At 43.1% G+C, this 288,358-nt stretch overlaps 2 protein-coding genes across 2 annotated transcripts in view; one reads left to right on the plus strand and one right to left on the minus strand.

Moving 5' to 3' along the window:
• The first annotated feature begins 3,632 nt into the window (after positions 1-3,632).
• LOC137325530 (acyl-CoA-binding domain-containing protein 6-like) lies at positions 3,633-182,412 on the plus strand. The gene is made up of 8 exons (XM_067990734.1): positions 3,633-4,065; positions 13,464-13,528; positions 14,292-14,388; positions 47,522-47,601; positions 71,968-72,073; positions 76,518-76,607; positions 160,922-160,952; positions 182,141-182,412. Exons 1-8 carry the CDS (start codon positions 3,859-3,861, stop codon positions 182,293-182,295), a joined length of 831 nt encoding a protein of 276 aa, XP_067846835.1. The 5' UTR covers positions 3,633-3,858; the 3' UTR covers positions 182,296-182,412.
• Positions 182,413-215,038: 32,626 nt separating this feature from the next.
• The window catches only part of lhx4 (LIM homeobox 4), a 101,230-nt gene continuing 27,910 nt past the window's right edge, over positions 215,039-288,358 (minus strand). The window contains exons 3-6 of the mRNA XM_067989761.1: positions 231,612-231,814; positions 222,710-222,867; positions 219,507-219,678; positions 215,039-215,430 (exon numbers count right to left, since the gene is read on the minus strand). Of these exons, the coding sequence (XP_067845862.1) occupies positions 215,039-215,430; positions 219,507-219,678; positions 222,710-222,867; positions 231,612-231,814 (925 nt within the window). The remainder of the gene's footprint in view (positions 215,431-219,506; positions 219,679-222,709; positions 222,868-231,611; positions 231,815-288,358) is intronic.

A 288,358-nucleotide genomic window follows, 5' to 3' on the forward strand; every position in this document is an offset into this window, starting at 1 on the left:
CCCTGCTCACTGACAGATCCTCCCTGCTCACTGACAGATCCCCCCTGCTCACTGACAGATCCCCCCTGCTCACTGACAGATCCTCCCTGCTCACTGACAGATCCCACCTGCTCACTGACAGATCCCCCCTGCTCACTGACAGATCCTCCCTGCTCACTGACAGATCCCCCCTGCTCACTGACAGATCCCCCCTGCTCACTGACAGATCCCCCCCTGCTCACTGACAGATCCCCCCTGATCACTGACAGATCCCACCTGCTCACTGACAGATCCCCCCTGCTCACTGACAGATCCCCCCTGCTCACTGACAGATCCCCCCTGATCACTGACAGATCCCCCCTGCTCACTGACAGATCCTCCCTCCTCACTGACAGATCCCCCCAGCTCACTGACAGATCCCCCCCTGCTCACTGACAGATCCTCCCTGCTCACTGACAGATCCCCCCTGCTCACTGACAGATCCTCCCTCCTCACTGACAGATCCCCCCAGCTCACTGACAGATCCCCCCTGCTCACTGACAGATCCTCCCTGCTCACTGACAGATCCCCCCTGCTCACTGACAGATCCCCCCTGCTCACTGACAGATCCTCCCTGCTCACTGACAGATCCCCCCTGCTCACTGACAGATCCCCCCTGCTCACTGACAGATCCCCCCCTGCTCACTGACAGATCCCCCCTGATCACTGACAGATCCCCCCTGATCACTGACAGATCCTCCCTGCTCACTGACAGATCCCCCCCTGCTCACTGACAGATCCCCCTGCTCACTGACAGATCCTCCCTTCTCACTGACAGATCCTCCCTTCTCACTGACAGATCCCCCCTGCTCACTGACAGATCCCCCCCGCTCACTGACAGATCCCCCCTGCTCACTGACAGATCCCCCCTGCTCACTGACAGATCCCCCCTGCTCACTGACAGATCCCCCCTGATCACTGACAGATCCCCCCTGCTCACTGACAGATCCCCCCTGCTCACTGACAGATCCTCCCTCCTCACTGACAGATCCCCCCAGCTCACTGACAGATCCTCCCTGCTCACTGACAGATCCCCCCTGCTCACTGACAGATCCCCCCTGCTCACTGACAGATCCCCCCCTGCTCACTGACAGATCCCCCCAGCTCACTGACAGATCCTCCCTGCTCACTGACAGATCCCCCCTGCTCACTGACAGATCGCCCTGCTCACTGACAGATCCCCCCCTGCTCACTGACAGATCCCCCCTGCTCACTGACAGATCCCCCCTGCTCACTGACAGATCCCCCCTGCTCACTGACAGATCCTCCCTGCTCACTGACAGATCCCCCCTGCTCACTGACAGATCCCCCCTGCTCACTGACAGATCCCCCTGCTCACTGACAGATCCCCCTGCTCACTGACAGATCCCCCCCTGCTCACTGACAGATCCCCCTGCTCACTGACAGATCCTCCTTGCTCACTGACAGATCCCCCCCTGCTCACTGACAGATCCCCCTTGCTCACTGACAGATCCCCCCCTGCTCACTGACAGATCCTCCTTGCTCACTGACAGATCCCCCCCTGCTCACTGACAGATCCTCCTTGCTCACTGACAGATCCTCCTTGCTCACTGACAGATCCCCCTGCTCACTGACAGATCCCCCCTGCTCACTGACAGATCCCCCTGCTCACTGACAGATCCCCCCTGCTCACTGACAGATCCCCCTGCTCACTGACAGATCCCCCCTGCTCACTGACAGATCCCCCCTGCTCACTGACAGATCCCCCCCTGCTCACTGACAGATCCCCCCCTGCTCACTGACAGATCCCCCCTGCTCACTGACAGATCCCCCCTGCTCACTGACAGATCCCCCCTGCTCACTGACAGATCCCCCCCTGCTCACTGACAGATCCCCCCCTGCTCACTGACAGATCCCCCCTGCTCACTGACAGATCCCCCCTGCTCACTGACAGATCCCCCCCTCCTCACTGACAGATCCCCCCCTCCTCACTGACAGATCCCCCCCTCCTCACTGACAGATCCCCCCTGCTCACTGACAGATCCCCCCCTCCTCACTGACAGATCCCCCCCTGCTCACTGACAGATCCCCCCCTGCTCACTGACAGATCCCCCCCTGGTCACTGACAGATCCCCCCCTCCTCACTGACAGATCCCCCCCTCCTCACTGACAGATCCCCCCTGCTCACTGACAGATCCCCCCCTCCTCACTGACAGATCCCCCCCTCCTCACTGACAGATCCCCCCCTGCTCACTGACAGATCCCCCCCTGCTCACTGACAGATCCCCCCCTGGTCACTGACAGATCCCCCCCTCCTCACTGACAGATCCCCCCCTGCTCACTGACAGATCCCCCCCTGCTCACTGACAGATCCCCCCTGCTCACTGACAGATCCCCCTGCTCACTGACAGCTCCCCCCTGCTCACTGACAGATCCCCCCTGCTCACTGACAGATCCCCCCCTCCTCACTGACAGATCCCCCCTGCTCACTGACAGATCCCCCTGCTCACTGACAGATCCCCCTGCTCACTGACAGATCCCCCTGCTCACTGACAGATCCCCCTGCTCACTGACAGATCCCCCTGCTCACTGACAGATCCCCCCTGCTCACTGACAGATCCCCCTGCTCACTGACAGATCCCCCCTGCTCACTGACAGATCCCCCCCTCCTCACTGACAGATCCCCACTGCTCACTGACAGATCCCCCTGCTCACTGACAGATCCCCCCTGCTCACTGACAGATCCCCCTGCTCACTGACAGATCCCCCTGCTCACTGACAGATCCCCCTGCTCACTGACAGCTCCCCCCTGCTCACTGACAGATCCCCCTGCTCACTGACAGATCCCCCCTGCTCACTGACAGATCCCCCCCTCCTCACTGACAGATCCCCCTGCTCACTGACAGATCCCCCTGCTCACTGACAGATCCCCCCTGCTCACTGACAGATCCCCCTGCTCACTGACAGATCCCCCTGCTCACTGACAGATCCCCCCCTCCTCACTGACAGATCCCCCCCTCCTCACTGACAGATCCCCCCTGCTCACTGACAGATCCCCCCCTCCTCACTGACAGATCCCCCCCTCCTCACTGACAGATCCCCCCCTGCTCACTGACAGATCCCCCCCTGCTCACTGACAGATCCCCCCCTCCTCACTGACAGATCCCCCCCTGCTCACTGACAGATCCCCCCCTCCTCACTGACAGATGCCCCCCTGCTCACTGACAGATCCCCCCTCCTCACTGACAGATCCCCCCTGCTCACTGACAGATCCCCCCTGCTCACTGACAGATCCCCCCTGCTCACTGACAGATCCCCCCCTCCTCACTGACAGATCCCCCCCTGCTCACTGACAGATCCCCCCTCCTCACTGACAGATCCCCCCCTGCTCACTGACAGATCCCCCCCTCCTCACTGACAGATCCCCCCTGCTCACTGACAGATCCCCCCTGCTCACTGACAGATCCCCCTGCTCACTGACAGATCCCCCCTCCTCACTGACAGATCCCCCCTGCTCACTGACAGATCCCCCCCTGCTCACTGACAGATCCCCCTGCTCACTGACAGATCCCCCCCGCTCACTGACAGATCCCCCCTGATCACTGACAGCTCTGGCTCTGCTGTGACCGGTGACCCCGCTGCACAGACGGAACGTTCGTGCGGGGCAGTTCGATTCCGCCCGGAGTGTTGATGGGTCCGCACCGATTGTCGATAGTTAGTAATAAGTTGGGGCCTAATAAACTGGCGGGTAACCAGCTGGTAACCAACCGCTAACCATCCACTCGCTACCTGGTTAACCGAGCGGCGTCATCGCTCGTGTTTTGTTTTTCTCCGGTGAGTGCGCGGGAGGCCGGAGAGCCTGGGCCTGGATTCGGGCTCATGGCGGCGGTGTCGGGCCGGACGTGCGGCGACAGCAGCGGCGACAGCAGCGAGGATCAGCCCGAGTCGGAGCCCGAGCCCGAGGCCCAGGCCCAGGAGGGGCCCGCGCTGGAGGCAGAGTTCGAGCACGCGGCCGAGCACCTCAAGGGACTCGTTCATGCGGCAGGACGGGAGACGCTGCTCTACCTGTACAGCAGGTTCAAACAGGTGAGGGTGAGGGGCGGGGGGCAGGTGAGGGGGCAGGGGCGGGGGGCAGGTGAGGGGGCGGGGGGCAGGTGAGGGGGCAGGGGGCGGGTGAGGGGGCAGGGGGCAGGGGGCGGGTGAGGGGGCAGGGGGCAGGTGAGGGGGCAGGGGCGGGGGCAGGTGAGGGTGAGGGGCGGGGGCGGGGGCAGGGGCGGGGGCGGGGGCAGGGGCGGGGGCAGGTGAGGGGGCAGGGGAGGGGGTGGGGGCAGGTGAGGGGGAGGGGGCGGGCAGGTGAGACGGTAGGGGCGGGGCCGGGCAGGTGAGGGGCAGGGTGTGGCCAGGGGCACGGGTGGGCAGGTGAGGGGTAGGGCCAGGGGTGGGCAGGTGAGGGTCAGGGGCGGGCAGGTCAGGGGCGGGCAGGTCAGGGGCGGGCAGGCCAGGGCCGGGGGCGGGGGTAGGGGCAGGTCAGGGCCGGGGGTAGGGGCAGGGCCAGGTGCGGGCAGGTGAGGGGTAGGGGCAGGTGCAGACCCCTGGGACAGGAGTTAATCACTAGGTAAACCACAAGAACAGGGATCGGTGTAATTAGGTAAACTACAGGTTAAAAACAAGTGAACTCTATGGGCAGGGAGAGGTAAAAATGCTAGTGACAGATGTAAGATGATAAATCCTAGTGATAGGTATAAAAGACAGGGACAGTTATGAACAAGTAAATCCAGGGACACATGTACAAAAGGACAAACCCCAGGGATAGGTAAACACCAGGATGGCTATAAACTGGTTATGCCACAGGGACAGGTATAAACAGATCTAAGTACCACGATAGGTATAAACCACAGGAATGAGTATAAACAGATCTGAACCATTTGTTGGGTGTAAATAAGTAGAGACCCTGCTCTACTGCCCCTATAGCTGGGTATCAGTGGATTTTGATACATTACTGTAAATAAAACTTTAGACTGTCCCTGTTACTTTACGTGAAAGCTCGTACACATGGGTGGAGGCTGCGTGTATTGTATCTGGTTTATACCCGGCACACAATCAGGACCCCCTGCTTACTTCTCCCTTTATCACTGCACCCTGTGCACAGGTTCAAACTGGTACAGATTAATCCCTGACCAATATATGATCATATGGAGAGTAATACTGCAGGTGAAAGTACTAATAAAAAGTATTTATTATAATCATTTATGGTGTGGGATGTTAGGGTTGGCTAATTAAACTTTATGGATGGTCATGGTCTTTGTCTTACTCATGTCTTTCTCAATCACTGTTTTAAACCTTTTATTATGTTATGATTGCTATTGCCTAGATGTTCTTCTACGCTTACTTCTCTCATCTGCTTTGGTTCATTTCCCATTACTAGATCCAGCAGTGATTCTTCTCTTGGGCTTCTCCTATACTGGATAAGAAAGGAGTCATGTACACACTGTAAAAACACCATTCTCCTTTCCCTACCCTTTTGACAGTTTATTTGGGGGTAGTTGAAATCCCCTATGATTATTCTTTGATTTTTTTTTACTCATTTCATAGATTTGCCTACATATTTCTTCCTCCATTTCCCTTCTACTATTAGGTGGTCTGTAGAATATATCTATTAATGGGATCGTTCCCTTCTTATCCTTTGTCTCAATTCATATGGATTCTGTTTCTATCTTAATATTACTTGTGTCCCTTTTTTCTATTGCCATTATGTTGTCTCTAATTAGTACAGCTATTATATCCTCCCCTTCTTTCCCTATCCTTTCTAAATACATTATATCCTGCAATATTTAACTGCCATGTTTCAGTTATCCTTACTACATCTGGTGCCTCGCTATGAATTATTGCCTTCAGTTTCCCCCATTTTGTTTTGGATGCTGTGCACATTGCTATACAGGCAATTTAGTTTGATTTTATTAATTGTTCTGCTCACTCTATTTTTAACAGTTATTTTGTACTTCTGAACCATAACTGTATTTGTTACCCTCGTACCTTACCTTGTTCTGACCTTTACTCTCATCTACCATTTCTTTTATCCTCAGACGTATGTTATTTTCATCAGATCCCTCCTTCCCCCCCCCCCCCCCCCCACCCATTTTGCTAGTTTGAAGTCTTATCGACAGCCCTGTTATGTCTTTTATACCTTTCTTGATCTCCTCTTCCAATGTCCTACCCACCATGTTAGTCTCCCTTGTAAATACCGAGGCAAAGTAACTATTCAGTATTTCTGCCTTTGGGACACTGGTCCTATTTCGGTTCAGGTGGAGCCCGTACCAATGGGACAACTCCTTCCTGTCCCAGTACTGGTGCCAGTGTACTATGAAATGGAACCACTCCTTCCTACATGAGTCTTTCAGCCACATGTTCACCTTCCTGATCTGTCTATCCCGATGCCAATTAACACGTGGCTCGGGTAGTAATCCCGGGATTACCACCCATGAGGTCCTGTTTTTTAATTTAGTTCCTAACTTCTGATATTCTCTTAGCTCCCTTTTCTTCCCTATGTCATTGGTCCCAACATGGACCATGACAACTGGATCATCCCCCTCCCTTTCCAAGTTTGTCTCCAGTTGCTCCGAATATCCGTTACCTTTGCACCAGGTAGGCAATGTACCCTTGTGGACTCTCGGTCGCGACTGCAGAGGATGCTATCTATCCCCCTAATTATCAAATCCCCTATGACTATAACCTTCCTATTCTGCTCTCCCCCCCCCCCCCCCCCCCCACACTTTTTGGACTGCTTCCTGCTCCACGGTGCTGTGGTTAGCATTCTGACTGTCCAACCCGCAGCCTACATCCTTAATCTCACAAGTAATAGTACATTGTACCTGTTGGACAGGTCTAGTGTCTGTGGGACCTCCTTCTCTATCTCCCCTTGGTTCCTCTTACTCTGCTGACTAACAGTCACATTTTCCTCTGAGGTGTGACTGCTTACTCGGGTAAAAACTATCCAAAAATTCCTCCCCCTCTCGTGTTGGAGTGTCTCTAGCCAAAGACATTTCCTGCAGACGTGACAATCCAGGGAAGTCTCATTGTTCTCAAACTCCCACATATTACAGCCCTGACACGCAGCCTGCGCTGCCATTTCTAGTATGTATGTGTGTATGTATTTATTTATGTATGTGTATTAATTTAGTTCTAGACATAATACAATTACTTGAGATCTAGATTATATCTAGTAGATGGATTTAGCTTGATTTCAGATTAATTTGTAGCTAATTAGACTTTTTTGTTTATTAACTTTTATTTATTTTATTATTTCCTTAACTCCTATATATACCAGATTTTAATTTAATGAAATTTGGAACCCTTTAATGTTAGTATCCTCTATTTAGCTAATTTTATCCCCGTAGATCTGATTAGTTGATTAAACACTTAACCTAATTATATAATTAATTAAACACTTGACTTATTTATACAATGAATTTAACGCTTAGCTGTAATTTCTCGCTTTGCCGCCCCTCCCTCTGCTCTGACATCACTTTTTCAGATTTATCCTACGTTCGCTTTATGGTGCTCCTGTCGGCTGCTTCTTCCGCGCTTTATGGTGCTCCTGTCGGCCACTTCTTCCGTGCTTTATGGCGCTGATGGATTTAGAACACAGGTAGCCGTTCGACTACTGGCTCCTGTAGATTGATTCTAGGTGTTCAATATAAATCTATAACCAGGAGGGTTCTGACCATTGAATCTTATAAAGAGAATGTCAGCCAGTCAATGACCCTGTCCCCTTCTCAAAAGTCTCAGACAGAGCTGTCGTTCAATCCCCTTACTCCCCTGACTGGTGCCTAGCCTTTGATTTGTGCCAAGGTGGGTTGGAAATACTCCTCCCAGCCATCCTGACACAAAAGCAGTAGATACTGCCTATCAGGAGAACGCCAGCAAATCAAAGATAACAGACAGAGCTGTCAAGTGAGCATACTATTCCAGGTGGGACCTGTCTTTTGATCTGTGTCCAGGTAGTATGGGAGGAGCCCTGCATCCATCCTGAACAAAAGCAGAAGACAGCTCCATCTCATAATTACATTAGATCAAACAACCATCCATCAATATTCAGTACAGTCATCCTTTGACAATGGCATTGATGTTTGTGATTCAACCTAAAGGCACTGGGTGACTGCCAAAAAATTTGACAGCCATTGCATGGCCCTTAGGATCTCGCACCTTATGGAGTCCTGTCGCGGGTGCCATCCTTCGGATGAGACGTTAAACCAAGGACCCATCTGCCCTCTCGGGTGGATGTAAAAAATCCCATGGCACTATTTCAAAGAAGAGCAGGGGAGTTCTCCCGTGTCCTGGCCAATATTTATCCCTCAACCAACATCACTAAAAGCAGAAGACCTGGTCATTAGTCTCATTGCTGTTTGTGGGACCTTGCTATGCCCAAATTGGCTGCCGTGTTTCCTACATTACAAGAATGACTACACTTCAGAAGTACTCCATTGGCTGTAAAGCGCTTTCGGAATTCCTGAGGTCGAGAATGGCGCTATAAAAATGCAAGTTCTTTTTGTTTCTTCCTTGGCAGACTGCTTGTCTGTTCTGAGCTGGTGCCTTTCTGTTGGAAACAATGCTTTGTCACCTTGGTTATTAACCACTTACAGTCTGCTCTGAGCGATACAGGATTCAAGTTAAGTATTCGGTACAGGCAAAAATCCATTTTTACCACAGATGGGCATGTGGATTTTTCATGTAAATGTATCCATTGGACTGGTGAAGAACAACCAGCAGTTCAATTTTACAGATTTTGCCTTTTCATACTTGCGTTGTGCCTGGAAGGGGCATTTGGAGCTACGTAACACTAAGGTGACATAGTGTCACAGTTTTGTCACTGATAGTTGCGGTTGGAGCAGTTTGAGATGATGAATTAAGATCGTTGTACAAGAATTACACACAACATTAAAGTGTAATTTTTGCTAAGTAGTAAATATGTATAGTGCTGTTTCTGATTCAAGACCCTTACAAGGTCAGTGTCTAACCCACTGATCCACTCATCCTGTGGTGGTACTTTTAGAGCACGGTATGTGCATGTTGAAAAAAGTAAAAAGAATTTTAAAAAACCCCTCTCAATTAAACCATTATTTCAAGGGCTTTTTTATTAGCTCTGTTTGTTTATCCAACAACTGGTGGACCAAACAGACTCTTAAGTATGTGTTGAGTTAGATGATCTGAGCCAGGGCTGTGCAATTGGTTTTGGCTCTCCTGGTTTAGGGCAGGGAAAATCAGGCAGAGTTTCCTCCCCTGAGCACTGCCCATGTGACCCAAGCTAAAAATGCATGTGCGGATGTCGGGCTCAGCTGCCAGCACTCACTGTGTTAAGGTTCAAACCTGAATAATAGCCATGTGCCTCAGCCAGCACCCGAGGAATCATAACCCAGCAAGGAATCGGCACCGTCAGGAGGGATGAAACAGTTGGCAGTGTGGAAGAAGGAATGTGATTTTGGTCCAACCCCTGGGAATCATAGAATCATAGAAGTTACAACATGGAAACAGGCCCTTCGGCCCAACATGTCCATGTCGCCCAGTTTATACCACTAAGCTAGTCCCAATTGCCTGCACTTGGCCCATATCCCTCGATACCCATCTTCCCCATGTAACTGTCCAAATGCTTTTTAAAAGACAAAATTGTACCGGCCTCTACTACTGCCTCTGGCAGCTCGTTCCAGACACTCACCACCCTTTGAGTGAAAAAATTGCCCCTCTGGATCCTTTTGTATCTCTCCCCTCTCACCTTAAATCTGTGCCCCCTCGTTATAGACTCCCCTACCTTTGGGAAAAGATTTTGACTATCGACCTTATCTATGCCCCTCATTATTTTATAGACTTCTATAAGATCACCCCTTAACCTCCTACTCTCCAGGGAATAAAGTCCCAGTCTGTCTAACCTCTCCCTGTAAGTCAAACCATCAAGTCCCGGTAGCATCCTAGTAAATCTTTTCTGCACTCTTTCTAGTTGAATAATATCCTTTCTATAATAGGGTGACCAGAACTGTACACAGTACTCCAAGTGTGGCCTCACCAATGCCCTGTACAACTTCAACAAGACATCCCAACTCCTGCATTCAATGTTCTGACCAATGAAACCAAGCATGCTGAATGCCTTCTTCACCACCCTATCCACCTGTGACTCCACTTTCAAGGAGCTATGAATCTGTACTCCTAGATCTCTTTGTTCTATAACTCTCCCCAACGCCCTACCATTAACGGAGTAGGTCCTGGCCCGATTCGATCTACCAAAATGCATCACTTCACATTTATCTAAATTAAACTCCATCTGCCATTCATCGGCCCACTGGCCCAATTTATCAAGATCCCGTTGCAATCCTAGATAACCTTCTTCACTGTCCACAATGCCACCAATCTTGGTGTCATCTGCAAACTTACTAACCATGCCTCCTAAATTCTCATCCAAATCATTAATATAAATAACAAATAACAGCGGACCCAGCACCGATCCCTGAGGCACACCGCTGGACACAGGCATCCAGTTTGAAAAACAACCCTCGACAACCACCCTCTGTCTTCTGTCGTCAAGCCAATTTTGTATCCAATTGGCTACCTCACCTTGGATCCCATGAGATTTAACCTTATGTAACAACCTACCATGCGGTACCTTGTCAAATGCTTTGCTGAAGTCCATGTAGACCACGTCTACTGCACAGCCCTCATCTATCTTCTTGGTTACCCCTTCAAAAAACTCAATCAAATTCGTGAGACATGATTTTCCTCTCACAAAACCATGCTGACTGTTCCTAATTAGTCCCTGCCTCTCCAAATGCCTGTAGATTCTGTCCCTCAGAATACCCTCTAACAACTTACCCACTACAGATGTCAGGCTCACTGGTCTGTAGTTCCCAGGCTTTTCCCTGCCGCCCTTCTTAAACAAAGGCACAACATTTGCTACCCTCCAATCTTCAGGCACCTCACCTGTAGTGGTGGATGATTCAAATATCTCTGCTAGGGGACCCGCAATTTCCTCCCTAACCTCCCATAACGTCCTGGGATACATTTCATCAGGTCCCGGAGATTTATCTACCTTGATGCGCGTTAAGACTTCCAGCACCTCCCTCTCTGTAATATGTACACTCCTCAAGACATCACTATTTATTTCCCCAAGTTCCCTAACATCCATGCCTTTCTCAACCGTAAATACCGATGTGAAATATTCATTCAGGATCTCACCCATCTCTTGTGGTTCCGCACATAGATGACCTTGTTGATCCTTAAGAGGCCCTACTCTCTCCCTAGTTACCCTTTTGCCCTTTATGTATTTGTAGAAGCTCTTTGGATTCACCTTTGCCTGATCTGCCAAAGCAATCTCATATCCCCTTTTTGCCCTCCTGATTTCTCTCTTAACTCTACTCCGGCAATCTCTATACTCTTCAAGGGATCCACTTGATCCCAGCTGCCTATGCATGTCATATGCCTCCTTCTTCTTTTTGACTAGTGCCTCAATCTCCCGAGTCATCCAAGGTTCCCTACTTCTACCAGCCTTGCCCTTCACTTTATAAGGAATGTGCTTACCCTGAACCCTGGTTAACACACTTTTGAAAGCCTCCCACTTACCAGACGTCCCTTTGCCTGCCAACAGACTCTCCCAATCAACTTCTGAAAGTTCCTGTCTAATACCATCAAAATTGGCCTTTCCCCAATTTAGAATTTTAACTTTTGGGCCAGACCTATCCTTCTCCATAGCTATCTTAAAACTAATGGAATTATGATCACTGGTCCCAAAGTGATCCCTCACTAACACTTCTGTCACCTGCCCTTCCTTATTTCCCAAGAGGAGGTCAAGTTTTGCCCCCTCTCTAGTCGGGCCATCCACATACTGAATGAGAAATTCCTCCTGAATACACTCAACAAATTTCTCTCCATCCAAGCCCCTAATGCTATGGCTGTCCCAGTCAATGTTGGGAAAGTTAAAGTCCCCTACTATTGCCACCCTATTTTTCTTGCAGCTGTCTGTAATCTCCTTACATATTTGCTCCTCAATTTCCCGTTGACTATTTGGGGGTCTGTAGTACAATCCTATCAAAGTGATCTCTCCCTTCTTATTTTTCAGTTCTACCCATATAGACTCAGTGGGCGAACCCTCGGATATATCCCCTCTCACTACTGCCGTGATGTTCTCCCTAATCAAGAACGCAACTCCCCCTCCTCTCTTACCTCCTGCTCTATCTTTCCTATAGCATCTGTACCCTGGAACATTGAGCTGCCAGTCCTGCCCCTCCCTTAGCCATGTTTCAGTAATAGCTATAACATCCCAGTCCCATGTACCCATCCATGCCCTGAGTTCATCTGCCTTGCCCATCAGACTTCTTGCATTGAAATAAATGCAGTTTAATCTAGTCTTCCCTTGGTCTTTGCCCTGCTTTCTCAGACCATCTGTCCGGTCATGTTCTGTACACTCTCCCTTACTGCCTTTTGTTTCTGTCACCACTTTATTTCCCACTGACTTCCTGCATCGGTTCCCATCCCCCTGCCACATTAGTTTAAACCCTCCCCAACAGCACTGGCAAACACTCCCCCTAGGACATTGGTTCCAGTCCTGCCCAGATGCAGACCGTCCAATTTGTACTGGTCCCACCTCCCCCAGAACCGGTTCCAATGGCCCAGGAATTTGAATCCCTCCCTCTTGCGCCATCTCTCAAGCCACGTATTCATCTTAGCTATCCTGTCATTCCTACTCTGACTAGCCCGTGGCACTGGTAGCAATCCTGAGATTACTACCTTTGAGGTCCTACTCTTTAGTTTAACTCCTAACTCCCTAAATTCAGCTTGTAGGACCTCATCCTGTTTTTTACCTATATCGTTGGTGCCTATATGCACCACGACAACTGGCTGTTCACCCTCCCCCTCCAGAATGTCCTGCAGCCGCTCCGAGACATCCTTGACCCTTGCACCAGGGAGGCAACATACCATCCTGGAGTCTCGGTTGCGTCTGCAGAGTCTCTTGGCAGTGATCATGTTGTTTTGTCAGAATCTGACTATAGTTCTTCTGGTTTCTCTTAATGCTGGATAGGGTGTCCTGTGATCAAGTGATGTTGAATGCTGTCACTCAAGAGTGTGTGACAAAGAAAAGAGCCAAAGGATGAGCGCGTTATTGCACATTCCTAAGCCTTAAAGGGCAATAATTTTAGTTTGCATCTTTGAAATTGTCAATGTTGTTTTTATACTTTTGTGACATCACCCTAATGCAGTGGTCACTGTTCTAATGTCTGTTGATTTCAACGGCTTAAGCATGCTCTTCTTTCAACTTTTGGATCCAGCCAGATGAAATGGGATGAAAATCTCTTCTGTCTCTTGCTGGAAGGGTCTAAAGAGTTTTAAAAAAAAAAAAAAATTCCTGCCCGTGTCATGTCACATTACAATGAGGTTTGTGGTAGCAGACCTGTTTCTGTTGTACTTGTCAATAGTTTCAGCCATAATTCCTGTATTTTGTTTTCTAGGCCAAATTTGGAAAATGCAATGTCCCAAAGCCTGGATTCTTTGACTTTGAAGGCAAACAGAAATGGTAAGTGGTTTAAAAAAAATTGAAGTGCTTTTTTTAATTTATAAATGAGTGCATATATATTTTTCTCAGAATCGAAAGTTAAGATGAATTGGGTACGGGTACGATGGAGTCTAGTCAGGATTTCGGATGAAACCCATGAACACAAAGTTCCAGTGGATTGCTGAGCCCCAAGGTTGGGTGCCTTTCATTCCTCCCTGATACTGGTTTTGTTTTTAAAATTCTTGTTTTGTTTTCACAAGCTAAATGGTAAAAATTTTCATTCTTTTGCACATGGACATTTTTAGTTGCATTTGTCCAATAATTAACTGTCAGATGCTGGAAGCCTGGTCTGGTTTTTCACTCCTCATGCATTATGGCACTTTTGTTTTATTGACTGCTCAAGTTTGAGGGTCACTGTTCAAGATGGATCAGCTGGGGTTTTCTATTTTTTTTAAATTTAAAAAGAGACATTATTGGAACCTGTCTCCTTCAGTTGAGGACAGGATTGGGCTCATTTATGATGCCTACCACGGTCAATAGTCTGCGTACACTCACTGATAAGGCTTGTATATGAAGGACGATCGTTATTAAGGTATCGGAGGGGTGCTTGTGCCTGTGGATCTGTACCCTGGCCTGAACTACTGTCTTCAGAAGAGGAGGGGTGAAAATTTGGAGTGGGAACAAAAATTGTGCCCAGCAGTATGCCTGATGAGGTAAACCAAATCTGAACACTTCGCTTTTCTTCAAATATCTTCAACTTAAATAGTTTCTTATTTACTGACAGGGAAGCGTGGAAGGAGATGGGTGATATGACTGCACAACAGGCTATGCAGGAATATGTTGCGGCTGTAAAGAAATTGGACCCAGAGTGGAATCCTAAGGTAACGTTATAGGCAGGGCTGGAACGTTCTACACTCCAAGTTGCTGGGTTTGGAAGTACCGCCATATTCCTGTCATTTGTTGCCTTTCTCCATCACTGATCTTTTTTTTTCTCTACATTCCCGCTCCCTCCTATCCTATGTGACCTGCTGCCACCTTCTCGACTGTCTCACCTTTTTCTCTTAAGCTTCTTCCTGTAGTTGCATAGTTCAAATATTTGTTTGGTCAAGCAAGAAATTTATCGAGATGCATTTTATATTTATGCAGTCATGATTAAAAACGAGGGCATGGATAGTACACTGTATACTAATAATAATGTGTGGACATGTAATATGTTTAAAATAACTGGTTAATGCCTCGGCTGCCAAATTGAATGAATGGATTTCATACCAATGTATTAAGCATTAGTACACAGCACAGTGTAATATCCAGGCCAGTGTGCTCGCTCTGGTGGTTCAAATTTATTAGTGTACTCGGGGGAGGAGGAGAGGGGGGTGGTGGGGGTGACAGTATGCTGATACCCTGTGCTTTCACCCACTGTGGAAGAGGGATATGTTAAGCACAGGCAAGAACCCCTCTCCTGAAGGGAGGGAGCACAAAGTTTTCTTCGTGTTATGTCTGGGTCTGTTGTAGACTAATTGATAGAGATTGATTGCTATGACTTAAGATACAACTCTATAATCGTTGTATCATATTGTTAGATATCGGCAGTTCGGGCACATCCCTAAATTGGAGACACTCAGACCGCTGACCAACACTACTGTACCTGAGAGAATATCTGCAGCAAGACCCTAAACCTGTATTGGTGCTTCACAGCTAATACATAATTTTTGAACTGGGATGATTATTGTAAGCAAACGTGGCAGTCAATTTGGGCACAGCAAGGTTCAATAAACAGCAACGAGATGAATGACCAGTTGATCTGTTTTGGTGATGTTCATTATGAATGTTAGCCAGGACAGGACAACCTTCTGTTCTTGTTCGAATGGTGTCGTGGAATCTATTACGTCTGCCTGAACAAGCAGACGGGGCTTTGGTTTTAATATCTCATCTGAAAGACTGCTCCTCCGACAATGCAGCAGTTTTTCAGTATAGCTCTAAAGCGTCAGCCTAGATTATGAGCTCAGATCCTGGAGTGGGAGCTCGCACATACAACCTGTTGAGTGCTATTTCTGAAACTCATATGTCTAAAACAAAAATCAGGCACTGATCTATTCTGGATTATTTTAAACCATGAGAAAAAGTTTTATTATACTTTGTTAGGGTTCCTTAAAATAAATGTCCACATCTCTTAAGCTGGGGCCTGGATTGAAACCTGTGCTTTTGAGTTGGTTTTCGGCATTACTGTTGCTGTTATTGACTGAAGACATGTCTTGGGAGCACGTCATGCACTGTGAATTGAGCCACTGTGAACTTTGATCTGTGCATACTTGCAATAGTAATCACAACATTTTTGTGCTTGCTATTTGTTAGAATGAATAGCATTTACAGATACATTTTTTTATCAAAGTAGCTCTCTAATTTTTTGGGATCCTTTTGTCATCTCCTTCTATATGTCTCACGGGACACCCAGCTCCCTTTTGCAGAATCTGCTTCCAGGGTTCTCCCAGTGCCGCTGTTCACCCGGGCACGTGAAAATGGTAACAGACCGGCAGTGACTGCTCCTCTGATATCCCCCTGAGTGTACGGAAGCACCTAGCAGAGGCCAGGTGTCTCCACACAACAACTCAACTCAGCTTAGGTCAGAAACTGAGCGCAGAGGAAGTGGTGCTTTGCATCAGTGATCCATGGCAGCGTGCTGCATAGTTTGGTAATCTGCCTTGTACTGAGTAGCATCTTGATGTGTTGCTTTGCTTATTTTCTACCCTGGAACATCAGTTTTTAGGACTTTGGACTGTTCTTATTTTGGGCTAATCATTTTTCAGATTCAACCAAAAGCTCCATTTCCACTGTGAGCTTCCATTTGGATCGAGTTAATCTCAATTGAATTCTTCTCTCACCCAGTGCACTAATCTGCTGCATCCAAATCCAGAACCCTGACATTACATCGAATTACATGGAATCTACAGCACAGCAATAGGCCTTTTGGCCAAACTGGTCCATGCTGGCGTTTATGCTCCTCACGAGCCTCCACCCACCTTACTTCATCTCACCCTATCAGCATATCCTATTCCTTGCTCCCTCATGTGCTTATCTAGCCTCCCCTTAAATGCATCTATGCTATTCGCTGCAACTACTCCTTGTGGTTCTAACTACTCTCTGGATAAAGAAGTTTCTCCTGATTGGTGGCTCTTATATTTATGGCCCTCAGTTTTGGTCAACCTCACAAGTGGAAACCCCTTCTCTACTTCTACCCTATCAAACCCCTTCATAATTTTGAAGGCCTCTATCAGGTCTTTATATATTATGTTAGTTGTGCGATTGTGCTGAGGACGTTCAAGGAGCAGAAAGTGATAAGTCTGATTCAAATCCCCAAACACCATTTTAATTTTAGATGTGTTAGTTCAGTTGTCTTTAAACCAACATGGATAGATTTTTGATCTGAATAAAGATCCTGGAGTAATTAAACTTGAACTGTTCACAATATCAGTTTGACCTTAAAATCACTTCTTTTCATTGAATGTGAATCTGCTTCATTGTTAATAAGGTTGTAAGGATTTAAATCCATCATTCTCAAGATGGTGCCTATGGTATTGTAATTTGAAAATTAAGAATTTTCAATAAGAAACTATTACTTTAGCGCATTACTGATGCTTTTTATACTATTCTGATGACTTGGTATTCATCAACTTGTTGTTGCCACAGTGGCTTGTTGCTAACTAGTCCTGCAGTACAGTATGGGAATTGTACCCTGATCCCAAGCCTTATGACTTGGGCCTGTAATCGGACAGCAATTCTCAATATCGCTAACAGACTACACTGTAGCATTAAATTGCGGGCTACGAGAATTAAGCCGTAATATTAAAGGAAAATGGTACTGGAAGGGGATGTACTACAATATATTTACCCCTTGGTGATTTGCAGTGTGAATGTGTAGTTGGCAGATACTGTATCTGGGAAGGAAAATAAATTCAGTCTCTTGTCTTTAATGATCATTGACTTGACTAGTTGGTGAAGGGGTTCTGGACTAGATGGATTACTTTCCTTGATGCACAAATGTATAAACAGTGAGGCAACAATAAATTAAGCAAGTAGTGTGCCAGGTTACATCACCAAATCAATTGAGTTCACATTCCAGATGTCATGCTGAAGCTAAACAATGCTCTGCTTAGGCTACACCTGCAGTATTGTGTGAAGTTTTAGTCACCGAAATAAGAGGATCCTCAAATCCTAAAACAGAGTAGAACAGAGCTGATCCTTGGTGTCAAAGGGAAGAACATCAGGAATGGCTTGATAAACTAAGGCTCTTCAGTCCTTCGAAAGAGATGTCTGAGAGGACCTTAGAGTTGAGTTCTTGTGCGGGTTCCAAAGTTACCTGGGGTGCCTTCAAATCTAGTGAAAAATTGTCAGGGATTTACAGAATTATTTTCGAAAAATGCTTCACTTATTTGGGTAGTTAAAATCCATTATTCTAATTCATGGATGGATTCTCTTGTTGGAGCCTAGAATCAAATCCATTTTGTATTAGGAGTCTTGGGGGTTCATAACCACACATGATCTTGTTATCTTTCTGAGGAACAAATATAGTGCCATAAATGGAGGTAATGGCAGCTGTTTCCAGGTGGACCCATAAGTTTTTGACTACTGTACGAGATCAGTGACCTTACTATATTAGTTAGTTTGAACTTCTGGGTAGCCCCACACACTCTGTTGAATTCCTTGTGCATGTAGATGAATGCATGCTATTATACTAGTTCTGGATTACTCAATTGATTGAATGAGGCAAGTCATGTCCAACAATCAATTGGATGCTCAATACCATCAGTTTAAGATGGTGCTCTTCTTACTGCAGTGCAATGGTAACGATTTATCTATTTCACTTATTTGGTTGACTGTGAATGCCACTGGGGGCTGTCGACTGGTGGTAACAATGCTTTTTATCGCTGCCAGAATGATAAGGGCTGACTTTAAGCTGTCTAGTTTCACAATGTTGTGTGTTTCTCTTTAAATTTCAGAGCTATCCATTTAGAGTAAGTTATGAAAAATAGATTTGGCTTGCTTTTCCAAATTGAGGAAAGGAATGCTTGAGTGTTATGTTCTTTCAACCGATGAGCTTTGTCATCCCAAATAAGTACACAATTACTGAGTCCTGATATGGTTAGTCTTTGTTGTGTTCCCTGTCTGAATCTAAGGATGCTATAGCTAAATATTCAATGGCAGCAACTAACTCAGATTGATGTTTGTAGTAAGAGAAATCCAGCATTTTAGGTTTCATATTATATAGCTAACAGGAAGTGATTTTATCTTCTGTAAGAGCAAGCTTAGAAACTTCAGCTTTCATTCGAGTCAATGTAGTACTTCACCAGATTGCACGAGTAGCTAACTGCATAATGTCCTCCTCTCCATAAGGTGGCACTGTCTGATCACATTAATGGAATATGCAGGTTGCTGATTCCTGTACAGCTGGTGCGTTTTCTTCCTGTGATCTCTGTTTTCTCTTTTGGTTGTTTCTGATGCATATGGAACTGAAGGACGCTTTGGAAAATGTTTTACTTTTATTTTGAGTAACTTAAAATGCTTAACATTTAACTATTAAATGGAGGGGTCAAGTGAGGGGAAATTTAGAAATCTAATGAGAAAAGTCAAGGCAACAAGAGCAGTGTAGTGATTTGGGTAAAGATAAGCAGAGTGTGGCAGGAAGGGACAGAGAGTTTGCCAATAATAGTGCATCAACAAGTAAGGCCAAAGCAGGAAAAAATGGTAAAAGTCAAAATGTAAAGACTCTTCATCTGAATTCATGGAGCATCCGTAACAACATAGATGAATTGGTTGTGCAAATAGAGAAAAATGGGTTTGATGTAATAGCCATTACAGAGACATGGTTGCAAAGTGACCAAGATTGGGAACTAAATATTCCAGGGTGCATGATGTTTTAGAAAAGACAGGAGAATGGAAAAGGAGGGGGTGTAGCCCTAATAATAAAGGATGACATAATAACAGTGGTGAGAAAGGATCTTGGCTAGGAAGATCAGGAAGTAGAATCAGTATGGGTGGAAATAAGAAATAACAATGGGCAGAAAACACTGTTGGGAGTTTATAGGCCCCCTAATAGTTAGTATTAATCCTGAAATAATAGGAGCTTGTAACAAAGGTAATGCAGTAATCATGGGGGACTTTAATCTTCTTATAGACTGGGCAAATCAAATTGGCAAGGATAGTTTGGAGGACGAGTTAATGGAATGCATTAGAGACTGCTTCCTAGAGGCACGAACCAGGGAACAGGCTATTTTAGATCTTGTCTTGTGTAATGAGACAGGGTTGATTAGTAATCTCACAGTAAAGGATCCTCAGGAAGAGTGATCATAATATGATAGAATTTTACGTTGAGTTTGAGAGTGACGTACTTAAGACCAAAACTAGAGTCTTAAACTTAAAGCCAATTACATAGGTATGAGGGGCGTGTTTGCTGAGGTAGATTGGGAAATTAAATTAAAGGGTATGACAGTTGAAAAGCAAAGGCAAAAATTTAAATAAGTATTTCAATATTTTCAACAAATATACATTCCATTTGAGATATTAAAAACTCCATGGGAAAAGTGATCCACCCATGGCTAATTAAAGAAGCTAAGGATAGTATTAGATTAAATGAAGAGGCCTATAATGGTGCCAAGAGTAGTAAGCCTGAGGATTGGGAGAGTTTTAGAAACCAGCAAAGGACGAACAAAAAATTGATTTTAAAAAGGGATTGAAAATAGAATATGAAAGTGAACAAGCTAAAAATGGATTGTAAGAGCTTCTACAAGCATATAAAAAGGAAGAGAGTAGTAAAAGTAAATGTTGGTCCCCTAGAGACTGAGACAGGAGAAATTATAATGGGGAATAAAGAAATGGCAAATGTGTTAAACAAATATTTTGTATCTGTCTTCACAGTAAAAGACACAAAAAGCATACTAGAAATAGTGGGGAACCAAGGGGCTAATGAGTGAGGAACTTTAATTATCAGTAGAGAAAATATACTGGCCTATATCCGAGGGTTCTAAAAGAGGTGGCTGCAGAGATAGTGGATGCATTGGTTGTGACCTTCCAAAATTCCCTCGATTCTCGAATGGTCCCTGCAGATTGGACGGTAGTAAATGTAACCCCACTATTCAAGAAAGGAGAGAGAGAAAACAGGGAACTACAGGCTAGTTAGTCTGACATCAGTCGTCGGGAAAATGCTGGAATCCATTATTAAGCAAGTGGTAACAGGGCACTTAGAACATCACAATATGATTAGGCAGAGTCAACGTGGTTTTATGAAAGGGAATTTGTGTTTGACAAATCTATTAGTTTTTTGAGGATGGAACTGGCAGGGTAGATAAAGGGGAACCAGTGGATGTAGTATATTTGGATTTTCAAAAGGCATTTGATAAGGTGCTGCATAAAAGGTGGTTACACAAGATAAGGGCTCATGGGGTTGGGGGTAACATATTAGCATGGATAGAGGATTGGTTAACGGATAGAAAAGAGTAGGGATAAACAGGTAATTTTCAGGTTGGCAGGTTGTAACTAGTAGGGTACCGCAAGGATCGGAGCTTGGGCCTCAGCTATTTACAATCTATATTAAATGACTTCGATGAAGGGACCGAGTGTAGTGTATCCAAATTTACTGACTATGCAAAGTTAGGTGGGAAAGTAAGCTGTGAGGAGGACAGAGTCTGCAAAGGGTTATAGACAGGTTAAGTAAGTGGGCAAGAAGGTGGCAGATGGAGTATAATGTGGGGAAATGTGAGGTTTGATGAGAAGAATAGAAAAAACAGAATATTTTTTAAATGGTGAGAAACTATTAAATGTCGGTGTCCAGAGACTTGGGTGTCCTCGTACAAGAAACACACAAAGTTAGCATACAGGTACTGCCAGCAATTAGGAAGCCAAATGGCATGTTGGCCTTTATTGCAAGGGGGTTGGAGTATAAGAGGAAGGAAGTCTTGCTACAATTGTACAGGGCTTTGGTGAGACCTCACCTGGAATACTGCGTACAGTTTTGGTTTCCTTATCTAAGGAAGGATATACTTGCCTTAGAGGTGGTGCAACAAAGGTTCACTAGATTAATTCCTGGGATGAGAGGGTAGTGCTGTGAGGAGAGGTTGAGTAGAATGGACCTATACTCTATGAAGTTTAGAAGAATGAGAGGTGACCTCACTGAAACATATAAGATTCTGAGGGCATTTGACAGGGTAAAGGCTGAGAGGTTGTTTCCCCTGGCTGGAGCCTAGAACTAGGGGGCATAGTCGCAGAATAAGGGGTTGGCCATTTAAGACTGAGATGAGGAGGAATTTCTTCACTCGGAGGGTTGTGAATCTTTGGAATTCTCTACCCCAGAGGGCTGTGGCTGCTGAATTGTTGAGTATATTCAAGGCTGAGATAGATAAATTTTTGGACTCTAGGGGAATCAAAGAATATGGGGATCGTAGGAAAGTGGAGTTGAGGTCTAAGATCAGCCATGATCTTATTGAAAGGCGGACCAGGCTCAAGGGGCCGTATGGCCTTGTCCTGCTCCTATTTCTTATGTTCTATTTAAAAATACAACATTTTCTATATTTGTCTAGAGACAAATAAGCAACATAATAACTTGCTGATACTGTAGGGGTGCAAAGGACTGCTGTTGCACAGCAATTTTTAAAGTTCTGCCTAATGTGATACATTTGTGAACAAAAAAATTGTACTGAGCAATTTTTGAATCTTGGCTTCTAACTTCCTCCATGTTGAAATGGCGTCCAATGCCCTTTCAATTCTACACGCTTCAGAATTGTTTGAATGTTAATTTGAATCATGCTCAGTTTTTATTGGTAAATTCTTGCCTCCAGGATAGAAGAAACCCATTGCCTTGGGGGGGGAAAAAAATGCAAAGGATGGGGGGGGGGGGAGAGATTGGGTGGTACAGTGGCTGTTCCTTGTGGGATCTGGGTGTGACACAAATCCAAACTAATGGGTTGACATTCATTCATTCTCTTCCCCCCCCCCCCCCCCTCTTCCTCCCTCTCTCTGATCTGGAGCAGAAACCAACACTAACCTGGCAATTTCATTCAGGCTGGAAACATGACTGATGTTGGAGATGAAAAGGATTCTTTGGGAGGCATTGATGCTGGCAGCTGGGGTCCAAAAGCAAGATTGTTCCATTCCCAACTATTGACAGCTCTCATTTTGAGCTCAAAAATCATAAATTTAAAAACGATTCAAGGGAAAACAACTTTACAATGAGTGTTCAGCTGTTGCCTGGTCTTTTTTTAATGTACGGTAGGCTTTTATAATCCATTGATGGGGCTCCTCACCAGGCCCATAAGCCTTCCTTCTATGTAATTGTTTAGAACCCAGCTTCTCTTCTGGGGTCAGCAGTATAAGGGCGCCATGATGTCTTTTCTTGGCTCTTTTTTGTCTAGCGTGTTAGTTAGACGGGGATGCCAACTGTATTTGGAATATTTGCTCCTGCTTTGTGATGCTCATGTTCTACATGTTACCCTGGATGTCTGCCTGTGTTCACACTGTTGAATATTGTCATTTGTGGCTTATGGCCATTTGTCTGATTCATCTGCCAAAATTAGCAGCAAACGAAAAACATTTGCCAAATGCTATAGATGGGTAAGAGAGAGATTTCATCCCATTGGTTTGGATTGGATTCAAACCCAGATTCCACAGGCAATACCCATTTTGTCACCCAACGCTTGTTACATTTTTTTTTCACAATGGAGCTTTACTTTTAAAAAAAAAATCAGCCAATGTGCTGAATTGCCGGCAGCATCAGAATTTTCTCTGCTTGCGTTCTACAATGTTTGCCAACCTATCAAGATTTCAGATACTTATTTTAAAAAGAGGCAGGCAAAGTCACGTGAAATTCATAGGCTCTGTATCTGCCAAAGTTCTCTCAGCAACTGTGAGAAATGTGATTTTTCTCTGCTAAGTTATTGTCTTGGGAGTGGATATACATCCAGAGTGATTTGGTAGGGTTTGTCTGTAACAAATGGGATGGTGTTTTTTTTTTATATTGTGTGTTTTTGACATGTCCGGAACTAATTTAGATGAGGGGAAGCTGGATGTTGAAATGTAGAACACCGTGACTTCTTATTAAGGTGCGCTTGTATTTATTTTCCAAGTCAAATTGCATTTCCTATTGGTGTTGAATTCTTTGACTCATAGCAGCAGCTCAGACAGAGCAAAGTGATTTTTCTGATTTCAAGTGAACCACTTTAATCCTTTAATTTCTCTTTCTGGTTGCGACTGTGTACGTTATCCAGTTTAGTGACGTGTTCTAATATATTGACTCTCACATCACAATTCTTGCAACTTACCTAGAAATTGAGGCCCTTTCGTTTTTGCACTAAGGTATTGTCCTGGGCTTATTAAACCACTTCCATTTGATTATCACAGCTTTGTGAGTCTTGCAGGGAAACAGCACGTGGTGGTAATAATGGCTTTTACAGCATTGGTATGTACCCACACCATAATGCACTGGTAATTACAACTATAAGTAATTGCTGCTATAAAGCTTTAGAAAAGCGGAAGTTTTTTTTGGTAACGGTTATAAAAAAAACAAGGATTCTGATTTCAGGCAGTCTATTCAATTCTGCCAGCCAGGACCTACTTTGACCACATAGTTGTGATCCCATAATGATAGCTGCTATCATTGCTAGCCTGTTATTAATGGGTGCATGAACTGTGACAAAGGGCTAGTCTGATGAGCAATTGATTGCAAAATATAGTTATTTCATTCTCCGGTTTCCTGTTGGCATTACATACCAGCTTACATAAGGAGAACTGGATTTTCTAGTTGCTGGTTCAATGGTGCTGTGGATAGCCTTTTAATATAGTCATGTGACCTCTCAGAGCTTCTCATGAGCATCTGACTGCAGCTTACTTTACAATGATGATTAGTGGATGATGTACACAATTTATGTCCTGATCAAATGGAATTAATTTTGCTAAACAAACAGGTTATTCATCTCCAGGAGTCCAATGCCTTCTACAAGAACTGTAAAAAGGGAAGGAGGGTGTTAGTCATGAGGACAAGCACTGCACTTTATAGGATTTAAGCTGGAAACCCTCTTTGGCTACAAATTACTGTACCATGTTGTAGATGATACTGCCTTTCTCGGGCATTAAAACTTTGCTGCATTTGCTGACACATAAACGCTTTTGGGTCACTTCTTATGCTGGAGTGTAGAGGAGGGCAGCTGGTTATCTAATTGAAAAATTAATCAAGTGAGGGCAATAGATTTGTGGTGAGAAGTGGTAAAACTGCTTTTTAAAAAAAAAAAATAGGCACTGTGCATATATTCACTAGATCCTGAGTTTGTGAATGGATTCAAATCTTTATTAGCTTCCATATTGGAGAGGGTAATGGAAATAGGCAGGTAGTCATGAGACCCCAAATTTGGGGCTTACATGAATGGTACAGTAATACCCTAGGCATGAAAATGAAGACTGGTGCAAACAGCAGAAACTGCATTTGATATTTCTTGGGCTGTGAGGTTGATTTTATGCCTCGCAAGGAAAGTGATGCTCGTTGAACTATGCAAGGAGCCATGTCTTTTGCAAAGCTTGGTCCTGCAAAAATTATGGATAATTGGAGTGCAGATAATTGAGGTTCAGCTGTGTGCAATATTATGAGGGGTGGCATTCCAACAGTTCTTTAGAAAAAAGTCAGATGTATTCAGTTGGCTCTTTTAAGAACACTAAAGTCAGTGTCTTTTACATAAAGAATCCAATTAGACTGAGGAGAATTTATAGGAGCATCCACCTAATTACATGAAAAGAGGGTCTCTAACCACTGCAGGTAAATCAATAGACTCTAAATCCCTTTACTTTCAGAAATTGCTCCTTTTTTAATTAAAAAAATGCTGGCTTGGCTTTGAGACAAAAACACAACTTTACGCAGACACAAGTCTGAACTCTATATGTAAATTTATGATTTATGGATCCATCGATAAAGATGGTGTCTTTTGACATTGCACAGGTGGAATCTTTCTGCCTCACTTTTTCTCATTTGCCTCTTTTACACCTTACCTCAAAAAAGGTTCCAAAATTTTTGCTCCAGCTTTGAAATCAGTCGGATAAAATAAATGCTGTTACAGCATGCGGAAAGGTGAGCTTTCAGTTATTGCTCTGAGAGAATCATACTTTTTTCTTTTTATTCATGGGATGTGGCTGTCGCTGGCAAGGCCAGCATTTATTGCCCATCGTAATTGCCCTTGAGAAGGTGGTGATGAGCCACCGCCTTGAACCGCTGCAGTCCGTGTGGCGAAGGTTCTCCCACAGTGCTGTTAGGAAGGGAGTTCCAGGATTTTGACCCAGCGACGATGAAGGAACGACGATATATTTCCAAGTCCGGATGATGTGTGACTTGGAGGGGAACGTGCCTGCTGTCCTTGTCCTTCTAGGTGGTAGAGGTCGTGGGTTTGGGAAGTGCTGTCGAAGCCTTGGCAAGTTGCAGTGCATCTTGTAGATGGTATATGGTGCGACGGTGGTGGGGAGAATGTTCTTACACTTGTAGCCACTGTATTTATATGGCTGGTCCAGTTAAGTTTCTGGTCAATGGTGACCCCAAAAATGTTGATGGAGGGGGATTCAGTGATGGTAATGCCTTTGAATGTCAAGGGGAGGTGGTTAGACTCTCTCTTGTTGGAGATGGTCATTGCCTGGCACATGTCTGGCGCGAGTGTTACTTGCCACTTATCAGCCCGAGCCTGGATGCTGTCCAGGTCTTGCTGCATGTGGGCCTGGACTTCTTCGTTATCTGAGGGGTTGCAAATGGAACTGAACACTGTGCAATCATCAGCGAACATCCCCATTTCTGACCTTATGATGGAGGGAAGGTCATTGATGAAGCAGCTGAAGATGGTTGGGCCTAGGACACTGCCTTGAGGAACTCCTGCAGCAATGTCCTGGGGCTGAGATGATTGGCCTCCAACAACCACTACCATCTTCCTTTTGTGCTGGGTATGACTCTGGCCACTGATGCATGCTGGGTGATTCTGCACACTGCAGCATCCTGGGGATTACAAGCACTGGTGTAATTTTTAAACTCTTATCCGATGACACTTCTAGTTCTGCTAAGAGTATCAACTCCAACCCCAAGCTTTTGAGAGAGGTTTGAGTAAAAATGTTAATGAAGTTACTCAGACACACATTTTATGGGTCAGTTTAATTATACTGTTGTGATCTATGTAATTCCTTACATCATTATTGTATTAAGAAAACTTATTTTTGCCATTTAGAAATGTGAATTACTGGGGAAAAAATATGGCTGAAAAAGATTCTCAGAATTTCTTTGGAACTATTTTTGGTTCAGTTCCTGTGTGTTTTATTACTAGTAAATGATGTCACTGCTATTGGGTAACAAGTTCTGATTTGTTGATGCTGAAAGGATTTTGACCTTTTTGTCATTTGGTTGGGTTGCTTTCTGCTTTTGTATTGGTAGATTTTCTTCTGCTTATACTTAGGACCCTGCTTTGTCACTGTTTTACCAATACAAAATTTCAGCTAATTACTAAAGCATATGCCAGAGTTTTATGCCTGAAATATGACAAACAGCCTTTCTCCCTCTTGTATTAAGTGTTATGTATGCATGTATTTTCTGTCGACTAATACTTAATGACTTCCTATCATGCTATTTATGTCGCACTTTTGTGTCACAGTTAAACTTACTTGTTCGTTTCACTTAGCTCTGAGTTTAGTGCTGATGTTTATTTCTCTTTCCGATCTCCCAGCTGCACTGCTAAAATACATGGAGCTGTTCTGCACAGCACCACCTACCTTGGAGCTCTGGCCTCATACTGCCTACCCATTTCCCCCTGTCCCCACTGCTGTAGACTCCCTTGAGCCCCTGTTGCTGTCCCTTCCTCCATGACCAGACCACCGCAAATCTCAAGCCCCAAGGCTATGCCGTTCGATCTTTTTTAAAAAAAAAGACACATGCTTGGCCATTGCTCGGAACTGGCTTAAAGTTTAAAGTTATTACAACAGTGACTACACTTGAAAAGCACTTAGTTGGCTGTGAAGCCCTTTGGTCCTATGGTTGTGAAAGGTGCATTATCAATGTAAGTCCTTCTTTCAGTACTTTTTAATATCAGTAAGGCTGGGAGCATGGCTTTTGCCACTGTGGGTGGGGCCTAAGACCACGAGGTTTGGTCATGTTGGGGGGGGGGGGGGCAGGGGCAGCAATGGGATTCGTTAAAAGGGCTTCCCTAACAGTAGGAAACTTGTATTATGTAAAATAAATATGTAGTTGAGAAAACCACATTAAATTAATGCTGTCCCTGGACCCCAACTTCGATTCAGGAACCAGTTGTGATGGAGGGAGTGGCCATGGTGAGGGGTAGGTGCAGGCTAGTGGTGTATGGGTAGCTGATTACTTAAAAGCCATGACCTGGGAAAAGCTATATTTTATTTTAAAGTAAGTACTCATCTGTATTTTGTAGTTGTCAGAAGTTATCCAGTCTAGTTAGTGGGTCATTATGTGTTCTTATTTAGATTTCTTTGGTTACTACATTTTTTGTAGTTGTGGGATAATTGAGTGCACAAGCTACGGGGGGGGGGGGGGGGGGGAAAGAGGAGAAATCGGTCAAATGGTAAAATCGATACAATTTCACAATAACCAATACTTGGGACAGTAATGGATTTCTGAAGGGATTTACCACTCTGTATTCCATTAAGTAAAGTATTTTTCCGATTTCATGCTCTGTCAGAGTTCCTGCAAAAGGGCTATCCTGTGTTTACGAACTGTCGCTGGATGCACTTTAGGGCTTGAAGCCAGGACCACCTGCACGTGGGGTGGATCTGCCATTTCGTAATCCTCTCTTGTTTTCTTCCCTCAAGGGAGGAAAAAAGCCATCTGCAATTATTGCTCACACAATTAACATCCTCCTGATTTTCTGTGTTCTGGGTATTTGTGGTTGTCAAATACAATTAGCTTCTTCCTGTGTTTCCCACCCATAGGACAAAGAGACGCGGAAAGGTAGAGGAGCTGCAGGTACTACCTGACTCCACATCTACAGAGTGCTCGGTAGCCATTTCTCCACTGCTAAAATACACAAGGCCAAAACGTATCTGATGAAAAAATGTGCTGGGTTTGTTTAAATTCACTGCATTTCACACCTTAGCTGTGCTGCCTTGGTCAGTTCAGGCGATAAAGTACAAACCTAGGTATAGTTGAAAGAGCAAGTGATTAAAGTTGAGTCAGTTAGCCAAATTCCCTGAAGAGCAAGATCCCAGTGCATTTGCTTCGATAAAGGGCTGTAAAACGAAGCTTGTGACTCTGTATGTTTTCCCTTCTTTTCTTTGTGTAGGGTTTCATTGGGATCTTGAGAGAAAGGAAAGGTTAACCTTTCAGGTAAAGACCTTTGATCAGACGAGCAACCTGTGAGAAGGAGAAAAAAAAGTCTTCTGTTAACTGCTACTAATGACTTTTCTGTTATATGTATGTAACAATGTTTTTGAAAATGAGGTGACACTATATATAGCAAACTGTTGAGATCAAATCTTGGGGGGGGGGGGAAAGCATAATGGAGTTTGAGAGTTGTGCCAGATGCCACTGCAGAGTGGGGACTGCTTCTGTATTTAATAGCTTGCTAGCAAATCCTGTCTTTATTGCTAATATGTGATGAGTTTTTAAATTTAGAATGTAAGAAATTGCAATTGCATTGAATCCAGGCTCAAGTGGACCGTGTGCAATTTTCACAGGCTTGGACTGCACCTCATTTATTTAATCCCCTGAGGGGAGTAACTGCAGGTAAAAATAACCTGTATTGATGTTGTGCCTTTAGTGTAGTAAATGCCGCAAGGTGCTTCGTGTAGGAGAAACATATGCTGAGCAATAATAGGAGAGTTGGGAGGATGACCAAAAACAAGGTTGAAAGAATAGACTTTGAGAAGGCTTTTAAAGTTGGGAGGGTTTAGGGATGGAATTCCAGAGAAGTAGGGTCAATATGACTTAAAGTTTTGATATTTCCAAGAGAAAACAGAAATTGTCCTTGTTCTTGAATGCAATTGAACAAATCACTCCAGGATGTCAATGCCAACATTATTTACATCTTTCACAAACAACATTCTATGATCAGAACAGAGTTTGACCCAGTTTGTTCCATCATCTGTTCCTGTGTTTATGCTTGTAACTTTAAATAACTTTCATGACTGCAGATCTATCTAACGTTATAAATAATAATTGTCGTTGTGCTAACTAACTTCATGGGAGTCTTTTTCACAAATTTACAGCTTTTGGGGTTAAAATGCTCACTAATCTTTAGTTTTGCTTGTGATTTGCAGATTTTATAATCTTGATAGTCCTGTTAAATCAGAAACCCTCATTTGCGATTTTCAACACCTTGAAGACCCGGGTCATGTCTTTTGTCAATGAGAACAAGTCCATATTCTGCTATTTTCAGCACTTTAGGTCCTGTAGTTGTCTTTGCTTTTATCTAAACCCTTCTCTACACATCAGTGTTGTTTTGAAGATACATTGGGAAAACAACAATGATTGGATAAATGCTTTGAAGAATTTGTGTTGGAATGCCAATGGATAAGCTCCAAACCTGCCCCTGGAATAACGTATGCTGCAGCAACCCTGGTTCTGTGTGATTAATTCTGTATTTGAACTTTCCCACTCCCTGGGAAAGAAATCCACAGACACTGAGGTGCAATGTGGCAGGTCTTGCGTGCTTGATGTAAACATTGTAGTTTGGCTTAAATTGTAGTAACTGTTGTGCAGCTTTTGTCTTATTGTTTAGAGACCACTGGCAACCTGTTGTCGAAGATGGACTGTGGCATGTAATTGGCCAGCTTTTCCAATTTACTGGGCTAAATAAGATCAGACTAAATTCAAGAGCAAAGGATTGATTTTTCTCTGTAGCCTGTCAAATGGGGTTTCAGGCTGTAAGGAACACAGCTCTCACTTTCTGTGACAAGTCAGACGATGCATTTCGTTGAGAATTTCTACTTTTCTATAAGCATTTTCAGCCATTGTTTATTTTCCTCAAGTCTGCTTGTAGCTAACTATTGTGCCTAGGAGCTGAATGTTTGTAACAGAAGAGAGCTTGTAGAAAAGAGGTAGGTGAGTAAAGATTTCTTGAGTTGTTGACCTGGTCTTCTCGGTGCTGAAGGTAAGCACCATTTGTCAGCAGGTTCTCCAGTGCTGACTCTCTCTCTGTCAACAGTGATTCCATTGCTGCTCATCTTTTAGGTGATGAAGTTAACAACTTTAGAAGCTGCTGCTGTTAGAAAAAAGAATAACATCACTTTGGATGACAACCATCACCTTGTTGATGAAGATAAGAAAGCATAGGGCCAAGCACGTATATATCAAGACTAGCAGCAGTAAGCAAAAAATATGTCTTCAGGTGCGGCACACTAGATGATCCAGAATCAGTAAAATCACGTGAGTTGTGATCAGTCTGAACGCTTGGTGCATTGGAAAGAATCAGTGGTGTCCATATCATGTTCTAGTGCAAACTGCTCGATGTATTGTCTCTTTTTTTCCTTTTTAAAATTTGTGTCTAGATTGTTTGTTTTTATTGTTCTTGCTATAAGTTTCAATTTTAGCTATTTCATTTTTGTTTTATATATATTCTTCCTTCATGACCCTCCTGACAGTTGTTTGATTTTTTTTTAACCTGGTTCCATGAGATGGCTGTAATACTTGAAGCACTTAGGTGAAAGAAAAAGGGAGAAAGGCCAGAGTCAACCACTGTTTGTGTAGTGGAGAAACTGGGGACAATTCCCTCATTTAAAACATTTTTAAAAATTCCTTCTCTGGATGTGGGCGTCACTGACATTGCCCATCCCTAGTTGCCCTGAGAAGGTGCTGGTGGGCCACCTTCTTCAACTGAAACAGTTTGATACAACTGAGCAGCTTGCTAGGCCACTTCAGACTCCACATTGGTGTGGGACTGGAGTCACATATAGGCCAGACCGGGTAAGGACAGCTTCCCTCTTCCTTTTTAGTGGACATTAGTAAACCAGTTGGGTTTTTACAACAATCCAACAGCTTCATGGTCACTATTACTGATAGCAGATTTATATTTCTAGATTTTTTTTAAACTGAATTCAAATTCTCAAACTGCCATGGTGGGATTTGAACTCCCATTCTCTGGTTTATTAGTCCAGGTCTCTGGAGTAGTAGTCCAGTAACATAACCATAACACTACCATACCTGCCTCATTCTTGTACCAATTTGTAATGTACCAAGAACAGATCTCTATCAATTGACATATCGGTCTATCTATAAGACTTGATAATATGTTTAAATATCGTGGGGTGCCTATCCCTTTGACTTTGAGACCTCCAGTTTGTCAAAAAGCCTTTTCCAATTAGAAAGTGTGTTTTTTTTTTTGTCTTCAGCAATTGAAAAGGACTCCTGGGTAAATCCCGCTGAAGGGAGCTAAACTAAGTCGTTGGCACCAAAGTCAAAGATGTCTGGGCCCCTCACGATCAGCTCAGCCATCGGGTACTGTGCGCTGTGCTGTACAGGTGCCAGTAAACAAATTAAGCTTCTGTTTGTGTGGAATTTCGTCATCAGCTTGTAACGCTGATTACCTCTGTTTTAATGTTGCCAAGTACATCACTTGAAGGCCTGCAGCAGTATATCCACACTTGGTTTAAAAAAAACAAGAGGGATTCCTGTATAAATGGGCCCTGTTGACATTGGGGAATTTGTTAATTCACAGTGAAGTAATTCATATCAACTCGTATTTGTTCCACACGACATTCCTGTTTACAGAGGCAAAGTGTTGGGCAAGATGTGTGCACTTACAACTTAATAGAGATGATGTACCCTCCGGATATTTAGATATCGCAGCTGTGTGCTCAGAGTATTGGTAGCACACTGTGGGAAAGATTTTCTAAGATGTATAAACAAAAATAATGTTGGTATATGTTAACCTGTGATATTTTGTTAACCAAAATTGCTGAGATCTTTATGGAAGAATAAAAGAGTAGAGGGAAGTAGTTTTTAAATATCCAAAATACTCCCTTCCCTTTTCCTAAAGTATCAGCCGTGGCTCAGTTGGTAGCATTCTCGTCTGAGTCAGAAGGTTGTGGGTTCAAGTCCCTTCCAGAGACTTAGCACAAAATCTAGGCCATCATTCCAGTGTAGCACTGAGGGAGTGCTGCGTTGTTGGAGGTGCCATTTTCGGATGAGACGTTAAACCAAGGCCCCTTCAGTTAGACGTAAAAGATCCCATGGCACTATTTCGAAGAAGAGCAGGGGAGTTATCCCTGGCGTCCTGACCAATATTTATCCCCCAACCACTTAAAAGAAGAAACAGATTGTCTGGTCACTATCACATAGCTGTTTGTAGAGGTTTGTCTGTGCAAATTGGCTGTGGCGTTTCCTACATTACATCAGTGACAACACTTCAAAAATACATTATTGGCTGTAAAGCACTTTGGGTGTCCTGAGGTCATGAAAAGCGCTGTATAAATGCAAGTCTTTCTTTTTAAATAAGTACTAAAATAAACTTTGTTTGAAACATTTCCTTAAGTGAGAAGGCTGTTGCCACTTCCTAGAGACCTGCCATCTACAGTAGCCTAATGGCTATGGTCCTGGACCAGCAAACCAGATTTTCCGAGTTCAAATTGAGTTGAATAAATCCAGTAATTTGTGGGCTGGCATCCGGGGGTGGAGGGGGAAATTACCAAGTAAGTTGCCGGATTGTTGTTTTAAAAACCCAACTGGTTCAAGGAAAGGACCTGCCATCCCTACCCAGTCTGGGCTACACCTCAGCAACAAATAATTAGAAAAAACAATGTCTCCTGGATAGAAGCAGATCTGCTATGTTGTTTAGAAAAAGACCTATCTGGATGACCAGTTTGCCGTCGTCATATTGCACAGAGATCAGCGTCGTCCTGATCCTGGATATTCACCTCACTACTCTAGTACAATTTTAAAAAGTCCATTACTTCCTGGGACTTGAGGATGGATGTCGCTGAATGACTTGATCCCATAACTCCACTGCCTATGGAATTGTGAAGCAATAATGTTTTATGCATTTCAGTGTGGGTTTTTTTTCTCCATTAGCTATCATCCCTTGCTGAAAGCAGTACACAGCAATGAGAAGTGACTGAGTCAGGTGTAGCATTGCTATGGTGTGCCACTGGGCTTCAAGCAGCCCAATTCTGCAGTATCCGATTTTGTGTTCCTCGTGAGCAGAGCGATCAGCCAGTTCGAACACTCCAGTCCAACTGTTCGAAACATTTTTTTCATATTCTTAATCCAACACTCAATTTGTTGGGATGTGTCAGATGAAAAATATGCTTTGATTTGAATGGCCACACTCTAAGTTCTCTGGTGAATTTAACTCCTTGCACTGCCATTATAGTTGTCAGGAGAAAGGTAATGAACTGCTTTATAACCCCTGGATGAATACACTGTTTCCATTAAACTTTTGAAAAGGGAAGAATGAGAAATTCATTGTGAACCTGATAAAATTACCTTAGTTAGTATCACTGATATAAATACACTCTTTTTATCCCAATCTTTCTGGGGACAAAATTATTCAAGTACATCATCATCGTTAAGAGGTAATAGTGATTTTTTTTTTGTTCCTGTTTTGATCACGTGATTGTATCGAGTATTTAAATCTGTGATGCTAACTGATCTAATCTTATCAAGTTCACAGTGAATACCTTGTTCTTCCCTATTCAGAACTTTAATGGAAACCCTGTTTATATACTTGAGGGTTATAAAGTAGTTCATTACCCTTTTCATGATGGTGGTTTAACGAGTTCAGTTCTCCAGCATGCTCCCATTTGAATTAAAAAAATGTATTATTTTTTACCTGACATGTCTCAACAAATTGAGCGTTGGCTGAAATTTTTTAAGAATAGTTACAATAGTGTGTTTTGGTTGGCTGATCACTCTGCTTACTGGGAAAAAGCTGGGGATAGGGTCATGGAAACCTTTTTTAAGGAGGGGATGGGTTCTGTAGATACATTGAAGAAACTAAGAATGCAGGAATTAAATCAGGTCCTCTCTTTCAAAGCCTAATCAAACCTTTTTTTAATTTTATTTTCCTAAATTTTATTCCTCTACTATCTACTCAACCAGGAATCAAATTCGTAAACCCAAAGCAAACTGGTTACATTCGCAGATGATGCGAAACTAGGTTGGGGAGGTGGGAAAGGGAAAACTGGTCATGTTGCAAGAAGCAGTTAGGGACCTACAAAATGAACTGAATAAAATTTGTGGATGGACGAAGCAGTGGCATATTAAAAGTAGACATTGGAAGGAAAATGGTTGTAATAATTGCACTGTGGAAGGTGTGGAAATAGCTAAAGATGAAGTGGAAAGGGATTTGGGATGATCGTAGATTCAACACTTAGCATGTCAAAACATTGGAACGGAAATAAAAGAAAAGAAACAGAATGTATCATCGTATCGCTTGGCCAGTTTAATGTAAGTTTGAAGATATCTTGCGAAAGCTGTGTAGTCCTCTGGTCAGAGCACCACTTGAGTACATGTTCAATGAACGACTGGAGAAACTGGAGCCTTTAACCTTGAAAGGAGGCGACCAAGAAGACACCGTATACAAATGTACAAGACACTAAACAGCATATGAGGTTAATCCAGCAGCTACTTCAAGGTTACTAGTACACTGGTAAAGCCAATGAAAGGAAAACTTTTAACAGATGTCACAAAGAACTTCCTTCACCTTTAAAAGTCTTCAAGCAAATGCACTTTCGGGCAGGGCAGTGGAGGTGAAAACCTTAGATCCACTCAAGTCATTCAGGTGATGTGATGGGGGGAATGTAAGTTTTTGTATCTTCTGGATGAATGTGCTAAGATAAAAGAAATCGGGGCCCCTCATTTGTTGCCATCTTGTGAATTCCCCATTGAATGCTTCAGTGCTACCTGCAGTAATTTTTAAGTGAAAAACTAATTTCTTGCCAAATTTAGCTCATAGCTTCTTCAACCTATGATCATGTCCTGTGTTTCTTGCATCCTGGTTTTGCAAAAGTACTTCTGTCCATCCACCTTTCTAATTGCCTTCATTACTTTTAAAAAAAAACTCATTACTTTTTTTCTTTATTTCGTAATTTTTTTTGGCAAGGTGTAAAATCCCACAGTATTGTTTCTCTTACTTCCTCAGTCCTCCCAGTTCCAGTTTCCTTGACCACGCAGTACCCATATCTGAGAATGCAAGTATGAGTTCAGCCTGATCCCTGACATCTGCCACTGGTGCTTTGTACTCCCAGAATCCAACTTAAAAGATGACCAAAATAAAAGGCTGTTTAACTAGAACAGAGGTCAAGAGGAGATCGGATAGAGGTGTTGGAATCTCTCTACCAAACTTATAAGTTGTATATTGTATTTTTCTAACTGCATTGCTCAGCAGTTTTGTTTTAATCCTTTTATGTCCAAGATTGGACTTAAGCAACTAAAACTTTGTAGAACTAACTGGTGTATCAGCAGAATGTTTTGCAAAATTTTGCTGCTACTTACTCCTTAAAACCTACCTCTTTGACCAAGCTTTTGGTCACTTATTTTAATATCTCCTTATGTGGCTTGGTTTCCTATTCTGTCTGATAACGCTGCTGTGAAGCGCCTTGGAATGTTTTACTATGTTAAGGGTGGTCGAAACAGATTCAGTAGTAACTTTCAAAAGGGAGTTGGATATATACTTGAAAGGGTAAAATTTGCAGGGCTATGGGGAAAGAGTGGGAGAGTAGGACTAATTAGATAGTTCTTTCAAAGAGCAGGCACGATGGGCCTCCTTCTGTGCTGTAAGTTTCTATGATTCCAAATTCATTCTAACCCTGAAACCGATTTGAACCTTGCCACTTGCCTCTGCTACTGGTTTGTTTTTCCACAGTTCAAATGGATGTAATATGAAAATTTCACATTTACTTTTTACTATAATCTTATTGACAAGACTGCACTATGATCGAGCTATATTTTTCATTTGGACTGAGGATGGACTGTTCAAGTTGTACTCCATCCAGACAGGTGCTAGCTGTGTTGAGAGCAGTCGGGTATGCCTTTAACCAGCATGCTCAGACTTGTAGCTTGCCTTTTGTCAAAACGCCTGTCTGCAAATGTTACACTAACAAGTTATAATTAGTTCCTGTCAGCTAACCCACTGACGTGGTTATATTGAGCAGTCAGAGTCCTGGACAAGAGGGAAATTGAGCTGATACTGCAGTAGTAGCTTTTTTTTTAAATGAGTATGAAAGCTTATGTTCATATGAAGGCTAGTTTCAGTTGAAGTGCAATAAACTTTTCAACGATCGTCACTCCACATATGCCTGCGGAGCACATTTTTCTGAAACAATGAGTGTTGTATTGAAAGAATGACAGCAATGAGCGTTGTCAGTTTAAACCTCACCTCTCCAAATGCACTTTCACAAATTATGGACAGTGCATTTCACTTGCGCTAATATATTGGCATATCACTTGAAAGTTTACATTGATTATAGATTTTTATTGATTGCCCATTTACCAATATTTTCATGCTCTTTGAGTTGCAATCTTAAGTCACAAGATGCTATGGTTAAGTTAGCTTATTCAGCATGCATTTTAATTGTGAAAGCAAATTGAAAGGGGAATTTTAACTACTCCAGGGCAACAGATTACAGTATAGCATTAGACAAAGATCTGTGCCAGAATTAACATCAATATTAACCACAGTATCTATGATCTAATGATTTTTATTTCAGATAAATTACTAAGTTACATGGCATGTCATTTATTAATGTGAGCCTTAATGGTACACTAAGTATAAAGGGAGCTCTGCCTCTGATTCGTTTGCTGTTCGCATTGCAAGAGAAAACTACATTTCAAAATAGAGTTCCTGCTTTTTAGGCCGCACAGTAGATTGGTGTTGACTGATTCGAATGCACAAATGAGAGTATATTGAGCTTTTTTTTCTTGTTTTATTGTATGTTTCTTATAAACAGACGCACTATTATGTTGAAGTAAGACCCAACTTGACGGTAATCAGATCAGAACTATTGTGAACATCAGAAATATGTGATTAGCTACTAATGAGTTTAGGTAATCATGCTGTTTTGAACAATGCATAACTGTAACAGTGCTCAATAGGAGCAACGTAAAACTCAGTGAAATGAAATACTACACACAATCTGGTTAGGGTTGAACATGCTGGACCACCTAAGATCAGGTGTTCCAGCTAAGTGCACAGACCAGGGACTGAATTTGAGACCTTCATACTCTGTGCGGCTCAGCTACACATCAGGTGATGCTTTTATTTGGGAGAGTTCAACTCCCAGGGTTTATATGAGAACTCGTAGAGTTGAATATCAAATGATTTCTATTGTCAAGCTTTTTTTTAAAAGAAGAAAGACTTGCATTTATATAGCACTTTTCACGACCTCAGGATGTCCCAAAGTGCTTTACAACCAATGAAGTACTTTTGAAGTGTAGTTGCTGTTATAATGTGGGAAATGACATGTTGGACCTGTTTAAATGTCAAAAAATAGAGCAAGGGGATCTTGGACCAATACAACTTTCTTCTGTAAGTGGTTAACAATTCTGCTGCCCCCTATTGGGTGTGAACTAACTTTTTATAGTACAACAAAGGTTTGCAGGCTTAATCACAGAATAGGAAAGCTTGTGATGTTAGTCATAGATCAGTGGTTTGGTATTTGTCAGCTTGTGTGAACACAGTATCCTACAGCTTACAGCAAATACCAATGACTTTATAGTTGCATGAAAATGACAGGACCGTATCTGTGAAAGTAAGCTGTGCATTTACATAACAATTGTAACCTGTCTGTCAGTGACCAGTGCGCTGGGGCAGTGTTGTGACAGACTGTCACGTAGAATTGCAGCAAAGAGGGAATTTGAGTCCTGATTTTATTGACAAATTGGCTTCCAAAGGCATGATGTAATCACCTTTGATTTGACTAAAATCGAATTGACCCTTATGATAGAATGTCTAGACCTGCCACTTGGTATTTCAAAGTTTTCTCATTTAAGTCATCAGAAATATTGAGTTTAATGGAATATTGAGAGGGTTTTGGGTAAGAGTGCTGTACAGCGCATAGATCCAGATTGAACTGAATAGGCAGTTTTGAAAAACACGAATTACTGTTGACTCCATATAAACACCAAGAGGTATAAATTGTAATATCAAATAATGTTTTCATTCATGCCCATTATATGGAATTGCTGATCCAGACACAGCATAAGTAAAGTACAGTATAATTTTGAACCATCTGTAAAAGTGTTACTAGGGACCGGTACATTGAATGTTGTTAGTCTTGAACAGGTTTTGTCCTTTGGAAACTAACCATTTATTGTAAACTGTCATCTTCATTTGTTGCTCTCCACATACCAGAGAAAAGTCATCTAACTAAGAACCCTCCCTCCAAAAAGAGAACAAACCTATATCATTGAACTGCGTGTTCCTATCAAGGACTTTTGGCTAAAATGACGTTTGCTGCACCGCTGTTTGAGTGTTGCTGTGTTGTATTCGGTTATTTTTTCCTACGGCTGTTGCAGTTGCTTTTGAGAAATCTAGTTGAATGGCTGATGTGCAAAAAGCAGGACACTGCCAAGTTTGAAAGAGGTGGAGAGAAGATTAAGTAGATCAAGTAATAGTGGTTATGTGGTGCTAAGTTTGGGTTTTGAAAACTTGTAAATTGTAGGAGGAAGGAAAGACCGAAGGACTTCTATAGTTTTGGGGAAAGAATGAGTAGGGTTGCGTTGTGTCTGCTTCATCACAGATAACATTTTATTTTCTACCATTAAGTCTAGTTCCTAGGAATTAAATCTTAAATTTTTAGGGTGCATTTCATGCTGCTTTTTAAGTTTCACATTGAACACAGAAGCTTCTACACTTGGTTGTTCACTTTTTTCTCCAGCTCTTCCTTTGAATGGTTTGTCACTTCTCTTGTAGAGGAGCTTCCTTTTGTGTTTTTTCTATTTCTTCTCCGCCAGAATTGTCACGCTTGATAGTATCTAATTGGCACCAGAATGATGGTACTCTGACCTCCTGAATCCTGTTTGACAGCATCTCTCATCTAAAAACCCAGAGAGCTTTGGAACCTGCCCAGGCTATGCATAGTTAGAGTTGATAATTTTTAACTCATAGAATCATAGAAATTGTACCTGTGCTGGTGCTAGTTCTTTAACTGGAGCTAATCCCATTTTCCTGGCCTTTCCTGTATCCTTTAGAGTCTTCCTTTTCAAATACTAATTAAGTTTCCTTTTTACATTATCTCGCCTCTGCCACAATAGCCATTTGTAGAAAAGTATTCCATGCTCTAATAGCCCTGTGTGGCACTATTTCTTCTCACTTCCCCCTTTTTGTTTTGTGTCTGTGCAACCTTGTTACCAGTTCACCAGTCAGTATTCATTATTTACTTTTAAAACCTCTATTAGACATAGCCCCCTCCCCCACTTAATGTTCTCTGTTAAAATGGGGGAAAAAATGATAATTTTCTGGTATCATTCAGTGAATTTTCACTCTGCTGTTTCCCTAGCTGTAATATCCTTCCTATAGTGGGGTGGCCAGAACTACATAAGTATTCCCACTACAGCCTAGCCACTGTCTTTGACAATACTACATCATTTCCTTGATTTTATATTCAGTATCACATGCCTAATACACCGAATCAATCCCATTTGCCTTTTTAATGGCCTTTTGCACCTGCACTCCCGTGCGGTTACATTCCTTTTAATACCATGTGCCTTTATTTTTGTAACCAGCACGTTCTGAAAATCCATAAATATATTTACACTGCAATTCCTTTAACACGGTCATTTTGACAAAAAATTCAATTGAATTAGTCAAGCATGCCCTGCCTTTTATAAATCCATACGGACTGTCCCTGATTAATCCATGTCATTCCAATTGAACCGCAAAGGCTTTCAGCACAAAATTGAGGCCATTTGGTCTATTGTGCTTGTGCTGGTTCTTTGCTAGAGCAATCCAAAACACTCATTTAGACTCATATTATGGACTCTAGAAGTTTGCCCACATCCAGGTAAGACTGACTGGCCTATATTTTCCTGGCATACCCCTTTCCCGTGTGCACATTTGTCACCACCTAGTCCTTGGGTACTATTGCTATTTCCAAAAATTTTTGGAACTTGATTATGTTTAGTGCCTCTGCTACTTCCCCCTCCACTTGCTTCGGAGTTCTGGGAGGCCAACCATCTGGGTCTGTTGACCTTTCTATTTTTAATCCCATTAAACTTTTTAATAGTGTCTCTGGTAATCCTACAGTTGTACTTCCACCTTCATCTGTAAAAACCAAGGCAAAATACTTATGAAGCATATTCATCTTTCCCTCACTCTCGTTTAATATAACCCTTTTTAGCTGTAAGTGCTCCCACACCTTTGACTGTCCTTTTTATTTCTTTTGTGTTTACAAAAATATTTGCCATTTCCCTTTTATGTTGACCACCAGTCATCTTTCTTATTTCCTCTTAACCTTCCTAATCTTTTTTGCTTCCTTCTTGTCAGCTCGTCTCAATTGCTAACAATCTCACCTGAGTTAGGTGGTTGTGGGTTCATGCTGCACTATAGAGCCAATCTAGGTGGACGCTTCAGTGCAGCGCTCAGGGATGCTGCATTGTCGAAGGTACAATAATTCGGATGAGACGTTAAACCAAGGCCGTGTCTGCCTGATGTAAAAGATCCCATAGCACTATTTCAAGAAGAGCAAGGAAGTCTTCTGGTGTCCTGGCTAACAGCCCCCTCCCTCAAGCACTACCAGAAACTGTTTAACTGGTTATTCATTCATAAGCTGTTTTGTGGGGCCTCGTTATGTGCAAATTGTTTGCTTATATAACAATGACTGCACTTCAAAAGTAATACATTGGTTATAAAATGCTTTGAAGATGTTATGAGGAGATAATAAATACATATATATCTATATATATATATATATAATATATATATATATTCCTATTCCTAATTGTCTTCTGCAATAGCTACCCATATTTACCGTTTCTATAGCCTCCCATGTGAAACCTCTATTTTGAACCTTTCAGTCCTAGTTGAAATATAATTAATGTGTATCTTATTTATCTTAAATTTAAAAAAAAATATTTCCCATTGCTGGCCTGCTGATTGATCTGCAGTTTTTTTTCTAGCCAATGAATCTGGAGTGGGTCTCTTTTCATCCCACTGAAAGTGGATCATTTCTGGTCCGACACATTTATTTTTTCACCCCTCTTTTTAAAAAAAATCTATTTTCAATTTCAACCTGATTAGGTTAAGGCCCCTATTTCCAAATGTTCTTCTATCTTCTGGTCGCTTACCTGTCCTGCTTTGTTACCCAGTACCAGATCCTTGTTTGATCTGCGACACTCTGATTAAAGCAACAGTCCTGGATGCATTTGCAAAGACCCTTTGTTTCATTTTAGTGGTAAATGTTTATGTTCACTTTCTGAAGTTAGGCTGAAGTTGCAAGATGCCAAAAAGAATTGAAAATGGGTATCCTCATGTCACGCAGGAACAGGAGCTTTGACCCAAAAGGCTCTTAATGAGTGGGTCATTACTCTGTCACTGTTCCTGTGAGCTGGGTATTTTTTTCATGTCTGAAATTTGCCTTTATCAAGACAGTGATGACTACTATGCCTAAAGGTGAATCAGGCAGAAGAGTAGACTTTAATTTATGCTAATCTTCTGCAAATTATGAAAAGGTTTTCAAAATAGTGTTTTGGTGCACGTTTGCATTCTGAGAACGTATTTGAAATCGAAGATTACATAGAATCACTTAGAATTTACAGCACAGACAGTGGCCATTCAGCCCATCTGGCCTATGCCGGTCTTTATGCTCCACATGAGCCTCCTCCTACCCTACTTCATCTCACCCTATCAGCATAACCTTCTATTCCTTTCTCCCTCATGTAATTATCCAGCTTACCCTTAAATGCATCTATGCTATTTGCCTCAACTACTCCATGTGATAGCAAGTTTCACATTCTAACCACACTCTGGGTAAAGAAGTTTCTCCTGAATTTCTTACTGGATTTATTAGTGACTATCTTATATTTATGACCCCTGGTTTTGGACTCACCCTTTCAACCTTTCTCTAATAAATTCCATCATGATTAATTCTGGAATAGGGAGCATCAGGATAATGAAAGCACTTGGCAGTACCTTGTACTTTAATCAGTTCCCTACCTACCCCACCCCAAAAATTAAAAAAGTTGTACAGTGACTTATCATGTGTGTTAATGTGGCAGCCATTTTGTTCCCAGCAAGTGGAGACGAAGTCCCGTCTTTACACTGAGGACACCGTGTTGTGTGGCACTACCACCGTGCTAAATGGGATAGATTCAGAACAGATCTAGCAGCTCAAAACTGGGCATCCGTGAGGCGCTGAGGGCCAGCAACAGCAGCAGAATTGTATTCCAGCACAATCTGTAACGTCATGGCCCAGTATATTCCTCACTCTACCATTACCAACAAGCCAGGGGATCAACCCTGGTTGAATGAGGAGTGTAGAAGAGCATGCCAGGAGCAGCACCAGGCATCCCTGAAAGTGAGGTGCCAACCTGGTGAAGCTACAACACAAGATTACATGCATATTAAACAGCGGAAGCAACATGCTATAGACAGGGCTAAGCGATCTTGCAACCAACAGATCAGATCAAAGTTCTGCAGTCCTTTCACATCCAGTCGAGAATGGTGGTGCACAATTGAACAATTAATGGGAGGTGGAGGCTCCGTGAACATCCCCATCCTCAATGACGGCAGAGCCCAAAAGACCAGGCTGAAGCGTTTGCAACCATCTTCAGCCAGAAGTGCAGAGTGGATGATCCATCCCGGCCTCCTCCCGAGATCCCCACCATCACAGAAGCCAGTCTTCAGGTAATTCGATTCACTCCACGTGATATCAAGAAACTGCTGAGTGCACTGGATACAAAAAAGGCTATGGGCCCTGACAAAATCCCAGCTGTAGTACTGATGACTTGTGCTCAAGAACGAGCCGTGCCTCTAGCCAAACTGTTCCAGTACAGCTACAACACTGGCATCCACCTGACAATGTGGAAGATTGCCCAGGTATGTCCTGTCCACAAAGCAGGACAAATCCAATCCAGCAAGTCACTGCCCCATCAGTCTACTCTCAATCATCAGCAAAGTGATGCTCAGTTTGGGTTCCTCCAGGACCACTCAGCTCCAGACGTCATTACAGCCTTAGTCTAAACATGGACAAAAGAGCTGAATTGGTGAGGTGAGAGTGACTGCCCTTGACATCAAGGCAGCATTTGGCCGAGTGTGGCACCAAGGAGCCCTGGTAAAATTGAAGTCAATGGGAATCCGGGGGAAAACTCTCCAGTGGCTGGAGTCATACCTAGCACAAAGGAAGATGGTAGTGGTTGTTGGCGGCCAATCATCTCAGCCCCAGGACATTGCTGCATGAGTTTCACTACTCACCTGACGAAGGAGATAATCTCCAAAAGCTTGTGATTTTAAAATAAAATTGTTTGACTATAACCTGGTGTTGTAAGATTCCTTACATTTGTCCACCCCAGTCCATCACCGGCATCTCCACATCAGAGTTTCTCAGGGCAGTGTCCTGGGCCCAACCATCTTCAGCTGCTTCATCAATGATCTTCCCTTCATCATAACATCAGAAGTGGGGATGCTCGCTCATTGATTGCTCAGTGTTCAGTTCCATTCGCAACCTTTCAGATAATGAAGCAGTCCATGCCTGTGTGCAGCAAGTCCTGGACAACATCCAGGCTTGTACTGATAAGTGGCAAGTAACATTCGCGCCAGGCAATGACCATCTCCAACAAGAGCGTCTAACCACCTCCCCATGACATTCAACGGCATTACCATCACCGAATCCCCCACCATCAACATCCTGGGGGGGGTCACCATTGATCAGAAACTTAACTGGACCAGCCTCACACATACTCTGGCTACAAGGGCAGTTCAGAGGCTGGGTATTCTGCGGCGAGTGACTCACCTCCTGACTCCCCAAAGCCTTTCCACCATCTACATGGCACAAGTCAGGAGTGTGATGGAATACTGTCCATTGCCTAGATGAGTGCAGCTCCAACAACACTCAAGAAGCTCGACACCATCCAGGACAAAGCTGCCCGCTTGATTGGCACCCCATCCACCACCTTAAATATTCACTCCCTCCACCACCGGCGCACTGTGGCTGTAGTGTATACCAGATGTGCTGCAGCAACTCGCCAAGGCTTGTTTGACAACACCTCCCAAACCCGTGACCTCTACCACCTAGAAGGACAAGGACAAGGGCAGCAGGCACATGGGAACAACACCACCTGCACGTTCCCCTCCAAGTCACACTCCATCCCGACTTGGAAATATATCGCCGTTCCTTCATCGTCACTGGGTCAAAATCCTGGAACTCCCTTCCTAACAGCACTGTGGGAGAACCTTCACCACACGGACTGCAGCGGTTCAAGAAAGCGGCTCACCACCATCTTCAGGGCCATTAGGGATGGGCAATAAATGCTGGCCTTGCCAGCAGCGCCCACATCCCATGAATGAATTTTAAAAAAAGCTGAGGTTCTCTTTATGCACTTTATTCTTTTCTCCTCAACCAAACTTTGAATAAGAGAATCGCTGACAGATGCCAAACTGATTTTGACTTTTTGTCAGCCTGCATTTCCAGTGAAGCCTCCGCTTTGAAAGATTTAATCAGGGAGCACTGGGAATGTTCACTTGTCTTACCTTAATCATGTGAGAAATGCAGACTTGGAGTCCAGAGATTCAAATGTTTATTTGCCAGCTTTATTTTATCTTGTTTTTCAAGCTAAATAAATGCATTTTGTTAGTTTTGTGGAGGAGGAAAGGGAAAAATACACACAAACGATTGCCGAACTGTCAGCATTTTCATTGTTTGATGTTGCTGACTTGTTGGACTGTGTAACTGTGACCTCTGGTGAACCTTCTAGAAATGTCACTTCATCCTACAGAGCACATGACTTGATGTAGGACCAGGAGAGCAAAAAACAACTGGCATATAAAAGTTAACCATACAGGATAATTGATTGTGATTGTTCTTATTGAAAACATGACCGTACAAAATGGTTCTGGCAGGAGGTTAGTAATTATCTATTACAAAAGTTCTCTATTTTATATTGCCATTAATCCGGACAGTTACTGGAGCTCTGAAATCTGACTGCCTTCCTTTTAGAGGTGGCTCGGTTTAATTCACTGTATTTGAATGGACTTTTCATGAGAATATTCTTTGAAAGTGCCTTTTCATTCTTCGTACAGTGTGGGAAATCAGTAGCTTGCTGTTGCCGTTTGTTTTTCATACTGCAGGCTACCATGACAGATCTGTGGCCAAAAACTTCAAATTGCAAACGTGACTTTAAAGCAACAGTGTGTTTCCAGGTTCCACTGGTCATGGTTCCAGTATAAACCTGCCATGCTTTCTTTGGGGGAAGTGGATAAGCCCCATGCTCTAGAATTCCCTCCCTAAGCCCCTCCATATCCCTCTCCTCTAAGTCTCTCCTTAAAACCCACCTCTTTGACCAAGCTTCTGATCACCCCTTCTAATAGTGCCTTCCTTGGCTTGCATCTATTTTTGATTATGTCTCTGTAAAATGCTTTTGTGATGTTTTTGAATGTTAAAGTGCTGTATACATGCAAATTGCTGTTGTATACTATCCATATCTGTGTCTTTCAGAATTAATAAACTTGCTTCCATGACACCTGAAATAACTTCTGAAACATTGCTCAGTCTCCTTGCAGCAAGCGACAGTGTGATGTTACGAATTTTGGCAAAGCAGACAGACAAATGCAAACTACATTATTTTTACCAAGTTACTCTTTAAATGATTTAACAAGATTCTTACAGTTCCACTATTTATCCTTCTGTGCTCCCTTTCTGTTTCTTGCAGGCTTTCTCTTGATTCCTGTGTGCTTGATTGCTTAACCTTCTGTCCTGCTTGACTTTTCTGTCTGGATTTCTTGCCCTTCTTTCTAACCTTTTTTTTGCTTCTTTTCCTTCTGTGCTTTCGCTTTTGTCTCTTCCTCCCATATCCCCACCAGATTGCAAATGGTCACAGTTGAAGCTTTTCCTTTCAGCAAGTATCAGTTTTATTGCTGCATCTGCTATCAGCCAAGTAACATTCTTCACTACAAAGAAAGATTCAGCAGCAACATATAAGGTTGGATGAGAGTGGGGAGTTGCAACACAGAAACTGAGAGGTACAACTATTGCTCCAGACAAACTCGTTCTGTGTTTGATCACAGGCATTGTTGTGGAAAATCAGCGAGGGAAATGAAAGAGCAGCCTCAGATAGTTAAAAGACCAATTTCAGGACATAACAAGGACAGTCGTTCTCCTCAAATATTTGCGGACCCTTATTGGGTATTTGCATTTCAAAGTTGCACTGTGTTTTTGATTTTTACTGTGTTTTTTGATGATTCTATGAAGCATTGTTGATTGGTCAGCGGGCAGGCACAGAAAGAGGGTGAAATTATGTAATGGTAGTTAGAGGCAATGGGGCAGGAAAAATAATTTGGTTATAGCTAATTGAGAATCATTTTATTCTAACTGTAGAGAGCTAAAATATTCCTAATAACTTTTGCATGTGAATTTCTTTACAATATATGTCAACCTTGTATTTGTCATCTCATAGTTTTAATTAAAACAATCTCCTTGAGATTTATTGTTGTAAAAGAATGACATGAAGCATGAGTTGTGCAAAATTCAACCAAATATGAAGCATCAGCTAAGATTTCCTTACAAAAAGTGGAAGCCCAGTAAGGGAATGGGTCCTTTCTTGGTGTTGGGGATTTGGATTGGAGAATCCCCATTCTTTCCTTTTATGGAGTCTGTTTATTCTTGGTTGAATATTAGTCAAGTAAGTATACTTTCAAGGTTTCCGCAACTTGCCAAAGAAAAGAGTTTGTTTATAGGTTTATAAACAAACATGACATTACTATTCCAAATAGAGAAGCCCAATGGGCTTCAGAAGATTATAGGCGCAGTGTAACTGACGGAAGTACAATAAATGAAAGTCAACATATTCTAACATTGCCTGTAAAGTTGTAGGCATTGATTTTGTACTAACTCCATCTGATTGTGTTTCAGGATTCAGTGAAGGAATCTGATCAGAAAGTCCGATTTGGTGGGCCTGTAGTCAGCAGCCTTTATCAGGAGGAGATGATCAGGTACGTTGATTTGAATGCTTTTACACATGACCAAATTCTTATCTTCTATTTAAGAGAAGCATGTAACCGATTGGGCTGAAGTTCCGCAATTACTCATAAACTGAAATTTATCAATAACAACTTGTATTATGTAGAACCTTTTAGCATAGAAAAATGCCCCGAGGCGTAATCAAAAAAGAACTGCTGGACAGTTACTTAGACATATGCTACACTGTATTCTTTTTGTAGTTGCATCCTGTATATAATGTGTTCTGATGCGCCAGATTAAATTTTGGATTCAGAATAAATTCAGCTGCTTTCAGAAGTCTATTCTGAATGACACCAGGGTCACATGATATAACTTACCATTGGTGCAGCACTACCCTTACAATGCTACAGTGAAGTCTTCGAATTTTAAAATGTGTAATATTTAAACATACCTGAGTTTTGCCATGTCTCCAATTCTATCATTTAATTTGACTTTAATATATTAAGGTAAAGCCTCAATATATCTAAGTAATATGGGCATGGTCCAAGTATTCTAGACTCTCCACTGCTGGTGGCTCACATTTACTACAGGTAAAATACCTGACTATCTAAACTTGGTCCAGCAACAATGGGCCAGAATTTACTATCATGAACATAAGAAATAGGAATAGGAGTAGGCCATATGGCCCCTCGAGCCTGCTCTGCCATTCAATAAGATCATGGCTGATCTTTGACCTCAACTTCACTTTCCCGCCTTAACCCAAATACCTTTGATTCCCTCAGTGTCCAAAATCTATCGCTCTTAGCCTTGAGTATACTCAACGACTGAGCATCCACAGTCCTCTGGGGGAGAAAATTCCAAAGATTCACAATCCTCTGAGTGAAGAAATTTCTCCTCATCTTGGTCCTAAATGGCTGACTTCTTATCTTGCAATTATGACCCTTAGATGTAGACTCTCCAGCCAAGGGAAACAGCCTTTCAGCATCTACGCTGCCAAGCCCCCTCAGAATTTTATGTTTCAGTGAAATCCCCTCTCATTCTTAACTCTAGAGAGTATAGGCCCATTCTACACAATCTCTCGTAGCACAACCCTCTCATCCTAGGAATCAATCTGGTGAACCTTCGTTGCAAGTATATCCTTCCTTAGTAAGGAGACCAAAACTGTACAGAGTAATCCAGATGTTGTCTCTCCATCGCCCCATATAATTGCTGTAAGACCTCCTTACTCTTGTACTCCAACCCCCTTGCAATAAAGACTAACCTACCATTTGCCTTCCTAATTGCATGCTGTACCTGCATGTTAACTCTTTTGCGATCCGTTATTTATGCGTAAATGGTACAGCAACTTCAGGCAAGGAGCAGATGTACGGTTAAATGTGAATATCCAAAAGTTGCTGTCCAAGTTGCGCCACTCCACCGCTAGCATGGTGAAAACAGCAGCTCGCTCTTAGCTTCCCAGTTTTTTTTTTAGTAACTTGCTGTAATTGCCCATTAAACTCACCACAGAAAGTTAAGTCTTGTCATTACAAACGGTAAGTACCGCGTTAATGACTGCTAATCAATCTCTTTGGCACGGAAAATTAACCCTTACAAGTATGAATTTTTCAAGGAGATTTTAAAAGTATCAAATTTAAAAAAAAAATTCTTACTTTTTCTTTGTCTCTTTCTCTCTCAATCTAATCATTCTTTCCCTCTCTGTTTCTCTTTCTGTACCTGATTTGACATTGAATTCACCCCCCCCCCCCCCCCCTTTCTCAGTGCTTCTTGTGTTTATTTCCCATCCTTAAATCTGATTGCTTAAGGAGGTACACAGTTGCTTGCCCTGTTCACTCAGGTCCCAGATGCCTTGTTTCTCTCGCTGCGATGTTATCAGCTCGCACTTTCAGCAACTTTGTGGGCAAAAATCTTTTGAGCTGAAGGATGCAGCGGCAAATCTAACTAATGGCAGATGCCCTGCTACAGTAAATGTTTTTGCACCCTCTTATTGTGCCTTGGGTGCCAGTCTCCTGCTCTCTACTTTTTGACTACAGGTCAGCATAAGTGTGAGACCAGGGATTGGTCTTTTGGGACACCTGCCACTAAGTCCAGAGAGCGTAGGTGTGGATTAGCAAGCGCCCAGGTTTAAGGTCCCCCCCAAATGTGCAGGGATTGGTCCTGGGGTTTAGCCAGCTAAAACCAGCACTGGTAAACATCCTGCTGTTTCTCCAGCGAGGAACATCCTACCTTTTTTGACATTGGCTTGCAGGGTTTTCTGAGGGGGCAGAGTTCTAGCCTGATGTGTCAAGTGTATTTCTCAAGATCCCTTTAGTGAGCCAGACTGGCTTTCATTGCAATGTAAAATGCAGCAGTCAAGGTTAACGGAACAAAAAATTTCAATCATGATCCATTGCATAAAGCTGTATGTTCCCGGTGTGTTTGGCCACCTAACTCCTTGTACTTGAAAGAAAAAGCATAGTAAAAATAGCACTGTGCAATACTTAAATGTTATTTTGTTTATTTGCTTGAATAAATCCCACTGACTTCCTCTTCTACTGTTGACATATGCACAAACAAAATGAACACCGAGCATCCTGGTTATTGAAGGATTCCTGCCAGGATTAATCTCTATGAAACTATGATAGCAGCTTCTCCACTCAGGTGGGGAGATTCAAATATTCTGTCATATGGACTGTATTTTTGTTCACTTGCAGTTTCTCCAAGTTGAACAGTTTCATTTCTAAATTATCTGTTCATTCCTTGAAATGTCCAATAGAGATAATCATATAATTGTGTTCATTACAGTCTGTACTGCCCTCGTGCAGTTCTCCAAATTCAAGCTCACTTGTGTTTATTTTTGATCAGTTACATTTTAACAAGTACAAAATTCACAACGGAAAATCGTGACTCTTTAGACGATACTTGTCCACTATTCTTGTTTGTCGTTTGAGGCTGGAAAAGTGCGTAGGTCCATCAGAGATTGCCTAGCGAGCCCAATTTGGAAATAGTGCTAGCTTGCCCTTCTTCACCAAAGGTTGAACGAAGTAATGACTGTTGAACATCTTCCATTTGTTTACTGTTCTGACCTTCGTGACCTGCTGAGCTGTGACGACATCATGTTTGACGTTGAGTTTGAGATAAAATCAATGATAGGAGCAGAAAATAAAACTCTAAATCAAAGTCGGTACAATTCTAAAACACATATCCATTGAAACTAGATAGATTTTCTTCTTAACTGTTTCATTCGTTTAGGGTATGTGCATCTTAGTAAGTATTACTAATTTAGATAATTAAAAACGGTGAGATCATGCAGCTTTTACCCTCTGCTACTGGGTGATTCCCTCTCCCTCCATGTAACATCCCTGATTTACAGAATATATAGTGAGCTCAGTGAAATTTCACATGAATGCCAGCACCAGTCAATGTCTGCATTTGACAACCAGCTCCATTTTGAAATGATGTAAAACAGGAATGTGCCATGTTACTGGTTATAAAAGTTAACAAGAAAAAACGCACCTGTCCATTTTGGGGAACTGTGTGCAATGGCATTTTTGAGCTGAACTGGGTGAGGGATTTTCAATGTTAAATTCCTTTCTATCTTTTAGATACCACGTTAACTCGGTAAATGTTGTAGATGTCATTTTGGCTGTACATTAAGTCTTCAACACATGTCATCTGTCAACATTAGAAAGACAGTTGGATGTTTGGCAAAAGTTGAAGCCCAGTGGTCGAAACCTTATTCGCAAGATAGATCAAGATTATAGCTCATCTATCAAGGAAAAAAAATTAGTTTGCTTCTCCTTTCTTTGATTGAATTTAAGATTAGCCTCCACTATCTTAATTGGAAGATAAACTCATGTACTGATCATTCTTTCCGTGACATCTGTCCTAAATCGTCTTATCTTTAATAAGGGTTTCCATAACTTTACCCATAATGGACATCAAACTTACTGGTCTGTAGTTTTCTAGGTCACTTTTGCTACCCTTTTTTTAAAAAAGGGTAACATCTGCCTTTCTCCTCAGGCAGTTTTCCTTGCACATAGCATAAGAAGTAAAATAAGTGAGTTAGAAGCACAAATTCAGCTTAAAGGGTATGATGTAATAGCCATTAGAGACCTGGCTACAAGCTGGACATGATTGGGAGGTAAATATTGCAGGCTATAGGATCTTTAGAAAGGATTGGGAAAGGAGGGGGAATAGCAATACTGACAAAAGATACAATTACAGCAGTTGAAATAAGGGAATTCAGTAAGGGTGATCATGCAGTGGAAACACTGGAATGGAGTTCAGGAATAGAAAAGAATGCAAGACTCTGGTGGGAGTCCACAGACCTTCAGTCAGTGGTGATGATGTAGTGGAGGGGGTTGCATAATTATGGAGATATGGGAAGCTTGTAGCAAAAACAAAGTGGTTATAATGGGAGATTTTAATTTTAACATGGACTGGGAGCAGTAGGGCAGCTCAAGTGGCAAAGGCAATAAATGTTCAAAATTTATTTGGGACAGTTTTCTAGAACTATGTTTTAGAACCAACGAGGGAACAGTCCATACTAGATTTAGTGATGAGTAACGAACCAGAATTAGTTAACAATCTGATGGTAAGGGAGCATCTTGCTAATAGTGACCATAATATGATTGAATTTGCTGTTAAGTTTGAGAGGAAGAAGGGAGAGTCGCAAACCAGGGTTTTAAATTTTAAGTGAGGCAAAGTTCGAAGGGATGAGAAATGAATTGATCATAGTAAACTGGGCTGAACTGTTAATGGGTAAACCTGCAAGTAAATAGTGGGAAGTGTTCAAATAAATATTTGGTACAATACAAAACTAGTACATGTCCCTAAACGTCAAAGGCTCCACTTGTGTAGTTAAGCAACCATGGTCAACAATGAGGTAAGAAGGAAGAAAGAGAGACTTTCATTTATACAGCACCTTTCATGACCTCAGGACGTCCCAAAGCGCTTTACAGCCAATGGAGTGTTTTTGAAGTGTAGTCACTGTTGTAATGTAGGAAACATTAGGTAAGGTAAGAGACAGTATCAAGCTAAAAGAAAAGGCTTATACAAATGTAAGGAGAAGTGGCAATCCAGTGGTCTGGGAGAGCTATAACAAGTAACCAAGGGATACAAAGAAAGTAATGAGTTGCAAAGAGGGAATTGGAAGGGATATCAAAGTTGATGTTTACCAACGCTGATTATAAGGACACTAGCAGCAAAGGGGCACCATCTGCTCAAATAAGTACCTTTACAATAAAGTTCATGGGACAGCTTAAAAACAAAAGGGAGTTGCAGCAGAGCTGTCATATAGCAGTGATAAGAAAGATTATAAAGGGACAGAGTCTGCTCGTAGGGAACCATGGTGAATCCTCCAGAGAAGAAAGACGACCTCGGCTGGCACAATTCCCAGGACAGAGATAATCATTGTCCCATTGAAAAGGTTGCCCCATAATGGAAATGTCGCGCAGTTTCCTCTTATGGTCATGCTGCAAGTTTGCTAGCACTTGAAGTCTGTCATAAATAAAAATTCAATTGATTTATTAAAAAAAAGTGTTTAGTCATGTCTGATTCAGCGGGCCTGAACGCAAATGATATTTAGAGACACAGTACGTATCATTTGACTAACAGGGAGTGTTTATGGATGTTGCAGCTGTGGACGTCCAGAAGGCATTTGATAAGGATCCACACAAAGGATTATTAGCAAAAATGAAAGCACACAGAATTGGACCTTGTGACATGGGTTGATAATTTGGTTTAGAGCTAGGAGACAGGGGGTATGGATAAGTGTGTGTGTTTACAAAGGGCTAGAGACAGGCTAAGTGAATGGGCCAAACTGTGGCAGATGGAGTTCAATATGGGAAGAGTGAGGTTATCCACTTTGGATCCAAGAAAGACGAATTGGAATATTTTCTTTATGGTGAGAGACTAGGTGCTGTGGGGGAGCAAAGAGTTTTAGGGTCCATGTACACAAATCACTAAAAGCTGATGCACAGGTACAAAAAGTAATCAAAAAGCTAATTGAATGTTGGACTTTATCTCAGACTGTTGGAATTCAAAAGTGAGGATGTGATGCTTCAATTGTACAGAGCCTTGGTCAGACCCCATCTGGAGTATTGCATTTAGTTTTGAGCACCAACCTACAAGAAAGATATATTGGCTGTGGAAGGGGTACAGTGTGGATTCACCAGAATGATACCAGGGTGTTAAAGATGAGGACAGATTACATAAACATGTATTCCCTTGAGTTTGGAAGGTTGAGGAGTGCTCTAATTCTGATCTTTAAAATTATGAAAAGATTTGATGGGGTTGACAGAGAAACTATTTCCTCTGGTGGGGAATCCAGCACAAGGAGGCATAATCTTAAAATTAGAACTTGGTCATTTAAGAATGAAATGAGGAAGCACTTTTTCATGCAAAGAGTAGTTGAAATCTGGAATTCTCTCCTCCAAAAGACTGAATGCTGGGTCAATTGAAATTTTCAAGACTGAGATTGATAGATTCTTGTTAGGTATGGGTATCGAGGGATGTGGTACAGATCTGCCATGATCTAATTGAACAGGCTCGAGGGGCTGAATGGCCTGCTCCTGTTCCTATGTTTCTTGTCGCTAAGATTGAGAACATCCATTCGGCTGCCTCTGCCGCTTCCCCTTTGCCATGTGGCTGGCTCTTCCTCTGTTTATTTTAGAAAGTGGTTACTTGCCAGTGCCCTGGATCAATGAATCAGTTACCATGTTGTATACAGGATGTGATGTGCTGTTGTAACCTGCCCAGGTGCCTGGGAAAGATTCAGTTACAAAAATAAATAAATGAAGAGCTGCCAGCATTAATGGTAATGGGTGTCTCAGGTGCCGATTCCAATTGGTGAACCAGCATTTGTAATTTCCAGCCTGTCTGCTGAGCTGAAACCTTTGTATGCACTGGTCTTCACACAAAGCAAGGAAAGTCATCCCTTGCTGGTATACGCTGTGGTCATGATACTGTTGTCTCTGAATTACCCTCCTCTTCCTTGGTTCATTATTCAGCTGCAAGTATCCCACTGTTGAGTCATTGTAAAAATACAGTACTTATAAGCACTGAGGAAACTGCCTTAATTGACTTTGTAGTGTATGGTCTATGAGGTCAGGATATAGTTACAGCCCAATATCACACATCTGAAAGCCAGTATCCCTAACAAACCACTAATCCAACCCCCACCAACCTTACGTGTGCACTGCATTTCTTAAATTCAGCCATTTAACATGTTTCTCGTTTATATGCTCATTTATAATGAATCAAACACATGAGTAAGAAAGAAGAGCACAAATTTTGCACTTCAAGCCCTATGATTTCTCAACAGTTGTAATGTTCCAACACTGAGAACGCAGGACTTGAAATGCAGAAATCATAACCTTTGGTTATCTGCGATGAAAGTCAGTGGTTAAGCACGAGCGTGTAACCCTCACCGTTGAAGAGAATCTCTAGTATCAAGCAGCTGGATAAAGAAGAGCTGGGATCCCACTTGGCTAAACAGTAGAGGATTGGGGAAAAAACCACCTCTGATATATCAAGGAAGCTGCACTAAAACTGAATAATTTAGTCAACATTGCAAATTTCTTCAAAGTGTATGAGAGAAGAGACATGCATGGTGCAAGTGATGAATGACTGGACAAGCCCATGTATGTGTGATTTCTTTAGAAATGGAGTGAAATGACTCTATCTGCTTTTGGCGAAGACCCTTCAGCTAAATCAGAGAATTGGAGGCTGAAATAACTGCAAGGATGGCTAACAATATTCCAGAATCATGTGATATGCAGGCTCCCTTTATAAGGGGGAAAACCTTTCTCATCTAATGAAGTGGCAGTTAAACCCTTCATAGAAATATTTAGCTGATTTGACGAGAGAGAGAGAGAGGCTGATGACTGAGCAACCAGAATAATGTGTGGATAAATTCCAACTTGTTTGAAGACTGTTTGTTGTCTTTTGGGTTCTGCTACTTTTTTTTACTTCAGATATTCTTGGTCTCCGTTGCTAATCCAGTGCTATAACCACATGGCTACGGTACCTTAAACGTCCGTAGTTATACAGATTGTGCCGGAGGACTGGAGGATAGCCCATGTTAAAGAAGGAAGAGAAGGATATACTGAGAGACTAACTGGTCTATATTTACTCAGTTGTAAGCAATCTTTTGGAATCCATAATTCAAGATCAAATTAGTGAGTACTTAGCGATGCATGGGATAGTCAAGGACAGTCAGAATGGAGTTGTTAAGGGCAAATTTGTCAAACACGATGTAACAGTTTTTTTTGAAGTGGCCTATTGGATAGATAAAGGGAATGCAGTAGATGTAGCTTATATGGATTTCCAGAAAAAGTGTTTTATAAGTTGCCTCATGGGAGTAATTCAGGAGTATGGGTAGAAAGTTAGTTGATGGACAGGAAGCAAAAGGTTAAGTTTAATGGTGCAGCTCAAATTGAAGAAGGGTTGGAAGTCTACCTCGGTCAGTGTTGGGACTACTTATCTATTTATATCAATAGATTATTTTGACTTCAGGTGGAGGGTGCTTGATATTGAAATTTGTTGATGACAAAAGTCAAGGACTTGCCATACAGTGAGGAGGACTATAAAAGAGCTCAGGAGAGTATAGATTGGTTAGCAGAAAGGGCAGATAGATGGCAGATGCAATTTAATACAGAGAAGTGTGAGGTAATGCATTTATGGAGGGAAAATACGAAGAACAGGAGTATACACCCCAGGAAAGACAATGAAGGGTGTGGAGGAACAGAGAGATCTAGAGGTGCCAATACATAATTCCTTAAAAGTATGAGTGCCGTTAGATAAAGTAATAAAAGAGCAAACAGGGAATGCAGTTGGAATAGAATTATAGAATGGTTACAGCACAGAAGGGGGCCATTTGGCCCATCGAACTCGTGCTAGCTCTTTGTAAGAGCAATCCAGTTAGTCCCACTCCCCTGCTCTTTCTCCGTAGCCCTGCAAATTTTTTCCCTTCAAGTATTTACCTAATTCCTTTTGAAAACCACAATTGAATCTGCTTCCACCACTCTTTCAGATAGTGCATTCCAGATCATAACTACTTGCTGCGTTTTAAAAAAAAAGTTTTTCCTTCTGTTGCCTTTGGTTCTTTTGCCAATCACCTTAAATCTGTGTCCTCTGGTTCGCGACCCTCCTGCCACCAGCAACAGTTTCTCTTTATTTACATATCTAAACCCTTCATGATTTTGAGCATTTCTTACAAATCTCCTTTACCTTCTCTGCTCTAAGAAGAGCAACCCAGCTTCTCCAGTCTATCCATGTAACTGAAGTCCCTCATCCCTGGAACCATTCTAGTAAATCTCTTCTGCACCCTCTCTAAGGCCTTCACATCCTTCCTAAAGTGCAGTGCCCAGAATTGGACACAATACTCCAGTTGCAGCCAAACCAGTGTTTTATAAAGGTTCAACACAACTTCCTTGCTTTTGTACTCCGCCTCTATTTATAAAGCCCAGAATCCTGTGTGTTTTTTTAACCACTTTTTCAACCTGTCCTGCCACCTTCAAAGATTTGTGCACATATATCCCCAGTTCTCTGTTCCTGCACCGCCTTTAGAATTGTACTCTTTAGTTTATGTTGCCTCTCCTCATTCTCCCTGCCAAAATGTATCTCTTTGCACTTCTCTGCATTAAATTTCATCTGCTATGTGTCCGCCCATGCCACCAGCCTGTCTGTCCTCTTGAAGTCTATTACTATTCTCCCCACCGTGTACTACACTTCCAGGTTTTGTGTTATCTGCAAATTTTGAAATTGTGCCCTGTACACCCATGTCCAAGTCATTAAGTAAAACTCTATCACTCTAATATATATCAAAACATAATCAACAAAAACTATACTGAGGTTTCCATATTTAGCATTTGCTACAGTGTCCTGCTGAGATGTGGGCTTTTGCCCTGTTTGTAGTTGAGTTGTAGTGCCTGGTTATGTTCTGTAAGTTTAAAACCTGTTTTCAGCTTGCTCACAGATGTGTGCTGGATGTGTTGTAATGGAGGAAAGCCCACAAAATTTTTAAAAGCTGCATTTTAGCACCTCGTTTGCTTTATTTCCATATTATAGCAGTCAACATCCCCGAGAAAATCGTGACAATAATACGAGTGTAACAGATTGCGGAAAGGAGGTAGGCAGTTCCTCTGGTGGCACAAAATTCAGCTTGTGCCTCTCCCTGCAAATTTTTATACACTTTTTTTTACTTTAACAATTGCAGTGTGCACTGACTTTTATTGCTGGTTCAACAACAGCAGCTTGCATTTATATAGTGGGCTTAACATAGAGAATGTCTCGGAGTACTTCACAAAAGGGGTAGAAAAACTTGATAGAAACGATGGGCTTTGCGAAGGTTTTTAAAGGTGGAGAGAGATGAAAGGTGAAGGGGTTTAGTGAAAGAGAAATGATGCCTTTAGTCTACATAATGCTCACTTAGAGTAAGGCTTGACTGATCCATGACTTGATGCAAGACAGGCATATTGACAACGTAGAGGTAGGCAAGGGGCCAAGAGAATTGGTAGAGAGCTAGGGTTGGGTATCATCGGCACACGTGGGGAAGCCTACCCCATGCTTGCAAATGATGTCACCAAGGGGTAGTGTGTGGATGAGGAAGAGGAGCGGACCAAGGATCGATCTTTGGGGGACTCTGAAGGCAGCTAGAGAAGCCATTGCAGGAGATGCACTGGTTCCGTCTGGGCAGGTAGAAGTGGAACCGCGCGAGCAGTCCCACCAAACTAGACAAAGGACAAAAGCTGATGGAGGAAGATGATGATAAGGGATAATGTGTTACATTTATAGTCAGAGGATGTAATTCGTGACTTTTGCCAGGTTAGTCTTGGTGCTATGAGAAGGGTGAAAGCTTAACTTGGAGGGTTTTGAAGGAGGAGTTTTGGGGCAGGTGGGTACATAGCTGGAATGCAACATGTTAGAACAGAATTTTAGAGAGGAATGGGAGGCTAGAGACTGAGAGGACCGCTGGTTTAAGGGTTCGTATTTTGAGGAGGGCGATGACTGCAGTTTTGAAAGGGAGGTTGGTTCTTGCAAAAAGGGAGACGCTAACAATGTCAGATAGTATAGAGACCAGGAGGGATCAAGAGTTGAGTGGGGAGTGAATGAAGGAGTAGTTGGTGGGATTTACAGGAGAAAAGTTTGGAGAGGGCAAGGAGTGGATGGGAGAAACTAGTATTGAAGGAAATCTGAGTTAAAGTGACTGGGACAGTGGAGGGAGGTTGGAAATGGAGGGAGAGGAAGGGACGGAAGTAGGTGCTCAGATGATCGTAATCTTGGAAACAAACAAATTCACGAGCTTTGTGCATTTGGTGTGAGGGGAATTGGGTTTGAGGAGGCAGTTGGGGAAGAGGAACCTTGGGTTGTCCATCAACCTACAGGAACCTAAACATTTTTGGCAGGGTTGAAACTGCAGAATAGGCTAGAAATTACAGTTGGCAATAATAGCATATGAATGTTTGACACGTTTGAAGTATCCCTCGTAATTTTAAGAGGCATTAAAGACTTTATTTTAAATGGGTGAGTGCCTATATTAAAATAGCGTTCAATACCAGTTATCGCCAAAAGTAATTTCTATCCTTTAAATATTTTGCATAGAATTTACAACACAGAAACAGGCCATTTGGCCCAACTGGTCTGTGTCGGTGTTAATGCTCAATACGAGCCTCCTCCCACTTTACTTCATCTCGCCCTATCAGCATATCCTTCTATTCCTTTCTCCCTCATGTGCTTATCGAGCATCCCCTTAAATGCATCTGTGCTATTCACCTCAATTACTCCATATGGTAGTAAGTTCTACATTCTAACCACCCTCTGGGTAAAGAAGTTTCTCCTAAATTCCTTATTGGATTTATTAGTGACTATCTTATATTTATGACTTATATTGCTGCTAATTGGGATTTCTGCAGGTAGTGTCATGAGGTTTCAGTTCACCATATCTGGGGCTAGGTATTTATTTTTGATAACGGGAACCTCAAGTTTTGGACTCCCCCATACTTTGAAACATCTTCTCTACATCTACTCTATCAAACCCCTCCATAATCTTAAAGACTTTAATTTTAGGTGACCCTGTAGCTTTCCCTTTTCTAGAGAAAAGAGCCCCAGCTTGTTCAATCTTTTCTGATAGTTATAACCTGTCAGTTCTGGTATCATTCTTGTAAATCTTTTTTTGCACCAGCTCCAGTGCCTCTGTCTCTTTTTGTAATATGGATACCAGAGCTGTGCATGGTACTTTAAGTATGGTCTAACTAAGATTCTATATAAGTTTAACACAACTTTTCTGCTTTTCAATTCTATTCCTATTCAGAAAATGTTTGAAATGCACAGCAGGTTTGCTCAGCATCTAAAAGAATAAATGGAAAGTTAATGATTTGGTGTGACCCTTCATCAGAACTCTGTTCTAAGGTTAGTTTTGATATTGACTCACCTTTGGTTCCGCTGAAGATGCTTAAAACTAACAATCATTTGCTTAGAACAGCTAAATCAGCATAGTGTCAAGCCAGGTAATCTCCCATCTGTGGGCCCAGGACAGGGGCGCTGTGATAGTGAGCCAGTTTTGTTTTGTGAATGTGGAATTTGCTGCTAATTGGGATTTCTGCAGGTAGTGTCATGAGGTTTCAGTTCACCATATCTGGGGCTAGATATTTATTTTTGATAACTGGAACCTCAGGTTTTATTGACTACTTTTATTTTCATGATTAAAGTGTGCATAACCCTTCTGGGGTAAATTAATTTTGGCTTGAAAGGCAGTATTATAAATGGCTCCAGAGTGCCATCAAATAAAATGCCAGAAATCAAGTTATTTGGTGGGGAGGGGTGGCAGGGAGGAGTATGCTTGCTGCAAGATAAGTTTCAAGCCCTAAGTGCATGCATGCCCCTTTCAGAAACTCACAGCTGCAAACTATGCTTCTGTGTACTTTAGATTTTTTTTCCCCCCTGAAATGAAAGTGACGGCATGTTGAATAGGATAACAACTGAAGATTGACTCCTAAAATCGTACGGCACAGAAGGCGGCCATTCGGTCCATCGTGTTTGTGCCGGCTCTTTGAAAGAGCTGTCCTACAAGTCCCACTCCCCTGCTCTTTCCCCAAAGCCCTGCAATTTTTTCCTTTTCAAGTATTTATCTAATTCCCTTATCCAAGTTATGACCAGCCTGTATCACATTGTACTTTGTCTAACCCCTTGTCTTCTCCCATCCTAAGGCCTAGCTTCAGGGTTGTTTTTGAAGCTGTTGGTTAGCTTTTGCTGGTTTTCTAGGTTGGCCCATATGTTGAAACAAAACTATCATCATGGAAATAAACGGAGTTACTGCCAATTTTGTTTTTTCTCCTTGCAATATGGTTTTGTTTAGCTGCTGAAATGTATGTGTACTATACCCACAGCCTTTCCAAATATGCTACTTGTGAGGAGGAGAACATAAGAACATAAGAAATAGGAGCAGGAGTAGGCCAATCGGCCCCTCGAGCCTGCTCCGGCAGACCATTCAATAAGATCATGGCTGATCTGATCCTAACCTCAAATCTAAATTCATGTCCAATATCCTGCCTGCTCCCCGTAACCCCTAATTCCCTTTACTTCCAGGAAACTGTCTCTTTCTGTTTTAAATTTATTTAATGATGTAGCTTCCACAGCTTCCTGGGGCAGCAAATTCCACAGACCTACTACCCTCTGAGTGAAGAAGTTTCTCCTCATCTCATCTCAGTTTTGAAAGAGCAGCCCCTTATTCTAAGATTATGCCCCCTAGTTCTAGTTTCACCCATCCTTGGGAACATCCTTACCGCATCCACCCGATCAAGCCCCTTCACAGTCTTATATGTTTCAGTAAGATCGCCTCTCATTCTTCTGAACTCCAATGAGTAGAGTCCCAATCTACTCAACCTCTCCTCATATGTCCGCCCCCTCATCCCCGGGATTAACCGAGTGAACCTTCTTTGTACTGCCTCGAGAGCACGTATGTCTTTTCTTAAGTATGGAGACCAAAACTGTATGCAGTATTCCAGGTGCGGTCTCACCAATACCTTATATAACTGCAGCAATACCTCCCTGTTTTTAATATTCTATCCCCCTAGCAATAAAAGCCAACATTCCATTGGCCTTCTTGATCACCTGCTGCACCTGCATACTAACTTCTTGATTTTCTTGCACGAGGACCCCCAGATCCCTTTGTACTGCAGTACTTTCCAGTTTCTCGCCATTAAGATAATAACTTGCTCTCCGATTTTTCCTGCCAAAGTGCATAACCTCACATTTTCCAATATTGTATTGCATCTGCCAAATCTCCGCCCACTCACCCAGCCTGTCTATATCCCCTTGTAGGTTTTTTATGTCCTCCTCACTCTCTACTTTCCCTCCCATCTTTGTATCATCTGCAAACTTTGATATGTTACACTCGGTCCCCTCCCCCAAATCGTTAATATAGATTGTAAAGAGTTGGGGACCCAGCACCGACCCCTGCGGAACACCACTGGCTACTGGTTGCCAGTCCGAGAATGAACCATTTATCCCAACTCTCCGCTTCCTGTTAGATAACCAATCCTCCACCCATGCCAGAATATTAGCCCCAATCCAGTGATTCTTTATCTTGAGCAATAATCTTTTATGTGGCACCTTGTCGAATGCCTTCTGGAAGTCTAAATACACTACGCCCACTGGTTCCCCTTTATCCACCCTGTACGTTATGTCCTCAAAGAACTCGAGCAAATTTGTCAGACATGACTTCCCCTTCGTAAAGCCATGCTGACTTTGTCCTATTAAATTACATTTATCCAAATGTTCCGCTACTGTCTCCTTAATAATAGACTCCAAAATTTTACCCGCCACAGATGTTAGGCTAACTGGTCTATAATTTCCAGCCTTCTGCCTATTACCCTTTTTAAATAAGGGTGTTACATTAGCAGTTTTCCAATCTGCCGGGACCTTTGCCGAGTCCAGAGAATTTTGGAAAATTATTACCAAAGCATCCACAATCCCTACTGCCACTTCCCTCAAGACCCTAGGATGTAAGCCATCAGGTCCAGGGGATTTATCCGCCCTGAGTCCCATTAATTTACTGAGTACCAATTCCTTAGTGATTTTAATCGTATTTTTTGAAAGTTGTAAAATAACTCCTTAAATGAACACCACTGCTCATGTACCGTCTTACCCTTTAATCTATTTTCCTAGTCCAATTTAATCAATTCCGCTCTCATACCATCATATTCTCCTTTTTTCAAGCTCAGTACGCTTGTTTGAGAACCAACCTTCTCACCCTCTAATTGGATATGGAATGTAACCATGTTATGGTCACTCATTCCAAGGGGATCCTTAACTAGGACATTATTAATTAATCCTGGCTCATTACACAGGACCAGGTCCAAGGTTGCTTGCCCCCTTGTTGGTTCAGTTACATACTGCTCGAGAAATCCATCCCTAATACACTCAATAAAATCTTCCTCAAGGCTGCCCTGCCCAATTTGATTTGTCCAGTTAATATGATAGGTAAAATCCCCCATAATTATAGCTGTTCCCTTATTACATGCCCTGACTATTTCCTGATTAATACTTCTTCCAGCAGAGTTGCAACTATTAGGAGGCCTATATACTACGCCCACCGGTGTTTTTTTCCCCTTATTATTCCTTATCTCTACCCAAACTGTTTCATTATCCTGATCCTTTGTCCCAATATCATTTCTCTGTATTGGTGATTCCTTCCTTTATTAACAAAGCCACCCCACCTCCCCTTCCTTCCTGCCTGTCCTTCCTGATTGTTAAATACCCTGGCATATTTAATTCCCAGTCATTGTCACCCTGCAGCCATGTTTCTGTAATGGTCACAAGATCATACCCATACGTAGTTATTTGTGCCATTAACTCGTCCATTTTGTTACGAATGCTACGTGCATTCAGATAAAGAACTTTCAAATATGTTTTGTGACACTTAGTTCCTGCTTTTTCCTTTTTTAACACTTTACCTTTTACTCCATACCTTCTGTCCCTTCCTGACACGCTTTCCTCTGTCTCCCTGCTCAGGTTCCCAACCCCCTGCCACAGCTTTGATGCTGGGTTAATCGCCTTACGCCTTCTAGGTTTTTATTTTATCTGTCGTGCCTAAAGTACACTTTCTTTCCGCTGCTCTACGCTTTTCCCTTTCACTTGTTCTTGAACAACTGTTTGTACTATTTGTATTGTAGATTTCCCCTGGGTCTTCCCCTCTCTTGCTGATCTCAACTTTATTCCCTTCTGACTCCCCGCTCAGGTTCCCATCCCCCTGCCACTCTAGTTTAAACCTTCCCCAACAGCACGAGCAAACACCCCCGCGAGGACATTGGTCCCGGTCCTGCTCGGGTGTAACCCGTCACGCTAGTACAGGTCCCACCTTCCCCAGAACCGGTCCCAATGTCCCAGGAATCTAAATCCCTCCCTCCTACCATCCCTGCAGCCACGCATTCATCCTGTCTATTCTCCTGTTCCTATACTCACTAGCACGTGGCACTGGTAGTAATCCTGAGATCACTACCTTTGAGGTCCTGCTTTTTAATTTATCTCCTAACTCCTTGAATTCACCTTGCAGGACCTCATCCCTTTTTTTAACCTATGTCCTTGGTACCGATATGGACCACGACTACTGGCTGTTCACCCTCCCCCTCCAGAAAGCCCTGCAGCCGCTCCGTGACATCCTTGATCCTAGCACCAGGGAGGCAACATACCATCCTGGAGTCACGTTTGCGGCCGCAGAAACGCCTATCTGTTCCCCTTACAATTGAATCCCCTATCACTATAGCCCTGCCACTCTTCTTCCTCCCCTCCTGTGCAGCAGAGCCACCCGTGGTGCCCCGAACCTGGCTCTTGCTGCTTTCCCCTGATAAGCCATCTCCCCCAACAGTATGTAAAGCAGAATATCTGTTTGAGAGGGGGATGGCCCCAGGGGACTCCTGCTCTACCTGCCTAGTCCTTTTACTCTGCCTGGCGGTCACCCATTTCCTTTCCGCCTGCATAATCTTTACCTGCGGTGTGACCACCTCACTGAACGCGCTATCCACGATAGACTCAGCATCGCGGATGCTCCACAGTGAATCCACCCGCAGCTCCAGCTCCGAAAGACGGTTAGCCAGTAGCTGCAGCTGGACACACTTCCTGCACACATGGTTGCCAGGGACACTGGTAGTGTCCATGACTTCCCACATAGTGCAGGAGGAGCATATCACGGGTGCGAGCTGTGCTGCCATGACTTGCCTTAGACTCTCAGACTCTCCTCCCGCTCTAGGTCTCTCCTTTTATACTGTGCTCACCTCTCGGACTGTCCTGCCTCACCTGCGACGTCGCACAGTAGTTTTCTCTTGTTGCAGGTCTGCCGCTGCTTTTATTCCCCAATCTCGGTCTTCTACGCTCAGTTCCACTGCTGCTCTGTGGAAAAGGTTAGGAAAAGCAAGGCAAAGTAGCACCTCCTTCCCCCACTTCACTGAACTCCCACACTTGCCAAACTCTCAGCGTTCACACTGTGTTGTCCGCACACCTTGCTGTCGCACTGACAGGCCCCTGTATTTCTACAGTTTGTGACTCAGATGAGTCAGGCCTGCCCCACCTTCAGGTACCAGTTTAATCTAGCTAACCAATTAACTTACTACAGCAGCTCTCTCTGCTGAAGCCTGACAGGAACTTAAAAATTTAAACTTTAAAATTGAACTTAAACAGTTGATAGCAATATGCACTAGATTTTAAAGAGATTAACCCTTAAACTGCCACACTTACCAAACTCTCAGCAGTTCACACTGTGTTGTCCGCACACCGTGTGTGTAGAGTTGATCCGTACCCAGCTGGACATATCTCTGCCCAGATCACCTCAATAAACCTACAACAAAAAGGACACTTCTGGTGGGGAAATAAATCTTGAAATATTGAGCTATAACCATCACCAGCCAATGGAGACGCATGCACACAATTTAAAGAAGAATTGTACTTCATGCAGTGACCATTGTATTCTGAGAAGATATGAAAGGCTGCTTAATCTGGGAGTTTTTCAGCTGAAACACAGAGAATGTTCTTAGAATATTCGAGAATAACTTCAGCTGTTTCAAATAGGGACATTTCAATTCAAACTTTCGAATAATGTTTACGTTGTTTAATGAAGCTGAAATGATGATTGTGATGAATACTTGATCGCACAATGCCCTGGGGCTCCCAGTGCACTGTGCCATGGTGATGGGGCACATGTTTGCACCTGTGATTCCCCACATGGCGAGATTCAATCTCTGCTGCGCCATCTGGGAGACAGGAAAAAAAAATGACTGAGTCACCACAGACTCCGAAGTGGCATTAGTTGGGGAATTAGGTGGAGCAGTAGGTTAGCACGCTATTAATCACCTACTGGAACCTGGCTTTGAATTCAACTCCGACTGATGGGATGAAGGTAATCCCAAGTGAGTTTTTGGACATTCTTAATGTAGTTCCGAGGGGGTTCGATTGCATGTTATAAAACTGTCCAGAATTTATAACAAATTGGCATTTTCACTCAAAAGTAGTACAGTCGTCTGAGGTTGATAGTTCGGCAGGATTGTTGGGTGGGACAGGGAAAATGCTATTTAGTGTTGTATTTTTGCCTGCCTTATTCCTGATCTGGAAGCTTGATATTGACATCTGAAAGTAGAATATGTTCCATTCCCCAGCATTCCAGCATTAATGATGCACTGTGAAACCTACATCTCATTGCAGAGATTGCAAAACAGGTAACTCTTATGCTCTGTGAGCCAGCAATGGCAAATTTGAGAGGGAGGGGTTGGTGGTGGAGAAAGATGCTATTTTTTTTTAGAAAGGGGGAAGAAAGATGAAATGCAGAAGTTTTAAAACTAGGGTCCACGAGGGGATCTCTGGCAAAGGGGAGGGGTGGGGTGGGGGGTCGGTGGTGTGATGTGGTCCCCAAGGTTACCTGATTTCTATCCAACCGTCCTCCAATTTTTCCATGCTTCTGTGTTTGCTGACTCCCTAGCACCTACTTCTATTACTGTATTTTGATGAAGTGTTCCTTCCTTTTGGAGAGTTGGCATTGTCTTTTGGAAATGAGGAAAGAGGATGCTGTGGACTGGAACTATCACTAACAATGCACCAAGAAATATAATGGAACAGGTAATCTTTGTATTCTGTGAGCAAGGGGCGGTTTTGTGAATGGAAGGAGGGTCCCCCTTAGCAAAGTTTAAAACCTGCTGATGCAATGATCAAAACAAGGGACGTTAGGAACATGCATGTCTGAAGCTGCCAATAAAGTAGGAAGGTCTGCCATGCGACAGGAATCTTTTTGGAATGTTTTTTTTTGTTCATAGGATGTGGGCGTTGCTGGCGAGGCCATCATTTATTGCCCATCCCCAATTGCCCTTGAGAAGGTGGTGGTGAGCCACCGCTGCAGTCCGTGTGGTGAAGGTTCTCCCACAGTGCTGTTAGGTAGGGAGTTCCAGGATTTTGCCTCAGTGACGATGAAGGAACAGCAATATATTTCCAAGTTGGGATGGAATGTGACTTGGAGGGGAACGTGCAGGTGGTGGTGGTCCCATGTACCTGCTGCCCTTGTTCTTCTAGGTGATAGTGGTTGCAGGTTTGGAAGGTGCTGTTGAAGAAGCCTTGGCGAGTTGCTGCAGTGCATCCTGTGGTGGAGGGAGTGAATGTTTAGGGTGGTGGATCAGGTGCCAATCAAGTGGGCTGCTTTGTCCTGGATGGTGTCGAGCTTCTTGAGTGTTGTTGGAGCTGCACTCATCCAAGCAAGTGGAGAGTATTCCATCACACTCCTGACTTGTGCCTTGTAGATGATGGAAAGGCTTTGGGGAGTCAGGAGGTGAGTCACTCTCCGCAGAATACCCAGCCTCCGACCTGCTCTTGTAGCCACAGTATTTATGTGGCTGGTCCAGTTAAATTTCTGGTCAATGGTGACCCGCAGGTGGCGGATTCGGCGATGGTAATGCCGTTGAATGTCAAGGGGAGGTGGTTAGATTCTCTCATTGGAGATGGTCATTGCCTGGCACTTGTCTGGCGCGAATGTTACTTGCCACTTATCAGCCCAAGCCTGGATATTGTCCAAGTCTTGCTGCATGCGGGCATGGAGTGCTTCATTATCTGAGGGGTTGCCGAACACTGTGCACTCATTGGCGAACATCCCCATTTCTGACCTTATGATGGAGGGAAGGTCACTGATGAAGCAGCTGAATATGGTTGGGCCAAGGACACTGCCCTGAGGAACTCCTGCAGCAATGTCCTGGGGCTGAGATGATTGGCCTCCAACAACCACTATCATCTTCCTTTGTGCTAGGTATGACTCCAGCCACTGGAGAGTTTTCCCCCTGATTCCCATTGACTTCAATTTTACCAGGGCTACTTGGTGCCACACTCGGTCAAATGCTGCCTTGATGTCAAGGGCAGTCACTCTCACGTCACCTCTGGAATTCAGCTCTTCCAGAATGGTAGCATTGGTGCTATGGAGTTTACAAAACAATGCTTTTTATTGCATGCGAAGTGACATTTTCATTGCTGTACAGCAATTTACCCAACAGGCATGCGTGACTTACAACTGTCTATTTTGTGAGCGGAACCTCTGCACGGTTGCCTCAATGGCCCGGTTGATTTATTCAATGAAGAGATGAGCTGTACAAACCCAGGATGGTCCCAGATTTGATTAGTTATCAGTGCTGGATCAGCAGGTCTTAGTTGGGTTGGTAGTGGTGGGAGACTCATTGATTTGAGCTCAGCCTGGGTGAGGAAAATCGGCCAATGTTCCTGCTCCTGATCCCTGTCCACCAGTCTCCACTAGAAATGCGTACGTGTGGACATCAGGTGAGGACGGTGTCGGGCTTGGCTGTGGCTTGTCAACACTCTCCGTCGAGGCTTATCGGGCGAATAAAAGCCACCTAGGAACAGTAGCAGAGGCTGCCTGACTTTTGTGGAACTGTACCTTTTATCTCCTGGGCTGGTTTTGATCGGCTGAGGGGGTCGGAGAGGAATTTTCCAGAGTATTTTTACCGTTATTGGCCCTGGGTGTTTCCTCTCTTTGGCCTCTCCCAGGAGATTACATGGCTGTGTGTGTGGTGTGCCTAGTCATGTGTTGCTCCAGCCATCATGGCGTGTGGGGCAGGCTTGATGGACCAGCTGGTCTTGCCCGTCAATTTCGTATGTACCTCAGTAAGGTGTCAACGCCTTCAGGAGAGGGGAAAAGGGAAGCTGAGAAAAATTGGTGAGGGAGAGGGCAAGAAAGAATCTGTACAGCACTGGCCTGTGGTGGAATGTTCTATTTAGGCTGCTGTCTCTTTAACCACCTTATGGAAAGCCTTTTTAAAAAAAAATTAACCCATAAGGTGGGAGCAGCAGTTACATATATCTGCAGTAAAGCATGTGATGCCTTATGCATTCTAAGGGAGCGAAACATCTATATATTGAAAAAAATCAACTTTACATTTTTTTCCCCAGCCTCTTTCTCCCCATCTAAGTGGAATATTTTGTACATTAAGTACACTTTAATTACCAGTAGATCTGTTTGCAGGTGAAAGTAGACAAGAGATTTAAAACTGTCATGGGCCTTCAGTTTTACCACCATATCTCACTACTGCTAAAGTGCCCTTTAACTTATCTGGGCACCGTGCCATTTTACCACTGACACTTGTAACCAGCTGGTCCCTGGGACCAGTCCTGACTAATGCCCACTGAGCCGTAGCGATGGGCTGATGAGTTGTTCTGGCGGACAGATGAACTGTTTTGGTAGATAATACTGATTTTATCTTCAGAGTTGAGGGCTATTCATGTATCACAGAGTGTCAAACACCACTGTGCCACCCATCCCCCTTTCTCCCCTCTCTTTTCTACGCCCCCCCCCCCCCCCCTTCCCAGAACTTGACATCTGGGCGCAAGAGGGAATAAACTCAGTTACCAATTTATTCAACTTGCAAGAAACGTCTGGCCACAAAATAATTAAAAAGCTGTGAATTGGCTGCGGCTGATGCCTCGGAGACCCCCCCCCCCTTTTTATTATGAAAAAAAAAATCACAGTTGCGGCAATAGATAATCGCACATTGCAATTAAACAGTGGCAGTGACAGGGGAGAAGAGATGCGCTGAGTTAATGAGCTTTCTTGCAGCCTGTGTACCGCAGCCTCAGAAGTAGGGAAGTGATTAAAGCGCAAGAGATAATTATAGATTAAGTGAAAATTTCTCCCAGAGGACATCTCAACATAAACAATAACTGTTGCAGGAATCCCATGTGGACTCGCTTTTGAACATGCTTCGCTCAAGTGTCATCTTTCAACAGCATCACGTTAGTAGCAGGTTGAGTCTCCTGTTTACACCAGTTATATGTTGCAACATTGAAAGATCTTATCCCTGCTATATTTTCCTAGTGATGCAATGCTGGCTGTGACAATCGCATGAACTTGTTTTATCGAGTAACGTGTTGCTTTCCAACAGACTGTATAACCCTGCCACAATACGTTATGAGAATCCAGATTATTTTGACAATATAGTATTTATATATTATCATTAAAACATAACCAGGTTAGTGAACTGTAGCAGTAAATAGAGTAATTTATGCACAATGTAATTTTATTTTGGAAAAAGAATTTTAAAGGAAATCAGGCAATTGCGTGATATACTGTGAAATGTTTTTTTTATTTGTTCATGGGACGCGGACGTTGCTGGCAAGGCCAGCATTCATTGCCCATCCCTAATTGCCCTTGAGAAGGTGGTGGTGAGCTGCCTTCTTGAACCGCTGCAGTCCGTGTGGTGAAGGTTCTCCCACAGTGCATTAGGTAGGGAGTTCCAGAATTTTGACCCAGCGAGACACAGGAAGGGCGATATATTTCCAAGTCGGGATGGTGTGTGACTTGGAGGGGAACATGCAGGTGGTGGTGTTCCCATGTGCCTGCTGCCCTTGTCTTTCTAGGTGGTAGAGGTCGTGGGTTTGGGAGGTGCTGTCGAAGAACCCTTGGCGAGTTGCTTCAATGCATCCTGTGGATGGTACACACTGCAGCCACATTGCGCGGTGAAGGGAGTGAATGTTTAGGGTGGTGGATGGGGTGCCAATCAAGGGGATGCTTTGACCTGGATGGTGTCGAGCTTCTTGAGTGTTGTTGGAGCTGCACTCATCCAGGCAAGAGGGGGATATTCCATCACACTCCTGACTTGTGTCTTGTAGATGGTGGAAAGGCTTTGGGGAATCAGGAGGTGAGTCGCTTGCCGCAGAATACCCAGCCTCTGAACTGCTCTTGTAGCCACAGTATTTATGTGGTAGTAGTTAAGGTAGAAACATAAAGAAAATATGGCACTTGAAAAGGTTACATTGCGCCAACCTACAAATAATGCAGTCAAATCACATCCTTCACTGTTGAGGTTGGGTTATAATTTGGTGTATGGTGGTCTTGGTATTGCCTCATGTCCCACCACTCTATGGCACAGTATCTTGATGCTTCAGCCTGGTGCCATGTACCACCAAGCCAGGTCTTAATTTCTTTGGAACAAAATCCAAGGCAGCAGCAAATGGATGAAAAATAATTGAATGTGCACACGAGGACTGACAAAATTCACTTCCCCCTTAAGGGCACTTGACCAAGTCATAGTCGCTTACTGAACCAAGGTCTCAACTCTTTGTCTGCAGAAGAGAAAGAATGGTGAAAAATCCCCTTGGAAACTCTGGACGCATGATCTAGCTTGGACCATCTTCCAAAGCATCTTAATCCCAGCACATGCCCTAATTTAGTACTATAACATTGACAACACATGTAACAGGAGGTTCAATAGTCCACCCATCAGTTGGTGCCTCCATTGGGAGACCAAATGGGTAATAAATAATACTTACATTCATATAACACATTATTAAAATGATGTTTTTGAAGTGCAGAATAAGCAAATGTAGTAGCCATTCTGCACCAGCAAAGTTGCACAAGTGGATCTGGGATGAGCTATCAGTTAACCTGTACTTTGGTAACAACTGATTGAGGGAGGATTGTTGGCCAAGAGGAGAAATCTGCAATTCTTTACTTAGTGCCGTAGGAACTTTAATGTCCACCAGAAGAGGTAGAGGCAGCCTTGGTTTAACTTCTCATTTGAATAACAACACGCTGAATAATACAGCACTCCCTCAATAGTTCACTGGATTGTCTGCCTAGACTGACCTCAAAAGTCTGATGTGGGGCTAAAATCCACAACCTTCTGACAGGTGAGTGTGCTACCTTGTGGGTCCATCTAACTTTTTTTTTGTTGAACATTCATGAAGCCTAGAGATTAAAAATAAAATGAAGATTGTATTCTCATGAATTTGAGGAAAGAAATGGAAGTCAAATGCCCTCATTTTTTGTTTAGACTGGAAGTAGAAGTTGCTTATATCCACTTGTCATTTGTCATCTCAACCCATTCTGTAATCTCTCTTGAGCTTCACTGTGGCCCGTATGAAAATATTTTATTTCCTCTTTGCAGGGAAGAAGACAAAACTATATTTGATCATTGTCGAGAGAACAACATTGATCATGTTTTAAAAGCCCTTGTATCCAAGAATGTGGATGTTAACCTGAAGGATGAGGAGGTATGTTTTTCAGTGGCAATGCCTTTGTTTCATTGGGTACATTATATAACTTGTTGATCTCCATTATACATTAAGCAACTATTTTGCTAAAATATTTAAATTCTCAATGGATTATTCATTTGATGGAAATTCACATCAAAATGCAGATCTGTTTAGCAGAAGTTTGGTCATGCTAAGGTACATTTTCCTGTTTCTTAATGTTAGCAAACAATTCAACGAGTATAAAAAGGGCAAATCTACCATTGCACTAACACTGACTTTTCCCAAATATTAGTCCCTGGAGGGAAATACAGCCCAGTATTATAAACTGAAATGTACTCTTGGGTTGCGCACAGCAGTTTCATGATTCAAACAAGATCTGAAATAATGATATTTTGGGTTCATTTTGTTTTATAGTCCATTCCAGTCGATTTCTATAATCAAATAAGTGATTTGTGAATTTTAGTTAGAATGTATTTTGTTGATTTTGTAATCAGACAATGGAGGTGATTTTCAACTGTACGTTATTCTCCCCTTGATTTTAATGTGTGCCTATGAAAGGAATCCACTCACATTTGGATTCCCCTATATATGTGCTTGGCCAGCTTTCCTATAAAGTGCAAAATTTAGCTTTGAGGGAGAGTACGGATCGGGTCTTAAAACTTGAGTTTTTCACAGCTAGTTTGCCAATCTTTTGAGCCCACTGAGTTAATGCTCCTGAAAGACAGTACTTCAAACTCCAACTACTTTCCCACGAAAGGATCAGCTGATCCAATATTTTCTTGAAGAGTTGAGTGGAGCCGCAGTCAAATAGTCCCATTCTACCAAAAACGGCTGCTGAATCCCAGCAGAAGTTTTGAGTATTCTTGTTCGGTGCAGTACCTTCTCCAATCTGCAACAATGTAGTGCAACTGCAGCAGCCCGATAACAGCACAGCTAATGTGCTGTTAGTACTGGTGTAGTATAGTGATAAAACAAACGTGGCTTAAAAACACCAAAAAAAATGTTGCTTTACAGTATCTTTTATGGTACGCTGTGTGACGAAGATGCGCTGAATGCAGAAACTATTTTGCGATAGTCCAGGCGCAGTAGAATCCTTGTGTGACTTGGCTGCTTCTGGGTCACATTATGTGTGGAACACAAGCGTCTCTCCTACAATTTCACTGCAAGATCTTGATGTGCGGAGAATCTTTTCGGCTATTTCTTGAACAGGAATTGGCTGGGGATGAGCAGTAGAGGGCAGCATCCTGTTGCTGCAAATCTCAGCAAGCTAATACTGCCAGTGTGTAAATCTCCACTCCCTCTCCCCTCTCCTCTCTCCTCCCCCCCCCCCCCCCCCCACCCTGCCCAACCTTCACCTCCCCTTCCTAAAAAAAGATTTGTCACACACATGAACAACTGAAGTCCTTATACATTCATGGATTGAGACACACAGAATTCAGCAGGGTTCATTTGAAAACACCGATCAAATATCTGTCTTTTCAACCATAACAACTCTTTTAGTCCTTGATTTAATTTCAGCAACTGCTTGAATTTGCATCACGCTGTGGTATTGAAATTGTGCGTTACACTCAGACAAACGTGATTTGTAATCTGCAACGAGGGATTAACCCTTCTCCAGCACAAACCTATATTTAGGCTTGCACCCTGGATGGCATTAACCTGTGTTTTGATTTGCACTGGTAGCTTCACTTTTTTTTGTTTCGGTAGTGAGATGTCCTAACTATGCGATGGTTTGTGAAGGATTGACAGGCGAACTGGGACACACCTCAATAGGAATTTTAGCAAGTTTATAAAATAATTGTTTACAATTAACTGACAAAACCAGCATTCAAAGACCATTTCACAACTCTAATTTTAAGCTTTTACCGAATCAAAATGGCCCAATTGAAGGAGCTGAAGGGATTATAAGGATTGGATCTACCGTATTTTTGTGGATAAAATAAATTAGCTGTTAGGGTTTGTGGAAGAAAATCAGCACAAAGGGGATGATGTTTGACTGAGTTGACTGCTATGTCTGAGTCTTGGTCTAGCAGTCTGTCTAATTTTCCTTCCTGATTTGTGTAATGTAATTACCTTGTCCTTTTGAACCTAACCAGATCCATCACCTCGTGCTTACTATGGATTTGGCTAAGTTCATCCTTTGCTGCATAGCTAAAATGTAACTGGTTGCTGATGGGCCTCATCACAGCCTTGGACTTTCCTGTCCATTCCAAGAGGCATCGCTTTGGCCCTTTTTCGAAAGCTTTACCTTTCCCACATGACTTGATCCCTAGTCCTATCCTACTATGTTCATTTTCCTCAGAAGTTGGATTTTGCATGTCAGGACAAGTGGGAAACGTAACATTCTGACACAATGTACTGGCAAAGTGAAATGTGTAAACAACATGTAAACTTGTTGATGCCACATTTGGTCAAATGCTGCCTTGATGTCAAGGGCAGTCACTATCACCTCACCTCTGGAATTCAGCCTTTGTGTTTATGTTTGGACCAAGGCTATAATGAGTTCTGGAGCCAAGTGATCCTGATGCAACCTAAACTGAGCATTAGTGAGCAGGTTATTGGTGAGCAAGTGTCGCTTGATAGCACTGTTGATGACTCCTTCCATTTCTTTGATGATTGGGAGTAGGCTGATGGGCGGTAATTGGTCGGGTTGGATTTGTCCTGTGCCACATAACAATAGTGACTGCAGTTCAAAAGTAATTCATTTGGCTGCGAAGTGTTTTGGGATATCTTGAGAATGTGATAACTGCAACTTTTTTTTTCTTTCAAATATTATTCCAGATTAACTAAATTGTGTCTGACACATTACCTCTGAAATATTCTTTGGCTAAATTCTGGAGCACTTGGTAGTCCAGGTAGAATTTTTTTCTGCTTTTATTTTTGAGTGACTCTCCCTATTTTTAAAATTTATTTTTCCATTTCTTTGATCACCTAATCTATGGCTGTCCCTACTTGACTGCTTCAGCACACTGCTACTCTGACATTGGCCACTAAGAGTGTTTTGGAGCGATGCCTCTTTTTGTCTGAAAGCGCCTGGGTTTTTCTTAGCAATTTTGCCATGAAGAGATGCTGAGACTGTGGAACTGTGATGGTAGGTATGGCCCCTTCACACCACTCCGTGTTGCGGCTCCAACACATTCCTACAGTGCGGAAGTGATCCATCAAGAAAATTTTGAGACCTACATCTCACGCAAGCAGATGCCATTCCTTGCTCATAAATGAGGTAGCAATCTCAAAGTTTGGACAAGGAGATTAGTTGCACAGTTGATATTCAGAAATGTTCCTATGAAATACTGCAGGCAATCCTCACTAGCAAGTATGAGTTTTCAACAAAAGAATGCGTTAAATGGAATACCTTTTGAGTGCTTCACTTCAACACTGTTGCTATTTGATCCTGAAATTATTTGCAGGATAGTGTCTTGCAAAGCGGAAGCTGGTCCTAATGGGGGTAAACCTGTATTAAAACAAGAACTCATCGAGTGGCTAATAATCCACCCAAATCTTTCTCCATTTCCACTTTTGTCAAGATTGCCAAACCTCTTACCTCTTCAGTATGCTCGTGACTCTTGTAAAATTCTCACACAATGTACTGGCAAAGTGAAATGTGTAAACAACATGTAAACTTATTGATGGCCTGTTGATGCCATATTTGGTCAAATGCTGCCTTGATGTTAAGGGCAGTCACTCGCACTTCACCTCTGGAATTCAGCCCTTGTGTCTGTAAAAGAAGGTTTGCCTGGGAAGTAATAAGGCTGCTGTCAGCTGTGTGTGTGGTTTTTTTAAAACACACAAGGCAAAGGTGTCTATTTTTCCTTTAATCTGCTCATCAATTTTGCCTTTGGTTATGGACTAAATAGCTGTTTGTGCTCTAGGCTGCAATAGGCTGGGATATTGTGCTGGATTCGTGTGTTAGACTGGAGCTGATTTTAAACCCCATGAACGGGTGGGTTGGGGGCGGGTGGGAGCCGAAAATAGTTTTTTTTTTGGGTCGCAACCCCAAAATTTTCGGACTTTGCATTCCCAGTGGGAAGCCTGTACTTTTACGCGCGGAAGTTAAACCCGGAAATAAAGCCGGGTTGCGGTCGCGACCCAAAAAACTATTTTCAACTCCCACCCGCCCCCAACCCACCTGTTCTTGGGGTTTAAAATCACCCCCAATGCCACACCGTTCTTAAAAAAAAAAAGAGATCTTTCTGCCAGCTCTTGTGAACAGCAAGGGTTATATTCAAAGTGTATGTATGAATTCCAATGCCACATTGATGATTATAGTGGGGTGAATGTGGCACTAAATGTCAAACACCATGAGAATGAATCCTTGTAAAACCAGTACTTCTGAAAACTCCGATTTGAGACTTTTTTTTTACTTTTGTAGTTATGATTTAGTGCTGTTTTGATCGTTGAAGTCCCTGTAAATCAACACCCATTTACACTAAATATCACCCCTTTAATTTTCCTTCCCTAGGGCAGAGCACTACTACATTGGGCATGTGACCGAGGGCATAAAGATCTGGTCGGCATGTTGCTTCAACAAAAAGCTGAAATCAACGGTCAGGTGAGTTGACATGCCATTGTCAAATGATCTTTATTATAGATTATTTATTATAGTTGTGGTTGCAGTTTCTACAACAGATGCAGCTGTTATTTTTTCACGTGCACATCACGTTTTTAAAAAAAAATCTTTTACTTTCTGTATTATATCTTGCATTTACATCACAAGAACACTAGCAGAAGGACGGACCATGAAGCCTCTTTGCTGTACAGACCTGCAATATTGTTCTGCAACTCCAAAGTAGTTAAATAAAATAAAATGGCAAATGCACTGCAGGTTCATCGACATTTAAAAGACAGTGTAACATTTTGCTTGTAATACCTTGTTAACATTTGTCACTATCCTTTTAGCTCTTTGTTTAACAAAATATCGCTTTTAAAAATAATTTTGCATGGTTTGTTCTAACTTGAACTCTAAATGGATGTATAAAAGTAGAACGTTTGGTACCAGTAACCATGAATTATTGGATTTGCTTCCCTTCTAGGGTAAATACCCCTAATTACTCCACACTTGGGAAATGAGCCTATTAATGCACCCCTGTGGGTGCAATACCTTCATTGTTGATATTTCCATTCTCCCTAGAGATAATGATTCACATGACTGAAAATGTAAAAAAAATGCTGTACAAGTGATGGGGAAAATACTCACCCTGCACTTCTGATTTCTGGAATCAACTTGAATCCCAGTTGAACGATGCCCATAATATCAAGGAGCTGCTGCACCAGCGGGTGGTACATTTCCATTCTTAGTAACGCATGAGAATGCACCATATGTCGTGTGCTCATGTGATACTTGTGGGTAACAGCTGTTTCATACTCGTGAAACAACAACTTTTAAAAAAGTTATTTGTTCCTAGTTTGTGAGCAATGCTGGCAAGGTCACATTTATTGCCCATCCCTCATTTCCCTGAGAATCATAATTGTTTATACGAGAACACTTCAGAGGACATTAAGAGGCAACCACGTAGAATCACGTGTAGGCCACACCAGATGGTGGTGCGGTAGTCAAGTTCCCTCCTCTGAAAGACATGAATTAGCCATTTGTGTTTTTAGAACAGTTTTATATTGAATTGAATTTAATTACACAATTTGCCTTTTGTGAGATTTCAGTTCGTGACATGTGGATTGCTAATCCAGTACCGTAATCGCCACACTTAATGTAACCATCACACTAATGTTACCACCATGCTTAACATGTATATTCTTTTGGAGCTGATGGTGAGTTCAGATATTTCTTCATTTATATGAAACACAATCGCAACTGACCTGCACAATCGTAACTGACCTGCACAATCGTAACTGACCTGCACAATCGTAACTGACCTGCACAATCGTAACTGACCTGCACAATCGTAACTGACCTGCACAATCGTAACTGACCTGCACAATCGTAACTGACCCACTCTAAAATAACTTCATTAATTTGCAGTTTGTGACTACTTTATTCAGTGCCTCTACCTTCCCAGTGGGTGGGGAACATTACAAGATAGGTTTGGATGAAGAAGGCATCTTCAGCTCATTTGATTTCAACCACAGCAATGTGGTTGATTCTTAATCGCCCTCTGAAATAGCCCAGCAAGCCACACAGTTGTAAAATCTCGCTACAAAAAGTCATAGTAAGAATAAAACCGGATGGACCACCTGGCATCGGACCACTAGGCACCGGACACGACAACGGCAAACCAAGCCCAGTCGACCCTGCAAGGTCCTCCTTACTAACATCCGGGGACTTGTGCCAAAATTGGGAGCGCTGTCCCACAGACTAGTCAAGCAACAGCCAGACATAGCCATACTCTCAGATTCATACCTTTCAGCCAACGTCCCAGACTCTTCCATCACCATCCCTGGGTATGTCCTGTCCCACCGGCAGGACAGACCCACCAGAGGTGGCGGTACAGTGATATATAGTCAGGAGGGAGTGGCCCTGGGAGTCCTCAACATTGACTCTGGACCCCATGAAATCTCATGGCATCAGGTCAAACATGGGCAAGGAAACCTCCTGCTAATTACGACCTACCGTCCTTCCCTCAGCTGATGAATCAGTCATCCCCCATGTTGAGCACCACTTGGAGGAAGCACTGAGGGTAGCAAGGGCACAAAACGTACTCTGGGTGGGGGACTTCAATGTCCATCACCAAGAGTGCATCGGTAGCACCACTACTGACCGAGCTGGCCGAGTCCTGAAGGACATAGCTGCCAGACTGGGCCTGCGGCAGGTGGTGAGCGAACCAACATGAGGGAAAAACTTACTTGACCTCGTCCTCACCAATCTACCTGTCGCAAATGCATCTGTCCATGACAGTATTGGTAGGAGTGACCACCGCACAGTCCTCGTGGAGATGAGGTCCCGTCTTCGCACTGAGGACACCATCCAACGTGTTGTGTGGCACTACCACCGTGCTAAATGGGATAGATTCAGAACAGATCCAGCAGCTCAAAACTGGGCATCCATGAGGCGCTGTGGGCCATCAGCAGCAGCAGCAGCAGAATTGTATTCCAGCACAATCTGTAACCTCATGGCCCGGCATATTCCTCACTCTACCATTACCAACAAGCCAGGGGATCAACCCTGGTTCAATGAGGAGTGTAGAAGAGCATGCCAGGAGCAGCACCAGGCGTACCTAAAAATGAGGTGCCAACCTGGTGAAGCTACAACTCAGGACCACATGCGTGCTAAACAGCGGAAGCAACATGCTAAGCGATTCCACAACCAACGGATTCCACAACCAACGGATCAGATCATAGCTCTGCAGTCCTGCCACATCCAGTCGTGAATGGTGGTGGACAATTAAACAACTAACGGGAGGAGGAGGCTCTGCAAACATCCCCATCCTCAATGATGGCGGAGTCCAGCACGTGAGTGCAAAAGACAAGGCTGAAGCGTTTGCAACCATCTTCATCCAGAAGTGCCGAGTGGATGATCCATCTCAGCCTCCTCCCGATATCCCCACCATCACAGAAGTCAAGTCTTCAGCCAATTCGATTTACTCCACGTGATATCAAGAAACAGCTGAGTGCACTGGATACAGCAAAGGCTATGGGCCCCGACAACATCCCATCTGTAGTGCTGAAGACTTGCGCTCCAGAACTAGCTGCGCCTCCAGCCAAGCTGTTCCTGTACAGCTACAACACTGGCATCGACCCGACAATGTGGAAAATTGCCCAGGTATGTCCTGTCCACAAAAAGCTGGACAAATCCAATCCGGCCAATTACCGCCCCATCAGTCTACTGTCAATCATCAGCAAAGTGATGGAAGGTGTCGTCGACAGTGCTATCAAGCGACACTTACTCACCAATATCCTGCTCACCGATGCTCAGTTTGGGTTCTGCCAGGACCACTCGGCTCCAGACCTCATTACAGCCTTGGTCCAAACATGGACAAAAGGGCTGAATTCCAGAGGTGAGGTGAGAGTGACTGCCCTTGACATCAAGGCAGCATTTGACAGAGTGTGGCACCAAGGAGCCCTAGTAAAATTGAAGTCAATGGGAATCAGGGGGAAAACTCTCCAGTGGCTGAAGTCATACCTAGCACAAAGGAAGATGATAGTGGTTGTTGGAGGCCAATCATCTCGGCCCCAGGACATTGCTGCAGGAGTTCCTCAGGGCAGTGTCCTTGGCCCAACCATCTTCAGCTGCTTCATCAGTGACCTTCCCTCCATCATAAGGTCAGAAATGGGGATGTTCGCTGATGATTGCATAGTGTTCAGTTCCATTCGCAACCCCTCAAATAACGAAGCAGTCCGAGCCCGCATGCAGCAAGACCTGGACAACATCCAGGCTTGGGCTCATAAGTGGCAAGTAACATTGGTGCCAGACAAGTGCCAGGCAATGACCATCTCCAACAAGAGAGAGTCTAACCACCTCCCCTTGACATTCAATGGCATTACCATCGCCGAATCCCCCACCATCAACATCCTGGGGGTCACCATTGACCTGAAACTTAAATGGACCAGCCATATAAATACTGTGGCTGCAAGAGCAGGTCAGAGGCTGGGTATTCTGCAGCGAGTGACTCACCTCCTGACTCCCCAAAGCCTTTCCATCATCTACAAGGCACAAGTCAGGAGTGTGATGGAATACTCTCCACTTGCTTGGATGAGTGCAGCTCCAACAACACTCAATAAGCTCAACACCATCCAAGATAAAGCAGCCCGCTTGATTGGCACCCCATCCAATATCCTAAACATTCACTCCCTTCACCACCGGCCCACTGTGGCTGTAGTGTGTACCATCCACAGGATGCACTGCAGCAACTCGCCAAGGCTTCTTCGACAGCACCTCCCAAACCCGCGACCTCTACCACCTAGAAGGACAAGAGCAGCAGGCACATGGGAACACCACCTGCACGTTCCCCTCCAAGTCACACACCATCCCGACTTGGAAATATATTGCCGTTCCTTCATCGTCGCTGGGTCAAAATCCTGGAACTCCCTTCCTAACAGCACTGTGGGAGAACCGTCACCACACGGACTGCAGCGGTTCAAGAAGGCGGCTCACCACCACCTTCTCGAGGGCAATTAGGTATGGGCAATAAATGCCGGCCTCGCCAGCGACGCCCATATCCCATGAACGAATTTTTAAAAAAATACTGGCTTCTCAATACAGCATCTAGCTGTGTCTTAAATGGGTCCAGTATCCTGATGCCTGTCTTTAAACTTGCCCTTCATTACCTGAGCCTCTTGTCCTCTTGTCTTGCTGTCCTGGTACATCTGAAAGTATTGTTGCTTTCTTTATCTTATAACGTATTTTCTATATCCCTATAAGGTCACCTCTGAGATGACTCTTTGAGACTGGTGAGCCCTGGCTTATCAAGTCTTCCCTCAGCTTATCCTCCTATCTCTGTACAGGGCAGCCATGTTTTCAGGCCACCTCTAACGAGAAAGTCTACGTTGGAGGCTGAGGAGGCGATGCTGGTGAAGTCTGCTTACTTTGATGCTGCGCCTCACCTCCTTTTGCAGATGTCCCACTATATTCACATTAGGAGTTCACTACCAATGGCAGTGGACCTGTTCGTGCCAAATTGCTTATATAAATGGTATATTAAACTAATCTTACTCATACGTCACTTACTGGAAGCTTTTTGTTACTGAGGAAAGTTTAAAACACGATAATTTGGGAGGGGCTGGTGAACAGGGAGAGTTTTCACTTGTGTGAAATACCCTTCTATTTTGCTGCACTTGAGGGTTAGAGGTTTCTTTCACACATATGCAGGATCACCTCTGAGGTTCAGTTTTCCTGTTTGGGAGTTTTTTGTAAATTGACTTTTTATTTTGTGTGGACAAGATGAAACCCTGTTAAATTCTCTCCGTGCTCTGCAGACCCAGCGATCTGGATGGAGTCAGGTCACATTCCAGTGTAGGCCACAGGTGTGAAGGGAGTATTAACCACAATTATCACAGCAACCAATTACCCTGATAATGTTGTTTATTTGGACAATGTCACTTCACTCCTTTTTTGTTGGCATTTTAAACCCTCTTCACAAATTGTAGTTTACTGGAAATCCTGGGCAGTGTGGAACATTCCAGACATTGCAAATGAGGACTATGGTTCTTTTCTTTTCCTTTGTTTTCAATCATCTTCCAATTTACAAAGTGTTGATTTAAATGTAATTTTTTTGTGCAAGAAACCCAATTTATTTTTAGCCCCTTGAGACTTGAGATTTTTTTGTGCTGCTCCTTTTTGAGGCACAGAAAACTCCGTAGTAGGGGAGGTAAATTCACGTGATCTTGACCTGACTGAGTGTAACATTAGGTTTTTTTTAAAAATTGCTTTCTTTCTAATGTAGATCTTGCAGACCAAAAATAAAACATTTTTCTTCCTGTGGCAATGGCCTGTCTTGTTTTGGTACCAACTCCAACATGGCGACCAGGGCTGAGTGGAAACACACTTTTCATAGCTGTGAAATTACCTGCATATAAAGAAATGCTGGTTAGTGCTGGAGATGGGATGAAGGACGTTAAAACGGCAGGTTTTAATCTTTGGGATAAATGGGAATAATGCTGTCTCCCTGTTTGGGGGAAATTTGAGCTGAATTATAAATGTTGCCGATAATTACTAGGACCCTAGTTCTCATGGTGCTGGGTGCAAGATGACTTCTGGTACACTGAGCAGCCCAAGCGTATCAATTGCATCATGGACTGGGTTGAGCATAAATGCAACAAGAGCTTGCTGATTATCTGACTTACATGCACCCTTGTAGCATGTTGCAGTGGTAAATGCAAAATAATTCCAACTGTTGGATAAATGTGGCTTGCGGCACATGTTAAGTAAGGCTACCGACATGTATGTTCAGAGCTCAAGGGGAGCTGGATGGATGGAGATGGCCTATTCCTAAAAGCTTCAAATCTCTGCTGTTGGTCCCAGCACTTCAGGATACACTGAAAAACAAGAAAATGAAAATCCAAACTTGATCAGGTCCGTGGGGATGATGAACCACTCGCTAATAGACTTCCCAGCACAACCGCAACTATGTTTGTTTAATTTGTTTTTTTGTTTCTTGGGGCTCTAAGGACTTCGCTGTGAACTACTCAATCAGGTGAATAGTACCACAGTGATTTTCACTGTGCCATGGGAGGCGCAGATACTGAACAAAACATTACACGAAGGGTCTTGGTCAGAATTTGCATTGGTCTAGGGGCCAGGTTGTAGGATGTGTAGACTTGGAAATTGTTGCCAGGTACAATGCATGTTGCTTTCTTTGGCTGTACAAACACCCAGCCTTTTTTCCTCCAGTTACTTTTAGTTTGAAGTCCACAGTTGGGCCAGTACCAGCATTGTTTCATTAATTGAGAAATCCAGGTGAGGGGCCAAGCCCCATAGCGCAGGTCACCGCAAAAGTTGTCAAGAGTAGGAGGAATAATGAGATAAATTGAGATGTGTTGGTTAGATGAAGCCACGATTGGGTTTTAGAAGGCTGTAGATTGTAGGAGACAGGGAAGACAGGAGTTGCACAATTTTGAGGTCCTTCGATGAATTACAATATGAGATGATGCATGATTCCGTGACACTGGGAATGCAGGTCGGAGAAATAATGTGTAGGATGTCCTATTTGGAGCTTGAAAGGATTAAGGGAGGAAAGTTCAAAAGGAACTGAACATTCACCAATCAGTCCAACTTCCATTGCATGTGATAACTGGGGGTGCTTACAACATCCCTAACGTCAACGATAGTTAATATGAATCCAGCGTGAAGTCTAACTCCCCAATAGAAAACATATAAAAGAAATAACGATAATGTAACTTGCTACAGTTTGTGGTATGGTGAGGGTATACCTGTCCTCATACCTCAGAACTAGAAATTTGCAGAGAGTGCTAAATGAATTTGAACAATTGAAAAACAGTTCAAGGTGGTGCTGAATCCATGTCAAAAAACTATTTGATAATTACTATTAGATTTTTTAAAATTCATTTTATCTGCCAAAATTCCCTGGAAAATTGTATTTTCCTCTTATAGTTGTCATATAAATTATGACGCCTGCACTTAGATAAAATGAGCATCTTTTTAAGTGCTGTGTGTTGTAACTTTTCAAAAACACGATTTCTATCAGAATATCTACAGTAAGATTTTCTGCAAGTTTCTAATTCTTAAGAGAGTGCCAAAATTTCCTGTAATACACTATGGTAATATATATTATTTTTAAGAAATATTCCTTTCACAGTGACAGGTCATTGAGATTTAAATCCAATGTATTTTGCTTGCATTATCAGCCTATGTAATCCATCAGTATAGTGGGTGATTAGGTGTGGAACAAGGTGTGTTCTGCTGAAAGATAGATTTTGGGAAGGGTTAAACACAGCAAAAAAAGTGTAATTTGTTAAATTATCTGTGTAATTTGCAGTGGTATTGTCTGATGTTCTTTATCTGCTACAGGTGTACATAAGACAAAAAGTTCAGATGTGAATACAGCAGCTATTCAGAGGCATGAAACAAGACACCAATAGTACATTGGCCTTTTTATACCTCAGTGCATTCCCTTTTAGAAAATGGCCTGAGGCCTACAACTTTACCTTAATCCAGAGATTTAGGGTGGGCTGGCTGCATGCAACACTAGACCAATTTATATTACAATTAGATCCAAATGAATTGTCTTATTTTCCAGCTTGTTCTTTGAAACTGCTGGTGGTTTCTTTGTTCAAGGTCTTGTGCCATTTGCAGTACTAGGCTTTTCATTTATTTTCAAAAAATGTTTCTAAGAGTACCATAAATAACCCTTTTAAAAATAATACTAGTAATAATGATTACCTTCACCATCCTTTTTTGATTTCTGCCCCCTTTGAAATATATATTTCTTTTTAAACAGTTAATGCGGATGACATCATCAGAAGAAGTGGCATGAAGTAGTTGCTGGACATACTAATGTGAAGGAACCTGTTACTACTCCTATTAGCAGTATGACCATTTGACCTAGGGCTGCCTCGTAATTTAACAGTATGTTTGTTAATTCAGCTATCGGCCACTGTCATGTTCAATAACTTGCCCTTAATGATATCACCAGAACTTGCCTTTTAAACTGTTTGAGGATAAAGGCAAAAACACTAATGGCTGTTAAAGTTAATCAATGCTCTTTAACTGTTTTAAAAGGGTTCTGATGATATTCCCTCTTGAAGATCCCTAGGTTTGTGGCACAACTTGCATAATTTGGAAAACAACAAAGGACACTCAGCAATCAATCAGATTTGCGCTGAAACCTCAATTTGGCAATTATCATAGTTTCCTGGTCCCAGGAAGATCTCCGATGGTGTTGTCATTGCAGTGACCAGATTTGGTTCTGGGTTTTTACTGTACTGTGTGATATTGGGATAGCGTTATGTTACTGAATTAAAGGTGAGACGATGTAATGGAATTTGCGCCAAGTGCAATCTGACACTGATGCACCAACTGTACAAGAGATGTATTCCAAGTGTATGGCTGCTGTTACCTATCTGTGATGGTAAATAATTGAATACTGCCTATCCATTAGCTACACACTTTTCCTATTCTTTGATGTTGGTTTTAGTGTTATGGTGGACATAAAACTATCCTAGTTTGCAGCATCTATGTATAAAAGTTGAAAGTGACCAAACAAGTCCCCACAAGTCTCAGACATGTAAACAGGAGGGCTGGACCCTCTCCTGAATGTATGATTAATGCTTTATATAGGGCAATGATAGGTGGAATGCCTTGTATTTTTATTAGCTCAAGGTCTCCTATTCTAATATAAAACAATCTGGAAGGTTCAATATTGCGATTAGTAAATAAGTCATTTAGAAATAGTGCTTTATCATGCATTTGTAGGTATTATGATTACCTATTGAATGGCTCCTTTCATAATTTGACTGAAGTACATTAGTACAGATATTATAGCTGTACAGATATTATTGCAATATCTTGCCAATGCACCAAGATGATGTCTTTCCTTCTTAAGCATTGTACCTGGAATTGTGCAGGCTATAAATAACTGAGTAGGGAATGCAGACCATATGCCATAGTGCTCAGCAATAGAAAACTGACCAGGAAACTTAATTGCTTTTTACCAAAGAGAGAAGAATGCTTTTTGCATTTATGCAAGATGTATAAAGCATTGTAGCAAATAATACATAAACTTGGGTAGAGTACTTGTCTTTTTTAAAACTTCCACACATATTGCTGATTTTTATTAGGGATTTTATTCAGATTGTGCCACAATCACTCGGCATCAAGGCACCCTAACAATACTGAAGTCAGTGATGGTCAAGGGGAAAACCCTCCAGTGGCTAGAGTCATACCTGACACAAAGGAAGATGGCCGAGGTTGTTGGCGGCCAACTATCACAGCCCCAGGACGTCACTGTCAGTATTCCTCATGGTAGTGTCCTCGGTCCTACCATCTTTAGCTGCTTCGTTAGTAAACTTCCCTCTGTTATAAGGTCAGGAGTGGGGCTGTTTACTGACGATTGCAGTGTTCAACTCCATTCATGATTCTTCTGGTAATGAAGCAGCCCATCACAGTCTACAGCAGGACCAGGACAACATGCAAGCTTAGGTTGATAAGTGGCAACTAAACCAAGGTAATACCAAGAAAGACCTAGCCACGTCCCCCTGACCTTCAATGGCCCCACCATCGCCGAGTCCCCCACCATCAACACCCTGGGGTTCACGATGACCAGAAGCTTAACTAGACCAGTCATATCAACACTGACTACCAGAGCAGAGCAGATGTTAGTTACTTTGTGTTGAGTGTGTCACCTCCTGATCCCCCAAAGCCTCTCCACCATCTACAAGGCTCAAGTCAGGAATGTGATGGAATACTCAACACTCGTCTGGATGGGTGTAGCCATAACAACGCTTAAGATCAATAGCATCCAGGACAAAGTCGTTTGCTTGGTCACTGCCGCTGCTACTAGACTTGGTATCCACCCCCTCAACTACTGGCGGACTGTGGCTGCAGTCTATTATTTACAGGACGCACTGCAGCAACTCACTAAGCTTGCTTCAACATCACTGTTCAACCCTGCAGTCTACCACTAAGAAGAACAAGAGCAGCGGTGTCGTGGGAATATTGACTTTTTAAAAATTTGTTCATGGGATGTGGGCATCGCTGGCGAGGCCGGCATTTATTGCCCATCCCTAATTGCCCTTGAGAAGGTGGTGGTGAGCTGCCTTCTTGAACCGCCGCAGTCCGTGTGGTGAAGATTCTCCCACAATGCTGTTAGGTAGGGAGTTCCAGGATTTTGACCCAGCGCTGATGAAGGAACGGCAGTATATTTCCAAGTCGGGATAGTGTGTGACTTGGAGGGGAATGTGCAGGTGGTGTTGTTCCCATGTGCCTGCTGCTCTTGTCCTTCTAGGTGGTAGAGGTTGCGGGTTTGGGAGGTTCTGTCGAAGAAGACTCCAAATCTCTCACCTTTTTGACTTGGATATAAACTGTTGGTCTTTCATTGTCGCTGGGTGAACATCCTGGAATTCTCTACCTAACACCATCAAAGCACCAACGCCACCAGGACTTCAGTAATTCAAGAAGGCGGCCCAGCAGCCACTTTTCAGGGCAACCAGGGATGAGCAACAAAAGCAGCTTTGCCAGTGTCGCCCATATCCTGAGAAATAAAAAATTTAAAAATCATAAACTTGGGTACAGTACTTTGCTTTTATAAAAACTTCCATATATATTGCTGATTTTTATTAAGAATTTATTTAAAGATACAGATTAAACAATTGCACAAAGCACGCACAGCTTCTCTCTTTCCCCTCATTCTCATTCACAGGATTTATAATGTAGTAAGTATTGAAAGAGGAACTTTAGTGAACCTTTAATATTGTATTGCTGCTGGAGCCAGCTCCAGTTGCAGAATCTAACACCAAGTCTGATATATTCTGCTCCTGCTAAGCCTGAATCTCAGTTAGGTGTATATAACAGTGCCCAATGAGGAGGTGCCACTATGCATTTAACATCTTTAGCAGATTAGTTTGCTTTTTCTTACAAATTCCGTCGATAGTCTTAGCCAAAAACAAATGAAAACTCCTTGCATGTATGCTCAGCAAGTTCTCACATTGAGGGGCTCTGCACTTTCCCTTTTGATAACAAGGATATGAAGCAAATATTTTAACCACAAGGCATTCTACCTTCAGTATAGCACAGTTCTCTGGAACTGAACTATTTACATGTTAAGTCAAGGTGTTGCTCTTCTGTGACTGTCTTGTAATTTAGTTTAGACTGTAATGTTAACTGAGGCAAGAGCCAATATCCTTAATATCCAAAGGTGGTGTTTGAAACATGTGCTGAGTATGTACCACCAGGCCACTGTATTTTGAATTTTTCCCCCCTGCATATATAAAATATGTTAGTGTTCTAATGGATATGTCAATTCTTGTTTAATATTATGAACACTGTCTACTCCCATGAGTGATTTTATGCAGCTTAAAATTTATTAGAAATTGATATTGGCAGAAAAAAAATCAAGTTTTCCAATTAAATACCTGAATGTATAATTTCTCAAGATACTTCCTGTGTTTGTTGCCACCAAAGCTTTATTTATTATTAAAATAACATGATCCATGAGCTGCTCTTTCCATGACTCCTGTGTTTGCTAATTATAATTGCTACAGTCAGAGAGAGCAGGGGAGTTGGTGAGGCAGTCTATTGGATTGAAATTCATAACTTAATTGAGGTCAGAGTCCAGAGCTCAGAGAACAAAAGTCTTAGCTGGGACAAGGCAGATCAATAGTAATAAATATCTGGCTGGGCTACAAGCAGTTTATTGTGAGGGATTAGCACAGTCTGTGGAGATTGAGAAACAGAAGGATTGGGAACTAACTGAGCTGCCAGACATTCATTAGCATGATTGGTGGGATCCTTGCTCCCTTTTAGCTGCTCTGCTGGGAGATGCACTAACAGCAAAATAGGAATGACTGGGACTCCACTAGGAAGGCCATTCATCTTGTTTCTTTCATTGTGTTTTTCCATTGGTGTATACTGTATTTGTGTGAAAGAGACAACTTCCTTGTTTTCTCCCAACCCACTCCCACTGTTCCGCACACCAAAAATGTCCTCACCACTAATGATGATAATATCCGTTTGGATGTCCTGCTGAGTTCAGATCAAAGCCAAACTCTGGGAAATGTCAAATGTCCACTAATGGAAGGCTAAGGAACAAGTGTTCTGCTCAGAGCAGCTGCCGTCAGCCTATCCCTGCAAACTTGCGTGTATATCCTTTTTTTACTAACCTTTTCCCTTGCTCACTGCTTCCGTATTATTTCCATTGTAAGGGTCAATGGACTGCTTTGTGTCTTACGTTGCCAGTGCTGTTCTGTGGCTTGGTAGACCAAAGTTGCCCGAGTGCACTAGTATGGATTCAGTGTTAGCTGAGGGCTGACAAAGTGCTTCATGTGTCAGTGATTGGGTTTGAGTGTAGACCACTGAGGAGATTTGTTCTCATGATCACTAGTGTTCCAATCGCTCCATTCATTTCTAATTAATAATACAGTAAATCCTTATAACAGTCGCAGTTCTAAGCACAGTGCTGTAATGCCTCCTGTATTTATCTGAGTGTCACAATGCCTGGGACACATGAGTGTTAGTGTGTGGTGAAGGTTGGCAGGTGAAGAGTTGGTCTTGCCCATGACCTGTGTATATGTAGTAGAACCATTTCACACACAGTACGGAGCTCAGATAAGAGAGTCTATCTGTTTTGACAAAGACACCGTGCTTGAAATGCTGGTATTTATCCCTCTATAACCTGCCACATACATAATGTAGTTTTACTGCAATTGATTTGTTGGATTCATACCTATTTGTAGCAAATGGGCTTTTTATTAAGCCACAAATAACCTGAGGAGAAAATGAAATTAGGAGAGTAGGAATATGGCCAGTGAGTTCTCAGTGTTCCAGTGGCTCATCTACCTCACTCAGTTGCAATTGTTTTAATTGTGAAGGTTAGAGTACAAAATAAGAAAGCATCAATTGTACCAAGATGCTCGACAGTAGCTGAGTGAGGGCACAGTATTTATAACTATTTAATTCTGTTTCTTACAGACTACACGTTTAGTCTACAGAATTTACTAACTAAATCTACTGAGGTACCTCAACATAATAAGGTGAGCTTTAGTAGATGTTAGATGGAGGTGCAGCACATGCCCCATGCTGAACAGAGCTATTTGCAAGGCATTGGTGCTTTACTACGATGTCTGGTTTGTAATGTTGTCTTGTCACTCCTATAAGCAGACCTTGCTTCTCCTATGATCAGGAGCACACCTTTTACTGCTCAATATCTATTTAATAGTATGATCCAGGGATTGTACTGACACTTTCTCCTTTCTTTATGGAATGTAGACTGTAAAGCACTCTATTGAGGCGACACACCGCTTCAAAGAAAGAAAATGGTATATTTTACATAAATTATATGAATGAACACAATACAGTTTTCAAAGTGAGAACAGTCAATTTCTTTGTTTATGAAAAATAATAAAGATGCCACCTCACTATCTTGCTATGCATAGGCCCACTTTTCTAGCTATTTCAAAGCTAAGTGGGCTAGACTTTCTGTTGCTGCCTGCTAGGGCATTGCTCGGCCACATTGTTTGAGAGAGAGCGAGCCAGCCTCTTAAGCCTGAGAGGTAAGGGTTTGGTCCACCAAACCGGCAATTCAAGTTACCACCTTGATTGAAACACTTCCCCTTGGATGTGAGAGCATGCTGCTCTCAATGTCTAAATCAGCCAAGTCCCTGGCTGTGCGAATGGAATGAAACAACACCTGGTCTCTTGGGTGTTGCAAGAGCACCATTTATCGTAATGCCTTGAAATTCTTCATATTTTACACAATGATCCCCCTCTTTGATCACTAATTTACACTCAAAATGACTGATTGCCACCTTGGTTCTCAGCTGCTAGTTTCTATGAAAGTAGGACAAGTTTCCTTCTCAGTGTGGGCAAGGCTATCATTTTTTCATTGAGAATTCAAAGTGCAGGACACAACTAGGTTGAAAATGGTTTAAAAACGGAGGCTAAATCAGCAAGTAGTGATTATGTGTCACCAAGTTTGAGTTTTAAAAGGTTTAAGATTGTAGAATTGATGTACACTCTTTTGAAGTCCTAAGAAAGATGTGAAAGTAGGAGAGAGTGTGATGAGTCTTGATTTCTGTGCAGTGATGATGTAGGGAGGATAGTGTGAAGGATGGTGCATTTAGAGCTTAGAAGGAACAAGAGAAGAGAGTTTAGGGGAGTCTAACTATAGTCGAACTAGAAAGGTTGCAAGGGTGAGGTTAGAGACTAGAGGTCAGAGAGGGTTGCCCATCAAAGGAGAAACTTTATTTGGGATCTGGGTGTCCTCATACATGAAACACAAAAAGTCAACATATAGGTGCAGCAGGTAATCCGGAAGGCAAACTGAATATTGGCCTTTATTTCTAGGGGGATGGAGTAGAAAAGCAGGGAAGTCATGCTACAACTGTACAGGGTGCTGGTGAGACCACACCTGGAGTACTGTGTACAGTTCTGGTGCCCTTATTTAAGGAAGGACATACTTGCATTGGAGGCAGTTCAGAGAAGGTTCACTAGGTTGATTCCGGGTATGGAAGGGTTGTCTTATGAGGAAAGATTGAACAGGTTGGGTCTATACTCATTGGAGTTTAGAAGAATGAGAGGAGATCTTATTGAAACATACAAGATTCTGAGGGGACTCAATAGGGTAGATGCTGAGAGGATGTTACTCCTCATGGGGGAATCTAAAACTAGGGGGCACCGTCTCAGAATAAGGGGTCACCCGTTTAAGACGGAAATGAGGAGGAATTTCTTCTCCCAGAGGGTCGTGAATCTTTGGAATTCTTCACCCCAAAAAGCTGTGGAGGCTGAGTCATTGAATACATTCAAGGCTGAGTTAGACAAATTTTAGATCAGCAAGGGAGTCAAAGGATATGGGGAAAGGGCAGGAAAGTGGAGTTGAGGTAAAAAATCAGATCAGCCATGATCTCACTAAATGCGGAGCAGGCTCGAGGGGCCGAATGGCCTGCTTCTATCTCTCATGGTCTTATGGTCGTTTTTTATTAATCATTCTTCAGGATGTGAATGTCGCTGGCAAGACCGGCATTTATTGCCCATCCCTATTTGCCCTTGAGAAGTTGGTGGTGAGCTTTCTTCTTGAACCGCTGCAGTACATATGATAAAGATACTCCCACAATGCTGTTAGGTAGGAAGTTCCAGGATTTTGACAAACGATGGTGAAGGAATGACGATATATGTTCAAGTCAGGATGGTGTTTGACTTGGGGAACTTGGTTTTGATGGTGTTACACCTGTTGCCCTTGTCTTTCTAGGTGGTGGAGGTCACGGGGTTTGGGAGGTGCTGCTGAAGAAACCTTGGCGAGTTGCTTATTCTATCTTGTATCTTGTCCAAGGATGGGGGAGAGAGATTTAGAAATACCTCCCCAAATATGGGAGCAATATCAAAGCCTTGGATAGGCTTGATATTTTTACGAGAATTAAGAGTTGTTGAAGAAACAAAATGGCACGAATGCTTCTTGAAGTCAGCTTTGATGATTGAGGAAATTGGGACGTTCCATTTGAGGTTAGAGGAGTTTGTTGGGTCAAGAATAAAGATTAATGAAGGCTAAGTGTATAGTTCTCAAAAATAAGAGACAGAACTGTTGGTTAGAATTGAGAGAGAAATGAGGAAACCTTAGTGATGTAATGTTCTTCCAATCTAAAAGAGGAGGTGGCCCTGAAAATATTTGCATCTGACAAAAAGCAGAAAGGATAAAAGTTTAGGTCTCAAATTCAATCATTCCAGGCAAGGTACACAGATTATGATGGAATGTTGCAAACAGGACTAGCAATCAGTTGCATTTTAAGAGCATTTAATTAGAAGGTGAAACCCAATGCAACTCATTGGCAAGGTCTTATTTGCAATATTTCATTTTAACTGGAATGCTCTACCATTAATTTGATGCATTGGACAGGACTGGGAAAAGAAGAGCTTGCATTCATGCCCTCAGGATACCCCAAAACAGTTTACAGCCAATGAATTAAATTTTGAAGTGAAGTCACTGTTATTATGTTATCGAACGTGGTAGCCAATTTGTGCACAGTCACGTCCCAGCAATAGCAGTGCGTTAAATAACCAGTTAATCTGTCTTGGTGGTGGTGTTAAGGGGTAATTGTTGGCCAGGACATTGGAAGAATTCCCTATCTTCTCCTAAAAGAGCCTAAGGCACTATTCAAAGAAGGATTTGTATTTATATAGTGCTTTATCATTGCCCAATTAATCAAATCGTTCAAGCAATGGCCATTCAGTACCGAAAATCACCAAATTTGGAGTAAATCCAGCAATTGTATTTAATTAAGGACAACTCATCTGGATTTATAAAGGTCAAGGTGTGTCTGACAAATTTAAGAGTTCCTTGAGGGAAACAGTGAAATGTATTGTTGAAGGAAATGCAGTGGATGTTGTGAATATGGATTTTCAAAAAGACATTTGATGATAAAGACTTGAAAAAATTGGGGCTGTATGTATTAGAACAGAGGATTTTACTGGCTGATTCGATAGAGATATTTTAAAATTATAAAGGGATGGAACAGTGTAGATAGAAACAGACTTGTTTCCAGTGATTGAGGGGTCTGGAATGAGGGGATATAGCTATCAGAGTAAATGTAAGAGATTTGGCTGAGAATGGACGAGGCCTTTTTTGCACTGAGGGTTGAGTCTGGAATACCAGAGTGAGACACGACAACAACAACTTGCATTTGTATAGTGCCTTTAACGTAGCAAAATGTCCCAAGGCGCTTCATGGGAGCGATTTTCAAACAAAATTTAAGACCAAGCCACAAAAGGAGAAATTACGACAGGTGACCAAAAGCTTGGCCAAAGAGGTAGGTTTTAAGGAGCGTCTTAAAGGAGGAGAGAGAGGTAGAGGCGAAGGGAATTCCAGAGCTTAGGGTCTAGGCAGCTGAAGGCACAGCCGCCAATAGTAGAGCGTTTAAAACCGGGGATGCGCATGAGGCAAGAATTGGAGGAGTGCAGAGACCTTGGAGGGGTGTAGGGCTGGAGGAGGTTACAGAGATAGGGAGGGGTGAGGCCACGGAGGGATTTGAGAACATGGATGAGAATATTAAAATCGAGGCGTTCCCGGACCGGGAGCGAATATAGGTCAGCGAGCACAGGGGTGATGGGTGAACGTCACTTGGTGCGAGTTAGGATGCGGGCAGCAGAGCTTTGGATTAGCTCAAGTTTATGGAAGATGGGAGGCCAGCCAGGAGAACATTGGAATAGTCAAGTCTAGAGGTAACAATGGCATAGATGAGGGTTTTAGCAACAGATTAGACCTTGTCAACATTTAGGAATATGTTGGACAAGTTATTGAGGAAAGAGAAATAAAGGGATTTGGGTTCTGGGTAGGCACATAGGATTAGAACTACTGTTCACATGGAGGATAAACACCAACACAGTAGTTTGGGTCAAATGGCCTGTTTTCTCTGTTGGAATTTCCATGTAATTCAGTGTAACATGTTTTGTTGTGGGTGGGGGTGTGTAGAGGGAGCAGGTGGTAGGGGACTATTTGGATTTCAGCATCAGGCATGAATGCAGTCCTATATTGGGTTGAGCGATTGATCTCTGCATACCACCTTGCTGTCAATTTAACCAGGATAACTACAAAATTTGCTGCTTGCTTTCTGCTGTAGAAACGCAACACTGTTGAACATTAGATGGTGTAAACTGGTGCAGCAGCACGAAATAAATGAATATTGCTTTGGAAATCAGAATCCAGCTCTGATCATGTAGGTGTGCATACTTTTGGGGGTGAGATCCATGATAAATAATGGATGTTTCATTGATCCTGCCACAACACTTAGACATATGTATGGATCAATAACCAACTTTACGGAACATATTAAGCCTGGATATAGAATTATGAAAGCAAACAAAGAGCAATTCTGTTTGCTACATATATATTTTATATTACAAGTATATTAAGGGGTATGAGTTTTTAATCTATATTTTACTTTGCTGTTTTATGAAACATTGAATTGCTTTGAAAAGTTTAAAATTTGGAGTTTTGTCACCTCCTAGAGGTTTGGAGGAGCTGTACATTTCCATTTCATTCATCCTCCTTACCAAATTTTGTTGAATGTTACTTGCAGAATCCCTGGTAATTATTCTTGCGCGACCTGATTAGAATAGAAACTATAAGATTATTCACGCACTGCACATGAATTTTTGTTTGAAGAGCAAGTCTAGCCATCAAATAAATCTCTTTTCAAATATCACATCATTTAATGATCAACTGTAGCATCTTTTTTTCCTACCTATTTCTGTGTTTTTTAAATTTAAGATGTGGGTACTGATGACACTGTTAAGATCACTGGAGAAAGTGTTGAGTCTGACAGTGTGAGGGAGAGAAACTAACTGGCGTAGTTGACATAACAGTCACAGAACTGCCCTGGGTTAAATGAATGTATATTTGTTTTAATTCAGCTTGCTCACAGTGTTGGGCTCATTAACTGCTCCAAACTAGTTCCCCAGTGATATCAATAGCACGCACCATTTAAACAAAAATATTTAATAAATCAACAAATAGAAAAAAACAGATGCCGTTATCAGTCATAACTCCTTATACAACTATTCGACTTTTAAAACTGGTACTGATGGTGAAGCTGTTTAAAACTGTACCGTTCTAGATAAATTACGTTCAACAAAATACTGGTTTTTTTTTGTTTTATTTCCCCCTAAAGGTATCATTTGGATTGCCAGCCTCCAGGCCTGTAATTTCATTGCTGAGTAGAGATTGGCAACAAATTTGAATATTTGAGAGTACTCCATGCCAAAAAGGATTCCTGTCCCATAGTCAGTTTAACATTTGATGGAGCCTTAGAGACAGCATGACAGCCTTTTGCAGAAAGAACTTTGATCCATCGCGCTGTATTACCTGAAACTTCCTCTTGTACTGTGCTTTTATAGCAGCCAGGATTGTCATAGTATGAGAAATTGTCATTTATCTTGAATTCCCTGTTGGGGATTGGCCATAGTATGGGTCACAGTTATGTGACCTTTTTAAAAAGGAGTTATCTCTTTCCCGTGACCTACAATTTGTAAACTGTAGTTTGGAATTGCCATAAATCATTCTACCTTTTCAAATGTTATTTGATTTTACATTCTCATACAACCAAGGAGGGTAATGATACAGACTGAGGAATAAGTGGCAGCATACAGATTATGGACATTACTCTGTTAATGTAAAAATAGAACAACCCCAAATACAGCAATATAATTACAGTGACCACACTGATTGTCTTGCCTCTCTCTCCAAAAGCAGATGGAGAAATTTGATTGTGTCCAGGAAGCAGACATTATAACTTCCCTCGATCAAACCCATTTGAGTTTCAAGTCGAATGATAAAACTTCATTGAAGTCCCATATTTAGTGCAGGGAAAATGATCCATGCAGCAGACTGAAGACCATTTATGAGAAACCGCTTTAGTCACCGTGCAAACTTGTTGTTACACTCTGAAGGAAACTTGTCTTAGTTTTATAGTTTTAGTAGGAATAACAGGAGCCAGGGTGAATTTGTCTCAGTAAAGATTGAGCTCTCTTCAGTGATGTTCACCTGGGCAGCGATCCTACCCAGGTTTACTAACTAATGGATTATTTAAACTGGGGGAGAACATAATTCCTAAATACCACTTCAGGTCCACTTGAATGGGAGACAACTTAACCATCTCCACCTGACCAGTATATTTAATGCCATCAGCTCAGACTTCCCCAAATAGTGGTGGGAAGAACCCCAGCAGATCCTAAAAACCTGTTGCAAATTTATCAGGTCGTGCAAGAATAGAATTAAGTCATTAACATCTGATGCTAATTTGTGTTCATGTTAGCCTATCATATGTTACAGAAATAGCCAGTTGGCCCTTCAAACTTGCACTGGCGTTTCTCTCCACATGAGCCACCTAGTCTAATCCCACTCTCCTGCTAGCTTCCCATGCTCTTTAATAATCATCTTATTCAAGAAACAATCTAACTCCCTCTCTGAAGAATTTATGGGCACTGCTTCAATGGTTTGTGACAGTGTAATATACAATCTAATCACCCATTTTATGAAGAATTTGTTAAACCTCCCCATTAATTGTGCTGTGATTATCTTAAATGTAAGCTGTCTTGTTACTGACCAACGTGCATCAGCATAGCTCAGTTGGTAGCACTCTTGCTGCTGAATCAGAAGGTGGTGGGTTCAAGACAAAATTTAGGTGACACTACATTGTCAGAGGCCCAATCTGCCTGTTTAGGTGGACATTAAAGATCCTTTGGCACTATTTTGGAATAGAGTAGGAAGTTTTCCTGATGTCCTGGCCATCAAGCCTCCTTCAGCAATCACCACCAAAAATGTTACTGCTGTTTGTTGGCTCTTGAGTGCAAATTGGCTGCTGTATTTGCCTGCACAACAACAATTATCACACTTGGGAAAAAATAATGAATTCTATGTGAAGCACTTTGGGACACTACTGAGAGCCATGGTGAGGAGCTATATAAATGCAAATCTTTCTTGCATGTGAGCTGCTAATAATCCTCCTCATACTCTGGTCAGCATGTATTCCTTCAGCAATTCTAAGACAAACTGCCAATAGGGCAGAGAGCATCACTGCTTATACTGTCATGCAGATGGGCGAAGAAATAACTTGGATTTTAATGTATATTAGGTAATGCATACTTCAACAGGAAATAGTAAAAGTTGTACATGATTAAAGGGTGCTCATCAGTAAAGGTATAGAAGACAAACTATTTGGGTTTATTTGTTGATCACTGACTAAAAGATTGCAATCCATGTGAAGTTGTCAGCAAAGGTAATCAAACACTAGGATGCATCCTGAGGGCCTTTTGCTTATAAGTTGAAAGAAATGATTCTAACCTTGTGTACATCATTAGGAAGGCCAAATTTGGAGCATTTTGGATGATTTTTGGGGGAAAGACTTGCAGTACTTGTTTGTATTGGAGAAAAAAGAATGTGGGGCACATGATTTAGATTTAAACTGCTAAGACTCATCATGCAATTAGACTGTTTGATTCAGACTGTGAGTACTTGAAGACACAGATTTAAAATTTAATGAGCTTCGAGGAAGACTGGAGATTAAAAGAAACTTTTTTTTCCCCCTACAGAGTAGTAGATATGTGGAACAGATTCCCAGCAGAAGCTGTGTCATTTAATTCCTTCAGAGAGGAGCTGGATGAATATGTGGGTGGGGACAAGAGTGCAAGTTATAGGGAGAGGTGTAGACTGAGATTATAGAGTATGCCATGTGATGTTTCCTGGGGGAAAAAAAATATTATCTGCAGTAGGGTTGAATCATGACATTATAAGGTATTTATGCGAAACTTTTTTTTGGATTCAGTTAACTGAGCGGAGGATGAGAGGGTGAGAGGCCATTTTCTAAAGCTCCTGGCAACACCTCTGAGCCCCTGGTCTTCAGTGTATCAACCACATCGGCTACCATCTAAGGTGTGAGGTACTCGTGATGTTGCTCTACGTGGTCCAGGTCTGGCCCATTCCCCACAACTCCACCCTCATAGTCACCCGAACTGTCTTCTACTTTGTCTGGAGGTCCAAGGTAGAACGCGTCCGCAGAGTCACCATGTACAAGCCCCCAGACAAAGTGGGGGAAGAGCGTCCCCAATGCCACTCTGATCCTAATGGCCACCTTTGTGTGTGGCTGCCTCAGGATGTGTGTCGAGCCCCCGTATGCAAACACCAAGTGTCACTATGTGCTGAGTTTCTACCTAGCCAACACACTGAGAAGGCTGGGTCTGGCCAGGTGGAGGAGTTCCTGAGGAGGAACCCTTTTGACCACAAGGCCATCAGACAATGGTCGACACGAAACGTTCTCCGAGTCCTGCAAGGAAAGGAGAGGGTTGGGCTTGATCGGGTTCCTCCCCGACCCAGACGATCAATGCCATTTGGCAGAACATCTCATCCCCAGAGCTGATAAACAGGCAGCAGGATGTAGCCTGGATGTTGGTGAGAAAGGCCCTCCCGGTACGGTCCTTCTAACACGCACGGAATCTCAGCACCACTACGAGCTGCCCTCGAGGCTGCAGCGGGGAGGAGACCATCGTCCACCTCCTGATGGGCTGCCCCTTTTGCGCAGAGGGTGTGGAGAGAGATGCATTGGTATCTGTCCCAGTTCGGTAACAGGACACTGCGCCCTATGGACTGTTCCCCGGGACGCACACAGAGACAGATATCACCTGTGGCTGGAAGACCATCAACTCAGTGAAGGAGGCCCTTTGGTCCGCCTGAAACCTACAGGTCTTCCAGCTGAAGGAGCTGTCCACGGCAGAGTGTTGCCGACTGGCACTCTCCCAAGGTCCAGGAGTACATGCTGCGGGACGCACTGAAGCGAGGTGCGACCGTCGCAAAGACCCTATGGGGAGAGGCCACCATGTAAGGCCAATCCACCTTGTATTGTACACCATGAATCGTAAGGAATGTACTGTTTGAATTGTGATATTGAGATCGCATTGTGTATAATCTGTAATGTATTGATTTGAATTGCACTAGTTTGAAATTGTGATATTTACATTGAACTGTGTGTATCTTTTAAATTCTATGAAATTAAAAGAAAAAGCCATCTAAAGCTGAGTCTGGAAATGCAGAACTTTGGCATCCCCCTTGACTCCGAGCTCAGCTTCCTCCTCCACATCCGCTCTTTTACGAACTCTAATAACGATGCCGTGGAGAGGCGGGACACTTCATTAACATACTTAAATTGGGCTCCTACAGTATAATTGCAAAAATTGCTGCTGATGCGTAGGTTTCCCAGGGGTCGAGGCATCTCTCCTTTCCCTCTCCCCCATGCCCAATCACCGACCTTATCCCCTCCAGATTGCTGGGGACTGTCCTCAAGGATCCCTGGCTATGGCCTCCCGGGCTGTCAATTTGGCTGGCAGCCGCGCGGGACACTGAACAAAAGACTGCTCATGAGGCCCTGCCGAACCTCTGCATCCCCTGCCTTGCCGGGTTCTTCGGTCGTTTTCGGCTTCCCCTGCACCCGCCCCGCCGCCTTGTATGTATCGGGGCCAATGTCTCTATTGTTCTTCAAGCAATTCCAAATAAAACCTCCCTATTCATTTGGACTCTGTGGGTGCTCTGTTGTGTTATCGGCCCTCTGAATATGGTAGGGTGGGTATGCTTCAGAATCAATGGAAAAGTATGACTTTTTATTTAAATGCACAGGAAGGTATTCAACTCTTGTAAACTCCTGTGTATGGGCAAAGGGAGAAAGGATGAAAATAATCTATTGAAGTGTACTACCAAATACTTAGAGTAATAGGTAATTATTAGGCTTTTTAAATAAAAAGCAGAATGATAGATAAATAATATAGTTTTACTTTTCTAACAAACCCTCTCCTCCCCACTTTTAAATGATTATTGCTACAGACATACCCCAGATTTTGGCCATTACAAGCCAGGACTATGTTGTGTGCAATTTGCATAAAACCACAGTATTGGGACTAACTTAACCCCAAGTAAACTGAATTGTAATAATAGTTCAGGCAGATCAATTGTTTTGAAAAGTAAAAACCATTTAAAGCCTGATCAATAACAGAAATGGCATAAAGGAATAATCTCCTAAGTATTGTCTGTATTGATCTCAACAGCAATGCTTTTATTCATGATCCACATACTGTTGTTAAGTTGAGGATTTTCTTGCAGAATGTTGACATCAATCTGTTTTATCCAAGGGTTTGTGAACATCTGTGGCTGATGTGTTCTGTAGGTTTGTTGGATGGGAAGACCCAGCTTTGATCTGTGACTTTATTCAAAAATATTCTGATTGCAAACCAATAATAATGTATTGAACTGTGCGTCATTCACAAGGCCATGCCAGAGCCTATTTTTATTCTGTTATTTAGAACTGTAAATACACAAGGTCTAAGAAAGGACCTATACCACTATGGTATAGTGGCAATCACAGAGACCTGGCTCAAAGAAGGGGAGGATTGGGTACTGAATGACCCAGAAATTGCTCCAAGCGTTGAACTAACAGTGCTCGCCACTCCATAGATTTATACTAACCCACTAACTTACCGCGCGCGGTCTTTACTGGGTGCACTCCCTCTAATAGGAAGTGGAGAAGAGCCCAGCGTTAGATCCAGTGAAGCTAGGACCCATGGGAGAAGGGAGAGGATCACTCTCTCTCCCCTTGACCAATCAGATTGCAGCATTTTGGGCACGCTGCAAATTGTTTCTGCAGGCTGGAACGTTAAATCCAGGAAGTGAAAGGTACAACAATAAATCATTCGTAAAAACAGTTATATCCAGCGGAAAAAAGAGGGCAAGAAACAATTGAATTAAATAAAAGAGAAGGAAAGTTTTTTTTAAAAAAAATTTTTTTTAATGACCGAAAACTACTAAAATAAGGAGTAATGAAACTCCACATTTTTTAAAAGTTAATTTTTAGTTTGGCAGTAATTAAGACTTACTGCGCTGTTAAAACCTGGTATTTTTAAGCGTACCTGTTTTGTGTCGATATTAGCTACTTCCAGCTGGGCAGAAGAACAAGTTGGTGCTGGTCCATTGAGTCCACTGATTCCAGCCAACTATATTCCTTTAATTCAAAGCTGTGACATCGCCAGCGAACCAGGAGGAGCAAGTTTTGGATTTCCTTATTTCACTGCACATGTGTGAAGTCCGGAACTTGCTCCTCAATTTTGCCACTAACAATGGTGAATGCTGTTGAGCACGTTATTTTTTAAGTAGTTCCAACCCAATATTCCTGGCTACACGATATTCAGGAAAGATAGGGAAGGAAAGAAAAGAGGGCAGGTGGCAGTGTTGATCAAGAAACTGTTATAGCAATGGAAAGGGATGATGTAGTTGAGGGGTCAAAGACAGAATCTATTTGGTTGGAATTAAGGAACAATAGAAAAGCTATTACTCTACTGGAAGTATAGTATAGGCCACCAAATAGTGGGAAGTAGATAGAGCAGAAAATTTGCAGGCAAATTACAGAAAGATCTAAGAAATATAGAGTAGTAACAATGGACTGCAATTATCGCAATATAGACTGGGATAGTAACAGTGTAAAGGGCAAAGAGAGGGGGGAATTCCTGAAATATATACAAGAGAACTTTCCTGATTAGTGTGTTTCCAGCCCAACGAGGAAGGAAGCAGTGCTGGATCTGGTTCTGGGGAATGAAGTGGGGCAGGTGGAGCATGTTTCAGGGGGTAACATTTGGGGAACAGTGATCATATCATTAGGTTTAGAACAGTTATGGAAAAGGACAAGGAGCAATCAAGTGTAAAAATACTTAACTTGAGGAGGGCTAATTTCAGTGAGTTAAAAAGGGATCTTGCCCTGGTAGATTGGACTCAAAAATTGGTAGGCAAAAGAGTAATTGAACAATGGGAGGACTTCAAGGACAAGATGGTTCGGGTACAGAGTAGATACGTCCCTACTAAGGGGAAAGGATGGACATCCCAAGCTAGAGCTTGTAGAGATTAAAATGAAACAGAAAAAGAAGGCTTATGACAAATATATGGTTCATAATACAGTAGAGAACTGAACTAAATACAGAAAGTACAGAGGGGATCTTAAAAAAAAAAGGAGTAAGAGGGGCAAAGAGAGAGTACAGGAATAGATTAGCAGCTAACATAAAAGGGAACCTAAAAGTCTTTTATAAACATATAAATAGTAAAAGGGTAGTCAAAGGAAGGGTGGGACCGATTAGTGACGTAAAAGGAGATCATCTTGTGGAGACAGAGGGTCTGTCTGAGGTACTAAATGAATACTTTGCACCTGTCTTCACTAGAGAAGAGGATGCTGCCAATGTAGCAGTAAAAGAGAAGGTAGTATTGATATTGGATATAGGATAAAAATAGATAAAGAGGAGGTACTTAAAAGATTGGCAGTACTCAAAGTAGAAAAGTTGCCCGGTCCAGATGGGATGCATCCTAGGTTACTGAGGGAAGTAAGGGTGGAAATTTCAGAGGCTCTGGCCACAATTTTCCAATTCTACTTAGATATGGGGACGGTACCGGAGGACTGGTGGATTGCAAATGTTACACACCTGTTCAAAAAAGGGGGAGAGGGATAAATCCGGCAATTACAGGTGGGTCAGGCTGGCACGGTGGTGGGGAAACTTTTAGAGACAACAATCCGGGACAAAATTAATTGGCACTTGGAAAAGTATGGGCTAATAAATGAAAGTCAGCAGGAATTGTTAAAGGGAAATCGTGTTTGACTAACTTTATTAGTTCATGGAATGTGGGCGTCGCTGGCGAGGCTGGCATTTATTGCCCATTCCTAATTGCCCTTGAGAAGGTGATGGTGAGCCGCCTTCTTGAACCGCTGCAGTCTGTGTGGTGAAGGTTCTCCCACAGTGCTGTTAGGAAGGGAGTTCCAGGATTTTGACCCAGCGATGATGAAGGAACAGCGATACATTTCCAAGTCGGGATAGTGTGTGACTTGGAGGGGAACGTTCAGGTGGTGTTATTTCCATGTACCTGCTGCTCTTGTCCTTCTAGGTGGTAGAGGTCGTGGGTTTGGGAGGTGCTGTCGAAGAAGCCTTGGCGAGTTGCTGCAGTGCATCCTGTGGATGGTACACACTGCAGCCACAGTGCGCTGGTGGTGGATGGGGTGCTAATCAAGCGGGCTGCTTTGTCCTGGATGGTGTCGAGCTTCTTGAGTGTTGTTGGAGCTGCACTCATCCAAGCAAGTGGAGAGTATTCCATCACACTCCTGACTCGTGCCTTGTAGATGGTGGAAAGGCTTTGGGGAGTCAGGAGGTGAGTCACTCGCCGCAGAATACCCAGCCTCTGACCTGCTCTTGTAGCCACAGTATTTATATGGCTGGTCCAGTTAAGTTTCTAGTCAATGGTGACCCCCAGGATATTGATGGTGGGGGATTCGGCGATGGTGATGCCGTTGAATGCCATGGGGAGGTGGTCACTGCCTGGCACTTATCTGGCGCGAATGTTACTTGCCACTTATCAGCCCAAGCCTGGATGATGTCAAGGTCTTGCTGCATGCGGGCTTGGACTGCTTCATTATTTGAGGGGTTGCGAATGGAACTGAACACTGTGCAATCATCAGCGAACATCCCTATTTCTGACCTTATGATGGAGGGAAGGTCATTGATGAAGCAGATGACGATGGTTGGGCCTAGGACACTGCCCTGAGGAACTCCTGCAGCAATGCCCTGGGACTGAGATGATTGGCCTCCAACAACCACCACCATCTTCCTTTGTGCTCGGTATGACTCCAGCCATTGGAGAGTTTTCCCCCTGATTCCCATTGACTTCAATTTTACTAGGGCTCCTTGGTGCCACACCTCTGTCAAATGCTGCCTTGATGTCAAGGGCAGTCACTCTCACCTCACCTCTGGAATTCAGCTCTTTTGTCCATGTTTGGACCAAGGCTGTAATGAGGTCTGGAGCAGAATGGTCCTGGCGGAACCCAAACTGAGCATTGGTGAGCAGGTTATTGGTGAGTAAGTGCCGCTTGATAGCACTGTCGACGATACCTTCCATCACTTTGCTGATGATTGAGAGTAGACTGATGGGGCGGTAATTGGCCGGATTGGATTTGTCCTGCATTTTGTGAACAGGACATACCTGGGCAATTTTCCACATTGTCGGGTGGATGCCAGTGTTGTAGCTGTACTGGAACAGCTTGGCTAGAGGCGCAGCTAGTTCTGGAGCACAAGTCTTCAGCACTACAGCCGGGATGTTGTCGGGGACCATAGTCTTTGCTATATCCAGTGCACTCAGTTGTTTCTTGATATCGCGTGGAGTGAATCGAATTGGCTGAAGACTGGCTTCTGTGATGGTGGGGATATCTAACTTGACTAACTTTTGACTAACTTGATTGAGTTCTTCGATGAAATAACGTAGAGGGTTGATGAGGTTAGTGCGGTTGATGTTGTGTATATGGACTTTTAAAGGGCATTTGTTAAAGTACCACATAATAGACTTGTTAGCAAAATTAAAGCCCATGGGATTAAAGGGACAGTGGCAGCATGGATACAAAATTGGCTAAGGGATAGAAAGCAGGGAGTAGTGGTGAATGGTTGATTGTTTTTCAGGCTGGTGTCCCTCAGGGCTCAGTATTAGGACCATTGCTCTTTTTGATGCATATTAATGACCTGGACTTGGGTATACAGGGTATAATTTCAAAGTTTGCAGATGACATGAAACTTGGGAATGTAGTAAACAATGTAGAGGGCAGTAACGGACTTCAGGAGGACATAGACAGACTGGTGAAATGGGCAGACACGTGGCAGATGAAATTTAACACAGAAGGGTGAAGTGATACATTTTGGTAGGAAGAATGAGGAGAGGCAATATAAACTAAATGGTACAATTTTAAAGGGGGTACGGGAACAAAGAGACCTGGAGGTGTATGTACACAAACCTTTGAAGGTGGCAGGACAAGTTGAGATGGCTGTTAAAAAAACATATGGGATCCTGGGTAGTACAAAGGCAAGGAAGTTATGCTAAACCTTTATTAAACCTTGGTTATGCCTCATTTGGAGAATTGTGTTCAATTCTGGGCACCACACTTTAGGAACGATGTCAAGGCCTTAGGTGCAGAAGAGATTTGCTGGAATGGTACCGGATGAGGGACTTCAGTTATGTGGGGAGACTGGAGAAGCTGGTGGGGGGCTCTTAGAGCAGAGAAGGTTAAGGGGAGATTTGATAGAGGTGTTAAAAATAATGAACGGTTTTGATAGAGTAAATAAAGAGTAAGTGCTTCCAGTGGCAGAATATTCGGTAACCAGAGGACACAGATTTAAGGTGATTGGCAGAAGAACTGGAGGCGACATGAGGAAACAGTTTTTTACGTAGAGCTATTATGATCTGGAATGCACTGCATGGAAGGGCGACGGAAGCAGGTTCAATAATAACTTTCGAAAGGGTATTGGATAAATACTTGAAGGGAAAAAATTTACAGATGGGGAAAGAGCAGTGGATTGGGACTAATTTGATAGCTCTTTCAAAGAGCCGGCACAGGCACAATGGGCCGAATGGCCTTTTTCTGTGCTATAACATATTATGATACTATGTCCCTAGTCATTTCAGACATTTCTGATGAACTGCTATTCTTTCCCTTGTGTGAGTTCAGCCATCTGTCTCTTATTTTCTTCACCAGTGTTATATTTAACAGGTTGGTATAAAGACTGCACATGTTCGACTGTTTTGAGTCAGGGAAGAGCTGTGGTGTTATAAATGTGTTATGCGCCAAGGGATCAGATGGTTTTTTAGACCTCTCTTTGAGGCAGCTCTGTAAGAGAGACACTTCTCACTTGGATGACTGCTTCCAGCTGCATGAATATGGCGGTTAGATTCAATCCATTTTGCACTGATGCACAAATATAGATGAAAATTGTACTGGAGTTTTAATATCACCTATAGTAACAATATTTTGATACGGATTCTGATAAAGGTTATCCCTTTGAATATTGTACTGTATTATGCTTTAGTATCAATGGAGAAATATGACTTTATTTAAAGGCAGGCTGGTTGGCCCTGTTGAGCACATTACTTGAGTGAGGCTTTTCACCCTAGGGGACGAGATATGGCAGGTGTTCAGCAGGCTGCTTTTAAACTAGGAAAAGTTGGAATTCTCTGCTTAGATGGGAGAAAAACAGCAACTTGCCTGTTTATTTTTCAAGGAAGAGCATTGCACTGGGTGATGACAACTTTTTGATTGTTTGCAGAACTCACTTGTCCAAATGGTGCTTCAGTCATATAAATCTTTTCTACTTGAAAAAGGACCAAGATGAGGTGACATCAATCATCAGCGTACAATATATTTTCTATTCCTAGTCCCCCATCTCACCCCTCACTTTACGACACAAATAAAAACCCCTCTCCTTGGGCTGGGTTTTCATTTGTATCTAGAGATATAAAGAGTCATAACTGAGACTGCCACTTTTGCCTGCTGCACTCACTACCTTGGGCTCGATATGTTTAATAGTCCTGAGCATAATATTACTCTGTTTACTTACGGGTGATAAATTACCCTAAAAATTACCACTAAGAGGTACTGTTTTTTTATTCCATCATTTAAATGTATAGCACTCTCTGTTGAAATAAAAAGCCTTTAGTGCACAGATTGTTCTCTGTACGAGGGACATTAATGGTATCCATGGCAGGGTTTCAGCAATCGTCCTGCACTGAAGGTAAAATGTCAAGAACAAAGGGAGAAAATTTATCTCCTCGCTGTGCCAATAGAAAAAGCAATTTACTGCACACAGCGCAAGTATAAAATATATTAAGCTCCTCTGCATTTTTTTTTGCAGTTGAAGCTTTACAACTGCAGTATATAGCAATGTCTGTCTCATGTCACTCAATCCTTCAGCGCTCTCTAAAATATATGCACCTGCTTCTGTTACATACAATAAAATGCATGTTTCAATTTAGGCCTGACTAAATGTTTTTTTTAAACAAATTACATTATTGGAATGCCTTGAGCATTTTCCAACAGCAGGACTTTGTTTTCAGCAATTTTACACAAATAAAAATACAGATAGTATGACAGGGCAATTGCCCACACATTCGCATCAAACTCCTACAACGCTGAGTAGAGCAGGAGTGAGTTGCCTTTTCTTAACTGCTTTTAATTTTTGGGCTGCTCACGGGGTATGCCATTTAGAACAGAGATTAGGAGAAATTTCTTCACTCAGAGGGTGGTGAACCTGTGGAATTCTCCACAACAGAAGGCAGTGGAGGCCAAGTCATTAGATGTATTCAAGAAGGAGATAGATATATTTCTTAATGCTAAAGGGATCAAGGGATATGGGGAAAAAGCAGGAACAGGGTACTGAGTTAGACAATCAGCCATGATCATTTTGAATGGCGGAGCAGGCCCGAAGGGCCGAATGCCTGCTCCTGCTCCTATTTTCTATGTTTCTATTTGATCCCATATTGGAGTTGCCCTCTGTTACTGATCTGCAGCTTCATTTGGGAATAGAATGAATTATTTATAATTTAATAATTATAAATAATTATTTATAATTTATGAATTATTTAATTATTTAATAGAATGCATTATTTCCCATTAGCCTCTAATTGTGGGCTCTATGGGAACTATTCTGTTCTTGGCACAGTTGGTTGGTGTTGGTGGATGTTAGCCAGTTTGTTTGGTATACCTAGTCTTCAAAACCAATCAGAGGAAGTATCCCCACATTTGTTCATGACGTTGCTATGCATAGTGATTAGAATTGCTGTTTTCATAGTAGGTACAGCACAGGAGGAGGCCATTCGGCCCATCATGCCTGTCCCGGCTCTTCAAAAGAGCTATCCAATTAGTCCCATTCCCCTCCTTTGCGAGGCACATGCAACACTTCTGTTGCTGGAGTGCAGCACATTGCACCTGCCCATGGATTCATTTGTGATGCGGGAGATGCATAACGTTCTAGTTCAGCTAAAGAATGTGGCAGATTTTGCTGCCAAAATAACGGCGCTCGCCTTTATTAATGTATAAATGGTCCAGCAACTTGTGGCAAGGAAGATATACCTTGTGAATTGCGAATCGCCACAAGCTCCTGATGAAATTGGCGGCTTGCCTTCAACCTCCCCGTGAGTTTCATGGACTTGCTGCATTGGCACGTTAATTGCTAATTAAACTCATGGCAGAACGTTAGGGCTGCTACTTAAAGCGTAAGTATCTTTTTAATGAGATTTATGTTCCTACAATGCTACTCAACCTCTCCGGCCCAGAAAGGGAATTATTGAAACTGTGGCATCTCATTCCTACAGGTAGTAAATTGTCCTTAAAGATTTTTAAAATTTGAAATGTTATTTATTTTTTTGTTTCTTTTCCTTTTCTGTCTCCGTTTTCTCTCTCTCTTGGTCCAATCTTTCTTTCCTTCTTTATTTCTCATTCTGTACTTCATTTGACATTAATTCACCCTATTTCCTTCTCTGTCGTTTCTCTGGTGCTTTCTCAATCCTTAAATCTCATTGGTTAAGGAGATAGACTGCTGGTCCTGTTATTCATCAAGGTCCCAGATACCCCGTTTCCCTCGCTATCGGCTCGCACTTTCAGCAATTAACAGGGCAAAAGTTTTTCGAGTTGAAGGGTGAGGTAAAAAGTCTAATTAACTGGGCATGCTCCAGCAAAATTAAGATGCTCCGCTGCAGCAAAATTTGGGCCTATGTGTTTCTGCATTACAGCTGTTCCAACTGGTTGGTTTATGGTCCAGATGCACTCCTGTATTGGCTGTTGGGGTCTGTTATGCATGCTTGTCATTGGAATAGTCCAGTACGGGTGAAGGAGGGGATGGGGTGGAGCATAGCAGATGTCACAAGCCATGCTGCAAGTCTCTAGCAGAGAGGAGGCTGAATGCTGTAACCTGGAGTGGAGGCAGTTTGAAGTTCAGCAGATCAGTGACCATGGGAGGGGAAGCCTGGGGATCATGGTACTTTAGTTAGGTCGTGACTGTTTGAGACAGGCTTGATGAAGCAGCCAGAATTCTCCTGTCTGTCTTCTATGTTTTAGTTGTATAGAATGAATAAAGCTCCTCCTGACATTTCAGTATTTGTATTACCGATCGTGTTAGTGTCAGTGTCAAAATATATGAGCCGAACGCTTAAAAAAAAAAATGGCTGATCCAGAAAGCCTGGCCTTTTCCCTGGACTTAGTGGTGCTCAAACTCGCCACGAAAAGTTAGAACTTGTCCATTCCAGTCGAAGCATCCTTTTAACTGCGTGATAGGTTTTATTACTGCCAAACACCCTCTCTGGCACTGAAAATTAACTTTTACAAGTGTGGAGTCTCATTCTTTCAACTTTTAATTGTTGTTGGAGATTTTTTTAAAAATTAAAATACATTTTTTTTACATTTTCTTTGTCTCTTTTATGTCTCTCTCTTAAACCAATCTTTCTTACTCTCTTTCTTACTCTTTCTGTACCTGATTTATCATTGAATTCACTATTGTAATTTACATTTCCTGGTTCAAACTCTGCACTACTCATTAACGATTCTTCAATCTGGTTAAGAATATACACAGTTTCTTGCCCTGTTCACACAGGTCCCAGATGCCCTGTAGAGGGTGGCGCGCTGTTTGGATCTCTAACTTCCAGCGCAAAGGCTGAAGGAGAGTGCAAGGGCAAGTCTAACAAATGGCTCGCCGCTCACAGTAAATTCTGGCCCATTGTGTGGAGAACCTCCTGCACCCGTTTCCAGGCAGCAACCCCTATGAGGTCAGACACCACGACCTCTTATGTCTTTGGCCACTGGATAGAAAAACTTTGCAGAAAGGAGTGCTGTGGCATAATTATTTATAACTGAATCTTTGAAGAAAATTGGCCTTAAAAATATACACTGTTGGGAGGGTTGGAGGGAAGTTTAAAAAAAAACTATTTAACATCATAGCTTGAGCACAAAATCTAGGTTGGCACTGCAGTTCAGTACTGAGGGAGTGCTGCAGTGTTGGAAGTTCTGAATACTAGTGAGGGAGAGGGTTCCTCTGGGGAGTGCAGCCAAAGCCAAGAGTATAGCACCACGTCCTCGAGGGGAGGTTCACTAGTGTTGTGGGGGCGGGGAGGGAGGGGGGGGTTTAAACTAATTTGGCAGGGGGATGTTGCGTTGGAAAGGAGAAATAAGGTGCACAAAGGATTGGGAGAGAAAGATAGCACTAGTGCAAGAAATAGTATGGTAGTAGATGGGATCAGACTAAGAGATAGTACAAGAAAGTCTAAGACTGGTTTACAGTGCATGGTAAACAAGGTTGGAGAGCTGCAGGTGCAATTAGCCACATGGGAATATGATGTGGCAATAATGGAGACCTGGCTCAAAAGGGCAGGATTGGGTACTAAATATTCCTGGATACAAGGTGTTCAGGAAAGATAGGGAAGGAAAGAAAGGAGGGAGGTGGTGGCAGTATTGGTTAAGGAGAATATTGCAGTGCCGGAGAGAGAGGATGTCCTGGAGGGGTCAAGGACAGAATCTATTTGGTTAGAGTTAAGAAATAATAGAGGTGCCATTACACTACTGGGTGTATTCTATAGGCCACCAACTTGTGGGAAGGATATAGAGAAGCAAATTTGCAGGGAAATTAGAGAGAGATGCAAAAACCATAGAGTCGTGATGACGGACTTGAACTACCCTAATATAGACTGAGATAGTAATAATATAAGTGGCAAAGAGGAGGAGGAATTTCTGAAGTGTGTTCGGGAGAACTTTCTTGACCAATACATTTCCGGCCCAAAGAGGAAGGAGGCATTGCTGGATTTAGTTCTAGGGAATGAGACGGGCCAAGTGGAGCAATTGTCAGTGGGGGAACATTTAGGGAATAGCGACCATAGTATCGTAAGGTTTAGAATAGCTATGGAAAAAAACATGGACCACTCAAGTAAAAGTACTCTATTGGAGGAGGGCCAATTTCAATGGGATGAGAACAGATCTGGCCCGGGTGAATTGGAATCAAAGATTGGCAGGCAAAACTGTAATTGAACAGTGGGCGGCCTTTAAGGAGGAGATGGTTCGGGTACAGTCTAGGTCCATTCCCACGCGGGAGAAAGGTAGGGCAACCAAAGCCAGAGCTCCCTGGATGATAAGAGGTAGAGAGTAAGATGAAGCAGAAATAAGGGGCATATGACGGATGTCAGGTTGATAACGCAAGTGAGAACCAGGCTGAATATAGAAAGTTCAGAGGGGAAGTGAAAAAGGAAATAAGAGGGGCAAAGAGAGAATATGAGAATAGACTGCCAGCCAACGTAAAAGGGAATCCAAAAGTCTTCTATAGGCATGTAAATAATAAACGGGTAGTAAGAGGAAGGGTGGGGCTGATTGGGACGACAAAGGAGGCAGAGGGCATGGCCGAAGTACTAAAGGAGTACTTTGCATCTGTCGAAGGAAGATGATGCTCTCAGTAAAGGAAGATGTAGTTGAGATAATAGATGGGCCAAAAATTGATAGAGGAGGTACTAGAAAGGCTAGCTGTACTTAAAGTAGATAAGGCACCCGGTCTGGATGGAAGCATCCTAGGGTTGCTGAGGGAAGTAAGGGTGGAAATTGCGGAGGTGCTGGCCATAATCTTCCAAACGTCTTTAGATACGGGGGTGGTGCCAGAGGACTGGAGAAGTGCAAATGCTACACCTTATTTAAAAAAGGGTGTAAGGATAAACCCAGCAACTACAGGCCAGTCAGTTTAATCTCGGTGGTGGGGAAACTTTTAGAAACAATAATCCAGGACAGAATTAGCAGTCACTTGGACAAGTGTGGATTGATCAGGGAAAGCCAGCACAGATTTGATCAAGGCAAATCGTGTTTAACTAACTTGATTGCATTTTCTGATGAGTTAACAGAGCGGGTAGATGAGGGCAATGTGGTTGATGTGGTGTATATGGACTTTCAAAAGGCATTTGATGAATTGCGCATAATAGGCTTGTCATCAAGATTAAAGCCCATGGAATAAAGGGGGCAGTAGCAGCATGGATACAAAATTGGCGAAGTGACAGGAAGCAGAGAGTAGTGGTGAACGGTTGTTTATCGGACTGGAGGGAGGTGTACAGTGGTGTTCCCTAGGAGTCAATACTAGGACCACTGCATTTCTTAATATGTATTAATGTCTTGGACTTGGGTGTACAAGGCACAATTTCAAAATTTGCAGATGACGCAAAACTCGACAGTGTGGTGAATAGTGATAGACTTCAAGAGGATAGAGGCAGGCTGGTGAAATGGGTGGACACGTGGTAGATGAAATTTAACGCAGAAAAATGTGAAGTGATGCATTTTGGTAGGAAGAACAAGGAGAGGCAATATAAACTAGAGGGCACAATTCTAAAAGGGGTACAGGAACAGAGAGATCTGTAGGTATTTGTGCACAAATCATTGAAGGTGCCTTTGAGAAAGTGGTTAAGAAAGCGTATGGGATCTTGGGCTTTATAAATAGAGGCATAGAATATAAAAGCAAGGAAGTTATGACGAACCTTTATAAGACACTGGTTCGACCACATCTGGAGTATCGGGGTCAATTTTCGGATGGCCGAGCGGGTGCGTTCGTGGCGGGGGGGGGGGGGAGGCTGCTAAAATTGGGGATTCCCGGGGCCGGTCCGGAGCCCGGCTCCAACCCACCCACTTCCGGGTTCCCCAATGATGCGCGCGCAGCCCCTGCATGCGGGACTCCCACCGGCAATTAAAGCTGGCGGGATCCCACTTAAAGCAATTAATTACATAGTTCAGGTTGTTTGCAGACCTGATTGGGAAGATATTTTAGGAGGGGTGGGATTTTCATGTCAACAGAGCGTATTTCCCGTGCTGGGGGAAACACTCCCAGTTGAAACAGACGTGTTGCAGCCACCAGCCAGTGGGAGCTGCAAACGTCCATTTGACAGGTTGGGGGGGGGGGGGGGGGGAGACCCTCACTCATTGCAGGAGGCCACTATGTCACTTGGGACAAAGTTTGGCCTGCACCACCCTCCTCCTAACACACAAATTCACAAACTTGGAACTTCAATTCCAATGTCCAGACACATTTACCTACCTTGCGGACCCCCTCAAACGTACATCTTCCGGATGGGGGCCGCCATAGCTGCAGTCATTACCTCATCGGAAGACGAACAGCATCACCGGCCACGCTGTTCATCTCAGACACGTGGAGCTCCACAACACAGTGCTGTGACACATCCACCTGCACAGCAGGAGGGAGGGCAACCGCAGAGAGAGATGCGTTGCAGAAGGCACTACCCTCGCCACAGGGTCTACAGACCAAGGCTCAGCTTCCTGGACCTCTGAGCAGCAGTGCACATGGAGGCTCAAAGTTACTCGACATGTAGTCATGGACATCTGCAGCCTCCTTGATGCCGAGCTGCTCCCGGCTGGCCTGAGCACCATCATCTTACCTGTCGCTGTCAAAGTCACCACTGCCCTCAACAACTTCTCCGGATCCTTCCAGGGTGCCACCGGGGACATCGCTGGCATCTCTGTCGTCTGCACAAAAGAGCCCTGCAAATACACCTAAACCCACTCTGCAGTGACCCAATGGGTGGCATCAGGTGTGGGTCGTCTTGGTGATCCTCAGGAAAGGGAATTATTGCAAAACCAGACAAGACTTGCAAAGATGTGGCAGTAGTGGTGATAACAAAATTTAATGTGGTTGGCAAAACAAACAAATCTAAATGAAAAACGTGACATTCCATCATACACCCTTGTGCATCCCCTTTGTGCTCACAAAACCTTAGTCTTACGTTTATGGGAACCCCTATGTGGTGCTACCCCTGTGGCTTCAGCAGAGGTAGTGGCAGGTTGCTCTTGTCCTTGCCCCGACCGATGAGATGCTTTGCGCGGACGCTCTCTGGGTTTTGGTGCCCGTGAGGTCCCCTCCAATGACTGCTCCTCTTGCACCTGTGCAGGGACAGACTTGACCACCTGGAGAGGAGGCAGCATTGCGGGTACTGGTTGAGAGGGAGGCAAGGGGGTGAGATGTGGGAGCGCTTTGAGTGGCGTCCCCATTTCCATGTCCCCTTTCGCCATCATCTCTCTCCTGGGCCAAGCCCACGTCACTCCTTCCACCCTGCTGGACGACAATTTGGAGGACTTATGTGAAGCCTTGGAAGGTCAGTTGGAACGTATCTGTCAGCCTGTTTAAGGCGGCAGAATATTGCTCACCCTGAATCTGAACGGCCGTTGTCAGGGCCTGAATGGATTCATTGTTAAGGCGTGCTTGAAGCTCAATGGAGGCTAGCCTTCCCTCCATCACAGACATTCCCGCACCTACCCGCAACACTATCTCAGAGATGCCTTCACGTCCCTGTGACCGTATTCCACTCATTCAGGAGTGGGACTTCTCCATCCTCTGCGCGATTGTGGAGAGTGCATGTGGCAACTGTTCCAGTACCTCGGCAATGTGCTGCTGCCCCTCGATGACTCTCCTTTTCCTGGCTGGCCCCCAGGGTTCAGCATCTGGGTCCAGCTGAGCAGAGCCTGGAGAAGAGTGCTCCCACCGACGCGGACTCTCCACGGCTGCCCCTGCCACCAGGGTCTGCTTGTGTTCATGTGCATGGTAACTCACCATGTGCAACCCCAACTAACTGAAGACAGGGACCCACCGAGGTGTGTGTATCTGCGCTGGTGGATGGCTGGTTCAGATGTGACTATGTCCCCTCAGAGGCCGGCAGGTCCTCTGAGGAATCGCCCTCGGCAGTCACAGCGGTCGCAGATAGCCCTGCAAGAGAACAGAAAGCAATATTAAGCATGTGGACAGATGTTGAGGTGCTGCAGATGCCAAGTGATGTTAAGATCATTCACTATCATGAGTGCTGAGTATTAGATTTCTGTCACCAGCCGCTTGTGCGCTCCCAGTCTCTGCATCCGCCATGAACAGGCACTCCAGCGTGCGGCTTATTTCTAGTGCCTGCTGCTCTGTGTCAGTTAGGACCACCTGGTGTGGCGGGCCCTCTCCGGTCCTTGCCCTCTCCCGGGCATTCTGGCATCTCTTCTCCTATCAAGGCAAAACACAGAGAGGCGTGATTGAGTGATGGTTGCATAGTGACCCGCTGCATGCATTGGTGTGGGTGGAGGTGACTGTGAGGGAGATGCCTACGAGGGTGCGTGTGAGACATAGCCATGAGATTGTATGAGGATTGGGTTGCGTGGTCGTGTTCGAATGGGAACTGGGGCGGTGAGTACGTGCAGGCAAGGTGAGGATAATGGTTGAGTGGATGTGAGGAGTGATGCGAGAGTGTTGTGGTGGCAGTGCAGAAGGAGTTGTGTGGTGGTGGTGGTGATGTGAAAGAGTGTGGGAGAATGCGCAAGTATACTCACTTTGGCTGACCTGGTTAGGTCATTAAAGTGCTTCCTGCACTGGATCCAGGTTCGGGTGACATTGCTGCTGTTGCTGACCTCCTCTGCCACCTCGAGCCCAGCCTTCTTGGTGGCAGAGGCAGGCCACTTCCTCCCGTCCGATGGGAAAAACGTATCCCTCCTCCTCCTGACCCCATCGAGCGGCACCTTGAGTGAGGAGTCAGAAAACCTTGGAGTAGCCTTGCCTCTGGTCTGCTCCATGCTGACAATGTGGTTCTTTGCTGCAGGAGGAGCATTGGAGGACTGCCCCTTTAAATAGGGCTCCTCCTGCTGACAGCCTGTGATGCGGGTGCGCAGTGTGTTACCCACACGCCCAGTCGACCCCCCCCCCCCCCCGCTGGCAACCCGCCTCCCTCCTAATATCGGGCCCATTGTGTCCAGTTCTAGGCAACGCACTTTAGAAAAGACGTGAACGCCTTAGAGAGGGTGCAGAAAAGACTTACTAAAATGGTTCCAGGGATGAGGGACTTTAGTTCCGTGACTGGACGCTGGGATTGTTCTAGGAACGAGAAGATTTAGAGGAGATTTGATAGAGGTATTTAAAATCATGAAGGGTCCAGACAGAATAGATAGAGGGAAACTGTTCCCATTGGCAGAGTGGTCAAGAACCAAAGGACATAGATTAAAGGTGATTGACAAAAGAACCAAAGGTGACATGATGGAAAAGCTTTTTTACATAGCGAGTGGTTAGGATCATGAATGCACTGCTTTCTGAGGGGGTGGTGGAGGCAGATTCAATCGTGGCTTTCAAAAGGGAACTGGATAAGTACTTGAAAGGAAAAAATTTGCAGGGCTACGGGGATAGGGCGGGGGAGTGGGATTAGCTGGATTGCTCTTGCATAGTGCCGGCACGGACTCGATGCGCCCAATGGCCTCCTTCCGTACTGTAACTTTTCTATAATTCTAGGATTCTAAGTGCTGTCCTTTGGCTGAAATGTTAAACAGTGACTACACTTCAAAAGTACTTCTTTGGCTGTAAAGTGCTTTGGGACATCCTGAGGTCATGAAAGGTGCTATATAAATGCACGTCTTACTTTTTTTTTATCATAACGTTATGGCCACTTACTTTTTTAAATGGGGATGGAAGGTTTTGTTTTGTGGCTAGTGCTGAAGACAATTTTGAATTTCTGCCATTTCGGTAGTTACAACAGTTACTAATAGCGCTCATTACCCAGTACCGTAATAAAGCTGGACAGATTCATTGGAGGTAATCAGACAAATCTGTGTATGTAATGCTCCCGTTGGCACTTGTATTTTCCGAGCAGGAGATTCATCCAACTTTATGGGAGCTATTTCTGAATTTTGTGCTTGAAAATGAAGCCTCAGCTCCTTCAATGGCTTAGTGGGTTAATGAAATGGAATGGTGTGGCTGGTTGTCATACAAACCAGGGTGATCCCAGCTTTGATTCCTGGACTGTCCTGAGTTAGCTGATCTCTACCACGGATCTTAAGTGTGCGTGTGTGTGCGGACGGACACGAGGTGAGGACAGGGTTGGGCTCAGCTGTGCCCCACACCTGCCACCCCACAGCCACATAACCTACTGGCACTCACCACCGAGGGTTGCGAATGAAGAATGGTCACCTGGCTGAGAATCTGAAAGGCTACAAGTGTCCGTGAAATGGTACCAAGTAAGAATCGGCGCTTTCAGGAGAGAGGAGAAAATCAGAAGGTGGGGGGAAACTCATGACTAATGTTTGTTTTATTTACCGGAGGCAGTAGACACGCATCAGGCTATACAACCACTAATGGGCCTTTTCAAAAAATTTATGCTCATTCACAGCTCCCAACCGGCCACAGATTACAGCATATGCCATAGAAAACATAATTCATGGGGGAAGTGAGCTAATGGGTTAGCGATTTCCACTAATGATTTAAGAGCTTACAGTAACTGGTAACATTATTCATTTTTGAAAAGGCAAGAGAAGACCTTTATATGAAAGTGATAAATTATTTTTACAAAAATATGCCAGTATATCCATATATAGATACACTATGGCAAATTAATTAAAGTTTTTTTTAAACAGAGATGGCACGGAATATGTATTGTTTACTTCTAAGCTGGTAACTTATACATACGCGTGACCATTCACAGGGTCAAACAGCAATGCTGTTGTTGCAGTGGAAATATTTTTGTATGGTGAAAGAAAACACACCTTGTGAGGTGACGAGGAATGCTTGCAGTGGCCTAGGCCAGTCTACAGTGCTGGACTGCATCAGTTGCTGTCCTACCTTTTCAATAAATGAATGCCCATGATAAATTGAGAGAGAACCTGTTTTATGTGAAAATCTCAGCATTCCTAAGGGATTTTTTGATTATTTTTTCCACAAAATGATTTGGGGGTGGAGGGAGGAAGAAAGAGTTTTAATATTTTTTGAGCAAAGCGTATTCTCAAAAGTTTAAAAGATATGCCTAAACAAAAGACAGTTAATATGGTAAATTGAAGTTGCTTTCCCAAGAGACTAAACAAACAATTTTTTAGTGTCTCCACCTTGCACCCATTGTGTTGAAAAGTCCTTCATTCCATGTCCCTGAAGAGGGAGCTAATATAAGAAAGACGGGGGTGCCAGCAGAGGGGCTTTTTGTAATGAATGTGAGGGCAGTCAGGCTTTTAAACAGAGCTGCAAAAGCTTTAGGGAGACTCAGGGTCAGAAATTTTAAAGGAATGGTCAGAAGACCTCTTATTTAAGCTGATTTAAAATGTGGGGAATTGTAGTGTGTTCTTTATTTTGTATGATTACGCAAAGATAAGTTGAAATTTGAAGTAAGTGTTCATTAATTTGTGCTCCGTATGTTCACTCACTGAAATAAAGCGGGTTAACAATTCATATCAGCCTTACTTCACTAACAGTTTGCTCAGTCTGCCTGCAAAGAGACCGAGGTGGTACAGGTACAAAAACACAAATACCTGGTTCAGGTCAGAGTGGTGTACTATTGATATATACTCAGATCTCACTATCATACAAGCAGATAAAACGTTCTGTGAGTCAACCCCTACTACAGTAAGATGCTGAGACTGCTAACTGGAGCGACTGATACCACTGTACCTGCGAAGGTATCAGTGACAGGTCTGAATTTGTAGCAAACACACTTGCATCTTTGTCACTCGTGTGATAAACATATCACATGAAGTGTGGCATCATTTATATATCATTGATGGTTAACAAAGGCTCTGTCTTGTTGTCTTTTTGCAATTCCCTGACCTGTTATCAACAACGCCCCAATTTGTCAGAAGGCTTGGTGCATTCTACAGTAAGAAAGCTCCACAGATGCTGCCAGAGGAACTCCCGGTGTACTTCCCTGGAGGTTTGCTCGAGTAGTGCAGGAAGGGATCCCCACTTTTTTTCTTTCTTTTCCTTTCCCAAATGGCCCAATTGAGACGAACACACCTTTCGAAATGTCAGAACTCCGATCATCTATTTGAGAGCCCAAAGTCCCAGTGTTTGAAGTTATTGGATCACTTGCAAAGAAAAGCAAGAAATGTTTTTGTTTAAAAAGTTCTTCAAAAGATGGAGAGTTTTGACCTCATCCCTTGAGAGATGGAATATTGTTCCACTTTTTGCACTGACTGCCAGCTGCTTTCACGTACAGACAGGTGAAGTACAGGCTGGACAGTGCTGCAGGACTACAATCTACTGCTGTAGACCCGGCCATTTCTTATGCTACGAAAATTGAATTATCCAGTAACTTGAATTAAGCAAAGTAAATACCGTAGTAAAGTAAAAATTTAGTGCTGCAAAAGATTGAATTGTCACATAATTTGAATTTACCAACTTTTTTTTTACTTGTTACATCAGTGACCTTTTCTCTAACTGAGAGGACCAAATTATGCCACATTATGAGCACTATGGACTCATACTCAGAACCCATTTCAGTTAGGAGCTGTGTTGCCAGGAGAGAGGGGAGATTTTCACCCTTTTGGGTCTGGGCCAGATTTGAACCCAGGTCCCAAGTGTGAAGGGAAAGTGTACTACAAACACTGTTGCCCAGTTTTGAGAAGGAAAAAAATCGTTAGCAAGTAATAGGAAAAAAATTTTTTGTGGCGACTTAGATAATCTGACCTTTTTTCCTTTTGTATATGGGAATGTTCCCATTTCAGTTTTCTTGTTCAAATGGCCAAGAGCTGCTGGACTAAATGGAAAAATGCCTTCAGGCAGTCTCAGATTTTTAAACACCTTGGTCAGCATTGCACTCGACTTATATAAATACTCACAACAATAATGATTGATTTTATTTATTTGAGATTTTTATTTAGGATGCTGGTCCAGTTCAACTCAAAATTTGTTTTCTTTTTAAAGGTTTCTTTCCCCTGGTTTCTCGCCCCCTTTACTGAATTTGTGCTAGAGTGCAGTTCCATGGTCAGCCCTCCGGTGCCTTGATCGAGTGCCCATTCTTCATGGCCCTGCCCTCTGGAATTCTGCCATGTAAGTGGGAGTTGTTGGTGATGGGAGGTCACCTAGGCCTGATACCCTCACATGACTCCCAGAGAAGCACTTTCCAGCACTTGTCAGTGGACAGCAATTGAGAGTAGGAACCAGGCTGATTTTTTTTTAAAAGTGTCCCCTTTTTAATTTGAGGCCGATTGTCTCTGCACCCTTGCCCTCTCTCTTTCCCTCTTCCCCTACCAACACAGATGAAGCTTCCTGGTCTGCATTGCACACTTCCACACTATACCTTTTCCTTAATGCCATTGTGAAACCACGGTGTTCATCTTTAAGGGAAACATGCAGACACAATACAATACTGAAGCAATTGTGGGTACACTATAGGGTAATTTAGTATTGCTGGTGTTTTAAAATTGTTTTAATTCAGTGCTATTGCAGTCACACGAGCACAATTCTGATGTGCGTGTTCAGTTAGGAGCGGATGTTATATCTATGGGACGTAGATTGTGTAAAATGTCACTCTCAAATCTTACTATAATCAGAAGACAGGCCCCAAAGGACACAATTTCCTTCCGAGGTTCACCTGATCCTTAGTTGCAAGGTGTACTTATACCAGAGGTGATCTTTGTATTTTGTCTCCCGGTTGCTCAGATTTCGCATTCATCCAAATTACAGTAATCTGCATTTATATTGCAAAAGAGCCCCTTAACCACCAGCGTAACTTTCTAATCCCTGTCAATCTCGTTTGTCAACAGGACAATCGTTTCCATTGTATTTTGCCAGTGCCCTGTATCGTGTTTGACACGCCTTCGGATTTAATTTTAAGCATCCCATTGTACACACCAACACCTCTTAAACAGGATCAATATGTTTGAGTCACTTTTTTTTAATATAACAATAGATGTCAGATTATTTTAGAGTGATAGGCTAAATGAGCACTGAGCAAATGGGCCCTAGGTTAACTTTTTTCTGGTTGACTTGCAGGGCAAATGCTTCTTCTGATTCACGCATGCAGTAGAGTTTTTTTACTTGCTATAAAGGCATAGTAGCTACACCTAGGGCTCGATTTTACCGTCTGGTTTCCTGTGGGTTTCCTGTGGGTTTCCTGTGGGTTTCCAGCGGGGTGGCCCCGAAAATCCCGATATCCAGTCACGTGACCGGATCGCGCCACGATCCCGCCCACTTCCGGGTTCCCCGATGACGTGCGGGGCTGCGTGCATGGCCCCCGCTGGTGGGAATCCCGCAGGCAATTAAAGCCAGCGGGATGCCACTTGAGGTTATTTATTTTGCTTGTTCAGGTCATTAACTGACCTGATTAAGGGACTGTGTGTGATTTTGGGGAAACATGGGACTGTTTCACACACTGGGGGAAACAGTCCTAGTTGAACTGGACGTGTTGCAGCCGTCAGCCTGTGGCAGCTGCAAAGGTCCATTTGACAGGTGTGGGGGGGGGGGGGGGAAGACTCTCACCCATTGCAGGAGGCCGCTCTGCCACTTGGGACAAAGTGTGGCCTCCACCACCCCCCTCCGGACGGTCACAGTCAACAACCTGCACACTCACCCCGGGGTCCGGAGAGATGTGCCTACCTTGCGGACCCCCTCAGATGTACATATTGCGGATGGGGGCCGCCGTAGCTGCAGTCATGACCCCCTCGGAGGGCGAACAGCATCACCAGCCTCGCCATCCACGCCGTCCACCTCTGACACGTGGAGCTCCACAACAGAGTGCTGTGACACATCCACCTGTACAGCAGGAGGGAGGGCTACCGCAGAGTGAGATGCGTCGCAGAGGGCACTACCCTCGCCACAGGGTCCACAGACCGAGGCGCAGCTCCCCGGACCTCTCCGAGCAGCAGTGCACACGGAGGCGCAGATTCACTCGACATGTAGTCGTGGACATCTGCAGCCTCTTTCATGCCGAGCTGCTCCTGGCTGGCCCCAGCACCATCTGCTTACCTGTCGCTGCCAAAGTCACCACTGCCCTCCACAACTTCTCCTCCGCATCCTTCCAGGGTGCAGCCGGGTACACCGCCGATATCTCTGTCGTCTGCGCGGAAGAGCCCTGCAAATACACCTGCACCTACTCTGCAGTAACACAATGGGTGGCATCAGTGGTGGGTCCTCATAGTGATACCCAGGAGCGGGCATTATTGCACAAACCGGACAGGATTCGCGAAGACATGGCAGTGGTGGTGCCAATATAATGTGTGATGTTTGTTGCTCCGAAATTCAATATAGGTAACACCCATGGCAAACCCTCAGACACCCTTGTGCATCCCCTTCATGCTCACGACACGTTTGCCGTACGCTGCCTACTGCACATATGCGATGCATGCCCTGTGGCTGCAGCACAGGTGGTGGCAGGTTGAGTGAGGCTGGCCGTGAGGGAGATGCACGAGAGGGTGAGTATGGGATAGAGCCATGAGATTGTATGAGGATTGGGTTGCGTGTTAGTGGCGGGGTGAGTACTGGCGAGGTGAGTAGGTGCAGGTAAGATGAGGATGAGGTTTGAGTGGGTATGAGGGGTGATATGACAGAGTAGTGTTGGCGGTGCCTAAGGAGATGTGGGGTGGGGGCAGTGTTGTGGCAGACGGAGTGTAGGGGAAAGACTACGTGTTCTCACTTTGGCTGACCTACTGCGGTCATTGGAGCGCCTCCTGCACTGTATGCAGGTGGGCGATATGTTGGTGGTGCAGATGACCCCCTCTGCCACCTTGAGCCAGTCCTTGGTGGCAGAGGCAGGCCGCTTCCTCCCGCCCGCCCGCCGGGGGGGAAGATCTCTGTCCTCCCCCCTCCTCCTCACCCCATCTGATGATACCTGGGGTGAGGCATCATTAAACTGGAGCAGCCTTCCCCCTGGGCTGCTCCATGCTGTAATTTGTTCCATTGGTTGCAGCATCTGTCAGTGGAGGACTGCCCCTTTAACTAGAGAGCCTCCAGCTGACCGATCGTACTGCGCATGCGCAGCCCGCCCGACGCGCAGACCAGCAGCGCGGACCCCGGTGGAGCAGGTAAGTGATTCCAATTAGTGGATTGCCTGCTACGATCGCGCGGGCAACCCACTAATTTCACCGGGCGCAGAGGCCACGCACCCGAAACCCAACGGCCTGCTAAAATTAGGCCCCTAGTCTCACACCTCTCTTTGGGTGTTGTAGCTACTGCCCTCAGATCTGGATCACAACTTATCTGGTGTGTTCTTTTTCTCAAATGCACCCAAATGTGAAGTATAGAAATGATAAATATGTCATATCAGCAATGCGTGCAAACTGGATGCCATTTTAAACTCTCGAAATATAAGAGAGCTATTTTAGAATCCAGTTTGAAACCAAAACCCATTGATGTAGTGCTTTGCTGTTTTCTTTCCTTATTCAACCTCAGTGTAACATCATGCTGCTACATTTCATCGTAAAATACAGGAGTCCCTGTAGCTGTGACAGCGCTGTAAAATAAATCATAGAAATTCTTCACCAGCTGTTGATGACGCCTGAACTGTTTTAAAAAGTCATCCCCTGATGACTCAGTTGGTAAAGCTACTGTCCAGTGTAGAACTGAGGTAAAGAGACCAAGCAGGTCCCAGTGTTTGCTAAGTAAGCTGGTCTCAGTCGGGGAGCCAGAATTGGCTTCAGTGCTCCTAGAGCTAGGGAGGAGGGAAATCAGCCAGATTCCTGCTTGTGATGCTATGCTCCCCCTGGAAATCGAGTATGTGTGGGTATGTGTAAGATCGGGCTTGGTTGTGTTTACCAACACTATCTAGACACACGTAAAGAATGGCTACTTGGGGAGGTTTTGGAGTGTGTCGGGCAGCCATGGATATGTACTCCTTCGAGAGAAGAGGAGGAAGATCCTAGAAAGAAGCCTTGTTTTCCTTCTGTTTGAAGCACCTGATCAAATCTTGACATTTGAGTGATCCAACAAAGGTTCAGCTCATCAATAGTCTACATCCATTCCCAACAAAAATATTTTAATGAATTTATTGGTTACTGATTGCAGTGTGCAAAATTTCCCAGCACGGTCATTCCTTATCTTCGCCACATGAATATGTTAAATTTATTTTAATACGTTTCAGTGGCCTTAAGAGTTGTAGATTGGCATGTGAACCCATCTGTTGTAAATATATACCACTGTTCAGTGAACCAACATTAATCTCCTTTTAATCATATTTCTTAAGATTTGACTAGATAATTAATCACTGCAATCACTGATAGATTAATGTACTGACCATATAATCGATAAATGCAAGCGCAGCAAGTATATCAAAACCAAATGTAAAAGGATTGTGAGGATTATATGAATTGGTGAGGAAGCAACAGTTTCCTAAAATTAGTTGTTTAAAAAAGAAATAATGTTGGGGAAAGTCAAATTGTCACACTATATGGGTGCAGTATATGAACTCAGCATCAGGCCCGTCAAGCCAGGGCTGGATCGGACTCTGCTGTAATGCCCTCCGTCGTTGAATACACTTCCTACAGTCACCGTCTAGGCTCGCATGAAGAATAGCTCTGTGGGCAAGGTAACCAAGGGCTGCGAGCACCTATGGACCATACACCAGTGACAGTTGGCACCTCCAGAAGAGCAAGAGAGACTATTAAGGGGCGAGGGAAACATCAATTCATAATCATAAAAATAACCTTGCACTGAGCAGCTGCTCTTACATTTGGTGAGAACACTTTAAGGAAGCAAATTATGACTCCCAAACAGTGCATTGCAATGTTCCACTGTTCCTTCCCCCAAAATTACAGATGCATTTCCCAATGCCAGCAGAGCACAGCAGTTCAGGATTATTCTTTATAGCATTACGATTTTTTTAATGTTAAAATTGCCCTCTAGCATATGTGACCCCTGCCATACTGTGAGTATTATTGCTGTAAACACACGAACCAACATTGTTCTTTAAGAAGAGCATAATGTGGTTTATTTAATCCAGGTAAAATTGACCAATAAATTGTATTCTGAAATATTGTACTATAATTGCCAATAAATGTTGATGTATTTTAGAATAATTATACTGTTGAGTCCTGTCATGGCATCTTTTGTGTTGACGTAAAAGCAAATGGGTACCATGGAAGAAGGCTGCACATCTATTCATGCCTTCAAGTGATCCATTAAACCCCTGAAAATATTATATTCGCCACAGAACAATAATATGGCACCAGCAACACTTGATGTATAAAAGGAGTCAGTACTTGCGCAAGTGTATTTTTCATGTAAATTGTACTTTACGAAATGGAAAGTTGTAAATCATTTTCTGAATTTGGGTTGACACAATTTTCTGCTAGTTCCGGAAAAAGGGTTAAGACTTTTCATCAAAGAATTAATTATAATTCTATAGAAGGAATATTCGGACATTTCTGAGACCAAGAATAAAAGTGCAATTTATACTTTTACCCTGTAGGGCTTTAACTAATGAATCAGTCATGTTATACAGCCTGATATAATCAGTCATAACGCTGCTATGTTTCCATTGTGTGTTTTTAAAAATAAAACTTCCCCAAATGCATTTACCAATCTGTTTACTGCATAATTATGTAATCATTCAGGGTATTCTGTAAATAAATCCTCTGGAAGGCTCTTTGGGTGCTCGTTATTAATTTCTAAATTATGACAGGGTTGTACCGTATAGTGACAATTCAGGCAGTTTGATTGATTTTTTTTTCCCTCTCTTGAAATACATGAGCCTGAAACCTCTTAGCGTGCTCATGTTAATTTTCTGCTACTTTTGCCCCTACAAAATTACTTAATGGATTTGGAGGTGTCTCTGGAGGATACAAGGAGGTAGGAATTTGGAAACCTTTCAGAGCCTGTGGTATGCAGGCAGGCAGGCATGACTTGGGGCTGTGTCAAAGATGGATGGTTATCAGAATTGTTAATCTTATTAATTTAGACAGAAAAACTTGTGAAGCAAAATGCTTTCATTTAAGATTTTTGCCCAGCATATACCCCCTTTTCAACCCAAGTTTGAGTCGTCCTGTGGTCAGGCAGGCATTACTGTGCTGATCCTTCTGACTTTCCAAGTTCCTTTAATTGTATTCCTTCACCATAAGTTGTAGAATTTCTGAATTTTACTTTTAAAAAAAGAACAAAATCACTTTACTATACACTCAGGAGTTTAGCTCCAGTGACTGGCACAGATTGAAGTGAAGCATGAGCATATCCCTTTTTAAACCTTGGGTAACGTAAGCTGTTCAGCTCCTGACCACCCTCATGTCAATAGGGTTTGTTTTTGCTTGTGTACAAGTTTATGCTCTTTGTACACTCTTTTGTCATTTTGATTTCCACTTGCAACATATATATATGCCACTTCCACAACTTCACTGAAAAGCTTGTTTTTTCTGATCTCGCTCACATCTGTATATCTCTGCATTGGAGGAGTAGGAGAGGGTGCTGTTCCTATGCTTTCTAACCCCATACTATCCTTCAGCTTTGAGGATGGGATGGTTTGAATCCCAGACAGCTCCATATTTTTCCACGTTGGGTAATAACGGGCACATTTTGGAGGATGGAATAGATCAAGAGGCTATTTTTTTTTAAAAGCACTTTTTTTCCTCCCCGTGAAACACAGCACCCTGGCACCATGAGTTGTACCATTTAGTCACCAGCTCCAAAACTGTCCATACTAGTCTATGTAATGCCCAGCTGAGTGAATGTCATGTTGAAGCTGTCATTATAGGGAGTGTCTAATTCTAGTCCTGAGAGACAAATAACTATTTGCAGTGATCATTTTTGGCCCCTACCGCAAATTGTGTACCCTTACCACCACTCCATCCCCTGCCCTGGCCACTGACTCAGGCTGAACCAGACTGTTAGCAACCTCGGCATCCTATTCAACCCCAAGATGACCTTCCGACCCCATAATCGGCACAGTGTCTCCTACCTTCACCTTTAACATTGCCTGCCTCCGGACCTACCTTAGCCTATTTGCTGCTGAAACGCTCATCCATGCCTTTGTCATGTTCAGACTTGACTATTCCAAAGCTCTCCTAGTCTGGCCTCCCATCCCTAAACCTCAGCTTAGCCAAAACTCTTCTGCTGTATACTATCCTGCACCAAGTCCCGTTCACTCATCACCCCTGTCCTCGCTGACCTCTTGACTCGTGGTTCTCCAATACCTCAAATGCAATGTTCTCCTCCTTATGTTTCAGTGCCTCAGTGGCCTCGCCCCTCCGTATCTTTGTAACCTCCTCCAGTGGCTGCAACCCCCCCTTCCCCGAAACTTTCCATATCTCTGACTTTGCTCTCTCCTTTCTCCTCCCCCTTTCCTTCGCCCCACCATTGGGGGCTGTGCCTTCAACCACCTAGGTACCGTGCTCTGCAATTCTCTCCCTAATAACCTCCTTAAAACCCACTTTTTTGACAAAGCTTTAGGTCACTCCCCCCAATATCTTCAAAAGCAAAATACTGCGGATGCGGAAAATCTGAAATAAAAACAGAAAATGCTGGAAAAGCTCAGCAAGTGAGGCAGCATCTGTGGAGAAAGAAACAGAGTTAATGTTTTAGGTCAAAGACCTGTTGTCAGAACCTCCCAATATCTGGTTTGGTGGTCATTTATTTCCTTAAGCCTCTTTGAAGCACCTTAGGACATTTTTTCTTTGTTAAAAATGCTATATTAATGCAAGTTGTTGATGTGTCAGTCAATTTTTTAATTGTACCATTGCCTGTTTGAGTAAGTATATAGCTGGGTTTTTTGATTGTGTAACCCATCGTGCTTCTCGTGAGGAAATCTAACCATGGTGCAGTCCAAGCAAGTCCCAGTTTTGGCTCCAAAGTTAATTCTACCACAGCAAAATGTGTAGATGATAAGATTTGCTATTTGAGTAGACCTAACAGCACTCCTCCATTTGACACCAGTTTTGTGTAGAACATTGTGATTTCCTTGTGTCAGCTTGCCCCAGTGGCAGTACTCTCTCCTGAGTTAAAAGGTTGTGGGTTCAAGCCCCGTTCCATGAGTTCAGCATATAATCTACACCAGTGCAGTACTAACACAGGTTCCAGATGAGACGTTAAACTAAAGACCCACCTGCCTGTTCACGTGGACTAAATAATCCTGTGGCACAATTTGAAGATCCCTCAGCCAACACCACCAGAACAGATTAACTGGTCGTTTATCTCATTGCAATTTGTGAAACCTTGCTGATTGCAAATTGGCTGCCACGTTTGCCTATAAAACTACAGTGATAACTTCAAAAGTACTTAATTGGCTGTGAAGCACTTTGAGACATCCTGAGGACAAGAAAGGTGCTATATAAAGGCAAGTTCTTTCTTTCTTAATCTCCTGCCTCATGATCATGGTCTTGCAGTAGCAGAGTGTTTACATGGACTCCTCCATTATTTTGTTTCAATTGCTTTTTCTCATTGATGAGTGAGAAAAAAAGTAAAAGAGTCAGAGAGAAGTGGATGCCAGGAGATGTGATTTTGTTGCTCTAATCACCACTGAAGAAAATTAGTGCTTTGGAGTGGATACACAGGACAATGAAAGTAGGGACAGAATGTCACCTGGGTGCAACAGATATGGCTTGCTGCTTTTGACCATGTTTGCTTTTTGTATGAGATAACAGCATGGGTACAGATCCCACTAAAAGTCTCATGCTTTGGATTGTAGTAGGTCTGTAGTTCAGCTCAAAGTATTTCTCTATTGATGGCCCATCATGTCACTGAATTCATCAGAACTAATAATTTGATTGACATCAGTTTCTTTTTACTGTGCTACCTATAATGCTCCTGTTATTTATTTTACTAAAAAAGGGAGAGCTGTCCAGAAGATTAGCAAAGATCTGGTGGATAATTTTAACTTTTTTAATTGGCAAAGGAATTTATTTATAGACTGTATTTTGTCAATTCTGTGGTCTTATTTTTTGGTTCCTGCTAGTTCTGGGTTGAGTGCTCTTTTGAATATTTGGCAAGAAGATATTAATTTGTTGCAATCATGATTGAAGATGCTAACATGAAAAAACTGCAGGAAAAATCATGATTTGAGGGACCATCAGCCATTTTCCTTGGCACTTTTGCCTCTGAGACATAGGATTGTGGACTTGGGGCCCACACCAGTACTTGAGTGCATGATCTAGGTTGAGACTTCACTGCAGTATTGAGGGGGTGCTGCATTGTTGAAAATGTAGTCTTTGGGACGAGATGCTTGAGTGAGGTCTCTTCCTGTTCAGATGGTTATTAAAAGATGCCATGACACTATTTGAAAAAGAGCAGGGAATTCTACCGTTGTCCTGCCCCATATTCCTTCCTCAAATAATGCTACCAAAACATTGATTGATTAGTTATTTACCTTGCCTGCTCTGTGTGGGATGCTGATGGTGCAGAATGTCCATCACATTTGCCCACCATACAGTGGTCGCTACACTTAAAACGCCATTCATTGTGTTGAGTGTTTTGAAGTGACCGACACAAGGAATGCATGTATTATAGTAAGGTGACTGTGACCATTGTACATTATCCTTCCATCCTTCTTGACCTCTCTCTCAGCTATTGACACTCTCAGCTGTTGACGATAACATCCTCCTCCAATGCCTCCCCTTCGTTGTCCAGCTCAGTGGGACTACCCTCGCTTGGTTCCACTCTGACCTATCGAATCATAGAGCATTTCCAGCAATGGCTCCACTCTCACCTCTGGTGCTCTCCAAGGATCCACCCTTCTCTTTCTCCCTTTCGTGACATAATCCACGTATGTACGGTCAGCTTCCACGTGTATACTGATAACACCCAGCTCCACCATCTCACTCAACCTCTCCACTGCCTCAGGGCTGTCGGACTGCTTTTCTGACGTTCGGGCTTGGTGGACTGCAGTTAAGTTTTTAACGTATCATGCACCATGGTGAAATGGCAGACACGTGGCAGATGAAATTTAAGAGAAGTGTGAAGAGATTCATTTTGGTAGGATGAATGAGGAGAGGTAATATAAACTAAAATGGTACAATTTTAAAGGGGCTGCAGAGAGACCTGGGGTGTACGTATACAAGTCCTTGAAGGTGACGGGGCAAGTCGAGAAGACTGCTAAAAACACATACGGGATCTTTGGTTTTATCAACAGAGGCATAGAGTACAAAAGCAAGGAAGTTATGCTAAAACTTTATAAAAACACTGGTTAGACCCCAGCTGGAGTATTGTGTCCAGTTCTGGGCAGCACACTTTAGGAAGGATGGCAAGGCCTTAGAGGGTGCAGAGGAGATTTACTAGAATGGTATCAGGGATTAAAAACTTCAGTTACATGGAGAGACTAGAGATTCTGGGGTTGTTCTCTTTAGGGCAGAGAAGGTTAAGGGGAGATTTGATAGAGATGTTCAAAATCGTGAAGGGTTTTGATAGAGTAAATAAGAAAAAACTGTTTCCAGTGGCAGAAGGGTCAGTAACCAGAGGAGACAGATTTAAGGTAATTGGCAAAAGAACCAGAGGCAACATGAGGAAAGAAGATTTTATGCAGTGAATTGTCATGATCTGGAATGCTCTGCCTGAAAGCGTGGTGGAAGCAGATTCAATAGTAACTTTCAGAAAGGAATTGGATAAATACTTGAAGTGGAAAAATTTGTAGGGCAATGGGACTAATTGGATAGCTCTTTCAAAGAAGTGGTACCGGCACGATGGGCCAAATGGCCTCCTTCCGTGCTGTATCATTCCATGATTCACTGCCCTAAAATCCCCCTTATTCATAATATATGTGATAAAATCCTGTGTGTTAATAGTGCACTAAAAGTGGAGAGATTCTGACTCAGCTCTGGCTGAATTTGGTACTTCAGACTGGTTTGAATTTCCAAAGTCTGATAAAACTACACACCATGTCCATTTGTGTTTACACAGTCGCTTGAAAGCTTGCATATTAGCACAGCATCAACCATCCTTGTTCTCATAAAGACCTATCTTTTAACTATTAATTGAAAGCAGGCATGTGTCTGCAGAAAACAGAAGTTGAATGAGGTTCACATGACATAACTTGAGTGCTAGCTTGGATGGAGTTTATGGTATCCGCTTATGGCCATTTTGTAATTCAGTCAATATGTTGCAGAGCAATTTGTCCAGTTTGTCAGCCGAATGTAATTGGGCATAGAGCCCACACAGAGGGAGAAACAAAATTGTGAATGAAAAAGAAAATGACAAGAATGTTGTGACCTAGGTCTGTTTTGACTAAATATCATTTTAAAATAAAATGTGTATTGCAATGAAAAAATATGCAATGGAGCTCCTTATCCTCCCCGAGGAGGTTCTGTGGATAGATGCAGTGCCCTTTGTGGCATTGTGCCATATGAGCCGCAAAGATTCCAGGTACGAACCCTGGTCGAGGCTGAGTTGCCATTTTTGGTTGGAGTGCCATTTAGGGATGTTGGAATTGGCTACAGTCTCCTCAGACTTGGGTTCCTGCTCCTGATGTGTGGACACCAATTGCTGGGGCTTGCTATGATATCCCACCTCTCTCCCTGCATAGCCTGCCAGCACTCACTGCTTAGACTTGCATATAATTAATGGCCATATAATTTAATGGAAGAAAAATAACTGGGGGAGGGGGTTCGCGGTGATGAGTGGGGCTGTAGCTCGGCACAGTGAATGAAAGCATACCACAATTGAATAGTAGGTTCAGGTTTATTAGGGTGAAGCACCAAGCAGAAGGTGGGGGAGATTCCTCACACGGCAGGAGGGAAACTTGGTGTAAATGTAACCTGCTCTGCTTTGGCACACCACCTAGTAGCTGGTTATAGAGCTTCATTGGTAGAGGCATTAAAATATGCCTCTCATTCCAGTCTTTCTATTAAAGAATGGCTTAAGGAGCAGGTACTAGGTGTAAATTGGGAGAAAGGGAGAAGAGGAGAGAATACATTCAAAATATCTAACTTGAGTAATCTACCATTTTGGCTACTTTGTTGTGTTCACAATATAAGGTCATAGAATTTTGGCTCATAAATAAAATATTCACCATCTTAGGAGGCAAATTTAGTGACCCCACAAACCACAAAGTAAAGTAACCCTTCTCCAAATGCACTGCAGAAAGCAGAAGCAATTAAATTAACACATTAGTTTAAAATGTTCCAAGGTAGATTTCTAGACAACACAGCATCATATTATATCACATTTGTTATTATATTTGTGACAGAAATATTGAAGTTTATGTTGCATTATATATGGTGCAGTTGCCTTTTTTATTTCAACTGCTCGTCCCTTGTGGAACTTGTTTGCAATAGTTTTGTTTTAACTTTACTAATACAGCAGAGTGGAAAATGCACTTTATCATTCTAACATTTCACATTATATTTAAATTTACTTACTCTCTTATGCCTGTTAACAGGTTCTTGCTGAATTCCTCTTGATGTCATAACCCACTCAATCTCACAATACATATTGTGGCTAATAGCATATGATGAAAAGTGAACCGCACTGTATAGGGTATGTACTGAATCAGTACTGAAATGGCTAGTTGATTCATGTAGCTAACTGGTTAGGACCTCAGTGTTTAGTTATTTGATTAACTGGGTAACCTTGAAAGCCTTGAATGCTGTATGTTTAAGTAAGCCAGTGAAAGAAATTGACCCACCAGTATCATAGGCTAGAAAGGGTTACAGCCAGTGGCCAATAAATATGGCTTGTACTCTTTAATTTGTTCTCCTTTGATGGCACTAATAAATATGTATGGTATTAGCTTCTTTCAGGACCTTGCACTTCAGGGTGTCTCTGCCTTTCTCAAGAGTCCTTTTAATGGAATTGGAGGTATCTCCAGGGCTCTCTTGGCACAGGGATGAAGGCCTTATTGGTTTGGTTTCTGCGCTGGTTCAAGGACAGGGTAAGAGTTAATGTGCACAAGCACGCTCCTGCTTGCTTTTTGATTGGCAAGGTTAATGTTAAGAGGTACGAAACAGGCTGGAGTTTCTTCAATGAGCTCCTCTGATTTGATTAGATCACTCTCCTGCCTGATCCTCTTAACACAGCCTGTGTCCCCGGGACAGTCAAGTAATTTTCACACTAAATTTTAAGCATCGCGCGGAGAATATAAGAGCCAGGGAAGAAGTACGCACATAATTGAATTGTGGATGAAACCTGACCATGGAGCAGGAGCACCATGAAATCAAGGGGATGTGCTCTTCAGTGGAAGCTGTGTATTGCTGTGTGTGTGACCGTGACCTTGATGGAGTAGGAAACACGTTAACCCCTTCAGTTACCTGATAGCAATATTTGGAATGTACATCTGCCTTAAGTACTTTGCTTTTTTATAAAAAAGAGCACCAAACAAAACTGTCATTGCATCAGCCTCAAACTGCCAAGGCCATCAGCATAACTAATTCATCACTGAGGGGCCACTGGGGTATTTGTTTTCATAGATATCCTATTTACCTATATATATGGAAAGTGATTTGTTGCTGCTCAGATCCCTCATATTTTCTTCCTCAGTGGGGCGTCCTCTGCAGAATTGCAGTGCTCAGGCAGCACATTGCACTACATGTAAGAATTTTGCAGGACGTTGCATGGTGACAAATCACTTGCCTTAAGTATAGTGCCTTTTCCAGTAACACTCTGCTGAATAAAAGCTGGGGATACTGCATTATGATGTGAAGGTACACGCCATTACGTGATGCAAGCCCAGCAGCACTTTCACCTTTATTATACTTTCACCTACATTACACCGTCTTGTAATAATAAAAATTCCAAAATGAGTCTTACTTTTTAAAATAAACTGTAAATTATATAACAAACGCCTGGCAGTGAATTTAAAGCAATCATTGAATTGAGTGCTTCTGCTTCTCTGTTGTCACTTACAGCATCAGAGCCACTCAATTAAGTTTACTGCCTTGTAACTCAGCTCGCTTATATCCTTTCTGTATTTAATACCATGGAAGTATTTTATTTGAAATAAATGTGTATTTTTTTAAGGATTTAATGGGTGCTGTCACTTATGTTGGTTTGCAGTAGACGTACCTGGCCGGTGATAATTCAACCACACAGTCATTAACCATTGCTTATAAGGTCATGTTTGGTCAGAATCAGACAACAACAACTTACTTTTATATAGCGAAACGTCCCAAGGCGCTTCACAGGAATGTTATCAGACAAAATTTGACACCGAGCCACATGAGATATTAGAACAGGTGACCCAAAGCTTGGTCAAAGAGGTAGGTATGAAGGAGCGTCTTAAAAGTGGCGAGATCAAGAGAATTAGGGAGGGAATTCCAGAGTTTAGGGCCTTGACGGTTGAAGGCGCAGCCGCTAGTGGTGGAGCGAAGGAAATCAGGGATGCACAAGAGGCAAGAATTGGAGGAATGCAGAGATCTCAGAGCATTGTAGGGCTGGAAGAGGTTTCAGAGATAGGGAGGGCTGTGGCCATGGAAGAATTTTTAAATTTCAAGTTAGAACTGGAATTAGAAAGCTCACAGTCAGATTAAATAAAGTATTGATTATAAAGAATAAAAATGGAGAAGTATGTTCAGTAGTGTTATAATCTGTTTGAAATGACATTCATAAACTGTTTGAACTTCACTGTTACCGTTTACGATGTCGCCTGAACTTCTCCAGTATTTTATCTCTGGTAATCCATTTAAGTATTGAGTTAGTTAATCATCTTCATCTGCACGTATATTTATGAAACAGATTAAAAAGCGGTGTGAAAGAATGAGTCCCAACAAACTAGACACCACATAAGGAGAAAAAGAACAGGTTATTTTCTTGGTTAAATAATCCTACGCACAGCTCTTCCCAGAAGATGCTTTTGTCATGTTGTGGCTGGATTATTTGGAAAACATACAGAAGGAGGATCGTGCAAGCTATCTTGGACAGTTCATTCAAGGAGGTTTGTTAATAGAACAGCTATTACTACTTACCTTAAAAGCTGATGAGCAATCCTGTTTCACTAATAATGACATTAATGCCTTTCTATTTATGAAGTTCCTTTTCAAAAGGGGGCACACCAGGTTCTCCCTCACGAGTCAGCCAGGGGACAAGAAGGGTGAGGGTATGTGCACCGTGTGGTGTGAGCCATACACCAGGAAATATTTTTGGGACTGGAGGTGCCAGCTTGAACTTTGTCGGTCAGTCTCAAACAGAATAGCTGTGGGTTGGGGGGGACTGCAGTTGGTCTCAGTGTTCCTAGGCTCCTGCAGGGAGAACCAATGGGTTCTTGCTCCTGACTGCTGTTCACTGGGAAGTGAGCGTATGTGAATGCTGGCTGAGGATAGGACTGGTCTAGTAGCCTGTTGACACTCGCTGTCTAGGTCCACATGTGAAGGGTGACCATGTGAACTACTGTCACCTCATATTCCAGCACGAGTCATCACTTTCAGAAATACACTCCCGGTAGAGGAGTGGATGCTAAAACCCCAGAATTGTTGACTGAACAATTGGATGCATTAATGCTGGAGACTGTAGGGTTTGTCCGGATGAATGAGCCAAGATGGGCCATGTGGCCTTGTCTCATCTGAATTTACCTTTTGAAGAGAGGAGAAAAAGGGAAGAAAATTAAGGTTTACTGGATTGATTCCTGGGATGAGAAGGTTGTCCCATGAGGAGAGATTAAATAGAATGAGCCTATACTCTCTGGAGTTTAGAAGAATGAGAGGTGATCTCAATGAAACATGGACGTTTCTGAGGGGCTTGACAAGGTAGATACTGAGAGGTTGTTTCCCCTGGCTGGCGAGTCTAGAACTAAGGGGCATAGTCTCAGGATAAGGGGTCGGCCATTTAAGACTGAGATGAGGAGGAATTTCTTCAGAGTTGTAAATCTTTGCAATTCTCTACCCCAGAGGACTGTGGATGCTGAGTCGTTGAGTATATTCAAGGCTGAGATCAATAGATTTTTGGACTCTAGGGGGATATGGGGATCGGGCAGGAAAGTGGAGTTGAGGTCTAAGATCAGCCATGATCATCTTATTGAATGGCGGAGCAGGCTCTCGGGGCCATATAGCCTACTCCTGCTCCTATTTCTTACGTTCCTATGTGATCGAACAGAGGTAGGGTTTAAGAATGTTCGGAAATGCAGGTCCAGCATTAAATAATCTGTGCGTTTTCTGTATGCAAATTAGATTTGGCCAGTCGCAAGCAGGAGCCATGATTCAATTTTTTTTTCCCTCTCCCTACCTCATTGCTGAGGCCAATTCTAGTGCTACATATACTGTGCTTGCTGAAATCAGCTAACACAGCACAGACCAGGCATCAAACCTGGGATGCTCCTGGTCTGTAGAGTCCATTTCTTCATGAGCAGTACATTTACTAACTAAGCCATCAGGGGAGCAGAGTCTGTTTGATGTTTAAACGTACTTGATTTTCTTTTCTAAATTATGTCCTATACAGTGCACAGTGGCCCACAGCGGTATCCCAAACTACTTTTCAGTTTGTCATAAAACATTCCATGCTTTTAAAAAAAATATACATTTTTATTTTAATTAAGTAGATAGAATTGGCTGAGCTATCTGTCAACCATTCACCGCTTTATCTTCTGATCCATCTATCATCTAATTTATTAATCTGCCATCCGTCCTTCCATTTTAAAACATTGTAAAATTTATTATTTTAACCGTTCAGGGCCTCTTAATAGAATATTCTTTATCTGGTGCCATTCCTACGTCTTGGCAGGCATTTCTTTGAACAATCAAATTTTAGAGATTTGTCATAGAACTGTGGCCGAGCACAAGATCAAGACAGCTTTCTAAAGGGAAAACCACAAACAAAATCACCACAAAAGGCATTCAGCCATGAAATGTAATGACACACTAGAAGGAACAATTAACCGGTAGACTTCTGTGGATATTCTGAAGATTATGACTGCTGTTCTTGCTCCTATTGCTGTTTTCGTTTAGTTGTAGATGAACTTTGACGATGCTTTAAACTGTTGACAAATCACTGCTCATTGCAGGGCTGAAAATACTAGTTATGGTCTTCAAAACAAATCTGGAAAACCTTTATTGAATAAACCAATTGGTTCAAAACACCCCCAAAGATGGACTGTAACGTACATAGCACAAGTTGCAATCTAGGCCTTGCTGACACCGAAAGAATACGCACTATATAGAAGCCAGGGACTATCAGAGCACATCTGAGCTGGTACTGTGGACGACTGAGGCAGATACCTAGTGTCATAATAAGGAGGAGGAACCTATAATCAATACAATGTCCTGATGAAACGGTGGCAATAATAAAATAGTACACACATACATATTACTTCGTATAGTTGAAAGTATTAAATAACTTAGCCATTTCCTGCTGGCTTTTACAGCCTTGCTTACCAGGCCTGTCCCTAAGGACAGGAGCCAGGGATTTACAAGCAACTGCCAATCTACCGACATTTCCCTCAACGATCAACCTCTAATTAATCTAATTATATTTTGTGCTCATCAATGGAGGGATTTCAGTGTTGGGGATGGAAGATTTTCCAATTTCAAGGATCTAGTGTTACTATTGAGTACTTCCAGTCAGGTTTAGCATGGTCAGGTGCTGAGGAAGCACCCTCAACTTTGCTCTTTGACCCCACCTTCAGAAAAATATTCCCTACAGTACAGTATAAATTTTCCTGATGCTGTTCCAGACATCCTAATGGTCTCTCCAAAACTGGCAATTTGTGGAAGATTGGGGGCCGTTTCATTTTGAGGATCTGTGTTCTCTGTGGCTGAATGAGACTGCCAAAACTCATTTCATGCAGGATCTGTACTGCTGGTTGAGAGAAGGGGGGCTTTTTTGTCTCCTCACTCTGGGCTAGCTTTGAACATGGGGACCAGAAGTGAAAGGATGCTGTCCCAACACACTACCACACACTCCCCCCAACATTGTTAAATTCCTTACAGAAATAATACCTTCTGTTACCACAGTCAGGTGGACAATCATTTAGATTGGCTAGTGACTAAATGTACCACATAATTTTGCTTTTATTCAGTAGCATGAGGGGATCATACATTTGATTCTACATAATTTTTATATCATTTTTGACTGTTTTACAATAAAGAAATTCAGGTCACTTATGCCAGTTTTGAGGCGGAGCTGATGTAAGACTTCACTGGATCATTGAACACTCTTTGTTAGCATAACTGCCTTGTAATGTATTCATAGGATTCCGTTACTGTACAATTAATTGGCAGATTAGTTTTCACAGTCATATCAGAAATGCTTTGTGATTTATATTCATACATCTTAAGACTTATTTACTCTTTGGGGGCTAGACTGCAAACCTTCTGTCACACGTGAAAGTGTTTTTTGATGTCTGACGGTATTTTTATTGAGCTGCTCTTAAGCATCCTTTTATCCTTCCATTTAAGCACTATTAAATGTTTACAGAGGAGTGGAAGCTTTAGATGGCTGCTCTGCAAAGTGTTTTACAATTGAGCAGCAATTTACACAAGCAGCTATGTGAGCGGAGCTCTGGGCCACAGCCTGTGGGGAGCAGTGTGGGCCGCGCACTGGGTCACGGTCCGTGGGGAGCAGTGTGGGCCGAGCACTGGGTCACGGTCCGTGGGGAGCAGTGTGGGCCGAGCACTGGGTCAAGGTCCGTGGGGAGCAGTGTGGGCCGCGCACTGGGTCACGGTCCGTGGGGAGCAGTGTGGGCCGCGCGCTGGGTCACGGTCCGTGGGGAGCAGTGTGGGCCGCGCGCTGGGTCACGGTCCGTGGGGAGCAGTGTGGGCCGCGCGCTGGGTCACGGTCCGTGGGGAGCAGTGTGGGCCGCGCGCTGGGTCACGGTCCGTGGGGAGCAGTGTGGGCCGCGCGCTGGGTCACGGTCCGTGGGGAGCAGTGTGGGCCGCGCGCTGGGTCACGGTCCGTGGGGAGCAGTGTGGGCCGCGCGCTGGGTCACGGTCCGTGGGGAGCAGTGTGGGCCGCGCGCTGGGTCACGGTCCGTGGGGAGCAGTGTGGGCCGCGCGCTGGGTCACGGTCCGTGGGGAGCAGTGTGGGCCGCGCGCTGGGTCACGGTCCGTGGGGAGCAGTGTGGGCCGCGCACTGGGTCACGGTCCGTGGGGAGCAGTGTGGGCCGCGCACTGGGTCACGGTCCGTGGGGAGCAGTGTGGGCCGCGCACTGGGTCACGGTCCGTGGGGAGCAGTGCGGGCCGCGCACTGGGTCACGGTCCGTGGGGCGCAGTGTGGGCCGAGCACTGGGTAACGGCAGTCTGTGGGGTGCAGTGCGGGCCGAGCACTGGGTCAAGGTCTGTGGGGAGCAGTGCGGGCCGAGCACTGGGTCACGGTCTGTGGGGAGCATTGTGGGCCGAACTTTGGGTCAGGATCTGTGGGGAGTAGTGTGGGCCGAGCACTGGGTCACGGTCTGTGGGGAGCCGTGTGGGCCGAGCTCTGGGTCACGACAGTCTGTGGGGCGCAGTGCGGGCCGAGCACTGGGTCACGGCAGTCTGTGGGGCGCAGTGCGGGCCGAGCACTGGGTCACGGCAGTCTGTGGGGCGCAGTGCGGGCCGAGCACTGGGTCACGGCAGTCTGTGGGGCGCAGTGCGGGCCGAGCACTGGGTCACGGCAGTCTGTGGGGCGCAGTGCGGGCCGAGCACTGGGTCACGGCAGTCTGTGGGGCGCAGTGCGGGCCGAGCACTGGGTCACGGCAGTCTGTGGGGCGCAGTGCGGGCCGAGCACTGGGTCACGGCAGTCTGTGGGGCGCAGTGCGGGCCGAGCACTGGGTCACGGCAGTCTGTGGGGCGCAGTGCGGGCCGAGCACTGGGTCACGGCAGTCTGTGGGGCGCAGTGCGGGCCGAGCACTGGGTCACGGCAGTCTGTGGGGCGCAGTGCGGGCCGAGCACTGGGTCACGGCAGTCTGTGGGGCGCAGTGCGGGCCGAGCACTGGGTCACGGCAGTCTGTGGGGCGCAGTGCGGGCCGAGCACTGGGTCACGGCAGTCTGTGGGGCGCAGTGCGGGCCGAGCACTGGGTCACGGCAGTCTGTGGGGCGCAGTGCGGGCCGAGCACTGGGTCACGGCAGTCTGTGGGGCGCAGTGCGGGCCGAGCACTGGGTCACGGCAGTCTGTGGGGCGCAGTGCGGGCCGAGCACTGGGTCACGGCAGTCTGTGGGGCGCAGTGCGGGCCGAGCACTGGGTCACGGCAGTCTGTGGGGCGCAGTGCGGACCGAGCACTGGGTCAATGTCTGTGGGGAGCAGTGCGGGCCGAGCACTGGGTCACGGTCTGTGGGGAGCAGTGCGGGCCGAGCACTGGGTCGCGGCAGTCTGTGGGGAGCAGTGCGGGCCGAGCACTGGGTCACGGCAGTCTGTGGGGCGCAGTGCGGGCCGGGCTCTGGGTCACTGCAGTCTGTGGGGCGCAGTGCGGGCCGGGCACTGGGTCACGGCAGTCTGTGGGGCGCCGTGCGGGCCGGGCTCTGGGTCACGGCAGTCTGTGGGGCGCAGTGCGGGCCGGGCTCTGTGTCACGGCAGTCTGTGGAGAGCAGTGCAGGCCGAACACTGGGTCAGGGTCTGTGGGGAGCAGTGTGGGCTGAGCTCTGGGTCGGACTGTGGAGAGCAGTGTGGGCCGAGCTCTGGTTAGTGTCTGTGGGAAGCAGTGTGGGCCTAGCACTGGGTCATGGCGGTCTGTTGGGAGCTCTGGGTCACAGTCTGCAAGGAGCCAAGTAAGTGGAGAGCCATATAGGGTGAGTGGTGAGTAATCATGGAGCATACTGCACTTGTAAGCATATTACACATTGGTTTACATTTAAGACCCAGCTTTCTTGATTTGCATGGAGTGGGCGTATAGTTGTTAGATGGATAATTCTAACTAAGTATTGGTGCAATGCAGGGAGAAATCTTGAGGTTAGAGTTCAGGATGTTTGGTTTTGTGTTATTTTGATTTGCTGCAGAAGCAATATATTTTTGTCATTTTATTACTTAAAGCATCACTTGGGGGATTAAACCGTTTGTTTTGCAGTGCCATGAAGATTTTTTAGCATTTGAAAGGTTTTTTTTGTAGCTGTTCCAGTAATAGGATGACTATATGGGGCCACTAAATGTAGATACAATCCAATTTTCCTGATTCCATCAAGCCTCGCACAGAGCATTAGCTCATGATCCAAAAAAGAAATCTGACCCCTCGGCTGATGGGTTGGTCAAAAATAAAAAAAAATCCTCAAGTCTAAGCTATTTACTCAGCGCAGTAAAACAGCCATTCATGCTCTTGGAATGCTTGTGTCAAGGAAACCCAACTCTGTTAGGAAGCTAAAAGCAGAGGATGCTATAGTACATTTTTATTAGAACCTAACAAGATCAGCTGTGCTGGTGCAGTCTATGGGCTCACAAGATTAGACACACTGGAGGGTTTTCTACATGGAAAATGAATCAGGAGGCGAGCTGATGGTAAATGACATTACCATATTATGGGATATGCCGACAGGTGATATATACCGCATAATGGCAGGGTGGGGGTATGGGTACATCCTAATAAAATGGTTTAGAAGCGTTTCAATGAAGCTTGTGCTCTAATAAACGGATGGAGAATGAAATGTGTAGCTCCCAGATAAAAGAAGGCAGATGCAGTCACAGAGCACAACATAAGAGATGCAACGATTGTCTTAAACTGGATTGTGATAATCAATGAAAGCTAGATCCCGTGGTAAAGGGGTACGTGATTGGAGATCAAGTCGAAACGGAGTGTTGTTACCAGGATTTCAGTGAAGCTTAAAGGGTGTGTGAAATCTTCATACTACCTCCAGTTGTGGAATATCACCCAGCAATATAATTATAGATTTTACCCTTCAAAACATGGGTTATCTCTGGAGTGATGATATGTGGTTATAGGTCTGTCGCTTGTGGCAGTTATGGTGCCAGAAACTTGAGGTGACGAATTATGATCGCAATATAATTGTGTTTGAACACTCCCGTCTTAATTCATCTGTCTAATGAGATCCCCCCATTGTAGCATCCATTTGTTTCTTAAACGATTCCAGGGTTTTTGCCTCCTCTACTCTAACTGGAAGTCTCTTCCGCACATTGAACACTGTTTGTATGATGAAGAATTCCCTGATATCAGTCCTAAAATGACCTTTTATTAATTTGAATCCGTGTCCCTAAGTTTTACTCCTGCAGTTTAATTTAAAGTAATTAACTTTTTCTTTGCCCATAACAATCTTGTATACCGTTATAAGATCAACTCTCAGGTACATCCTTTGCAGGCTGAAAAACCCAACTTTCTGCAGTCTTTTCTCATAACCCAGATCCCCGACAGTGGGGATCAGCCTCCTGGCTCTTCTCTGCACTGCCCCCAGCACTTGAATATCTTGCTTGTTTCTAGGCAACCAGAACTGAGTATTCAAGGTGTAGGCTGACCGAAGCACCATAATATTTGATTACTACCTCCTCTGACTTTGATTTAATTGTTTTGGCCATGTAGTTCCACATCCTATTGGCTTTGTTGACTGCTGCTCTGAATTGGTTAGACATGTTTAACATCGAGTGTCTTTCGGCTTCATCGTGACTGCATGTGCTGTCTCTTTTTCCTTCCTATGTGTAGCACTTTGCATTTGTCGGCTTTAAATTTCATCTTCCGTTGCTCTGCCCGCTTACGTATTCTATCCAACTCGTTCTCTAATTTCTGAGCTGCCTCATCCAATTCTACTTTCCTGCTTAGTTTGATATCATCTGCAAATTTGACCAATTTACATTGAGTTTGTGAATTTAGATCATTTATGTAAATTAGAAACAGTAGTAGCCCCAGCACTGAGCTGTCCCACTTTCACTTTCCTGCACTCTGACATAACTCTTCTAAAAGTTCTCATTGTTTCTTACTGTTCGGCTAGTGTCTTATCCATTCCTAGGATGTACGTTGCATCCCCACAGCTTTGAGTTTAATTAGTAGCCTTTTGTGTGAAACTCTGTCAAAATCCTTTTGGAAGTTGAAGTACGCCACATCGCACCACAGTCCATTTGGGATGTCGCTTCCTCAAAGAAATCGCGGAAGTTGGTCAGGCTAGTCAGCCTTCTGAATCCATAAGTATCACACGAGGCATGCACTATCACCACTAAGGCACTGTGGATTAAGTATGATGTTCCCTGTAGCGTGTTGGTACCAATATCATAAGACAAGAGGCAACACTGTAGGTACCATTGGAATGGTAGGACTTGATTAAGGAATGTTTGTGGCTGATGGCAGGGGGAAATATGAAAGGGGAGGAAAGAAAAGTTCCACAACAGACTGATCACATTACTGCCATTGTTGTTGGGAGTAGAAAAGAACGCTAAGATTGTGAACAGTCTGTTTCATCCAAGGGGAATGAAGCTGGTGGGAAGGGTACAGGTTGTGATATGGGAGGGTGGGGGGCAAAGACAATGGCTCAGTCTGCCTAAAGTTTAGCTGGAGGGAATTATGGCTCATCCAAAATTGGTTGTCAGCCAAGCACTCTATAGCCAGAGACAGTGGAGGGGTTGAGTGAGATGGTGGCGAGGTATCATCAGATTTACATGTAGAATCTGACCCCATGTATGCAGAAAATGTCACCAAGGGGCAGCATGTGAATGAAAAAGAGGGGGGGGGGTGCCAAGGATAACCTTGGGAGACTCCCAAGGTGATTGCGTCAGTTGGAATTGCTATCGATGCTCTTGACTACGATCACATAGCTAAGAGTGGAATCGGTGAGGGCAGTCCCACCGAGTTAGACAGTGGAGAAGAGGCATTGGAGGAGGATGGTGTGGTCAACCATGGCGAAGGCTGCAGAGCGATAGAGGAGGATAAGAAGGGATAATGCAGCACACTCTCAGTCTCAGAGAATGTCGTTCATTAGGTTGGTTAATCGGCTGACAAAAGGTACAAGGAAGTGTCCCGAGGAAAACTTCCTGCCTGTGTGCATACACCTGGCCTACGCTTAATGCCTGGCAGTGGCGGCATTGCAGGGAAGAACCTGTATCACATCACTCTATGGTAGGGCATATTGGAGAGATGCTTTAAGTTACTGGCATCTTTAACATCAACTCTAATAAATCCTTGTTAAACAGATCTCCTTTTATTAGTTTCGCAAGGACTGATCAGGGCCTACTCCAGTTACATCACCTACTCTACAGAGGAGTCTTTTGTTTGATTTTTGTTTATCTCCCCTCTTCTGAAAGTGCTGACTCTTGTTGGGGCACTGTTCCACGAGCACTGTTTGGTACTGCACCCGAGTTGCCATTCGTCATGTTACAACTCTGACAGTGAGCGTCAGCAGACTGGTAGATCACAGTCAACCGTGGTCCGGCCCCTAGCCAGGCATTTTTCCAGCAGGCGTACTGGATACTGAGCAGGAGTGAGAATCCTCGTTGATTTTTCCTTTCCCCAACCCAGGCACTATGACCAATTGCAATACCCATATTGCTGCCCCAAATTAGATGGGCTAACTCTGTGCAGACCAGGGATCTTCCTAATCATGTGGCTTCGTACTATAGCAAACAGTGCATACAGCTACTGAGCTTTTGGAGCTTATCATTTTTAACATCAATTCTGATCGAATCCCTGATGGAAATATCTATTTGCCATTTTTGTTGAGACCGATCAAAGCCAGATTTAAGTGTCTGGACTGTATTATCCAACGCTTCAGAGGCACTAATTGAAAATCTAACACCTGAAACAAAAGTGAGGATCAGGAAGGAACTCTTGGACTGCACCTGTCAGTGGCAGTATTTGCTATCAGAGGTACATCCTGTTTAAAAGCAACATTTTGCACCATTCCCCACCCCTCCCATTCTTTGCTTTAATATTTCATCTGCTTGAGATCAAATCCCTATTAAGTTATTCTTTGGCAAGATAAAATCAAATCAATTCTGTCAGGCCTCCCCGAAGCAAATATATAAGAGATTTCAGATTGCAAATGTTTTTTTTAGCACCTTATTCTATTAGACACCGGCTGCAACTTAACCCTTTCCCAAGCCAAAGCACTAAATGCTGTGTCTCTCTTCCAGTTGAATGCTTGAGGTATCCAGGAGAGAGTGGGTCAAATTTACAGAACCTTTATGCTCAATCGATCTGTCGTTCAGTATTATTCATATTTGTCAGTTTTTAAGCATGGACTATGACTGACCTAGCCCTAAAAGTAATTGATATTGCTGGATAAGAGGGAGGGCAAATTATTTTGAAATCAATATCCATACTTTTTACACAAGCATTGATGTAGATTATAGGCCCCTGTCCCTTGGGAATTGTGCCCATATCGACCTAAATTGGGGGAAGCGAGCTCCCAACAGTGTCTGTAAGTGATGTATGCGTCAAGTGTGCTTTCATTTTCCTTCATCAAAGATCTGCACTAGCAATTGCTGGTCACCATTTCAAAGATGTTCCCAAGACTAGGTGTTGGGATAAAAATACAGGTAGAAATCCTTCACAGCCCTGTGCATTGTGTTGATTTTCTTTTTGTCGTATTCCTTGCAGGAGTGAAGTACCTTTCCAGTTTCAGGGATTGTAATCCATTTCTATATAGATATCTAATTGAAAATTAAAAGTTCTGCAGGAAAATACCAAGAATTCTTAAACATATGGTTTTTAGCCTATGGTGAGAAACAGTTGACTTATTTCAGTGGCTTTTCCTAAGCACTGATGTTGGTTTTGAAGAGATTGTTTTTGTGCCTGTGTTCTTGTTCGTTCTTGTTAGGTGTACAATTTCAGTGTGCAAAGATATAACACATGTGTATATATATTCTACAGTAGTATAATGTCATATAACATTACCGATTTGCTTGCTACAAACACCAGTTACCACCATTGAGGGGAGCTAGTAGATAAGTATTCTGCACAGTACAATGACTGAGATTTGTCACTATGAAATAAATATCAACAGTGTGGCACAAATAAGCGAGCTCCCAGTTCAGTTTCCTCATGGATGTTTAAGACCTTGGGAAGCATTCCTTGTGTTTACGAGATTGCCGCTGATTCCCCAATTTAAATAAATCCAGTTCCAGCGATCTCTCTCTCTCTCTCTCTCTCTCTCTCTCTCTCTCTCTCTTCCTCTCTCTCTCTCTCTCTCTTCCTCTCTCTCTCTCTCTCTCTTCCCCCCCCCCACATCCTCGTCGTCTCATCCTTTCTCCCTTTCCTCTTCCCTTCCTCCCGCACTTCACACCCCCCCTCCTCCCGCTCTTCACACCCTCCCCTCCTCCCGCTCTTCACACCCCCCCTCCTCCCGCTCTTCACCGCCCCCCTCCTCCCGCTCTTCACCGCCCCCCTCCTCCCGCTCTTCACACCCCCCCTCCTCCCGCTCTTCACACCCCCCTCCTCCCGCTCTTCACACCCCCCTCCTCCCGCTCTTCACACCCCCCCTCCTCCCGCTCTTCACACCCCCCCTCCTCCCACTCTTCACACCCCCCCTCCTCCCGCTCTTCACACCCCCCCTCCTCCCGCTCTTCACACCCCCCCTCCTCCCGCTCTTCACACCCCCCCTCCTCCCGCTCTTAACACCCCCCCACCTCCCGCTCTTCACACACCCCCCACCTCCCGCTCTTCACACACCCCCCACCTCCCGCTCTTCACACCCTCCCCCCACCTCCCGCTCTTCACACCCTCCCCCCTCCTCCCGCTCTTCACACCCCCCCTCCTCCCGCTCTTCACACCCCCCCTCCTCCCGCTCTTCACACCCCCCCTCCTCCCGCTCTTCACACCCCCCCTCCTCCCGCTCTTCACACCCCCCCTCCTCCCGCTCTTCACACCCCCCTCCTCCCGCTCTTCACACCCCCCTCCTCCCGCTCTTCACACCCCCCTCCTCCCGCTCTTCACACCCCCCTCCTCCTGCTCTTCACACCCCCCCTCCTCCCGCTCTTCACACCCCCCCTCCTCCCGCTCTTCACACCCCCCTCCTCCCGCTCTTCACACCCCCCTCCTCCCGCTCTTCACACCCCCCTCCTCCCGCTCTTCACACCCCCCCTCCTCCCGCTCTTCACCGCCCACCTCCTCCCGCTCTTCACACCCCCCCTCCTCCCGCCCTTCACACCCCCCCTCCTCTCGCTCTTCACACCCCCCCTCCTCCCGCTCTTCACACCCCCCCTCCTCCCGCTCTTCACACCCCCCCTCCTCCCGCTCTTCACACCCCCCCTCCTCCCGCTCTTCACACCCCCCCTCCTCCCGCTCTTCACACCCCCCCTCCTCCCGCTCTTCACACCCCCCCTCCTCCCGCTCTTAACACCCCCCCACCTCCCGCTCTTCACACCCTCCCCCCTCCTCCCGCTCTTCACACCCCCCCTCCTCCCGCTCTTCACACCCCCCCTCCTCCCGCTCTTCACACCCCCCCTCCTCCCGCTCTTCACACCCCCCCTCCTCCCGCTCTTCACACCCCCCCTCCTCCCGCTCTTCACACCCCCCCTCCTCCCGCTCTTCACACCCCCCCTCCTCCCGCTCTTCACACCCCCCCTCCTCCCGCTCTTCACACCCCCCCTCCTCCCGCTCTTCACACCCCCCCTCCTCCCGCTCTTCACACCCCCCTCCTCCCGCTCTTCACACCCCCCCTCCTCCCGCTCTTCACACCCCCCCTCCTCCCGCTCTTCACACCCCCCTCCTCCCGCTCTTCACACCCCCCTCCTCCCGCTCTTCACACCCCCCCTCCTCCCGCTCTTCACACCCCCCCTCCTCCCGCTCTTCACACCCCCCTCCTCCCGCTCTTCACACCCCCCTCCTCCCGCTCTTCACACCCCCCCTCCTCCCGCTCTTCACACCCCCCCTCCTCCCGCTCTTCACACCCCCCCTCCTCCCGCTCTTCACACCCCCCCTCCTCCCGCTCTTCACACCCCCCCTCCTCCCGCTCTTCACACCCCCCCTCCTCCCGCTCTTCACACCCCCCCTCCTCCCGCTCTTCACACCCCCCTCCTCCCGCTCTTCACACACCCCCCTCCTCCCGCTCTTCACACACCCCCCTCCTCCCGCTCTTCACACCCCCCCTCCTCCCGCTCTTCACACCCCCCTCCTCCCGCTCTTCAAACCCCCCCTCCTCCCGCTCTTCACACCCCCCCTCCTCCCGCTCTTCACACCCCCCCTCCTCCCGCTCTTCACACCCCCCCTCCTCCCGCTCTTCACACCCCCCCTCCTCCCGCTCTTCACACCCCCCCTCCTCCCGCTCTTCACACCCCCCCTCCTCCCGCTCTTCACACCCCCCCTCCTCCCGCTCTTCACACCCCCCCTCCTCCCGCTCTTCACACCCCCCCTCCTCCCGCTCTTCACACCCCCCCTCCTCCCGCTCTTCACACCCCCCCTCCTCCCGCTCTTCACACCCCCCCTCCTCCCGCTCTTCACACCCCCCCTCCTCCCGCTCTTCACACCCCCCCTCCTCCCGCTCTTCACACCCCCCCTCCTCCCGCTCTTCACACCCCCCCTCCTCCCGCTCTTCACACCCCCCCTCCTCCCGCTCTTCACACCCCCCCTCCTCCCGCTCTTCACACCCCCCCTCCTCCCGCTCTTCACACCCCCCCCTCCTCCCGCTCTTCACACCCCCCCTCCTCCCGCTCTTCACACCCCCCCTCCTCCCGCTCTTCACACCCCCCCTCCTCCCGCTCTTCACACCCCCCCTCCTCCCGCTCTTCACACCCCCCCTCCTCCCGCTCTTCACACCCCCCCTCCTCCCGCTCTTCACACCCCCCCTCCTCCCGCTCTTCACACCCCCCCTCCTCCCGCTCTTCACACCCCCCCTCCTCCCGCTCTTCACACCCCCCCCTCCTCCCGCTCTTCACACCCCCCCCTCCTCCCGCTCTTCACACCCCCCCCTCCTCCCGCTCTTCACACCCCCCCTCCTCCCGCTCTTCACACCCCCCCTCCTCCCGCTCTTCACACACCCCCCCTCCTCCCGCTCTTCACACCCCCCCCTCCTCCCGCTCTTCACACCCCCCCCCTCCTCCCGCTCTTCACACCCCCCCCCTCCTCCCGCTCTTCACACCCCCCCCCTCCTCCCGCTCTTCACACCCCTCCCCATTAGAAAACTTTGGGAACCATTAGTCCAAAGTCACCTGTTCTTCCAAGCTTGCTACACTTACCACATGTCATGTCTCACATTACTCAAATACTGTATCCCAAAATATTATTTTCTGAAAGCAATAATGACAGAGGACTGCCTCTGCCTCAGTGACTCAAATACCTTTTTAAAAAGAAGATAAGTACACGTGCACAAAAATTCACATCTCCAAGCTGCACAATAAAACATGCAACAGAGTATTACGACCCGATATGTCATTTCAGCACCTCAGACAGGTCATAGAGTGGACCTTGCTGTACTTGGTGATTTATCTCTGCAGCCTGCCCTCGGTTTACAAATCCAGTGTTGTTCTCAATAGTTTCTGAAAGGCTGCATTTGTTTATGGGTGGGGTGGTGGAAAGAGATGTATCACACACTTCCACCGTTTAGGAAAGTGGCAGATTTTTTTGTACCAGTGAGCTTCACTCAAACTAATAAAATAAGCCCTGGATTGGGGGAAGAGATCTTGTTGGATTGAACGATACGACCACGACCTCCTGGGCCTGCAATTGGCATTTTGCCTGCCACAACTTTGCGAGCTGCATCCCTGTGATTATTCAAAGGGGATTATCTGTTGTAAGCCCCTTAACCATCAATTATTGTACAACACCCATGATATTTATTATTTCTCCAACCTGCTATCCAAGATCTCTGCTGAGCATTTGACTTTCGAAGCTGTTGGGGAGCAAAAAAAGCAAACACAATGAGCGACCAAAGAGAATTGTGGATTTATGAAATAATATTGGTTTTGTGTTTCTAGGTTCTAAATTAAACTCTGATTATTAAAAGCACCACTTCCTTGGTAGCAATCATTATTATGTTATTGACCAGTGTGAGTATAATGTTTCTGAGATGCGGTGCTGGAGGAGTGCTATGTGGACCTAACAGTGATTTAATTTTTCTCAATCATTTCCATTGAGTTTTTCTGTTGATGTTTAACATTTAAATTTTTTTTTATAGAAATGTTCAATTGGTCTACATGTTTTGTATACAGGTTTATTTATTTGAAAAGGTATAAATTTGCAGGGCTATGGGGAAAGAGCAGGGGAGTGAGACTAATTGGATAGCTCTTTCAAAGAGCCAGCACAGGCATGCTGGGCCAAGTGGCCTCATTCTGTGCTGTATGATTCTAGATTAACATCCATTCCAACATTTGCTATTACACACTGAGTGTTGTAAAAAGGTGGGGGTTCAGATAGGTAACATTTCAAATAATGGAAGCTAGGGTGCGAAACATAGAATAATGCAGATGTAAGTTCACAGGATGAGGGGTTTCAAGTGGTTTATATATAGATTAATGCATATCTAGGAGTGAATTACAAGTGTACCTTAAACAAGGGGGGGAGGGGCCAGATGATTTGTACATAGGATAATGGATGCCTGACAGTGAGTTACAAAATGTGATCTAATCAAGGTGTTTCATATGGTTTAAAGATAGAATAATGCATATCTAGGAGTGATTTGCAGGATGTATTCTAATCGAGGAGCTTCAAATATTTCTACATGCAGTAGAGGAATGAGTACCTAGTAGAGAATACAAGGCAATAATTCCAGTGAGACGTTCAAGTGACATAAATTGCAAAAGTGAAGATCATGTGCTTCATAACCAACATCCGAAGCCCACAGTTATTACCTGGCAATCATTCCTGGGTCATATTTCTATTGTATTATATGGGCATAATGAGGTTTATGTTGTCTCTTGCTGGCAGTAAAAAGAAGGAACTTGCAGTTCTATAATATTGTATGTCCTCAGGACAGTCAACATTGCTTCACATCCAATCAAGTGTCGTCTCTGTGGTTATATAGGCAAATGCTGCAGTCAATTTGGGCGCAGCATAGCCTATAAATGAGATGAGTGACCAGTTTATCTGTTTTCAGAGATGGTTGAGGGAGAAATGTTAGACAGGACACTGGGCGAACTCCCTGCTCTTCTTCAAATGCATTCATCTGAGTAACCAGAGCAGACCAAAGCAGTGTTGATTCAATGTCTCATCCGATAGATGGCACCCCTGACAATGCAGCACTCCCTCAGTACTGCACTGAAGTGCCAGCCTAGATTATATAGTTGATGCATGTTAACAAACTCAATGAGGGATTAATGATTGATGTAATCACTGCAAATTTATTGAGTGATAATCTGTTAATTACTGATCAGTGTAGGAGCACGATCAGTACATCCTATCATAACACTATCAGCTCTACTGATTGCTCAGTGAATTTACTCAGATACATGACGGCAGGTCCAGTGTGACTACAGATGCCCTGGGAAGCCATTAAATAAATAACTCGAGGCTGCATTAAAATCTCTGGTACCAGGAATGAGGGACTTCAGTTACGTGGAGAAACTAGAGCAGCTGGGATTGTTCTCCTTAGAGCAGAGAAGGTTAAGGGGAGATTTAATTGAGGTGTTCAAAATTATGAGGGGTTTTGATAGAGTAGATAGGGAGAAATTGTTTCCACTGGCAGGAGGGTCAGTAACCAGAGGAGACAGATTTAAAATAATTGGCAAAAAAGCCAGGGGGGAGATGAGAAGACATTTTTTTTTTAACTCAGCGAGTTGTAATGATCTGGAATGCACTGCCTGAAAGGGTGTGGTGGAAGCAGATTCAATAGTAACTTTCAAAGGGAAATTGGATATATACTTGAAAAGGAAAAATTTGCAGAGCTATATGGAAGAGCAGGGGAGTGAGACTAATGGGATAGTTCTTTCAAAGAGCCAGCACAGTCACGATGGGTCGAATGGCCTCCTTCCGTGCTGCAAGATTCTATGATTCTTTTTGCGTCGCACTAACATGTCAATCGTGCCCTCCCGCGTCAAGATCGCAATTTCACACCTTTTTTAAAAATTCGTTCATGGGATGTGGCCGTCGCTGACAAGGCCAGCATTTATTGCCCATCCCCAATTGCCCTTGAGAAGGTGGTGGTGAGCCGCCTTCTTGAACGGCTGCAGTCTGTGTGGTGAAGGTTCTCCCACAATGCTGTTAGGAAGGGAGTTCCAGGATTTTGACCCAGCACCTGTAATTCCTGGCATTTCTCTTGCTTTTGCTGCCTCCAGTTAAGACTAAGCAAGAGAATGGTCAAGAGGTGTGGGCCATTCCAGCACCCAGAGTGATGGCAAAAGTCAGGCAGGCTGCAAAGAGGGAAAGAGACTAACAGGAAAGAGGGAGACAGAACAAAAAAAAAATTGAATGCCAGGGAAAACAAGAAAGTAAGAGAGGAGAAGAATATTTTATTGTCACGGTCTTCACTGGTACCCCACCTGATGGGCACATGGGCTGCCACTCTTGTCCATGATGTGGAGATGCCGGTGATGGACTGGGGTTGACAATTGTAAACAATTTTACAACACCAAGTTATAGTCCAGCAATTTTATTTTAAATTCACAAGCTTTCGGAGACTTCCTCCTTCCTCAGGTAAATGTTTCAAGAGCTCCTTGAAGCCTACGCATTTATACATATAGAACAATACATGGTGTTTACAGACTGCCCCTGCAACTGCCCGTTGCCAAGGCAATCACCGTGTTCAGACAGAGAGGTGTCACCTGCAGATATGGTCCATGGTCATGTTTTGATGCAAGGTGGTGCCTCATGTTTACAATTCACGGCTAGGATTTGTCCCACTGCCGACAACGCTGGTGAGGATGACCTCTGAACTCATTGCCCGGAGTCATTTGCTACTGCTTGTCTGACAAAAATCATCTAATATTTTGCTTGTTATTTGCTGCTTTATTTCTGTCACAGCGCAAAAGGGGTTAAAAGTTAGCTTCGCTCACAGACTATTCTCATGGAGGCGAGTGGCTGAAGTAAATCCAAAGAAAGGATTCTCCCCGGCACGCTATGAAATTCACCTACCTGTGAGGTCGAGTGAAAACACTTTACAGGGTGCACGGATTTGAAGCTTACCTATGGGAGAAATCTCAAATGTGGAAGCCAAAATATATCTAGCGTAAATGGAGTAAAAGAACCCAAAAGTGGAACAGCATCATTCAACAGCCATTTTGAATGTGGTCAAGGAGGCCTTAATGGCAGCATCACAGTAACTGCAACCTGGAAAAGTGAAGGCTGAGGGGTGACCTGATAGAGGGCTTTAAGATTATGAAAGAATTTGATAGGATAGACACAGAGAAGATCTTTCCATTAGCAGGGGAGACTAAAACTAGGGGCTATAAATATAAGATAGTCACTAATAAATCCAATAGGGAATTCAGGAGAAACTTCTTTACCCAGAGAGTGGTTAGAATGTGGAACTTGCTACCACAAGGAGTAGTTGAGGCGACTAGCATAGATGCATTTAAGGGGAAACTCGATAAACACACGAGAGAAAGGAATAGAAGGCTATGCTGATAGGGTTAGATGAAGTAGGGTGAGAGGAGGCTTATGTCGAGCATAAACACTGGCATTGACCAGTTAGGCCAAATGGCCTGTTTCTGTGCTGTACATTCTGTGTAATGTGCCTTTGAGATGATTTTTCTCTGATGAAAGAGAGAAATGAGCATTTGTCATATTGTATTTATCGTTTGTTGAATTACTGGTATGTCCTAAAAGGGTTTCTTTTGTATGTTTTAAAAAAAGCATTTTATTCTCGCAATTTTTTTTTAAACGTGCAAAACAATGGCACTTCAGTGAAACAAGTTTGCTACTGTGGTTTGAGCTAACAGAGACTTAATATTCCATTTAGCTGTTGGGAATTAGGCAGTTAATCCAATCGATAAACCAGCTTCAGGCTTGCCTCCCATCTGTGCTGCAATTAGATCAACCGCAAGATTGTTTAAAAGCACTGCACTGTGTCAGGTGTAATTCCTAATTGCAGCCTTATTTATTAGGAGAGTTCTGGGAAAGATTCTATTTTGCATGCTCGCCAATACTGTCTACTGGCTGTTGGTCTTTTTTCCAGACCCACCAAGTCTCACTCATGTCTTAGTTTAAAAACGTAGTCCTATTTTCACGTATCTTGCACAAAAAAATAAACATGGCTCCATGTGTTTAGATAGGTTTGCAATCTGTCTCACTTTTCTTTTCAACAAAAATCTCACTCTTAACATTTCCCTGACAGCTCTGCTTTTCTTTTGAACTGTACATAAGAGTGCCACCGTGAGGAAAGATTTGTGTGTTAGCAATTTTGTAAATATAGCAGGAAGATTTTTAATGACACCTACTTGTAATGAGATTGTAGAAGTGTACTTACAGTTTTGCTAGAAATAGCGCACACAGGAAAATTTTCCATGTGTGTTTTTTCTTGCCTGTAGGTGGTGCATGTCACAAAGAAAACCCATTTAAGAAGAGAGTGCAACAGTAAGTGGGGCCCCTCAACAAGGCGGGGTGGGGGGGTGAGCACCGACAGAAAAGGGAAGGGACGAAAATTCAAATACCTTAAAGGGTGGGGGAGTCTCACTCTTCAAATAAAGAAAAATGTGATGCGTTCATATCCCATTGTGGCGTTCCATATAATTCTATATAATTTATCCTGGAAAGTTGGACTTTAAGTAGAGGATGCTGGATAGTCACTGGAGCATTACACAGCAGTAATGCAGTTACTGGAGTCAGATTACAATAGAAATTGTTGAGAGGTTTGCTCATTCACTGAACCCCAAGAGTGGGCAGCCACTTATAAGTCACTGATAGTTGTGTAGACACTAGTAAACTTTAGTTAGCTTAAAGTGAAAAGTAGTTATTTTCATCGAGGATAGCTTTGACATTGTGTTCACAATATGCCATGTGAGTCTACCCTCATAGGATATTAGGACTGCGGGCAGGGCCTTGCAAGATAGTGGGTACGATGTTGGAGCTGTGAAGTAAGACCCTGTGGGATATTGGGGTTGTGACTTGGGACATATTGGGTTATTTCAGATGGTAATTTTTTTTAAAAATTCTCTTTGATAAAGGAAAAGATATGGCTGTCTTAACTCATTTTGTTAATCTGTCACATTTATTGTGTTTTTTACTTCAATATTTATTTCTAGCTGTTGTCTATCCTGATGTCATCTCAATATTGTGGGATTGCCTGTTGATTTATATTGTGACATACAGACCAATATTTATAAAAAGTTGAACTAAGGGGCACAGCCACTGAAGGGAGGACTGTGTTTGCAATCAACTGCACCCCTTTAATGTAAAGATGCCTACTTCAACATAAGCTGGGAGCTGCTTTTATTTACTTGTCAATCTCCTCTCCTTGCCCTGAAAGCATTGACCCTTTACTGGGACATGCTTCCATGCTACCTTATTCCAGTGGGCCATTCTCCGTGTGTGGGCCTAGATCGTGGGTGCTAGCAGGCCGTTTCATTGTGGGGAGCGTCAAAGTAAGTAATCAGAACCTGATTGTGTCCTCATCTGATGCCCACACATGCCTCTTTCCAGCAGCAACAGCAATCAGGAGCACTGCGAGAGCCTGGAGAGAGGAAAAACTAATCAGCCAATGTGCCCACTTCAAATTGCTATCCCATGATGCCAAGGTGGGGGAGGGGTCTATCCAAACGAATATTGAGAAATAAATAAAATGACATTTTTATAAATCAAGACATTTCGGTGAATGGCCAAGGCCCATAATGCAGGACGCTATCAAACTTGGAGAGAAGTCAAGGTGAATCAAATAGCCGTGATTAAGATGAAGCCAAGCTTGGGTTTTAAAAGCATGTAGGATATAAGAAGGGGAGACTGAAGTAGGCTACAAGTTCTACAGTTGCAGGTCAGGTACAGTAATGTAATTCAGTCGAAGTGAGTGCTTCACTGCTTGCTAAACAGAAATTGGAAAAACGCATTGGTGGGAAACATTGGGCCGTGCTGAATTGCAAGAGTGACTGCACCCCTTGCTTGACTCTTTACAACATTGGTGTTAGAATTGTGAGAAACCAGCACTGCTCACTAACATTAATATTTCTGATACTGAGATTAGGAGAAGGAACATGTAAAATCAACCAGATTTAGCGCTGGCTTTGTTCCATTTCTGAGTTAGTTAGTTTTCGTAGAGTCTCCTGTAATTAGTGGCATATGAGGCAACCCATTTCTTCTACTGCTGTCTGTCAAGAGCAAGATGTTTGACTCTATTGGAGTATCATCTTGCCACACATCCAGCAGATCATGGTCCTCCACAGTTGATGTTTATATTTGCATGTCTACAACAGATATGTCGTAATGAAAGGCACTTTTATGTGAACAGGTCGTTAGCCTGATTCTCAGCCCCCCCCACTAGGAGGACCGGTGGAACAGCCTTTAGTCTGGCTCCTACCTTTCTGGTTTGGGTGGCCCTACCAGAAGTTATAAGAACATAATGTAAGAAATAGGAGCAGGAGTAGGCCACATGGCCCCTCAAGCCTGCTCCGCCATTCAATAAGATCATGGCTGATCTTCGGCCTCAACTCCACTTTCCTGCCCGATCCTCATATCCCTTGATTCCCCAATACTCCAGCCAGCATAGCTCTCAAGGTCATAGGAGTAGGCATGCCTTCCCACCACGTCAAGTTGCAGTCCCTAGGGAAGGGCAGTTCAGACTGGGGAATGTCAAACACAGAAGCCCAAAGGCTCCTCTCTTATTCAGTAAGAGTTTCCTACATACCGCTGTTTATTCTAACCAACATTGTTGCTGTTGCATTGAGTGGGATACACAGACACAGCAGTTGTTTGTGCATCACTAGAAATAAACAGCTGGAACCTCCTGGTATAGTACATGCAGACAAAAAAGTTCCAGCTCAAATCCTGCTCTCTGAAGAGCTAGCTCATCTCAGCAAGTCAGCAGTTTGGGGGAGGGGGGAATGAGGGTACAACTGGTCTCAGTGCCCCTAGGCTAGTGGAGGGAAAATAAAAGAACTCGACCTATATCAAATAATTCAGCACCAACTGGGGATGAAAGCTGGAGCTTTTCTTGTCCATATGGTTCAGTACCACACCAGGTGGTGCATTTACCCACTAAGCTACTGGGGGGTGGGTGGGGGGGGGGGATCCCAAAGGATAGTTCTCTAACCCACTTTTCTAACCAATCCTCCTTTTATCTGTTTTATTCAATTTAAACAAAATCCTATTTACACAAAAGTGATTAGACTTCTAAAGTGTCCTGATAAATCCAGCTGAAATTTGACAGTGTGTGGATTACATTTAATGTGCTGAGCATTTAAAATAAAAAAGAGATTGGTTAGGTTGCGATGTGGAATGAGATTGGGCAGTCCAACCCAGTTCTGAGGGATCAATTGAACCACTACACAACTACCCCATTTGGCAGTACATTGGTAATCTTCCTCGGGAACCAGTGGATGTAGTATATTTGGATTTTCAAAAAGCATTCGATAAGGTGCTACACAAGAGGTTGTTACACAAGATTAAGGCTCATGGGATTCAGGGTAATATATTAACATGGTTAATAGCCAGAGAACAGGAACAAACAGGTCATTTTCAGGTTGGCAGGTTGTAACTAGTGGGGTACTGCAAGGATCGGTGTTTAGGCCTCAACTGTTTACAATCTATATCAATGACTAAGATGAGGGGACCGAGTGTAAGGTATCCAAGTTTGCTGACGATACAAAGCTAGGTGGGAAAGTAAGCTGTGAGAAGAATGTAAAGAGTCTGCAAAGGTTAAGTGAGTTGACCAGAAGGTGGCAGATGGAGTATAATGTGGGGAAATGTGAAATTATCCACTTGGTAGGAAGAATAGAAAAGCAGAATATTTTTTAAAAGGTGAGAGACTAAGAAATGTTGGTAGCCAGAGGGATTTGGGTGTCCTTGTACACGAATCACAGAAAGTTAACACACAGGTACAACAAGCAATTAGGAAGGCAAACAATATGTTAGCCTTTATTGCAACGGGGTTGGAGTATAAGAGTAAGGAGGTCTTGCTGCAATTATATAGGGCTCTGGTGAGACCACACCTGGAATAGTGTGTACAGTTTTGGTCTCCTTATCTAAAGAAGGATATACTTGCCTTAGAGGCAGTGCAACAGAGGTTCACCAGATTGTTTCCTGGGATGAGAGAGATGTTCTATGAGGAGAAATTGAGTAGAATGGGCCTATATTCTCTGGAGTTTAGAAGAATGAGAGAAGATCTCATTGAAACATATAGAATTCTTAGAGGAATTTTTAGAGCTGAGAGGCTGTTTCCTCTGGCTGGAGAGTCTAGAATTAGGGGTCATAGTCTCAGGATAAGGGGTCGGCCATTTAGGACTGAGATGAGGAAAAGTTTCTTCACTGAGGGTTGTGAATGTTTGGAATTCTCTACCCCAGAGGGCTCTGGATGCTCAGGCGTTGAGTATATTCAAGACTGAGATCGATAGATTTTTGGGCACTAAGGGAATCAAGGGATTTATGGATAGAGCAAGAAAGTGGAGTTGAGGTAGATGCACAGCCATCATCTTATTGAATGGCAGAGCAGGCTCGAGGGGCCTTATGGCCTACTGCTCCTATTTCTTACGTTCTTGTAATAGGTTGGCTCATGTGGGAAATAGAAAGGTGCCACAAAGGGAAATAGGAGCTGAACCCCATTATTGGGGCAGAGAAGAGGAAGCCCTACTCTATTTAAGGGTGCATTTACACTATAACTAGTGTCAATTTTAAGCAGTTTATATGCCCTAACCTTGCTATGACCTGAGCTGAAAGCACATCATGCTGCATTCCATTTCGCAGCACTAATATCCCTCACCTGATGAACACAATGTTTACAAGAAAAAACACCTGATAATTCAAGGATCAGGTTCTGTGAAGTATTTAAACTCTCTTCTTGCATTAGGAACTGTATGCAAAGCAAGTAAATACCAAGTCCATGCTGGCCTCAAGTACGTGTTTATCTGGAGCCACCCATATTCACTGAAGTTCCCAAGTCGTAAAGAATTCTTGGATAAAAATCCCAGTGCTGAGTGGCCTGATGGCCGTGGGCGCACACTCCACTTGCTGTGGTACCAGGCCACACTGATCAGAAGGTCCCAGGTTCAATCTGCGCCCAGCTAGCTGATCTCAGGCGAACAGCAGTTGGGATGTTACAATTGGCTGCAGCACCCCTGGGGTAGGGAGGGGGAGAATTGTCCAGAGCTCCAATTACTTATTGCTATAGAGTGACACCCCGCCCCCCCCCCCCCCCAGCTGATTCTCATTGTCTAGACTTCACATGAAAAATGGTCACTTGGAAGGCTGCCGACCCCTTTGGAAACGTACCCCGAAAAGTCTACACCTTCAGGAGTGGGGGGGGGGGGGGGGGGGAGAATAGAAAAAAGTAAGTGTAAGTGCTGCCCCTGTCTTTGTTGGAAGAGCTTTCTAGAAATCACAGTGGTGTCAGATGCAGTGTGACTCACTGTGTTTCTGTGAAGTTGTGGTTTTGTTTTGGCAGCGCTGCCTTTAATCAGTGTTACAGCTGGAAAGCTTTGGATGAGGGAACAGAAACACATTACATTACATTTCAATTCACCTTCATTATGACACTTAGCCACAGAGCATCTTCAGGGAGCTGCTGCGGTAAGGTACTTGAAGTGTCATCATAAAAGAATTACACACTCTGCAACTTTGCTCAGCAAACTTGCGCTTTATTTTTTTTTTTCCCCTGCTAGCCCAATCCAATAATATTTCACCAGCGACCTCGGAGACTAATCCAATAGATAAGACACAAATGAAAGTAACCCTCACCGTGCAGGACAGAGCAGTGCAATTAAAGAAGAACAACAGCATGCGGAGGTTTTCAGAGATCCCAAGGGCAATTCAGTTCTGCCATTTATTCTGTACCTTCTACTCCATTTCACTTATGTTGCTTTGTTCCCGTCTAGTTGATCGAGTAGTTCACATACTTACTACAAGTGCAAAGACTTGTAAAAGAAAAGCATATAACCATCTGGAGCAACTGAATATTCTGATAATCCACCTCGCTCTGCAACCTCCTCCAAGAACTGTACATTCCTCCAACTCTGGCCTGTGGTGCATCCTCCACTTCCTTCGCCCCACCATTGGTGGCCGTGCCTTCAGCCATCTAGGCCCTAAGCTCTGGAATTCCCTCCTTAAACTTCTTCACCTCTCCACCTCTCTCCTTTTTTAACCTATGTCTCTGACCAAGCGTTTGGTCACCTGTCCTAGCGTCTCCTCCTTTGGCTCGGTGTCAATTTTTGTCTGATTACGCTCCTGTGAAGCACTTGGGATGTTTTAGTACGTTAAAGACACTATATAAATGCAAGTTGTTGTTGCGATGTTATAACTACTTCATGTTGGTGTGCTATTCTAATTATTTTTTGATCATCAAGATGAGGACTGTTAGTGTTGGGAGTGGAACATTTACCCCTTTGAGGACCCAGCGTCAGTGTTAAGCATTCCGAAGCCAGGTTAAAACACAGTTAGATGGAGAGTGAGACTTCCTCTATTCTATCCCAAAAATATGCCCAAGCCTCAATCTCAGAAGAGCATTCCCTACTGTCACATTTTTCATACTAACCATCCTGTGGTCTATCTGTGCGAGGTTACCTGTTGGTGGGACAAGTCATCGTTCAAAGTAGCATTTTCACTGCTTCCAGGATTTTCTTATGCAAATTTGCAAAGTACTCAGACCGCAAAATGCAACATACGATAGGTGTAAAGGGTCGTCAGGCCATGCCGAATTGCTTTCCCAGCCAGTTAGCGCCTGTTTTGCACTGTGGGCCTGTGCCACTGTGACCAAGATTGAGACGGCTAGAACATTTATAGCCAATGGGGGGGACTTTAATTCTTAATTGGAAGCCAAGTCCCAGAAGTGAAAGGCCAGTAGCTCAACACACTGCACCAGTCAGTGCTCTCTAATAAGAACTCTGCGTCCAGTTAGCATAGTAAACGAATACCATGACTTTGTGCATATCTCTGTATGTATGCTCATTACATGATCCACAGTTTATTCATTTTTCTGATGTGAATTGTGTCTAGTGATTTTTCTTCTCTCTTCTGATTGCAGGATAGTGAAGGACAGACAGCATTACACTACGGTAAGCATGTCAACTTGAATTTTAATATTTATTTTGCATTGTAAAAATCTTTTCCCCAGATTTTCAAATGGAGGCTGGACCAAATGAACTGCAGCTTCAATTGTTGACTGTCGCAGTGTCATCACTTTTGGACACATTAGGTCATAATGATAGGTAAAACTACGAAGTAAGGGTGCCATTGATATTTCCGGATACCTCCTCAGCCCACTTTGTGTTACCTGCTGCTATCTGCTTAAGTTTCCCACATGCGGTTTACCAAGAGGACAGGTAAACAACTGTAGGGATCTTCCAATGGCATTGCTCCCAATAGTGAGCAAATTTGTTTCACTATGCATTTAATCACCAATGATTCTGTGATTTCTTCCATGTGCCCACAAGAGTGAAAATATGCTAGTTATTCTATTATATTGTGTTGATAAATCATAACAAAACATAATTTATACTTTGAGAGTGGCATACCTCCACAGTGACCATGAGCCCCCATGCATTGAAAACATGAGGTTTGGTATTGTCTGGTTGCATCCCCATGGAGGCTGCATACTGTATTGATGCACATATAGGCCACTCCTACGTGTAGGTCGTTTCCTGGCACAAGTTTGTTGGGGGTGGGGGGGGGGGAATGGAATTATTAACTTGTATTTAGGCTGCACTCTCTGACTTGCTCTTTTTTTAAAAAAAAGGGCCGCCTGTACGCAAGTATGGTACAGCCCAGCTTTAAAATGATTAGTCTGTTAATCTTTTTACAGGACACCAGGACATACCTTCTCTCTTTTTCTAAATTGTAAAATTCCCAGAAATTTGGGAACACTTAATCTAACCACTGGGACTTCCATGACTCTTCCTTCTCTCCTCCATCAGTGGGAATGCCTCTGCATTCCCTGGTACATGTAAATTCAGGTTTTTGTAGCGAGGATCAAGAGTAGTGTCAGGAATGGATGGATTGTGTACTTGTCCCGCCAACCTCAGCTCCTTATTCCTGAATTCTGGCCTTGTAATTGCCAAGAACCCAAAGAGAAAGATTGCATGTTAGCAGTGTAAAAGCACAGTGCCTTCCAGAAGTTGATAACTGTTGTATGAAACTGGTTCAAAGCATCTCTCTGCAGCAGGTAGGCTTAGCTCCTATTTAAATATATGAACATTTAATAAATGGGTAGGTGGAAGTGAAGGCGATGAGGAGAGAATCTTACAGGCATGGCATGATTGCAGGGATGCTCAGTCACCACACAGGATGGATTTCGATGGCATTGGAAGCAAGAACTGCCTCACTTCAGAGGCTCAGAGTGGTGTTCTGAGAGGAAAGGAAGAATTTTAAAACCATGCAGTAAGGATCTCTGAGAGGTAGAAGTTAACTGTGAGAACACTCGCCTGACTCCCAGTGATTCAATTATACATGCAAACCTGAAAATGTGCAAAGCTAAATAACAAAACTCAAGACCTACAATAGAGAATTTTTTAAATAATAATTTCCAGGATTAGCGGGTGCAATCCTTAATATTCCAGGAGATTGTTTGATTTCATTCTGTCTGTTGCACTTACCCTTTTTTAAAAAAAATTTCCATTTTTTTTTACTGTTTTCTTCTCAAAATTCAGAATGTAGTAGACTCAAATAAAATCAAAGCAAAAATTCTGATAAATCTAATGTATTAAGATATTTTTGTTGAAAGTTCTGGGAGTTTTTGGCTTTCTCCAGTTTTCAGAGTAGATTCAGTTTTCACTTCAAACAAGTCAATTCCATTGAAAGATTTTGCCTGTTCCCCAGTCAGTACCTGTGTGCACTGGTCGATTCTTGAGCTGAATACATCCAAGTGGTCCCCAGTTCCACCTAGATTGTGTGCTCAAATCAATTCGGTTTGCTCTGTATCCAGGCTTGAATCCTGACAGGGTTCATCAATCTTTCATCCTTCCGGGGTAAGTAAAATGAGAGTGGGTGGAGCAGGAGGCTGGAGGGACTGTGTGCACTGTCTTCAGACATAAGCTGAATGTCACCAGTAGAAACTTTTCTCTCCCTCTGTTTTTCTTTCTCAGACAATCACTTGCTTTCTCAGTTGTCTCTCTCTCTTCCCCTGAATTGGTTGAGCATTTCCTTTTGGGGAGGAGGGGTGGGAGTTCATTTAATTGAAGAGGATATTTTGATTTTTTTTTTTAAATGTCATTTTTCGATCTTTGAATTTCAGGGACTACTTTTTTCTTAATGTGTCTATTTCTGGGACTGGATCTGTGGTCTTCTCTATTTCCCTTTTTTTTTCCTCCAAATTTCAAACGTGAAATCATTTATTTTGAAGATTCTTTGATTATTTAGAATCCAGCTAGTCCCACTCCCCTGCCCTATCCCTGTAGCCCTGCAAATTTTTTCCTTTCAAGTACTTATCCAGTTCCCTTTTGAAGGCCACGATTGAATCTGCCTCCACCACCCCCTCGGGCAGTGTCACTCGCTGTGTAAAAAAAAAAGTTTTTCCCCACGTCACCTTTGGTTCTTTTGCCAATCACCTTAAATCTGTGCCCTCTGGTTCTTGACCCTTCTGCCAGTGGTAACAGTTTCTCTATCTACTCTGTCTAGACCCTTCATGATTTTGAATATCAAAACTCCTCGCAACCTTCTCTGTTCCAAGGAAAACAACCCCAGCTTCTCCAGTCTATCCATGTAACTAAAGTCCCTTATCCCTGGAATCATTCTAGTAAAACTCTTCTGCACCCTCTCTAAGGCCTTCATATCTTTCCTAAAGTGCAGTGCCCAGAACTGGACACACTAGTCCAGTTGTGGCCAAATCAGTGTTTTATAAAGGTTTATCATGACTTCCTTGCTTTTGTACTCTATGCCTCTATTTATAAAGCCTAGGACCCTGTATGCTTTTTTAACCGCTTTCTCAACCTGCCCTGCCACCTTCAACGATTTGTGTACATATACCCCCAGATCTCTCTGTTCCTTTACCCCTTTTAGAATTGTGCCCTTTAGTTTATATTGCCTCTCCTCATTTTTCTTACCGAAATGCATCACCTCGCATTTTTCTGGGTTAAATTTCATCTGCCATGTGTCCACCTATGCCACCAGCCTATATCCTCTTGAAGTCTATCACTATCCTCTTCACTGTTCACTACACTTCCAAGTTTTGTGTCATCTGCAAATTTTGAAATTGTGCCCTGTGCACCCAATATATACCAAGAAAAGCAGTGATCCCAGCACCGACTCCTGGAAGTATTTCTTAAGTTTGATTTCTCATTGGCATGGAGCAGGAGTATGGGGTGTGGAAGACTCAGATGCGGGCTTGGGTGGGTAATCTCAGAGGTATGTATCTTAGCGAGGGAATTACAGTATAGACGGGTTGATCTGAAGAACGAGAATGCAGTCGAAGCCCCTTTAATTCTATCTGCTTTTCTCAATTCATCCATTTCTCTACAAGCCTCTATTGTGTCTTCCCAGTGGTTTATAGCTTTTAAAGATTGCTGATTATGGGCTCATGTAACAGTGGAGAACTCTCAATTGCTGTTGGTACCCTTTGGTGTGTCATGTGGGTACAAAATTGGAACCTATAGATAGACCTTCTAGATAGAGACCTGTACATTTTACAGATTTCCCAGTGACCATGAGAGTGAGACAGCTGTGCTGAACCAGTGTGGTATTCCCAGATGCACAGAAGGTTTTACATCAAAACTGCCTATTGCACACAGCTGTATACAGTACATAAGGCAATAACTGGCTTAGTTAGCAGACCAATGTGCCCCAGTGGCTTCTGTCATGTACGCACAGATATGTATGGCAATTTGTTCGACTGATATATTTACTGGGCAGATTAAACCTCTAAGTTCAGAATGCCGTTTTGTTTTCCTTGTCAGTATATAGCGTTCATGTGAAATTCCTTGTCCCTCTATTTTAACAAAGCCCTGTTTAAAACAAATGGGTTGGCACCTTCATTAAAATAGAGTACAATGGAATGTCATACAAAAGCTTTTAGCATGTTTGTTACTAATTACATACTTTAATCTCATCTTAGGACTGTTACTTCAGTCCTAAGATATGATTAAAGTAAATAGCAGTCATGCAGACTTCTCTTATTTAAGGGGGAACTAACGCATATAAAGGTGTGCTTAAGCCAGAGGAAGGTTTGAGGGAGTGATTCTGATAAATTATATATTTTATTTTGCGTGGTGAACTCTACTGGGAGATTATGACCCCTTTGATGGTCCTCTCAGAGCCTGATTCTCCTCCCTATCACTGAGTTACAGTTGAGTTTGACAACAGTCTTTAAAACTGACAGCTCGACTTATTACAAGTGACGTCAAACACATTGTATGGACACAAGATGCAGCTGGAGTTGTTAATTCCTGAAAATCCAGCACAAGCTGAGGGTCAGAGTGAGTAGGAAAGGGCTATCCTCTGAGGGGCATTCAAAGCATCATTGAATGTGATTTCAGACATGCACTTGTTTCTGTTCATAGGGGCCAAATATTAATTTCAAGCTCATGGTGGCAGAGAGAGCACATGTGTATTAATTTGCTTTTTATATTTCATTGTACGAAGTTTCAATGAGTTCAGTGAGCAGGCTGTTTGGCAGTGGTATGATTAATATCAAACCTACTGTTTATTGCTTCTTCAATAGTAGAGGAATTGTATAAAGAAAGAAAGAAAGACTTGCATTTATTTAGCGCCTTTCACTACCTCAGGACATCGCAAAGCGCTTTACAGCCAATCAAGTACTTTTGAAGTGTAGTCATTGTTGTAATGTGGGAAACGCGGCAGTCAATATGTGCACAGCAAGGTCCCACAAACAATTAAATAAATGCCAGATCATCATCTGTTTTTTTAGGTGTTGCTTGAGGGATAAATGTTGGCCAGGACACTGGGAAAACTCCCCAGCTCTTCTTCGAATAGTACCGTTGGGATCTTTTACATCCACCCGAGAGGGCTGACGGGGTCTCAGTTTAACATTCCATTAGAAATACAGGCTCTCCAACAGTGCAGCACTCCCAAACACATGGGGCTACCACCATTGGTAGTGTCCACACTTGTGTGCTTCTAACAGGGATTGGGAGCCTTGGCTGATCTTTGAACAACATTTCTCCTTAGTCTGGGGACCTGGAGATAAATTTTAACACCCCCACTGTAACGGTGCGATCAACTCACTTGGCACAGATCAGGGATTCAAACCATGCCGTTTGATGCATGTGGCACTGAGACATTGGAGCTGACACTTGTAGTTATTTAGTAAATGTGGAGTTCTCAAGAGTTAATATGATGTTTGACAGATTGATTAATTCCTTCCCAGGAGACTTTGCAGCAAGTAGAACCATTTTCACCTAACAGGTCAAACTGAATTAATTTTAAAGACTGCACAAGGTTAGCCAGCCATCGTTTATTCAAGTGTCGCCGGCAGTATTGCTACAAATGCGATAAGCCTGGATAAGCACATATCTGATCCAAGGATCAAATTCCAATATTCAATATCCCATTTATTCCCATTTTATATAAGCACCCCCTGATCCAAGCAACACATTTGTTACGGAAATTTTCTTCCTTTCCTGAAGGCAGTGACCCAAGAAAAAGGCCCACCACCACCTTTTCAGGGGAACTAGGGATGGGCAATAAATGCCGGCCTTGCCAGTGGTGTCCACATTCCGTGAATGAATATATTTTTTTAAAAACCTACATGTTTTATACAATCCTAAGTAAAATCGGAATGGTCATTTATTTTGCATGTTGCAGCCATGCAGTCATAGAGATGACTGTGGTGTTTGAAGCATTGTATAACGTTTCCAGTTAGCCTGATGTTGGGCTTGAAAAGATCAACAAAAGATTTTAGAATGGACTAGTCAACCTCGTGTGGCATTGGACAAGAGAATGAAGACCCAGTGCTGACGTCAGGTGAAGCGGGTTGGAGGGCAGGTGATAATCGGACCAAAGATTTCAAATGTAATTTAGTCTCCATTTTAAATACGTTCTGTCCTTATTTTTATATTACTATTATAAATTCCTTTGTCCAGATTTATAATAGAAAAAACTTATCGCACTGTAATTGCATCCTTCCACCAGTTTACGTAGGCAGTCTCCATTGTAAGTGTGCACATAGGAATTTGGAAAAATTGATGTAATATTTTTAATGTATCATAATAGATGTATCAGATGTGATGTGAAATCCTTAAGTGAGTGTCACATGATCTGCTTCGTAGATCCCATCAATTATCTCAGATAGAAAATGCCTGTTTAGAAACAATTTTTAAGAATCCCCCTTCCACCCTTACCAAGAATCAAATATGGGGAAAGTAGTGATTTAATTCCAGTTGATAGCAGTGCTTATTCATTCATCACTAGTATCTAAAGTCTTTTTTTTTCACAATTATCAAAAGACCTCTTGTGCAGACAGTGAAACCCATCTACTTCACTTGCACACCCGATTAGAGCTATAATTAAACTGAATAAATTGACAAACGTTTCTGTCTTCGCTTATTATGGCAATTGCAATTGAACTCTGTACTTATTAAATGCCACATTAGCAGTAGAGTCCAGCAGAGACGCAGCCCTTTGCTGTCACGCATGGTGGGGAAGTATGAGGTATTGGTGGTGGGTGTGCAGCTGCTGGCTCCAAGTTGGAATGGGGCAAAGGTGAATAACAGCTTTAATCATGTACTGTGCGCCGCTCCTGCCTCCTTTCTAAATTAAAATTCCTCTGAACAATCTGCATTATGCCTTCCACAGTAGTAATCTTCTTGGAAAAATACAGACCTGTCCTTCAGCTCAGGGCTTGGTGGAATGAATTCCAGTGCTAGCGCATAGCACATGTTGTTCACCACATATTATACTAGATCAATTCCACGTCTCAACAGATTCCTGCATCAGAATTTTAATTCACTTGCTAGATTTTTTTTAAAAGCTCAGAGTTGGCACTAGGATTCCAGTAAGGTGCAATGATGGATATTTGACATTTTTGTGCTATGTCCATTTGAACTGCGAAAAACAGCCAACAATACAATGATAGATTTTGTCCTTCCAAGCTTGGGTTGTGTCTGGAGAGAATACATTGAAGTATATAGTACAAGGGTGAAGTATTTAGTAGTTGCAGGTCTGTCGCTAGTGGTGGAAGCAGTTTGAGGTGACGAATTAAGAGAAAGCATATTGGTAAATCCACCAGTCCAGAGGCCGAGGTCATTTGTACGATATTCTCTAAGTGAACAGTCTGACGCTGCAGGTGTGAATGTTAAGCCATGCCTCTGTCGAGCATCAGGGCTGCAAACAAATCTGTGACCTTCAAAGTGAGAGAATAGGTGTATACAATAGAGAATACAAGTTGATGCCAGCTTTAGTCCCCTAATCTTGCAGGCTCCCTAGATTGCACTCTTTGTCCCTGCTTATGCTGTCAACCAGGAATAATCATATTGAGTTTGGGTCAGAATGGCCTGAACAGAATGTGATTTTCCCTAGAGTTTATACTGAGAGCTGCCCTGAGTGAGCTTGTAAACTTGGAGGTATTAAGTGAAATGCTTCAAGTGTCGCAATTATTTTCCCAAGGCTAAAAATGGCCACAGAGCCACATCAAACTGCTTATATCGGCCGGAGGAATATTTCCAATTTTACAACCCAAATCTGAACTGAGGTCCCAAGCTGAGAGTTTTCACTGTAAATGTGCATCTAGAGTAAGTACAGTGGGGGTTCCTGAGTAGGCCGGTAATTAAAGCTGTAACACTATAGTGCCACTCACGCTTAAGCAGAATGCCAAAATTCAGTTTTGGCTCACATTAATCACTGGAGCATATTGGCAGCTGAGCCACAGCTGTGGAATTAACATGTAGTATTGTGGATATTTTGGATGGTGTCCTTACTGGTGAGTTTGTGACTTTAGGTGTGTGCATTATTTTGAATCATTTGTACAGTATGTGTAACCAGTGGCTTGCACTTCATGGTTTATGTTTCCTAGGATGCTTTAAACCAGAAGCTATCACACAAACTTCATTTGAGATTGTCCTGTAAAGACTGATGTGCACCACACAACCACACCATTGGCAATAACACTCTCAAGTGTTCCAGATTTCCACTACCCTTTGTGTGAAGAAGTGCTTCCTGAATGGCCTAGCTCTAATTTTAAGGTTGTGCCTTAAATAGTTTCTCCTTATCTACCCTATCAAATCCTTTAATCATCTTAATCTTCTATACTCAAGGGAATACAAGCTTAGCCTATGCAACCTGTCCTCATAATTTAACCCTTTTAGCCCCAGTTCCAGGTGTACATGTCTTTTGTGTATAGCCACAGTTGATACTTAGTGATTCAGGCTTCCATTGAGCTAATGGTGTAACTGCTGCTATCTTCACTATCATAGCTTTTACTGAAGTAGCTGCCAGATGCCAATTGCATTACATGCATGACCTGTATTGTCTACACAAGTCAACGTTCAAGTAGCTTTATTTTGCAAGAGTGTTTATTAGTGTACGCATTAAGGTACCTCACAGTGAATTTCAGGTTACGCCAATCTCCAGGTTCAATAATTGTGTTCAAAGGCAGCCTTCGTGATTCAAGGAAAATGATCTCTGATACAGTAGCAAGCATAGTGCGTTAACAAATGGGTTTCAGTGTGCATTAGCAGTGAGGTTTATGCATCGGTATTGCAGTGGCTTTCTTCTGAACTGCAGCTAAAATAACCCAATCTCTACATTTTCACAGGAATCTTCAGACCTTGCACCATAAATTGAGCAAATTAATAAATCAGCTTCTTCACATTATCTACTAAATCACCGAAATGATTTTGTGTTAAATTATATTAATGGGCCTGTTCTTTCGTTGCAGAGATGATGACCCTGAACCAGCAGACACCCTCGTGTGTGTGTGTGTGTGTGTGTGTGTGTGTGTTCTAACAACCAGCAATATCCTATTGTGTGGACGAGAGCCCTCCTGGGATTAGTTTATTGCCCACAAGCAGTCCCCGAGGAAATTAAACTCTCTCTCGGAGGAGGGAGGTCACGTGGCGGACGAGGCGGGCTCTGTGTCCTCGGAGCCCTTTGCTTCGGAGGCACCATCTGCCGCTGTGCGCTGCCTGGGTCCCATCAGGACAGAGTCAAGGCAGCAAGGGAGTGAGAATCAGCACCGAGAGCCGAACGGCTGTAATAATGCAAGTTGATGAAGTTTAGCAAGAGGCGAACATTCATTTTCCCTTCTCTCTGTGCAAGGCCAAAGTTCTGTCACTTGACAAATGGGGGTCCCGGAGCACCATAAATTTAGCTGTTTAACCTCCTGAGTCCTACACGAACATTACATGAGCATTTCCTACATCCAGACTTCTAATATAACCAGGCTTGCATTTTTCCATTTTTTTATATGCAGCATGCTATGATAATATCTGTATTTCATTTTGCATGACACAAGCTTTTACAAAATTATTTAACCCTTTTAGTGCTGATTTTTTTAATGCAACCTTCATATATATGCACGTTTGTAATCTGCATACTGTGAATTTACATAACGCACGTACAAGTTGCACTGTATTTCTGTACATTCAGTGAAATAAAAGCCCAGCGCCAGTCACATGGGCCATTGACGCCGCAGCGCAAGTAACATGGGGCAATGCCACCGCAGTATGAGTTATGTGATCCAATTGTTGCTATGGAAGGGCATAGTAACGTAGAGGTCATGAGTTCAAATTCAATCAATCTAGTAATTTTGTGAGCTGGCACCAGAAAGAATCCATGAGAATTTTCGGATTGTCATAAAAACCCAACTGGTTCACTAATGTTCTTGAGGGAAGCGAATCTGCCACCCCTACCTACAGTCCCACATGATGCGGCTAGCTCTTCATGCCCTCTGAACTGGCCTACCAAACCACCCTTTCACTACAAAACAAGGCCTATCACCACCTCAGGATGAGCAGTAAAAGCGGGTGTGTTTTTTCATGCTTCAGTTCTTTTTGCTTCTCTTAAGGCAGTGCCTAATGCTGGGTGCAGTTCCCAGAGTGTCGGCAGCACTCCAGTATCTCACCCAAGTAGCCAGTCTTCACGTCTCAGCTTAGACAGTCAGATTAATCAGTTGTGCGGAGTCAACTCTTATTCTCTCTTGCATGGTGTCCGCATGTGCACTTGTCAGGAACACCAACTCTGGTTAACTTTGCTCCGCTCGACCTCTGGGATGCTGAGGTTAGTTGTAGTGCCTTCACACTGTTGATGTGTTACTATCTCTTAACACTCCCAACAATACCTTATTCTGTGCATAATACACACCTGATTATGCATAATTCTGTATTGAACAAGAGTGCTCTGATCCTCTCATCATATTACCAGATAGGATCAGAGCGTCCAAAAAAATGTAATTTTAAGACTAAAGAATTACCTGTCACTGAAGAATTAGTATGATGTATTTGTGCAAACTTGTTGCCACAATCATAGAAATGTTAGATTAAAATCTTCCCATATATTTTTATGTTTCAAAAATGCAGATTATATAACATTTCCGCAGTTGAAAGAGAGATACAGATTTTTAATATTAGGAATCACCTTTTATCTGAACAGTGTGAAAAGCTGAAATGAGCAGAGGCGACTGATCGACATATAATGTTGGCCTACTTGTTTCAAGAGCTTTAAGCAATTGTTCCTCTCAAAACTGACATGGTTTTCAATAAATTAAGGGACAAGGCTTTCTTTTTATTTTCGGAAGCAGTCCTTGTTGGATATTGGGCAAAAAGTGAAAAGAACATAAGAAATAGGAACATGAGTAGGCTATACGGCCCCTCGAGCCTGCTCTGCCATTCAATCAGATCATGGCTGATCTTCGACCTCAACTCCACTTTCCTGCCCGATTCCCATATCCCTTGATTCCCCTAGAGTCCAAAAATCTATCTATCTCAGCCTTGAATATATTCAACGACTCAGCATCCACAGCACCCTGGGATAGAGAATTCCAAAGATTCACGACCCTTTGAGTGAAGAAGTTCCTCCTCATCTCAGTCTTAAATGGCCAACCCCTGCGACTGTGTCCTCTAGTTCTACACTCTGCAGCCAGGGGAAACAACCTCTCAGCATCGAGGAATATAGGAACAGGAGTAGGCCATTCAGCCCCTTGAGCCTGCTCTGCCATTTGATAAGATCATGGCTGATCTGTGATCTAACTCCATATACCTGTCTTTGGTCCATATCCCTTAATACCTTTGGTTGCCAAAAAGCTATCTATCTCACATTTAAATTTAGCAATTGAGCTAGTATCAATTGCTGTTTGTGGAAGAAATGTTTTCTAATCTCACTCTTGAAAGGTCTGGCTCTAATTTTTAGACTGTGCCCCCTACTCCTAAAATCCCCAACCAACGGAAATAGTTTCTCTCTATCCACCCTATCTGTTCCCCGTAATATCTTTTAAACTTCAATCAGATCACCCCTTAACCTTCGAAACTCTAGAGAATACAACCCCAATTTGTGTAATCTCTCCTCGTAATTTAACCCTTGAAGTCCGGGTATCATTCTAGTAAACCTACGCTGCACTCCCTCCAAGGCCAATATGTCCTTCTGAAGGTGCGGTGCCTAGAACTGCTCACAGTACTCCAGGTGCGGTCTAACCAGGGTTTTGTATAGCTGCAGCATAACTTCTGCCCCCTTTATATCTAGAGGACTAGAGTACAAGGCCAGCATTCCATTAGCTGCCTTGATTATTTTCTGCATCTGTTCATGACACTTCAATGATCTATGTACCTGAACCCCTAAGTCCCTTTGGACATCCACTGATTTTAACTTTTTACCATTTAGAAAGTACCCTGTTCTATCCTTTTTTGATCCAAAGTGGATGACCTCACATTTGCCAACATTGAATTCCATTTGCCAGTTTTGCCCATTCACCTAATCTATCAATATCGCTTTGTAATTTTATATTTTCATCTACACTGCTTACAATGCCACCAATCTTTGTGTCATCGGCAAACTTAGATATGAGACTTTCTATGCCTTCATCTAAGTCATTAATAAATATTGTGAATAATTGAGGCCCCAAGACAGATCCCTGCGGGACTCCACTAGTCACATCCTGCCAATGTGAGTACCTTCCCATTATCCCTACTCTCTGTCGTCTTTCACTCAGCCAACTTCCTTACCAAGTCCGTACTTTTCCCTCGATTCCATGGGCTTCTATCTTAGCTAACAGTCTCTTATGTGGGACTTTATCAAATGCCTTCTGGAAGTCCATATAAATAAGATCCATTGACATTCCCCTGTCCACTACTTTAGTCACCTCTTCAAAAAATTCAATCAGGTTTGTCAGGCACGACCTACCTTTCACAAATCCATGCTGGCTCTCTCTGATTAACTGAAAATTCTCGGTGTTCAGTCACCCTATCCTTAATTATAGACTCCAGCATTTTCCCCACAACAGATGTTAGGCTAACTGGTCTATAATTCCCTGGTTTCCCTCTCTTTCCTTTCTTAAAAAGCGGAATGACATGTGCAATTTTCCAATCTAGAGGGACAGTTCCTGAATCTAGAGAACATTGAAAGATTATAGTTAGGGCATCTGCAATGTGCTCACCTACTTCCTTTAAAACCCTGGGATGGAAACCATCAGATCCTGGGAATTTGTCACTCTTTAGTGCTATTATTTTCTTCAATACTGTTTTACTTATGTTAATTTTATCGAGTCCCTTTCCCCAATTCAATATTAGTTTTCTTCGGAATTCCGGCATGCTATCCTCTTTTTCTAAATACTGACGCAAAGTAATTATTCAACATGTCCGCCATTTCCCTATTGTCAATGACAATATCCCCGCTTGCCCCTTGTTGCCTCTAGGACATACTGCTGTAGAAAACTATCCCGGACACACTCAAGAAATTCACTACCTTTCTGACAGTTGCTAGTCTGCTTTTCCCAATCTGTGTGAAGGTTAAAGTCCCCCATTAAGACCACTATGCCTTTGTTTACACGCTTCTCTAATCTCTGCATTTATACAATCTAGCACTTCAGAGCCCTGTCAAGCCCTCTCATAATCTTATATGTTTCAATGAGATCACCTCTCATTCTTCTAAACTCCAGAGAGTATAGGCCCCTTTTACTCAACACATTATTAGTGGCCTGTGTATCTGTAACCATGGTCCCTCTGCTCCTCGACTCCAGTTACAATCACCATTTAACCTATATTTCCTTTCTTTATTCTTACTCATAACACAACCCTTTCATCCCAGGAATTAATCTAGTGAACCTTCGTTGCACCGCCTCTAAGGCAAGTATATCCTTCCTTAGATAAGGGGACCAAAACTCTGCACGGTATTCCAGGTGAGGTCTCGCTATAGCCCTGTACAATTGTAGTTAGATTTCCTTACTCTTGTACTCCAACCCCCTTGCAATAAAGGTCAACATTCCATTTTCTTTCCTAATTGCTTGCTGTACCTGCATGCTAACTTTTTGTGTTTCTTGTACGAGGATACCCAAATCCCTCTGAACACCAACATTTAATAGTTTCTCACCATTTAAAAAATATTCTGTTTTTCCATTCTTCCTACCAAAGTGAATAACCTCACATTTCCCCACATTATACTCCATCTACCATCTTCTTGCTTGTGCTTGTGCTTCACCATCTAAGTGGGACCATTCGGAAGGGGTCTTGGTGATTGGGGAAACATTTGAGGGCATATCAAACCTGCATAATGTCACACAGCTCTCACTGGCCAGTTAGTGGTATTGTCCAAGGCTGAGGTGCACACTGTTTAGTCGTCCTCCTCAGTTAGGTAATTGGATGCATGACGCAAAGAAGGAGAAAATTTGTGGAGGGGGGGGTTGGTAAATTGGCAACTAAATAATGGGGGAAAAATAAATGGTATTGGAAATCAGTAGCATATCTTTAGCATGAACTCTGTACAAAGATAACATGGCGTTTTCAGACAAACAAAAGCAAAACTATGAATTTGAAATTCTCATTGTTTTCATCTAAGACTAAGGAATAAACTTTGAACCTCTTAAGATGCAGTGCAACGTTTTGGACTTCATTTGTGAAACAAGTACATCAACCTCTTGTGTTAAGTATATGTATTTTAAAATGGTTTCAAGACCCATACTCACCTTCTAAACCTACCATTCAGATTTGACCTTAAATAGTACTTGTACCTGTATTAAGCACCCAAAGTTCACTGGCAAATATGAATAGTTAGCAGTCTGCAGTGAGGTGAAGAACTCTACCTGAACTAAGTAGTTTGCCATAATTAGAGTTCTGTTTTGGGGTGTTAGTTTGCTGTTGCCATTTTTATATGATGGTGATAGAATATATAGCTGCATTTTATATTGCTTTGGGACCGAGTACAGATCAAGCAGCCTTATACATGAGCACAAGGAGCATCTGCTATTTTCCTGTTTATCGGAATAACTGTTCCAATTCATCAGCCCAGTTCTGAAGGCCCTTCTACTCATGGAATTTGAATTGTGTCGATGCTGAGGCTGCCTTTTGGTAAAGTGTAGCTGTAACACAAAATCAGTGAGTACTGCTAATATTTTCACCTTCTTGAATAATGACATTTTACACTAGTACAAATAAAAATATTCCATATTCGGTAACTGGGAATGAGATACAAGATTGCAATTCAATTGTCCCAAGGGTGATGTGTGGAGAATCTAGTTTGTGAGTGTTCTGTTCAAAAATATTTGCATTTATAAAGCACCTTATCACTTCAGAAACTTCTGAAAATGTTTCACATAGAATAAGTAACTTTGAAGTGCAGTGAATATTCTTAGGTAGGCAAGTGCAGCTGTTATTTTGCATACATAGGACCTCACAAACAGTAAGGAGAGTTAACCAGCATCTGTTGGTTGAGGTTGGAATGTTCTCTGGAAGAATACTTTTCAATTAGTGAAATTGGAGCTTTAATTTCCACCTTAACCACTGGAACAGATGAATGGGGCCTTTGCCTCATGCCTCAGCATTCCCTCAGTGCTGCAGTATCAGTCTAGTTTACTTTCCCCAGGTCTTGGGGTGTCTCTTCAATCCACAATCTTCTGACTTAGAGGCAAGAAGCTTAGTTTACTCCCAGGTGTTTATTTTACATTATACAATACCTATTTTCTGTACAACGGTGTTTTTCCCCCTCAAAGCTACTATTGTAATTTTTATTTAAAATAAACTGTCAAGAGAAAAATGGGTTTATTTTTACATCATCCCTTTGACTTGTGCCCTCTTTATTTAACCATTTAAATAATTTAATTTTGCTCCCTTCGATGGCTCAGCAAGTTTTCCCACTGAGTAGCAGAACCATACAGATGAGGTATGATTGTTGGACCATGCTGAATTCGCTGTTCTCAGGCAGTTGGACTCAGCACCCCAGATTCGGGAGGGGATGATCGACCAGGGTTTCTGCTCCTGATCGCTGTTCAGCAATGCCTGCTGCAAGTACATGTGTGTGGACATTGGGTAAGGACAAGATGGAGGTTACCTGTGATCTCTTCCCCCCCCCCCCCCCCCAATGATAGCATAGCATTGCCTGTCAATATTCACTGTCAGGCCTCCTGCATTATACCAGATTGAGACCAGCAACTGTTTTATCAGCGCTATCAGGAGGGGATGGGAGCAATGTGACCAGTGGGCAGAACCATCATAAAATCTATATATTTTTATTACTCCTTTCAGAGGTGGCTGGTCACTTTAAATTTTACTGCAACAGGTGCTTGAACAGAATATAAGTGTAGTCACCTGATGATAATCATGCCCTAGCATACTCACTCAGAGCCAGGGCATTATTCATCTGCAAATACATTTTGATCGCAAAACGAGTAGAAACCACTGCTTGCTTTCTCCTGAAAACAATCAATTTAAGGTAAAGGCCTTGGTCGCATGAAGCTTTGGATCTGTCAGCTGGGTGGAGTTCAGGAAACTACCATTTCAATTTAATGAGCTTTGTTCAACAACTGAAGACACCCTTTGATTTTGTGTATCCCAGTTTTGAACTGCAAAAGGTACGAGAGATATAACACACGCAGCATGCTTTCAGATTTTCAATTCTGTTGGGCTCATCAAGACAGAGGCTGGAGGGTTTGTGGTAATTAGACAAAAACTCACAGGTAAGTTTTATGTTACAGGCTCTGGTCCAGGTTTAAGAGAGCTAGCAAGGTGTTGCATCTTTTATTGTTTTTGAATACCTGAAGAGGTGTAAATTAAATATTCTGTAATCAAATGACATCTGCTGTTATACTGACTTTCTGCTATTGTTTAATTTTTACTTTAATAGATGTGATTTGTCGCCCAAGTCTGATTTAAAAATATTTATTTTTCCACAATGTGAAGAATGGGCCCACATGAGAGGGCTCATGCCAATTCAGTGGGGTAATTAAATGACTGTTTCTGTTTGACCGCTGAGCTGTTGCATTCCTATTTATTGTGGATATAAAGTCACATTGTGTTTCATAGGAAGTGCTCTTTGCATGAGGGGAATATCTGGTAAAGCCCTAAAAAGAAACCCATTAAAATTGGTGACCCTTTCCTGGTAAAGGTTTTTTTTTCATGTTTTTTTGCATTACATGACATCACCATGGGTTCGGCTCTACATCCTCACTAAGTCTGTGGTGAAACCCATCCAGTTAAAATTGAAATAGAAAAAAGCAAAGTTTAATTCAAACAGTTTTTAAACCAGTAACCTGTATTGCGTTAATTGAACAAGCATTCTATAGTGTTTGAAAGAATAAACAGCTGCTTTTGGTTTGCTTTGGTTTTTTTTCTAGATCCAGTACATATTAAAAGATAATACAGTTCCTGATGTGTATGATCTTCTAATATATACTGGATCTGTTCTTTCTTGGTAATAATCAGCAGCAAGTTATTTCTGCATAACTTTGCATTGATAGGTATCAAAATGGTTAGTCGTTATTATGTACCTAGGATGATGGAGTGTACTGACAACTGGTGGCTGGTCTAGCAGCCTTTACCAATACAAATTAGCCTTCCCCCTCACCTCCAAATAAAATTAAAACCATATGAAATAGTTTCAAAATGTATTCTAATGTAGAGATCGAATGGTGATTATATTCCTTCATAAGTTTCACTGTCGCTCTAAAAGACAACGTCATCTGAACAGAAATGTTTTTATCTCTCAAAACAATTGTGTTGTTACTCACAAAAATCAAGTACTTTTATCTAGTTTCATCCCTTTAAATCCAGTTACAATGCATAAGGATTTTAAAAGCCAGCTGCAGTTAATTTCCATGTTTACACCCCAGGGTTTTAAAAGAAGTAGGTAAAGAAATTGCAGATGCTTTAGCCATGATCTTCCAAAGCGCTATCGATTCAGGAATTGTCCCTTTTTAGATCGGAAAATTGTAAACGTAACTCCATTATTTAAGAAAGGCGAGAGAGAGAAACCAGGAAATTATAGACCTGTTAGTCTAACATCCATGCTGTGGAGAAGTTATTGGAATCTATAATTAAGGACAGAGTGACTGAGCAACTTAGAGAAATTTGAGCTGATTAGAGAGAACCAACATGGATTTGTAACGGATAGGTCATGTCTAACAACAACAACAACTTGCATTTATATTGCGCCTCTAAGGTAGTAAAACATCCCAAGGCACTTCACAGGAGCGTTATCAAACAAAATCTGACATTGAGCCAAATAAGGAGATATTAGGGCAGGTGACCAAAAGCTTGGTTAAGGAATGTCTTAAAGAAGGAGAGAGAGAGAAGTTTAGGGAGGGAATTCCAGAACTTAGATCCTAGGCAGCTGAAGGCACGGCTGCCAATGGCGTAACAATTAAAATGGGGATGTGCAAGGGGCAAGAATTGGAGGAGCACAGAGATCTTGGAGGGTTGTAGGGCTGGAGGAAGTTACAGAGGTAGAGATGGGTGAAGCCATGGAGAGATTTGAAAACCAGGATGAGAATTTTAAAATCGAGGTGTTCACAGACCGGGAGCCAGTGTAGGTGAGTGAGCACAGGGGTGATGGAGTGATGGATGAACGGGATTTGGTGCGAGTTAGGATACGGGCAGCAGAGTTTTGGATGCGCTCAAGTTTATGGAGAGTGGAAGGCCAGCCAAGAGAGCATTGGAGTGGTCAAGTCTAGAGGTAACAAAGGCATGGATGAGGGTTTCAGCAAAAGATGAGCTGAGGCAGAGGCGGAAACGGGCCATGTTGCGGAGGTGGAGGTAGGTGGTCTTGTTGATGGAGCCAATATGTGGTTGGAAGCTCATCTCAAGGTCAAATAGGACGCCAAGGTTACGAACAGTCTTGTTCAGCCTCGGAGAGGGTTGGAGTTGGTGGCAGGGACCGAAGACAATGGCTGTGGTCTTTCCAATATTTAGTTGGAAGAAGCAGCAGATAGTTGAGGGAGGTGGTGATGAGGTAGAGCTGGGTGTCGTCAGCGTGTTCATGTGGAAACTGACATTGTGTTTTCGGATGATATCGCCAAGGGGCAGCTTGTAGATGAGAAATAGGGGGCCAAGGATAGATCCTTAGGAGATCTAACGAACCTAATGAATTTTTTGAGGAAGTAACTAAAGTAGTAGATAAGGAAATATCTATGGATGTAGTTTATATGGACTTCCAGAAGGCATTTGATAAGGATCCACATAAGAGACTGCTGTTAGCTAAAATTAAAGCTCATAGAATTGAAGGCAAATTATTGACTTGCTAGGACATTGGTTAGGTGGTAGAAGACAGAGTAGGAATGATGTGTACATACTCGAAATGGAAGGAAGTGACTAGTTGTGTCCCAAAAGGATCTGTGCTGGGGCCTCAACTATTCACTATATTTATTAATGACTTGGATACCTGGCTCTCTTTTGTGTTATCTAAGTTTTCCGATGACACAAAGATTGGTGGCATAGTGAGTAGGTGGGAGCATAGAATTACAAAGAGACATTGATAGATTAAGTGAGTGGGCAAAACTGTGGCAGATGGATTTCAATGCAGGTCATCCATTTTGGATCAAGAAACGATCGATCCGAGTTTTTTAAATGCTGAAAAGCATCGAACAGTGGAGGTGCAAAGAGATTTAGGGGTCCTTGTACGCAGATCACTAAAATGTAGTAGCCAGGTACAAAAAATAATCAAAAAGGCTAATGGAATGTTAGCCTTTATAACTAGAGGCCTAGAATATAAAGGGGAGGAAGTTTTACTACAGCTATTCAAAGTCCTGGTTAGACCATATCGGGGACATTGTGTACAGTTCTGGGCACTGCACCTTAGAAAGGATATATTGGCCTTGGAAGGAGTGCAGTGCAGATTCACCAGGGCTCCTCGGGTTGGATTATGAAAAGAGATTACATAAACTAGGCTTGTATTCCCTGGAATATAGAAGGTTAAGGGGTGATTTGATTGAAGTGTTTAGGATTTTGAAAGGAATTGATAGGGTAGATAGAGAGAAACTTTTTCCGCTAGTGAGGGAATCTAGGACAAGCGGACATAACAATAAAATCAGAGCCAGGCCGTTCAGGAGAGAAGTTAGATAACACATCTTCATACAGAGTGGTAGAAGTTTGGAACACACTCCCCCAAAAAAAGCAGTAGATGCTAGCTCAATTAATAATTTTAAATCTGAGATCGATATATTTTTCTAGCCAAGAGTATTAAGGGATATGGAGCCAAGGCGGATGGATGGAGTTAGGATGCAGATCAGCCACTTGATGTTTTATGACCACCTTGATTACATTGGAGCCTGTTAATCACTTACAGGTATCCAGTATTCTTGATAAGTTATAGTATGCAGGACATTTGGCTTTTTGTATTTCTGTTTGTCATTAGCAAGATTGAATCAACATGAATTAGACCTAGGATAACACTGCTGTAAGTGATGGATGATCTGTACACTTTTATTCTGGCAGTTGCTGGCCAGTAGTCATGTAATATATATTATGTGCAGAATACATGATACTTTCGCCATTTAATCTTCATCAGGCCTGAGTACATCGAGTTGGCTCTAAATAAGATAAAGAACATATAAAATCCGTAATGTTTTAGACTGAACCAAACCAAGACCTGATATAACTCCCTGTAGTGTACATTGTTCTCCAAACAGTACTCAACTGTGATAAACTAATCTTTGACCCCAGGACAGACTCCCAAGCCTCTTGAGGATAACTACATTTAGAATTAAGTATATATGTTTAAAAAATGAGTACTGATGACACCAGGAGAACTAGTAGGGACAAGTTACTGAGCCCAGCAATATCATGGTTCTGAAATAATATCCACCATTATAAGGAAATAATTATTGAATTTGAAGACAATCTTGCTGATAATTCAGCTCCATCATATGGTCAAGGATGCAAGTTTCTCTCTTCTGCCCCCTCCTGCCTTTTCCTCCCTTTCTGTCTCCCATAATCACACTATAAAGAGTGTTATATTTCTGGCAAAATGCAATTTGGCATCACCCCACCAATATGACATTGGTATTCTTGATCGAATTCAACTGCCCTGTGTTGGTAATTAAGGATGTCTTTCAGCCATTCATTATCGTAAAGCATTTGAAATTTACACATTTTGTTTTAAACAAATGATGATGGATAGTCATAAAAAATCATGTCTGTTAATGGAGTGTTAGTGAAAGTATATTTAGGAGAGTGCAGATCATATCTAGATATGTAATTGACATCTGGCGATATCCTAATTGGATTTTTAGTCTCTCCGTGCTCCCCTGAAAATTCCATGCAGAATAAAGCAGAAGATCACCGTTGGCTTTAGTCTTTAATCTTTCCAGATTATAGTTATAAATTAAACAGGACAAAAAGAGTGACGTGGAATTAGACAGCTTGCACTTGTTCAATACAGCTGTCATAGACATGAACCTTGCTCCAACATCTACTTTGATACAGATTTGTTTTATTATGAAATGTAGAATGAAGTCAAAAAGGTATCTGGTGGTATTGGTAGCGTAGATTAGCTTATGCTAGCTGTAAAGCACTATATCACAGATTTGTGGGCAATATGTTCACACTCATGAATGACCACAGTGAGTTCCCATTCTCGGTCATGGGGAGATGATGAATGGAGACAGCAGCTTCATGACTGAGCATGAAAAAATTATTTGCTAAATTTAGCTGTGGTTTCTTCAGCTTTTCTACTGTTGTCTGCTCCAGTGCTGGTTCCAAACAAAATACCTCCATTTGTCAGTTCCTTTCATTAAGAAGGGCATTGATGCTTTTTTTAAAAACAACTAGTTTTCCAGAGAGAACAGCTTGAGGGCCCTTTGCCTGAATCATGCAATATTGTGTTTGCTTATGTCACAGAAATGTAATATGCACTCACTAACACCTTACTTCTTGCGCACTTCCAGCATCCGCCTGCGAATTTGCTGACATCGTAGAGTTGTTGTTGAGTGCTGGTGCTGATCCCACCATCCAGGATGGAGAAGGGTGCCTGCCTGAAGAGGTGACTGACTCCAAGGACATCTCACAGATGCTGCGACAACATGCCACATCAAAAGGCTAAACCCAGGCCTGGTGCATGACTCCAAATGGAAATCAACAGGAACAAATATGTATTGAAATATATTTCATATTAATTGTTACATTACAATATGCAATAATTAAAAGATTATTCACAATAGCAATGTTTAATGCCTTCTTCCAGTTGTCAAAATAACAGTTTAGAGCAATTTCTAATTTAATGTAGAAATGAGATAATTGCTTCTATCCAGCACCTTGAGAATTAGCTTGTGTATACTGTAATACCCCTCACCCCCTCCTCAAAAAAAAAATGCCCTTGACCCCTCTGTCCTTGCAAACTACCGCCCCATCCCCAACCTCCCTTTCCTCTCCAAAGTCCTTGAACGTGTTGTCGCCTCCCAAATCCATGCCCATCTTTCCTGCAACTCCATGTTTGAATCCCTCCAATCAGGTTTCCGCCCCTGCCATAGCACTGAAACGGCGTTTACCAAAGTCACAAAATGACATTCTATGTCACCGTGACCGTGGTAAACCATCCTTCCTCATCCTTCTCAACCTGGCTGCAGCCTTTGACACGGATGACCACACCATCCTCCTCCAATGCCTCTCCTCCGTCACCCAGCTGGGTGGGACAGCGCTCGCCTGGGTTTATTCTTATCTATCCAGTTGTAGCCAGAGAATCACCTGCAATGGCTTCTGTTCCCGCTCCTGCATCGTTACCTCTGGAGTCCCCCAAACTTACTGCCAGCGAGCTACCCAATTGGGTTGTCGGCCTTGAAAAGAATTTGCCGTCAGCACCATTGGTGAAAGGTCACCTGGAATCTTTTCACCTGTCAGTGGACATCAGGAAAAAATATATAACCAGAGGATGTTTCCTCTATTTTCGGAGACTGTTTCATCTCAATTGCCACTTCCCCACCCCCCCAAAGTGATGTTATAAGAAAGAAATAGGAGCAGGAGTAGGCCATACGACCCCTTGGGCCTGCTTCATTATTAAGTACATTTATTGCTCTCTCAAGCTGTAGAGGATGTCCTATCTCGCTATGAGAAAGAACATAAGGAGTTGAAGTGTAGGAGAAAAGGCTATTCTGCTTAAGCCTTTTCTGCCACGTGATATCTAGCCAACCGACTTACTTTGAGAGAGGTGACTCAACTAATAACTCCAAGAAGATAAAGATTAGTGGAATTATTTTCCCCATCTCAAAATTAATCAAGTTACCATGCTTATGCAAATGAGCTGCACAAATTACTTTTTAATGGATTTTTCACCCTTGTGGAGTAACATAGTAATTAATGCTGTAACCCATAACTAAATACAGTGAAACCTGTACAAACAGACACCTGTAAAATACAGACATTCATTAACAGTCCCAAATAACTTACATTGTAACAGATACAAGCTGAACCTTGAAACCACGGACATTCGCACATTAGAAACAACGGCTAGACTTCAATCCTAGTCCCTTTACAACTTAAAACACGACATGCAGGGAAGTGCGAGGTGGGAGCAGGTGAAAGGAACGTCTTTTGTGTAATGGAGACCTCTTTACCCAGCATCCATAGCGGCAGAGAAACCGCTCTATCTCTGGGATTGAATGCTTACAGATACAGAGCTCTGCCCCAGAGATGAAGCAGCTTCTTTGCTGCTATGGATGCTGGGTAAAGAGATCATTATACAAAAACCGGGAACTCCTGGGCGGGGGTTGGGAATTGGGCCCTGAAATCGTGGAGGAGGAGGAGGGGGGGAGGGGGGGGCCTGAAATCACAGGGGACTCAAAAGAGAGAATGGGAGGGCAGGAAGGAGGGAGATTGTGGGCTCGGGGAGAGATGGAGAAAATGGTTTCCCCTTTTCTCTGCCCTCAGTTTCCCCTCTTCACCTGCTCACGGGTGACCGCCTGGTTCTCGGAACCTCTCACACAACAGGCGTGAAACCACAAGTAAAGTTTCTCAGCTACAAGGAACCCAACCTTTATACGGTAAATCCAGTAACATTTGCAGAAGTCATGTGATCAGATGTCACATGGTCAGAATATCACATGATCAAACCTGCACGAATGCCTCCAACCAGAGTTGGCAGCCCTACTGCACCAGTACATCAGGTACTGATGAGCTGCTAACAGCCCCCCACTCACCCCCACCCCCAGCACTTCAAACAGCTGCAGCACACGGAGGGAGGGGGGTCTCAGACAGGGGTCTGCAGGACATTAATCCCTCCCCAAATTTGGCTGGGATCTCCCAGGCACTCCTGCCCTACAGAGCCACCTTGCCCTGTGCAGGCTGCCAACGTAGCAGATCCCAGGATCAGGACATCCCTCCCTCAATGGAAAAGGATCCCGGGATGGCATTGAACTGTGAAACCAAACGAACGGAAAATGAACTGAAATCACATCCTGCTGACAGGGCTCCAGAATTAGGCACGATCCCAGGTGAGAGCGGAAAAAAAGAAGGAATGCTGCAGGAGATACAGCCAATCCCGGGATATTTGGCTCATCCGGTTTACTGTACATACAATGACCATTTTGAAAATAAGGACACCTGATGCAAGTCCCTTAGGTGTCCCTAATTTAAAGGTTTCACTGTATATTCTTTGAAGTCACCGCAATTACCATGTGGCCCACAATAAGTAGGATTGACTTTTTCTCTTGTTCCTTCTGATTTACAGTTAGCCTTTGCACAGCCTATACATTGGAAAAAGATTAACATTTTAATCCACTTCTTCCCATTCATAGTTACCTATAGCCTGTTCCCAGCAGAAAGGATTAATCTTTTTGCCCATCTATTAGGACTTGTGACTATAACTACTGATGTTGGAATTCCGGGTAAGGTAGTAGACACAGAAACCTTGGAATCATTTCAGATACAATTGGATGCTGTGATTGGTTTGGGGTGTCTGAATAGATGAGCTGAGAAGGGTTTAATGGTCAACCTGGTCAGCATTTATCTTGTGAATTGGAAATCCCATTGCCAGCAGAAGAGTTTTACCTACACTTTTCTCTTCCTAAATACAGGAGCCTTTATTCAGCGAAAGGGATTAACCAGTTCTCGCGTCGTTTCTTGTACACTGTGAATTTGGAATGGAGATTATAAAATAGTTACAAAACTGTCACATGTACTATTCATTTCTTCTTCCAATTAACAATTTGTTAGATTTAATTATCAACAAAATCAAGATTAACATCTGTAGGGATGAAGAGATCTCCTTAATAAAGGCAGCAAGGCATAAACAGTTTCCAGTGTCTTCAGGGTTCAATTAGAATTGAAATTAACAATTTTTGAATTAAATTAAAATTGCTATAAATTTAGATTCATATGGGAAATTATAACCAGAATCTTTTTTAAATTGCCACTTAAGATCTATGTACAATTTGTTCTTGCTTTTCCATTTAATTTGGCAATGTACAAATCACCATTAACTCCCATCCAAGAAAACTCCAGTTGTTCAAATAATTAAAGTAAATGTAATAAATGGAGGTAAACTCTCCTTTGAGGATCTAATCAGTCTTGTTGTAATTCCCACCTTTAAAAAATTTATCATTGAGGAGCACATTTTATCAAACTGATGAGCAAGTCATCCTGGTCTCCAGCATACTTTCTCACAGTTAGATGTACTGGATACTAAAGCCAACCATTGATCTATTGAAGGAGAATTAGAACCCTTCCAACATAGAATCATACAGTACAGACGGAGACCATTTGGCCCATTGTAGCTGTGCTGGCACTTTGGAAGAGCTAACCATATAGTCCCACTCCCCCCTTCTCTTTCCCCATAGCCCTGCAATTTTTTCCACTTCAAGTATATATCCAATTCCCTTTTGAAAGTTACTATTGAATCTGCTTCCACCACCCTTCCAGGCAGTGCATTCCAGATCATAACTTGCTTCGTTTAAAAAAAAAATTCTCATCTCCCCCCTGCTTTTGCCATAGATGAAATTATCTTTCATCTGTGTCTTCTGGTTATCGATCCTCCTGCCAGTGGAAACAGTTTCTCCCCATCTACCCTATCAAAACCCTTCAGAATTTTGAACACCTCTATTAAATCTCCCCATAACCTTCGCTGCTCTAAGGAGAACAATCGAGCTTCTCCAGTCTCTCCACATATCCGAAGTCCCTCATCCTTGTTACCATTCCAGTTAATCTCCTCTGCACCCTCTCTAAGGCCTTGACATCCTTGATTTATTTTAAAAAATTCTGAACACCTCCAAATGATATCAACTAGGGAGGTACGGTAGGACAGAGAATAAAACTAAAGGAAGAGGCTTACATAATTGCCAAGAAAAGTGGTAATCCAGCAGACTGGGAGAAATATAGAAAGCAACAAAGGGAAACAAAGAAAATATTAAGAGCTGCAAAATAGAAATATGAAAAAAACTTGCAATTATTATTTAATATTAGAGACTAATAGTAAAAGTTTTTTATAAATATAGTAAGAGTAAGAGAGTGGCTAAAGGAGATGCGGGCCCATTAAAGATAGATGCAGTTGATACTGTAATAGACAACAAGGTAATGGTAGATTTATTAAACAAGTACTTTGTATCCTTTTTCACAGTACAGGAAGAGGTTAAAATACCAGTGATAAAAGGGAAACTAAAAATAAATCAAGGGGAGGAATTTATTGGAGTAAATATAAGTAACAAAATGGTAATGGGGAAAATAATGGGAGTTAAAATCGATAAATCTCCAGGACCTGATGGTTTCCACCCCAGGGTATGAACAGAAGTAGGTGAGAGAATTTCGGAAGTGTTAGTTATAATCTTTCAAAGCTCTCTTGATTCAGGAATTGTGCCATTAGATTGGAAAATTGCTAATGTCACTCCATTATTTAAGAAAGGTGGGAGAGAGAAACCAGGTAACTACTCAGTTTTGGGGAAACTACTAGAATCTGTCACTAGGGATAGAGTGACTGAGCACTTGAACAAATATGAGCCGATCAAAGAGAGCCAGCATGGCTTTAAGGGTTAATCACGTCTGACTAACCTGGTTGAATTTATTGAGGAGGTCACTAATAAGGTATGATGTGGAGATGCCGGTGATGGACTGGGGTGGACAAATGTAAGGAATCTTACAACACCAGGTCATAGTCCAACAGTTTTATTTGATTTTCAAATAAAACTGTTGGACTATAACCTGGTGTTGTAAGATTCCTTACTAATAAGGTAGATAAGGGAGTATCTACGGATGTTATCTATGTGGACTTCCAGAAGGCATTCAATAAGGTTCCACACGAGATTATTGGCAAAAATGAGAGCGCGTGGAATTGGAAGTAGCCTTTTGACTTGTTTAGAAATTAGGTGAGAGGTAGGAGACAGAGAGTGGGGATAAAGGGTACGTACTCTGATTGTTGGGATGTAACAAGTGGTGTTCCCCAGGGATCTGTTCTGGGGCCTCAACTTATCACTATATTTATTAATGACTTGGATGAAGAAATAGAGAATGTCATCTGTAAACTTGAATATACAAGTTAGGATGGACATAGCTGAGTAAATGCCCATGAGCTGCATGGTCTTGTTCTCAACGTAGTGAGGGGTTTCAAGATGGGGATGCCCCCTCCTATGGTGGGCCAATTTCTCCTCCAAATAAATAGGTAAATGTGGGTAATGCTGGCAGTTGCGTGTGTGCCAGATGGTATGGGAAGTAAGAGATGTAACAGTATGAGGGTGTTAAAGTGGAGATGGGGTTTTGTGGTTGTGCAAGGCAGTTCTTTTGTGTCATGGGAGCTGTGTAATCATAGTGCAAGGACTTGCACAACACCAGGTTATAGTCCAACAGTTTTATTTTAAATCACAAGCTTTCGGAGCTTACCTCCTTCGTCAATCATAGTGCAGCATAGGGAGTTAGAGATGTCCTTAACCAGAGTGCAGTGTGAAGGGTTAGTTCTGTAAGTGTTGCTTTAAGAAGGTGAAATGTGCTGGTGCCCAGGATGGACCAGGGGGAAAGAGAGCATTTTTAGCGTGTTACCTTGCCAAGCCTGGTCAGGTCATTGAATTTCCCGCAGCAGTCTGATCTGCAGACCTGGGAGTCGGTGTCTTTGAGCAGCACAGGTGACTGTCCTGGCAGGCTTGGTGGCATAGGCACCTAGGAGTCTGTGCCTCTTGCCTTCAGTCTCCTCCAGAGAGGCTTGGAATTGTGTTTTACTGAAGTTCTGTGTCCTTCTCCTGGATGGAGCATTGCCTTGCTGCCTTCTGGGCACAGATGGCATTTGAGTGGTCATAATTCACTTCAAGTACAAATCAAAAAACATGAAGTACAGTAATTTGGGAGAGAAATTAAAGACCAAAGATGTGTTGTCTTACCTGCTTGCCTCCCAGAGTGCTGCTGAAGAGCAGAGGCTGAACAGTATTTTTAAAAGACTGCACAGAAGTTTCCAGAAGGTTCAACTGCTTCCACCCATTTTACACGGGTTTTATACAACGCTTTCACCAATGGGTATGCAAATAATCTCACCAGGAAACTTGAGTGTAACTCCCTCTGCTGACCACCAGCAGGTACAATGATTTCCATGAAGGGGCAACAGCTGCGTAAATCACATCAAGGAAATTCCAGGCTGATATTCCCCACAGTGGACCTTTCCCATGAGTCTTGCATTTCAGGGTAACTCAATGCAACTAAAAGCCAGTCAGATGGTGAGTGGCGAACTTGGGGGTAATTTGCTAAGATTTCTCTCGCGATTCATTTTTTAACTAGTGAATAAACCAAACACTACACTTTTAGAGAGATCAAGTCATTCATTTCCAGCTCATTGATTGGACTAATGTACATCATTACGATGGTTTGCTTCGACAGCTAAATTTACTCCATGCTAAAAAGTGAACCATACCTGCCTCGTGCTTTCGCTGCTAAATGGTTGATTTACCAAAGACCTTCTCTTAAGCACGGCAAGGGAGATCTCAACCTGATGAACCAGTCGTTTTAAGAAATATGTTTTGATCACTTTAGATGATATTGCAAAATCGCACGGCTGAATATTACAGAATGCACTGAGACAGTATGTGACGTAGGATTAAGGAAATGTAAAATTTTAAATTTATTACTCAATTCTTTACAGGTTAATATTTTTAATTTATCTGATTGACAAATTGCTGTTTTAAAAATCAGAGGGCATCAGATGCCCTAGTTTTTTTTTATATATATATATATATTTAAATCTATTTTAACAGCAACTTGCATTTAAAGAGCACCTTTAACATATGAAAACATCCCAAGGTGCTTCACAGGAGTGTAATCAGACAAAAATTGACACCTAGCCAAAGAAGGAGACATTAGGACAGGTGACTAAACTCTTGGTCAAAGAGGTAGGTTTTAAGGAGCGTCTTAAAGGAGGAAAGAAAGGTGGAGAGGCGAAGAGGCTGAGGGAGGGAATTCCAGAGTTTAGGGCTAGACGGCTGAAGGCGCAGCTGCCAATGGTGGGGCAAAGGAAGTCGGGGATGAACAAGAGGCCAGAGTTGGAGGAATATAGAGTTCTCGGAGGGTTGTAGGGCTGGAGAGGGTTACAGAGATAGGGAGGGGTAAGGCCATGGAGGGGTTCTGCAGTTGAGAATTTTAAATTTGAGTCTTTGCCGGATCGGGAGCCGATGTATGTCAGTGAGCACAGGGGTGATGGGTGAATGGGACTTAGTGTGGGTTAGGATACGGGCAGCAGAGCTTTTGATGAGCTTAAGTTTACGGAGGTGGAAGATATGAGGCCAGCCAGGAGACCATTGAAATAATTGAGGGCTGGAGGTAACAAAAGCACGGATGAGGGTTTCAGCAATAGATGGGCTGAGGCAGAATTGAAACAATCTTGATCCCCTGAGCATGTCGACATATATTTCCCAGAATTTGGGTTTGGCCCTGAATGAAATCACCTTCCCTGCATCAGTAAATCAGGACATGTACTTTTCCAATCAAAAATAGCATTGTTTGTTACAAAGTGCAGTAAACGTATTGTTTCCAAATTTTTAATTAGAGTCAAGATGTACACTTACTTCAGATTGATGAGGGAATTTTTCATTTTTAAAATCTATTTCCTGTCTGTTAATGGTGCCATAAAGTGCTTTACACCTGCTACCTTGCCAATCAATTCAGCCAGGGCAATGTATTAACAGTATAATAAATAATTGGCCAAATAAAAAAAAATGATCGAATTGCTAAAACTAGTCTTTTGATTGCAGAGTAGTTAGATTTATTGTATTAGTCATCAATACAGTGGGACCTGCGTATTATCACACTGCATTGTGACATAATTTAGAATAGTGACACTTCAAAACATCAAACCATTGCCCATTCAGTATGCTTAGTCTGTTTTGTCACTTAATGAAGATCACTTGATAGTTAGGTACCTCAGCAATCCTTAAATTAATCCTATATCATATCGTGACTTAGGCCAAGTGTGCACTTCATTTCCTATATATCAATTCTCTTTAATTTGATAACAAAACATAATATATTTTCAATTTTATTTTATATTAATCAAGGTGAAGGATAACAGTTCTTTTAAGTGGATTTTTTTCCCCTTCTACTTTTAGTATCCAGTGTCAGCATCAAGCACTCCCAGGTCAAATGTAGCACAGGTTAAATGCAGGGTAGAACTCACTCTACCCTGCCCCAACAAGGCCTTCATACGACTTCTGACCTTTGAGGCCACAAGCACTCAACTGACTATAATTCATCACTAATTCTCATTACCTGGACAATCTTGTTAAGAAATGTCATGAGGATATATGTGAAAGGAAATTGAATGATCATACTCATATCATAGGAAAATGATCTTATGTATTTGTGACTGAAATGTATTATTGGAGCAGTATAGAGGACAGTCTGGAGAGAGCTAGGCCATTCAGGGGTGAAGTCAGGAAGCACTTCTTCACACAAAGGGTAGTGGAACTCTCCCTCGCAAAAAGCTGTGGATGCTGGGTCAATTGAAAATTTCAAAACTGAGATTGATAGATTTTTGTTAGACAAGGGTATTAAAAGTTACGGAACCAAGGCGGGTGGATGGAGTTAATATACAGATCAGCCATGATCTAATTGAATGGCGGAACAGGCTCGAGGGGCTGAATGGCCTACTCCTGTTCCTATATTTATCTATTATGTGCTGCACCTGACTAAAGGTTGCTCACTTGGAGAATAAACACTACCATGGACTGGTGGGCTCAAATGGCCTGGTTCTGAGTTGTAATTTCTACTTAATTCAATGCCCTTGTTTTATTTCATTGGGTACAAAAAAAAGAAATGTTCCATTCTCCAACATTGTAATCTTTCACCTGCATTATGAGATAATTATTTTCCTACTCTCACATCAGTTATTTTCCAGACCTAAATCAAGCAATGCTCCTTGTTGGACTAAAAATATACTGATCTCGGGAGCAGTCCTGGATACATTCCAAAAAGCATTTCCCCCATTTTGACCACTTGCATCACCTTTAACCAGTCTATCATGGAGTAGTTAAAATCATCCAATAATACTGCTCTGTTATTCTTAGCTCCTGAACTGGCTGCAGATCTCCCCTCTACCTCATTGTTTGGGGGCCTATAGTGCACACCAAGAATTGCACCATTTCCCTACCTATTTCTTAACTTTATCCATATGGATTCTGTTTTAACACAACCCCCTAGAACATCTTTATGTTCTAGCACTGTGCCAGAACCCTTTACAAACAAGACCACCCTTTCTTCCCCCTCTCTATCTCTATTGAAAATGTTAGAACCAGGAATATTAAGTTCCCAGTCCTGTCAATCCTGGAAGCAGATTCAATAGTAACTTTCAAAAGGGAATTGGATAAATATTTGAAGGGGGAAAAATTGCAGGGCTATGTGAAAAAAGCAGGGGAGTGGGTCTAATTGAATAGCTCTTTCAAATGCCTGCACAGGCACGATGGACCGAATGGCCTTCTGTGCTGTATGATTCTATGATTCTATCTCCCTTATTGCTATTATCATATCTCTCCATAGTTATTAATGCTTCAAACTCTCTAGTTTTGTTTGAATGATTTGTGGACTTATATACTCGATCCTAAAATGTTGATCCTTACTCTTTTTCCTAATTTTCTCATTTAACTATTTGATACCCATTGCCCTTTCTACAACAGTGCTTTTATCTCACTGCCTGAAAGCCTCTTTCTCTCCGTGTCTCCTCTGGTAATATGTTCTCAGCTTTTATTCCAACATCTATATTAATCCTGCTATCCCTCTCTAGTCTGAAGATAGATGTTCCCCAGCCCTCTGCCAAGTTAGTTTAAATCCTTCACCAGTGTTCTATTTGACCTCTCTGCATGGACGTTGATGCCGCTTTAGTTTAGTCAAAGGCTATAGTTTTCTCTTGTTCTAGAAATAGCTCCAATGCCCTAAGAATGTGAACCTTTCCCTCCTGCACCAGCCCAGCATTGACCTTCTTACTCTTCCTCTCCTTAATTTGACTAGTGCATGGCGCAAGAGATTGACCACTCTTGAGGCCTTGTTTCTCAAAGAGCCCAACTCCTTAAACTGCTCTGCAAACCCTTAATCATACGTCTATCTATGTCATTGGTTATAACACGAACCATGACTCTTGGTTGGTTTCCCTCCCTTCCTAGAAGTGTTTCCATCTGTTCTGTGATGCAGGGAGGGGAGCATACTATTCAGGACTCCCAGTTAAAACTGTAAGAAAGGTTGTCTATTCCTGACTATAGAATCTCCCACTATCACCATTCTCCTATTATTGTGGTCCACCCATCCCTCACCCCCTCAGTGGACCTTTGCTTTACAGTGTCACTGTGTCACTCTGGACCACTGTCCTCTGAGTCACTGTCAGTGTCCGCCTCTTGTCCCAATTCAATGGGACATTTCCAAAAGCTATGGGGTTCCTTTCTCTATGCCATCCCTATGTTGATTACCTATTCCTCTCTTTCTACTCTATCCCTGTGTCCTGAACTGTTGAGCACTCCCTCGCGGAGTCTGATCCAGAAACTCCTAATCCTCGCCAATGTTGTGGACTGTGGCCAATTGCTCCCTAAGCACAGAGATCCTCTGCTCTAGACACTCAATTTTCCAATGCTTAATGCAAATGTTCACCGGATACACTGAGGATCCATGATGGCCAATGTAATTGCATTCCATACACATACCACAAGGGTCTCTGCTTTGCCATTCTTCTGTGTCTAGCTGAATAACTTAAAAATGTAAATCACATTAGCCTGAACTCCTGCCAGCACCAAACTCTTACAAGAATCAAACTCTACTGCGTCACTTCACACAAGTATTAATTATCGCAAAAATATCTCTCACTTACCAGTCCTCGCCCAGCTGCTCCAATCCAAATGTCCCTTCGGTGCCGATTTCTGAACTGGGCAACATTTCCTCCCTTAATTCCCTCACCCTTGTCTTTCACCAAAAATAAATCACATGGGAGTAGAGTTTCTGCTTTTGGCGCAATCAGAAAATTGTGTCCAAAATGTGCTTGAAATTGCACTGGTTAGGTTACAGTTCAAGTTTCTGCTAAAATTCATTTGCATAATCACACGTAAAATCTTCCATGAACCAGTGCAATTGGACAGCGTAATAGAATGTAATGGTTTCTTTTTTACTTCTTTCCATTAAAATGTATTTAAGAGTGGTAACCTGGTGCAGTTTTATTAATAAACCCATTTTCAGCTGTATCAGCAAAAATAATCATTTTTACTAAGGGTGTCCAGTCCTCCACCTGAGAGTAACCTGTTTTAAAATCACTGAAAATGACTTCAAAAAACTATACTGAACCATTTAATAGTTTCATCAGTCCACACTAGTCAGTTTCTTAATAAAGAAAATGAACATGATTTGAAGAGCCTTCCTGAACCAGTGCAAACGGCGGAATCTCGCAATGTCTATCTGGGGGGCGTGGCCAGTTTTGTGGGCAGGGCCTGATCCGGGCAAATTGAATCTTGAACCTGTTAAAAGATCGCTGAAAACATGATTGTAAGTGATTTTGGGTGTAACTCACGTTTAAAATCCCCCCCAAACATTTGTGCTGGGTTGGCCGATTCTGTAAGGATTTCGCTGATATTACTGGCATAAACGAGCTGAAGCTTGACCCCCAGGTACCTGATTTTATTGGTCAGTGGAGGGGGGGAATGAGACAAAACAATCCAGGAAAAGCTTGTTGGGGCTTTAGTAAAGGATAAAAACAGGTCACTTACCTTCCACTTGCAGTGATGCCTTATGCAAATTATTCAAATGAGCTATTAGTATTAGTGATAAATACGAACATTCATCCACTCCACTCCCGTTGAACATGCAGAGATTACATGCCCTTATAACCTGGTAGATATCATACATTTTTTCCTTCCATTCCCTCAGACCCCTGGTATTATCACAAAACCTATTAGCAAAAGGCCTTTCAAACTTCACCGTGAATCAGCCTGCTGGCAATAGTGTGCGTAATGTCAGGAAGAAGAGTTAGATTTCGGTAGGAGGTGTTGTGAGATGGGGGGAGTTTTTCAGAGTGTGAGGAAAAGCAGAAATGAGGGGCAGCAAAGTCTTTCCTGTGCATAATCGACAATCGTGGGAAGAAGGAAAGGAAATGGCAGACCGGGGAGAGACAAGGGTAGAGGTCATGCATTGCAGAGTTGAAAAAAAGAGAGCTGTGAGTGAGAATTTCCTACCTCAGCACACCTGGTGAGGTCGTTGAATTTCATTCAGCACTGCAGTCAGGTCTTGGTGACATGCTGTGTGACCTCCTGCCAAGCCCATTCCCCAACTCGTTGTGAGACACGCCGACTATCTAAGGGGTAGAGGATGTTCCTCCTCTCCCCAACTTGCTCTGCTAACTTATCCATGGCTGTGTCCCAGAAACCGAGGTACCTTACCAGTCCCACGACAGCCACCGGACATGTTTCTGAGCCTCCTTCCTGCTATTGCTGGGTAAGAAATGCACTACCCCTATAAGCTGCTGTAGGCCTTTTAAGACATAGGAACAGGAGTAGGCCATTCAGCCCCTCTTGCCTGCTCCGCCATTTGATAAGATCATGGCTGATCTGTGATCTAACTCCATCTACCTGCCTTTGGCCCATATCCCTTAATATCTTTGATTGCCAAAAAGCTATCTATCTCAGATTTAAATTTAGCAATTGAGCTAGTATCAATTGCCGTTTGCGGAAGAGAGTTCCTAACTTCTACCACCCTTTGTGTGTAGAAATGTTTTCTAATCTTACTCCTGGCTCTAATTTTTAGACTGTGCCCCCTACCTCCTAGAATCCCCAACCAGCAGAAATAGTTTCTCTCTATCCACCCTATCCGTTCCCCTTAATATCTTATAAACTTCGATCAGATCACCCCTGAACCTTTGAAACTCCAGAGAATACAACCCCAATTTGTGTAATCTCTCCTCGTAACTTAACCCTTGAAGTCCGGGTATCATTCTAGTAAACCTACGCTGCACTCCCTCCAAGGCCAATATGTCCATCCGAAGGTGCGGTGCCCAGAACTGCTCACAGTACTCCAGGTGCGGTCTAACCAGGGTTTTGTATAGCTGCAGCATAACTTCTGCCCCCTTGTACTCTAGTCCTCTAGATATAAAGGCCAGCATTCCATTAGCCTTATTGATTATTTTCTGCACCTGTTCATGACACTTCAATGATCTATGTACCTGAACCCCTCAGTCCCTTTGGACATCCACTGTTTTTAACTTTTTACAGGCAGTGACTCCTGATTTCCCCTACTAGGAACATAGGAACAGGAGTAGGCCATTCAGCCCCTCGTGCCTGCTCCGCCATTTGATAAGATCATGGCTGATCTGTGATCTAACTCCATATACCTGCCTTTGGCCTATATCCCTTAATACCTTTGGTTGGCAAAAAGCTATCTATCTCAGATTTAAAATTAGCAATTGAGCTAGCATCAATTGCTGTTTGCGGAAGAGAATTCCAAACTTCTACCACCCTTTGTGTGTAGAAATGTTTTCTAATCTCACTCCTGAAAGGTCTGGCTCTAATTTTTACAATGTGCCCCTTAGTCCTAGAATCCCCAACCAGCGGAAATAGTTTCTCTCTATCCACCCTATCCGTTCTCCTTAATATCTTATAAACTTTGATCAGATCACCCCTTAACCTTGTAAACTCTAGAGAATACAACCCCAATTTGTGTAATCTCTCCTCGTAACTTAACCCTTGAAGTCCGGGTTAAATTCCAGTAAACCTACACTGCACTCCCTCCAAGGCCAATATGTCCTTCCCAAGGTGCGGTGCCCAGAACTGCTCACAATACTCCAGGTTTGGTCTAACCAGGATTTTGTATAGCTGCAGCATAACTTCTGCCCCCTTGTACTCCAGTCCTCTAGATATAAAGGCCAGCATTCCATTAGACTTATTGATTATTTTCTGCACCTGCTCATGACACTTCAATGATCTATGTACCTGAACCCCTAAGTCCCTTTGGACATCCACTGTTTTTAACTTTTTACCATTTAGAAAGTACCCTGTTCTATCCTTTTTTGGTCCAAAGTGGATGACCTCACATTTGCCTACATTGAATTCCATTTGCCACAGTTTTGCCCATTCACCTAATCTATCAATATTGCTTTGTAATTTTATGTTTTCATCTACACTGTTTACAATGCCACCAATCTTTGTGTCATCGGCAAACTTAGATATGAGACTTTCTATGCCTTCATCTAAGTCGTTAATAAATATTGTGAATAATTGAGGCCCCAAGACAGATTCCTGCAGGACTCCACTAGTCACATCCTGCCAATGTGAGTACCTACCCATTATCCCTACTCTCTGTCGCCTTTTGCTCAGCCAACTTCCTAACCAAGTCCGTACTTTTCCCTCGATTCCGTGGGCTTCTATCTTAGCTAACAGTCTCTTATGTGGGACTTTATCAAATGCCTTCTGGAAGTCCATACAAATAACATCCATTGACATTCCCCTGTCCACTACTTTAGTCACCTCTTCAAAAAATTCAATCAGGTTTGTCAGGCACGACCTACCTTTCACAAATCCATGCTGGCTCTCTCTGATTAACTGAAAATTTTCGAGGTGTTCAGTCACCCTATCCTTATTTATAGGCTCCAGCAATTTCCCCACAACAGATGTTAGGCTAACTGGTCTATAATTCCCTGGTTTCCCTCTTTTTTCTTAAAAAGCAGAGTAACATGTGCAATTTTCCAATCTAGAGGGACAGTTCCTGAATCTAGAGAACTTTGAAAGATTATAGTTAGGGTTATACTGGGTGAGATGCCAGACTTGCAGCCCAATCAGATTATGAAATGAGTGTGGACCAGAAAATCTGTTGGTTTCACCTCTGCTTTAGTCGGCTGGCCACTTTATCATGCCTCACCCATTTCCTGCCCGTGGACTAAAATTGGCGCCTTAATCGGCACTCCCAGGGTTTAATTTCCAAAAACCACAGAGAGGTCTGCCTGTCTGTTCTTTTCATCCTTGAAAGAGAGTGAAAGTGAGTGCTCGAAGGTCATCTCTACAGGTCACTGACGACAAGCAACTCTTTGGGTTTAACTTCCTCATTGCCTAAGGCCAGGTAGAAAGTGGACTTGTTGCCACTGTTTTGCAGTCGTCAAAATCACAAGAATAAGCTTCTCAAAAAGAAGCTCAACATAGTTACGGTGCCCACCCGCATTCGACTCCAAGATTGGGTGGAAGTTAAGACCCATCTGAATTCTTTACATATGTCGTCACTGTGGGTAAATGTCATTTGCCCAGAAGAAAACTGACTGGGGTTGATATTAACTTTTGGGCAGCTGATTGGCAGAGTGCACTGGACCGCCTGCCTGTTCCAGCAACAAAGAGGTCAGAGCCATTTTGAGTCCTGGGCCTCGATGAAATAGAACCGGCAAGCTGCCCGCCTGTCCAGCTCACCGGATTCGGCCCGGCGCAAGGTAACGCTGGCCAATTGTGAAGGGCTCCTCCTGGCTCCACAAAAATAATTGAAAATGTACCTTTCTAGGTCCTCTTTGGCTGTATTGCCAGTGAAACTGGGCAGAGAGTGCATGGCCCACAGCCTGAAACAGGTGGGTGCTTCTGCCGCCCGGTGGTATGCCCCGATAACAATGACGGTGGCCAGAAAAGCAACGTTGATGGTAAGTCCGCATCCCCGTTTTTTGGACATTGCTGCTCCGTTAATTGCCCGGCTGATTGCAAATCTGGGGTAGATGGTGCTAAAGTGCAGCCACAATCTCCCTAATTTTAGGAAATGTACTATTCAGAAAACTTAGTGACAAATGGAAAAGATTTACAATAATAAAGGCTAGAGAAGACAACACCACTTTGTGTGCCATTTGCAGGAACCTGTCTTGTTTACAGAACTTTCCAGAAAAATTGTGTAATTCCCAATTTTATCGGGACATGCAGCAACTATATCAGAAGAGATCTGAATGGTATCATGAGCACCTGGAATGTTAGACACCTCCCCTTACACCCAGGGAGGCTGAACCTTCTTTGACACAATTTAATGTCATTGCTGACGTGAAGATCCCAAAATGCAGCCTTTATTGCTCTCTGTTTGGCTTTGAGGCCAAGTGAATTTCATTATCATAGCGAAAATCTGGCAGTAAGCAGAAGTAGAAGTTTGGTTTAATGAGTGAGTCAGACCATCTACTGAGCAAGGTTCTCCATCAATATGGCAGAGTTAGTTCATTCAGACCCCATTCAGACCTTTCACTGGTGCAGCATACAGTTAAACATAACGCAGCAAATTTTGGGCAGGTCGGGTCATATTTTCCACTTTTTAAAATCTTCTTTTCTCGTAGACTTATAACGATTGCAACCAATTGGGTGCATACAATTTTGCTACAGGCAATTTTGTGGAATATTAGAGTGGGAATGACAGGAAACCAGCCAAGAAGAAAGAAAGATCGAACTTGCGTTCATATAAGTGCCTTTCACAACCTCAGGATGTACCAAAACACGTCACAGTCATTGAATCACAACACACTGTAATAATGATTGCTTAACACATCTCAAACAGTTAACGAGCCACTTAACCAGTAAAAATTATGAAGCATTTTGCTACTTCAGCCGTGCAGTGGGCAAAACCTGGCATAGTTCCGTGGCAAATTCATTAAGCCCACCTCACTGGCCAGGGTGTGGAGGTTCTTTGCTGACAGGGTAATGGAGAAACGGGATGGTCTTGTTCCAGGTTAAAAGCCAAGTGGCACAGATTTAACTTGGGGTCGACTTCTGTGAATGGCTGGAGGCAGGTTGGCCAAAATCTGCACGGGTTGCAAAAGAGCAGCAAAATAAGGCAGGATTATTAGTGTAAAGTAGCAGCACAGGACAGGTATGGAGTTGACGTTAAGTTGGGCTTGTTACAAGTGTGTGCAAAATATACTTCTCATCCTGCAACCTTGGTCTACGGCTGACTGTGTTCCTCTGTTTGGATTTTGAAAATTAGACTGAGCTTATGTTGTTTTTTTCGAAGATCACTGTTCAAAAGTTATTTATTCTCAATTTACAGCAGTGCTGGGTTCTGGCATGTGGAACTGCATACAGAACATGGTGGCTTGGGAAGAGTTTCACATGGTTCCAGCAAGGCGGGGTGGGGGGGGGGAGCTCTTACAGGGACAGTCATCTTTAATGAGTTTTCCCCTTTAATATGCTCCATTTATCCATGCTATAGGAAGGATAACTCCACAGAAGTTATGAAAATTGACCCTTTGGTGCGACTTGTAGAAATTGGGAAAGTGGCCGAACCCAGGTATAATGTGGCCACTATAAACAGGGGAACACTATACGAGTGCAACTGCTAGATTTTGGAGGGGACCATCCATGACATTCATTTGAAATAGATTAGAAAAAAAATATGTGGCTAAATAAACTGTCCCCGAGCCAATTCTGATTAACTGCTATGTGCTGGTGCCTAAGAGCACTCCAGGATGTGTTACAGCTTTTCTGGCCATTTGGAAGGGCTGGCTTACGGCCAAAAACACTTGTAAATCTTTTAATCTGCTTTATTTTCCAAAAACCTGTCTAAACAACCCACTAAATAATGTTTAAACATTGCTTTGATCCTTAACTAGAGATGGGTAAAGTGCTTGATGCATATTTGTTAAATACAGCAAAGCAAAAGCTGCCACAATCCACTCACTGAAATCTCCTAATGCTGACGTATTAAATGCTGTAAAACCTTGAAAATGAAATAATACTGCCCGTGCCAGCACTTGGTTCGTATATGTCCGTATGCTGCTGAGTTCTGGTCCTTGCCCTGCTAATTGGAATTTTTTTTTAATGCTTATTTTCAAAAAGAAAATCCATATTCTTCATCTTATCTCTTATTTCATCCTGATTTTCATAGCTGGGATTTTCATAGTGGTCTGGGAACTCTGCTGTTGTATGGAATAAGAAAGACAGAGGGTCAGCATCCTTGGTAAATGTGCGTTCCTCTTATGCAGCAGTTGGAACCATCTTGTGTGCTCGGTAATGAGATTCCATTAACAGTAACAGACCTTTAGCAAATTACCACACGCCTGCATTTTTCACATTGGATTGAACACAGCTCTTAAGCATCACCACTTAATGACTATAACGCAAAGCTAATTGTTCAACGGCTGATCTGATTAAAATAGGCCAACCAACCATTTTCCGTGTTTTTCTATGTATTAAATGTTGCAGGTAACATTCGCGGTACATTAGTGCCAGGCAATGACCGTCTCCATCAAGAAAAAGCCCAATCACCTCCTTGTGACCAACAACAGCGCCATCATCGCCAAATCACCCACCATCAACATCTTGGAGATCATCATTGACCAGGAGCTTGACTGGACTAACCACACCGTGTTACAAGAGGCACATCTCCTCACCCCTCAAAAGCCTCTCCACCATCTACAAGGCTCAAGTCAGGAGTGTGATGGGATACTCACCACAACAACACTCAAGAAGCTTGGCACCTAAGCTGCCTGCTTGATCGGCACCTCTGATACTGGACTCAATATCCTCCCCCTTCACCTCTGGTGCACTCTGTCTGTGGAATGGACTATCACAGGATGCACTACAGCGAATCACCAAGTTTATTTTGACAGCATTTCTCAGCCCTGCAACTTCCAAGAAGAAAGAAATAAAGACTTGCATTTATATAGCACCTTTCACGTCCTCAAGATGTCCAAAAGTACTTTACAGCCAATAAAGTACTTTTGAAGTGTAGTCATTGCTGTAATATAGGAAACGCGGCAGCCAATTTACGCACAGCAAGGTCCCACAAACAGCAATGAGATAATGACCAGATCACAAGTTGGTTGAGGACAGGACACCAGGGCGAACTCCCCTGCTCTCCTTCGAAATAGTACCATGGAATCTTTTAAGTCCACCATAGAGGGCAGACAGGGCCTCGGTTTAACGTCTCATTTGAAAGATGGTACCTCTGACAGTACTGCACTGGAATGTCAGTCTAGATTTGGTGCTCAAGTCTCTGAAGTGGGACCTGAACACTTAACCCTCTGACACAGAGGTGAGAGTGCTACGACTGAGCCATGGCTAACACAGACCACCGAGAAGGACAAGAGCAGCAGTATCCTGGGAACGCCATCACCTCCAAGTTCCCCTCTAAGCCACATGCCATCCTAACTTGGATATATACCACCATTCCTTCATCGTCGCTGGGTTACTCCACGTGATATCAAGAAACGGCTGAGTGCACTGGATCAACAAAGGCTATGGGCCCCGACAACATCCCGGCTGTAGTGCTGAAGACTTGTGCTTCAGAACTAGCCGCACCTCGAGCCAAACTGTTCAAATATAGCTACAACACTGGCATCTACCCAACTATGTGGAAAATTGCCCAGATATGTCCTGTCCACAAAAAGCAGGACAAATCCAATCTGGCCAATTACCACCCCATCAGTCTACTCTCAATCATCAGCAAAGTGATGGCAGGTGTCATCGACAGTGCTATCAAGCGGCACTTACCAATAACCTGCTCATCGATGCTCAGTTTGGGTTCCGCCAGGACCACTGGACTCCAGACCTCATTACAACCTTGGTCCAAACATGGACAAAAGAGCTGAATTCCAGAGGTGAGGTGAGAGTGACTGCCCTTGACATCAAGGCAGCATTTGACTGAGTGTGGCACCAAGGAGCCCTAGTAAAATTGAAGTCAATGGGAATCAGGAGGAAAACTCTCCAGTGGCTGGAGTCATACCTAGCACAAAGGAAGATGGTACTGGTTGTTGGAGGCCAATCATTTCAGCCCCAGGATATTGCTGCAGAAGTTCTCAGGGCAGTGTCCTAGGCCCAACCATCTTCAGCTGCTTCATCAATGACCTTCCCTCCATCATAAGGTCAGAAATGGGGATGTTCGCTGATGATGCACAGTGTTCAGTTCCATTCGAAACCCTCAGATATGAAGCAGTCCGCGCCCGCATGCAGCAAGACCTGGACAACATCCAGGCTTGGGCTGATAAATGGCAAGTAACATTCGCGCCAGATAAGTGCCAGGCAATGACCATCTCCAACAAGAGAGAGTCTAACCACCTCCCCTTGACATTCAACGGCATTACCATTGCCGAATCCCCCACCATCAACATCCTGGGAGTCACCATTGACCAGAAACTTAACTGGACCAGCCACATAAATACTCTGGCTTCAAGAGCAGGTCAGAGGCTGGGTATTCTGCGGCGACTGACTCACCTCCTGACTCTCCAAAGCCTTTCCACCATCTACAAGGCACAAGTCAGGAGTGTGATGGAATACTCTCCACTTGCCTGGATGAGTGCAGCTCCAACAACACTCAAGAAGCTCGACACCATCCAGGACAAAGCAGCCCGCTTGATTGGCACCCCATCCACCACCCTAAACTTTCACTCCCTTCACCACCGGCGCACTGTGGCTGCAGTGTGTACCATCCACAGGATGCACTGCAGCAACTCACCAAGGCTTCTTCAACAGCACCTCCCAAACCAGGGACCTCAACCACCTAGAAGGACAAGTGCAGCGGGCACATGAGAACAACAACACCCGCACGTTCCCCTCCAAGTCACACACTATCCCGACTTGGAAATATATCGCCGTTCCTTCATCGTCGCTGGGTCAAAATCCTGGAACTCCCTTCCTAACAGCACTGTGGGAGAACCTTCACCACATGGACTGCAGCGGTTCAAGAAGGCGGCTCACCACCAGCTTCTCAAGGGCAATTAGGGATGAGCAATAAATGCTGGCCTCGCCAGCGATGCCCACATCCCATGAACGAATAAAAAAAAATCTAGGAATTCCCTACCTAAGGAAGCACCATTACCACAAAGACTGTACTGGTTCAAGTAGAAGGCCCGCCACTGTCTCAGGGCAATTAGGGACTGGCAATAAATGTGGCTTTGCCAGTGTCACCCACATTACATGAACAAATATAAAAAGAAATTGAGTAGTGGTAAATTTTTCTTGCTGTGTTCAATTTTGCTATAAATCTGACATATCGTTTCAGCTAAGTATTAACCTACTTTGATTCCTATAACTATAGGGAGTTATTAAGATTCATTATGATGCAGTTTGCAGAATAATCTTTTAAAATTTGAAAACATTGTACAATGGTACTGAAAATGATCTCAATGAAAAGGACGCAACACAATGGTTTCTGTGAGTTACCTGGCACAGAGTAAGTTGTATTCTGCACACGTTCAGGAAGCTATAGGACAAAGGTGCACTGTATGTACCAGAACATTCCAGCAAGGCCTCCTCACACCATAGACTCTTGGTTTATTTGAAGTGGCTTCTAGTTTCCCCATCGTCAAAGAAAAGCAGCATTAAATCAAAGCTGAGAAATATATCGGCCTGGAGTTTCCTCCTTGGGCACAGCCCAGAAGTTAGATTCGAAAATGCGCCCAATGTCACGCCCATCTTGCCATGTCAAGTTACGTCCAAGTATCCTCCCAATCCCATTAGAATGCGCCCGAACTTAAAATGGGTGCAAATGGGCATAAATCAGTGTAAATAATCGGGGTCCAAGGAAATGTCGAACCCATACCAGTATATTTCTTCTTTGAGTCTTAAAATTTAAAGTTTCAACTCATTTAATCTTCGATCATGCACATCAGCACAGCATGTCTAAGAACCTGCAATCGGGGAAGCTTTTCAATTTTTAACGTGACTTATTCATATGCCATAAAAATGCATTGAAATCAGAAAATACAGAGCAGGTCTCAGTGAGGATAATTTTTTTTTAAATGCTTAAAAATTGCAATTAAAAGACCAGAAAAATGACTTTCTTTCCTGCTGCGCCTGAAAATCTGGTTGCAATGTTGAGAGAACCCCTCTGAGCAAGCACTATTGGAGGATACTCATATTTAAGAGTTAGGGGCTTGGCCAGCTTGGTGGGCAGATTGATGGTTTGATGGACGGACGTAAAAGATCGAGGAGAGTTGGGTGTATTGGAGTTATGCGTGTAACTCACTAACATCCAGAATTCGACGATCCTTTAAGCTGCATAACTGGTTTGTGCCTGGATTACGGATGTATCTGGGTGTAAATGCAGAAGAAACTCCAGCCAGTTTTATTTAGTGACTCTTGAGTTTTAAAAGGTAAAGAAATTATCTAGATTTTCAAGATAACAGTACAGGCATGATGTTTTTATCAAACATGCATTAATATCACTGTAAATTGTTGTTGTGACACTCTTAAAAAAAAAAGTACAACTTTGAGCCTAGGGATATCCACAGCATCGAACTCAATGGAGTGACATCGCAGCTACACTGGCACTCAAAGCTAACCCAGTGAACACACAAGGCTGACCTTCAGAGGACAGCAAGGAGCTTTGACTTACGACATCCATAAGATCCACAGAACAGAATGATTGGCTGCAGATCAGCAATGACCTGGAAACGTTTCAGGTCTGCTAAATTCATATCTAAATTAAGAGCCCTTGGGTATCAGGACAGGCTTAGAGAGCTGAGGCATTTTACTTTGGAAAAGCTGATACGATTGAGATGTTGGAGCTAGATTGCTTTGGGAGGACCAGGGGCCATAAAGTATAAGGTATAAAAGCATAAAACTAGAAGCTAAGAGGTACCTCTTTTCGCAGAGAGTTGTCGGGCTCTGGTATAAGTTGCCTGCACATGCAGTTAGTGCAGATTTGCTGCAAACATTCAAAAAGTAAACCAGCTGGTCGAGTTCCTGAGCGTGACAAACATCTCTATATACGGAAGGTGGGTGGGTCATTGGGAGTTGGGTCACTTTGGTCTCCTGGAACTTGCTTGATTGCCTTCGGGGGTCAAAAAAGAATTTCCTAAATTGGGCTAAGGTATTTTTTTCCTGTTTTATTGGCTCTCCCAAGAGATTGCAGGAGTGCATGTATTTGGTGTGGATGATTGGGGGGTGGGGGGGTGATGGCATAAATTACCCCATGCTGGCGATGGGACAGGCTCACTGGACCTGCTGGTCTTCACCTGTCCTTTGTCAAACATTCATATAGTCAGCAGATTATTGGTAGAACCTACGTGCTTGGCTCACCACCCAGCAACCTTGGTACTCCGCAGCTGCAGGAAGCAGCTTAGTCAGCATTTGAAACATTTTCTATCTCTCATGTTTTTCCAGCCCTTTTCCCTACAGGTTCCTGTAAAGTAGGGGTTATCTTTTGGTCTGCCCGTCTGACTGGAATTGCTTCCAACAATGTGATATCAAATCCTGAAATACTTACCAATGTTTCTTTTACTCTCAACAAACGCATCAGCATATCTGATGAACAACACTACCAGGTCCTGCCTGGCAGACCCATGGAAAGTAATTGCCAGTATGTGATCTTCAAGTTAGCCAGACATTGAGCCAGTTGTATTTCTTTTAAACCTCGAGCACTAATGCCATAGAGTCTAACCTCCTCTTAAAAAATATGAACCATGCTATCTTGTATATTTAATCTATGCTCCTCCCCCACCGTTACAGTGATTGAGGGACAACATGCCTCAGACTCTTCCACTCCTCCCAGCATCGATCTTACTCTAATAAAAGACGCATAAAATGAGATGTATTTTATAACCTTTCAGTTTTCCTAATTTTGAAGTGAGACATTGAACTTCTATAGTTCAATATGTCTATTAGTCTGGGCTGAGACTTTATTTATATGCTGTCAGCTTGCATTGGAATTCAAATCCATCGCCGTAAAGGTTTAAAGAAAGCATCTTAACTGCCATGCTACTATTTGGTAATGGCTGTTGAACCCTGCATGGAAGGGTTTAGAGGGGATTTGAGAAAGAACTTTTTCACCCAGAGGGTGGTTGGAGTCTGGAACTCACTGCCTGAAAGGGTTGTGGAGGCAGGAACCCTCACAACATTCAAGAAGCATTTGGATGAGCACTTGAAATGCCATAGCATACAAGGCTACGGACCAAATGCTGGAATATGGGATTAGAGTAGACAGGGCTTGATGGCCGGCGCGGACACGATGGGCCGAAGGGCCTCTATCCGTGCCGTATAACTCTATGACTCTATGACCAGAAAGATCATGTGGTACTGCAGTGTATTGGGAGTTCCAACACATTGTTGGGAAAGGGTGGGGGGCTTTCAAGCCAGGTGCTTTTGTAGAGATGAGAGAAAGTGTTCCATCTCTTGGCTTGCTCTTCTTAGCAGCTAGTTATAGGATAGTATTGGAAGAGGTCTGGGAGTTATTAGTGTCATAATATCAAAGGCCTTGAAAAACAGAATTGGAGAAATAAATTATTTTTACTAACGTGGTATGAATACAATAGGGAGGTTTAGGACTGGTAAGATATCAAGAAATAAATCAATTTGAGATGGCAGGAAGTCTATAGATGACCTTATCCACATTAAGTACTTGTGTCTTCTTAGCATCAATCGTTGTATTTTCCAGTACCACCCTATTATACATCAGGTTATTCCATTAATGTGTAGGAGTTTCTTGTAATCATTTGGGCAGGGACTTCTTTTCAGAAACACTTCCTGGGCAATCAAAGATATACAGCAATCTCCTGTATCCGAAAGTTCCATTAACTGACTGGTCACACCAGGTGGTAAGGTTTTTTTTATGCATTCTGTAATATGGGACTCAATCAGAATGATCTGAAAATATTATTGGCATTTCTCAAAATACTTGAGAAATCGTCATAAAAAGGTGTCACTTTCATTCAGCTAGCTGTTTGAAATGGCAAATGCCAAGTTGAGGACTGGTAGGACTTCATAAATAAATGAAGATGACAAGATGCCCACAACCTACCCATTATAAGTATTTGTGTCTAAGTACCATGATAGGAATTGCAAGAAATTCCTGTATAGTTTTGGTTGGCCAAAGGAAATTCTTAGCAACTAGAATTTACTACACACCATTGGAATAACAAATGTGCCAGTACAGACCTGGATAATAGAGTAATAATAATACCTCCAGATGTATATTTGCTGTCTGTCACTTCACACCAAACGGTAATGCGCATTGAAGGAAACAAGGACGTTACAAATGAAAAATGGCACTCCAACTCGTAAACCCTTTTGAAGTTTATTTTATGTAGATTTCTTCGTACAGGTTTCATGCCAAATTCACAGGAGGCATATACAAATTAAATCACCACTTTTTTTTTGCAAAGACACATGGCAATAAATAGTTACAGTGGAACAAAATTCGCAAACGTTACTGCACTGTTAAGCTGTACAAAATTTACAAATGGTAATAATCTGAAACAATGACTACAAGACAAATGACATGGGTGAGGACTCCTGGATGTTAGGAACCATTGAGATGTAGAGCGGAGGATATTTTCCAACGCAGCCACACGTGTGCGGGCGAACACACACACACACACACACACCTACGTCCACACAAGCATCCTCACACACACACTTCTGAAAATATGTAAGCATTTCACTGACCACAATCAAAGTTGGCGTGATTTCTGTCCTTCAAAAGTGCACAAGGAGACTCAGAATTGTCAACGGTCAAACTGTATCTGATAGGAGCCACATTAGTGTGGTGCATATAGATTCTTGGGTACAATTGGGTTTCCCAACAGTGATGTGATGAAAATACAAAAGAACTTGCATTGACATTGCACCTTATAGGTCTCTCCAAAACATCTCAACACACTTCACATACAGTAAAGTGCAGTGATTGTAATGTAGGCAATGAGGTGCTCATTCTCAATTACTGCCAAAGCTTTTGACAGAATCCTATCCATAGAATACTGGAATACACTGCCTGAAAGGGTGGTGGAAGCAAATTCAATAGTAACTTCTAAAAGGGAATTGGATAAATACTTGAAGGAGAAAAAATTGCAGGTCTATGAGGAAAAAGCAGGGGAGTGGAACTAATTGGAGAGCTCTTTCAAAGAGCCGGCACAGGTATGATGGGCCGAATTGCCTCTTTCTGGGCTGTAGAATTCTAGGAAAATACACTTCTCCTTAGAAGGTCAAATAAACATAAAAGCTCATTATACATTAAGTATTTTCCTATATTTTGTTCCCAATTTATTTGTTTGCCTGCATTAGTTTTAGATTTGGTTATTAGAAATACACCTTTCTTCAGGAACTGTGTATACATCCTTTAGTCTGAGGGTGAGCTACTCTCTAATTGTCCCACACCAGCTTCCTCCTGCCCCTGGTTTCCCTGTGGGAAACCTGCTTCCAGGTCTCTGCCAGTGCCTCGCAAAACCAAACTGGCTCAAAGGAGTGGTCCAGGGAAGCTTCTTCCTTTAATTTCCCTTCTCCTTCTGTGAAAAGCTATCTAGGCTCTCCTTGGCATCTCCCCAAGTCTGTCACTCCGGGATTCAGTGGATCAGCACCCCCTAATATGGCTGCACCACCAGCTACATGATTTTGTACATGACCTGCTTTGAGGATGATTGAGTGGCACATTATTGATGATAAAGTTTTATTTTTCTTCCTGTTTATAAGGCCAGCCCTTTGCCAAAACTTTCTGCTTCAGCCATGTAGCTGATAAGATAACGGCTGTAGATATCGCCTCAATCTCTGTCAGAGCTGCTGTATGATCATCCAACAGGAGATGTATTCCAATGGGACATGAGTCATCAGGTTAGACCTTCCCTCCCATGCAAAATGTATTGCTGTGCTACTGGTCAGTGTGTCAATTAAGAACTCATTTTGGTTTTGTTGCCTCTGTTAAATAGACGGTCGGTCGTCACATCTCTATTACGAGCAGTTAGGAAACGAGGAATTTTGATAATCAGATAGTTTTTTTTTGTTTGAGGCGATTTTCATTTTGTTTCAGTTGGAAGTGGTTGCAAGATTCAGCCTAGTGCTGTCCAACACTTAGATCTGCCAGCTGAATGTGAGATGCACTGGGCAGAGTGGGGGTGAATGGGTCTATTTTGAGCAGTAACACTCAAGTCAGATGCCTCACCAAAACAAAGCTTTGCAGCTTTAAAGGGGCAACAAGTGCCATCAAGGTTCACCAAACGGTATCTGGGCCATTTACTTGTCACCATGACTAAGGGGGGAGGGGTGAATGGAGTTGCATAGTGAGTGGAAGGAAAGAAAACAGTGAGAAGAGATATTCATAGAATTACATATTTTAAGTTATCTTGTAGCTTTAAAGTAGGTTTGTGCATTTATTAAGCGTATTGCGAAAACCTCCTCAATTTGAGATGTTTGAAAGGAGCATTTTTCCCATGGCTTTCCTGTATCTCATCCCATTAACAAATGAGGCAATCTCTTGGGCTACAGCTTTCCAAACTGTAGTTCAAACCATCAACTTATATTTTGTTTTAAGGGTGAGATCCCCCACTCAAAAGCATTATCTGTCCTGCATTTCTCCTCTCCAGCCTATGATATGGACCGTACTCAGTCAAGAGGTAATCTAGATCTGAAGCAGTGCAACTCTTAAAATGGCCACCAATCAATGAGTGGCCTGGATTTTTAAAAAATTCGTTCATGGGACGTGGGCGTCGCTGGCAAGGCCAGCATTTATTGCCCATCCCTAATTGCCCTTGAGAAGGTGGTGGTGAGCCGCCTTCTTGAACCGCTGCAGTCCATGTGGCGAATGGTTCTACATCCATTTGATAACTCCCCACTCGTAGGACTGGTGAGGGCCATGCCCTACCATGTAGTAATGAGCTGGTGTTCTATCTGCTGTGCTAACATGTTGCCCTCTATTGACTCTATTAAATATCTGGACCACAAAATCAACGTTCGGGAGACCAATTTCGGATGGCGAATTCCTGGATCCGATCACCTCCCCCCAAAACTTCTGAGTGAGTGGGTAGCCCACCTAAATCAGGAGGCAGGCCCCTTGAATATGCTAATCCAGGGCCTAACGCCTGTTTCAGGACCCCGATGTCAAATTGGGCAAGAACTGAGCAGAGCACGCACCATGCTCTATGGCGGCCTAACCAGCAGTCTTTATAGGGACCACTGGAGACTACCAATGAAGAGGTAAGTTTTCCTTTTGCGCTCCTCCCCCTCCACACCCCACCCACTGTCCCCCCATCTCAGGACTCCCAAACCAGCGAGCTGCGGATGCCAATCAGGTGAGGCCCGGTGGCGAATTTGGAACAAACAGCACGCTGAGCGATTGCTCTGCTGACTTACGGCCCGTTTTGGGCCCATGTCCAATTTCTAGACTTTAGTGTAAGTCTGTTTCAAGCTGGGTATAATAAAACAGGATGGAACATCAGACAATTCAACAGCCACACAAAACAACAATATAAAGATAATTCTGCACCAGTGCAATAATTCTGCTGTTTGTTCATTTAATCTAAATAAAACATAAAAAATAAATCATACACCTATACTGTTGGTTGGCTGGTTGGGTCTCAAATCGTGCATCTATTTTTATCTGGCCATGGAATCACTGAAGACTTTGAGCTGAACAGCTAAAGAACTTTTGACTAATTAGAAACCAGTTCCTCATTTCCATTCAAATTCATACTCACATATTCTAATATAGAAACAAATGAAGGGGTGTTTTTTCCGATCACTGTTTCTCTATGAACGCTTAATGCACTTATATCCACTTACTCTCTGCACTATTTTAACACAGGCATTATTAAGCCCACTCAAAATAAACAAGTATTCTGCCAGAGGTAGCAGAATATGTAAAAAGTCTAAATTTTTGCAAATTAACCCCTCATTAATCTGTTAATTTTGCTAACAGTAAATTGCTTGGAGTTTTATTTTTCAATTTAGCTTCAGTTGAAGGGTTAAACAGACTGAGGCATTTCATGTTGAGAATTTTTCACATGGATTCTATAGACATGTTGACTGTGCGTAACCTATCCCAGTGAAACAGTTATCAAGCTTCCGGTATAATGATTAGAGCTCAAGAAGCGAGCTTCTAAAACTAATCAGTATTAATCTCACAGAAACCAACTGCGTTATAACCAGGGTACAAGTTCATAGCCAGAATGGGACGGAAAGGTGCGGGTATGCCAAGGAATGAATGGAAGGGAACGACAGCAACAGCAACAACCTTTCAGCCGGGCGGACAAAGGCCTCACTCATAGGAAATTCAATGTTAACCTTAGATCGGGCAAGTTCCCCTTGAGTGACTTTGATCCTGGTCTTATTACTGATCATTGCTGGTAATGCCAGCATCCATGATTTGTACTTCCCTTCATTGTACTGATAATTACTGTTACATTTGGGATTTATTACCCAGCAGGTGGGTATGAGCAGGCAGCTCAGAAAGCTTGTGTTTCTACCTTGGCTCCATTTGGCTTGTCTGGTTAATATGAAACATGCCCTGAAAGTTAGGCAATAAATTCGGTCAACAATAGATAAGAAACCGGCTACTTACAGGCCAGTGTTTCACCAGTCAGGTAAAATCCAGATAGAAGACACATTTTGCTCACAGATATTGTAGATTTGTTTCTTGTTTCTCTCTGTCATCGTCCATCATCAACATATCACCGTTACCTCAGAACAGTGAATGGCTCTAAGGACAAGCCATGCTATGTGCTCAGAATGGTCTTAGATGAGTAGAATCTTGCTGCAGTCAGCTCTGCACACCTCGTGCCAGTATAACTGTGATCCAAGCATAGAATTTCAATGGGCTCCAATCATGTAGAACTGCAATAGGCCAGAATCACTTCCCATTCATTACCATTGCATACGATTCCAATAGAAAAGACCACTCCTCATTCATTGCCACTGGACAGAATTTCAATGAACCAAAGAACTTTCCATTCATTTCCAGGAGTTAAAGTAGGAGGAGAAGATGGCATGGACTACAAGGCTGCTTTTGCTTCAGAGCAGGAATCACATTCCAGGACATCTAGCCCACTTTAAACACTATTGACTGCCACTGTATAGACTTCCAATCTATTACACCAATTCCTATTCACTCCCTTGTATAACATTTTAAGAGGCCAGACCACTTCACATTAACTTCCACCATGTAGAATTCCAGTGGACCAAATTACTTTCCATTCACCCTCGCTGTGTAAAACTCCAGGGATAGAGTCATAGAGTCATAGAGTTATACAGCACGGATAGAGGCCCTTCGGCCCATCGTGTCCGCGCCGGCCATCAGCCCTGTCTACTCTAATCCCATATTCCAGCATTTGGTCCGTAGCCTTGTATGCTATGGCATTTCAAGTGCTCATCCAAATGCTTCTTGAATGTTGTGAGGGTTCCTGCCTCCACAACCCTTTCAGACAGTGAGTTCCAGACTCCAACCACCCTCTGGGTGAAAAAGTTCTTTCTCAAATCCCCTCTAAACCTCCCGCCTTTTACCTTGAATCTATGTCCCCTTGTTATAGAACCCTCAACGAAGGGAAAAAGCTCCTTAGTATCCATCCTATCTGTGCCCCTCATAATTTTGTACACTAATCTCTCATCATTTTCTTATGACATACAGTATGTTCCTGTGCATCAAACTACTTCCCATTTGCTCCCCATGCATAGACTTCCTCACTACAGCATATTTAAATGCAAAATCGTTAAATGGTCATCAATTATCCGCCTTTTATGCTAAACACAGTGCCACATTTTCCTACAGTGATAGCACAGCTGAGGAGTCTAATTGCTATATGTTTTAACTAAACTGCTTTATGTTTCTTTTGCTTCAAGTGAATTGCTGGATTAATGATTAAATGGGATGTGGGTCTAAGATTTGCCAACTGGCTTTTTTTCAAAAACAGGAACTAATAAAATTCCTGATCCAAAGCATAGCATTTCATAGCAAACTGGTTTATATTGATCAGGATTTAACCATAATACATGGGTAACTGGCCTTTCACCTTCCTATCCATATCACCTATGGTCGCACAAGCATTCGCTACTAGCTGCATCAGAGCAAGGAAAGGATTGCCCCATTATCTTAGTGCTATGACATTTTTTCTTGCAGTGAAAATGACAAAAAAATGTCCCAAAAAGAAAGTCTTAAGGCTGTGCCATATCTGTAATAACTAGTGCAATAAGGAAGATCTCCATTTTGCGTGGAGTGTAGATGGCATTCAGCTGCACTGCCCATCTTGACGGCCCAAAATGGAACAAACAGAGGGGAAAATTTTTCCAACGGTGCCATCTATATTTGGAGGATATAAATCAAGTACAGTAAAGTACAGTATTTTACAAAGCTTTCTTTATACCAGAGAAGAAACAAATTATATATGCAAGAGAGCAAAAAGGAGTGAGAAGCTGTCCGACATTTCAACTAGATTCAAACCCAACCCATCAATGCTGAAGATGCACTTGTAAGACCAGCGCTGTACAGTTTAGCTATACAGATTGAAGTAAGTGGCTTTTTGGAGCTTGGAGGCAACAGGGAGGCTTGGAGCAGCTGCACAGCAATGGGTTAAGACCTTTTGAATCTCCACCAGCCAGCCGCAGGTGTTTGTTAATTTAGGGTTCCTTCTGCGTGTGGAAACTGCTAAGGATTTGCTGCCAAAACCAACTGGGATTTCTGCGCACAGCCATTTGAATTTACCTGCCTGACAATTAAGAGTCCCCAAATCTCAAAAGATCAGTGGGAGAATTGCAGAGTACACTAGCTACCTCCTGCCTGCTGCACAAATATGGTGCCCTGGTGTGTTTCAGCTGTGATTTACACACTAACTGTGCTTCATTGGCCACATAATTCCTTTTAAGCTTGATATTGGAGCAGAACCGGATCCCCTTAATACCCTTGTTAGGCAGGGGTATTAAGGGTTATGGAACTAAGGCGGGTGTATAGAGTTAAGATACAGATCTAATTGAATGGTGGAACAGGCTTGAGGGGCTGAATGGCCTACTCTTGTTCCTATGATGAATGAAAGACATAGTAAGGAGATACGAACCTGAAGATGCACACAGAGAGTAGCAAGGTTAGAATTCTTCTCATCTCCTTGTCAATCCCCACACACAATGCATCTGCATCTAGGGACCCTGGACACTACACGTTCTATCTAAATCTAATAACAGTTATGCGGGTACTCTGCCCTTGGGTTGCATCCCGTATCATCTGTAAAATAAATATATTTTTGAAGCAAAACAGAGTTGTGTGACAGACCTTTTGCATCTAATGCTTATTTTATAGTGACTGTCTCAGCCAACTGTACCACTGGTCACTTTGCTTATAGATTTGAATTTTAAATTATAGTAAAATACAGCCTACAGTAAGGCCATCTCAAGGTCTGTTATCTCTTTACGATCAGGGTAAGAACACAATTGCCACCTCCTCGGCCCACTTACATGTTTCCATCACTTTTGACATTTCAGTCAACAAAATGCCACCAACTTGCATACTTTTGCCCTCACTCGCAAGCATTAGTTCAGCAGGAAGGTCCATCTAGGTGGGTGCTTGTCCCAGACCAGTAGTTTGGTCCATAGATCTGTGTGCTGTATTTGAGCTGGATTCACTTCCACAGAGTGAGGAAACCAAAGCTGTAAACACATACATTGCTTGTCTTCAAAAGTCCTGCAGACTGAGGCTGCTAGTCCTCTTCTAGACGTCTCCATTAGATCTCAGACTAGTAGTGTGGTATGTTAAAACTGAGGGTGGTCCATGTCATCAAGCCATGAGGCAGGACTTGTTGGAAAGTCTGGGTAACCGGCACTGCTACCTGTGGAGATATCAGAAGTAGGCCCTCCTATCATCATTCTCAGGGCATGGCTCATTCCCTGTCCTCCTTGTGCTACAATCCCCAAGTTATTGTCAATATAGCCGAGGCTGTTCATTAAGGGCGTGTGTGCAGGGGCAGAGGCTATAGATGATGGAGACTGAGGGATTCCGTAGGGGCTACTAGCTCTCAGGTCGTGGTACTGCTGTCCTGTGCCATCCACGGTGAAGCCTCCATTCAGTAGCTGTCTGCCAGTCATGTCACTTACACCGCTGTAAATTCCATTAGTGTGGCTGAGTTCAGAGAGTATCTGATCATCTGGAACACATGGCAAAGAAAATAATTAGTGATGTTGGCCAACAACGAACATGCGATAAAGCCTACCTCAGAAGGGAATCTTGTAGCATGTGGTGAAAAGAGATTAACTGATGAAGGTTGTCACTGTAATTACATATCCTTTTATTATATGTTCAAAAATATTATATATGATAACCATGTACATTACATAAAATATAAAGAAGTATACACAATATATTACCTAGTGTAAATGAGGGTTATAGCTCAATTGTTATTTAAAGGTTATGTACCACAACGTATTATATTAAAAGAAAGCTACAAATACTGTAGTACAAACAGACGTGTTAGACCTTAAGACTATAAGAGATAGGAGCAGGAGTAGGCCATTCAGCCCCTCGAGCCTGCTCCGCCATTCAATGAGATCATGACTGATCTGATTTTTACCACAACTCCACTTTCCTGCCTTTTCCCCATATCCTTTGACTCCCTTGCTGAGCAAAAATTTGTCTAACTCAGTCTTGAATGTATTCAATGACTCAGCCTCCACAGCTTTTTGGGGTAAAGGATTCCAAAGATTCACGACCCTCTGGGAGAAGAAATTCCTCCTCGTTTCCGTCTTAAATGAGCGACCCCTTATTCTGAGACTATGCCCCCTAGTTTTAGATTCCCCCATGAGGGGTAACATCCTCTCAGCATCCACAATATCGAGTCCCCTCGGAATCTTATATGTTTCAATGAGATCTCCTCTCATTCTTCTAAACTCCAATGAGTATAGACCCAACCTGTTCAATCTTTCCTCATAAGACAACCCTTTCATACCTGGAATCAACCTAGTGAATCTTCTCTGAACTGCCTTCAATGCAAGTATGTCCTTCCTTAAATAAGGGCACCAGAACTGTACGCAGTTCTCCAGGTGTGGTCTCACCAGCACCCTGTATAGTTGTAGCATGACTTCCCTGCTTTTATACTCCATACCCCTAGAAATAAAGGCCAATATTCTGTTTGCCTTCCAGATTACCTGCTGCACCTGTATGTTGACTTTTTGTGTTTCATGTACGAGGACACCCAGATCCCTCTGTACCGCAGCATTTTGTATATTTCTCCATTCAAATAATATTTTGCTTTTTTATTTTTCCTCCCAAAGTGGATGACTTCACATTTTCCCACATTATATTCCATCTGCCAAATTTTTGCCTATTCATTTAACCTGGCAATATCCCTTTACAGACACTTTGTGTCCTCATCGCAACTTGCTTTTCCACCTATCTTTGTATCATCAGCAAATTTGGCCACAAGACGCTCTGTTCCTTCATCCAAGTCATTGATATATATTGTAAATAGTTGAGGCCCCAGCACTGAGCCTGCTGCACCCCACTAGTTACAGATTGCCATTTTGAAAATGACTCTTTTATCCCGACTCTTTGTTTTCTGTTAGTTAGCCAATCCTCTATCCATGCCAGTATATTACCCCCAACACCAAGAGCTCTTATCTTGTGCAGTAATCTTTTATGTGGCAACTTATCGAATGCCTTTTGGAAATCCAAATATACTGCATCCATTGATTCCCCTTTATCCACCCTGCCCGTTACTTCCTCAAAGAACTCTAATAAATTTGTCAGACACGATTTCCCCTTCATAAAACCATGTTGACTCTCCTTGATTGTATTAGGAGTCTCCAAATGTCCTGTTACTACTTCCTTTATAATGGATTCCAGCATTTTCCCACTGACAGATGTTAGGCTAACTGGTCTATAGTTACCTGCTTTCTGTCTCACTCCCTTCTTGAATAGGGGTGTTACGTTTGCGGTTTTCCAATCTGCTGGGACCTTTCCAGAATCTAGTGAATTCTGGAAAATTACAACCAATGCATCCACTATCTCTGTAGTCACTTCCTTTAAGACCCTCGGATGCAAGTCATCAGCTCCAGGGGACTTGTCAGCCTTTGGACCCATTACTTTACCTAGTACTTTTTCTCTACTGATAGTGATTGCTTTTAGTTCCTCCCTCCCTTTTGCCCCTTGATTTTCTACTATTATTGGTATATTATTAGTGTCTTCTACTGTGAAGACAGATACAAAAATCTGTTCAATTCCTCTGCCATTTCCTTGTTTTCCATTATTATTTCCCCAGTCTCATCCTCTAAGGGACCAATGTTTACTTCAGCTACCCTCTTCCTTTTTATATACTTGTAGAAGCTTTTACTGTCAGTTTTTATATTTCTTGCTAGTTTACTCTCATAATTTATTTTCTCCCTCTTTATTATTCTTGTCGTCATCTTTTGCTGGTATTTAAAGTTTTCCCAATCTTTGGGCTTACCAGTAATCTTTGCCATGTGTATGCTTTTTCTTTTAACCTGATACCATCCTTGACTGCCTTAGTTAGCCATGGTTGGTTCACCCTTTTTGTGGAGTCTTTCCTCCTCACAGGGATATATTTTTGTTGTGAGTCACAAAATATCTTTTGAGATGTTTGCCACTGCTTATCCACCATCATACCATCTAATCTGTTTACCCAGTGCACTTTAGCCAATTCTGCCCTCATTCCTTTATAATTGCCCTTATTTAAGTTTAATACAGTAGTTTCAGACCCAAGATCCTCGCTCTCAAACTGGATGTGAAATTCTATCCTGTTATGATCACTGCTTCCCAAGGGATCCTTTACTTTGAGATCATTAATTAATCCTGTTTCGTTACCCATTACCAGATCCAAAATGGCCTGTTCCCTGGTTGGTTCCCCGATGTATTGGTCTAAGAAACAGTCCCTAATACACTCTATGAACTCCTCCTCAGGGCTATTTTTGCCAATTTGATTTGTTCAATCTATGTGAAAGTTAAAATCGCCCATGATTATTGCATTACCTTTTTTACAAGCCCCCCTTATTTCCTGTTACAGCTCTGTACATCTCTGTGTATTACCATTTAGTACTTACAGGAGTGTTATGACTGTGTAACAAAGTATGTAGTGTAATAAACAGTGTATTACTATACAATAAATGCAAGGATGTTTTACTATTGTAAAAAATAGGTGGCATTATTATGTAATACACAGTGCCATTAAACCATTGAAAGAAAAAGTGCATTATTTTAGAACATAACTAGGAGTGCTATAGATTCTGGATGGGTGCAGCTCCAACAACACTCAAGAAGCTCGACACCAACCAGGGAAAACCAGGATTCTGACCCAGCGAAGATGAAGGAAAGGCAATATATGTCCAAGTCAGGATGGTGTGTGACTTGGAGAGGAACTTGGAGGTAATGGTGTGTTAATTGTATGATTTGTATCAATTGGGGTTAATTGTATTCAGGTGGTGAGTATCGATTGGGGACTATCTTGGATCCTTTTTATAGGAGAGCTTAGCTCGGGTGCACAAGATGAAACTCTGTGAATAAAGGCTTGGAAGCAACTAAAGACCAGGCTCTAATATTATTTCCTTCACCACATGGCTATCTAGTTTTAACATGGTGTCCCCATGCACTTGCTGCCCTTGTCCTTCTAGGTGGTTAGAGATGTCGGGTTTGGGAGGTGCTGCCAAAGACGCCTTGGCAAGTTGCTGCAATGCATCCTATAGATAGTACACACTGCAGCCACACTACGCCGATGGTGGAAGAGGTGGATGTTTAAGGTGGTAAATGGGGTGCCGATCAAGCGAACTGCTTTGTCCTGGATGGTGTTGAGCTTCTTGAGAGTTGTTGCAGCTACACCCATCCAGGCAAGTGGAGGGTATTCCATCACACTCCCGACTTGTATCTTGTAGATGGTAGAGAGGCTTTGGGGAGTCAGGTGGTGAGTCCATGACTCTTGAGACTCTTCCTGGGCTATATTGCAGGGCACCACTAGATTTATCCAGGCACCTAAAATAGGACTTGAGAATTCCTATAGTCTACTCATTGACATTTCTTATAGTGGTATGGACCTCATTGTATCTGTTATTCCCAATGTGTCTGCAAAAGCCTTACTGGAGTCATTACCCATGACTGCAGGGGATAGCCCTGATCCCCAAACAACCACATGGCTCCGAGTCATGAGGGCTGGTATGGTGGAATCCCAAAAAGGATACAAAACAATTAAAATACACTGACCTCATTGCGGTGACTCACCTCTGAAACTCAGCTCACTGTCGCTGAGACCTCCCTCCTCCACTGAGCTTTCTTTCCCGTTCTTTGCCCCTGCACGGCTTCTCTTCACATTCTTGTAATACTGTCCCCATCTGTGCCTGCCAGCGTCCTTCTTCAAGCGCTTCTCCTTGGCTCTTCTGTTCTGGAACCAAACCTGAAAGAAGTTTAAGGATTTTCATTTAAAATTACCCGCTGAATATTACCTACAGAATTTTAGCATTATGTTGGACAAAGTAAGTGTGGTCCATATATATGAAACCTATAACTAACTATACTTTGTTTTATAACCTAATGAATATGTGGTTCCAATGGTCAGTCTAGTATAAGGTAGTGAACTAATAATCTTGTGCATCCTTATTTTCTTTTATTGGGTGAAAACAGCATTTAAAAATTATATGGTAAAACTCAAAAAGGCATTCTTAGTTGACAATTATCCTCATTCATTTGGGGTTAGCATCTTTATCAAAGTTTGAAACTTGCACAGAATATTGATGGTGCAGGATATGGATCTCAGCTCGAGTCTGAGGTTTGTTTTGCTGATGATTAAAATTGACTGAAAACCTAAACAACTGATGTCTCCCTATCAAAGGACAGAAAGTAAATTGAATCCGAAATCAGCCATTTCATATTCAGTTTTCATTTTAGTAGCTTCACTAGTTCTGAGTCAGGCCATGAAGTGCTTCATTTCAGGAGGGGATGATAGTGGTAGGATCAGTCACTAAGCTGCAGCCTTTTCAGATCACCCTGGCCTCTGGGCTGAAAGAGGAAAAACGGCAGGAGTGAGGGGCTAAAAGAGGAAAAACGGCAGGAGTGAGGGGTTAAAAGAGGAAAAATGGCAGGAGTGAGGGGCTAAAAGAGAAGAGGCCATGACTGCTGTTTGGATACATCACTGAGGGCTGCTTCCTTTTCCAGGACTCCATGGCCCATGCATCACTACCTGACCAAGACAGTGGAACAGTCCTATGCCTCCTATGATGAACTGGGTTAGCTGTCCCTCCAATTTACTCTCCTTTTCCTTTAAGGAAGCAGCCCGACTGCAGCTTTGATCATCTTCTTCATGGTCTGCTTGTGATGGAGAACTTACCATAAGGAGAATCATGGCCATGGGCCAGTATTTTAACAATGCCAGGCCTAACACATTGGATTACCAAAGGGAAGGACCACTGTGCCCTCTAATTCCTGATAACACTTAAATGCATAATTCTAACTTAAGTATGACTTTTTTCTTTTGCTCTTTCTTTCCCCAATTTTCTCTTTTACTATCCTGATTCATGCTGGAATAAGGTCCCGTGGACATCTTTCAATACCTCACCAAAGTGGTTGCCCTTTATGCAGGGGTCTGAGCAATGAGTTTTGGCAAGGAGTTTTACAATGGAGGGATTGCAATTGATGTCCTTGGAGAGCGATCAGTTATGGAAACTGTGGCTGAATTTGCCCTCCACAGCCCAGGAATGCCAAGTTCAGTTGTGTCACCCCTATTATCACGGAGACTCCAATCAGATGACTCAGCACAGACCAGAGATCACGCCTGGGACTCCTCCATTCTGAATGGCTGAGTTCAGCACTGGACAATGCCTTTGTCAACTGAGCCATTGGGGTTGCTGCAGCCCATGCTTTTTCCCCAGTTATTCTTGTTTCCAGTCTATTGTCCAATTTTGGACACAACACATCAGCCCCTCTCTATAACATTTTGCAATGGTGCAATAGCAATTCTTTATAATGGAGAAACAATATACAGTTCTGCCTCTATAACAAGGAGCTCACTCCGTATAGCTAATTTGAGGAGAGTTCCAAGGCTGTAAATGAATTGAGGTCTTCTGATGACGCCATAGGATAGGATAGTATAGTGTCACTTCCCCGCCCCCCAACTTCATCAGCTCAGATATTGAATTATAACCGTAAAATATCCCCACATCATCTGTTATATATATAATATATACAAAACTCAATTTTAAATTGCGAATATTAGTAAAATACATAAATGGCAGCTGTGTTGTGGATGGAGCCTTAATAACAGCTAACAGCATTCACAGTAGGGTACAACAGTAGGTGACATTGATGAAAAAACAATGTGAATTATGTAATATAGAATGAGTGACTTTTTCTACAAAGACACCCAAAAACTGTACCAGACTTGGCCCAACATACTCTCCATAGAGTGTTTCTCATTGTTCTAGTTTAGAACCAGCTACAAGACTGAATAATTTCTACCGCAGATATTTAGTCTTTGGATGTGCCTAAATTGTAAGCATTCAACCAAAGTGTGAGGTTATTAAACTGTTTTGTTCAAAGTCACATAGTTGTTTCTGAATTTACCTGAATGATATTGCTCACCTTTTATGAGACAAGATGAAATATTTAAACAAATATCTTTTAGTGAATGTGGGTAATTTTTCATAAAGGATTAAAGATAGAATCATAGAATCATAGAAGTTTACAACATGGAAACAGGCCCTTCGGCCCAACATGTCCATGTCGCCCAGTTTATACCACTAAGCTAGTCCCAATTGCCTGCACTTGGCCCATATCCCTCTATACCCATCTTACCCATGTAACTGTCCAAATGCTTTTTAAAAGACAAAATTGTACCCGCCTCTGCTACTGCCTCTGGCAGCTCGTTCCAGACACTCACCACCCTTTGAGTGAAAAAATTGCCCCTCTGAACCATTTTGTATCTCTCCCCTCTCACCTTAAATCTATGCCCCCTCGTTATAGACTCCCCTACCTTTGGGAAAAGATTTTGGCTATCTACCTTATCTATGCCCCTCATTATTTTATAGACTTCTATAAGATCACCCCTAAACCTCCTACTCTCCAGGGAAAAAAGTCTCAGTCTATCCAACCTCTCCCTATAAGTCAAACCATCAAGATGTGGGAATATAATGGCCTATTTTTCAATGCCCTGCATCGTTATCCCATTCCACCTTGAAAACAACAAACATTTCCCTTAGGAGTGAAAGGGTTAACTGATTCACCGTGTGGCATTGTTCGATCACAATACTGTCATTGGGATGTCACCACTCGCTGTCATTGTGACAAAACTGCTCACTGCACTTGCTTACAAGCCACTTCAACCAAGAACTAGGGGACGAGGTGAATGATAACAAGTAGCATTTTCTGACTTGAAAGAGTTAATAAAATAAAAATGAGCAAAACTACACCCCTGAAAAGTTTTTTTTTTTTACCTGCACAACCCGCATGTCGAGACCCGTCTCTGAAGAGAGCTGTTCCCTCACATGGCGGGCTGGTTTGGGAGATGTTTTGTATGCATTCTTCAGTGTTTCCAATTGCTTGGCTGTAATTGTAGTTCGAGGTCTCTTTGCTCCAGCCTCTGCATCAGCATCTGTGTTAGACAACAAGTTCTTACTAGATCTTAAATTACAGACACAAACGTACAACAGAGCCAATGTGACAAAAGTAAAGTTTTTGTATTAGATATATTATGTATAATGTTAGTGTTGCATCAGCTTATAATGGTATCCACACACTTCCTTGGAAAAGTGCAATGGCTGTCAGTAGATGGTGAGCCTGTTTCTGACCCCCAATAAGCTTTGCTCCTGAATTAATGTAATTGCAAACCTTTGAAGAAGTGATATTTTATACGCTATATCAGCCACACAGCCGAAGGAGCTTACAACTGATATGTCAAATAATACTAATGCCTTCTGTCTGGAAAACATTTTAAGATAAGGTTATGTTTATGCCTGTGAACTGGTGTAAATGTGTGAATGTGTATCACTTGGCAGATGGAGGGTGTCACTTTCTCTTTTATTGGCAAGGTGTGAACACCAAGAGACACGGCCATGAATTTCTGTAAACAATTTTACAACACCAAGTTATAGTCCAATGATTTTATTTGAAATTTACAAGCTTTCGGAGGCTTCCTCCTCCCTCAGGTAAATTTACCTGAGGAAGGAGGAAGCCTCCGAAAGCTTGTAAATTTCAAATAAAATCGTTGGACTATAACTTGGTGTTGTAAAATTGTTTACAATTGTCAACCCCAGTCCATCACCGGCATCTCCACATCATGAATTTCTGTGGCAGATCTTCCACTCGTCTGCTATAACTTCAATGGAAGAACTGTGGAAACCACCGGAAAATGGCATAAACAGCATTTACATTGTTTTTTTCCAGGGTTTCTATGGCCTTTCCATTGCAGTTGCAGCCGACACGATGAAGAACCCCATGGTAGGTCAACCCCCTTTTTCCTGAGCCATTCACACATTGTTTGCTGCGATGTGTGTTTGATAAATACAAATCTTCAAAGGGCTTAATTTTAACATCAAAGAACCAACACTTTTATAATTGACAAGCTCTCTGGTGGTCTGTAGTCTTGTGTTCCACCCACCTTTTACAATGCTTGTGGAATAGAAACTCCATCAATGAATTAATGATTCTCATGTAAAATCAACATCAAAGACCGTGTTTTCAAGAAGTTCCTGAAAAAAGCTGCAAGGAGTTCAGAGATTCTTTTCTTGGTTTTAAACAGAGAGACCAGCTCATAGTCAATGGGTGGAAAATCCAGCCCAGGTATATTGTTGAAGGTTGATCATTGCACTGCATTAGATATCCTGCTATATATTTTTGCTTCTGTACAGTGGTTTCTTTGTAAATAAATCTGAAGAAATGGCTCAGCCTGGACACATTGGTCTGCTGGCATGTGATTTTCTATCTTCTGAGGTGACGGGAAATCATGTAACATTCTCCAGTGAATGATTAGAGACTAATTGTTAAACCTGGGTATGCAAACCCATTCACCATAGAGGCTAAAGATACACATTTTGGTTCATAAGAAACTCAGTCTGCTTATGGAAACTGTCATCTAACCATGGACATGAATAAAGGAGTTGGGGGACAGGGGGAAAGCCCAAACTGTAACAGCAGTGATCTAATAAACACTGAGGGTGAAATTGGTCTTTGACTTCAATGGAAAAGAGTATCAGGTATGGTGTAAAATGTGCTGCCAATTCACCATGAGCCCGTTTTGTGCTACTGGCGAAGACCCGTTTCACACCCACTATCCTTTATATTGGGTGGAGAGTATCCATCTGGCTCTCTGTCAACAAACGTCTCGTTTTCTTTATGTACATTTTTTTCTTTCCCAGTTTGCAATTCTCCTTTCTTAAAGGTACTGACACACGGTGGGCTACTGTTCCAAAAGTGCTGGCTGTCCTTCGCAACGCACCCAAATGGCCTGCTTTTGCTTTCTATGAACCAAACTTGATCTTATGTGTGAGATATCTGGGATAGGAGCTGCAGGTTGAGATATGCACTGGAATAGTATGTCCTGCCCACTGTGTTCTGCATATCTGTCCAAATTGGTGGAAAACAGAATGTTGACAGACCATATAGTTCAGGCTAAAATTACTAATCAAATTGTATTCTAAACAATAAAATTATACAGAGATAATAATCCATCAGCAGGGGAGAATAGTTATACATTGTGTAGCAGAATGAGAGATGGATGATATGTGAGCCATAGGCTTTTGAAAGCTCTGTATCCGTGATAGGGGTACAGCTTTAAGAAGTTGTATAAAATGTCAGAATGACCAAGGTAAGGTGGTATAGCTTTAAGGAATCATTGATCTTAATTGCCTTTAATCAGGAACGACTCCCAGCCTGGAGAGATAAAAGGCGGAGAAAAGTTTAGTTGAGGAGAGGAGGGAGCTGAGAGTGAGATAGTTTATGCTGGAAAGTAACCCCTGTTACTGTTTTGTTCATTGCTGCACTTAAAGACACAACTGCCGTGGGTGAATAAACCTCACATCAGTAGTAGGGAAAATGCTAGAATCTATTATAAAGGATGTGATAACAGGACACTTAGAAAATAATAATAGGATTTGGCAGAGTCAACATGGATTTACGAAAGGGAAATCATGTTTGACAAACCTATTAGAGTTCTTTGAGGATGTAACTAGTAGAATCGATAAGGGGGAACCAGTGGATGTGATGTATTTGGATTTTAATAAGGCTTTTGATAAGGTCCCACACAGGAGATTGGTGAACAAAGTTAGAGCACATGGAATTGGGGGTAATATACTGGCATGGATTGAGAATTGGTTAACAGATAGAAAACAGAGAGTAGGAATAAACGGGTCTTTTTCAGGTTGGCAGACTGTGACTAGTTGGGTACCGCAGGGATCGGTGCTTGGGCCCCAGCTATTCACAATCTATATCAATGATTTGGATGAGGGGACCAAATGTAATATTTCCAAGTTTGCTAATGACACTAAACTAGGTGGGAATATGAGTTGTGAGGAGGATGCAAAGAGGTTTCAAGGGGATATAGACAGGCTAAGTGAGTGGGCAAAAACATGGCAGATGGAATATAATTTGGAAAATGTGAAGTTATCCACTTTGGTAGGAAAAACAGAAATGCAGAGTATTTTTCAAATGGTGAGATTGGGAAATGTTGATGTTCAAAGGGACCTGGGTATCCTTGTACATGAGTCACTGAAAGCTAACATGCAGGTGCAGCAAGCAATTAGGAAGGCAAATGGTATGTTGGCCTTTATTACAAGAGGATTTGAGTACAGGAGTAAAGATGTCTGACTGCAATTATATAGGACCTTGGTGAGACCGCACCTGGAGTATTGTGTACAATTTTGGTCTCCTTACCTAAGAAAGGATATACTTGCCATAGAGGGAGTGCAACGAAGGTTCACCAGACTGATTCCTGGGATTGTCGTATGAGGAGAGATTGAGTAGACTTGGCCTGTATTCTCTAGAGTTTAGAAGAATGAGAGGTGATCTCATTGAAACATACAAAATTCTTACAGGGCTCGACAGGGTAGATGCAGGGAGGATGTTTCCCCTGGCTGGTGAGTCTAGAACCAGGGGTCACAGTCTCAGAATAAGGGGTAGGCCATTTAGGACTGAAATGAGGAGAAATTTCTTCACTCAGAGGGTGGTGAATCTTTGGAATTCTCTACCCCAGAGGGCTGTGGAGGCTCAGTCATTGAGTACATTCAGAACAGAGATCGATAGATTTCTAGATATTAAAGGCATCAAAGGGATAGTGCAGGAAAATGGCATTGAGGTAGAAGATCAACCGTGATCAGATTGAATGGTGGAGCAGGCTTGAGGGGCCGGATGGCCTACTCCTGCTCCTATTTCTTATGTTTGTATGCTCTCACTTGTTTTAAACATTAGGTCAGAATTTACTGTCAACAGTGAGGCTAACAGCGCTCACCTTTATTTATGCGCAAATTGCACAGCAATCTCCGGCGACCACAAATGCACAGTTAAATGCGAAAATCTGGAAGTTGCTGTCTGAGATGCACTGTCCCTCCATCAGCTTCACAAAAACAGCATCTCGCCGTCTGACTCACCATTCAAATACACTGAACGATGTGACGTTCCCGTACTGACATCGTAGATACGGACTAAACTCGCCACAAAAGTTAGGGCTTGTCCATTCCAGTCTAAGTACCCTTTTTAATAGTGTGATAAGTCTTGATTACTGCCAAACAACCTCTCTGGCACTGAAAATTAACCTTTACAAGTGTGGAGTCTCATTCATTCAGCATTCAATTGTTGGAGATTTTTAAAAAATTATACATTTTTAAAAAATAAAATTTCTGTCTCTTTTCTTTCTCTCTCTTAATCCAATCTTTCTTTCCCTCTCTTTATTTCACTTACTGTAACTGATTCGACATTGAATTCACTATTCTAACTTACACTTCCTGGTTCAGACTCTGCACTGCTCATTAACGATTCTTCAATCTGACTGGTTAAGGAGATACACAGTTTCTTGCCCTGTTCACACAGGTCCCAGATGCCCTGTAGAGGGCACTGCACCGTTTGGATCTCTAACTTACAGCAACTTCCAGCGCAAAAGCTCATGGAGAATGTATGGGCAAGGGCAAGTCTAACGAATGGCAGGCACTGTTTGTTTGCCGCTCATAGTAAATTCTGTCCCATTAAGTTGTGGTCTGTGTGTCTAATTGACCATTGGGTTCTGAACCTGCTTCAGCTTGTTACAATTGTTTAATTTCTCACTGATACTTTTAAAACCATTTCTGATACCAGAATAACAATAGCTCTTTTATGAGCTTTTCACGTAAGTACACAACACTGCTCTCATGAGGTCCTACCTACCTTATTGCAGCAACCAGTGGAACTGTGTGAATTGAGAAAACAGTGAGTGAAATCTGGTCATATTGATGCCCAATTTATGCAGCTTGTGGCTATAGAACTGCTAAAATTGATTTCAATTGAACATTGGATAGATTTCTTTCAGAAAATAATATTTTGGGATACAGTGCATGAATAATTTGAGACATGACATATGGTAAGTTAGCAGGCTTGGTAGGAACAGGTGTCTTTGGACCTATGCTATATCCTCATGTCTGGGTCTGTTGTAGGCTAATTGATAGAGATTAATTGCTATGATTAGTCAGCAACTCCATTATCGTTGTATCATGTGTCTACCAGGATGGTAGAAGGTAAACTAGATGGACCTTGGTCTTTTTTCATCTAGTAATTCCTATGTGCCTTCTTAAGTCACACTTGACTCCAAGCAATTCATCGACCTTCAGGACAAAGAAAAACTGTGAGGGTCTACCAGTGGACCCCAAGGTGAAGCGTCCAATACTGAGAAAGGCTTGGCTGTATCCAGACACTGATATTAGGCTGAAGACATGTATACATTTAACCTTTCACTTGCCTGAATGGAAATGCAATAATCTGTAAGTAAAGGCAAATGACAGCCCAATGCGCCATATGAATTATTTCTATAACCTGTAAATGCTTTTCATCTGCTAACACTTGGTAACCAACACAAATATCTTGGTCCTATGCCTCTATTTGCATCTGAGAGGAAATTAAGCCATTCACTGATCGATAAAGTATCCCTAAATTGATTAATGGAGTTTAACAATTAGTGGAGCAATCAAATATTTTCAGAGCCAGGAGTGAATTCCTGATGCAATTTGACAGTGTGATATCTTCTGATGGAGTGGCATCTTTTTATTCTTGTGCACACACGCACACACAAACATGTTTCTTTCAGTTGGCAGTTTACAGAAAGCAGTTTAACTTTGTCTATGTTCACCTAGTGAAAATATTAGATTAAAAGATACAAGGGTAAATAAATTCTCCAGCTTTGCTGGGCTGGCGAGAAGCTCATGTACTGATATTACGTCCATTTAAAATGAATGATTGGAGAATGGCGAGTTGCATGTGCCCAGATTTCCAATAAGTTCTTAGTTCAACAGAACGAAAACTGGGCAGGTTCTACAAAGGGCAGGTGCTCTGCTCCTCCAGCTTACTGCCCTAGCTTCTCAGTGTCATTCCATGGCAGCAGTGAAGGAGTTAATTCATTATGCGGCTGACAGGCAGGATTGCTCGGCAACCATAAATCGTGCCTTTGTCCCTAGCTGATTGATTGGCTCAGGTGATGTAATGCACATTTGTATTTTGTGTTGTGATATTACTCAGTGCACAACATTTGCTCCAGGGACCTATTAATAACTATCTGTACAACAGGTTATTAGTAATTGTCATTAATCTCATTAATATTAGTCAATCAGTGGACTCTAGGTCAGTGAAAGACATTAGATCTGAAGATTTCAGCAACAGGGCAGCTGCCAGAGAATCACCATTTTTTTAATATAATGACTGGGACAATTAACAAACCTGCAGCTTCCTTTCGTTATGCTCCTAGAACCTCATTCTTAAAAAAAAATTATAATTTTCTCTTTTTGATTCCCTGCAGGAGATGCCTAATTCAAGGCAACCTCCCTTTAACCAGAGGACAAGATGGCCTGAGTTTGCAGACTCCTCCGTTGACCATCGCCACCTCTACTGTGCAATCAGCTGGCAGGACCTGAATGGAGCCCTGTTCATTTAAAGGGGCAGCGCTGATGCCTCAGGGAATTTTTCACACATGCTCCATTGGCCTGGAGCAGCATAGGTACATAGGAGCAGGAGTAGGCCGTTCAGCCCCTCAAGCCTGTTCCACCATTCAATTAGATCATGGCTGATCTGTATTTTAACTCCATCTACCTGCCTTGGTTCCATAATCCTTAACCTTGCTTAACAAAAATCTATCAATCTGAGTTTTGAGATTTTCAATTGTCCTAACCATTAATTTTAAGGTTATGCCCTCTTGTTCTGGACTCCCCCACCTCCGGTACACAATGGTTGTGTTGGCCATTGTGGTAATCCCATTAATTTTTAAGTGCAATAGCTTTTGTGATCACTGCGTAGCAGAGATGCCACAGGTCAATAACGTACTTTGTACTTCTTAAAATAGAAGTTTGCTACATAACTGCAGTCACTGAACTTCAAACAGCATGAAGTGCTTTAAGCCATTTTAATGTGAAAAGGTGCTGTATAAATTGATTTTTAAAAATGTTTTATTCGTTCCTTCATCTCAGGGTAGAAAGATACCGACAGTGAAGACCTGTTTTAAATATCATGCCAAGATGGATAAAGAAGATGCAATATCTTTTCATAACGGGGCACGACACATTTGTAGGAACATAGGAACAGCAGTAGGCCATTTAGCCCCTTGAGCCTGTTCCACCATTCAGTGAGATCATGGCTGATCTGTGACCTAACTCCATATACCCGCCTTAGCCCCGTATCCCTTAATACCTTTGGTTAATAAGAATCTATCAATCTCAGATTTAAAATTAAGAATTGAGCTAGCATCAAGTGCCGTTTACAGAAGAGAGTTCTAAACTTCTACCACCCTTTGCGTGTAGAAGTGTTTCCTAACTTCACTCCTGAAAGTCCTGGCTCTAATTTTTAGGCTATGTCCCCTAGTCCTAGGGGTGGCGGGAAGAGAGTGGGTGGGGAGATTTGCGGGTGCAAAGCCTGGAAGATAAGTGGGCAAGTAATCGCGACCTTAATAAGGCCAATCAATGGCACTTCCGGGTTTCACGCCCGGTAGCCAACCTGATTGACAGGCTGGCTACCTATCGTCAGTGAGAGGAGCTGCACATCAGAGAATGGCGGGGGAGAGGGGGGGGTGGCGGGAGAAAGAGAGACAGATCATCGGGCTTTGGGAAAAATTGGAGATCGGGGTTGGTGGGGGATGGTGTGTCTTCCAGCCGACAGCGGAGATCGGCGATAGGGGGTGGGGGGAGGGTGTCTTTCAGCTGATATCGGAGATCAGAGTGGGGGGGGGTGTGTCTTCGAGTCGACATCGGAGATTGGAGATTAGGGGCTCCATGCAGCATTGGTTTTAAGATTTTATGTTTGTTAACTTTTCTTAGCATGGAAAATGTCATTTTATTTAATTTATTTACTGTATTGTTCATTGATTTGGCCCTTCCAATACACAAAATATAAAGTACCTTAAGTATCTCAATTGGGTACATTGTCCCTTTAAGTATCGGCCATCGGGTTTAGGTGAGGGCGGGACTTCCTGGTGACTGATGTGTACACGCAGACAGATTTGCCTGGGTCTAATGCAAAAATGGGTAGGTTGGAACTGGGATGTCTGCTTGCTCCTAAAAACATCGATTTTGTATGCCTCCCCGCTCCCAACTCACCCGATCTTCTGGGCTAAAATCATGCCCCTCGACTCCCCAACCAGCGGAAATAGTGTCTCTCTATCTACTCTATCAGTTCCCCTTAATATCTTGAAGACTTCGATTAAATCACCCCTTAATCTTCTAAATTCCAGGGAATACAACCTTAATTTTTGTAATCTCTCCTCATAATTTAACCCTTGGAGTCCAGGTATCATTCTAGTAAATCTATGCCACACTCCCTCCAAGGCCAATATATCCTTGCTAAGGTGCAGTGCCCAGAACTGAACACTGTATTCCAGGTGTGGTCTAACCAGGGCTTTAAATAGCTGTAGCATAACTTCTACACCCTTGTATTCCAGTCCTCTAGATATAAAGGCCAGGATTCCATTAGCCTTTTTGATTATTTTCTGTACCTTTTATGACATTTTAATGATCTATGTACATGGACCCCAAGTCTCTTTGGACCTCCACTGTTTCGAGCTTTTCACCATTTAGAAAATACTCTGATCTATTCATTTTAGGACCTCACACTTGCCTACATTGAAATCCATCCTGCCCATTATTCCCACTCTCTGTCTCATCTGGCCAGCGCAGTGCCTACCGTTCTGTTTGGCCGTCTCATAGTCTTCCTTGCACACCAGCCGGCTGTCCTCCATCAGATAGAACTCATCCCCCGTGGCCAGCTGCCGGTTACACATGATGCAGGAGAAGCAGTGAAGGTGATAGACAAAGTCCTGGGCTTTCCTCACCACCTGGGTTGGGGGGATACCCTGCTGGCAGGCTGCACATTTTGTCCCAAAGCGTCTGCAAATAACCAAAAAAAATGACAAGGTAAATTTATTTTACAAGTTTGTCCAACATGAATATCACTGTTTTTTTTACATCTTCTTTCCTGATATTTGAAGAAGAAAGCACTTGCATTTATATAGCGCTGTTCACAACCTCAAGACACCCCAAAGCACTTTACAGCCAATGAAGTACTTTTTTGTAGTGGAGTCACTGTTGTAATGTAGGAAACATGGCAGCCAATTTGCACACAGCAAGGTCCTACAAACAGCAATGTGATAATGATCAGATAATCTGTTTTAGTGATGTTGGTTGAGGGATAAATATTGGCCAACTCCCCAAGCTCTTCTTTGAATATTACCATGGGATCTTTTACATCCACCTGACAGGGCAGACGGGGCCTCGGTTTAATGTCTCATCTGAAAGACGGCACCTCCAGCAATGCAGCACTCCCTCAGTACCGCACTGAAGTGTCAGCCTCTAATAAGTGCTCAAGTCTCTGGAGTGAGGCTTGAATCCACAACCTTCTGTCTCAGAGGCGAGAGTGCTGCCAACTGAGCCAAGGCTGACACTATTTGATACTAATGCACAACACTGAAGCTTTTATCAGGGGGTGAGGGGGAACTAAACGGTCAATGCACTAAAGCTGGTGCCAGGTGTCAGCAGAACTTGAAAAACCATCACTGAATGCGGGCCAGTCCGTCGCTTAGTGCTGGATATCTTTGGCTGCTGGCCATCCACAAATGTGTTTACTCATCACTTCATCGTTTCAAGTTTGAAAAATGATTATAATATTTCTGAGTGAACGGCTGAAGGTTGACTGGTGAGAAGGCTGCCCATAATGAAAAAACAGTGTACAGCATTATAGATTTCAGCACACCAGGGCCAAGTCCCTGGCCTCATTGAAAGGATCACATTCAAGCGAATCCATCATCAATCGTAAAAGCTATTTTCTAATATTCCAACTGTTCCTTATTAAAATCATACCGTTCCTGGCCTTAAGAACCAATGTACCAGTGTCAGCCATGACTCAGTGGGCAGCATTCTCACCCGTGTCAGAAATTTATTGTACAGGTTTGTCCACAACTTGTGTGTTTTTTTAATCATCTTTCCCGATATTTGAAGAAGAACATTGCATTTATGTGGCACGTTTCACAACCTCAGGACATCCCAAAGCGATTTGCAACCAATTAAGTACACTTTGAAGTGTAGTCACTGTTGTAATATAGGAATCGTGGCAGCCAATTTGCGCACAGCAAGAACCCACAAACAGCAATGTGATAATGACCAGATAATCTGTTTTAGTGATGTTGGTTTAAGCTGCACTCTGGGACTCCATCACATATTCCAGGCTTAAACTCCAGTGCAGTACAAAGGGGGTGCTGCACTGTCGGAGGTGCTGTCTTTCCAATACAAACATGGAACTGAGGCTTTATCCATTTGTACTGACAGTTCAAATGGATGTGAAAGTTTCCATGGAGTTATTCAAAGATTCGGGAATTCTCCTGGTGTCCTGAACTAGTGTTCCTCCCTCAACCAGGGGGCAATGTTGGTCAGGACTTCAGGAATAATGCTTACACAACAACAGCCCTTAGGGACATGCCGAGGATGTGATAAAGCTCTTTCTTTCAATTTTGTCGCACTTACTATGCTTCCTCATTTTCTTTCTTTTCATTCCATTGAAAAAATTAGGACCATAAAGTTATTGCAATTAAATCATACTACATTAGGAGACAAGGTAGATTTGTGTCAGAATTCTGAAACGGCATGTGTCACAACATTATCCTCTTTAAAAATACCAGTGTCACCCCTGAGGGTACATTAAATCTGAATCATTGCTCTGTATCAGGATAATTTTCTTTTCTTTACATTTTACTTCAAGCAACCGATCATTACAAATCGAAACAGGAAAACTAGCAAACATTTAAAATATAACACTCAAGGTAGCGGTGTTAAAAAAAATCTTCACAGAAGGGATGCATCAGACCTGGTTTTCACATAGATATTTCAGTGGTGTATACTCTCAACACACATGTCACAGCTATGCCTATTTGTACAGTGGTCTAACATGCTTCAAGAGAAGGATGGACTTGGGAGCCTGTGCGATCCTGGCGATTGTACCAGGAACGCAAACACTGGGAACCTCTACCAATGACCCCAGTGCACTCTCCAGAGTCAGGGCAGGATCCCCCCCTGTTGCATGTCACTCACCGGGCACTCATGCCAAGGCTGGTTCACCTTGGGTGCCCAGCTGCCTCAGTTACTTGAAGGTAAATCAGCGTCAGAGCAGTGGGAGGCATTCAAGGAGGAGATAGTGAGGGTTCAGAGCAAATATGTTCCCACAAAGAAAAAGGGTGGGACTCCCAAATCTAGAGCCCCCGGATGCCAAGAAGCAGACAGGATAGGATAAGGCAAAAAAGGAAAGCTTATATCAAATATTGAGAGCACAATACTGCAGAAAGCCTGGAGGAGTATAGAAAGTGCAGGGGTGAAATTAAAAAGGAAATTAGGAAAGCAGAGAGAGGGCATGAAAATATATTTGCAAGTAAAATTAAGGAAAACCCCCAAAAAATGTATAAATATATCAAAAGCAAGAGGATAACTAAGGAAAGATTAGGGCCTATTAGAGACCAAAAAGGTAACCTATGTGTGGAGGCAGAAGACATGGGTATGGTTCTTAATGAATACTTTGAGTCTGTCTTCACAGAAGAGGGAGATGATGCAGACAGGAGGAGGACTGTCAAATATTAGATGGGATAAACATAGTGAGGGAGGAATTATTCAGGGGATTAGCATCTTTGAAAGTAGATAAATCTCCAGGCCCAGATGAAATGTATCCCAGGCTGTTAAGAGAAGCAAGGGAGGAAATAACGAAGGCTCTGACCATCATTTTCCAATCCTCTCTGGCTACAGGCATGGTGCCGGAGGGCTGGAGGACAGCTAACGTTGTACCGTTGTTTATAACGGGATCGAGCGATAGCCCGAGTAATTACAGGCCAGTCAGCCTAACCTCGATACTGGGCAAATTATTGGAAACAATTCTGAGGGACAGTATTAATCGTCATTTAGAAAGGCACGGATTAATCAAGGACAGTCAGCATGGATTTGTTAAGGGAAAGTCATGTCTGACTAACTTGATTGAATTTTTTGAGGAGATAACAAGGAGGGTCGATAGGGGTAGCGTGTTTGATGTAGTCTACATGGATTTTAGCAAGGCTTTTGACAAGGTCCCACATGGCAGACTGTTCAAAACAGTACAAGCCCATGGGATCCAAGGGAAAGTGGCAAGTTAGATCCAAAATTGGCTCAATGGCAGGAAGCAAAGGGTAATGGTTGACGGGTGTTTTTGTGACAGGAAGGCTGTTTCCAGTGGGGTTCCGCATTTATAGTCAGAGAACAATACCTGGTGATTACTATCTGTAATCACCAGGTATTGTTCTCTGACTATAAATGCGGTAACCTTCCATGGAATCCCACACTCGCTCACCTGACGAAGGAGAAAGCCTCCGAAAGCTTGTGATTTTCAAATAAAACAGTTGGACTATAACCTGGTGTTGTAAGATTCCTTACATTTGTCAACCCCAGTCCATCAACCGGCATCTCCACATCATAGACTATAAGAGCAGGGAGGTTATGCTAGAACTGTATAAACATTAGGTAGGCCACAGCTAACCTGAGGGTAGAGTATTACATACTGTTCTGGTCACCACATCACAGGAAGGATGTGATTGCACTAGAGAGGGTGCACCGGAGATTTATGAGGATGTTGCCAGGACTGGAGAATTTTAGCTATGAGGAAAGGTTGGATAGGCTGGGGTTGTTTTCTTTGGAACAGAGGAGGCTATGGGGAGATTTAATTGAGGTGTATAAAATAATGTGGGGCCTAGATAGACTGGACAGGAAGGACCTATTTCCCTTAGCGGAGGTCAATAACCAGGGGCATAGATTTAAAGTAATTGGTAGAAGGATTAGAGAGAGCTGAGGAGAATTTTTTTCACTCAGAGGGTGATGTGGGTCTGGAACTCATTGCGTGAAAGGGTGGTAGAGGCAGAAACCCTCATCACATTTATAGGGTACTTGGACATAATTGAAGTGCCATAATCTACAAGGCCATGGACAAAGAGCTGGAAAGTGGGATTAGGCCAGAAAGCCCTTTTTTTTTGGCTGGCACAGACACGATGGGCCAAATGGCCCCCTTCTGTGCCGTAAATTTCTGCAATTCTATGATTCTAATCTGCTGGCACATCCAGCGACTGCTGCTGTTTCCGGAGGGGGATGACAGGTGCCCCCTCCACCCCACAAAGAATGCAGATATGCCCCCTGAACGGTGGGATTTACTTTGTTTCTGGTTGGTCAGGCCATTATCTTGGTCTGCCCCCTGCCCCTTTCATCCTCCTCCTCCCCCGGTGAGCCCACATGGAACCTTGGTGCCCTAGCACACTTCTCCTCACTGGGCAGATGGCCACCGATCTAACTCCCCAACCAGCTGAGAACGTCTTATCTCTATCCGTAAGGAGTCTCTGCCCTCCCTAACGGCCTCGACCCTGACCCCTTTGATGCCGCTGTAAGGAGCGGGTGAAAGGATCCAGCCCCTTACAAGGCCCTACAGAATCTCAGAAGGCCTACTGTCAGGGTCTTTCTGGCACACACCCATCAGACTTGTGGTGGGAATTCATCTGAAGGGACGAGCATTCTCGTCTCCGGTGTTGGGGAGAGTGCAGCCAGACAGGAGCTATCCCACCCATGAACTGTCCACCGTTGGTGTCATGGGTTGAACTCAGCATTTTCTGTTCAGACCATCATCTGTTCAACTGTGACATCATCCCATGAAGCTGTCCATTTGAAAGAGAGGGACAATGCAGTTTCGACAACAAAATTTAAGATGCAGATTTAGGATTCTGAACACTGGTTTTTAATAATGGACCCATTGGCAGTCCTCTCCCACCCATCGGTTAAAATCATGGTCTAAGTGTTGGCAGGCCAGCTGACCAAGTATTACAAGCAAGCCCAGTCCTACCATCCGATATATATAGGCACACTTTCCATCAGGAGTCATTAAATGGCAATCACGAGCGGGAACCTTGGCTGAGTTTATTCGCCCCCACCCCACCCCACCTTCTCCAAACCCAAGGCTGCTGAGGTCAATCGTAGCACTTCACGGCCTGAGATCAGACAACTCAACATAGACTCGGGATCAAACCTGGGACAGGGAGTGCTTGGAAGGGAACTGCAGACAGAGATTTACTTTGTTGTAGAACCAGCCCGGTTTTCATTCCATGATCCGCTTCAGTCGGTTATCCCTCAGGCGGTGAAGAATCTTCACTACATCTGACCTAAGTGTGCTTGTTGGGGCACTCTGCACCTAAACTGTGCTATACTTGACTGGGAATGCTGGATGCAGCACTGTAAAACGAGCTTAATCCTCCATCAGATGCTTGCGATGCTTTACATGAGAGTACACCACCATTTTATCGGAACGGTCAGCTCTTTCAATACAGCGCCCTGTGTTATTACACCCTCGACTACAGTGGCGTAAATTGTTGTCTCCACCGTCTGGGTGGAAATCTGGTGGGGCGGATCATGGAATGAAATTCGGGCAGGTTCTACAACAAGGAGGCAATCTCCTTCACCAGAATACGGTGAAAAAGAAAATTTAGTCCAGCATATCTCCTTTTCCTCTATTCCTATCCTAGCTCACTATTCATTTTCAAAAAGATCACTCCTCCCAAAGCATCCGAAAGACAGAAAAATTACCAACCCAGTAGATAACCACTCCCATTTCATCCAAAATGTCCCAGCAAAAAGCATGGGAAAAATTTTGCAGCAACAGACCCAATTAGTGCTGCATTCAACCCTTCAGTGCCAAAGGAACACATCAAAAATGCTACTAATTTAAACCAAGGAAGTCAAGCCAATAACCTCAGCTAGGCCAGTTGGCACTGACTTGCAGGCTGCGGTTTGCATCTGCCAAGTTTCTGCTGACTTGGTGCTGGGAGTGCAGTGATAAAGGAAATGCATTTACGTAGAATTGCATAGAATGTACAGCACAGAAACAGGCCATTTGGCCCAACAGGTCTATGCCAGTGTTTATGCTCCACAAGAGCCTCCTTCCTCCCTACTTCATTTAACCCTATCAGCATATCCCTCCATTCCTTTCTCTCTCATATGTTTATCTAGCTTCCCCTTAAATGTATCTATGCTATTTGCCTCAACTACTCCTTGTGATGGCAAATTCCACATTCTAACCACTCTCTAGGTAAAGAAGTTTCTCCTGAGTTCCCTATTGGATTTATTAGTGACTATCTTATATTTCTGGCCCCTAGTTCTGGTGTCCCCCTTAAGTGGAAACATTTTCTCTATGTCTACCCTATCAAACCCCATCATTATCTTAAAGACCTCTTTCAGGTCACCCCTCAACCTTCTCTTTTCTAGAGAAAAAAATCCCAGCCTGTTCAACCTTTCCTGATAGGTATAACCTGTCAGTTCAGATGTCATCGTAGTAAATCGTTTTTGCACCTTCTCCAATGCCTCTATACCCTTTGTATAATATGGAGACCAGAACTGTGCACAGTACTTCAAGTGTGGTCTAACCAAGGTTCTATACAAGTTTAACATAACATCTCTGCTTTTTAATTCTATTCCTCTTGAAATGAATCCCAGTGTTTGGTTTGCTTTTTTAACCTGTATCATTACTTTTGTGTATCTGTGCGCCCAGATCCCTCTGCTCCTCTACCCCAGATAGGCTCTGATTTTCCAAGGAGAATGTGGCCTCCTTATTCCTACCAAAATGTACCACCTCACACATTTACGTGAGTTGATGCTGAGTCAAGCCACCTATTTGTAGCTGAGGTGATGGACATTTATGAACAGCTCTAAAGAACCAAGCCTTTCATAAGGGATTGGGTACCCGAGTTCATTGGTATGTGGTCCTTCCACCCACGGAGCTGGATCTGAATCTGAATCTAGCTTCGACTGATGGAACAAAAGCTTCAATTTCTGACACCTCTCTAACCAATTGATCAAATTGATCCAGTTAGCTTATTCACTGTGGTGGGGTTGAAATATCAGTAGCTACTGGGAAAGGTAATTGAAGCAGACAATATAAATGGAGTTCAGGAGACAACTAGACGTGTTTCAGGTGGTGGGAGAAGAAATTCAGGGATAAGGTGAGAAGTTTGGGATTGATCCATGAAATGGACAGGCTTGTTGGGTCCAATGGCTTTTTTTTCCTGTTCCTAAAAATTCTTCGGGTTTTTAACGTGATGTTTCTATGATGGCATGGACAGTCCAAATCCACTTTTCAGTGGGTGTGAGTCCACAGCTAAAAAAAAAAGCCCCCTATTCAGCACAATATTGCAACCAAATACAGAAAGGTCGCAAGGTTGTCTGGTGGAAATGGTTATGTAGCATTGAGGCAGTAGGAGGTGGTCTTTTGATGTTGAATCAAAAAGAGAAGGTAAGATTGAGAAGTATGTACTGTATAAGATCTCTTATCTCTCAAAATCATGGACTGACCCTTGGTCAATGACTAAATGCACCACCACAACAACAACTTGCATTTATATAGTGCCTTTAATATAGTAAAACAGCGCTTCACAGGAGCGATTATCAAACAAAATTTCTCACCGAGCCACGTAAGGAGATATTAGGACAGGTTGGTCGCAGAGGTAGGTTTCAAGGAGCGTCTTAAAGGAGGAGAGTGAGGTAGGGAGGGAATTCTAGAGATTGGGGCCGAGGCAGCTGAAGACATGGCTGCCAATGGTATGGGGCGATGAAAATTTATATGGCACTGAGCCACATAAATCAGGAAGGTAACAGGCTCGATATTTGATCTGTGCAGATCTCCATGATCTCAGTTGGAAATGGGGTGTGAGCACTACAGTTAGCCTCAGTGCACCTGGTGTAGTGGGGGGGAAACCAAATCAGTAAGGTCTTGCTCCTGGTCAGTATCCAGTGAGTGCTGCTGGAAAGTGGTACATGTGAACTTTGGGTGAGGGCAGGGTCGGGCCTGGCTCTGATGTCCACCCAAGACATAGAGGAAATGTTTCCACTGTGGGGGGAAGCCAAAACTAGGGGTCATAAATATATAAGTCAATTATAATGGAGCTATAACTTTACGATACTTTTGTCTCTCAGTTCTCTTTTTTTTCCCACAATGGGAGTTTACTGTTAACAGCATGAACAGATGTATCAGTCAGTGCCACTGAATATCTCAGTGACAGTGTCAATGTTACCATGTGATGACTATATTGGTAGGTATAGAATATCTACATGATTGAAGATATTAGAACTAATAAAAGTTCCTACATTCTTGAAATAACCCAACCATCTCTTATTTTTTTCTTCTCCCCACCTCAACATATAGCCAGTCCTGCTCCCACATAAGAGTTCTGCTGCTGTCCCAGGTGTACAAGCACGTATCCACTGTATATACAGGAGCCAATGAAGCATACATCAGCCATTCCCAGACATGCTCACTTAACTGACTGAATTGGGTTCCAGTAATAGCGGTAATTCCTGATTGGCAGACAGCCCCAATCTCAAGTCCCTGAGGGGAAAGCACTGTACAGAAAGCTCCTTGATCTCAAGCCCGAGAGGAACGCATTCTATCACCTCTGATACAATCTGCTCTGACATCCTCCTTGAAATTCTATAAACCTTTCACCCTCCTCGCTTGTCCTTAAAACAGACTTAAATTGTACTACAGCCTTCCAATTATCTGTGTGACCGTGAATTAGGTAAGTTTGTTCCCCGTTTATTCAACATTCTCATCCTGTTTGTATTTCTCCAATAGGTCAGGGTAGTGGGTGTTCAACTGACAGACCCACTTCTACCACTCAAGACTTCTTTCTTTTTAAGCCTGCACAGCACCAAATACAAACAGTAACATCTTCAGTAAAATGACTACTGTCTTTGTCCTGTAGAATTACCATTACTATATTTAGAGTGTACTATGATAACAACAACCTACACTTATACAGGGCCTTTAAAATAGAAAAATATGCCAAGATGCTTTGCAGCAGGAAAAATAAAAAGGAACAGACGATGAACCATGGTGGGAGAGTTTGGAAAACTTAGTCAGAAAATGGCTCTCTGAAACTTTTAAAGGTAAAGAAGAAAGATGGAGGGGTTTGGGGAGAGAGTTCCTGAGAGTGGGGCTGAAGCAGTTGAAGGCTCTGCCACAAGTGGTGGGGCAAAGAGAGGGGAACATACAGAAAGCCAGAGTCAGAGGATCAAAGGGTGCGAGAGGGAAAGTATGGTTGGAGGACATGGGGAACAGGCTGAAGTCTTGGAGGATGTTGAAGATGAGTATTTTAAATTCTAGGTTTTGGGGCAGATGACACCAGTATAGATTAGCAAGGCCAGGTATAATGGACGAGTGGGACAGGGCATGAGTGGCCAAGATTTGAACAAGTTGGAGTTTATAGGTGGAGGAGGATGGGAGGCCAGTAAGGAGATCATGGCAGAAATCTAGTCCAGAGGTGACAAAAGTGTGGATAAGAGCTTTGGCAGTAGGGAGAATGCAGGGGTGGTGATGTGGGAGCAAGAAGAGAAGTCATTACTGGAGATGCCCTGGCTGCACTGGGACAGGCAGGAGCAGAACCACATATGGGCAGTCCCACAAAGCTAGACAACATGAAGAAGGATGATGGCCAACTGTGTTGAATGCCATGGAGAGGTTGATGAGGACAAGAAATGCTAGCACACTGTGATCATAGACCCAGGGGATGTGTTTTCTGGATTTATCTGGGTGTTCTCAGTGGTGTGAGAAGGCAGAAGCCACTGACGCAATTCAAACAGAGGGCTTTGGGAAGGGTGGACACAGAACTGGGAGGTGACAACATCTTTAAGGAGCTTAGAAAGGGAAAAGAAACCTTACAGATTGGGCAGCTTTTAGAGAGGCCAGATGGGTCAATGATGGACACTTTGAGGAGGGGTTGACAATAACGGTTTTGCAAAGGAGAGAGAGAGACACTGCCTGAACAAAGGGAGCCATTAACTGTCAACTAGCGTGGGGAGTGGGGAGGGGCAGGAAAGATAATTGAATGATTATGTTAGGAGTACTTAGGAGTTGGATGAGGTGGGGGTCAAGAGAGCAGGAGTAGGTCTTATGAAAGTGATGAGCTTGAAGATGGTAAAAGAAAGAAAGAACTTGCGTTTATATAATGCCTTTCACGACCTCAGGACATCCCAAAGCAAAATACAGCCAATGAAGTACTATTGAAGTGTAGTCGCTGTTGTAATATGGGAAATGTGGCAGCCAATTTGCACACAGCAAGGTCCCACAAACAGCAATGTGATAATGACCAGATAATCTGTTTTAGTGATGTTGATTGAGGGATAAATAATGGCCCAGGACACTGGGGAGAATTCCCCTGCTTTTCTTCAAAATAGTGCCATGGGATCTTTTACATCCAATTGAGAGGGCAGACGGGGCCGCGGTTTAACGTCCCATCCGAAAGAAGGCACCTTCGACAGTGCAGCACTCCCTCAGTCAAGTCTCTGGAGTGGGACTTGAACCCACGACCTTCTGACTCAGATGCTACTGAGCCACGGCTTACAGGGTAGAGGGAAAGGAGTGAAACTATAGGGTCTTCAGAGCATCCGGGCAGGGTGAGTGAGGTCTGGGAGGTGGTCATGAACAGGGGAAAACGGAGGGCAAGGTAAGAGTAGTGGCAGCTATATCAATTTAAGAGACCCCATGAGTTCTTTACATTTGGTGTTGGAAGTAAGGAAGGAGGGAACGGGGAAAAAGTGTTTGAGGAGTTGGTTCTCCTTGGAGAAAAGGAGCTGTGGGTTATCCTGTTGATAACTGACAAGTCCTATCAAAAAGAATTTAAGGGTTTTTGGCATCTGGACGCTTAATTGTTGCTACTTGCTGAGATCCTCATGTACCTGCTGTGCAGTCCAGTCTTAGATACATGATAATTGGAATACATGATTTATGTTGTTACTTTGTGTCATTAATAAAATTGCCGCCCATGGGATAATTAATAAAAACAAGTTACATTATTTCTAAAAACACAGCACTTAATAATCGCTTAAAGTCGATAAATTGCTCAAGTCTTGCTATCACAGTTTATGATGTTACCTAACCGCTTGATGCAATATTGGCTTGTCGCACACTCATAGTCAAGTCATTCGAAATGCAATCTACAGGAAATATGGGGTGGGGGGGGGGATATTTCATCTACATATTTGTACAGTTGTGCTATTCCTTGTAACATACAGTGCAATAAAATCCAATTGCACTATAATTCAGATTATGTTGGACAATATCATTTCAGTTAAAAGCATATCTCCTTCCCAGTAATACTGCAGTGCCATGCTGTGTCGCGGAAGTTTCCTTCCACTCTATGGCTCATTATTACCATACACCAGCGTACTACAGGGCCTGGCTATATTTGTTGGCTCAGTGCCACAGCACACTAATGTACTTCAGGCCTTGCTATCACTCCATTACACAATGCAACTGTCCTTAAATGCACTGCACGGCTAGATACATTCCATGAAACAGTACACGAATGTACAACAGGGAACATCCAGCACTCCATGGCAAAGTATACTAATGTACTATGGGGACATAGAGTGCTCTATGGCACAGTATACTAATGTACCGTGCGGACACCGAGTGCTCCATGACACAGTATATTTATGTACCATGGGGAAACAGTATTATGATACAGCAGAGAAGGTGGCCATTTGGCCCATCATGCCTGTGCCGGCTCTTTGAAACAGCTATCCAATTACTCCCACTCCCCTGCTCTTTCCTCATAGCCCTGCAAAATTTTCCACTTTATGTATTTATCCAATTCTCTTTTGAAAGTTATTATTGAATTTGCTTCCACCACCCTTTCAGGCAGTGCATTCCGGATTATAACAACTCATTGCATAAACTTATTTTCCTTATGTCACCTCCGGTTCTTTTGCCAATTACCTTAAATCTGTGTCCTCTGGTTACCGATCCTTCTGCCACTGGAAACAGTCTCTCCATGTTTACCACATCAAAACCCTTCCTGATTTTGAACACCTCTATCAAATCTCCTCTTAACCTTCTCTCTCTAAGGAGAACAACCCCAGATTCTCTAGACTCTCCACATAACTGAAGTCCATTAATCCATGAGGTGCTGTGGGCCATCAGCAGCAGCACAATTGCATTCCAGCACAATCTGTAACCTCATGGCCCGGCATATTCTTCAATCTGCCATTACCAACAAGCCAGGGGATCAACCCTGGTTCAATGAGGAGTGTAGAAGAGCATGCCAGGAGCAGCACCAGGGATACCTAAGAATGAGGTGCCAGCCTGGTGAAGCTACAACACAGGACTACATGCATGCTAAACAGCAGAAGCAACATACTATAGACAGAGCTAAGCGATCCCACGACGAACAGATCAGATGAAAGCTCTGCAGTCCTGCCACATCCAGTCGCGAATGGTGGTGGACAATTAAACAACTAACGGGAGGAGAAGGCTCTGTGAACATCCCCATCCTCAATGATGGCAGAGTCCAGCACGTGAGTGCAAAAGACAAGGCTGAAGCGTTTGCAACCATCTTCAGCCAGAAGTGCCGAGTGGATTATTCATCTCGGCCTCCTCCCGATGTCCCCACAATTGCAGAGGCTAGTCTTCAGCCAATTCGATTCACTCCACGTGATATCAAGAAACGGCTGAGTGCACTTGATACAGCAAAGGCTATGGGCCCCGACAACATCCCGGCTGTAGTGCTGAAGACTTGTGCTCCAGAACTAGCCGTGCCTCTAGCCAAGCTGTTCCAGTACAGCTACAACACTGGCATCTACCCGACAATGTGGAAAATTGCCCAGGCATGTCCTGGCCACAAAAAGAAGGACAAATCCAATCCGGCCAATTACCGCCCCATCAGTCTACTCTCAATCATCAGCAAAACGATGGAAGGTGTCAACGACGGTGCTATCAAGCGGGACTCACCAATAACCTGCTCACCGATGCTCAGTTTGGGTTCCGCCAGGACTACTCGGCTCCAGACCTCATTACAGCCTTGGTCCAAACATGGACAAAAGAGCTGAATTCCAGAGGTGAGGTGAGAGTGACTGCCCTTGACATCAAGGCAGCAATTGACCGAGTGTAGCACCAAGGATCGCTCGTAAAATTGATGTCAATGGGAATCAGGGGGAAAACTCTCCAATGGCTGGAGTCATACCTAGCACAAAGGAAGATGGCAGTGGTTGTTGGAGGCCAATCATCTCAGCCCCAGGACATTGCTGCAGGAGTTCCTCAGGGCAGTGTCCTAGGCCCAACCATCTTCAGCTGCTTCATCAATGACCTTCCCTCCATCATAAGGTCAGAAATGGGGATGTTCGCTGATGATTGCAGTGTTCAGTTCCATTCGCAACCCCTCAGATAATGAAGCAGTCTGTGCCCACATGCAGCAAGACCTGGACAACATCCGGGCTTGGGCTGATAAGTGGCAAGAAACATTCGCTTCAGACAATGACCATCTCCAACAAGAGAGGGTCTAACCACCTCCCGTTGACATTCAATGGCATTACCATCACCGAATCCTCCACCATCAACATCCTGGGGGTCACCATTGACCAGAAACTTAACTGGACCAGCCACATAAATACTGTGGGTGCAAGAGCAGTCAGAGGCTGGGTATTCTGCAATGAGTGACTCACCTCCTGACTCCCCAAAGCCTTTCCACCATCTACAAGGCACAAGTCAGGAGTGTGATGGAATACTCTCCACTTGCTTGGATGAGTGCAGCTCCAACAACGCTCAAGAAGCTCGACACCATCCAGGACAAAGCAGCCCGCTTGATTGGCACCCTATCCACCACCCTAAACATTCACTTCCTTCACCACCGACGCACTGTGGCTGCAGTGTGTACCATCCACATGATGCACTGCAGCAACTTGCCAAGGCTTCTTCGACAGCACCTCCCAAAGTCACAACCTCTACCACCTAGAAGGACAAGGCACATGGGAACAACACCACTTGCACGTTCCCCTCCAAGTCCCACACCGTCCTGACTTGGAAATTTATCGCCATTCCTTCATCGTCGCTGGGTCAAAATCCTGGAACTCTGTACCTAACAGCACTGTGGGAGTATCTTCACCACACAGACTGCAGCGGTTCAAGAAGGCGGCTCACCAGCAATAAATTCTGGCCTTGCCAGCGATGCCCACATCCCATGAATGAATAAAAAAAGTCTTTCATCCTTGATACCATTCTACGTAAATCTCCGCTGCACACTCTCTAAAGTGTTGACATTCTTCCTAAAGTGTGGTGCCCAGAATTGGATACAATACTCTGGGTGGGGCCTAACCAGTGTTTTATAAAGGTTTAGCATAGCTTCCTTGCTTTTGTACCCTCTGCCTTTTTATAAAGCCACGGATCCTGTATGCCTTTTTAACAGCCTTCTCAATTTGTCCTGCCACCTTCAAAGACTTGTGTACATACACCCCAGGTCTCTCTGTTCCTGCACTCCTTTTAAAATTGTATCATTTAGTTTATATTGCCTCTCCTCATTCTTCCTGCCAAAATGAATCATTTCATGCTTCGCTGCGTTAAATTTCATCTGCCATATGTCTGCCCAATTCACCAGTCTGTCTACGTTCTCCTGAAGTCTGTCACTATCCTACTCAACTATTTACTATCTTTCCGAGTTTTGTGTCATCTGCAAACTTTGAAATTATGCCCTGTATACCCCAGTCGAGGTCATTAATATATATCAGAAAGAGCAGTGGTCCCAAATACAACCCCTGGGGGACACCACTGCACACTTCCCTACTGTCTGAAAAACAACTGGTCAAAACTACAGTACTCTCTGGTTTCTGTCCCTTGGCCAATTTCGTATTCATGCCGCAACTGCCCCTTTGATCCCATGGGCTATCAAGTCTAAGATCGAGCATTCTATGACACAGTATATTAATACTCCATGGCAGAGTGCACTAATGTACTATAGGGACATCGAGCGTTCCATGGCACTGTATATTAATGTACTATAGGGACATCGAGCACTCCATGGCACTGTATATTAATGTACTATAGGGACATCGAGCATTCCATGGCACAGTATATTAATGTACTATAGGCACATCGAGCACTCCATGACACAGTATATTAATGTACTATAGGGACATCGAGCGTTCCATGACACAGTATATTAATGTACTATAGGCACATCGAGCATTCCATGACACAGTATATTAATGTACTATAGGGACATCGAGCGCGCCATGGCACTGTATATTAATGTACTATAGGGACATCGAGCACTCCATGGCACTGTATATTAATGTACTATAGGGACATCGAGCACTCCATGGCACTGTATATTAATGTACTATAGGGACATCGAGCACTCCATGGCACTGTATATTAATGTGCTGTAGGGACATCGAGCATTCCATGACACAGTATATTAATGTACTATAGGGACATCAAGCGCTCCATGACACAGTATATTAATGATCTTCATCAGGTGTCGTACATAATTCTTAGTTTGGTCTGGACTTGTTTACAAATGTTGTCATAAGCTTGCTTCTTCTTGGTTGATAACTTTCCTTTATCCATGATGAGTGCAGGCGATATTTCTCATCAAGTGTCCTTCTTAGGTCAGCATCATTTTCAACAACCAGCCCTGATGTTTACAGGCAGTTTTGCCCAAGTCTCCTAAAGCTGCATTTTGGTCTTGGTCTCTGAAGCTGTTCCAGTCAGTTTCAATCTCACTGGAAGCTGTACTTACAGTGATCAAATACTTTGGCGTAGCTGTGCTGAGCTCTAGTCTTGAGCAACCAGACTTGAGTATGTTCACATTTACTTGCTTGGATGCTTCTTTTGCCAAGGGGCTTCTGAGGAGGTTTAATGTGAATGTTGAGTTTTACACGAATCAGGAGATGGTCTGTCCAACATTCAGTGCCTCTCATTGCTTTGGAGATCTTGAAATTGTTGATGTCTATGTTCCTCTAAGAAGTAATCAACCAAATGCCAGTCTTTGGAATGAGGGCGCATCCAAGATGTCTTGTTCGTGTTTGGCAGCCAGAAGATGATGTTGTTGATGATAAGACTGTGTTCACTGCACTTCCTTAGGCGCAGAAGGCCGTTGCTGTTGTAATTTCCAGTGCCATGTTTGGATGGTCTGACCTGATACAAGCTTTAAAATTGCCCAGGATGATGAGTTTGTCATTTTTAGGTACCTGAGAGATAGCGTGATCTAGATCTTCATAGAACTTGTTTTTGATTTTATCTGGGTTGGTCATGGTTGGTGTATAGGCACTGATGGGGCAAGACATTTCCCAACGAGTGCCAAGCTTAGTGTCATCAGGTGGTCTTTGATATCATTGGGAATGTTCTCAACTTTAGCTGCGATACTGGACTTGAGAGCAAAGCCAACGCCAACTTCACAACGTTCCTCTTTGAGCCACCAATCCAAAAGAAGGTAAAATCAGCACCAGTTCCCTTAAATTGATCAACTTCAGCAAGACGATTTTCGCTTAGTGCTGCAATGTCTATTTTATATCAGTTCAGTACTCTGGCAATCAGCGCAGATCTACATTGAGATCTATCGGTGGAATCACCGTCCATGAGTGTTCAAACATTCCAGGCAGCAATGCTGAGAGGGAAAGATTTGGTTCATAATTTTGGATGTTTGCAACTGCAAAAATGGACTTCTCATCAGCTGGGACGTGCTGACCATGGAAGAGAGAAATGGGCAAGTTTCAGGGCACCCATTCTAGCCCATTCCGCCTGCCACAGAGATGAGCAGAGCTGTCCAACAGAGGGTTGCTCAGTCGCCCAGGAGTGGTCGAATTCCACTGCTGCTTGATTCGGTATCTGATGCACCCATACCGAAACCTGCATTTTCCACAAAGCCTTGTTGCCGCGCCTTCTTAGCCGGAAAAGTTAGCATATCTGCCCACTCCACCTAATTCGCCACAGCCGTCCTTGTGCACTGAGGAGATGGGTGAATCTTTATCACCCGGGATATAAATCCGCGGGTTACCCTCACCTAGTTTAGCCTGCGAGCCGACGCAGTTTGCCGGGGTGTGGCCGCCGCTGTGCACAAGCGACTACTTGGAGCCATAGGTGAGAGTTGTGTAAGCAGAGAGGACCAAAGATTGCGGACCATCCAAGGGATGCGGCATGTCCCCAGTCAGAGGTACTACCCCTTCTGCTTAACACTACACCCCATGGCACAATACATTAATGCACTATAAGGACAACAAGCGCTCTGTGACACAGAATATTAGTGTACTATAGGGACATCGAGTGCTCCGTGAGACAATATACTAATGTACCATAGAGACATAGAGCATTCCATGGCACAGTATATAAATATACTATAAGGGCATTGAGCATTCCGTGACACAGTATATTAATGTCCTGCAGGGACTCTGAGCATTATATTACACAGTATATTGAAGTACCAAAGAGATATCAAGCTTTCCATGGCACAGCATATTAATGTCTATAGGACTATCGAGCACTCCATGGCACAATATATTAATGAAAAATAGGGACATCAAACATTCCATAACACAATATATTAATGTCATGTAGGCACATCAAGCATTCCTTGACACAGTATATTAATGTCATGTAGGGACATCAAGCATTCCATAACACTGTATATTAATGTACCAAAGAACATTGAGCATTCCATGACACTGCATATTAATATGCCATATGGACATCGAGGGCTCCAAGGCACAGTATATTGATGCATTATGATAACATCGAGCATTCCATACCACAATATATTAATTTATTATAGGGACATTGAGCATTCCATGACACAGTATATTAAAGTACAATACGCACATCGAGCATTTCATGACACAGTTTATTAATGTAATATAAGGACATCGAGCATTGACTGGCACAATATATTAATGTACTTTAGGTATATCAAGCGTTCTATGGCACAGTATATCAATGTACTATATGTACATCGAGCTTTTCATTGCACAGTATCTTAATGTGCAATAGGGACATTGAGCATTCAATGGCACAGTATATTAATGTACTGTACACACATCGAGCTTTTCATGGTGAAGTATATTAATATGCTTTATGGACATCAAACGTTCCATGACAAGGTATATTAATGTATTCTAGGGACATCGACCACTCAATGACACAGTATATTAATTCACAATAAGGACATCGAGTGCTGCGTTGCATCCTAAGTTAATGTACTATAGGGACATCAAGCACTCCATGTCACTGTATATTAATGTACTATAGGTTCATGAGCATTCCATAACACTGTATATTAATGTACTATAGGCACAGTATATTACTGTACTATTGGTAGATCGAGCTCTCCATGACGCAATATATTGTTGTACTTTAGGGACATCGATCCCTCCATTATATAGTATCATACTGCACTATTGGTAAATCGAGCAATCGATGACACAGTATGTTAATGTATTTTAGGGACATGCAGCATTCAATGACACAGTATATTAATGTACCATGCATACATCGAGCTTTTCATGTCACAGCATCTTAATGTACTACAGGGTCATCGAGCATTCAATCGCACGGTTTATTAATGTACTATACGTACATCGAGGGTTCCATGACACAGCATATAAGCATATTTTAGGGACATTGAGATTTCTGAGCCACAGTATATTAACATACTACAATGACATGGAGCTTTCCATGACACAATATATTAATGTACTATAGGGACATCGAGCACTCCATGACACAGTATATTAATGTATTACATGGACATTAAGCACTCCATGATACAGTATATTAATGTAATTTATAGACATGGAGCATTCCATGACACAGTATATTAATGTACAATAGGGATATCGAGCATTCCATGGCACACTATATTAATTTGCTATAGGTACATTGAGCGTACCATGACACAGTATATTAATGTAATTTACGGACATCGAGCATTCCATGACACAGTACCTAAATGTGCTTTAGGGAAATCGAGTTTCCGTTGCCACAGTATATTAATGTACTATAGTGACATGGAGCTTTCGATGATGCAATATATTAATGTACTATAGGGACATTGAGCGCTCTATGACACAGTATAGTAATGTAGTATAGGTACATAGGGCATTCCATGACACAATATACTAATGTACTATTGTTACAACGAGCTTTCCATAAGATATGGAATAAATAAATAATTACTTTGCATCAGTATTTACACTAGAGGAAAAGGATAGCATGCAGGACATCCCAGGAAACTCGTTTTGAATCAGTGACAGGGACTCACCATAATTAACGTAAGCAAGTTAACAGTAATGAAGAAAATAATGGCACTAAAGAGTGACAAATCCCCAGTACTAGATGGTTTCCACCCCAGGGTTTAAAGGAAGTAATTGTGAACATTGCAGATGCGCTAACTATAATCTTTCAAAGTTCTCTTGATTCAGGAATCGTTCCTTTAGGTTGGAAAATTGCACATGTCACTCTGCAATTTAAGAAAAGTGGGAGAGGGAAACCAGGGAATTATAGACCAGTTAACCTAACATCTATTGTAGGGAAATTACTAGAGTCTAAAATTAAGGATAGCGTCACTGACCACCTTGAAAATATTCAGTTGATCAGAGAGAGCCAGCATGGATTTGTAAAGGGTAGGTCGTACCTGACAAAGCTGATTGAATTTTTTGAAGAGGTGACTAAAATAGTTGACAGTTGTTTATATGGACTTCCAGAAGGCATTCGATAAAGTACCTCATAAGAGACTGTTAGCTAAAGTTGAAGCTCATGGACTTGAGGGCAAATTATTGACCTGGTTAGGAAATTGGCTGACTGGCAGGAGACAGAGAGTAGGGATAATGGGCAGGTACTCAAATTCGCAGGAATTGATTAATGGTGTCCCACCGGGATCTGTGTTGGGGCCTCAACTATTCACTGTATTTATTAACGACTTAGATGATGGAATAGAGAGCCACATATCCAAGTTTGCTGTTGACACAAAGCTAGGCAGTACTGTAAGCAGTGTAGATGGAAGCATCAAATTACAGAGAGATATTAATAGATTAAGTGAATGGGCAAAACTGTGGCAAGTGGATTTCAATGTAGGCAAGTATGAGGTCATCCACTTTGGACCTAAAAAGGATAGATCAGAGTGCTTTGTAAATGGTGAAAAGCTCGAAACAGTGGAGGTCCAAAGAGACTTAGGGGTCCATTTACAAAGATATTAAAATAATCAAAAAGGCTAATGGAATGCTGGTCTTTATGTCTAGAGGACTAGAATACAATGTGGTAGAAGTTATGCTTCAGCTATACAAAGCCCTGGTTAGACCACACCTGGAGTACTATGTTCAATTCTGGGCACCTCACCTTAGGAAGGATATATTGGCCTTGGAGTGAGTGCAGCATAGATTTACTAGAATAATACCTGGACTCCAAGGGTTAAATTACGAGGAGAGATTACACAAACTAGGTTGTATCCCTGGAATTTAGAAGATTAAGGGTTGATTTGATCGATGTTTTCAAGATATTAAGGGGAACTGATATGGTAAATAGAGAGAAACTATTTCCGCTGGTTGGAGAGTCCAGGACTAGGGGACATACCCTAAAATATTAGAGCTAGACTTTCAGTGAAGTTAGGAAACATTCCTACATGCATAGGTGGTAGAAGTTTGGAACTCTCTTCCACAAACGGCAGTTGATGCTAGCTCAGTTGTTAATTTTAAATCTGAGATTGATAGATTTTTGTTAACCAAAGGTGTTAAGGGATATGGTGCTAAGGTATATGGAGTTAGGTCACAGATCAGCCATGATCTCATTGAATGGCAGATCAGGCTCAAGGGGCTAAATGGCCAACTCCTGTTCCTATGTTCCTATAGAGACATCGAGCATTCAAAGGCACAGTACACGAATTGACTATCAGGAAATTGAGCATTCAATGTCACAGAATATTAATGTACTATTAGGACATCAAGCATTCCATGACACAGTGTATTAATGTACTATAGGGACATTGAATATTTCATGACACAGTACATTAATGTATTGTAAACAATTTTACAACACCAAGTTATAGTCCAGCAATTTTATTTTAAATTCACAAGCTTTCGGAGGCTTCCTCCTTCGTCAGGTAAATGTTCAGGAGCTCCTTGAAGCCTACGCATTTATACATCACAGAACAATACATGGTGTTTACAGACTGCCCCTGCAACTGCCCGTTGCCAAGGCAATCACCGTGTTCAGACAGAGAGGTGTCACCTGCAGAACCCCCGAATACACATTCAACAAAAAAACAAACAGGGAAAAAAAAACAGAGAGAGGCAGAAACATCCGGAAGGCAGAGAAAGCCAGCAAATGACCCATTATATTAAAAACAGATAACATTTGTTCGCTGGTGGGGTAACGTGTAGCGTGACATGAACCCAAGATCCCGGTTGAGGCCGTCCTCATGGGTGCGGAACTTGGCTATCAATTTCTGCTCGACGATTTTGCGTTGTCGTGTGTCTCGAAGGCCGCCTTGGAGTACGCTTACCCGAAGGTCGGTGGATGAATGTCCATGACTGCTGAAGTGTTCCCCGACTGGGAGGGAACCCTCCTGTTTGGCGATTGTTGCGTGGTGTCCGTTCATCCGTTGTCGCAGCGTCTGCATGGTCTCGCCAATGTACCATGCTCTGGGGCATCCTTTCCTGCAACGTATGAGGTAGACAACGTTGGACGAGTCACAGGAGTATGAACCATGCACCTGGTGGGTGGTGTCCTCTCGTGTGATGGTGGTATCTGTGTCGATGATCTGGCATGTCTTGCAGAGGTTACCGTGGCAGGGTTGTGTGGTGTCGTGGACGCTGTTCTCTTGAAAGCTGGGTAGTTTGCTGCGAACGATGGTCTGTTTGAGGTTGGGTGGCTGTTTAAAGGCGAGTAGTGGAGGTGTGGGGATGGCCATAGCGAGGTGTTTGTCCTCATTGATGACATGTTGAAGGCTGCGGAGAACATGGCGTAGTTTCTCCGCTCCGGGGAAGTACTGGACGACAAAGGGTACTCTGTTGGTTGCGTCCCGTGTTGGTCTCCTGAGGAGGTCTATGCGATTTTTTGCTGTGGCCCGTCGGAACTGTCGATCGATGAGTCGAGCGTCATATCCCGTTCTTACTAGGGCGTCTTTCAGCGTCTGTAGGTGTCCATCGCGTTCCTCCTCGTCTGAGCAGACCCTGTGTATTCGCAGGGCCTGTCCATAGGGGATGGCCTCTTTGACGTGGTTAGGGTGGAAGCTGGAAAAGTGGAGCATCGTGAGGTTGTCCGTGGGCTTGCGGTAGAGTGAGGTGCTGAGGTGCCCGTCTTTGATGGAGATTCGTGTGTCCAAGAAAGAAACTGATTCTGAGGAGTAGTCCATGGTAAGCTTGATGGTGGGATGGAACTTGTTGATGTTATCGTGTAGTCTCTTTAGTGATTCCTTGCCGTGGGTCCATAGAAAGAAAATGTCGTCGATGTATCTGGTGTATAGTGTTGGTTGGAGGTCTTGTGCAGTGAAGAAGTCCTGCTCGAACTTGTGCATGAAAATGTTGGCGTATTGGGGTGCGAATTTGGTCCCCATGGCTGTTCTGTGTGTTTGGGTAAAGAACTGGTTATCGAAGGTGAAGACATTGTGATCCAGGATGAAGCGGATGAGTTGTAGGATGGCTTCCGGAGATTGGCTGTTGTTGGTGTTGAGTATTGATGCTGTCGCAGCGATGCCGTCATCGTGGGGGATACTGGTGTATAGTGCCGAGACGTCCATCGTGGTGAGCAGTGTTCCTGGTTCAACTGGTCCGTGGGTACTGAGTTTTTGTAGGAAGTCTGTAGTGTCGCGACAGAAGCTGGGGGTTCCCTGTACGATGGGTTTCAGGATGCCCTCGATGTACCCAGCTTCTGTCGCGACACTACAGACTTCCTACAAAAACTCAGTACCCACGGACCAGTTGAACCAGGAACACTGCTCACCACGATGGACGTCTCGGCACTATACACCAGTATCCCCCACGATGACGGCATCGCTGCGACAGCATCAATACTCAACACCAACAACAGCCAATCTCCGGAAGCCATCCTACAACTCATCCGCTTCATCCTGGATCACAATGTCTTCACCTTCGATAACCAGTTCTTTACCCAAACACACAGAACAGCCATGGGGACCAAATCCGCACCCCAATACGCCAACATTTTCATGCACAAGTTCGAGCAGGACTTCTTCACTGCACAAGACCTCCAACCAACACTATACACCAGATACATCGACGACATTTTCTTTCTATGGACCCACGGCAAGGAATCACTAAAGAGACTACACGATAACATCAACAAGTTCCATCCCACCATCAAGCTTACCATGGACTACTCCTCAGAATCAGTTTCTTTCTTGGACACACGAATCTCCATCAAAGACGGGCACCTCAGCACCTCACTCTACCGCAAGCCCACGGACAACCTCACGATGCTCCACTTTTCCAGCTTCCACCCTAACCACGTCAAAGAGGCCATCCCCTATGGACAGGCCCTGCGAATACACAGGGTCTGCTCAGACGAGGAGGAACGCGATGGACACCTACAGACGCTGAAAGACGCCCTAGTAAGAACGGGATATGACGCTCGACTCATCGATCGACAGTTCCGACGGGCCACAGCAAAAAATCGCATAGACCTCCTCAGGAGACCAACACGGGACGCAACCAACAGAGTACCCTTTGTCGTCCAGTACTTCCCCGGAGCGGAGAAACTACGCCATGTTCTCCGCAGCCTTCAACATGTCATCAATGAGGACAAACACCTCGCTATGGCCATCCCCACACCTCCACTACTCGCCTTTAAACAGCCACCCAACCTCAAACAGACCATCGTTCGCAGCAAATTACCTAGCTTTCAAGAGAACAGCGTCCACGACACCACACAACCCTGCCACGGTAACCTCTGCAAGACATGCCAGATCATCGACACAGATACCACCATCACACGAGAGGACACCACCCACCAGGTGCATGGTTCATACTCCTGTGACTCGTCCAACGTTGTCTACCTCATACGTTGCAGGAAAGGATGCCCCAGAGCATGGTACATTGGCGAGACCATGCAGACGCTGCGACAACGGATGAACGGACACCACGCAACAATCGCCAAACAGGAGGGTTCCCTCCCAGTCGGGGAACACTTCAGCAGTCATGGACATTCATCCACCGACCTTCGGGTAAGCGTACTCCAAGGCGGCCTTCGAGACACACGACAACGCAAAATCGTCGAGCAGAAATTGATAGCCAAGTTCCGCACCCATGAGGACGGCCTCAACCGGGATCTTGGGTTCATGTCACGCTACACGTTACCCCACCAGCGAACAAATGTTATCTGTTTTTAATATAATGGGTCATTTGCTGGCTTTCTCTGCCTTCCGGATGTTTCTGCCTCTCTCTGTTTTTTTTTCCCTGTTTGTTTTTTTGTTGAATGTGTATTCGGGGGTTCTGCAGGTGACACCTCTCTGTCTGAACACGGTGATTGCCTTGGCAACGGGCAGTTGCAGGGGCAGTCTGTAAACACCATGTATTGTTCTGTGATGTATAAATGCGTAGGCTTCAAGGAGCTCCTGAACATTTACCTGACGAAGGAGGAAGCCTCCGAAAGCTTGTGAATTTAAAATAAAATTGCTGGACTATAACTTGGTGTTGTAAAATTGTTTACAATTGTCAACCCCAGTCCATCACCGGCATCTCCACATCATGACTACATTAATGTACTATAGGCACATCCAGAGCTCAATGACACAGTATATTAATGTACTTGAGGGACATCGAGCATACCATGACACAGTATATTAATGAACTGTAGGTATATCTAATACTCTATGACACACGGAGATCAAGCACTCTATTCCATTGTATATTAATATACTGTGTCATGGAATAATTAATGTACTTGAGGGACATTGTGCACTCCATGACACAGTATACTAATGTACAATAGGGACATTGAGCATTGAATGGCATGCTATATTAATGTATTATAGTGATTTGAGCATTCCATGACACATTATATTAAAGTATTATAGGGACATCGAACACTCCATGACACAATATATTAATGTATAGATGCATCGGGCATTCCATGGCACTGTATATTAATGAATTATGGGTTCATCGAACGTGCCATGACACAGTGTATTAATTCAGTAAAGGTACATCGAGCCCTCCATGGCATAGTACATTAATGTACTATAGGGACATCGAGCACTCCATTGCATCCTATATTAATGTAAACAATTTTACAACACCAAGTTATAGTCCAGCAATTTTATTATAAATTCACAAGCTTTCGGAGGCTTCCTCCTTCCTCAGGTGAACGTTGTTGGAAAACGGCATCTCCACATCATATATTAATGTACTATAGGGACATCAGGAACTCCATGACACACTATATTAATGTGCTATAAGGACATCGAGCTTTTCATGGATTAGTTTCTTAATGTTCTATAGGGACATTGAGCATTCAATGGCACAGTATATTAATGTAGTATAGGTACACGGGCATTCTATGACACAGTATATTGATTTATTATAGGTACATTGAGTGTTACATGACACAATATATTAATTTAGTATAAGTACATCGAGCTATCCATGAAACAGTATTTAATTTAGTATAGGTATATTGAGCATTCCATTGAACGGTATATTAATGTACTTTAGTGACAACGAGCATTCAACGGCACAGTATATTAATGTACATTAGAGACATCAAACACTCCACGACACAATATATGAATGTACTATTGGTACATCGAGCATTCCATGACACATGGAATTAATAAATAATTACCTTGTGTCAGTATTTACAGTAGAGGATGAGGATAGCATGCTGGACACCCCAAGATAACTACTTTTGAAGCAGGGATGGGGACTCAGCATAATTAACGTCAGCAAACTAACGGTATTGAAGAAAATAATGGAACTAAAGGGTGACAAATCCCCACTATCAGATTGTTTCCATTCCCAGGGTTTAAAGGAAGTAATTGTGAACATTACAGAAGCGCTAACGATAATCTTTCAAAGTTCTCTTGATTCAGGAACCATTCCTTTAGATTGGAAAATTGCACGTCACTGCAATTTAAGAAAGTTGAAAGAGGGAAACCAGGGAATTATAGACCGATTAACCTAACATCTGGTGTCGAGAAATTATTGAGCACTCCATTACATTGTATATTAATGTACTATAGGGATATTGACTATTCCATGACACAGTATATTGATGAACTATAGGGACATCGAGCATTCCATGACACAGTATATTCATATACTGTAGGGACATCGAGTGTTCCATGACACAGTGTAGTAATGTACTCTAGAGACTACAAGCAGTCCATTGCACAGTATAATGATGTACTATAGGCACATTGAGCGCTCAATGACACAGTATATTAATGTATTTGAAGGATATCGAGCATACCATGACACAGTATATTAATGTACTGTAGGTACATCTAATACTCTACGACACAGTATATTAATGTACTACAGGTGTATCAAGCACTCCATTGCATTGTACCTTAATGTACTATAGGGACATCATGCATTCCATGACACAGTTTACTAATGTACTATAGGGACATCGAGCGCTCCATGCCATGGTATATTAATGTACTATAGCGACATTGAGCATTCAATGGCACAATATAGTAATGTACTATAGGGCCATCAAACACTCTATGATACAGTATATTCATGTATTATAGTGCCTTTGAGCACTCCATGGCATAGTATATTAATGTACCATAGGGGCATCGAGCATTCCATGATGTAGAATATTAATGTACTTTAGGGATGACATAGAATATTAATTTTCTATAGTGACTTCAAGCACTCAATGGCGCAGCATATTCATAGAATCATAGAAGTTACAACATGGAAAGAGGCCCTTCGGCCCAACATGTCCATGTCACCCAGTTTATACCACTAAGCTAGTCCCAATTGCCTGCACTTGGCCCATATCCCTCTATACCCATCTTACCCATGTAACTGTCCAAATGCTTTTTAAAAGACAAAATTGTACCCGCCTCTACTACTGCCTCTGGCAGCTCGTTCCAGACACTCACCACCCTTTGAGTGAAAAAATTGCCCCTCTGGACCCTTTTGTATCTCTCCCCTCTCACCTTAAATCTGTGCCCCCTCGTTGTAGACTCCCCTACCTTTGGGAAAAGATTTTGACTATCGACCTTATCTATGCCCCTCATTATTTTATAGACTTCTCTAAGATCACTCCTTAACCTCCTACTCTCCAGGGAAAAAAGTCCCAGTCTGTCTAACCTCTCCCTGTAAGTCAAACCATCAAGTCCCGGTAGCATCCTAGTAAATCTTTTCTGCACTCTTTCTAGTTTAATAATATCCTTTCTATAATAGGGTGACCAGAACTGTACACAGTACTCCAAGTGTGGCCTCACCAATGCCCTGTACAACTTCAACAAGACATCCCAACTCCTGCATTCAATGTTCTGACCAATGAAACCAAGCATGCTGAATGCCTTCTTCACCACCCTATCCACCTGTGACTCCACTTTCAAGGAGCTATGAATCTGTACTCCCAGATCTCTTTGTTCTATAACTCTCCCCAACGCCCTACCATTAACGGAGTAGGTCCTGGCCCGATTCGATCTACCAAAATGCATCACCTCACATTTATCTAAATTAAACTCCATCTGCCATTTATCGGCCCACTGGCCCAATTTATCAAGATCCCGTTGCAATCCTAGATAACCTTCTTCACTGTCCACAATGCCACCAATCTTGGTGTCATCTGCAAACTTACTAACCATGCCTCCTAAATTCTCATCCAAATCATTAATATAAATAACAAATAACAGCGGACCCAACACCGATCCCTGAGGCACACCGCTGGACACAGGCATCCAGTTTGAAAAACAACCCTCTACAACCACCCTCTGTCTTCTGTCGTCAAGCCAATTTTGTATCCAATTGGCTACCTCACCTTGGATCCCATGAGATTTAACCTTATGTAACAACCTACCATGCGGTACCTTGTCAAATGCTTTGCTGAAGTCCATGTAGACCACGTCTACTGCACAGCCCTCATCTATCTTCTTGGTTACCCCTTCAAAAAACTCAATCAAATTCGTGAGACATGATTTTCCTCTCACAAAACCATGCTGACTGTTCCTAATTAGTCCCTGCCTCTCCAAATGCCTGTAGATCCTGTCCCTCAGAATACCCTCTAACAACTTACCCACTACAGATGTCAGGCTCACTGGTCTGTAGTTCCCAGGCTTTTCCCTGCCGCCCTTCTTAAACAAAGGCACAACATTTGCTACCCTCCAATCTTCAGGCACCTCACCTGTTGCGGTGGATGATTCAAATATCTCTGCTAGGGGACCCGCAATTTCCTCCCTAACCTCCCATAACGTCCTGGGATACATTTCATCAGGTCCCGGAGATTTATCTACCTTGATGCGCGTTAAGACTTCCAGCACCTCCCTCTCTGTAATATGTACACTCCTCAAGACATCACTATTTATTTCCCCAAGTTCCCTAACATCCATGCCTTTCTCAACCGTAAATACCGATGTGAAATATTCATTCAGGATCTCACCCATCTCTTGTGGTTCCGCACATAGATGACCTTGTTGATCCTTAAGAGGCCCTACTCTCTCCCTAGTTACCCTTTTGCCCTTTATGTATTTCCCTATATTATTGCACTATAGGGAAATCGAACACTCCATTGCATCGTATATCAATGTACTATAGGGACAGCGAGCATTTCATGGCACAGTGCATTAATGTACTTTAGGGACATCGAGTGCTCTATGGGACAGTATTTTAATGTACCATAGAGACATCAAGCATACAATGGCACAGTACGTTAATGTGCTATAGGGACATTGAGCATTCCATGAGACCACATATTAATGTACTATAGGGATAGCGAGCTTTCCATGACACATTATATTAATGTACTATAGGAAAATCAAATGCTCTATGACACAGTATATTAATGTAATATAGTGACATTAAGCATTGCATGGCCCATTATATTAATGAACTGTAGGGACATTGAGCATTCCATGACACAGTATATTAATGTACTATTGGGACATTAAGCATTCGAAAGCACCGTATATTAATGTACTATAGAGGCATTGGATATTCCATGACACAGTATATTAATGTAGTATAGATGCATCGGGCGTTCCATGACACAGTATATTATTGTACTATATGTACACCAAGCATTCTATGACAAAGTATATTAAGGTATAATGTCTGCTGAGGCTCACTGGTTAGCACTCTTACCTCTGAGTGAAAAGGTTGTGGGGTTAAGTCCCATTCCAGTATATTAATAACATAGTGACATCCTGCATTCCGTGACACAGGACATTAATATACTATAGGGACATCCATCTTTACATTACACAGTATATTAATGCACTGTAGGAATATCGAGCACTCTCTGACACAGGTGACTAATGTACTATAGGGGCCATCGAGCTTTCAATGGCACAGTGCATTAATGTACTATAGGCACATTGAGTGCTCCATGACACAGTATATTAATGTACTTGAAGGACATTGAGCATTCCATGACTAAGTATATTAATGTACTATATGTACATCAAGTACTCCAGGAAACATTATATTAATGTACTTTAGGGACATCGAGCATTCAATGACACAAATACTAATGTACTATGGTGTCATTGAGCTTTCCATGACAAAGTATATTAACGTACTTTAGGGACATAGGGCGCACAATGACATAATATGTTAATGTACAATAGGGACATCAAGCACTCCATTGCTTAGTATATTCATGTAATATACATACATCAAGCACTCCATGATACATTATATTAATATTAATTGTGGGGGATTCAGCGATGGTAATGCTGAATTCCCCACAATCAAAATCCTGGGGGTCACCATTGACCAGAAACTTAACTGGACCAGCCACATAAATACTGTGGCTACAACAGCAGGTCAGAGGCTGGGTATTCTGCAATGAGTGACTCACCTCCTGACTCCACCATCTACAAGGCATAAGTCAGGAGTGTGATAGAATACTCTCCACTTGACTGGATGAGTGCAGCTCCAACAACACTCAAGAAACTCAACACCGTTCAGGAAAAAGCAGCCCGCTTGATTGCCACCCCATCCACCACCCTGGACATTCAATCCCTTCACCAGCGGCGCACTGTGGCTGCAGTGTGTACCATCTACAGAATGCACTGCAGCAACTCGCCAAGGCTTCTCTGACAGCATCTCCCAAACCCGCAACCTCTACCACCTAGAAGGACAAGGGCAGCAGGCACATGGGAACAACACCACCTGCACGTTCCCCTCCAAGTCACACACCATCCTGACTTGGAAATATATCGCCGTTCCTTCATCGTCGCTGGGTCAAAATCCTGGAACTCCCTACATAACAGCACTTTGGGAGAACCATCACCACAGGGACTGCAGTGGTTCAAGAAGGCGGCTCACCACCACCTTCTCAAGGGCAATCAGGGATGGGCAATAAATGGTGTCCTTGCCAGCGACGCCCACATCCCATGAACGAATAAAAAAAAATGTACGAAACGGACATTGAGATCTCCATGACACAGTATTTTAATATACTATAGAGACATCGAGCACTACATTAAACAGTATATTAACATACCAAAGAGATTTTGAGCGTTCCATTAGAGTATGTTAATGTACTACCGGGACAACGAATGCTCTATGACAGAGTATATTAATGTACTGTAGGGACATCGAACACCCCATTGCATTGTTTATTAATGTACTATAGGGACATAGGGTATTCAATGGCACAGTATGTTAATATATTGTACGTACATCGAGCACTGCATGACACAGTATATTAATGTAACTTAAGGACATCGAGCATTCCATGACGGTATTGTAATGTACAATAGGGGCATCGCGCGCTCTATGACACAGTATATTAATGTACTACAGGGACATCATACACTGCATTGCATCATATATTAATGTACTATGGGGACATTAAGCACTCCATGACACATTATATTAATAGGGACATCGAGCATTCCATTGCTTAGTATATTCTTGTACTATACGTATATCAACCACTCCATGATACACTATACTAAAGTACGATATGAACATCGAGCGCTGCATGGCACAATATTTTAATGTACTAAAAGGACATCGCGCGGTCTATGACACGGCATATTAATGTACTAAAGGGATATCGAGCACTCCATGACACATTAAATTAATGTTCTGTCGGGACATCGACCATTCCATGATATAGTATATTAATGTACTACTGGGATATTGGCCGCTCTATGAGAGAGTAAATTGATGTACTGTAGGGACATTGAGCACTCCATTGCATTGTATATTAATGTAGTATAGGGACATTGAGCATTCCATGACACAGTGTATCAATGAACTATAGGGACATCGAGCATTCCATGGCACAGTATATTAATGTACTATAGGGACCATCAAGCATTCACTGGCAATGGGCATTAATATACTAGAGGCGCATCGAGCATTCAATGACATAGTATATTAATGTACTATAGTTTCATCGGGCTTTCTATGGCATACTATTTTAATGTACTTTAGGGGCATCGAGCGCTCTATGACTCAGTTTGTTAATCTACTATAGCGACCGAGCATTACATGGCATGGTATATTAATGTACTACAGTGACATTGAGCAGTCCATGGCACAGTATATTAATGTATTATAGGCACATTGAGCATTGAGTTGCATGTTATATTAATGTACTATAGGGACATCGAGCATTCAATAGCATAATATATTAATGTACTATACTTACATTGAACGCTCCATGACACAGTGTATTAATCTACTACCGGGACATCGAGCGCTCTGTGACAAAGTATATTAAGCTACTGTAGGGACATTGAGCAATCTATGGCATTGTATATTAATTTACAATAGGGACATTGAATATTCTATGACCCAGAATATTAATGTACTATAGGGACATTGAGCATTCCATTGCACAGTATATTAATGTACTATAGGGTCATTGAGCATTCCATTGCACAGTATATTAATGTACTATAGGGACATTGAGTGCTTCATGGCATAGTACATTAATACACAATACATACATCGAGCTTTCCATAATAGTATATTAATCTACTATAGGGACATCAAGCATTTCATGGCACAGTATATTAACATTATTTAGGGACATCAAGCATTCCATGACAGCGTATATTAATGTACTAGAAGGACATCAAGCACTCCATGACACAGCATATTAATGTACTTTAGGGACAACAAGCATTTGATGACACAGTATATTAATGTACTATAGTGTCATTGAGCTTGCCATGACAAAGTATATTAATGTACTTCAGGGACATTAGGCATTCTATGACACAGTATATTAATGTACTATAAAGACATTACTCATTTCAGGACACTGACTATAGTTCCATGACACAGTATATTGATGTATTATATGGACATGGAGCACATATCAGAAGTTAGGACCTCAAGGGTTGTAATCTCAGGATTACTACCCGAGCCACGTGCTAATTGACATAGGGATCAACAAATCAGAAAGGTGAATGCGTGGAAGATAGTGTGGTGTAGGAAGGAGGGGTTCCATTACAGGGGATACTGGCACCTGTACTAGGACAGGAAGGAGCTGTACCGCTGGGATGGGCTTCACCTGAACTCGTGTGGGACCAGTGTCTAAGTGGAAAGGATCAATAGGGCTGTCAATAAGACTTTAAACTGGTAAGACGGGGGCAGGGATCTGGTGAAGAGAAAATAAGTCTGAAGAAAAAAGAAATAGGAAATGAGATTAAAGGACAGACCAAGTTAAGGAATAAGGGTAACATAAATGGCCAGGGAACAAGTACAGTTATAGAACATGAGTGCAAAATCACTGATAAAAACAAAGGGAGGGGAACAATTACTAAAAGCAAATTAAATTGCCTGTACAGCAAAGTGTACAGCATCCGAAACAAAACGGGGGAACTGGAAACAATAATTCATAGCGAGGAGCCAAATGTGGTAGGGATAACTGAAACATGGTTACATAAGGAACAGTTAAATATTGCAGGACATAATGTATTTAGAAAGGATAGGGAAGGAAGGGGGTGCGGTAGCTGTATCAATTAGAGTCAACATAATGGCAATAGGAAAAATTATAATATAATATAATATTAAGATAGAAACAGAATCCATATGGATTGAGACAAAGGATAAAAAGGGATCGATCACATTAATAAGGATATTCTACAGACCACCTAATAGTGGAATGGAAGTGGAGGATGAAATATGAAGACAAATTTATGAAAGAGTAAAAAACATCAAATAATAATCATGGGAGATTTCAACTACCCCCAAATAAACTGGCAAGAAGAGGTACAGAAAGGAGAAAAGAGAATGGAGTTTTTACTGTGTGTACAGGACTCCTTTCTTACCCAATATGTGAGAAGCCCAAATAGAGAGGAATCACTGCTGGATCTGGTAATGGAAAATGAACCAGAACTGATAAGAGAAGTTAGCATAGGGGAACATCTAGGCAATAGTGATCATAACATAATAAGGTTTAAAATAATGATTGAAAAAGTCATAAGTAAGACAAAGACCAAAGTAATAGAATGGAAAAAAGCTAATTTTGAGGGGAGGAGAATGGAACTAGGGCAGGCAAACTGGAAAAAAAATTGACAAAGAAATAGAACAGCAGTGGATAATATTCAAAACAGTGATCAATAGAGTTCAGGTGAAATATATTCCACTATAAAGCAAGAACAAATGAGCCAGTAATGACACACCATGGATGAATAAAGAAATAAGAGTAAAAGTGAAACTAAAGAGAAAGGCATACACTAAGTACATAGACATTAAAGGAAAGGATGAAAAAAGGGAATATGAAGAGTTTAGGAAAGAAGTCAAATGAACAATTAGGAAAGCAACAAGATTAAATTATCAAGAAATATAAAAAGAAATATTAAAGTATTCTACAAATGCATAAATAACAAAAGAAAATTCAGAATAGGGATAGGGCCTCTAAGGGATGCATAAGATAAACTCACAGGTAACGACAGTGAAATGGCAGAAATATTGAATAGTTACTTTGCCTCCGTATTTACCAGGGAGACTAATAAGGTGGGCAGGACAGTAAAAGAAAAGATCAAAAAATATAGTAAAACATTTAAGATAGAAAGGGGTGAGATAATTGACAAACTAATCAAACTAAGGGAGGATAAGACCCGTGGTCCCCATGGATTGCATCCGCGAATATTAAAAGAAGTTAGAGGCAGAGGCACTATTACATATATATATATATATATATAAATTCTTTAGAAAAGGAAATAGTGCCCGAGGACTGGCGGACAGCTAATATTATTCCTATCTTTAAGAGGGGAGATAGAACAAGTCCAGGGAAGTGTAGACTGGTTAGCTTAACATCGGTAGTAGGAAAGATAATGGAATCTTTACTCAAAGATGTAAGAGAAAGACATCTAGAGAATGAAAATATAATAAAGAATAGTCAACACGGATTTCAGAAGGGAAAGTCTGTATTGAATTCTGTAAAGAAGCAACAGAAAGAGTAGACAAGGGTAATGTCGTAGATGTAATATATTTGGATTTCCAAAAGGCCTTCGATAAGCTGCTGCATTGTAGACTCATGGCTAAGGTCAGAGCATGTGGAGTCAGGGGACAGGTAGCAGAATGGATAGCAAGCTGGCTACAAAACAGAAAGCAGGGAGTAGGGGTTAAGGGTAACTACTTAGACTGGCAAAAGGTGGGAAGTGGTGTTCCACAGTGATTGGTGCTGGGACCATTGTTGTTCACAATTTACATTAATGATTTGGATTCGTGAATCGGAAGTACAAATTCAAAATTTGCGGACAACACCAAATTGTTGGGTGTAATTAATACAAAGAAGGAATGCGTCGAAATGCAAGAGGACATTAATAAACTTGTAGAATGGGCATGTAATTGGCAAATTAATTTCAATATAGATAAGTGTGAGGTGGTACATTTTTGTAGGAAGAATAAGGAGGCCACATACTGCTTGGATAATAAGAGTCTAAACGGGATAGAGGAGCAAAGGGATCTCAGCGTACGGAAACACAAATCACTAAAAGCAGCGATGCAGGTTAATGAGGCTATAAAAAGGCAAATCAAGCATTAGAATTAATTTCTAGAGGGATAGAATTCAGAAGGAAAGAAGTTATGTTAAACTTGTATAGAACCTTGGTTAGACCACACTTGGAGTATTGTGCATAGCTCTGGTCTCAATATTATAGAAAGGATGTAAAGGCATTGGAGAGGATGCAAAAAAGATTCACAAGGATGATATCAGAACTGAGAGAATATCCTTATAAGGAAAGGCTGAACAGGCTGGGGCTCTTTTCTCTAAAAAAGAGAAGGCTGAGGGGTGACCTGATAGAGGTCTTTAAGATAATGATAGGGTTTGATAGGGTAGACATAGATAAAATGTTTCCACTTGTGGGGGAGTCCAAAACTAGAGGTCATAAATATAAAATAGGCACTAATAAATCCAATAGGGAATTCAGGAGAAAATCTTTACCAAAAGAGTGGTAAGAATGTAGAATATGTTACCACAAGGAGTAGTTGAGGCAAATAGCATAGATGCTTTTAAGGGGAAGCTAGATAAGCACATGGGGAATAAAGGAATAGAAGGGTATCTTGATGGGGTTAGATGAAGTAAGGAGAGAGGAGGCTCGTGTGGAAAAAAACGCTGGCATAGACAAGATGGGCCAAATGGTCTGTTTCTGTGCTGTAGTTTTGATGTAACTCCATGGCACAGTATATTAATGTACTATAGGGACATCGAGTACTCCATGACATGGTATATTAGTGCACTGTAGAGATATTCAGTGCTTCATGACATGTACTATAGAGTTATCGAGCACTCCATGGCACAGTATATTAATGTACCATAGTGACATTGAGCATACCATCCTACAGTATTTTAATATACTACAGGGACATTGAGCATTCCGCGTCAAATTATTTAAATGTACTAAAGGGAAATCTACTAAAGGGACATCAAGCATTCCATGACATAGTGTATTAATGTACTAAAGGTAAATCAGGCACTCCATGACACAGTATATTAATGTTCTATAGGTACATCAAGCATTACGTAGCACAGTATATTAATGCACGATAGGGTCATCAAGAGCTCCATGACACAGTATATTAATGTACTATAAGTGCATTGAGCGTACCATGATACAGTAGTTCGCTGTTCAATAAGGACATTGAGCACTCCATGGCAAAGTATTTACATGTACTGTTGGGACATTGAGCAGTCCATGACACAGTATATTGATGTACTATAGATACATCGGACTAACCATGACACAGTATATTGATGTACTATAGATACATCGGACTAACCATGACACAGTATATTGATGTACTATAGATACATCGGACTAACCATGACACAGTATATTGATGTACTATAGATACATCGGACTAACCATGACACAGTATATTGATGTACTATAGATACATCGGGCGAACCATGACACAGCATATTGATGTACTATAGGTACATTCTCCATGAAATTGTATATTAATGTACTATAGGTACATTCTCCATGAAATTGTATATTAATGTACTATAGGTACATTCTCCGTGAAATTGTATATTAATGTACTATAGGTACATCGAGCATACAATGACACAGTATATTAATCAACTATAGGGATACTGAGCTTTCATGGCACAGTATATCAATGTACTATAGGGACATCGAGCATTCCATGACACAGTGTGTTAATGTACTATAGGGACATCAAGTATTCCATGACCTAATATGTTAATGCACTGTAGGGACATTGAGCATTCCGTGACATGATATATTAATGTACTATAGGAACATCAAGCATTCCATGACACAGTATATTAATGTACGATAGGTAAATCGAGCGCTCCATGACACAGTGTATTAATGTACTATAGATACAGCGAGCATTCCATGGCATAGTATATGAATGTCCTATAGGGACATTGCGCACTCCATGACAAAGTATATTAATTTACTACACGGAAATCGTGCGCTTCATTACACAGTATATTAACCTACTAGAGGGACATCAAGCATTGCATGGCACGGTATATTAATGTAACATACAAATGTAGAACGCTCTATAGCATAGTATATTAATGTACTTTAGGGACATCGAGCATTCCATGACACAGTATATTAGTGTACTTAACGGACATCGAGCATTCCATGACATAGTTTATTAATGTACTATTTGAACATCGAGCGTTCCACGACACAGTATATTAATGTGCGATAGGTAAATCGAGTGCTCCATGACAAAATATATTAATATACTATCGGGACATCGAACGCTCCATGGCACAGTGTATTAATGTACTATAGATACATCGAGCATTCCATGACACAGTATATTAATGTACAATAGGTACATCGAGCATTCCATGACACAGTATATTAATGTACTATAGGTACATCGAGCATTCCATGACATAGTATATTAATGTACTATAGGTACATCGAGCAATCCATGACACAGTATATTAATGTACAATAGGTACATCGAGCATTCCATGACACAGTATATTAATGTACTATAGGTACATCGAGCATTCCAAGACACAGTATATTAATGTACTATAGGTACATCGAGCATTCCATGACATAGTATATTAATGTACTATAGGTACATCGAGCATTCCATGACATAGTATATTAATGTACTATAGGTACATCGAGCAATCCATGACACGGTATATAATTTACTACAAGGAAATCATGCGCTTCGTTACACTGAAGTGCTGGAGGGACATCGAGCATTCCATGGCACAGTATATTAATGTAATAGTGACATTGACCGCTCCATGAGACAGTGCATTAATATGCTATAGGTATATCGAGCATTCTATAACACAGTATATTAATGTACTATAGGTACATCGAGCATTCCATGACACAGTATATTAATGTACAATAGGGACATCGAGCATTCCATGACACAGTATATTAATGTACTATAGGTACATCGAGCATTCCATGACACAGTATATTAATGTACAATAGGGACATCGAGCATTCCATGACACAGTATATTAATGTACTATAGGTACATCGAGCATTCTATAACACAGTATATTAATGTACTATAGGTACATCGAGCATTCCATGACACAGTTTATTAGTGTACTATAGGTACATCGAGCATTCAATGACACAGTATATTAATGTACTATAGGTACATCGAGCATTCCATGACACAATATATTAATGTACTATAGGTACATCGAGCATTCAATGACACGGTATATTAATGTACTATAGGTACATCGAGCATTCAATGACACAGTATATTAATGTACTATAGGTACATCGAGCATTCAATGACACGGTATATTAATGTACTATAGGTACATCGAGCATTCAATGACACGGTATATAATTTACTACAAGGAAATCATGCGCTTCGTTACACTGAAGTGCTGGAGGGACATCGAGCATTCCATGGCACAGTATATTAATGTAATAGTGACATTGACCGCTCCATGAGACAGTGCATTAATATGCTATAGGTATATCGAGCGCTCCGTAACACAGTATATTAATGTATTAAAGGGACATTGAGGATTCCATGACACTGTATATTAATGTACTAGAGGAAAATTGAGCGCTCCATGACACAGTATATTAACAGACAATAGATACATAGAGCGATCCATGGCATAGTGTATTAATGTTCTATAAGGACATCGAGCGATCCATTACATGGTATATTAATATACAATAGGGACATCGAGCATTCTGTGACACAGTATATTAGTGTAGTATAGGGACATTGAGCATTCCGTGGTACAGAATATTAATGTGCCAAAAGGACGTTGAGCATTCCATGACACAGTATATTAATTTACTACAGGAAACTCAAGCGCCACATTACACAGCTTATTAATGTACTATAGGTACATCGAGCATTTCATGACACTGTATATTAATGTACTATAGGTACATCGAGCATTCCATGACACAGTATATTAATGCACTAAAGGGAAATTGAGCACTCCATGACACAGTATATTAAAATACAATAGATACATAGAGCGATCCATGGCAGAGTGTATTAATGTTCTATAAGGACATCGAGCGATCCATGACACAGTGTATTAGTACTATCGGGACATCAACCATTCTGTGGCACAATATATTAATGTAATATAGGAACATCGAACACTCCATGGCCCAGTATATTGAAGTACTATAGGGACACCGAATGCTCCGTGGCACAGTATATTAATGTGCTATAGGTATATTGAACGCTCCATGACACAGAGTATTAATGTACTATTGGGACATCGTGCATTCCATGACACAGTCCATTAACGTACTGTAGGGACATTGAGTTCCATGACACAGTGTATTAATGAACCACAGGGACATCGACCACTTCATGACACAGTATATTAATTCACTATAGGTACAGCGAGCGCTCCATGGCATGGTATATTAATGTTCTATAAGGGACATAGAGCACTCCATGACACAGTATATTAATTTCATACAGGAAAATCGAGCGCTAAGTTACACAGTGTACTTTTAGAACATCGAGCAGTCAATAACATCGTATATTAATTTACTATTGGGACATTGAGCATTCCATTACACAGTCCATTAATGTACATCGACCATTCCATGGCACATCTAGCTTTCCATGACACAGTATATTAATTAACTGTAGGGACATTGAGATTTCATGACACACTATATTAATATACTATAGTGACATTGACCATTCCATGACACAAAATATTAATGTAATATAGGAATATCGAACACTCCATGGCCCAGTATATTGAAGTACGATAGGGACACCGAATGCTTCGTGACATAGTATATTAATGTGCTATAGGTATATCAACTGCTCCATGACACAGTATATTAATGTACTATAGGGACAATGGCTGCTCCATGGCACAATATAATAATGTACCATAGAGACATCGAGTGTTCCCTGACACAATGTATTAAAGTACTATATGGGCTTTGAGCATTCAATGACACAGTATATCAATGTAATATAGGGGCTTCGAGCATTCAATGACACAGTATATTGATGTACTATAGTTACCTCGAGCACTCCATGATACAGTATGTTTGTAAAAAAAAACATTATACAAGCCTGTTAGGAAAAGCATTATGTCAGCTTTTCCTGTGAACAAGGATTTCTGTTCATCAACAAGCTTTCGGGTTACTTTGTACAGAGGGGACCTCCTTGAATAATTAGCATCATGTCTCATTCATATCTCATGTGCATAAGATGGGTAAAAGGAGTTGTCCATACTTTGGTGGGAGGGTGGAATGCTTTGGGCCAAGATGAGTGTTCTTGATAAATCAGAGACAACTAATCGTAAGGGAGGCTAATGATGTCAGGTATTCTGATATCTGGGGCGTCCGGGGAGTCCTTGTATGCACAGATCGTGAGCAGTTTTGATGAGGAGGGGATCGAATAATGTGAATAACAAATGTTTAAAGGATGAATCATAGCTTGGAGACAGAGAAAGCTACTGATGTTTGCACACAGCCCATATGGAGCTAATGTGTCTAAAAACGTATATAAGATTAAGATAAAACCGTATATATTAGAACGTTTTTGGACCGAGGCTGGACCGCTCAACTAATATCAAGGATCTTCGAGAGGTGCACCTCGTAGCATTGTACGGTAATAAACTTTGCCAGGTTGTCTATGTTTAATTGTACTCTTGTATTTTAACATCTTTGCTATATATTATAGCTTCTTAGTAAAGCTATTCTACTTTGGAACAAAACACCTCGGAGCCTTTTTGACTAAAGACTGAACCAGTCAAATAGATAACTCATATATTGTCTCTCCATTGTGGGACGTGAGTTGTAGTTTTGTACAAAGTATAAGTATTTGGGTTGTTGTCATGTTAAACGGGTGAAGTTGGGATCACGCGCTTTGGGTCATGAGAGACCTGTGTAATAGTCCAGAGGTGGTACCGCAGTGGGTTATTTAACCTGGCGAGAGATTATATCCTTGCATGGACTCACGGTTTTAGTGGTGGGTTGTTTAACCTGGCGAGAGATTATATCCTTGCATGGACTCACGGTTTTAGTGGTGGGTTGTTTAACGTGGCGAGAGATTATATCCTTGCACGGGCTCACGGTTTTAGTGGTGGGTTGTTTAACGTGGCGAGAGATTATATCCTTGCATGGACTCACGGTTTTAGTGGTGGGTTGTTTAACGTGGCGAGAGATTATATCCTTGCACGGGCTCACGGTTTTAGTGGTGGGTTGTTTAACGTGGCGAGAGATTATATCCTTGCATGGACTCACGGTTTTAGTGGTGGGTTGTTTAACGTGGCGAGAGATTATATCCTTGCATGGACTCACGGTTTTAGTGGTGGGTTGTTTAACGTGGCGAGAGATTATATCCTTGCACGGGCTCACGGTTTTAGTGGTGGGTTGTTTAACGTGGCGAGAGATTATATCCTTGCATGGACTCATGATCTTGAAACAAAAAAATAAGGAGTGTGTTTAGATACATTGGGGGCTAAATTGGGCTCCGCAGCATCCATTCTGTAGGCGCTACACAGACTCCTAAGCCCTGAAAATGACGCCTGAGATGTGCGCACACACTTCCGGCATGACATGCGCAGGACACCATCTTTGTAAAGGCGTTTGCACCTAACGAACGCCGGCGGCATGTAAAGTATTGAGATTGATTTAAATGGACCGCTGCTATATTGGAACTCCACGTTCCAGGCAACACACTGTCTTAACCTCGCACAGCTGAACAGGTCTTAAACGGCATGGAAGACCCCCCCACCAAGCAACACAATTTAAAGGGATCATGCAGGAGTTACAGGTTCATTGCTGGATTATTGCATGTGCTGCTGATGCATTTGGAGGTCTCCTTTACTTGAATACTAGGATGAGGGAACATAGCCTGAAAATTAGAGCCAGAACTTTCAGGAGTGAAGTTAGGAAACATATCTACACGCAAAGGGTGATAGAAGTTTGGAACTCTCTTCTGCAAACGGCAGTTGATGCTAGCTCAATTGTTATTTTTAAATCTGAGATTGATAGATTTTTGTTAACCAAAGTATTAAGGGATATGGGGCTAAGGTGGGTATATGGAGTTAGGTCACAGATCAGCCATGATCTCATTGAATGGCGGAACAAGCTCGAGGGGCTAAATGGTCTACTCCTGTTCCTATGTTCCTATAATAAAGTTTCAGTATTCTACAGGGAGTGGGCTGGCTAGCTGACAGGAAACAGCAGGGGCACTGGCGGAGTGGCAGAGGTAGGAGAGGAACGCTGTCATCCTGAGAGAAGGCAGCAGGTTCATGTTCCATGGAGCCACTGCCACTTGCTGCATCCTTCTCCTGCAAGAAAGCGGGAAGTCTGTCAGCGAGTGTCTTGCAAGATGTTTGGGTGTTGTGGCTGTCATGGTTGAATAGCTCAGTGTGTGTGATCTGTGAGTTGTGGGTGTGTGGCTTACAACAGTGGTAATGTGTGAGGGTGAGATGAAGCATTTGAATTGGAAGAGATGAGTACTGATTGAAACAATTTGTTGGTAGGTGGGTATTGGGGGTGTAGTGCATGGAGCAGTGGATGCGGCTAGTGGTGCAGTTGGTACGATATGCCACTGGACAGTTGAACTCACGCACCTTAACCACTTGTGTCAAATCATTGAACTTCTTCCTGCACTGCATCCATGTTCTTGGCTCTATGCTGCTGGCATTGACCTCATCCCCTACAGCCTTGGTAGCATGTGTCTGGGGATATAGGATGCCCCTCCTTCTATCCACCTCTTGTGCCAAGGCCTCTAGGACAATATCAGAGAACCTCGGTGCATGCTCTCTCACAGACCCAGTACAAACTCAGATTGGCAGATTGGTGGTATCTGGCATGCAGATTGGAGAATGTGGGATGTAACCTGCATCTGTGTGTCACGTGTGCGATTTCTGATCTCCTTTCAGACCCATATCTTATATTTTGAAAATATAAGAGTCCCACAAACTTTGAGCAGCCAAGTTGTTGCTCGTTAAAAACTCCCATCATCACTATTCTTCACTATATTGCAGCCTGCATCTCAATGACCGGGCGCGGATTAATCGCGCACTGCGATCCCTGCGCCCATTTTCAGGGGTTAACCAATTTAACCCCCATTGAGCTACATTGAGTCTACAGCATGGAAACAGGCCATTCGGCCCAATTGGTCTATGCTGGCGTTTATGCTCCACACGAGTTGCGGGAAGATGCAAGGAAAGCCAGTAAAAACTCTGGTAAGTAAAACAAAGAAGTATATCCAGGAGAAAATAGGAACTTCTACTGTATTTGTTAAAATCTGTCAGACTTTGTGCGAGGTGGAGACTAAGATGAAGAAACTGGTAAAGGAGAAGAAAATTAAAGTGGATGATTGGAATGCGGGAGTCTTGTTGTTTTGACCACGAGAGTTAAGGAGGTTGTGAGAGGAAGTTGAAATTCTGAAGGTTAGGTTGAAAGATGAGAAGAAAAGAAGAACAAGAAGAAAGATGGAGGGACCGGAGGTGAAGACACAGACTGCGAACTTGAGACTTTGAGTCAGTACAGAATGGGGTTGAATCACAAACATCAGAAATTGAAATTTGTCTTAAGTGAAAAAGTCTATGATGGAATCAAGAAGGAGAAAGGGAGAATGTTACAAGCTACAGCGTGCTGTCTTTTTAAAAGCCTGTGCGAATGTTATTGTCTCTTTCAAAAGCCTGTGTGAATGTTTTGATGCTGTGGCTCCGTCCTCTCTTTACAAAGATCTTGTTTAACTATGAAAGTCAACTTTTCCTTCAGTTATATTCAGTATTTTTACAATTTTTTGGAAAGGCACCTGAAGAAAGAACAAAACAAAAGAAGATGTAACTTATCGGATTTTAGTAAGCATGTGCTGTTTTGATAATAGTTATCTGTTTTGTATCGTGTTAAGTTTAGGATATTGATGAATTAAATTGGAGTTATTGAGGTTAACTAACCCATTGAATTATGAAAACCAGACTTTTATTGTGACCATGGTGAAATTCTGGTTATGATCATTTATGTGTAATTTATGTGTGTCTCTAATTTCAGACATGAGATTATCACATATAAAAAAATTGGCGTTTTGAATTTCTTAAATGCTTAATGATTTGAAGTATTAAATCAGTCGAGTGAATTAATGTGTTTGGAGTTGTGTTGAGTATCGGTAAGCATGAATTGATGTCTTAAAATTTTGACGTTGGAGGTGATTCTACTGGTTTAATGATATTGGTTGTCCTGGAATGTGATAGCTGTTAGCAAACTGAGAGCATCCTTTTGAACTTGTGGTCAGAAAAAAAAGTGACCAAAGGAAGAGAATGATTAAAGGGTTTCCTGCTATCTCTATGACACCAATCTGGGGATGTCTTGTAGTTGGACTATCTAAGAGTCAATAAAATTTTGGACACCTCTTAAATGAGATGAACGAACTGAAATGCTGTCTTCCTGACAAGAATGTGTTTAAAATTAATAGTTACTAATAGTTACTAATGATTTCTGCTTGTTTTAATAGATTTTATTAGCCAGAATTTAATTGTATTAGAATCTTTGTGCAAGTTATCACTGTTTTAATAGGATAAAGACTTTTTTTTGAAAAAAAAGTTAAATTGCAGCTTTAAAGAATTACACGTTACAGTTGCAGGATGGTCTCTGGTTATAAATCAATTTGATCTTCCTCAAAGCACTTTGTGCTATTGTGATTGACTTCTTCCCCACTTCCTAAGATTTCGACAAGCAAGAAGTAATTGATCCTTACTACTATATTGCTCAAGTTAAGTATTTGGACTGTACTAGTTATTTTTTAAGAAATTGGTCTGAAAAGTTCAAAGTGAAACACCCCCTTTCTTCAGGGGTGCATGGTGAGGACCCTTGGATTAAATCAGTCCAGGCGGCCATCAAAGGTGAGGGCTCATGGCCCAAAGATGCCTTTAACAGAAGGGACAATTTTACCGTACAGAATGCAGCAGATGTGGTGGTCTTGTATGGATCAGAGCGTGATTACCGTTATTAATGACTGCCTCACGTGTGCCCAATATGACCCCAGGCCCAGTTTTAAAATGCCTCCTAGCCATGGCCATGGAGACATTTATAGATGATTACATTGGCCTGTTTCAGAGGACTCAGTAGGGTTGAGGCTATCCCTGTGAGACAAGCCACTGCTACCAAAAGCGCAAAGGTACTTATTGAGTATGTTTGGGGACTGCCAATGAAGGAGACACTAAGGCTCCTAGGAATCAGGCAAAAAATTCACATTCCATATAACTCTCAGGCAGCTGGGATGGTCGAGCATATGAATCGTACCCTTAAGCAGTGAGTTAACAAACCAGTAGGAGAGGCTGGTAAGACTTGGGATGCTGTATTGTGCTTGTATTGATGGCAATTCGGGATAACCCATCTCCGGCTTCAGGACATATTCTATTCGAGGTCATGACTGGACGCCGGATGCGGTTGCCAGAGCTTTGGTTAGGTGGCGCCCCCTTTGGACCTCAACACGAGAACATGACCATGGGAACATATATGGAGCAGTTGCACGCCCATTTACAACAGGTGTACCTAAATTCCACCCTAGCCATTGGCCACAATAATAAGCACCAGTACAAGTTTGGCTCTTATGTTAAGGGTTGAAGTGGGGGACAAGGTGATGGTGAAACTGAACAATGTCACAAGAAAGTGAGCAAAGAGATCCAAAGGACCCTGCTCAATAGTAGACAAATTGAGTAGTAACATGTACAAGATTCAAGCTGATAGAAGGGATAGATAGGTACACATTAACTAGATAAAGAAGCAGAAGGGACAGGATACTGAAAGGCTACATTCCACCTGCCTATAATCCTTTTTTGGCTTATGGACGGTGACGATGAGCAAATTGAGGAGGACGAGATTGTCTCCACTGACTCCAGAAGGACATTCCAAACTACGAGACCCATGAGCTTTTAAATTTAACGTGGAACGATGAGTGGAAGTTCGAACATTCTGAACCCTCCTTACCTGAGGGAATAGATAAAAGCAATCGAAAACACAAAGAGAAGGACTTAGAGTTGGAAATTCCAAATTTAGCCGTCTTACGTACGTCTGTGTGTGGGATAGACAGGGTTAATTTCAGCGAGACTGCGAGGACCAAAAAGAGAGAGAGAAGTATTGGGAAATAAGTAAGAGAAGTTAAGCAGTGTCATGTTTTTTTGGATTTGTTTTTCTGGGTTTGTTTCGGTTAAAGGGATTATTCTTTAAAATAGATCATTCAGTGCTATTGTCGTGGTGCTTTAGTCAGGCGTGTGAAATTTTGTAGGTTTATTAATTTAAGTGGATATTTCCCCAAGATAACAGAAGGAAATGATGAATTAACAAATCAATAAGAGCCACAGTGGGTTTTCTGTTTTTCTTTTAAAGCAGGGGACTATGGTTTTTGGGACCACAAGATTGTTGATGATGCAGGATTATCAAGAATAGTTCTTTGACATAAAAATGGCTTCACAAAGTTACGGAGCAACCTTTGCTGAAGAAGTGTTGGTGGAGGAAGTGATCCAGTGGTATGAAGAATTTAAGACCTTATCTGCAGACATCGGTAGACATCAAATGTCACAGCGTGGTGACGATTTGGACGAAGACTTTGTCTCTCAAACACTCGATGATTGCCCTAGGTGATTATGGGTGAATTTCAGGAACAGAACCAAAGGGGTCAGGGAAAGAAGTGTGAGCAACATAAATCACCTGGGCATGATTCACCAAAAGATATCAATTCGGTATTAATGTACAATCTAGTGAAAGTCAGGAAAGTATCGTTGAGAATAGTTAATCGATAGCTTTTTCTTGAAAATGTTTGTGTCCTTGCCTATAATGAACAATGAGAAAAGTGCATTTGATAGCCTGGCCACTACTCGGGACATTGGAACCATGCAGGGGGAGATAAGAAAAGACCTACAGACAGCACCCCACCCCCGCATCCCGCGATCTTTTAATATGATAACCTGAAAGCCCAAGAATGGCTTGTATCAGATGTCACATCTGGCATGATCTTGGGGATATCGGTGTGTGTGCAAATGTGAAATGTGAATGGGAGTGCAGCGAAGGTTCACCAGACTGATCCCTGGGATGGCAGGACTGTCATATGAGAAGAGATTGGGTCGACTCGACTTGTATTCACTTGAGTTTAGAAGAATGAGAGGGGATCTCATTGAAACATATAAACTTCTGACAGGGCTAGACAGCCTAGATGCAGGGAAGATGTTTCCCATGGCTGGGGCATCCAGAACGAGGGGTCACAGTCTCAGGAAGCGGGGTAGGACATTTAGGACTGAGATGAGGAGAAATTTTTTCACTCAGAGGGTGGTGAACCTGTGGAATTCTCTACCACAGAAGGCTGTGGAGACCAAGTCACTGAATATATTTAAGAAGGAGCTAGATAGATTTCCAGACACAAAAGGCATCAAGGGGTATGGAGAGAGAGCGGGAATATGGTATTTTTTTCATTCGTTTGTGGGATGTGGGCGTCGGTGGTGAGGCCAGCATTTATTGCCCATCCCTAATTGCCCTTGGGAAGGTGGTGGTGAGCCGCCTTCTTGAACCGCTGCAGTCCGTGTGGTGAAGGTTCTCCCACAGTGCTGTTAGGAAGGGAGTTCCAGGATTTTGACCTAGCGACGATGAAGGAACGGCAATATATTTCCAAATCGGGATAGTGTGTGACTTGGAGGGGAACGTGCAGTGGTGTTGTTCCCATGTGCCTGCTGCCCTTGTCCTTCGAGGTGGTAGAGGGCGCGGGTTTGGTGGTGCTGTCGAAGAAGCCTTGGCGAGTTGATACAGTGTATCCTGTGGATGGTACACACTGCAGCCACAGTGCGCCAGTGGTGAAGGGAGTGAATGTTTAGTGTGCTGGATGGGGTGCCAATCAAGCGGGCTGCTTTGTCCTGGATGGTGTCGAGCTTCTTGAGTATTGTTGGAGCTGCACTCATCCAGGCAAGTGGAGAGTATTCCATCACACTCCTGACTTGTGCCTTGCAGATGGTGGAAAGGCTTTGGGGAGTCAGGAGATGAGTCACTCGCCGCAGAATACCCAGCCTCTGACCTGCTCTTGTAGCCACAGTATTTATGTGGCTGGTCCAGTTAAGTTTCTGGTCAATGGTGACACCCCCAGGATGTTGATGGTGGAGGATTCGGCGATGGTAATGCCGTTGAATGTCAAGGGGAGGTGGTTAGACTCCTCTTGGAGATGGTCACTGCCTGGCACTTATCTGGCGCGAATGTTACTTGCCACTTATCAGCCCAAGCCTGGATGTTGTCCAGGTCTTGCTGCATGCGGGAACGGACTGCTTCATTATTTGAGGGGTTGCGAATGGAACTGAACACTGTGCAATCATCAGCGAACATCCCCATTTCTGACCTTATGATGGAGGGAAGGTCATTGATGAAGCAGCTGAAGATGGTTGGGCCTAGGACACTGCCCTGAGGAACTCCTGCAGCAATGTCCTGGGGCTGAGATGATTTGCCTCCAACAAACACTACCATCTTCCTTTGTGTTAGGTATGACTCCAGCCGCTGGGGAGTTGTCCCCCTGATTCCCATTGACTTCAATTTTACTAGGGCTCCTTGGTGCCACACTTGGTCAAATGCTGCCTTGATGTCAAGGGCAGTCACTCTCACCTCACCTCTGGAATTCAGCTCTTTTGTCCATGTTTGGACCAAGGCTGTAATGAGGTCTGGAGCCGAACGGTCCTGGCGGAACCCAAACTGAGCATCGGTGAGCAGGTTATTGGTGAGTAAGTGCCGCTTGATAGCACTGTCGACGACACCTTCCATCACTTTGCTGATGATTGAGAGTACGCTGATGGGGCAGTAATTGGCCTGATTGGATTTGGATTTGTCCTGCATTTTGTGGACAGGACATACCTGGGCAATTTTCCACATTGTCGGGTAAATGCCATTGTTGTAGCTGTACTGGAACAGTTTAGCTAGAGGCGCAGCTAGTTCTGGAGCACAAGTCTTCAGGGATGCTCTCGGGGCTCATAGCCTTTGCTGTATCCAGTGCACTCAGCCATTTCTTGATATCACGTAGAGTGAATCGAATTGTCTGAATACTGGCTTCAGTGATGGAGGGGTTATCGGGAGGAGGCCGAGATGGATCATCCACTCGGCACTTCTGGCTGAAGATGGTTGCAAACACTTCAGCCTTGTCTTTTGCACTCACGTGCTGGTCTCCGCCCTAATTGAGGATGGGGATGTTTACAGAGCCTCCTCCTCCCGTTAGTTGTTTAATTGTCCACCACCATTCACGACTGGATGTGGCAGGACTGTTGAGCTTTGATCTGATCCGTTGGTTGTGGAATCGCTTAGCTGAGCCTATAGCATGTTGCTTCCGCTGTTTAGCATGCATGTAGTACTGAGTTGCAGCTTCACCAGGTTGGCACCTCATTTTTAGGTACGCCTGGTGCTGCTCCTGGCATGCTCTTCTACACTCCTCATTGAACCAGGGTTGATCCCCTGGCTTGTTGGTAATGGTAGAATGAGGAATATGCTGGGCCATGAGGTTACAGATTGTGCTGGAATACAATTCTGCTGTTGCTGATGGCCCACAGCGCCTCATGGATGCCCAGTTTTGAGCTGCTAGATCTGTTCTGAATCTATCCCATTTAGCACGGTGATCGTGCCACGCAACACGTTGGATGGTGTCCTCAGTGCGAAGACGGGACTTCATCTTCACGAGGATTGTGCAGTGGTCACTCCTACCAATACTGTCATGGACAGATGCATTTGCGACAGGTAGATATTGGTGAAGACGAGTTCAAGTAGGTTTTTCTCTCGTGTTGGTTCGCTCACCACCTGCCACAGGCCCAGTCTGGCAGCTATGTCCTTCAGGACTCGGCTAGCTCGGTCAGTAGTGGTGCTACCAAGCCACTCTTGGTGATGGACATTGAAGTCCCCCATCCAGAATCCATTCTGTGCCCTTGCTACCCTCAGTGCTTCCTCCAAGTGGTGCTCAACATGGAGGAGGACTGATTTGTCAGCTGAGGGAGGACGATACGTGGTCATCAGCAGGAGGTTTCCTTGCCCATGTTTGACCTGATGCCATGAGATTTCATTGTTGAGGACTCCCAGGGCCACCTCCTCCTGACTGTATATCACTGTACCGCCAGCTCGGGTGGGTCTATCCTGCCGGTGGGACAGGACATACCCAGGGATAGTGATGGAAGATTCTGGGATGTTGGCTGAAAGGTATGATTCTGTGAGTATGGCTATGTCAGGCTATTGCTTGACTAGCCTGTGGGACAGCTCTCCCAATTTTGGCACAATCCCCAGATGTTCGTGAGGAGGACTTTGCAGGGTCGACTGGGCTTGGTTTGCCTTTGTCGTGTCCGTGCCTAGTGGTCAGATGCCGGGTGGTCCGTCCAGTTTTATACTTATTGTGACTTTTTTTAGCGAGATTTTACAACTGAATGGCTTGCTAGGCCATTTCAGAGGGCAATTAAGAATCAACCACAATCCTGTGGGTCTGGAGTCACATATAGGCCAGACCGGGTAAGTTTCCTTCCCTAAAGGACATTAGATATTGAGATTGAGATTGAGGATCTATTGAGATAGAGGATCAGCTATGATCATATTGAATGGCGGAGCAGGCTCAAAGGGCCGAATGGCCTACTCCTGCTTCTATTTTCTATATTGCATGTGAGGCACTCAGTATGCGGAATTGCATGTTGAAGATGCACTGGGTCTCAGACATGCTCAGTTACTTGACAACAGCACAGCATGAAATGATTAATATGGCTCAGGAGAATGAGAAAACCTTTTAAGCAAGGCACTGGCAAATGCTCCATAGAGAAACCAACTAATTCATGAAACAATCAGGATAGAGTTAAACACTGGCCCCTAGCAGAGGGATTGAAATTAAAGAGGGACATAGAAATTTGGATTCCAAAATGCAGGGATAGGTTCCTTTGAGTTAACAATGAAATTCGGATAATTGAGGGCTAGGGAGAAATAATACTTAGCAAAAATATCCACAAGATGGATATTGGTGAGAGCTGGAGAATCTTTTATCCATGATTTCTTGATAATGTGGTACACTGTAGTTTTCTGTACAGTATATTATGATTTTCTTTGTCTGTACCATGATGTATAACATAACCAAATGAAACTTAGACCAGAAGAGCAAATGACTCGGATAGATATATGATGCTAACAAGATGAGAACATTAGACAAGCCCAAATGGGGTCATCGGGGCTGTTGGAGATTAAGATTGAAAGACTGAAATGAAACAACGTAATGCTGACGTTAAAAAGGGGATACCTACCCTTGGGAATCATGCATAAAGGGAAACAGTATAGAACGTAGGACAGCATCCTTGGGCTAGAGTTCTCTCACAGGTTTTAATCTTTGCGTAATATCCTCAATGTATAAAAGCTGAATATGCAAATAGATGTATTGCGCTGCCGAATCGTGAACTATCGATGGGACGGGAATGTGAGCCTAAAGGGTTTCCCCTGTAAGCTCAAAGGAAGGGAATGTAAGAAAAGCATTATACAAGCTTTCTATTGCTAACCTTGTTAGAGAAAAGCGATATGTCAGCTTTTCCTGTGAATAAAGGCTTTCTGTTCTCCAACAGAAGGCATCAAGGAATATGGGGAGAGACCGGGAATATGGTATTGAGATAGAGGATCAGCCATGATCATATTGAATGGCGGAGCAGGCTCGAAGGGCAGAATGGCTTACTCCTGCTCCTATTTTCTATGTTTCTATGTTAAACTTTTGGGTTACTTTGTGCAGAGAGGGCCTCCTCGAGTAATGAACAATATCTCTCATTCTTATCTCATGTGCATAAGACGGGTAAAGGGAGTTGTCCTTACTTTGGTGGGAGTGCGGGATGTTTTGGGCAAAGATGAGCATCTGATAAATCGGAGCCAACTAATCATAAGGGAGGCTAATGATGTCAGGTAAGGGATTCACAAGGATCAGTGCTTGGGCCTCATCTATTTACAATCTATATCAATGACTTAGAAGAGGGGGCTGAGTGTAATGTATCCAGGTTTGCTGATGATACAAAGCTAGGTGAGAAAGTAAGCTGTGAGGAGGACGCAGAGTCTGCAAAGGGATATAGACAGGGTAAGTGATTGGGCGAGAAGGTGGCAGATGGAGTATAATGTGTGGAAATGTGAAATTTTCCACTTTGGTAGGAAGAATAGAAAAGCAGAATATTTTTTAAAAGGTGAGAGACTAGTAAATGTTGGTATTCAGAGGGATTTGGATGTCCTTGTACATGAAACACAGAAAGTTAACATGCAGGTACAGCAAGCAATTAGGAAAGCAAATGGTATGTTAGCCTTTATTGCAGGGGGTTGGAGTATGAGAGTAAGGAAGTCTTGCTGCAATTATATAGGGCTATAGACCACACCTGGAGTACTGTGTACAGTTTTGGTCTCCTTACCAGAACGATATACTTGCCTTGGAGAGGGTGCAACAAAGGTTCATTAGATTGATTCATGGGATGAGAGGGTTGTTCTATGAGCAGAGATTGAGGAGAATGGGCTTATTTTCTCTGGAGTTTAGAAGAATGAGAGGTGATCTCATTGAAACGTATAAAATTCTTAGAGGGCTTGACAGGGTAGATGCTAAGAGGCTGTTTCCCCTGGCTGGAGAGTTTATGACTAGGGGACATAGTCTCGGGATAAGGGATTGGCCATTTAGGACTGAGATGAGGAAAAATTTCTTCACTCAGAGGGCTGCCTATCTTTGGAATTCCCTACCCCAGAGGGCTGTGGATGCTCAGTTGTTGAGCATATTCAAGACTGAGATCGATAGACTTTTGGACACTAAAATGTCACCACTGTCATTTGGACACCACTGTCCCTTTAATCCCACGTATTTTAATTTTGCTAACAAGTCTATTACATGGTACTTTATCAAATGCCTTTTGAAAGTCCGTGTACACAACATCAGCCGCACGACCATCATCAACCCTCTCCGTGACTTCATCAAAGAACTCAAACAAGTTTTAGTCAAACACTATTTTCCTTTAACAAATCCGTGCAGTTTTTCATTTATCAGCCTATACTTTTCCAAGTGCCAATTAATTGTGTCCCAGATTATTGTCTCTAAAAATTTCCCAACACCCACGTTAGGCTGACTTGCCTGTAGTTGCCAGGTTTATCCCTCTCCTCTTTTTTGAACAAGGATGTAACATTTTCAGTCCTCCAGTCCTCCGGCACTGTCCGCATATCTAAGGAGGATTGGAAAATTGTAGCCAGAGCCTTTCCACCCTTACTTCCCTCAGTAACCTAGGATGCATCCCATCCGGACTGGATGACTTTTCTACTTTGAGTTCTGCCAATCTTTTAAGTACCTCCTCTTTATCTATTTTTATCCTATCCAATATTATTACTACCTCCTCCTTTACTGCTACAATGGCAGCATCCTCTTTTCTAGTGAAGACAGATGAGAAGTATCTCATTTAGTACCTCAGCCATGCCCTCTGCCTCCAAAAGAAGATTTCCTTTTTTGTTCCTAATCAGTCCCAAGCTTCCTTTGACTACTCTTTGACTATTTATATGTTTACAAAAGACTTTTGGGTTCCTTTTTATGTTAGCTGCTAATCTATTCTCACATTCTTTCTTTGCCCCTCTTATTCCCTTTTTTAGATCCCCACTCTACTTTCTGTATTCAGCCTGGTGCTCTACTATATTATGAACCTTACATTCATCATAAGTCTCCTTTTTCTGTTTCGTTTTAATATCTATATCTTTAGTCATCCAGGGAGCTCTAGCTTTGGATACCTCTCCTTTCCCCCTTGTAGGGATGTGTCTACTCTGGTCCCGAACCAACTCCACCTTGAAGGCTTCCCACTGTTCAATTACTGTTTTGCCTGCCAATTTTTGATTCCAATTCACCTGGGGAAGATCCCTTTTCAACTCATTGAAATTTGCCCTCCTCCAGTTAAGCATTTTCACATTTGATTGTTCCTTGTCCTTTTCCATTACTATTCTAAACCTAGTGCTATTATGATTGCTCTTCCCCAAATGCTCCCCCACTGAAACATGCCCCACCTGCCCCATTTCATTCCCCAGAACTAGATCCAGCATTGTTTCTTTCCTGGTTGGGCTGGAAACACACTGTTCCAGAAAGTTCTCTTGAATACATTTCAGGAATTCCTCCCCCTCTTTGCCTTTTACACTGTTACTGTCTCAGTCTATATTGGGATAATTAAAGTCCCCCATTATCATTACTCTATAGTTCTTGCATCTTTCAGTAATTTGTCTGCAAACGTTCTCCTCTATCACCTTCCCACTATTTGGTGGTCTATAGTACACACCCGGTAGCATAAATGCTCCTCTATTTTCCTTAATTCTAATCAAATAGATTCTGTGTTTGACCCCTCAACTACATCATCCCTTTCTAACGCTACAATAATCTCTTTGATCAATACTGTCACCCACCCCGCACCTCTTTTCTTTCATTCCCTATCTTTCCTGATTACCTGATAACCAGGAATATTAAGTACCCAATCATCCCCATCTTTGTGCCAGGTCTTGGTTATTACCACTATATAATAGTCCCATTTGGCAACTTGAGCCTGCAGCTCACCAACCTTATTTACCACGCTACGTACATTTATGCACATACACTCCAATCTCATCTTAGATTGCTTCACATTTGCCCCCTGTCTGATCCCTCCTATTACTGAACTATTCTTTACTCTAGTGCTATTTGTCCCTCCCAGTCCTTTGTGCACCTTGTTTCTCCTCTCTGATGTGATGATACAGTATACTAATATACTATAAAGGCATCGAGCATAGTATATTAATGTACTATAGAGACATCAAGCATTCGATGGCAGAGTATATTATTGCACTATAGAGACTATGGCCATTCCATGGCACACTAGGTTAATATACTATAGTACATCGAGCACTCCATGGCACAGTACATTAATATACTATAGGGACATTGAGCGCTGCATGACATGGTATATTAATGTTCTATAGAGACAGCGAGCATTCTATGACAAAGCATATTACTGTATAGTAGAGATATTGAGTATTGCATGGCACAGTATATTAATACACTATGGAGATATTGAGCATTACATGGCACAATATATTGATTGTCCCATAGACACATTGAGCACTCCATGACATTGTATATTAATTTACTATAGGGACATTGAGCATTCAGTGACACAGTACATTCATGTACGGTAGAGACATCCAGCGCTCCATGGCACAGTATATTAATGACCTATGGAGACATTGAGCATTCCACGGCACAATATATTAATGTAGTATAGTGACATCAAGCACTCCATGGCACAGTATAGTAATATACTAAAGAGTCATCGAGCATTCCACGGCACGGTATATTAATGTACTGCAGCGACATTAAGCATTCCATGGCACTGTATATTAATGTACTACAGGGACAATGACCACTCCATGACACAGTATATTTATGTACAATAGGGACTTCGATCACTCCATGACATAGTATATTAATGTACTATAGGGATATTGACCAATCCATGGCACAGTATATTAATGTACTATAGGGGCTTTGAGTAGTCCATGACACAGTATATTAATATAACATTGAGACTTCCAGTATTCCATGACACAGTATATGATGCAGCATAGAGACATCCAACACTCTATAACACAATATATTAATATATATAGCGACATCAAGCATTTCTTGGCTCGGTATATTAATGTACCATTAGGACATCGAGCATTCCATGACACGGGATATTAATGTACTATAGAGACATCGAGCATTCCATGGCACAATATATTAATGTACTATAGGGACATCGAGTGCTCCATAACACAATATATGAATACACTATAGGGACAGCGAGCATTCCATGAATCGGTATATTGAAGTAATATGGGGTCATCGAGCATTCCATGGCACAGGATATTAATATACCATAGGGAGAGAGAACATTCCATGGCACAGTTTATTAAAGTACTATAGAGACTTTGAGTATTCCATGACACAGTATATTAATGTACTATAGGGACATCGAGCATTCCTGGACAGCGAGGCAGCATTTGACCAAGGGTGGCACCAAGGAGCCCTAGAAAAATTGAAGTCAATGGGAATCCGGGGGAAAACTCACCAGTGGCTGGAGTCATACCTAGCACAAAGGAAGATGTTAGTGGTTGTTGGTGGCTGATCATCTCAGCCCCAAGACATTGCTGCAGGAGTTCCTAGGCCCAACCATCTTCAGCTGCTTCATCAATTACCTTCCCTCCGTCATAAGGTCAGAAATGGGGATGTTCGCTGATGTTCGCACAGTGTTCAGTTCCATTCGCAACCCCGCAAATAATGAAGCAGTCCGAGCCCGCATGCAGCAAGACCTGGACAACATCCAGGCTTGGGCTGATAAATGGCAAGTAACATTCGCACCAGAAAAGTGCCAGGCAATGACCACCTCCAACAAGAGAGAGTCTAACCACCTCCCCTTGACATTCAACAGCATATCCATCACCGAATCCCCCACCATCAACACCTGGGTTCACCATTGACCAGAAACTT

The sequence above is a fragment of the Heptranchias perlo genome, chromosome 9, assembly GCF_035084215.1.
Source record: "Heptranchias perlo isolate sHepPer1 chromosome 9, sHepPer1.hap1, whole genome shotgun sequence".
In the NCBI taxonomy this organism is placed as follows: domain Eukaryota; kingdom Metazoa; phylum Chordata; class Chondrichthyes; order Hexanchiformes; family Hexanchidae; genus Heptranchias; species Heptranchias perlo.

What these genes read in the sequence shown, in the direction of transcription:
- LOC137325530 (XM_067990734.1), top strand. Translation starts at nt 3,859, where the DNA reads ATGGCGGCGGTGTCGGGCCGGACGTGCGGCGACAGCAGCGGCGACAGC. An exon ending in TTTGAAGGCAAACAGAAATG is followed by an intron (nt 13,529 to 14,291) that starts GTAAGTGGTTTA and finishes ATTTACTGACAG; the next exon opens with GGAAGCGTGGAAGGAGATGG. An exon ending in ACCCAGAGTGGAATCCTAAG is followed by an intron (nt 14,389 to 47,521) that starts GTAACGTTATAG and finishes ATTGTGTTTCAG; the next exon opens with GATTCAGTGAAGGAATCTGA.